The following is a 288,358-nucleotide window of genomic DNA, read 5'->3' as shown; positions in this document are numbered from 1 at the left end:
CCCAGTATTCAAAGCCTAGGTACAAAGAAGATGGAGTTCCTTTTTGACAAAGAGTCACATGAAAAATCTGAGGAGCAGCTGAGAAACACGATTGTCTTCATTGTTGTCATCATATCAAACACAAAAGCACATGCACAAAATTTGGACCATTCAGAAACAGTAAATTTTTAATAAGCTTTTGCTATTTCCCAGTAGCAAGCCCAACCAAAATCAAAGCTGTTTCAGACAGGAGTGCTTTAAACATCTTAAATTATTTTATCTGCAGATATATACTTCATAAAAATTAGTTTATCAGTTTTTAATGTGAGACCTTGCAAGTCCTGGTATATTGCTGGAGCCTTTGTGCACTATAAATTTCCTTAAAACCTGGTTGATTTATTCTTTGGAGTAGCAATCTCTGTGGTGATTTCCACCATTTGCTTCTCTGTTCACAGCTTGCTTTACATCCAAGAACCAGAAGAGCCAGAAAACTTCATTTTCTGCCCACTTCTGTTTCCCTGAAAACTTTATGGCATGTTGAGAGGGACAAAGGCAAAAAATGCCCACAGATCTCCCCCCCTGTGATTCTTTAACAAGATATGCCCTTTGCTAGGAGAAGATATTCTCATCTCCATGCAAGAAAAAAAGCTGTTCTAGGTACTGCTTCAGATGTCTCCTGATTAGTCTGAGGAGTACATTAAAATAGCAACCAGAAAAGTAAGATCTTGACCTGAAAAATCTGCTAATTCCTCATTTCTGTTATGGTCATAAAATTGGTGAGATTTTTTTGCTCAGAACACTGGGATTTAGGTTTGATATATGTTCCATCTGTAACATGGGAATGAATTAACCAGAGCTAGTGGTTGAAAAGCTGTAAAATGTCTCTTATATGTGTGACACATTTCTTCACATGTTGATTGCACAGCCCTACCTAAGAATAGTACATCTTTCTCAGTAAAACCACAGAAAGATAAGTACTCGCAGCATAATCCATTTTTTTTATTGTAATCAACACATTTAATTATTTACAGAGTTTTATGCTGAAGCAGATCCTGAAGGACTCAGAAAACTGTTAAAAAGACAGAAGATAATTGGAGCACTGAGGATAATTGGAGAGTATTTCCAATAAGTAAAATGGACTACATTTGGCTGAACTAGGCTGCCTGACTTCTTAAATTTGCTTTGCAACACCCTGAAATTAGAGAGATGCCCGATGGCATGAGGACAAGGCAGCCACAGATGTGGTTCTCATTCCACCACCGGGTTAGTCCTGAAAATCTGACATCTAATACAAAAGAACAAGAGATTCCCTCAATAGTGAATAGTAAATATCTGCCTGCAAAGTGATGTTCTACTGTCAGCATCATGGCTCAAGGCTTTCAAGGCCACAGCACCTCATAGAATATGAATATATCTCAGCAGAGCAGATGTGAGGACTAAGTCTAGTTCATGGCAGCTAAGATGAATTTCAATATGTTGCAATATTTTCTGTTTAAGACAGAATGCCTATCTTTTAATAATTATTTGAGTGTTACTACATCTGATGTATCTTGTTGAGTGTCTCAGTGTTAGACCTACACAGTCAAAGTCCAGTGAATTGCTCTTCAGAAAGCAACTCTGACTAGGAAAATTATCCAACATGTCTCAGCAACTGCTGCTGAGAAACTATTAAGTAGCCAATAAATCAACACTGGCCTTTCCAAAGCTCGTACTACATACAGCAATATTCCATTCACACACAAAAAGGTGACATTTGCAAACATAATGGACTTGAAAAAACTTACTCTCTTTGGGGCAAGGTATCTATATAGCTAAAGAAATTGGATTCATAATAAAAATCAGCTCCATATCAAATGAATGGACTGACAAGATGGGAAAAACAATTTTCTCTTTAACAAACAGACAGAAATGTAGCTGCCTAACTTTTGCCATTGATGTTTGAGACAGTCTTGGTATAATTATTCTCTTCAAGATCTCCAAAGCAGAGTTAAGCAAATTTCAGATATAGGGAACCCTGGCTTACATTTCTTAACAGACATGATCACACTCTGTCCCACTTCGGAAAAATTAAAATAATAAATAGAATATAATGAAAAAGTACAGTTTTAAAGTGCAACAGCTGGAACAAGAGTATGGTTGTCTATATGGCAACTATTAACATGTTCTTAAATAGCAGTCAAAATGTTTACTTTCTACAGATTGTGGAACATTTTCTATTTGGTACATGAAAACATCATTGTTTTACAACATGCTTTTCATTGAGGTTTATATTGTCAGTTACCCCAGTTTTTTGGCATTCATATAATAATAATAATAATAATAATAATAATAATAATAATAATAATAATAATAATAATAATAATAAATATTTCAGAAGCAGTTTCACTGCTCTAGCAAAGACCATCACATAGCAGACATAATATCTGAAAAGAAATAGATACTCTAGTCTAAACCAAAAGAAAAATAATAATTCAGCTTTATACAATTCATTTTCATGCATTAGTGCAGTGAAAGATGTAAGAAAGTTGAATTATTTGCAGTGCCTCCAGATGGTGGGAGATGAGCTCATACAGTGTGACTTACCTTGCAAAATTCTTGATTTCACAGGTTTTCTGATTTAACCAAAGAATGTAATATAAAGAAAGGATCAGGGTCCTAGCAATCATTGGACAATAGTGGTTTTAAGAGCATTAAAAAAAAAAACCAAAAACATTACTCTTTGCAGAAACTGCCCTTCAGCAGTGAGGACACATAAGCTGTTGGCAAACACCTTGATATAAATGATGGCACTGGCTGGAGAGGGGAGTGACCTTCCACACAGGTGTTTTTAGAAAGGAAGCATTTGCTTACAGATGCCTGTGCAGAGAGAAAGCAAGCTGTCACCTGATTCAAAGCATCTACTAGCCAATATAAGAATCAATGGTTTATTCCAGCAAGGATGCCTGTCTAGTTGCATATGGATTGAACTCTGGTGAATAAAAGTTTTCTCATTTAGATTGCAATTTTTCTGTCTCTAAAACAGACTCCTGTGAAGAATCTGTAGCTTCTTCTTCTGTCACTGTTTAACTCTTACAAACTTCATGGACAAAGGGCATTCTCTGTACTCTCATTTCACTGGCTTAAAGAACAGACAAACAAAAAATTTACTCTATTTGAAAATATAGATGTCAAGAAAGTGTTTATGTGTTCCAGACAACATCTCAGGGATGGAGTGATTCCTGTTCCTATTTTTAGGCTACAATGGACTAAAAAAATCTTAAAGAACTACTGCCCTGACACCAACAAAATCCTTTTATTTTCACAGATCTCAGATTATTTCCCTGTCAACCTGATCCTGACAGGGCGATTTAGGATCTGGGCAAGGTGTTGATGTCATGCAATGATTCAAACATGATGCATGGCAGATGGAACTTGGCAACAGGACCTTGTGCCCCCCTTGTGGGTGATGTTCAGGGAGTCCTTGTGTGCAGTAGTGCTTTGCCCACTCTGCTCCTCCACAATGCCAGTGCATCTCATCCCAATGCCCTGAGGGCACAACAAACCTAAAGTAGGTTTTTTTGTTTATTGTGAAAATTAACACAAAGCACTTCATTAATTAAATTACCAAATACTCCATTTAATTTACTTTACTATTTACTATTTACTGTTGCTACTTACTGTTGTTATTACTGCTATGGCAAGTGCTGTGGTATTGCCAGGAAATGAAAGAGAGGGATCTGTGGGTAACTGAATAAGGCACTGTAATGAAAATAAAGGGAAAGGAAAGTTGTGATTTGAAAAAGGTCATGCACATCTAGTCTCTAGGAAAACTTAAGAATCCTAGACAAAGGTTGAACATTTAAATTTACTTTGTATGTGTAACCCACCACCATAAAGAATCCTATATGGAGTACTCTGCTGAACTAACAGATCTGTTTCAGCTTCTTAATTTCTATGAATATGTGATTGCTACAATTTCAAACATCATAGGAAAAAGACACGTCACAGTGTTTATTTGCAACCATATTGTGACTTCCTTATCACTAGATGCACCTGGTCTGTGCATCCTTGCTCCTTTCTCTTGCAATTCACTGGATTTTTTTCTACAGATGAGCCCTTGATTGAGATATCTTCACTTTTTTTTTCTCTCTGTGTTTTCTCAGAAAGATGGACTAAGCATCAGCTGCTCCATGGGGTTCAACAACCAGGAAGGTAAAAGCAAAGAATAGAGGGGTAGACGAAAAAAGTAGCAGAAGTACCTTTGATACTGTCTTTCAGAATATCCTTCTGGAGAAAATGTCCATCACACAGCTGAATAACCATGTCAATATCCTTCTGGAGAAAATGTCCAGCGTGCAGCTGAATAACCATGGGAGAGCAACTGGTTCACAAGATGAGTGTAAAGGGTTACAGTGGATGGAGGGACATAAGGCTGGCAGCCTGTCACTAGTGGGGTCCCACAGGGCTCTATCTTCCACCCTGTGCTCTTCAACATCTTCATTAATGACATGGATGAAGGACTGGAAACAATACTGTGTTTGCTGACAACACTGAACTGGGAGGAGTTGCTGACTGCCTCGAGGGCAGGGAGGATCTGCAGGCACAGCTCAACTAGAGATGGACAGTGACCACAAACCATATGAAGCATAACAAGGACAGGTGCCAGATTCTGTCCCTGGGATGGGGCAGCTCTGATTGTGGGTATAGTCTGGGGTATGAGAAGATGGATAGAAATGCTGTGGAAAGGGACCATTGAGTCCTGGTCAGTGGCAAGTTGCACACGACTCAGCAGTGCCCTGGCAGCCAGGAGGGCCACCTGTGTCCTGGGGAGCATCAGGGGCAGCATCACCAGCCAGGCAAGGGAGGGGATTGTCCTGCTCTGCTCTGCTCTGCACTGGGGCAGCCTCACCTCCAGTGCTGGGGGCAGCTCTGGATGCCATAATATGAGACATGAAACCATTGGAGAGTGTCCAAAGGAGTCACACAAAGATGGTGAAGGAGAAGACATTGATGGATCTGGAGGGAGAACCTTAAAAGTTGCTGCTGAGGACATTTGGTCTGTTCAGCCTAGACAAGAGGAGCCTGAGGGGAGACATCACTGTGGTCTTCAACATCCTTAAGAGGGGAAGTGCAGTGACACTTCAGGTTCAGTGGCAGTACCCATATCTTCCCACTCATGACCAGGGATAGGAAATGAAGAGGTGGCATGAAGCTGAGTCAGGGGAGGTTTAGGGTGGATATCAGGAAAAGGTTCTTCACACAGAGGGTGGCTGAGCACTGGAAGAGGCTCCCCAGGGAAGTGGTCACAGCACCAAGTCAGACAGAGTTCAAGAAACCTTAAGATGACACTCAGGCTCTCAAGCACATGGTGTGATTTTTGGGGTGTCCTGTGCAGGGCCACAAGTTGGACACTGTGAGCTTTGTGGGTCCCTTCCAACTCAGTTTATTCTGTGATTCTGTGAGTCTATGGTAAGTAAAACTGTAAAATAGCATTCCTTTCCCTAAGATCAATCAATTGCCATAAGTAAGTATGTGGCAAAATGTGGCAGAAGTAGGGAAAAAAAATAAGTGGTTTCTTAGGATTTAAGTCTTGTCATATAGTACTGACTCTGTTTTAATTACATGTTTTCTCACTTTTGGATGTTTGAAAAGTGTTTCAGCTGTTTTTTTTTTTTTCCTTGGTGTTTCTGTGGCTTTTTAATCACTGAGGACTTTCTAACTTCTTTTTTCTAGCTTTATGGCATTTTGCGGGAGTAATATACACTGTTTTCCTTGCTGGTTTTTCTGTTAGGCAACTCTGAAAGGCCTCTTTGGTTTGGCAGCTTAGCACTGATTTTGTGGCCTGTAAGTGATTGCTTGTTTGCTTAGTTCTGACTTCACTGCTTCTCTGGACTCCTTTTCTTGACATGTAGTTCTTGTGTCTCTTTTCCTGTGCAGGCACTACGGCTGCTGCTTCACTCAGCCAGGCTGACCTAACCTGCCGTGGGGTGGCACCCAGGCTGGCACCCAGGAAGGGGAACCTAACAACACTGCTGTGGGAACAAGACTGCCTGGCAGGGCTGCTGGGCTGACTCAAAGGCAGCCCTAGGGCCAGCTGCCTGCAGCCAAAATGATGACTGAGTGACAGGTTCCCCCTGGACATGCAGCTGCCTTCAGGCTTGTTCTCTGCTCTGGATCCTGCTCTCATTTCTGTGAGCTGGCTCTCTGCTTGCTGCACAAACCACAAGTTCATATCACTGCATTTAAGTAAGTTGTTCAGCATAACAGAGGAATTTTCGGGGGAACGGAGATGAATAGAAGTGTTACAAGGATTTCCTTGAGATCTTAACCTTGAGATCACGACTTTATGACTTACCTTATTCCTTGTATGCCACTTCTTCAATAAATGAGGGAAAAGGCTCCCAGACAGCTGATTTCTTCTATAAACAAACCTACTTTATTCCCCAAGTAGCACATCCCATGCTCTGGCTGTTAGAATGCTGCTATAAGGAAAAAACCAGGACATAAACACAAAATCGGGCTACCTCATAATATCAGCACATAAGGTAGGGTGTGTGTATATGGAATAAATTGTACAAATCTCTTTCTTTCTTAGATTTTTAGTGCTTGGCACAGTCCTCATGTTTTATCAAATATATATGCCCTTTCTTTCTGAAATTAAGCAAATTACTTTCCAGTTCAAAAAACTAATGGGGCTGGACATTTTAAACTCTAAATCCAGATCTTAATCACAAACCTAACGCAACAAAAGTAGTATCAGGCTGTCACCCTTTTGTACAGGCTGTGCTATTCCAAAAACATAGATGCCCATTTCTCAAGGCCTTTACTATCATTCTGCTGTGTGGGATTTCCTGACTCTATCACTTGTTTTCAAGAAGACCTTTTTCCAAGTGCTTAGAACTCATCTGTTCCTGTTCTTCCTTTTCTAATCTGTTCATTTGCCCAACTCATCACATGTGAGTTTTTACACTACTCTCTTGCTTTCTTCCACGTGAGTGAAATGACTTAGTCTGCTTTACAGGTGGGAATACCACATGTATGACCTGCCTTTAAACCAGCAGTAAATTCCAGATTAAAAACCAGCAGCTTTACACTGAGGAATCCCAATCATAAAACCATCCCCTTTTTACATCTAGGCATTCTTAACCTGTATAAGACAGCTGATCTGTTGCTGTTGTGTGGGGTTTTTCCAAGCAGCAGTGAATGAAAATAAATATTAAGAAACCTGTAAGCATATAACTCTCTATGTTAGCATCTGTATGGCACAAAAATCAATGTTTGTCTACCTAGAATTTTTTTTTCACTTGTTGCGTCACAAAGAGCCTTCAAAATTTTAAGAGGTGAATGCATTCTTTTAGGACCAATGATAACAAATTTATCATTTTATAGGATAGGAATTGTAAAGTTGTTTTACATCCTCATGGCAGAAACAGGGAAGATGAGTAAGCAAGTAGGAAAAATCCTCTTTCCAGAATCAGTATCATTGTTATGTCATTAAATATCACTTTGCTAGGTGTATGAGAAACATTTCCTTGGAAATATTAAAAATGTGCAATTATTACTTTCCAGAGAAAATCCTGGCAGCCAGGTCAGATCAGAAGAAAGTTGCTCAGCCACTGCACTCTCCTCTGAAGGTAAGGGGCAAATGGGACAGAGCTGCAAGGAGTCCTGTCCCCCTTACAGCTTCCTGTTCACAGCTAAGTTCCCTCTTTGACCTTGCAGTTTCAGTACCCTGCAGGAAAATTCTGACTGGATTTGGTGAAAGAGCCTATTTTCAAAAGCAGATGTTGAGAAACCTGGAGTCCCAGCTGAAATCAATGTCTGGTGCCAGACAAGGGTCCAGCACTGACGGTGTGTGTCAATAAACAGTTGCCCTAAATGAACATCTCTATAGTACACAGGTTCTTGTAAGCTGTATACAAAAATGTAACCGCTTGCCATATCAGTGAGTGTAGCAATTGACGGGATATTTTTAGCATAGCTGCCTTTTTCCGTGTGGTAGACAGCTAGAAGGAGCACTGCAGTCAGCACTGCTCAACAGGTAGGTCCTGCAGCTCATCAGCAAGTTCTCCATGGGCCAAATTCTCCAATTTGGCGAAATGTGGTCCTGGCTGCTCAGGCAAGTGGCAGCTCAAAGGAGGATGAGAGGCAGACTCAAACACAGACCTGGCAGAGCATCGGCTTGGCACAGATCTTTTGGGCTGGTACACCTGAGGATGAGAGCCTTGGTTGCTGTCAGATCCCTTGTTTATTTCTTGCTACAGACTCCCTCTTTTATGGCAGTAAGAAATAATTTCACAGCCTGTCTTCCTGCTGGAAACTGCTAGCACTCATATAATTTCTCTACTTCTCCTCTGTTTCCCCACTACTCTTACAGGCAGCCACATACCTTTTCCTTCCACAGATATTTCCTATGTGGATCCCTCTTGATTCTTTGTGTTTCACTGGTATCCAAGCTCATTTTCTCCATCCCAGGCTCCTTTATTTGTTCTTCTCTTGAATGATTTTACATAACATTCCAAATGACATTTTTATTGCAGTATTTTCATGGTCCAGCAAAATTTGCCAAGGGAGGTGTTTTACAAATAATATTATTACTTTGAAGACTTAGTCCTGTGGAATCACAGAACATGTGGTTATGTTTAAATACATTTGTTTTCACTGTGTGTCCTCTATTATGATTTTGCCTCACTGTGTGATATTGGTGCAGTAAGTGGTATTTATCTGTAAGATACCAACAACATGATCTGATTCAAGTGCAACATGTTGGATTGTCTCCCTCTGAGACATGGAGGTGATACTTCAACATAACCTTGCCTGACTTTCTAGGGGAGTCTTCTAAATCTAAGGCAGAATTAGTGATTGTACTGATCCAGGACAGCAGCCTGAGAAGGTTCTCATTGTATTTTCAGAACCATGACTGATCAGGTCCAGATCCTACTTAAGGACCTGAAGCTTCTAAAGCTCCTGAAATTTCTGAGCCATGGGGGCACAGATTCCTTCTGTGTGCAGTAAGACAGCAAGTCTCAGCAAAGCAAGCAGGGTGGCTGACATGTCTCTCCTCAGTGTTCCCTGCAAGCTGTTTCTAGGTCCACAGGTTTGGGGCTGAAAGTGTAGGGAAAAGAGTGATGCAGTTAACACACTGCAAAGACTCAGGGTTTCTGTCTTCATTGGTCTGATTTTAACCTTGTCACATAAAAGAACTGTTACAGAAGTAATTAGATTTAAATAATGCACAGAAGATGGGATTGGCAACGGGCTACCTGCAGCTAAGAGCCCAGGCCAGATAGCAGCAAGAAGGAGAATATAGAAACAGTCTCATGGAAGCTCAGCTGGGAAATAGTGAGTAACTTGTCTTCAGATTATGATAAGAGAAGACATTTTCTCTGAGAAGGTTTCAAAGGAAGAAGGCTGTCTCTTAAACACAAGGTTTATTCCTCTAGAATCAAATTGTCCTGTAGAGAAAAATCTAAAAGGGATGGTTCAGCATGATCTCTATTGCCCAGTTAAGTGTGCTTTGTGCCTTCATCTGGAAATTTGGAAACATATTTGAACCAACCAGTTGATTTTTTTGTTTTGGTTTGGTTTTTTTTTGTTTGTTTTTTTTTTTTTTTGTTACCTTATGGTCCACAGACCTACAGGTTTCTGTATAATTTTGAAGATTCTGGGAATGTTCCCTAAGAAAGGCACCTGTGCAAATTGTGAGGTTACAGTGGGGTCCAGTTATCAACAGCTCTCCAGTGGAAATTTGTTTTTGGCATCACAGACTTGAAAAGCTCAAAAACTGCATGTTGAAGGAATAATAACTTTTTAATTACTTATGTGCACATCCTCCTAGGGATATTGTGGTGACCAGAGCAAGAGGAAAATTCCAGCCAGGAGCTCCAAGATCTCTGTGAAAAAACTATTCCACATATTAAAAACTTCCTAGCATGCATGGTATTTTAAATTTGTTCAGTACTGTTAAAAACGACCACACTTCATAGATGTAGGCTTTGAGCCATGCAGAACTCTAGATCCATTGAGATGCTTGAAAAAAAAAAGCTGATGCCTGAATATAATTTACAATTCTCTTCTATAAGACATCTAGGTCTCACAAAATGCTTTCCTCTGGTGGATTATCATTTCTACAATGTTTGGGCAAAGTTTCATTCTGTTCTGATCTTATGAGTACTGGAACAATTCTTACTTAAATATTCTAAGCTCAGATAAAATTAGGTTTCTCTACTAAAATTAAATGTTCAAGGTCACTTTCATTGTCCATTATATCTAAAGGCAAAGAAAAAATAAGTAAGCGTCTGGACTTTAGGGCAGACATAAATTCAATCAAAACACAATCAGCTTTCTTTCCCTATCTTTGTATTTATCATAGGCAGAAAATTGCCTACTCCCAAAACAGAGATGAACAGTTTTTCAGTTTCATCTGCAAAGGAGGCTCACTGTTTCCAGTGCCATAACTGAAGAAAAAACTCCAGAAAATCCTTCATGTGCAAAGAAAAATGGCTCTTCCAGTTTTTCTCAAGCCATTTCCTACATACTATTAGGTTAAAAGATGATGTCAGACCACAAGTATCTACATGACTCCTGATACTGATTCCTAGCCCCAGCTTACATTTGGATAATTTCTATTTTAAAAAAATATCACTCTGAGGGGTTACCTATTTTCTTTTATGCCAAAACCTGAAGAATGGATAGACTTATTTCTGATGAAAGATCAGTAATAAAAAGCAACAAATGTTCTTCTGGCAGATTTTATTCACAGACATTCTGGGACACTGATGAAGTTACAGACCTGCTTCCCCAGGCTTAGTAAAACCCGGCAAGCAGTTCTCCATATCCGTAATTAATGAATATCTGGGATTATCAAGAAGATATTCTTGAACATATTCTTTTGAGAAGGGAAAAATGTTTCCCATCTCTCTTCTTTCCACTTTCCTTGTCTGGTTTTGCATCATTGATTCTTTTACATCAATCAACCCTTGAAAGGGTAGATATTGTTAACTCAAATATGAACAGTAGAAAGAATAGTCTTTTTAGTTACTTGATCTGCTCTTTCTTCAAGTTCAATGCCTTGCAATCTCACACAGGTACACTGCTTATAAGAAAATCAGTAATATTACAGTGCTCCACTATCACTGCTTAAACTTCTATTTATCCTCCTTCATTTCCATGACTTTGCAGTCTGCCAGTAGGTCTCAGAGTCCACAAATGTGCTCAGATCCTCCCATAAACTGCAAAAAGTGCATCGTGCAACATTTTTGGTTTCACAAAAAGGGACACCTGAAACTTCTGCCCAGGCCCTCTTCTCCATGACTCTGCCAAGGTTTATGTGAAAAACATTCCTGCACCAAAAGTGACTGGAGCCCTCCTCTTGGCTCCCAGAGGATGACCATGGGTGTTCTGAGCCATGACATTCCAGCCTCTCTTCCGCTGCCCATGTATTATGAATGCAAGGCAGGCATGCATTGCCTTCAGTGTGTTGCAGATATGTCTTTTCTCAAACCTGGACCTATTATACTTGTCAAAGAGCTTTGGGCACTCTGACACTTAATAGGGACACCTGACAACTAAATGCCACGCAACTGCTCACTCATTTCTCCTTCACGCCCACACTCTCTCCGGTGGGGAGGAGAATCTGAATAAAGAGGTAAATGTCTGTCACAGCTTCAGCCAAGGTAGAGTTAATTTCTTCTCAGTAGCTCTCACAGTGCTGTGTTTTGGATTCCAAATGAGAATGGTGTTGATAATACACTGATGTTTTGGCTTTTTGCTGAGTTGTGCTTATCCTAAGTCAAGGACTTTTCTTCCCCTTGTCTCCTGCTCTGCTAGTGAGAAGGTAAAAAAAAAAGACAAAAACAAACTGAGAGGGAGCATAGCTGGGACAGTAACCCAAATTGCCCAAAGGGGTACTCCACATCACAGAACATCATGCCCAATATTTAAACTGGGGGAGTTACTCAGAAGGGGGGCCAGTCTGGGTTTGGGAAGAGTGGTCTGGCATCAGTCATCAAGTGGTGAGCAATTGTATTGGGCATCACTCATTTTTCTCTTTTTATTATCATTATTATTATAATTTACTATAACTACTGTATTTTACTTTATCTTCAATTATTGAACTGTTTTTGCCTTAATCTACAAGTTTTATTCCAGGGAATTAGACACCTTATTAGACAGTTTATGCACTGCATATTGTTCTGTGGTATGGAATCTGACTTTCTCCAGTTGGGGTCACCTGTTCTGGTCATGCTCTCTCCCAGCTTCTTGTGCACTTCTTCACTCCAGAGCATGGAAACCAAAAGGTCCTTAGGGTAAACATTACTCAACAGATACAACAAAACATCAGTGTGCTATAGAAATTGTTCTCATAGTAAATTCAAATAAAGCACTATACCAGCTACTAAGAAGAAAATGAAGCCAGTCTGTCCTGGCCGAAACTAGGACAGGCACAGACTCTGTCTGACATGCAACTGAAACAACAGTGGTTTTCCTTGAGTCAGATAAAAAACGATGGACGGACATATCATCTCAAAGCAGCTACTTCCACTGCAAAATAAACAACTCTTATTAAATTTAAATGAGTCTGATATAAACCTATGCTCAGTCAAACCAAGAATATCCAGTCCAGTAAGTTGTATTTAATTTTATTATACCCTTAGATTTTTCCAGTGTAGTTGTCATCTCAGTTTCCTTTGCTTTTCAAACTGTCAGTGAAATTTTTGCAACACACTGTATTCAGGGAAGAACTTCCACTGGGGAAACTATTTAAATAATTTTGTTATGTCTTTCCATCTGTTGGTCCAAGTGTACACACAGTTTCTGCTAAATATGAAGTAAACAAACTTCTGCATCTGTCCAAGGTTATTTTGCAGACTTAACCATGTCAGGCCTCTGAACTACTTGGATAAAATAAGCTGTTTAAGTACGAATTTTTGTATTATCAATGTTATTGAGGTGGTCCAAAACAATCTGGTTTATACAGAGAACAAAATGTGCCAGAATGGGAGTTAAGAAACAGGAAACCCAAGTGAGCTGTGGCCTCCTAGCCTGTAATAACCTGCACTTTAGGAAGTTACTGCAGGGACAAATCTATGGGCTCTCCTGTCATGAACCAAGCACAAATTTACTTCTTTGTTTTTCAACTCATTTACACTTATGGGCTCTGAGGTCTTCTAAGTTAAAAAAGTTCCACATCTGCACAGTGGAAAACAGACTCCTGGGTGCTTCAGGCACTCTTATTACTTTGTTGCCCTTTAGCTCCAGAACAGCTTCCTATTTCCCCCTCCTTGCTGCCTGTGGTTTACAGGTGTCACTGTAAAGGAGACTATTTCTTTCCTGGCAGATGTTTTGTTCATTGCTCTGTTATTTGGTTTTCCCCCATGAAAGACTTCTGGCAATACCACAGCAGACACTGCACCATGATGAGCACAAAGCAGATTAATTTCTGACTAAAGCAGCCCATGATGCACTTACCCTTGGCCAGTGTAGAGCACTGATTAGGCAACTTTGGGGCCTCCCCACTGCACCACAAACCTTGCCCTGCCATATTCTCTCCCCCTCTTTGTGAACACCTTCTCTCTTGTGATTGCTTCTCAAGAGACTTTTGCTGGTGCCTGTTTTATTCTGCCCTTGTCAGAGACTCATCTGTGCCATCTGGTATTTGGTCCTCCAGGGACTCCTGTAGGCTTGTGAGGCACCATGATCTTTCTCACACATTTAACAGAGTGCATTCTTCCGCCTTAATTACCATGACATCTGGAGGAAAAATAAATGTTTTCATATGAAAAAATTATATTCCTGGGAATTCATGACCACACAGCTAGCATCTGGGGAAATAACTCTCTTTGGGACAGCCTCTTGGGCATCTGTATGTGAATGTAAGCTGTCTTTCTAGAGGAATCCATGGGGTTTGGGCTGGTCTGCAGGGAACTGTGGGGAGCCGGCTGGTTGGCCCAGGTCCAGAGACACCTGACGAGGGTCCCATACTTGGTTTGGCTTTCTGTGCCAACAGCAAGCAGTGTCCTGCCTTTGTGGTTTCCAGGCTAGCCATGTGGGGGTGTGTTGGAATTGCAACTCTGGGAAATAGTGACCCTTGACTTCAGAGGCCCAATAAAAGCCTGCTAGATGGTCTGGGAATCAATGGCCATGAGACTATGGATAAAGCATGGAGCTGCCTGGTCCCTGGGTGCCAGTCCACTTTGTTCCCTGCAGGCAGGGTCCAGGTGAAGCTGCACCAAGCAGATTACCTGTGCTTGCTCCTCTGCATGCTAGCTCTTTACAAGACCTCTCTGTGCTTACAGAGGTCTTTCTGAGCAGTTGATTTGCTAGAAGCACATCTAGATAAAGAAGATATCCAGGTACAGCTCTCCAGGCCAGAGCAAAGCTGCACAGGATGGTCCAAACCATTTCTGCAGTGAAGTGCATCCATGTTGCCACGTTTCCTCTTCATCTTCCAAATAGTAAGATGTCCTGGTGTGTAGGAAATACGCAGTCCAGACCCAAAGGTATGTCCCTGATGTGAGCAACCCATCAGATAAATGTAGAGAGCAGTTTGCTGAGTGTGTGGCAAGGGCTGAGTCTGATGTGTCCTGAGAGGCAAAGTGACTCACAGCAACCCCCTGGAAACCAGAGGGGAAGCATCACCCCCGATGCTGCAAGCACAGACTCTTGCACTGGGTTATCCTGGTCCAAAGATCCGATCACCGCCCCCAGGGCTTTGCCCTCTGGTCGGTGTGTGGGCACTCAGTGTGTGGACGAGGTCCCTCCCTCCCTTTCCTTGGGGCTTCCTGTGCCCTCGGGGGGTCCCGGTGGCCACTGGTCCCTGCAGCGTTGGTGCCTGGCTCGGCCTGAGGGGGACGGGGGAAAGGAGGGGGTGTGGGGTTGGGCAGAGAGAGGCTGGCAGATCGGACTCCCGTGCCTGACAAGATTGCAAAGGAGGTGGCAGTCCCTGGGCAGCACACGGGGACAGGGACCTTGCCGCGCTCCGGTCTAGCCCTTAAGAAGAAACCGAAAAAACCAACCAAAAATACAACCAAAAGAAACATGACAACCATACGAAGCCAAGAAATAAACAAACAAACACGCAAACAAGCAAACACACGCACAAAGAGCCGCCTGAAAAGTGAAACGAGACCTCGTCTCCGCCGTGCCTGCGGAGGACACGCACGGCGGCGCGGGCGGTGGGCGCTGGGTCCCGGAGCTCCGGGGCGCCGAGCGCTGCCCGCGGGGCAAAATTACCTCCCTCCCTCCCGGCCCGCGTCTGCGGAGCTCGGCGGGCGAGGGAGGGCGACTAATTCCCCTCTCATAGAGCCGTGTTCGTCCCCGCCCGGCTGTCCGGTGCGGCGGGGACAGAGCGGGCGGCCCCTGCCCGGCGGCCGGGCCGAGCTCCGCGGTCCCGCCGGGCGCAGGCGGCGGCAGCGCAGCCGGGGCTGCGGCTGTGCTCGCCCGACAAAAACGGGAACCAAACTCGGCGGCTGTTGGAGGGGACATCTTTTTGTCGCCTCGGACAAAACGCAAATAAACGCTGTAACCCGTATTTATGGAGCGATCTTCGTGAAGGAGCGTTTCTCGCTGTGTGTTCGGTTTGTTTTTCCAGGACCTAAGCAATTTTTAATGTACTGTACACTTCCCGCTTAATCCCTCTCGTTTATTATATAATTACGGTTTCAAAGTGATTATGTAATTAAAATCATGTTTCACTGCAGCGTACTTCAAAAGAAAGGCAACCTTCCCCAGCATTATTTGCCGGTGATGTCATAATTTCCCTGTGATATTTAAAATAAACACATTAGTCCAAGAATTCTAAACATGTCTGAAAGTATATAATGGAATTGATTGGCATAAAGCAACGGTGAAACCTACCACTAGTTTAATATATTTCTATGCTCCCATGCAGTGTAAATTATAGGATAATGGGGTGCAGGCGATGGTAAGCTCTGTTTATATAATCCATTTCTTCACACAAGTTCCCATTGCTTTTCCTTCCCTTTGCTGTATGTGGTGGTTCTCTGATCCTACTGACCTCAGCCATGTGTTTTCACTTTTTCTTCTGATCTCAATTCCATGACCAGCGGGGAATAAAATACAAATTGAATAGTAACCATTCACAGGCCACTCTTTTCAAACTGTTGTTAAGCCTTCTTTGTCTTGTCTAGCAATTGATAGATAAATGTGTCGTATTTTACCCAAGTCTTTCTTCTCTCCTTGTAAAGCTTTGTTGCCCCAAGTTCCTTAGTCCATCTTTCTCTTTTTCTTTCTAAAGAAAATCATTTCATCAGGGCTTGTCACCGAAAGGGACCGTTCCCTTCACTGGCAGTACAACGGGTGATGGTTAAGCAGCGGAATAGGACAGAAATATCAGAAGGGGCAAATAAAGGAGTTCCCCCAACATTTGGTCGGATCTATTCCCAGCACGACTGGAGGTTAATTTTAAATCTGACTTGTTTCTTCTGCACACGGTAAATAAAGTGCTCCCTGGGCTGCACGGAGTTCCTTTCTGAAAAGGAGAAAGTTAAGTACTCGAAAAGGGAAGAAAATAATTATAAAAAAACCCTCATCTTTTCCCTCTGCATGTCTCTCCCATTTCAAACCTGCTTTCTGCGCTCTCAGGCGGGGCCGACGCTGTTTATTCAGCTTTTCTTGACAATGAAAAGCAACTAAGAGAAGTTTAAACGATCTCGTGTTATTTTGGGGATTGTTTTTCCAGCGGTCTTCTCCCGGGCTGCTTCTTTGGGGATATAATGCAAAAGAAAATAATTTGGAAACCCATAGAGAAAAACATGTCATCAATCCCATGCCCTTTATTTGATAAAAAAACAATGGTCGTGAAGGTTTCTTCCGCGATCATCTAAACTGCAGAACAGCAACGATTATAATTATTACCAAACTGCCAATGTGCTGAAGGCAATCGGAGATAGTTTAGCATATATATTTTAAATAGCTTTGTTTAAATGCCCCTTTTTTTCCCCTTTTAAAAGGCTTACACCACCTCTATTGCAACCCGGGGTTTAGCTATTAACAACTGTTTTAAAAGCGGTAGTTGAGAAGAGGGATCTTTTGTTGTGCCCTTTTTTGAGGAACTCCTGCCCATAAGCAAACATTTTGAAGAGTGCATCGGTCTCTAATCAAAATAATCCAGATTCTTGTGTGAAAGGTAAATATTTTGCAACCACATTACTGGAGCTGAAATAACTAAACAAGTCAGACACCGAAATTAGTAACGTGGTGAAGTGTGGGCAGTGAGAGAGTTGCAAGACGGAGAAGAGGTCCTCTTAACCTGCCAAAAGCTGTCGAGTGTTTCTTCAGTAGAAAACGCTGCAGTGAGGTTTCGAAGGAAATGCAGCTTAGCAGAAAAATAATTTTCGAATTTTTTCTGGGGACAACGGACGTCTGAAGCGAAGTTGTGTACCTGTAAAACGAGCCCCTGTGTATCACATGCTTCATATTAAACTTCTATGCAGTTTTCCCTCGCTGTTTTTTTCCAGCTAAAGGGTTCTTATAAACTTTCCTTCGTTTATTTAAGTCTGGTTTTCATTGCTGCAGTTTTGCATGGTTTGCCTTTGTTTAGTTTATTAACCCACAGGGTTACTTTAACTAAATATTTGGGCTGAATACTTTGGGGTTGGATTTCAACGTTTTCTAACAAAATTACTGAGTTTTTTGAAGCCACACAGAGAACTCTGTGTTGACTTTATTAGTCAATTTAACAGGCTATAAGGAAAATAAAAATAAGAAACATACTAGTGTATCCCCTCCAGTGGGGATTGGGGTTGAAACTGGTCTCTTATTTAGTTTTTCGGATGCCATCTAGGCTGCGTTAACTTTACTAACGTTTTAAGAGAATTGTCAAATGTACAGCACCTCTGCTCTGCCGAAGCCTCACGCCGTGCCCGATGGCGATCACGGAGGTATTGTTGAGCCCCTCACGAAGGAGGGGGGGAAAAACCAAAACAGCAAAAAAAAAAAAAAGAAGAAGAAGAAGAAAAAAAAAACCCAAAAGTAGCTCTCTTTGTGGTTGCTGCCTGCACCTCGGCCGAGGGGCGAGCGGAGGCACTGCCAAGGAGGCTCGGAGAGCCCGGAGGAGCCCGGGCGGACCGGCGCAGCCCTGCTGCCGCACCGAGAAGGGTCCGGGGGCTTCGGACTCGGACTGAGCCCCACCCGATGTGCCTCCTCGGGAACATTCCCCACCCTGCATCCCGGCAGACTCCCCTGCAGCCTCCCGTTGGGGATGGCACGTTTATTTTGGGTGCTTCTTGTTTGGTTTAATTTAGTGTAGTTGAGTTTAGTTTTGCTCTGTTTTTAAAAGTATTTGTCCTGGTGCCTCACTGGGACAGAAAGTAACAGGTTAGCCCAGGAGACACGGGCACTTGAAGAGAGAGCAAGCTGCAGGCAGTCATGTGTGTTGGGAACAAGAAGTTCCTCTACAGAAAGGAACCAAAATCTGCCTGGCATGGTGTCACTTGCCTGCGTTGTAGGACCCCTCGAGCAAAACAAGGGTGGCAGCAAACTGTTCAGTGCAATGCACTGTCAGAAGGAAATCAGGATACTCCTCCAAGATGCTGCTGGGGATACTAATCACCAATCCATACAGGAACCCTTCCATGCCTGTGGATTTTCTTTAAGGCACATATCCCTCCCAGCAACTCAGCAACTGTTCAGTGCTATGCTGTGCACATCATAGGGTGCTCTACAGAGGGGTTCACTCCTTGAACAGTGTAATTTTAACATTTAAAGGCTAGTAACATCTCCTGCAGAGAATTCTCTGCTTGGGGAATGGTAACTGGGGAGATGTAAGGAGCTTACAGCTCCCTTTTCCAATGGGGATCTGCAGAGGTAGAAAGACAAGAAAGTCAAGAAAGACAGAGAAAAGGGTGGCAGAGTGTGGAGATGCTGCAACAGCAATGAGACATGAAGACCAGTCTGTTGATGTCTACTCCCTTAGAAAAACAAGAGCCAAAAAAAAGTTGTAAAGGGGAAAGGAAGGAAAAGGAAGGGGCCAAATTGGGAAGGATCCTTGCAGGACATCTTTGAAGGAATAAGTAGAGACAGAAGCTGTCTTTGTCACCATCACAGAAAAAGACATTGAAGCTTCCAAAATGCAGAACACCATAAACCAAGGTGAGAGGTATGCCTGTGTGGGTGAAAGAGAAAAACCTCTGGGTAAAATCTGGATGGACATAATCAGGAAGTCAAAACCTGCAGAATCAGAGTTACAGGCAGGTTACAGGCCTGCAAGAGGCCCAGCAGATCTGTGGTCAAATATTGGAGGGAAGAGTCCAAAATTTAAAAAAAACAGCTGTGTGGTGTTAGTGCCCACTAACTACTCTAATGACTTTGAATCTCAGACCTAGATTTTAGAGAGTTATGTGAACCCCAGGTAGATAGAATAGTGAACCTAGCAGGGAGACGTGTCTTCACTTGTTTTAGGAAGTTCTCAACAAGACCTAAGAATGAGAATGCAGAACTCTTTCAATACCTCTCAATCATAAATCAGTCTTTCCACAACGACCATCAGTAACCCAGCAACAAATGTATGTCATGTCTGTCAGTGGGATCAATTCAGAGCAAAAATAAAGCTGTCACTTCTGATAGAGCAGTTTATTGCCAACATGCAATAGTAAGGTTGTCCACTGCTATCTGGATAATAAAATGTGGATGTGTAACTCCTCAAAACTCATTGTCTCATTCCATACCATTAATGTAACATTGATATGCTTATTCTGATACCAACATGACAGAGTAAAAGAGGAAGTACTACCTTCAAATATTATTATATACTTTTCTTTTACTTAGTAACCATTGCATCTTGCAAAATGCTTTGTGGTCTCTTGTATAAAAAGGGGCAGCACAGAAGCTCTGTGTTAGAGTCAGGCTTAGGTTTCAGAAGAAATAAAATCTTGGAGCTTAGCTAATAGTGAAGAAATAAGGCAACTTCTAGAGAAGGCTAATAAATGTTTACTCCATTATGTATTGCTTTTATTTCTCTCTCTTTCATAAGCAATCTTGCACTGTTATTCCAAAAAATTAAGATTACTGTATTAAAACCAGATTTTCTAGAGCTCAGAATTTTCAGCAGCAGTCTTTTATTTCACTGTGTAATAAGAAGATACAAATTGTTAGTTTTTTGGAGAAGTTCCGTGTTTTCCTTCACTTGAAAGTGAATCTGAAATAATGATTGGTAATACCTCAGTGTGAAATGTGCTGAAATGTGGCAGCTGTGAGTAGTGAGAAGAGCAAATGAGGTAGAGAAATCTGGATCAGATGGGGAAAAGAGAATCAATTGGGAGAGGAATAGGTTAAAGGATGAAACAGAATAAAGGTTGTGATGAAAAAGACACAAAAGACAAAAGTTATCTGCAGTAGCTGTGCAGCTTAATAATCACTTCCATCACTTTTATTCCCCTTTGGATATGCAGTAGAGAAAAGCATTACTAAATTTCTACCTCAGACTTGACATTACCAAAATCTTCAGATTTTCATCTTGTTAAGTATATGATATTATATATGATAAATCTTGGTCCCCACTCTCAGCTGCAGTTTCTTCCTTTGCAGGAAAGACATACTTCAGCTCTTACCTTGTTCAATATGTTAAATCCAACTTCAGGCAACTTTAATTATCAAAGGAAGTAAGGGTGAAACAATTCTTAGTTGACAGATCTCCCTGTCTGTCATGTTGGATATCACCCTCCATGGCTTTAGGACAAGAATGAAAAAACAAAAGAGCTTAGCATTTAATACATATAGGACTGAAGATATGTTTTCATGAAACTGTATATTAGTATTTCCTTCTGATTTGAAGGATGGCCATTCACATCTCTTGGCACTTCAATCAGCATTTAAAAAAAAATCCTAATGAGAAAAGCCACCCCACAGCAGAACAAAACCCACACACAATAATAATAAATTATATAATTATCCAGTAATTTGAAGCAGTGATATACAGCCCACAAAATAAAAATCATTCCCACACCCCCAGTTTTATTTCTGTGTGGGTTAAATGTGCACATGGAGGGGTAATAGATAGACACTCTCTGTATCCAACATGACAGAGCTCTTATTTTTATACACAGAATAGAGTAAGATATGAGATTTTAATACTATTAGTAACTTCCTACAGCAAAGTCTAGTTGTGGAGATGAGAACTCAGGCCTATCCTAATTAAAGATGAAGAGCAGTACAGATTTGTATATGCATTTTTTCTAATGAATATTTTAGAGTTTTGAGTGTCTATAATATAAATTAGTAACTATTTGTTATGTAGAATTTTGGTCTAAATAATAAGAAAAATTGAAGAAATGGTAGCAATATGGATGCAGTCTAGGAAGTAGATGGGATTGACTGTCAGATGATCTGTGTGTGGTGACTCACATGGTGGCTATTTCAAAACAAGACAGACGTTTCATATGTGTGCCATGTCATCATTGATACTTACCATATTTTATGTGCTAGTGGTCTTGATCCTTTTTAGAGGTTTCTATTGTTGTGGGCACTTGAGGATGTGGAGTAATAGGCAATCTCTGCAATTTAAATAGAGAAGCCAGATGTTGAGTTAGATGGGACATCAGGGCACAGAGAGGTAAACAGACCTCCCCAAGAGTAGGAAACAGCTCAGTGCTGCTTTCCACCATGGATATTTCTTTATTTGTCCTCACAGTAAAAGCCAGCATTATTTTTGTTTGTGAAAGCTAAAATGAACTGTTTGTGTAGTACAACACAAGAGGAAGCAATGCATTATTTCTGCAATTGGCTTAGTGGGCTCTGGAGAAGAGGTATGGAGGTATAGAGGACTAGACAGATTCAAATGCTGTCTGCTGTGAGTGTCTGCAGTGTTTTCAGCACTACAGCTCATAGCTGTGACACCAGTGTAACCACCTTTATGCAAAATATTTATGTGCACCACCACTGTATCTGCTCTGTTCTAGAAACTGGTACTGATTTGAATCAGTAATTTGTGGTGTATATTGATGTTATTCTCTTATTCATGCTACTAGAAGTCTGTAAATATTCTCCTTTACAAATAAAGGTCTTCATTTAGGAGAAAAAAAATCTGATTATTTTCAAAGTATATTTCTTTCATGTCACGGTTATGATGTGAGTGACAGGCTTAGCATTGCTCTGTTATACCTAAGTGAAATGCTTTCTAGCCACTTTCTAGTATAATAACATATTTGAGAGAGCAGTGCAGTTTAAAACTTGTGAGGATATTTGAAATAGTCCTTCTAATCTATTAAATCTGAAAGGTAAGGAAAAATACAGTGAAAGTTCATCTGTGTCAGCTCATACCCATTTGTACAATGCTATCCAGTTTATCCTGGCTTTTAAGTTTTTATGAACACAGACACCTCCATGTTTTCTGAGCTCAGATACTGACAAAAGACAACATTATCCTCCTGGTCTTTCAGGACCTGGTGCTGAAAACCATCACCACCCTGACTGACAGAACAATTAGTGTTGTCAGCAGAGAAAATAGTCAGTGAACCAACTGAAGGCCAATGTGTTTATTTTCCCTCTCAGAGATGTAGTCTTCCCAGGTGGAGACTCTGAAAACATTCCTTCTAAAGCTGACATGGTTTTTGCTTCAGTGAGGGATCGGTCTACCCTGAACAGGAAATTAATCCAAACTTTAAGAGAAAGCAATACAAGCTGCATCGAGTGCAAGAGACATACAGCTAAGCCACTGTCTCCACATGGAGGAAAATACCTCATTTTGAGAATATTATTTTTTTTCTGGTTGGTTGGTTGTTTTCCAAGCTGACCACATATAGATGACAGAAGAGGATAGCGGCTGCAAGGTTAGAAACACCACATAAGGCAGCTTGAGGTAATAGCCTATCAGAAAAGACTCGTAAGTGGCATCACACGAGCCTTAAATTAAGTTACAAAATGAACTCAGGGTTATTACACTATCTAAATATAATGTCTTGTTTTTCTTCAATTTCCAAAGCTCTCTTTGTATAAATGGCATACTACAGTTAACAGCACTGTGTCTCCTATCTGTCTCCTGTCTCCTAAATGTACCTTTTCTACTGAAAACTAATGTGTGAATTTTCTCAAAATCAGTTCAGCTAACAAAGCCAGTTCTCTTTCTGCCACCAAACACCCTATTTCTTAAAATATTTCTCTTAGATGATATCACAGATGGTATCAGACAAGCAACACAGGATACAACAAAGATAAGTTTCAGCCTTCTTTTCTTATTCCTTTCATTGGGATATTGCAGTAGAAGTGAATGCTCTGTGATGTAGTGGCTTTATTTTTAGAAGTCCTGTCAAACGCTAGAAGTTCCTCTTGTTGTCATCTGTATCAGCAAGGATGAAGTAATTTCCCCTATGAGATTCTGAATGGAAGTAATAGCTAGAGGAGACAGAAAGACATCCAATGTAAGCTGTTTAACCTGCAAAACACTGTAATTTTGCAATAACTTGTAGATAATTTTCAAGACAGGCCCATAGAACAATGGGGAAGTGTGATGTACATTAAAAATGAGGGTTTCCACAAGCACAGCCCCTACCAGAGCCTCTATTTGGTGGAAACCCTGGACTCTTAGTGGAACTCCTAGTAGTAGATGGTAGTCAGCCATCCTCCATGAGCACATGAAGAAATATACAATCCTAGCTGGAGGAATTTTGTCTGCAATACAGTACAGCACAAGTACAGGAGATGAACAGGCAGATGAAGATGTCACCACAAGCAGCTGGTGGTGCCCCTGTGCTCCAAACCCAACACACACAGCGTGCCACCTAAGCCCCTTCTTCCTTCCCCTTAAGCACCAATTTTGGTGGAAAAAACTTCTTCATTTGGTGGAAAAATCTTCACTGGATGTTTCTGAAATGTGATATTATTAAACAAGAGATTTTTTTTTCTTCTCTCTTGTGACAGCTACCAGATATTTTGTGTCACAGCTGTGTTTCAAGAGTGGAAAAAATAACATTATATATGGGGCAATGCTCATGTTTTAAGATTGTTGTGGAACAACCAGAGCAGGTAAGGGAGAACAGTGGTAAGGAAAGCAAAACACAGTGTTGATTGTGTTTCCACTGTTTGAAAGCCAAGACAGCAGTCTCTTGCTGTTAGATCCAGAGCAGCTCCACAGCAGATTCCTGCATGCCTACTGACCCAGCACAGTGCTGCTGAGACTCAGGGCCAAGGAGAGCGGGATACTGGAAGCAGGGAAGGCACCCAAAATGGGATGTGGAGCTTTCATGTAAATTTTTCACTTTGCTGCTTCAACAAACTGCAGAAAGCACCACTGCTTGTTACCCCATTGTGTTTGCTTTGCAAGAAGTAAAACCTCTCCTGATTTCAAACATTGCCTTCCATAGCTTGTCTACACCCTCAGTCTTAACACTGCTGGCCATTTTACCCTGCAATGTACACCCTCAGGTCCTTATTCTCCTAGAGATGCTAATGATGACTAGTCAGCTAAATGAAGGGAAAGTGCAGTTGCCACAAAAAAAAAAAAAAAAAAAAAAAAAAAAAAAAAAGGAAAAGAGTCACCCAAAACAAACCCCCTCCTATCGACTGAGAACCCATCTGAAAATGTATGAAGAGGTGTGTGCAAACATGCAGAGGTTTAAATGAAGGAGCCTGAGGTTAAGATCCCAGAAGGACCTCTATGCCATGATGTAAAGCTCTTCATGCACTCCAACACTGGCGTGTCAGAGGTCATTAACAAAGGTCTAAGAAATGTACAGAGAGGGTTTTTTTCTTAGGATTAGTGAAAAGAACATGCAAATTTGTTTTTAAAAATGGTTAGTGTGTTCAGATACATGAATTTCAATGATGCAGGCATGCAGGTACAGTTTACCACTGCTTCTCCTCTCCCCCTAGGTGCAAGATTTCATCAGCATCAAGGACATTTGCTGAGTTTGTTTGCTCTCTGCCATCTATGACTTTGAGCATTTACTGTCTCCTGTTGTTGTCCCTGTCCTTTCTTCCCATCCTTCTGTATTTGCCAGCAAATATTCACCCTCCTCTGTACCTCACAGTGTGGCTACATCCTTGGGTGGTCCAGCTTCCCTCAGGGAAACCCCTTGAAAAAGAAAATGGAAGATTCAGGAAGGCAGATAAAGCATCTTTTATCCTCTTTCTTAAAAGTACAGGAGTATGGGCATGTTTTCCTTTCTTTAAACAATCTGGGGATGGTGATGCTGCTTCCAGCAACTGCACCTTTCTCTCTGATGCTGGTCTAATGGCTGCTTACCCATGCCTGAAAAGTAGAGACCTGCACTATGACAGGAGCAGTGAGTAAAACAGCAGGAGAACAGTCTCTGCTGGTGGTGCCATTCTTGGGGACAGCAGGCATTTAAATGAGGGGATAGGGGGTATTATGTGCAGGTCAATGGGAAAAGAACCCACAGACAGAAAAATAATGGAGCTGGACAATGAATGATCCTTCTTGCAGGGGACCACTCCTACAGTAAGCAGTGCAGTTGCACTGGATGACGTGGCCTTACGTCATGTCTCTCTGGATAACAGCAGTGTTGTCTTCATCCAAGACCAGGGAAACACAGGGAAGTAAATTTATATGAGTCTTTAACTCCAGGACAGGAGCCAACATCTGTGCTGGGTAAATTAAGAACCTGCAATCCAGGTAAAATAATTTGCTGGCCTGAGAACTGCGGGATGCTGCTCCACTATTGTGAGCTGAAATTCAGTTTTGTAATCTGAGGCTTAATGCATGACTTGTGACATAAGCCCTTGCTGTACTGATGGCATCACCCTGGGAAATGATGCATCTGGGTCAGTGGCTCTGCCTGCATTTACTTTCTCAGGACTGCTGCTATGTGACCTGAGAGTGGCAAGATCAGGGAACCACTACAGCAGGATGGAAGGGAACATAATCTGAAGGGTGCAACTACAGTAGAGGGGGAGCATTTCTCAGGTCCAGGCTGGACTGTGGAATGTAAGAGAGAGCCTGGTGTCATGTCCTGAACAAAGCAAAAAAACTTAAACTGGAAGAATCAAGTGGTCTGACAGACAGCTAGGTTAGGGTCTGGGACAGGATGGAAGGATCTCCTCTCCTGTACCTTCAAATATCCTTCATTGCTAGAGTGCCCCTAGCCCTTCTCTTCTTGCTTAGAAGCAGCCAGTGATTTTCAAATCTCCAGTGCTCAGAAAGTCAAAATCCCCCAGAGAGTCAAGCTGTATTCCTAGCATTCACATCCTGTTTGAAACGCAGTCAAGCTCACAGCAGGATGTTTCTGTCACTCTGTGCTTCTGTCACTTATGACTGTCTGCAGCCACACTCAGATGCCCACTTTTAATCTCTTGCTAGTCCTGGCCTCAGCCGTGTCTGTGGCGAGGCATTTGCATGAACTAACATTTCAGAGCATGGCAAGGACGGCTATAAGCACAGGGTGACAGTCAAGGAGGCTCTTGTGCCTTTCTGTGGCATCACAATGGGAGTGCTGTGACCAGAATGGTTCAGGGCTGGGTCTCTCTTGCAGGTGATTTCTGTGCAGGGTGAGCCGGGTCCCGGGGGTTTTTGATTTAGTGGATAGATGTGGATGTGACTGGAGGTCATGACGAGATTCACAGTAGATAAAGAGAAGTCCATATTCGGCAAGCATCAAAGTAAAGGGAACAAACCCCAACCCTCAACATAAACGAAAAAGCATGTGAGTTTAAGACACTTTATAGTAGGGAGTAGAGGCTTCTGAAGGACATTCAGGAACAAAGATTTCCAAGCATAGGCTAGGAGTGAAAGCATCTGATCTAGAGCCCCACAGGCCCCCGGAGGATGGTAGAAAACTGCTGAGAGCACAAAACCCAGCAATTCTGCTGAAGTATTTCCCATGCTATCAAAGGAATTCCCATTAAACCTTCCCATTTCAATTTTGAGCAACAGTGACGGGAAAAACTCAGAGAACCAAGTGGGAGCAAGATCCCCACAAGGCTTACAGGTCCTGTCAAAACTCTAGAGTTAAGAATCCCTTCTTCCTGATGCCTTCCTGCAGCTGAGATTATCTTTCTAACACTACTGTGACAAAGTCCTGCTGTGTCCCTCTCTGTCTCCAGCAATAGCTGCAGCTGCTCAGCCCAGCTGTGCTAATCCAGCTGTGCCTTGCCTTGCAGTGCAGTCCTGGGCAGTGGGAGTATTCAGCAGAGTGCCACTGTGGGTAAGCCTCTGAGCCACGCACTGCCCTCTGCTAAGCAGAGCATCCACTGGCTGCAGAGTGTGCAGCTCTTCCCTGTTCTCCACAATTTGTCATGATGTGTCAGGCAGCAACCCAAGCTACATCCTCTCACGCTCTTGGCGGGAGGTTAGCTTTGGAGGTGTCTGCTCTGGGGACCTGGGTTGTAATGTTTCCCAATAACTCACTCTGTAGAGTGAGAGCGGAGTGCATTGTCACAAAAGAGATGAAATGAGAGGCTTTTGTAAATTAGGATATGCACCTGGTCTGTGCCAGTCTGAGGTATGGATGTGTTACAAGTATAAGCCAGGATTGGGCTTCTGTGCTCATGGAATTTTCTTGACAGTCAGCTCTTGTGCAAAATATGTGCTTCAGGTTCTAGTTTCACTTCTGCGTATTATGTATATTTTTACCATGATGGGCAGGAAAAAAGATTATTAGAAAGGTAACCACGTGTAAATCTTTGTCATGCTGAGTTTGCAGGCAGCCTGGGAAAGAGCTCTGAAGTGGATGAACTGTCTCGTTCATCCCAACAGGTTATTAACTTAGAGGCTTTCAGTCTAAAGGTATAAAAGCCTATGCTGTTAATGGTTTACTCCCTGCCTATGTTAGCAGGAAACTGTAGTGAACAAAGCCTGAAATCACCCAGTACATTGCTCAAAGAACAGTCACGGTGCTAGGCCCTTCTTTGTGTCTCAGCTTTTACCTTAAATTGTGGGCTTTCTACCTAGTTAATCACTGTTTTCCATTCCAGCATCTGCCAAGCACAGACCAGACCACCAGAAGAGTGCTCAATTTCCTACACAAAGTTTCCTCTGTTAGGTGGTTAGCTGCACAGAAACTCCACCAGCTGGACACTGAGGAGTAAAAGATGAACACATGGTTAAGGTAACTCTCTTTGGATTTTGCTGGGACAGACGAGGAGTGCCCACACCTTCAGGGCTAGGGAATATAAGAATTGAGATACTTTTCCTCACTACTTCTTGGATGCTGCCCAGGGGCACACCTAACCAACATGAGCACAGCAGCAGGAGAGCAGGCATGCTGCAACAGGGACCTGACTCTAACCTGTAATGCAGAGGTTTCTCTAGAAATATTGCACTGATCCTCTTCTAAGCAACTGTCATATTTTTCTGGCAATATATTTTGATTCTGCAGAACAGTTCCTATATTCAGACCTTCAGCATTTTGACTGTCAGGTGGAACCTGATGGAGGAACTGCATGTTAGTCCACTGACAGGGATGCTGCAGTTTATGCTCTTAACGTAAGCCACTCCTTCCCACTCCCCAAATGTCAAGCAGCAAAGTGCCATGGCATTTCTGATGTGTCCTTCTCACAGTGCCACAAACTTCTGGGTCTGTGCAGTGACACTTTAATACCCTCTTTGGGAGCAGGGAGAGAGGGATCAGTGAAGGATAGCAGAAGGCAGGGGACACAGCAAAGCTGCACTCTGGAGATGTGCTGATGGGTAAAAGGAGACGATTAAAGGTAGTGCACTTTAGTGCAGAGTACATAAGATACAGGAGAGTGGCAGTGGAAAAGGAGAAGAGCCATCAGGGTACAAATAGCTGGGGTTTGTTTAATACTTTGCTTTCCATCCCAAAAACAGGTATAATTAAAAGCACAGTTTGGTTCAGGCTTCCTTTAGCTCATTTTCTTTTTCTAGACCTGTTCCACAAGTTACACATGTAAAGCATTTGAAGTAACAAGGCACAAGAGTGTCAAAGAGGCTCACACATCCGAAGGGCTGCAGAGGCTTTCAGCTGGGTGCTGCCCACCTCCAGGAAGCCCTGAGTCAGGACTGGCCTGGCTGTGTGTGAGGCCCCGAGCAGAAGCGGCTGCTGCAGACAGCTGGGGACTGGAATCAAGCTGTGATAGGCCCTCCCCTGTGCTTGCACAGCTGGAGACAGGAACAGCCTGCAAGGAGCAGGGTTTTTCACAGGATGCTAGACCTCAAGGAGATGCTGCATTTTAGGGTCTTTCTGTCTGTCGTTTATGTTGCAGGATTAGACCACGGTGAATAATCAACACACAGAGAAAAATAGTCGTGCCATGACTTATCAAACACACATGCAAAACAAGCATGAAGTACTTCAGGCTTGACAGAGGAGTGGATACTGTTTGAAATGTATGCACTTGGTTAAGGAAACACATGGGCAAAAAGGGGCAATACTGACTAATTACAGCACAAGAACCACATGCAGGGGACAAGGCAGCAGAGCTGGTCAGAGTCTGAGGCAATGATTTGCTTCCCTTGTTTTGTGACTCACAAGCCACAAAGGCTACAAGCATCATTCAAGTGATGGTGATAACTATCACCACATGAAAGCTGCAAAGGTTCTTGCTACATGAGAAGCTGTTAGGAATGATGGCATGAGTCAAACCAAGGATGACCTCAGAGCTGCTGTAGGGCTCACCATCCTTCTTCCAATACTCCCAACCAGCTGTGAGGACACTGACTAAAATTGGTGGAAAGGAGTGGGTGAGGAAATGACATGCACTCTTGCTAAACAAATACCTTTTTCTTTTTTCTTCTGCATCTAACAATGACATGATTTCTTAAGAGAAGAGCACAGTGCTTTTTTTCCTTATTCATACAACTGTGGAGCCATTCCCAGTGACTTGTAACAGCTGAACTTAGGCCTGGTCAAATAATTTGCTTATCAGAAACATTAACTTGTCTACTTATTGAGTACAACCCTGTTATGGATGGCATTACAGTAGGCTTTCTTTGGATCCTAGCATCCAGGAACTTAAGAGCAAAAATATTTTTTTTATGTTTGTTTCAGAAAAAGACTGTATCAGAATTTAGAATGTTGTGCCTTTCATTTATTTCATTTTTACTCTAGGGAATGTTCCTGATGAGAGTAAATTTCAGAATTGCTCTCCCAGGGGTTACATTGTAAAGTGGGGGCAGTAGCCGTGTTTCACCCTTCTGGCTCTTAACAGCAACTGCGTGGTTTAGCCCCTTGCTGAGCAGCAAATCAGGGGGGTGTCTCATGGGCAGCACAGGTTAGGACAAGGCTTTTCAACAAAAAGCGAAACCCACTCAAAAGAAACAAATCATGTAAAAGCCAATGTGTTCTCGCTTCCTTGCCCACTCCCCCTCCCTTCAGCTTTCATGTCGTTGGCTCAGTTAATTAAAATTGCAGTAATAGGGAGACTGGATGGTTTAGCAGGTTGGTAATGGGATATACAGCCTTTCACCTCTAGGTCAGTGGTTCGATTGCGGCCCAAGTTGGTAGTGACCAAAAGTTATTAGCATCGAATGGCTGCTCGGTGACCTCTCTGAGATGCGTGGGTGATTTCAGTGCTCTCCCTCCCAGGCAGGTGTCCATCTGGCAGGAGCTGCTTCCAAGACTGGCACTAATTGGTGCCCTTGCAGGCAGCCCCAGCAGTGTCAGAGATGGCCTGGGCACAGAAGTGGCATCAGTCCTTTCCATAGTGGTCGTGTTCCCCGGGCTGCTGTGGAGCTGCTTGCCTTGCTCATGCCTTGCTGTGTGAATAGAGACATGGTGTTGTTGCCCAGGCTGCCTAGGGATTGCCTCTGTTCAGGAGAAGAGTGAGTGTGAGTTGCACTAATATATTTGAAAGAAACTGATTGTGGGGAATGGTTATATTTGCTACTCAGTTTTTACTAAGGGTGAGCAATTTTGGCCAGTACACCTACTTTTCTACATAGTAGAAAAGGCAGATGTGTAGGCATGAGGCAGAATATAGGGTAGCACAGGAGATATGAATGACAGGAGTAAACAAGGTGGTTGGAGCCAGCAGGACCTGCCAGCATCCAAAATAGCCATCATGATGCTTGATTTGCTTTGGCAAGGGCACAAAGCTCTGCAAAGACAGGGCTGGCCCAGGCAGCCCATACTGAAGAGGAGCAGACACAAAGATTTACAAGCTATTGCCATCCAGAGTTCCACAGTCCCTTGGGAGGAAGGGAGAACAGAGATGGGGTGGTCACCCATGCCAAATTCAGCTCTCTCAGTTTTCTGACCAAATTGTTATTATCTAATTAGTCTCTCATTTATAATATTAGTATGGCCAAGGCTTCTGTGGGTGTGAGTCAGCAGAGCTGCTTTGGGAAGATTACACCAGCTGGCAATTTTCCTCTCAATATTGGTGACTCTTGCAGTAGCCAGGAAAAACGCAATCCATGCTTCTATTTTTCATAGCTGTGGCATGACAGTTGAGAGAGGGAGGAGAAGAGTAATGTTTTTTCCAGCTTCCCTCATCACAGTATTTGAGTTCCTTATTTTCTGTCCATTTCAATTCCCACAACAAAACTTACAAAAGACTTCTTTGACAGATATGGCATGCAAAATAACACAGGACATACAGGCTAGCATGAGTCTTCTGAGTCTTTTTGCCCCTCAGTTGTCTGGGAAAAGCCTTTTTCCAGCGTCATCAGGAGTCCTGTGAAACAGTTGTTTCAATATACAAGCACAAATCTTAGGTAGGTTGGTAGTAGTTTAGTTGTAGCAGTGCCTGCAGTACTGGCCATGCTCAGAAGCGACCTTACACAGCAGCATCTGCTAAGCAGTTTACTCAGGCAATATTTTTGGTCTTCTGTGTCCAAGCGGCTCTGCCAAAGCCCTGCCAAGGCAGCAAATTTGCTTAGGAATTTGGCTCTCGCCCCCAGCACACATGTTGTTACTTGCAAACAAGTGGAAATGTTTCCTTTCAATGTTCTTGCCCAGCTCCTTGAGGTCAGCTCAGAGTCTGAGTCTGCCCTCTTCCTTCCCCACTGTTTTTAGGGCCTCAGCTCAGACTGCTGGTTCTTTGATTCTACAAACAATGCCATCTGCTGTCACATTTTATAGTTCCTCCTCCAGTCTGTTTTCCCTTCAAAAGATGATCCAACATAGTGGGTTGCCTGACGGACTCTGTGTCCTTCCACCACCTCACTGGCGAGCATTTGTCCTAAAGCAATCCTGTTCTCATGAGCTTGCCTGACAACTGGTAGCCACTAGGCCACCAGCACAGCTCTGTTTAACAGCAATGAGAGGTGACAGGCTCCTGCAAACTCTCACTCCAACCAGTGATTGTTCGTGCTTCTGGAAGTATGGGACTTGATCCTCACCAGGGACAAACAGTCTCACCTTGAACCCACCATCACTTTTCCATTGTAGAAATTCAATTGTTATTTTATTTGCATCCCTGAGTATTATTCCAAAGTATTTTTTTAACCATCTGTATTTTCTTTTGCAGTTTCATCCTTTTCCATGTGGTTTCAAAACCAGCTTTTCTCCACCACTTAGAGCTCTGAACTCTGCATACAACCCGTGCCTTGCCTTTGCTGGTACCTCTCAGTGGAAGGTTTGCAAACAAATGGATGTTTCACATTGCTAAATAGATGCCACATCAGTGACATTGTTCCTTTGGTTGGCATCAGTTTTATTCTTCCTGTTCAATTTCTGTAAAATGTTTTCTTTTGTGTTTAGCTGTGGAGTTGATGGTTGTCTGTGGCAATTCATCTCTTCCTGCTCCTTGGCATGAAATCATTGCCTCTGAATCTTGGGTTGATGTCTCTGAAAACTCTTTTAAGACCTCTGTTGCTGAGCTCCAAAACTATTTGCTTTTTAACAACTGACTCATATTCCAGATTCACAAAAAGAACTTTTTGATTTGAGGCCAAGGAAGCACTAACTCCATTTCTTTCTAGTGTTGAGGCTTATTAAAATAAATACTTTCCAGTTTTCAGTGCAATCTACACTTGTATTCTAGTCTTTACAGGTCTGAAGAATCTTAAAACACTTCAAATACTCAGGCTTAAATACACACACACAGTGTTGAAGGAAGATAATATTTTCTGTTTAAAGAAGTTAAATTTGAGCTGATTTGTCAGTGCAGAGCTTCAGCTATCCACAAGAACTGCCTGCCAGTACCCAGAAAACTCTGCATGCAGTTTTCTCTATAGGGAGCATGTTAGTGTTTTACTGACCACGCATGCAATATTACCATATTGAGATTCTTTTTTCTTCCCTTCACAGATCAGTCATGCTACTAAGCTTCAATTTTGTTATTAATACTTCTGCCTGCATATGATGTACATTTCTGAAGAGCAACCTATAAATGGCATATATTGCTTAAAAGAATCTACCTGCCTATGATGTCTAAGAACTATGGAGTGAATTGACAAAATTAGGAAGAGTTCATAAATTAGTAGAGTAGGGAATATTTCTTTCACCTTTCAAAAATGGAAACCAAAATATTCCAAAAGGTGATGCATTAATCTTCAGTGTTAGAGGGCTAAAAAACCATTAAACAATGGAAACCCATAAAGGTCTCCAAACTTTTTATGCCAACAGATAATTATAACCCTTCAGTGATAAGGGCCCACTCTGCCTGCTTGTCATAAAACTTTTACTTGAATATTTATTGCTCCAAAACATTGCAGAGCATTGTATTTCCATAGACTATATACCATGGACTCACTGTTCCTTGGTGATCCATGTCAGTGTGGGAATCACTGCTTTGTGCATAAAGTTTGACTGAAAGTCATACAACTACAGGGAACTAGAAGAATCCCCCTGTGCCCTTCCTAGAAATCTGTCCAATATAGACGCAGCTCAGATGCAGTTAGTCACTTTCCACTCATTTTGTTTAAATATATCTTATTTAGTAGTTACTTTGCCTAGCCTCCAGGTTCTATTACAAGCCCTTCAGTCAAGAGCTTTTCTGGTACTGTACAACACTGAGCACAATGTGATGTTGATTGATGAGCACATCAGTAACAGGGAATGCTGGCAAATTTCTGCTGGCTGTGTTACAGCTCCAGGAGTCCATTATATTTATGTCAAACAAAGATTTTTGTTTGCTTGAACCCAGTGCTTTTTCACCCATGCTTAATGCTTCTCAGAGTTGGACTTCTTACTGGAAGCTGTGGAAGGTACATGCCTGCCACGACCAGGCCACTGGCATTTCACTTTCTTTTGAGCAATCCTGGGTAGATCAAGGCAGGGGTCCTGTACTCCATTTTCACAAATTTTATGTAACTTAAAATAAACACTTTGCCCATTCTACACAAGTGTTTAGTGGAAGGCCAGTCAACGTAATGGTACATACCTTTCACCAAAAAATACAAAGAAAGAAAAAATAAAAGAGAATAAATAAAATATTTTGCTTCATGATACTTAAGAACATCATCCCACCAAGCCACAATATAGGTATTTTGACCTGTACAATCTTATTTAGGTAGTATAAATATTTTAAACATGATACACTCCTTCTAAACCAGGCAAATTGCACTATTCTGTATTTTTGTAGTCTGCAAAATAACTGGAAAAAAAGCTCACCTAATGCAAGTATGATTCTTAGTATCCATTTTGAAGAAAATATATCTTGTTAAAGTATCATGATTAACAGCAAACTCAGTGTAAATCACCAAAAAGTAACATAATAAGTGTTGGAGTGATCAAACTTGATATTACTGATATTGCAGGGGTAATGAATGTGCAAAAATGATATTTCAAAAAGTTTTCTCAGGTTATTTTGATGCACCATAAAGAAATAAAATAGGATTGAGCTATTTTTAAAAGATATATTTTTAAATTGCCTTCAACCCAAAACTTTCATAATTCGGAAATTGCTCCAAGTTCATTTAAATCCAGAGGAATGGGATTCCCTGCTCCTGGCTCTATCTCACTGTGACATACGTGCAACTGATTTATTCTCCCTCTATGTGGCACAGTGAATTGAAGGACAGGCTGAATTTCCACCTTCGCAAAGATTGAGGAAAATAAAAAGCAAATATTTTCTAAATCCAAAATCATTTAAATTCATTCATAGAAGTGGAAATCCTGGTAACCACTAATAGTTGGAAGGGAAAGGGTCAACTAATGTCAAGTATACGCAGCATACAATTAAGCTAGTTTTTCTATAAAGAAAAACATTTTTTTAAGTATGTTTTCTGCCAACTGGTGGTCACACACAACAGAAGTGGTCACTTAGCTGAGTCTTCTGTTCTGCCTGAGCTACTCCTCTGTGTCTCTGACCTACTTACTCTTTCATCCAGGGCTTGAAACAAAAATTAGCTGCAAAGATTTTCTGTCTGTAAGCACACATCCAACAAAACATTTCGTCATTTCCTACAGGCTATTCCTTGCATTCCTGTGGGAAAACTGGAAAAATCCTCTTGCACCCAGAGTTGTGTTGACATTAACCAAAGGTTAATTTGTGCCACAGTTGGAATCCATTGGATAGCTCAGTGCCCACTCCCTCCTACATCACCCCTTCTCAGCAGCATCAATGCAGCTCAGTAAAAACATGCCATCCTCCTTTGACTGCACAGAGTCATGGTGCCAAAATACACTTTCACGTACCTTAGAACTCCAGCAACTCCACCGGTATATTGAAATTTCACTGTAGAAAATGAAAGCAGAGCCTGGCCCCTGTCTGAGGTCTCATAATGGGGCAGACGACAGCTGTGGGGTTTGGAGCATCAGGTTACTCAGAGGCTGAGCTGAAAGCTGAGACAAACAAAGTACTGACTGCAATTTCTACATTTCAGTTTTTCATAATAAACATAGACACCTGCAAAACAACACACAGTCTACACATACTGCTAATAACCTCTTAGCAAGTTACATTACTAAGATTTTAGATATGTCTTCAGAGAAAAGATGGAATAATAATCATGATCTTATGCAGGAAACAGAGTATATAACAGGATGGATACATTACTCCCCAAAAGGGGAGTAATTAATTTTTTTTCACTCTTTTTTTTTTTTCTTTTTTTTTTCAAAATTGGATTCAAACTGAGTTGCAAAAGCCCTGATATAAAAGAATAGAATTTTTACACCAAAACAAGCAAACAAAACCAAAACAAAACCATACCAAAACAAAACAAAAAATTCTATTTGTGTGCATTGTTCCTTAACATGTTGGATGGAATTTGTGACACTTGGGAGAAGAAAATAATGTTGAGTTCATGACAGTTTTGAATTTGGCTGCCTTTTGAAAGGCAGCACTTATGAACATTTGATATTTTACTTTTATTTCTTAAAATGTTTAATTAAGTATGTTAACTTCAAATACTAAGCCAGCATTTGCAAAGAAATATTTGAGAATGTAATATCACTGATAATAAAAAAAATAAATGCTGTAATATAAACATTGTAACACCCAAAGCTTACTTATTTCAATAAACATTGTTCAAAAAGTAACCAAACTTCCATTAAAAATGGAAGAAGAAAGAAAAGTTGCTCCTTGTTGGGATGAAAACATTGTAAGATATGGTTCTTGGGAATTCATTAATTCAATCTGTTTTGTAATTTATATTATTACTCATGATTTGCTGAAAGTAAATAGATTTTTTATTTTAAGAAAGTTGAATTGAGTCCAGATCCCCTGGATTTTCAGCAAGTTAAAATCCAGCACAGATGCAGATTTAATTCTTTTAATTCAATCCTGTCTAAATTCAAACACCGATTAGCATACCCCAGGCTTTATAGCACCATCTATTGTGGACCAGACAGATACCTCCTATTTTAAAGTAAAGTAATCCCAAACTTGTATCATATTCCCAAACCATATTCCTATATCAGTAGCATATATCTCATGAATTGTATTTTGAGTGGTATCACATAATTGTAAAAACATCGTTGTTTATGTTGTTGCTTATTAAAAGTATATCTCAGACAAATGTACCAGTTCATTGTGTCTGCTTGCTTATTTTTAACAACTGTCCTTTTAGTATATATCTGTTTTTATGCAAGGCCCTTTATGGGAGGCTAGCTATCATAACTGGTTTTCTGTTTTAAAATATGAGCAGGCTTCCTCATCCTTATGCTAATCTTCCATTGCAGTGGGTATTGTAAACCTGTGGGAATGCTACAGAAGGGAAAAGTGAGGGCCCAAGTTATCTGTACTGTTTTCCCATCCAAAACACTACTACACAACAATCAAATACAGGAGTGGGGGACAGGCAGAAGCACAGGACAAAGAAGCTCCTATGAAGAACAGATGATGGGTGCTAATGCAGTTTCAAAGTGAAACTGAAGCCCAAAGAGAATATTTTTCAGCCTCTATAACAAAAATGACTGTTAAGACCTTGTAGATCTTTGTTTCCAAATCTTTGAAATATCTGACACTTGAGATAAACCAGCTTGTATCAAAGACAATGGTGTTTGGGGAGGGGTTTTTTTCAAAAATTTGTTTTACAGAAGTAGTTTTATATGTCCTTCTGTAATTTCTGGCTGAGTTGGTTTAGCACAGAGGGAAGGCGATTGCTACTAGAGATCATCTGAATCAAAGGTTATTTTAATAGCATGACAGTAATAAAAGACAACCATGAGAGCACTGAACCACATGACTGTAGATTTAGTTTAATTTTTAACTCCTTTTTGCACTTGTTGAAATGAGCACTTACAGAAAATGTTACCAGATCATGACAGATCCACCTCCAACTGGAATCTGGCTTGATTTAAAGAGTTAAATAGTGATCCTCTGCCATATGTTGAGTATAACTTGAGGTTTTTCACAAAGCATGTCTTAGATTAAGCCTACAGTATATGCCACAGCACCCTTGAGTTGTTTCTCTGAAGAGAAACAGCATTGCTTCTGCTCACCAGTTGAGAGGACTTTCCCTTCAGGCTAAATGAGACAACAAATTAGGGGTGGGCCCTTCAGTGTGGTCTTTTGCAAATGGAAGGTACTGCACTGTCTTACCAGGGAGGTTTCTGACTAAGGAGGTGTAACTAGATTAGACAAAAACCAGTTGAAAGAACTGAATTCAATCATACAATGCAGCTGCAGACTGTTCCAGTCCTGTGGGAAAGGGGAGTCTGGGCACATCCTGAAATGTGCATATCAAAGAAGAGGAACTGCTAATATCTCTGTACACACATACATCACACAAGGCAAATAAAATACCTATGAAAATAACACTTCTGTAATAATTATGCTGAGTGCTGCTTGAGATTTGAAATTTTTATGCAATGATTAACATGCAAAATTGTTAACTTGTAACAGTTGTTTCAAATATTAGAAAACTCCAATAAAATTACTACAGTTTCTTAAGCAGCCATTATAAAGACAATTTTGAAAAAGCATGTGAATTACTCTTTTGTTTATAAGGTCTCCAAAGGAAAGATTACTTGTATCATGTTCCCTGCTTCATGTTATTTTCTGTATTTTGAAAACCAGCTAACAACTTATTTTACTCCAAATAGCATAATATGTATTTATTATACATATCTGGAACTCATCTTACTGTTGCTTATTTCTAATGTTGTGCCAAAGTACAATTACCTAAAAATGTTTGTTTTAATTAATTCAAATGCATCTTCTGACAGTCTTAGCTAGCTGGATCATGTCTCTCTGGTGATTTCAGGTGAATGAAGAGAAACCCACTGGCAAGAGTAAGGCAGATTCAGTGCAATCTTCCTGCCTCTGTCATCCAAAAAAGGCTCCTCTCATGACTTAAGTTTGTTTTAATGAGAAATGTATGGATCATTCCTTTCCCCCTTTCTTCATGCAAACACAAACATTGCTGCAATCTGGAGCCATCTCATTATACCAGCAGCGAGTAGCAGTTGTTATGAAGGACACTTTGAGCAGAGGAGTGATGGATCTAGAAAACTACAAGCTAGATGCATTAGTGCATCTAAACATCAGGCAACGTCAGAGGTCATTGAGAGGGCAGTAAAATGTATTCATGGCATCTTGAGCAGTACAGCCTCACTCTCAGAATAGCAGTGACAGCACAGATATATGAAATGTGTCTGCGCCAATTAAAAAAGATATATATATGTTATATGTGGCACTGGAGGTGGAGGCAGAGTGAAGCTATTTTTACATGCATATGCATTACTGTAAAAATAACTATCTCCAAAATGTCTCTATACACTCTTCATTTCGCATCAGAGCATGCAAGGGCAGCAGATTTCTGCAGCTATAAATTTTGATGGCAAAGTCGTGGGGGACATGGAGGACACAAAAGATAAGCAAAAACGCATTTTAAAACATCACGCTTCCACTGAATTTATCCATTCAAAATCTACTCAGTAACCAGAACAAAAAGGTTTCCAGAGTTTTTGTGGTATCAGAGGACTACTGACACATTAGACATGAAATACCATCTGCAATTCTGTTTTAAGAGCATCTTGTTGCTTCAGGTTATCCAAGGATAGCAAACAGCTCAGCATGTGATGCTACATAAAGTGACACAAGATGCCCTCATCACACTGCACAAAAAGCACAAAGAAACCAGGTTTTATTGTTTGACTGTTTGTTTTTAAAGTGAGTGAAAAAATGATAGGTTCTAAAGATGACTCAGAAAACTCATATCCTTGTATGAACCCTTCCTTTCCTTTTTCTAACCCTCCTTCTCCTGTTTCTCTACAATGAACAGAAACAGGTAGCCTGCTTCAGGCAGCATAAACATCTGATAGAGTGAAGATTAGAATGGATTTTCACAACTTAAAACTAAAATATGTTTTTAAAAATTTTTTAAAAATTAGCTATTATTCCCAATTCAGGGGAAGGCAATCCTTTATTAAAATGGACACTAACTGCTTGAGATAGCATTGATAATACCAGCATACCAGTGCCACTATTACTAAGACATCATAGGGCATCACATTTGCTGTGTAACACAACTGTGCATTCTATTTTATAGGCAAGTAAAAGACAACATCCATATCTTGAATGAATGTTCCCACCCTCTCTGTGGCGGGTGGGAAATGTCCTGCTAACCATTATTTCCAGATGAAGTCCTTATAGAGTCATGTATCAGGCACTCTATAATTTTGGATGTGAAATTATGACAAATAGAAAAATAATTTCTTTGTTTTGTTAGGCTTTCACAGTGAGACCTTCCTTCCTTCTTTTCTTGTTCTTTCTTTTTTTTTTCCTTTTTAATTTTCTTTGCCCAAAGATGAGGGCAGAGAATTGTTTATTGGTTTGCTTGATGAATTGCATGCTTACAGGGAGGCTTAGAGGAAACGCTGGAGATAAAGAGCAGATGGAAGATGCGGACTGATGGGAAACCTGACTAGGACAGAAATAGAGGAGGGTGCAGTGGAATGCGCAGAGTCCAGAGACTGACTGGCACAGAAGATGAAATGCAACAAGAAAAAAAGCAGTCAGAAGTGATTAAGCATAGAACATGGATAAAACATGAAATTAGAATTTGATGTGAAAAGCCAAAGAAACGTACTAACAGAAGATAAAGAGGGCTGGCCAGAGATGGATCATGGTCCCAGGTGATACAGATGAAAAGACTGGAGAGTTATAAAGCATGAGGCCTGGTAACTGTGGGTTGTCAAGAAATGAAGTAATAAGGCTTTGAGGCTGGGGGAATAAAAATTATAATGAGTATAGAAAGGGAACAATAGGTCCCAGGGGATATGCGTAAAGGGAGGGCAACAAGGCCAGCAGGGTCATAATAACAGCAACAGGCAGCAGGATGAAGGCAAAATATGAAGAGAGAGAAGGGACAGGGATGAACCACAGAATGAAAGGGAAAAGAGCTGAAGGACATGGGCATGGCTCTCAAGTCTGGTGCCGGTGTGGTTTGAAAGGAAGGTTGCAGTCAGCAAGAAGATCGTGGCTACTTGTCCCCTGAAGCAAGCCACAGACCCACGTGGACACACAGGCTGCTTGGGGGATGAAGATTAAGAAAATGTAAACATGAGATTCACAAAAAAGAAGAGACTTACTAACAGATCCTCTAAGCATGTGTGGCAGAAGACCTGAACGCATCTCACAGCCTATTTTTTGATTCCTTGGGGAGGACAATCAGTCATTTAGGGGCAGACAGATGGAAGGGAACAGAGAAGTGTTGTTTTTTTTTTTTTTCCCTGCAACCTCAGGCCAGTAAATGGAAAGTTCCAGAAATAAAGGAGATAGAGGGGATTTCACATAATATCCTATATCTGTGATATATGTTGAAATATCTGTGAAATGTGTTGATGAAAGGTATCAGCAGAGACAAAATATCTCACTGTGTAAGAAGATGAAGATATTCACCTACTAGAAGGACATCCAGAAGGACACACTTTAAGAGTGTTTGAGATGATAGCCACTCTTACTGCAGGCCACACTTTGGTTTTAGGCTGTCTGCTGTTGGACAAAGACATATGATAAAAATTAAAAGTTCAGAAAGACATTCTACCATAGTGCATTAGGCCAATACCACCTAAGAATATCAGTGCTGATGATAACAAGAGTATAAATTAAACATCAGCTTGTTGTCATAATTTTTGAGTGCCTTAAATATACACACCAAACCAGCACAGAGAATCAGCAACAGAAAGAATCTATTGTGATGCTGATCAGCTCTTTCACTTTTTTATGTCTATTGCATTATGAGATTACCTTCTTTATAAGTAGTAAAAAGTGAGGTTTTTGTAGTAGTGAGGTTTTATCCTACAGAGGAAAGCAGATATGTAAGTGCCATTTACTGTTATAACACAAAACAAAATGGACCACTGCCTGTTCTTTCCTAGAGAGGAAAATCACCCCTGAAGAGGATGATCCTATCTTTTTTTTAAGGAAGTACAAATGTTTAGTCATTTTAGTTTTAACACTTGTATGTAAGAAAGGTAAATCTGGGTACCCTACAAAACTTAAGGCAGTCAAACAGAAATAAATTTATGAATAGGACACCCTTCAGTTAATAAACATCTGGATTGCTCCCCTTTTTATTTAAAGGGTCAAGTATAATTAATATCTCATACCATAAATCTCACTAGACCACAAGAGGGAGCAGCTTTCAGAGGTGCAGGCTGACAGGCAAAAGAGAAAAAACTGCAGTTAACAAAAATAACCATAGAGGAGACATTCTGTCTCAGCAAATAAAAAAGAAATAGTGGCACTCTCCCAACCAGCTGGGTGGTACTTAAAATTTTGTAGCACATAACCAGGAGGCTCATTCTTTAGGCTGAAGTAGACAACAGGTCGATATTTGCTCTTCAAAATGACTCAGTTTAATAGAAAATCCTGTGTTCATTTTCAAAACTTTTTCTGGACTGATCTGAACACTTTATCCCAGTGGAAGACAGAAGTTGCAGCCTTAACATCTCTAAGTAAGTGCAGGGTCACAGGGGAAGAAGTACTCCTTTGGAGATTAATGCCAAGTCAAAACAATGCTATAAGAAATACTTGACATAAAAACTTCCAGGCCATATTTCCAATCCAGCTACTTTATTTCAGCACCTTCTACAAAACCTGTACTTCAGAGTTGGTTTTCCTTATTTTTTTTTAAGGAAAAGCACCAGAAACAAATACAGCACGCTTCACTGGCTTTCTCTAATCTTAGTGAATAAATCTGTTCACTTAAGGAAATTGCTGTGAATTCAAGCCTATTGCAATGGATCTCATCTCTTGCAAGAGCCATTAACACAGAAAGCTGGATTTTCTGCATCAGGTGAATCTGCGTGCCCAGGCAGACTACTGCCCCCTTCACTCTGCTGCACAATCACATGATGAAGCAACATTTCTGGGTCAGAGAGGTAAAGGCATTATGTTGTGCAGTACCTTGACAGCCACAGACTTAACAAGTGGAAGCACATATTGGTCTCCCCTCAAATCTTTACTGGCTTAGACAGTTCTAATGGGATGGAGTTACAACACTGATTAGTCCTAATTTAGTTAATAATGTGGTTTCAGGTAGAATTTCTCATCTTTTTGAGCTTCAGTTTCTTTATAAAACATGACAATATCAACAGAAAAGATCTTCTCCCCTTGATGACCCATAAAGCACAGGAAAGATTCTGTGGGATGTTGATTTCTTAATAAATGCCATATCACAGCATTTGTGAACAGTGTGACCACATGTCAGACTGGTGTCCCTGCCTGCAGGCTGTAATGCCTGGTTTCACACTGGATCACACCCACCCACTGTCAGTGTGCACAGGGGCTCTATGTTTGCCTGTGATCCCTGACTCCTGTGAAGAAAGGCAGCAAGTGGCAGAAGTACCCAATGTACACTGGCATCCCACCCTTATTTGCAGTTCTTAACTGCAACATTTGAAAGAAGTGCAAAAGCCTGGGCAGTACAGATGCAGCCAAAGAACACTGACTCAGGTGAAGGATTCAAGGTCACATTAGGTATTAAATGTAATGGTGGCATCTAAAGACTCAGTTATCATTTTCTAGAACCTCTGTGGTCAAATTTAGAGAATAAGAGGAACAAGGATAAAGATGACAAAGATTTAACAACTGAGGCTTGTGGTCCCTTTGGGGACCCCTTCTCACTTCCTGTACACACCACAGGAAAGGTTTATTACATAAAAGAAACATTTTCCTGGTGGGAAATGTCTAAGGTATGCAATTGCATGACTCCCAGCTACATGCAGCAGGGATTCTCAACTACTGCTCCTTTTCAGGAAGAAGACAGTGAGGCTTCATTGCTACAGTATTTCATGGAGGAAGATCTTTTCCTGTGCCCTGCTGCTTGCAAAACCAGACTTAACCCAATGGTCCCAAGAGCAAGAAGTTACCTGGAGACAGCGACTAACTTTCAAATTCACTATTGGCTTGATTCAGAGAAAGGAGTTGGGTTCAGGTCTCCCATTCCCCAGGCTAGCCCCAAATGAGCCTTTCTTCTCTTTAAGCTTCATAAATCCCTTAATATAAATAATTAAGTGTTCAGTGAGCCACATAGGGGAATCAGAAATGTAAGGGAGTGATTCTCCAGCCTGCTAGTTAGCATGTTCATCTGGGAAGTGGGCAAGTCAGGTTCAAACCACTGCTGCAATGACTAGTTAATTATTCATACAGAACAGCTTCAGTGGGAGTGAGGCAGCGCAATTATCCAACAGATTGGCAGGGGATATACTCTCCTGGGATAAGGGAGAGCTTAGTTGAATCCCCACTCGAAATCCAGGTGAGGGAATGGTTTTGGGAATGGCCTGCTACTTTGGAATTGTCCTTGGGAGTACTCAGTTGATTAGAGCATGAGGTTTATGACATGAAGGTTGTGGGTTTAATCCCTGCATGGACCACTCATTTGAGAGTGGGATTGATCTTTGTAAGTTCCTTCTAACTTAGAATATTCTGTGATCTGGAATTAAAGTTAGTGCTAACAATTTGGCTGTTAGGTGAAGTGCATACATGCAGGTAATTCTGGTAAACTCCAATTCTCCTCCCCTTAGTGCACATGCTGCACTCACATGAAAGCTCATCTGTTGAGGGTAAGCTTCATCTGTTGTATAAAAATATTTTGTACATCAAGTAAATAATCTGTATTTCCTTTACCGTAGTGGTGAAAAAGAAGATCAAGGACATTTTCTGAATGGAATTCATCTCATTAACCCAAAATCAGTGAAATAAAGCTTCTCCAGAAGCTTTTGGAGATGCTTTTTGTCTGTTTGGATGCAGACGTCTGTTAGGAAGACACTCAAAGTCAGCTGAGAGAAGACCCACTCAGGTTCCCATGATGCACTTGCCTTACGATGCAGCCAGCCATGCATCAGGGGGAGTGCCCTGATGCACAGCACTAAAGCAGCAGCAGAACCTCCCCTGGGGCCATGAGAGCCCCAGGCCTTGCTAAGTGGCACATGCTCTCCTTGCACAGCTCTTTCCATTAGTCATCTAAAATTGCCCCTTCCTCTTTGCTGCCTTATTTATTTTGCTTGAAATACACATCAAAATACATGCCAGTTTTCCTAGGGCTTAAACACAGAACTCTAAAACATTGTAAGCTTGCAAGGAGGCAGTATAACTTATCAGCATGTGATATGGTTTTGGTTTTAATCAGTTTATAAATTCTAAACACTGGGATACCCTAATTCATATGGGAATGTTAGCTAATGGAAGGGCATAACTCCTCCTTTTCTGTACTAAAAATGCCAGTAGAATCAATGAGTGATAGTGTGCACATCCCACTGACACAGGAAGGAACCTGATCCACCCAGTGTGCTTGTCAGAGCCCTCTCTGAGACTAGCTCAAATGCCCTCCAGATGGGGAAGCCACAAGTGAGTAGAATGAATTTTTTTTAGGTTGTTTTTGTATTAAACAAGTAATAAAGTTACATGAACTCCAGCCTGCATGATGCCTTTAAATTTGAAATTAGGATGTCATTGTCACCTCCCAGAAGATGGGCAAGGGGTTCCTCTTCATAATAAAATTTCCTAGGGAAGTATGCTAGGCAGAACATTTTGGCAGGAAAGCCCCTGTAGAATAATGTCATCCAAATGTGGAGGTATTTCTGGGTGAGAAAGAGTGTGAGTCTCATCAAAGAGATTATGGGCATAGTACCTAGATCAGAAAGGCAGTGGGTTTTGGGTTGTTGCTCTGGCTGACTTCCAAGAGACAGTGCACGTGGAGTTGGAAGTACTAATGGGAAGGAGTTAGAAAGGTTAATTTGGCACATAAAAACACTCTTACTAAGTACTCAAATTCAATAAAATAATCCAGAAAAAAACCCAATCCAGTAGCTGCAAACATCAAAAACTTGTCCATGTCCAGTTGGCAGTGTGCATAGAATCTCATGGTTCTGGCTATAGGAGCGCTATGCAGTGGCTATGTGGCTTCTGCAGCAGAGGTTAAGACACTTCTCTGCACCAAAGTCCAAGAGATGGGCCTCTCTCTTCACAGACAGTATGTGAGTATCTCATTATATGTTTTGATTAAGAGATTTGAAGGCTAGAAAAGACAGCAGGCAGGAGCTTTGGTGGTTGCGTTTTAAAGAGAAGGGCTCTGGCCCAGTTTGGCAGCCAAATATTAAATCCCAAGCAATGAAAGTGCTGTGCTCCAGCAAAGAACTGCAGTTTCGCTCCACACTTGATGCTAGTGACCTCTCTGTAAGGACCTCCTCAGCATGTGTGTGTCATTGTAGCTCAGATCCCTTTACAGATACTGGACCTAGACTTTCACTGGGAGTCCCTGATCCACACTGCTGAGGAAACTGATGCCTTAGGAATTTAGCTTTCATATATTTCATATATTTGCAATTCTGCAATTCTTTACTGTATAACTCTAAACTCTGTCTAGAGTGTTAGCTACTGCTTTCCCATTCTGGTCAACTCCTCTCTAGGCCTGGAAATCAAGAACATTTTACCATCTCAGGACCTGAGAAATGCACACAAAGTGAGTTTGGGGGGAGCAGACTTGGGGTAAATGACTTTGTTATCTGAAGCTGTAATTGGAAGATTAAACCCCAAAATGCAAATGGACCAAACTTGTAAAAAAATTAAAATCTACAACCCCTCGTTCATTTTGGGTGTAGCCCTGGAGGGTCTTTGTCTGCCCTAAACGCACCTTAAAGACCTTCAATAAATATAACTATTTTTTATTCCGTTGATTTTGCCAGGCCTCTGTTTATAGGTAGACCCACAGGGATTAAAACAAGCTTCAGGAACCATGAAAAAATGTCTGGCCTTGCCTTGCCTTGTCTTGCCTTGCCTTTGGTGATTTCTATTCATCCATGCCATGCAAAAAATCATGAAATACATCCATGTCTCCGATGCCCATTAGGATCCCACGGAGGAGTGCACAATCCCTCAGCTACAAACAAAAGATAGATGGCAACTTTACTTCCCTTATTTTGGTACATATTTCTTCCTTTAAAAATGGCACACACAGTAGAAAGGCACAACACACACTTTTTTTTTCTTTTTTTTTTTCTCCTTTTTTTCCCCCTTTAGAGTTGGATAGCATAAGCTGTTCAGCAGATGTGTTCAGATGTGTTCAGGAAAAAGTTTGCAACTTTGCTTAACCTAAAATTTAGGAACACGATTGCACAATTTTAGTGACAATAAATAGTTAATATGAAAATGAACTACACAAATGCAGGAATATGTGCACTTGATTTACAAAGCTAGTACACATCTCTTTTTGACTTCAAGCTGAACACATTCAATTATCAGTGTAATTACAGGGCAATTCTCTCTCTTCCACATCATGCAATTTTATTTTAGATTTGAACAATACACATGTATGGTTTGTCTGGTTTTTAATAGCTACCATATTGCTCCTCCATTCTTTTAGTTGTATAACTTAATTTAAAATTCACCATCTCTGCATGGTTCTCAAGTTTGGGCTTTTTTTGAAGTTTCCTCTTGAAGGGATTTGCTACTTATTGGTAGCAATTGTATTAGTTTAAACTCAGAGCTGTTTTGCAGCTGTTGTTCTACAAGCAGGTAGGAATTGCCTTCAAAAGCATCACTATATAAATGAAATATTTCTTCTTATATTGAGTGCAAGAAGATGGATATGTGCCTGGCATGACATTACCATTATGTTACATTATTCACAGCTTTATTCCAAAGCAATGCTTTATTCCATTCGCTCCATTCCTTGCCTTCAAAAGCAGGGAAGGGAGTCTCTGTTCTTCCCAGCTGTGCTGTGAAGATGTCCTCTCTGAGACCCACTTTTTGCCAAATATCAACCCAAAATACCCACCCTCAAATACCATTAAATAGAGTTCATCCAAAGCATCTTACCAGCTTCTCTTGCAATTTTTTCCTGCTGTTACCTTTAATTAAAGCTTGCTGCACTACAGTTCTGGGCTACTCTCTTGATCATGGCTGAAATTATATAATATTTAATTTTCATTATGCAGGGAATCTCCTAGCAAGTGTTAGTAGATGCACACCCACAAAAGAGATTGTCACTGTCACAATCTACTTAGATGGGAATGGTTCTAGCATTACATATATGTTTTTGCACAGTGATTTCTTTTCTGGACACAAGATCTTGAAAAAAGAGACCAACAAATGCTCTCCCATAGCTTCTGTATTGCTTATCCTTTTGTGCACAAAAGCTGCTCTGTGTTTACATCTTCACTTGATCTCATGTGAATCATCTTGTATTTCAGCTCGTCTGTCCTAGGTTTATTTGTCTATTTGCTGATCAATAGTACTGATGTAAGTGAGTCCAGTGCCAATGCCATGACAGTATCAGCTCGGGAGCTCTGTGGTTACTGATTCTTAGCACTTCACAATATATGAGAAGGTCATTTGCTCATCTTCCAAACTTTAATAGAAACGTAAGTCCTTGGGGTCATTTCAGTTGTATTGCCAGTGGGTGTAATAAGAAGCACTGCATTTTCCTTAGGTACTTACTACTTTTCCAAACTGTTTAACTTTTTTTTCTTTTTATCTTTCATTAATTTAGCTCTAAAAAAAGATGCCAAAAAGCATTCTTTGCCATATATTCTGTGTTCAGTGTGACACCCTGATAACTTGTCCTTTCTTCATCTATTTTGTTTGTTTTCCATGCTTCCCTGGAAAAAGTTAATTTTTCACAAATAACCCATATACATATTGCACCAGAGAATGAAGTATTGCTCACAGCCATGCCTGAAGTCATTCAGTCAGCCACAGCAAAGAAGTTGAGCAGTGAAATTTATTTCACTTCTGGCGCCACACTAAGAGACACACTCAAAATACATTTGTATGAAATAACATCAGCATTAACAAATCTACTAAACTATGAGCAATCCTGCATATGCTAGTAGACACTGCCATTGATGATAATAAATAATTATGCACACACAGAGCTTACACCAGTGCATATATCTGGAACTTAGAAGACTACTGTTTCTTCCTTGGTTATGAGAGGTTTTTGGTTGGTTGCCCAAATTATTTAAAAATGTAGAGGTCAAAGAGAAAAACAGTGCAAAGTGGCAAGACAAAAAACTGCATCCCTTCAGAAGGCAGTAAATTATTGCAAGGGTTACAATTTGCTCAAAACAGTGGTATTTTTAAGCAAATATTAATCTTGAGGTGATAATATCCACCTTGTAATGCCAAGTGGCTTTGAAGCTAAGTTCTCCATCTGTCCACCACTGCTTACCTGCTTGGATTTTTGAGCAGTTTGAGGCCATTCAACTAGATTTCTCTGGGAAAACCTCTTTTGCATACCAAGTATCTAAACGTTCTCAAGGACATGCTCTCCTGCAGTGTGGATAAGCCTTGGAAGAGTCTGTCCAGCACATTATCCTCATGTGCCCCATCTGCCACTGAGATATTGTCATGACTTGGGACAGCAAAAAGTCTCTTGTCAAGTGAGCCACCAGAGAAGGAGCCTGCACTTACACTGTGTTAATGCTGTCTGCCAGAACATTATAAGGACAGAGCAAGATTTAGGAATGTTTCATGGTTTTTTCCAGGCTCAGACAAATTCAAGCATAGGCAACAAAACATAAAGCCAAACAAGAAGAGAAGCAGTACCCTTGCTTTAAGGACTTGCTTCCTCCTCATATTCACCAGGAAAACTTCCATATATTTATGTTGGATTACTATGCATAAAATAATATTCCCTGCTTTGTGGAGGATTTTGGAACAAACACATCATTGTTTCCTATTTTAGAAAGTATTAGCAGCAAGCCAAGATGGAGATTCCCAGCACATGCCCAAGGCTTTATTAATTTCATGAGTCCACTTGCATACACACACACTCCCTAAACACCACCCAAACTCAGCCTAGTGGTAATTAGTAAGAACAGATACATCTACTCCACAGGCACACTTGCATCTTTCAATGCAAAATACATTAGCAGTTGTAATCTCCAGACACACAAATTATGAGGTGACTTCTTCCAGTTCAGAAACATAAATGTGGGTGATCCATACGAAAGAGTACACAGTCCCATGACTGACAAAAGAGCAGAATTAATCTTCAAAGTAATTGTATTATTCTCTTAAGGTTTAAGTTATGTGAAAGTAATTTCAAAAAAAACAAAACATTCAAAAATTACCAAATTTAATATTATTTTGATTGCTTCCTACAATTCAGTATTGACCCCATGACTGACACCTTTTTCCACAGTCATTCTTGATCCTCAGGAATATTTTCATAAAGGGAATGTGAGCTCTGACTGTAATGTCCAAGATCTACATCTAAAAAAGATAACGAAAAAGTAAGAATATTATTCACCTATTGCTAGTGTAACAATCTATTATTGCAGTGTTACTCAATGTGTTATTATCTAATTATTAGAAATGCTGAAGCTTGGTGCCAAAGTTGTTCAGGAGGCAATGGAAAACGGAAATCACTTTGGTTAATATTTTGTATCATCTCTGTTCAGCACAGCCAGGCCTGAATTTGTTCTTCATGGAAACTTTTCTCCTCGGAAATTCCTTCAGGTATTACAATGATGTGCTGAAAATTTGGCAGAGAATTTAGCAACCCTTTTATGTACAAGGAAATTGAAAGTTTTATACATTTTATGCAGCCAGTTGTTACAATTAACATTTGTGATTAACTGGAAGTAATCCTCTGAAGATATTAAAAATCACAGCTTCATTGTCAACGGTGGTTGAACATATGGACAACTAGAACTGGAAATTTGGTTCAGCATCAGTCCAAAAAAATACCTGGAGTGCCAAGGAGATGAGAAGTGATCTAAAGCAGTTATGACTAGGCAGAATGAATTGTCTTAATTATAGATGCCTCTAAAACAAGAAGTTACAAAGAAAAATACAGAATCAAGAAGTGGGCCTTGTGTGGGCAAAACTCTCATTTGTTTCAGAAACTGCTTCTTAATATAAACCATTTCCACACATGGACCTCTCTCTCTCCATCTGTGTTTTTAATACCTTGCCATTTGCACTCATGTTCCTTAATACAGAACTCTGTTTTTGGTTACACAAGTAGAAATGCAGTAGCTTTCCTCTGCATTAATATTAGCATAGCGAAGAGCAAAAATTTGACCTAAAACTCTAAAACAGTTTCAGTTTTATATGTATTTTTACTGGTGTATCAGCAAAATTTAATAAATACCTTGCCAGCAGTTTCAAAATTCCCATGGAAAGAACAAGAATACAAAGCCTGTGCTGAAAGGGATTGTTTCCAGCACTGTAACCAATTTCACAGCTGATAACACACACATCTACCAGCAGATAAGCAAAGAAAATACATTTGTACGATTAACTACATCTTTGATGTACTGCATAGAGCATGAGTTGCAATTTTCCTCTCTTAACTTTAGAGCCACTTAGATGCTTAGCAATGTTGTTTCCACATTATTCAGCAAATTTCTACTGTCTTACTTTTAGCATGTCTTATTTGCAGCTAAGAATGTCAGATTGCAGAAAGTCAGAAGTGACTTCTGAAAATCCAGGGGGAGACTACAGATTTCATATTAAATGTTTTTCTCCTATATTCCTGGCCAGGAGTCTTCCCTAATTGAAGCAGTGCCATCATAAGGAAGGTTTTGGTCACCCAGATCAAAATAAGCAAGTTTCCAACACCATGAAGGTCTGAATGGTTAATACTGATACAACACATTAGTATTGAAGTACAGCCTCTCTCCTATGTGGAAAGGCTAGAAGAATTGGGATTGCTCAGGCCTTGGAGTGACCTAACTGTAGCCATCCATCCACTGCTTGAAGGGACTCCACAAGAAACACAGAGACTTTTAATAAGGGTGTATAGTGACAGGACAAGAAGCAATGGATTCAAACTCAAAGAAAGTAAGTTTAGATTAGATATTAGGAAAATGTTCTTTATCGTGAGGGGGGTGAGATGCTGAACAGATTGCTCAGACAAGCTGCGGATGTCCCATCTGAGGAAGTGTTCAAAGTCACATTTGATGGGGCTCTGAATAAACTTGTCTAATGAAGGAAGTCCTCTGCACATGGCAGGGTCCCTTCTGCCAAATCATTCTATGATTCTATGACAGTCCTAAGGATCATTTAAATATTTTTCTTGAACTTCAGGAACATCACATGTAACATTTAATTTTAATTTAAACTTCTAATTTAACTTCAAGTAGCAAATTTTCTATATAGGTATATAAGATTTTCATAGAAAAGAAAATTGTCTTCAATTTCTGTGTATTCTCTTCTGTTAGTTTGCATATATATCCATCAGATAATATAAAACAAAACTGTCAGTCAAAATAAGGAAGAGGCAAATAAAAGAAAGTAAATAGCTTTATAGATCTAGTCTAAGAATGTCTTGCAGAGGAAGGGAGGAATGTAGCTGGACATACCACTCTGATTTAAGACCCTTATCAAAAAAATGACTATGGAAATTTTCTGATTTTGTATGATCTCCAAATGAGCATTTTCAATGAAGCTGAATTTGCTCATACAGGAAAGAAGCCCAAAGAGCAAAAGATCAGAAATTTTGTGCTACATCCCACAGCATATATTTTTTGATTAAGGATAGTGGTAAATAATATAAAAAGAACTGACAAATGTATTTCTCACAAATAATGTAATTCTCTGAATATACTATCTGGACTCTATAGGACAGCTTCCAATGAGAAAAACTGACAATGTTAGCACTAATTTCTGCTGGATTAAACTATGTTTAGGATTTGTTGTCTTTTCAACAGTGCTTTTTGAAAAATATTCAAACAATGTTTCGGTAATGAAGGCAAATTATGTCTAGTGTTGAGTCAGGTATGCCAGTCAACCAGTTTCTTCCTGATAAAGTCTATTGTGTCCATGGAGGTTAATATGTACAATAACAGTAAAAATAGTTGTTAGTGGTTTAAGTTGCAACCAATAGCCCATTGTCAGCTTCCCCATTATTCTTCTGTGCTCCAGGTCTTCAGCAATGTTTTCCCAGCACATACTGCTGCTCACCAGCGCTGTCCCACTCCAGGGAAATCATTTGCACATTTCTGGAGCACCTTCCTCTTGCGAATTTCCTCTTACTGTGGTCTGCTGTGATCTGCTAAACAAGAAGATATTAAATAGGCCTATATTGATGATCCAATAGAAGGTACTTTAATAATCACCTCATGACCAACATTCTTAAGTGTACATCATGCAAGAAGTATGCCAGTTAACTGATTTTATGATTAAGCAGGACATGGGAATGGTTATGACAAAGTCCTGAGAAGCCCCAGATTTTCCTGAATTTAGGCCAAGTAAGATTTTCTGTCCATGATGGGCAATGCAATATATCTGCAAAAATAGCTTGTCTTTTATTGAATTATCTCTGTTCTAAACAGTTTTACAAAGAAAGGAAAAAAAAAAAAAAAAAAAAGTTGGAAGGACCATTATCCCTTTCTTCAAAGGTGAAGTAAAGTTCACTGTCCACGATTTCTGCAAATCTTTCTAGTTAATGCAATCAATGTTACAGACACTGAGAGGTATATTTTATTCTGGAAATGAAAGAGTGAAACATATAATTAGCTGCCTCAGATAACAGTTTCAGCAGATGGGTAGGAGAGCAATGCTTCTAATGGGCCTTTTTTTGACCCAAGGGAGGTTGTCAATTGCTTTTGCTGACTGCATGCAAAATTGAGGACATCTGGGAGATGAGTCCTTAACAAATGTGTTTATACAGTTTGTCAAACAAGCACATTCATGAGCAACACTACTTTTTTGATTATTCCCAGAAAATAATCAAAAAGTTCACTAATTGCTGTAAGCCACCTCTTATGATCTGCCAAAGACACATAGGTGTATGAAATCTCCTTTAATTCTCAAATAAATCCTGTGTACCATTTTCTGTGACAACATATAGACCTGTAGCTGTCACCTTCTCCCTTGCTATTCTGTGTGCTCTTTTCCCTCCTCTCCTTTTTCAGTTATGCTACTATTATTCATATTGGCATTTCACAGATGCATTTTGAAAGTTCCTTACATTTTCTGTATCTTACTTTTAATTCTTGTCTTAACATTTTCCCAGGATCTAAGCAACATTTTATGCCTGTCAGCACTCTGAATTCTCTTTCATTTTACAAATCAAAGTAAAACTTCCAATTTTGTTTCGATGGAATTAGGGAAAAAAAAATGCAGATTTTGAATTCCCTGAGAATCCAAAATGTAAAAATACTAAAACTAAAATTGTTTCTGAAAATGTATTTTCTATTTAATTTCAAAATCAATTCTTGATTCAGATTATTTTGTGAGCATCCTATCACTTAATTTATTTCACTTTAATTCATGCTTATCATATTGTAATAGAATAATAATTTTTTTTTAAATTTTGTTTTAAAGTATACTAAGGGCAGCTGTTACATAATATTGACTGAACCATCTTATCTCTAGATCAAAGTCTCTCCATTTCATGCGGTAATAGTAAATTTTGACACTGATATTTTGATATGTAGAGCAAGAAGATAAGCATCCAGTGCAATAACAGGAGAAACAGCTGGCTTCAATATCTTTGAATACTTTTTTCCAAGACACCAAAAACTAACACAGCAACATCTGTAGACTGAGCGTGCCTGTAATACTCTGCTTTCTAGGTTATAATATCCAGCACATCATCACCACAGCTGATCACAAACTACTTCAGGTTCAACAATTATTTCAGAGTATAGGCTTCAGCTGCATTTAAGATGCTGACATCTGCTAAAGTAAATTCAATAGGATTGAGATAAAAGAGCAAAATTTATCATATTAATTACTTTTTAAAATTATTAATGCAGTTAGCTATATATCAATGTTCCTTTGTCACGCTTCTACAAAACCATTTGTTGGAAACTAAAGTCAAAGACAGAAAGATTTTAATAGAAGTAAGGCAATTGTGCGAATCACTTCTTATTGTCTAGCAAGATAAATTTTGCTTTACAGATCCTTTAGGTTCGTTCACACTGATTTTGAATCTTAAAACTTTGTTATCCATGCATTTGAGCATTTCTTTTTGGAAACAGTAAAAATGTTCTCTCACCTCGAGGTAAATGAAACACAGCTGTGGGAAGTTGACTCTAGCTGGACACTAGTCCCCACCAAAGCCTCCCTGTCACTCCTCAGTTGAACAGACTACAACAGAATATAACAAGGAGACAGAGGAGACAGTATAACAAAAGACTCATGAATTGAGGTAAGGATGCTCGCCAATTACTTACTGTCATGGGCAAAACAGACTTGACTAAGGGAAATTACCAATCAAACCAGAAGAGGACAATGAGAAATAAAACCAAACCTTAAAATCCCTTCCTCAAGCCCTTCCTACTTCCTGGGCTCAACTTCAGTACCAAATTATCTCCCTCCTCCTCACCATCAGTGCAGAGGAATGAGAGTTGTGGGTTATGGCCTGCTCAACACACATCGTCTCTGCCTCCCTTTTCTTCGTAGGAGGAACCCACACTCTTCCACTGCTCCAGTATGAGTCTTAGGCTGCAATGGAAGATGTAACCAGAAGTATCTATTCTATCACCTTCTGTTGAAACTGGGTGCAGCAGTGTTCCTTATCTCTTCCATGACCCATCCCCCATAACTCTGGGGGATATCTTCTGTTAATGGGCCAGCTGTTAAAACCAGGTGGGACAGTTTTCTTTATCCTTTCAACAACCCATCCTCTGTCCAGGGAGGTATCTTCTGTTAATGGGCCATTGAGTTTCACTACATGACTGAAAAATTACATTATCCTATTGTGAGATGTTAGGGGGAGGAGCCAAGTATTTCCTATCTGGATAAAACTGAGATTTGTAACATCAGAGCAGCCTTTTTCCACATTCCAAGAGGAAGACCAGGCCTATCTTCATCACCACTGGACCTTCAGAGGAAAACTGCACCCTTCTCCAGGATCATTGCTTCACAGAACCACATCTGTCACTCCAGGAGGACTGTGTCACCATTTAATTGGACTGCTGCCAACACCCTAATTGACAAGGGTCAGGTTGTATTCTGACTCTGACAGTGTTTTGGGTTTTGTATTAATGTATTTTTATTTTAATTTTCCTAGTGAAGAACTGTCATTCCTATTCCCATATCTGGAAGAAGCCTGAGAGCTTCATAATTTCAAAATTATTATAATTTGGAGGGAAGGGGTTTACATTTTCCCTTTCAAGAGAGGTTCCTGCCTTCCTTAGCTGACATCTGTCTTTTAAACCAAGACAATCCCTTTCATGGAGTGCAGTCCTTCAGGATCTGATTGCTCTAGTGAGGGTACCCCATGGGGTCACAAGTTCTGCCAACAAATTTGCTATGTAGTCTGGTCTCTCTCCAGTCGGTACAGGTCCTTCTGTCCCCCAGCACAGGCTTCCCATGGGGTCACAGTCTGCTTCAAGGGCATCCACCTGCTCTGGTGTGGGGTGCTGCACAGGCTGCAGGTGGATCTCTGTTCCACTGTGGTCCTCTGTGGGCTGCAGGGGCACAGCTGCCTCACTGTGATCTGCACCAGGGGCTACAGGAGTCCGAATCTTAGCTCTGGCACATGGAGCACCTTCCTGTCTTCTTCACTAGCCACGGTTTTTGTTTACGTACCGTGACTCCTTTCTTCTCTGGCTGAAATCTGATCCTGCACAGTAACTTCCCCTGCTTTTTAAATGCATTATCCCAGAGGTTCCACCACCACCTCTGGTGATCTCAGCCTTGTCAGTGGAAGGTCCATCTTGGAGCCTGCTGGCATGGGCTTGTTTGAGACAATTACATAGGAGAGCTTCTGACAGCATCTCACAGAAACCACCCCTGTAACCATAATCTCCATACTACCAAAAACTTGCCACACAAGCCCAAAGAAATGACACACCAGATATGCATCATAGTTAGAATTTAAGCATAGAAGTATTTCTTTTTAATTATGCCTTTGTACTTGAGTCATATATTCAGTGTTTCACATGTACAATGCTGGTAAACACTGTGTCTTATTCCTAATTACTTAAGATCAGACAACATATCGAAGCATGGATGGAAAAGGATACAAAAGAGGCTCTTTCAATGTCAGTTTATTCCAGGGCGGTGGTATGGCCGGAAAGAGGGAGAATCTCTCTCCGAACCAGGTATTCAGGAGAGGGGAATGGGAGCGGCCTTGGCTGGCTGCCAATGGGATGAGGACACAGGAGGACTAGGATCAGCATACCCAAACCCCGGCGGGTACAAGGTCACAGGGGAAGGTCACAGGACCGGAAAGGGGGACTAGCAGGAAGGAAGCTTACAGGGTATTTAATTTCTAATACCTCAGATACCGAATTACAACAGTACAATTTATTGAAAAGGTTTGCCCAAACACAACAAAAGAAAAGCATGTTGTGTCATGGCTTCAGCTAGGAGTTCGCAAAGGGAATATAAGGTATTTTTCCATCTAGCACATGCTGAAGTAAATTTATTCTAATTAAGAAGGCTGTCTTTTCCACCTGGCTCTAAGACTGGTCACAAGTAGGAAAGTGTGGATGGCACTTTTTAAGTAGGACAGAGAATATCCTTCTCTTTTTTCTGCTTGCTGTTAGATTTTGATTATAGATCATCATTTCAGATTCAGAGGGAACCATCAGAGTAATTTGTCAAGGATATTATCCATGCCTTGCTTTTCTGCAGTGTCTTCAAACTGCCATGTGTATGTCAAAGCCCTCCAAACTCTGAACCTCAGGCCAGGCATGAGCACCATCTCATACAACTGCATGCCAAAATCTTCCAGGACTGAGAAATGAAAGACATGTATCACACAGTTCTGAAAAGAGGGAAACAAAGAGCACCTGAGATATGTTAAAGGCCACCTGAGGTCCCACTGCTCCACTAGGAGACATGTCTGGGTGGCATTTGAAACTATGTCTTGAGATAAATCTGGTGTCTTTAGGATCTTGACTTTTTATTGTCTTGTTTTTCTCAGGAAATTTGGCCACATCCAGCCACAAATCATCAGGCAGATGAGCTGCACTTGCTGCTTAGACTATGCAGTTTGTGACACACAGATTGGTCTCTCTGCTATATAGTCTCAATTTCCAAGGTCTCTTAGTGTTTTTTCAAGAGACATTATAATCAGACAGAGTTTGATGTCAATGATTTCCTCCTGTATTTTTAAATTCTCTTTTCTGTGAGTATGGAAGCCGGCATACTGATGTCATCCTGATTTCAAAGCTGCACCAGGATATTTGCATGCATTTCTCTGCCTAACCTAGATAGCTATATTAGACTGTGAATTTCAGCAATGCTTGCTGTCTGTCACTCAACAAAACACTCAGACTTTGCTGCCTCTCCTTTCTCAAGTCACTAATGCTTGGATGTCTCTTGCATCCCATTCTGCTCTCACATGTCCAGGGAAATTTGCACAAGTGTGTTTTGAGGATGTGTTGTGAGAGGAGAGAAAGGTGTCATATCAAAACAAAAGAACAGGAAAAAAAGGGCAGAATTCAGACAAACACTACAACAGGTATGACACCCATAAAAAAAAAAAAAAACCTCAAACCAAAACAACCAAACAAGCAAAGAAAACCAAAACCAACCTAAAGTCACAACAACCAGAAAAAAATAACTGAACAAAAATGTCTCCTGGTATTTAATCTGGAAGTGCTTGTCATCTGCCCAAGCTTTAAAAAGGAAAAGGCTTTTCTTCCTGGTGAGTCACTGAACAGGTCAGAATGAATGTCTAAATGAGCTGAAGCCCTCAAGGTGACAAACTTTTCAAAACTTTAAATGCATCCTTTAAACCTGTGTCCCAGATCATATCTATGTCCATTTGTGTATGGCCAGTAGAGACAGGATATTTGCAGCTGAAAAGAAGGCTGTGAGTGGATATGAATTGTGCAGCTGAACATACAGGGCTGTCTGGGGAATCTGCACAGGCAAGTTATGGTACTACATTTGGGGTAAAAGATAGACTTTGGCCAAGATCTATAGCTTTGTCCTGGGAAATGACCAGTAATATTCTTTAAAATGCGCAAGGGGGAGAGATATTATTTTTATGAAATATGTATTTAGTTATTTTTTTAAAAGTACTATTTCAAGCAGAACAACAGTGTAATAATAAGTGAAACATTTGGTAAACATAGTAATTTAAATAATACAATGGATTTTCTAATTTATGTAAGGGACATTAAGCAAAATATTCTGTATTAAGATTCCCTTCTGATATGATTATAGAAAATATCATAGTAAAAGTGAGTTAATCCAAGCTTTTTCCTCTGTGAATAATATCAGATTTTTTTACGTATTACTCTGCATCTTAGACATATATCTTGTGAACAGTGTGCCAGAATGAACAGGCCAGAGTAACGTCATGTCAGCAAAGCATCTCTTAACTACTGAGTAATGTCTGAGCCTTTTGTTGTGTGTCATATCTTACCTTTCTATTGTTTTTATTTAATGGAATATTACTGGCTAGCATTTCTTTCCCTTGATGTATTTGAATATAATTATTCTTTGTAGTTTCTTCTCTGTGGTTTGTGGCACTAGTTACAGCTACAATATTTTTTCTTTTGGATCTCATAAGCCATAAAGACTGGTTCCCCTTTTAAGCATTTGCAGATTTTTTTTGGCTCATTTTTTTAAAAATCCTCCTACATTGTATCAAGATATACAGAAATACAATTATCTTACCTTGGCAAATTTTTGCTAAATAAGGCATTTATCTTTCACTTTAAAAACACCCTTATAATTCTAAAACAAATGGAAGTTGAAAATCGGGATTCACTTTAATCTAAAAATAATTTAATACTTGACAACTAGATTCCAGGTCCAACTAGATTCCCACTATTTTTTGTCCTTCAATGATATCTTGAAAATATATCATTCTTGAAAACACAAAAATTGTTGAAAACCATTGCAGAAACCAATATCAGTAGCATGTAGAAAGGATATGGACAGTGATATTTGGGCTATGTAGTACTTTTACTTAAGATCCCCCTTTGTTCCTGCTGAGCAACAACTGAAGTTTAATTCTAAATGGTCTAGCTATTGCTTTGAAGAATGGAGCATTTATTGAGCTATGGCAAAGAGAAACGTGACGGAGGAGACTGTGCTATGTAGCTGTTTGTATGTGATGAGATGGCAAACCTCTATGAGAAGAGCTATTAGTTATAGCAACACTCTCTCTGGGCTGGTAAATCAGTCTATGTGACCAGCAGTGGTCCTGCAACATATGGAGTTTGTCCATGAAATATTTCAATAGAAAATACTAATAGGGCCTCCTTGTTCCAGGGAACAAGGACTCTTTTGCTAAGTAGAGAGACTGACAGCTGAGACGCTGGAAGTCCTGGCGTTAATGGGATGGAGAACTACAAATGGTAAAGTTACTTATTTTCATAGCAAGAATTTGGACAGAGGCTGTTAGAGCCAAAACTCCTCCAATATGTCAAGTCCATGGAAACTACCAACCCAAAATACCTTCCTGATCCCAAGAACCTCAGAGGCTCTGTTACTGCATTAGGTGTTGTTGGTCTTTCTCCTTTGGCGACAGAGACTGCATCTGTCTGGCATGTTGGTCTGTGAGCTGGTGTGCTGCAGCTACTAATAAGGGTGTTGTTACACTACATTACCACCATCTGCTTGTTGGATCCAAGTGCTGCTTCTCACTGAGTATAAAAATTCTTAAGTCTTCAGGACTGTACCCAAACCTTGAACTTTACAAGTTGGACACACACTATTTTAAGTGGCAAAGTTTTTAACTATTTGGGACTTGCAGGCATTTCTGAAGTAGCAGTGAAACAGCTTTAGCCTCAGATGTCTCTTCAGAATTGCCAATATTTGCACAACTACTCTACTCTATCGATTCTATTACAGATTTGTCTCCTATTCTGTTACATGTTTCTTTCATCCTATGGTTACTGTAAAATCCACATTGCATTTGCTTGCTTCTATGAAGAGTATAAACTCTGCAAATACATTCTTCCCAACAAGATTTGCAATGGTTTAGTGATGATTTAGGCACCTCACCAAAGAAGAAACTCTTTGCAATGTATAGCTTCTCTAAGATCCTGCACAGCCTATGAATTCTCTAGGATCCCTTGTCAGAACACAACAACTAAACACTCCAACTAAAACAAGTAAAGCTATTATTATTCTTCCCAGAATCTCCACAATAATCACAGGCCCAGTCAACAGTAAGAAGTGAATAAGCCAAAATTTTCATTTTGTAATTCCAGTTTTTGTTAAGATGCTGTTTGACAAAAGCAAACAAACAAGCAAATAAACCTTACAAATTTTCAACTTAAAAGCCTGTTTTGCAATTACTATCAAGATTCTCACTGAAAGATTTGCTGGCAAGAAATTTCCATGATATAATACAAGCTGAAGTGAGCCCAAACAACTTGGATTTTTGTGGAAATTTAATGCCATGTAAAAATCAAACGTTGCTGTTCTGGCATTTGTACTGCCTATGCACAGGCAATTGCAGTTTAGTTATAATATTTAACCATTGTAGCTTGAGCTTCTAAATGAAGGAAAAAAAAGATTGCATGTTTGTGCTCTGGCAAACACTGACAGGCATTATAAAGGGCTGATCTCAAGGTCATTTCAGTAAATTACTGTGGCTAGAGCTTGGAGATGGGAAGACTAGTCATACCAGTCAGTAGAGCATTCTAAACCTAAATATGTTTCCTCACAAGAAAAGATTTTAAACATAGAGCTCTAAATATATGGAGTGTTATCAGAGAGAAAAAACAAATGCAATAAACAGTAAATTTTAAAAACTGATGGTCTAGGTAGTATGACAACCATGATGCAGCACACACCTTGGATAGCTTGGAAGCTAGGTTAGAGCACCAGCTGAGGCAGCTGGCTCAAATACCTCCATAGGCTGTTGTCTGGGTTTACAGCACTCCAGCTCCTGGCCATGCTGATCTCCTCATTCCAAGGCAGTTTCCAGACATCCAGATCCATCCATCGAGCAATTTCTCTATCTCCATATTGCCACTGCTTCCGCTGACTCTTCATTACCACTGCAGTGGTGATGAAGAAGGCAATATTTTACTGTCAGTAGCACTCCTAAAATTATTTTATAATTTATTTATTTATTTATATGTTTCTGGTCCTGGATATCAATGTTTTCTTCTTTTCATCAGCCAATCAGCACATCAATTTGACAACACTGCCCCATGGTCCTGCATAGTAAGTAAAGATTTGGCCTATCCAAACATCTCTCCTTGCCTGTCAGTAGATTTTTTTTCTCCAGCTCTTTTCTGAAGTGGTGCCTTGTCGACATTTATCTTGATGTGGACTGACTTTCCCATGAAAAATGCTTATCTTGTACTCTATTTCCTCAAAAATTTTCTTCTGTTAGAACTTAGTCTTCCACTGTTAAAATAAGAATCACACTCATTACCCCAGAACTGCCTCTGAACAAAGACATATTCATTTTCAAAATCTAGAGTGCATCAAACAAAGATTCCCTAAGTCATAAGAGTGGTGGAAGCTGACAACTTTCAGTTTTGCATGCAGGCTTTTTCAAAGTTCCCATTCTGGAGACAGTGGAAGGGAAAGTATTCAACAAAATATGACCCAGATTTCATAAATGGTAATTCTTTACCAATATGTGTAATTCCAGAGTCCAGGACACATACCTTGGACAGGTGAAGAAAAAGCAAGTGTGAAGAATCTCTCCTTTAAAAAGAACTCATTATTTTTGATTTTTTAAAGTATCAGCTAGCTTTTCTTACACACACATGTGGCTGAAAGATCCTCATTACTTGTAGCTTTTCTGTGGTTTTCCTGTTTCCTATGTCTTTTTCATACATGTAAGAGGATGAATTATTGAGGAAGTAACATGGAAGCATGATTCCTTGGAATGCTATTGCTAGCTAACTAAATGAAGGGGGAGACGTATGACAGGAGACTGCAGCAGAAAAGGGTCAGTCTTGCACTGGCCTGTTTATGTAATTATCCTCCATGGAATTAAGAAATTTTCCTCTGTCTTCCTCGTAGTTTCTCTGCCTGATGTTGCCCATCACCTTTGTGCACGTGTGTGTGTACCTCCGAGGGGATTTTCTGTTTTCCTTCTCCCACCCCTGCCAGTAATTACCAACACAGAGTACCGGGGAATGAAGAAGGAGGGAGAGCTCTAAGGGGCCTACCAGCAATTCAATAGGGCTTTGATTTAACAGCTCCGAGCCCTTTGAAAACATTTTGCCAAGAAAAGCTTGCCATCAACACGTATAATCTCTTATCAGGGGCCATTGAAAGCCTGGGCTCCGAGGTTAATTCTTCCATCGCAATGAGTTTCAATCAGTTCAAAACTCACATCGAGATGAAAGCTACGAAGCCTTCTCGCCCGGTTTGTCCCGCAAAACCCACTGAGATCAACCGACTGGGGAGGATTAGGGCATGCTCATCTGCTGGCTCTCCAGCAGGACGGGCAGGCTCAAAAGAAAAACAATAATTAGGGATAATTGCTTGTGTCCAAACACAGGCATTAAAGCCCCTTTCCCCTTTGGTACTTTGTGAGCTGGAATGAAAAAGACACCCCCTGTTTTGACAGCTGGGCAGGCGAACAGAGCTGGTGACAGATGAAGCGAGACGTCCCCGGGCCCCCGCGGCGCGGCGGGGCGGAGAGGCCGGCGGCCCCGCCTCAGGCCCGGCCCCGCCTCAGGCCCGGCCCCGCCTCAGGCCCGGCCCCGCCTCAGGCCCGGCCCCGCCTCAGGCCCGGCCCGCCTCAGGCCCGGCCCCGCCTCAGGCCCGGCCCGGCGGGCGGGCCGCTGCAGGCCGCGCCCCGGGACGGCCCCGCCCGCGGGGGCTGCAGGGCCCGGGGGGCCGCGGGGCTCAGCGGGGCTCGGCGGAACGGGCCCCGCACCCGGGCGGACCCGGCCCGGCCCGGCCCGGCCCCGGGCGGCCCGCGGGGGGCACGGCGGGAGGGCGAGCCCCGCTGCGGGCGGCCCAAGCGCCGCCGGGCCTGGGGCGGCCCCGAGGGGCGGGCGGGTGCCCGGGTGCCGCGGGGAGCCCGTACCGGGACTACTCTCTACAAGTGTTACGGTCCCTGTACGCCTGATCGACAAATGCAGATCAGATGGGAACCGTAACGCGCTTCAAAACAACTGACTGAAATTACACTCTTGAGCTGTAATGTATACAACGGCATGAGTGATTAATTAGGGAAACCCACATCCGACAAGAATGATTTCTGAAAGGAATCTTGGAAAACACTGCAGATACAGCTGGGATCCAGATTAATACATTTATCTAATAAAGCTGTTCCCGGTCGCCTTCTGCCTCTTGCCTAGTCCTGTCTACTTCTGGCTCGCACCAGGATCGGCTCAGCCAGCACTCTGCTGGCCTAATCGGACCAGATAAACTCCTAAACAAGGGATTGTATTTGTGCGCTAATGGTCTATACAATTGATTAAGGCGTTGAACAATGAAAGAACAGGCAAATGCTTTGCTTTTCCATTGGGGAAGTAAAGCAAAGTTCTGATCTTTCGGCTGCGAAGCGGAAATGAAAATGGAACTATATCCCTCCAGAAGAATGAGGCACCGCGAGTGTTTCGTTAAACGAGGTCTTTAGCAGCAGCACCACTGCTGCGGCAGCTCCGCTTGCAAACACAAATCAACATGCATTTTTGGAACTGTTGTGGATTAGGTGGTGTGGAACTACTGCAGACTAAATTGAAACACGGATTATCGTACAAAACCAGTCTGAAGGGTGACAGGGGAAAAGGCGGGGGTGGAAAACGGTAACATACCTAATTCCAGGAGAGCAGATTCCACTGCTAGAGGTCACCTCCGTCAAAAAGAAAAAACAAAAAAACAAACAAACAAAAAAAAAAAAGAATCAAAACCAAACAAAAAACAAAAAACCAAACCAAACAAAAAGAAAACCCTAAAATAACCCCAAACCAACAAAACTAATGTTGCTACTTTCTTGCAAAATTCCAGACGCAGGGAACCTGGGTGACTCCGGAATACACCGAGAGATAACGTGAATAGGATGGGTGTTTACTCCCGATCTTATTTTGCAGTGTTAAGAAAAACCTACTAACGATAGCAGTTTTTCTTTCCATTTATCCCGGATTTTATGCATTCTTAGGAGCTAATCTAAATCTGTTTCCATAGAGAGGCAGTCTCTACTTGACAAAAAAAAAAAAAAGTATAAAAGTGTTAGGCATAAATAAAATTACTGTCTGTTTCCAGAGCTCCAAAACAAGTAAGCATGTAAATTGTCCACATCCGTGCTCCCATTTCCCGCAAGCCGAGGCAGGCGCAGCACCACGCTGGGCAGGCTGCCTCTGCCTCTGCCCTGCCTTCGCCTACGCCATCCACACCGGCAGCACCGCAGCCCCACGCAAGAGGCAGGATAAAAAACTCTGGAGGGAAATACGGTTAGTCACATACAGGCAATGCTAGCGAAAGCACCCTCGGGGTTATTTTTTATTGTTGCTCTCTTTTTTTCAGCTGCACAAAAATAACGAGTGGAAGTTCGAAAGCAGAAACATTAAAATAAATACATTACAACACAAAATGCAAGCCCGGTCTCACTGGAAGAGATGCGGCACATCTCTGTACTTTCTTGATATCGTCTGCAGATATCTATGGATGGGAAAATGAAACAGTTATTAAACCAAACAATACTTAATCTTAAAGTATCTCTAAATTGTTTCAAGTGTACGAGACACGCTTTCGAGGGTCCTGGAGCCGCATCACATAACAGGTTGCTATTTATATGTGGTAGTGTGTGGGTGTGTGGCGTGTGGTTTCTTTTCTTCTTTCCCCCAAGGGTAAAATCTTGACAGCTGTTTCTCACAAGAATCTTTTGGGTGATTTCTATGGAGAAAAATTAACAGCTTATCAGCGTTCCTTCCTAGCTCAAATGCCCGCTGCAACATCACAGGCAAGTCTCGATCCCTAACCCGTCTCCTATCTCCAAAGTTACATGGCGAAATCCCAATTCTTTTCTTCCTCACTTTCCTTTCCTTTGATTAGACAAGTTTTGACAAGCTGAAGAGCCCTGATAGAGACCCTACTCTGACTCCCGGGAGTCACAGAAGTCTACCCAAATCTTCTGTTATGTTGCCGTGTTCTCTGCTGCTAGATCGATACATTTTATTGGTAGTAGGTGCAATATTCGTGGTTTTGATTATAATGGTTATAATCATGGGTGTCTTGCTAAATGCCGTAGTTCCTTCTGAAAAACTACTAGAAATCATAACCACAGGTATGAAAACACTGAGAGCAAATAATGCACCAAGCCACCCTTCTCCAGATATTCCTGGGAAACCTTCCTACGTAGTACACGATCAAAACCAAACAAGATACACTGAACTTCGGTGTAGATGATAGTCTGAATTTTAGGGGAGGAACAACAGTCCTCTCAATCTATTGAACCAGCATCCAAGGACAAATGAGAGGACACCACTAGTTTGTTCCTTCAGCTGTTCTGTTCCTAAGAAGCTCTAGGATGAATCATTAAGAAATTAAAAGCAAGGAGGAAATAAGACTGGAATGGCATCTTGTGCGGGTGTACATCCGTTCGTGTTGTGCTTATTGCAAGTATAGCAAGAGGGGAAAGTGGCCTTAAAAAACCGAAATTTGAACGGGTACATTTGCTTTTAAAACGAGGTCACTTTTTCGTTGACTACCACTGCGTGACAGTGTGTCACGGTCAGGGTCCTGCACACATCTGATTACAAATATGCAGATCAGAACTGTAGGCTGTATCAGTACCTGGGTTTTTTTTCTAAACGCTACACTGCAAGGTCTACTTTAAAACTTTTTTTTTTTCCCTCTGTTTGTCTCGTGCAATTTATGCCAGGTGGTTTTCTTTCAAATTAAGCAAGACGAGCCAATAACTGTAAGAATTAGCTTGTGTCAAGTTTTAGGTGGAAAAGGGAATTTGACAATGTCACTGTCGAATATTTCAACAGCCATTTACCACCAAAAGTTCCGCTTCCAGAGTTATATACCTTGTACTATAGTTCATAAACTTGATTTATGATGAAACAGAATTGCTGGATTTTACAGCTCTGGCCCTCCCAGCTGGTAAGAATTTGACTGCAACATGTGGGATTTACAGTGAGCGAAAGCAGCATTATATCGAAAGCTTCTCATATAGGCGTGATCCCAGTCAACAGGTAACGGAAAACTCAAAACTAAATTTTCGCCGTCAGGTGTCACGGAGGAGGTCTGCCTGCCCGCTGCTCTCCGGTCCTCCCGCTGCCGCCCGTACAGCAGAAGCGCCCCGGCGGCGCCGTTCAGGAAGCGGAGAAAGCTCGCACCGAGGACGCGGCTCTCCGGCTCGCAGGCTGCCGGCGGGGAGCCGACGGGAGCCGCAGCCGCGCCGGGGGACGGCAGGGAGCCGAGGTGGCGATGCCGCGCTCCCCGCTCTCGGGGGTGCTCACAAGAGCCGGCGGAGGTCGAGGGGAAAGTGCAGGCGATGAATTGTCAGGAACAAATATTTTCCCGAGCATCCGCCGTTGTTCCAGTGCAATCGCATGGACGCAGGTCTGGGAAGGCGATGGAATTTGTGTCAGCTTGACATCCCAATATTTGTGCCTGAAACGAGTTGTCGATGTAGCCATGAAACTTGGCGTAGTTTAAATACATCAGACTGGACAATAAGAACTATTCAGTGTAAATCCCCGTATCACGGTCCAGTCCCTCACAAAATCAGCCCGGCGCAAGATACCGCGAAAGACGAGTGTGCTGTAACCAAAGCATTAAAGCGCTGTTATTATTAACAAAACGGCTGGGAAACCAGAACGCCGCCCCTTCGCAGCCCCCCACCCTCCCGAGGGGCGCACGGTGCTCTCTTTGCTGTCACTCCCCCCGCGGAGCCGCTCGCACCTCACCGTGCCGGTACCGGCGGCTCCGCCAGCCCCTCGGGGGCACCGGCGCCGGCGGCTCCGGGAGAGCGACCCTCAGCCCGGGGCTCTCCGCCTCCACCCGGACTCTGCGCCGGCGGATGCTGGAGGGGACCTCGCCTCTGCGGGGCTTCAGCCATGTCTGCTCTGGCGTTAGACGGCTTGTGAGGGTGTCCTCAGGGGCCCCAATGGGCACACCCCTGCTTTTTGTCCTCCTCCGACCCTCTCCTATCTCTCCGCTCTACGGCTCTGTCCTAAAATGTGTGGAGTCTTATCGAGGAGCCTGATAGAGGGGTACCTATCAACGGGAAAAAAAGGTGTTTCAAGGCTATGTGGAGGACATGAGGTGGCCCAGAAAGAGTGGCTTTTGCTGTCTGTGCCTCGGAAGAGTGGTAGCCGAGCGGCCGGAGTGGGTACCTCTGGTACAACCCCCTTAGCCCGCCGGCTCCGAGCACCGCGAAGCGATACCCGGGGGCATTTTTGTGGGTGATTTGTACAAACCCGTGGAAAGGTCGGAGAGCAAGGGAGGGAGAAAGGGAGGGAGGGAGAAAAGTAGGGAGGGAGCGAGAGAGGAAGGGACGGAAGTGGAAAACTTTTGTGAGAGTGCAAAACCCGTACTAGTGAGGGAGAACTTGGCTTTGGTAGTACGGAGCTGTATCTTGCCAAGGTGATAATTAAAAAAATATCCCTGCAAGCCGGAGTTTCTATAGGTTTTGGTGTTTTCTATCGTTGCAGTTGGATTTTGGGTTTGGTTTGAGTTTTGGTGGTTTTTTTTTTTTTTTTCAGTTTCACTTACCCACTGCCCCGCTTTTCACCCCGCTCCCACCTCCCCCCCGCCTGCCCCGTCCCTATACAGCACTAGTTCATGTAAGATTTCAACAGCTGAACTCACCAGTTTCCATCTCTCTTCCAGAAAACCCACTAATCTGAGTTGCTTTTGCAGTGGCCATTTACAAGTAATTATAGGATAGGCATATGTTACAAAAAGCAGGAATAAACATACCCTTTAATCTTCTTTCATGCTTTTAATTAAATAGTTCTCTCTGCTCATGCACACTTAAACACTTTTCTTTTTCACTTGCCTCCAAAGCCCTTTGCATAAAAAATGCTGCCATACCATAAATTTTAAAGATCTTGTTATTTTTCTTGCAGTCCTCTCAGGGCTCAGTGAAAGGTGATGGTTTCACTTCAGACCATTCATACACTGATAAAAAGAAGCCAAATAATGATTACTGACCTTATTTTGCTGCAGGGGGTCATAGGGAAGGGGAGAATATTCTGTGCAGCCAATAGGCTGTGGTCCCCCCCACGCCTTGGCTCTCGGGGTGGTTGCTTCTAGACCATGGGAGTGTCCCAAGGGGTAGAAGGTGCTGTGGAAACAAAATGTGAATAATCATTCTTCTTCTTCTCCTTCTTCTCCTTCTCCTTCCTTCTCCTCCTTCTCCTTCTCCTTCTCCTTCTCCTTCTCCTTCTCCTCTTCTCCTTCTCCTTCTCCTTCTCCTTCTCCTTCTCCTTCTCCTTCTCCTTCTCCTTCTCCTTCTCCTTCTCCTTCTCCTTCTCCTTCTCCTTCTCCTTCTCCTTCTCCTTCTCCTTCTCCTTCTCCTTCTCCTTCTCCTTCTCCTTCTCCTTCTCCTTCTCCTTCTCCTCCTCCTTCTCCTCCTCCTCCTCCTTCTTCTTCTTCTTCTTCTTCTTCTTCTTCTTCTTCTTCTTCTTCTTCTTCTTCTTCTTCTTCTTCTTCTTCTTCTTCTTCTTCTTCTTCTTCCTATATGTAAACAGGCATTCAGAGATTGAAGTGAGCAACTTCAGTGGTTTTGCAGGATTTATGGCTTCTCATGGGTTTGGTATTTTAATTATTGCTCCTCTCACTGTAGAGATGCGATTATAATTGAATGAAGTCAAGAAGCCAGTGAGAGACAATCACAGGCAGGACTGTCTCTCTCGCTGAGAAATAATAAAGGAAAACATTGTAAACGCAGTGTTACAATCTCGGCAGCAGTTTAATTCTCGCTCACCTGTGCTTTTACCATACAGACATTATTAGTAAAAATTTCTCATAGTAAAATGGCTATTTTTCGTCTGAGTTCTCTATACATGCTATTTCATGATTTTCTGCTGTGTGCATTCTTTGTTCGGAGTTAATAAAATTTACAAACTGCATTTAAAAATAGTCCCTTGCTGAGAATAAGTGTTGTGTTCTCAGAATAAAATCTTCTATTAGATAACATCTCTCCTCCAGATGCACTGTTAAGAAACAGTGCATAAGGCATCTACACTTTTGCAGCAACATGGGCAAGAGGAGAACCCCCCAGCCCCTTCCCCATAACTCTACTGCAAATGATCAGGTTTTTGTTTCTGTTTTGTTGTTGTTGTTATCTGTTTGTTTTGTTTTGTTTTTTAATATAAATCTCAGTAATGCTGTCCTTCCACCACATTTTGCCACATTTCAGTTTTTGTTCTATTTCTTAGCTCAACCTAGCCCTCCCTTCTCTAGCTGAAAATGTTTCTTTTATCTTAAGCTCTTCAAACCACACCTTTCTTCTTTCTACACACCTTTAGGACCATCTCTGCCATTCCTGAGAGCCACTTGCTATTAGGAGACATCCTTTCAGGGCTGTGGCTTCAGCCTTAACTGCAGTCTGTGTCTCCAGTGTGACATACTGAGGATTCAAGGAGCACATTGTAAGAAGGTCCACATTAGGAGGAGCTAAGCCAAATAACACTGAAGTTTGAACTATATAATTTCCTTCTTTCTAAAATATTTATTGAAGGCAACATTTCATTAATTGGAGTAAGAGCGGACATCTCTATTAATGCAAGTGGTATACCACAATTTATAGCAATTACAGATCAGTGTCATAGTCAAATGTCAACTTAACAGGCCGACATTTCAGCAAAGAAGAAAGCCTGTTATAGGGTCAGAGAGTAAGGGAAAGGAGCTAAAATTAGGGGGTTTTTAGAAATCTAAAATAAGAGGCAGCTCTGATTGCATTTGAGATTTTGCCATTTCTTATTTTATCCTTGTGGTTTACCAATTCCTCACTAAACAATAATAGACATTCCTTCATAATTTGATATTTAGCTCTTAAAACAATTCAACATGTTCTAGATCTAAGTTAATTAAGGCCCCACCTTAAATCAAATGCTCATGTGTAACAAGCCCAAGTCCAGTGCGGGACAATTTCTCTGCTGCTTTGCAACACTGGTGTGGTGTGTTTGCCCAAGTAACATGGGGCAATTCCTGGGCTCTTTGCAGACAGTCCCTGCAGATCTGGGCCTTTCCTTTTGTTAGGCACTTGCCATGTGATCCTTGTGGAGAACTGGAAAGAGCAGCCTTGTAACAACATTATTTCAGGAGGATAATAAGTAGCCATCATAAATTCCTTTTTTAATAGTTTATTGCCGGTTGTAGTCTATTGACAGTGCCTGCTTTATAGCATGGAGGAAAACAGTTCCTTGTTGGCACTAGTCACTAAAACTGTTTGATAGCTCTGGCCCTTTTTAGTGCCTTTAGAGAAAACCTAGTGGCTCATGAAATGAATCATAAATAGCTGAGCTGAAGTTGAACAAAAGACAGAAAGAGGGAGGAAAAAACAGTCTTGCACTTACTGAAATATGTTTATTTTGGACAATAATCTATTAACTAGTTTAACAAAGATACTTTAAGGCTCAATCTTGCTGTCTTAGCTGGAAGGAAAAAATAAATTCCATGATGATTGTATCTTGGGTCTTTATAAGGAGACTGTTCAGCAAATACGGCTTTTCTTCTAACTCAGAAATAGTACATACAAAACTCTTATGTCCCAGACCTCACCTTTTTGAAAGAAGAAGCAACACTTACTAATGCTTAGAATTGTCTTACCATCACTGTCCTGTCATGTAGCACTGGACAATTAATGCAATCTCTTGGGGTAGTATACAATAGCATTTAAAGAGAGCTGAGAAAAAACTGAATGCCCACTGGGTCTCACAAAATTCTGACTAGGCAGCTGTGTAACACCTCTAGAAATTTACATACCTACTACAAATCATTTTACTCTAAGCCCTAAGACCATACATAAATTTGTTGAAAATCCAGAAACTTGAGTGTCCAGGTCAATACCAGGCTTCGCTGATTGAGGAGAACTTGTCAGCTTTAAGGGCACCACTGTGTAAATTTGCTAAAGATTACTACCCAGTCTTTTTCTTTTCCTCCTCAAGGGCTGATGAATGCAATCCTGAGACTTCAGTTTCATACTGAAATATTAATCTAAATTCTTGTCAGTTTTGTCCCTAACCAGCACTTTTCTATGTGACCTATGTGAACAGGGGAATTCCAAGCTCATCTAGGAGACACCAGAAAGACCTGACTTTGGGCCAAATATATTTTGGATGGAGTGTGTTGCCAGATGCCAGCTTGAAATACAGGACTGAATTATGGAGCCCATTATATATGTAACAGTATGACAGAAGTTAGACACCTGAGTTCAATGTCCTTCTAGTCTCAGAGGCTGAAAATTTTTAAAAGAAATCTATGTTTCCCATTTGTCATGAGAATATCTAAGCCATTGCCCTTTTTAGTGTGACCTGCACTACCTGTGCAAGGGGAGTACAGCTCTGGATCCTTTATTTTCAGGCATTCAGTTACACTTCTGTTACCTGCTTCCTGTTCTGCTAATACTTCTAATTTAATGCTTTTGGTTTTAATATCTTAGAAGAGGACTCAAAGCCCCAGAACTTCCATGCCTTCCACGTGATGCTATTTATGAGGGTGGAGCAGTGGTTATGTACTGTGTTAACCTACATTCTTCACTCCACATAGCTAGATTACAGAATGTCAGTGCTTTATGGGTAAGGCAGATGCAGGTTTGAGCCACCAGTCACTGTGCTAAGGAAATGAAGCCATCCTTCCTACTTCCAGAAAAAATTCTGTAATCTGTTTCTTTAGATTTTTGTTTTGTTTTGTTTTTTTACTATATAGCTAATGATAACATTTTCTTCACCTGAGGTAACTTCATACTCTGTGTATGTACAATATGATCTAGAGGAGGTATTAGGCCATATTGTCTATGCAGGTGAAGACAGTTTCCTACAGATATATCCATCAGGTGCTTAAACAGCAAAAGGCTGGATAGGATTTCCCCCGTCCCCGGAATTCTTTGTGACCTCCTTCCGTGCTCCCATATTGTAACTGCTTAGGTCCTCATCTTATTCCTCTTATTAGGTGCATACTAATTGTAGAGGAAACTTGGACTATTTAGGCTGAATTTCAGATTTCAGTCCAGACAGACTACTGTCCCCCTTGTTTCTGTCACCTTTCTTTCTTTATTGTGTTGCAGTCTCATGATTTTATGGGGTGAGAATCTGTGATTTTTATTTCCCCCAAGAAGGTTGCACATTGCTATGTATCCCTGCATTTTTCACTTCAGGATTAGATTTCTCTTGAATCCTCTTTCTGGACACTTGTACTGAATATATTTCAATCTACTTCTCCACCAAAAACCTTTGTGCTTATTCTTTATGATTGGCAGTGGCTCTCAGTTTTGTCCCAGGGCCAACAGGTAGCACTGGCCTAGTCTGAAGACTTGAAATCTTGTCCCAGCTTCTCTCCTCATGTCACCTTTTGAGTGTTGGCACAGGCTGAGGAAGAAGACATCTTTGGGTTTAGTGCAAGGAGAGAGAGTGCCTTTCTTTAAAAACTTTTAGTGAAGGGCCATGATGGCAGAAATTGCCCTTGTGGTGTGCCCTATGGTAGATTTCTCTGAAAGCTGTACAGAGGCTGATATGTTACAGAATGTGTTGGAAACCTGAGGAGTGCCTAAGGAAATCCAAGCAGAAGTTGATAATGAATATCAGATCACTCCTTCATATCTGGCACTTACTCTTTTTTTATTCCCTATATGCTTGTAAGACCTAAGGGCATTAATAAATTAAATAAATATTGCAGTAATACTGTCTGTTACTTGTCAGCAATCTGAGACTGCAGGTGAAAGATATGATGGATGCCAAAATGAGTATGCAATGCATATTTGGCTTGGTTTTACTATGCCAAGAACAAGGCTTGTATGAATGAATCACTGCAGCCACACATAGCACCAGTGAAACCAACAGGGCAGCAACAGATCAGAGGGTGAGGGCCACAAGCCCTGATTTGCACACAGTTACACACAAGTAACTTTGCACTGGTGAATGGTTTCCTTTATTTTTATTACCTCTGCAGCAGAGAGAATTGTCTTCCTTATTTCATGCGTGTTGTAAATGCAAAGTTGCTTATCTTTCAGCACTGGCAGGATCCTGGCCCCCAGCAATAAATTAAACAAATAATTTATTGTGTCACTGTTTCTTTTTAAGAATTCCAGTCACCTGTGAGCATCTGGTAACAGATTTAAAAGTAACAACTTTATTAGTGTGTTCTACCTTTCTTTTACTTGGATTTCAAAGTCCACTTGCTATACAGAGTCAGCAAATGCCTTTTTTTCCACTGTCATAGGATCCCTACAATTTTTAGAACTCCACAGAAAAGCCTGTGCATGGAGAATGAGTAGTTTTGTTTGTTTGTTTGTATTGTTGTCAGTGGCTTTGTTTGCTTTGTTTTTTCCTGTTTTATTTTTCCTGTGAGATAGTTTACATATCCTGCCACAACATCTTGTCTTTATGGATGGTTCATTTACTTTTTCATTTGATATAATGTCTTAATTGTTCTCTGTCCAGCTTTTCCTCCTCTCACTGGGACACAGTAGGGCAAGGAAATGCTGTGCAATACTGACACCTGCCAATATCTGTCTGAAGAGCACTAAATAACTTTCCACTGCTTCCTCATGACCTGACCCTTCTACAGGGACAAAAATTCTCTCACCTTAATCAATAGTTTAAGAAGACAGGCAGAAATGTTAGAATCTTCTACTCTTTTCTTCTTTTTTTTCCCCTTCAACTGGGGAAAATAAGTGCAAGGAAGTCTTCCAAACCAGAGCAAAATTTAGAATCATAGAAGCTAAATACATATGCACCCAATCATTTTAGTGATATATTACTTTGTCTAATCATTAACTTAAAATGCCGAATAAGAATTTGTAATCCACAGTAAATCATTTAGTAAGAATGATTTAAATGTACTTCTAGCTAATGTAAAACAGTCTAGTTTCCACACTCTGTTGGCTGCCAAACATTGTTTAAGAAAGAGGGGGGTGTGTGATCCAAGTTGACATAAGTTATAGCAGATATAATGCTCCAATACAGTCGTGGTTTGTAGATTATTGGGTTTAAGAGATAGGAAGAAGATGACATATTAAGTACTATAAAGATTGCCAGGCTTATTTTGTGCCTTAATTAGGATGCTTTGCAACTCTATGTTTAATTCTTCTCAAAGCCTGCTTGAAAATGCCTTTATGACTATCTTATCTGCTATGGCATTGGAAAAGTGAAATGCTGGTTGATTTACTAACACAACAGAAAAATAAAGATACTATTATTATGGTAGATACACAAAGCTGCTCTTTTCTTTGTGAAAGTAGAGGAGTTAATGTTTAAAAAACAGTTGAACCAAGCATACTCTGTGCTGAAGTTCAGAGGGAAACAAGGAGCAATGAGAGGTGACATGTCAAGTGGATGTGTGGCTAGGAGGGAGACAGGGTATGGCCTTGGGTTTAAAGAACAATAGTATGTGACACACAGTAAACAGTAGTAAACAGTGAGGGGAAGGAAGACATCTTCTGCATTCACAAGTTTTTTAGTTTAGATTTTTATTTGAAAGTAAAGGAGAAACTGTGGATAAGTAAATGCTGATTAAAATGTAGAGAACAGTCCCTCCTGTGAAGTGCTTGCTATTCACTATCTTGTAAAATATATATTCTTTCTGCTGTCACAATCATAATCTCCTGGAAAACGAGACACTTTTGGATTGATGGGCATTTTCTATTTCGTATATTTTCATAGACTAAGATTATATTTGCACCATACTGGTGCAAAAAGCTGGGGGGAGATCTGTTTAATAGCCCCTGCAACATGATGCAACACAGCCAAAAAATTCTGTGACACTTTTTGTAGTCCAGCTGTAGCATCATGGGTGAACTGTTTGAATACTTACTTGGCTTTTCAAACAGTTTGTTTGTCCCTCCATGCTGTTCCCTCTACAAGATCTCCTGAGTACCTGAGGAAACCAGCTCTAGCCTTGCTGGAACTTCCAGCAATCTGGACAAGATACTTATGATCTCAGATCCCTCCAAAGCATTGTAAATGTCTACCTCGTGGTGGCTGTCTGCAAATCACCCTGTCACAACTTTCTTTTGTGAGGTTTGAGAGCATTCCCAGCAGAGGAATGAGATAGAAACCAGCTCATTCTGCAGTTACTGTACAGTTCCTGCAGACATTCCCCCTGTGCCACCCTCTCCAATGCTCTTTTTAAAAGTACATCACAGTTAAATGGGTGTAATGCCTCTGAACACTGTGCAGGGAACAGCCTTTGCACACTCAAGTGTTAATACAACAGAATCAGTGGGTTTACAGAAAAGCAGATTTTAACAACATTGAGAACACTGCATATGAGAGTATGGAAAGCAAGGCTGTTCCTTAGGGAGTTAAAAATATCCATTTCATTAATATATTATATAGCTCAAATGGCCACAAGTGACTAATAACTTTTAAATTAATATTTTTTTGAGTACCGAGCTATATGACCTTGAAGCTATGTATTTTTAGAGTGTTATTGAGCATTTTCTGGCAGTTTTGCTGCTCGTAGCAGAGGTACTCAAAAAGCAGATGCATCTGAAATTAGTGTTAGGAGGCAGACAAGAAAGAGAGGAGGAGGCTTGCTAGTATTTGTTCAAGGGTAGGTGATGTTGAAGGGAGTGAGAAGATTTTGTGCAGCAGGAAACAAGACAGCCAGGCAATTAAAATGAAACTAAGACAAACAGTTTTGAGAGAACTATTTGACCTGTTTGGTCCTACTTTCTCATGCTATTATCACTGACCAGCATCAGTACACCTAGTGGTAACTTACCTTCTGCATGCAGCATCTATTTTTGTGGAGCTTTATCCCTCCTGCTTACAGGTCAGAAATCCCCAGCCAGCTTTACTTGATGTAAGGTTGTTTTGTGGCCATGGCTGGAGTAGCAGAGCAGAGCCCTGGGGAAGAAGACAAAAACATGAGCCCCGCTGCAAACATCAAGAATAATACCTGGACACTAGTACAAAGTATTAGTGCAGATCCAAAGCAGAGGACAGCTGAGGACAGACAACCCTGCCTTTGTGACATTTATGTGTCAGGTCAGACACTGGTGGATGTGAGCGCTACTCACACGGGGTGGGGAGACTCGGCAGTGACACTGACGTGGAGTCAGTCATCTTTGGGGAGGAATAAGTCACCTTTTCCTCTGCTCTGGGCACTGCACAGGCACCTTACCAGGCCACTTGTAAAGCTCCTGGCTCACATGCATCTTGGAGTGTGTTTGGTGCTACTGCCTCTCCTCCCTCTCTCCTACCCTCCACAGGTGATGATGCAGCAGAGCTCTCATCTTGGTCTAGCTAAAACTGGTATCTGATAGGACTTTGAAGGTCAGGAGCTGGGCATTGTCTCTGTGACTGTAGGCAGATGGTGTCTGCTGAGCATGTCAGATTTACCTGCAGCAGAAGAACAGGAAGTGTTTTCTGCTCTGGTGCTTCAGGTCCCTCTAGGAGGATTCAGGGACTCAGGAGCTGTCTGTCTAGGAGTCAGGGTCTGCAGCTGTCTTCCACACCAGTCCTCCAATGCTATTTTTCAGTAGTTCAAAAGAAAGCCATCTTCGCAAGGCATGTTCAAGGTCCCTCTGCCTGAAATTCTTGCATGTTTTTTTCTCCCATTTCCTGTAACCCTGTGTCTGAACCTGCCATATGATCTAGCAGCAGAGGATTGTCCTTCCATCCCAGTGCATCCTCAACTGTTTGGCCTGTCCCTACAGTTTGCACACCCTGTTTGCACAAAACCCTGCAAAATGGCATTCTGGGTCTTTGGCTACCTCCAAAAGTCTCATCTGCTCAGCTGATAGCTTGTTTGCTGTGAAAAAAATAACGTGCAAAAGGAGTTATAACTGCATGTATGTACACAACACTATTTTGTCTAAACAGCGACACCTCCTGATACCCAGGCTGCAGCTGTGTTAGTGGGTTACTACTCCAATAAAGTTGTTGTTGTTGTTACACACAGTAAATGACCTCCCGAGGGCCACCCTTAACAAGAACCATGTCTGCTCCTGCGTTTCATTCAGTGCCAAGCATGCTGTCAGCACTTAACAGCTATTAATAATAGCAGAAGGAATTACAAAGCTTCATGGGATAGAATAAAGCCTGCTTAAAGGCAGTTCTTTGAGGGCTGTCCCACATTGCTTGTATTCATACATCCAAACTGGATCTATTTAAGATGACAAAGTTAAAATTACCAATGTAATGTAATTCTAAGTTTGAAGCCTTGCCAAGCATTAACTGCTAAGACTATTTCTATAAACAAAGAGCACTTTCTAAAGGAACATTCACTTCAGCTTTTAACTGTGATTTCCTGGGGGAAACAGTTGTGTTGGTGAAATTTCAAATATGCAATTTATTCATATGTTAATTAAAAAGTGTTTATAAAAGCAGTGAAGATTTCTGTTTTGGGTATTTTCTGGCAGCTATTTGATTAAAACTGGCTTGAAGTATTGATCTTCAGGTCTTATAGTTAACTGGCAAATGACAACAAATATCTGATATGAAGGTAATTATTTTTCAGATGCATTGTGTCAGTCTGGTGTAACTGTGGGCAAGTAGCATTATTTCTATTGGTTGCACCTATGGAACCAATTCATTCCAATTTTGCCAATAATGAGCATCTTAGAAGTTTCTACTGAGGGCTGAAGAAACATATTCATGTATGAAGTGTGAAAAGCAGTGTGTAATTTCTCCCTTTTGATGCAGATGTATTTCTCTCAGTTTTCTGTGGCAGGTCAGGCAAAGTTTACTCTCCCAATGGTGAGAGGAAAGAGAGGTGGGTAACATAATATTCTGCTGTTGAAGGGTGTCAAATTAGGATTAGGTGGTTCTTCAGTAAGTGAAATATGGAAAATTCAACCGCAAGATACAAGTTATGAAATACTTCTACATATATTATTACAAAATGTATTGTGACACCAATTAAATTAACAATGAAAATAAATAATCCTCTGATAATGAAGAATGAACAATAACATCACCTTCTGAAAAATACCAATGGATACTTTTTCCTAGTATTTCTGCTCTTGCTTTTCAGTCTTCAGTGACTTAGTACAGACCTGTGTCAATAGGTTAAGCCAAGATGTGAGCATTTTAGGCATGTCCGCTTGTGATTATCAATTACATGCAATCAAACGACTACAGATGCTCCAAATGGGCTTGTGACACGATTCTGCAATCACACACTTTCTTCTGACCTCATTGCTCGTGTGTTTATCTTGACTAAAATATGTGCCCAGTGCAGCATAGAAGAACACAAGCAGAGATCCTGTGCTATGTTCAGGAACCTGCTATCACTTCCTATGCCTTTGACAGTGAGTTCTTCATGCCAGCCTACTTATATTTTCACATAGATCTTCGTACACTGTTGAAACAATAGCAAAAAATAGTAGCCAGAGAGAAAGGGTTATGGTCAGTTCTCTTTGCTGGATGTGTAAAAGCACACAGTGAGTCTGGCAACCATAACACTTTTGTTAGTTGTTTTATGGGGTCTAAGGAAAATCTCTGATTTATGTTGCTCTGTGACAGTTTAATAGCATTGCTCGTTATGAAAAATTGGGGGACTTAATGCTCCCAACACAAATATAAGCAACTAAGTGCCAGATAAAATGAGCCTGAATTCATTAAGTTACACCTGCACCAACAATACTTATGCTGATGTTCATTCTGAGCTGATGATATTACAAGTGAATTATTATTATGTTAGATCACAAACACAGCTTTGATTATGATGGTGTGTTTATTCACATTAAGGTTTCACTACTTGTTTGGAAGCAGGGACATAGTTTTGCAGCTCATTTGGATTTTTTCTCTTAAACAGATGGAGGAGCAGCTGTTTTTTGTGAAAATAACAGGAAGGTAATATAAAATACTTGAACATTTAATGTAAAAAAACCATTTTAGCAATGTTACCCTGTGGGTCACCACCTTGGTCTGTATGGTTAAGTAAACATAAAAGATTAACACATTTGTTGCTTGATTTTGATTAGCTGTCAAGAGCAACATACAGAGCATGGACTGAGAAGGCAAAGGCATTAAAACAGGTATCATAATACGTAAAAGGAGTTTATTTTAACCCCCCTAACCATTACCTGCCTTTCTCTTTTCTGCCAAGTCTTTCTCTCTATTCTTGACTTTTTCCTACCTTCAGTTAAGGGCAGGGCCATATCCTAACTAATTCTAACATGGAGCTTGAACAATTTATGAAAGGGCTTGTGCAGTTGCCGACCACAGCAGGAGTCGGGTAAATCTTTTCCACTTTGATGATCCCAGTGCTGCACTCTTTCATCAATTGGCACATTAGTCCAGTTCCCACTGACACAGCCCTACAGAAGGTGATTTTAAAAAAGTCATGCTACTCTTTGCATGTGTGTGCTGGGTTCGTGTGTATCTACGTTTGCTCCTGTGGCAGCACAGTGCTGTCTGTAGGTGTCCTGATCAGTCCCTGTCCAGTCAGTGTGGATGGCAGGAGGACAAAGCATCTGTCAGTCTGCAAAAGGCCAAAACAACATAGAAAGCTCAGTGCAGTGTTGGCACATTGTAAAACACTCAAGTACCTCTGATTTGAGAGCAAAAATCTGAGGAAGCGGAATAGAATAAGAATAATGCCTTATTTTAACTACTACATGAAAAATAATATTTATCTTAATATTTTATCAAAATAATTAAAATCACATACTGATGGATTATGTATTTATATTTCCAATAATTTGTCTATTTCTGTACGTTTTCATGAAAGATTTTGCAGGGAACTGCTGTTTTGTGGCAAAAAAAAAAAAAAAGAATCTTACAGCACCTCTAGTCTTCAGAAGACTAATTTTTGCTGAAGTTTTAGTTTATTTTTTTCCCTCCCTGAAGAGGGTTTAAAAGAGTAAGGTCAAATAGTTATCTAATGCATGTGTTTTTTGAAAAAGATAATGAAATTGTTTTCATGATGCGTGTGCTGTGGCAACTGTGGTCCTGCTCTACCTAAATCCAGAAGGTCGCATGCTAAATGCTGAAAAACAAAGGGTGACAAACAAAAATAGCAGAGGTGTAAATCACAGCCTTCTCAAACCGCCGGTTTTTGCCAGGCCTCTGTGTGAGGCACAGCTCTGTCAGCTGACCACGGGGATGTGTGGCAGGTGCCTGAGGACAAAAGGCAATGTGACAAGTCAATGCTGCCTTGGATGCCAGTGTCAACTGCTTCTGGCTGGGTTTGGATTGCAGAGCAGCAGGAAAACAAGAAGGGTACCACAAGCAGTCTCTATTAACATTAGCTACCAACAATTTTGTGATTAGAAATTTAAAATGTATACCTCTTTGTTTTGGGTTTGTTGGTTTGTTTGTCAGTTTGTTTTGAAAGTCATGACCTTGGACTGCATTATTGTTCTGTATTTCTTTAGGTACATCTTTGGCTGACAGAGCATGAAGCTTTACCTTAGAGCTAAACTCTTGAGCAGACTCGCTGAACTGTAAGTAAAGAGGATGCTGCAGCTATGCAAAACATGAAATTATCAGGTCATCCACCCAGAGCTGTTAAACAGAATGCTCTGTTCTCTAAGAAGCAAGCACAGCATCTTACATATACAGTGACGATTCATCTGCAAAAATAAAAAAAAATAAACAAAATAAAATCAGACATGATATAACTCAAGGATTTTATAAGAGAAGTACAGCAGCTACTCTGCTAGAACATGTCCCATGGTGTTTGGTAAATAGCGTGTGTGGATATAATCAATTGCTCATTAGAGATGCCGCACATGACACAGATACAAACAATCATGCCATTACTGATTTACCCTTGACCCTGTGCTGTTATCACATCAGGAATGAGGTACAGGACCGCAAGAGCTAGGGAGTAATTTTTTCTGTTCCCCATGGGAAAACTTCTTCATCACTTTGCAATTATTGTTCAGGAAGGCACAAGTCTGCTACATCTCAAAATTAGAACTACATGTACCTTTGGAGGTGTTGAGACTCTGTGAGATCTCTCAGAGTAACCTCTGTCAGTGCTGGGAAAGGCTCTCCCACGAGCTCACTGCTGTTAGGAAGCTGAGAGAAGCCTCTCTGCTCTACAACATGCAACTCCTGCAGCTGCGGCATGTCTGCCAGGCAACAAGTGCCTCTAGATCGGGTGCTATTAAAGAAATTCCCTACACTTCTCACCCGCCCTTTGAGGTTTTTCATCTTCACATCACAACACAGATGCAAGATGAATAATTTCTATTGGATGAAGCTGTACCGGAAAATACACCATAGGAGAACAATGCGTGTTTCAACTGCTAATCAGCATCAAGTCCACAGGAGTAGGTCTGATATAAACCTCCCCAACACGCAGTGCATGTGGTCAGCAGGTTCTCTGCACCTGCTGTTTCCCTTTCAGACCCTCTCCCGCTGAGCATCACTGCTCAGCTAATGCAGGCACATGCGCATCCCATGGGATCCCACCTGGCTCTGCTGTGTGCTTCTCCGACAGACGCACTGATTCACATTGGGGATGGGGCAGCAACAGCGACGTTCAGTACGTCTTGTTGATGTCTATTCACCCTGACAGCTAAAGTGGAGCCAATAATGATACTTGCAGCAGGCACAGATTATCGTAGGTGCTGTATACAAACAGCATGCCCTAGTTCTTCGCAAATGACCCTTGGACTCCCCCCTGCTCCTTCATGCAGACAGAAGCCTGTCCCATTAGGTCACAGCGGAGAGAAGGAGGAGACGGGGGTGCATGCGAGAGCACTGTGCAGCGTCTACCCCCGAGCGGCAGTCCTGCTGGGAGGGAGGGGATGGGTACCTCGTTCTTCGGCGATTTCACTGGGTCTTTCATCACGAGGGTTTTTTTTTATTTATTATTATTATTATTATTTTTAATTTTTTTTTGCATAGGCCAATTCTCGGTTATGAGAGAGCACGGGATACTTTTCAACGGCTTCTTTCTTCTATCAAAAGAAAAAAGTTTCGGCTCCCTGGGCAGAAACGCCGGGTGTCTCACAACGAGGGGCCGAGAGTAACTGCCGGCTCTGCACTTGTGGCACCCGTCGTGTCAGGGCGGATCAGATTTCCCCATTCCCGCACAGCTGTAAGCGGCCGGGCGGGCAGCGGAGGGGCCCGGCCCGGCGGAGCTTTGGCTGTGCCCGGGCGGGCCGGCGCCCCCTGGCGCTGCCGGCCGGCGGGACAGCCGGGAAGCGCCGCGGGGAGCGCCGAGGCCGCGGCCCGGCCGGGACACGGCCCCCAGGCCGCGGGGCTCGGGCTCCAGCGGGATGGAGCCTCAGCGGCCCGGCCGGGACACGGCCCCCAGGCCGCGGGGCTCGGGCTCCAGCGGGATGGAGCCTCAGCGGCCCGGCCGGGACACGGCCCCCAGGCCGCGGGGCTCGGGCTCCAGCGGGATGGAGCCTCAGCGCCCTCCCCGCGGGGAGGGGCGGCCGTGCCGAGGGCCCGCCGTGTGCGTCACTGGGGCTCTCTGGAGAGGAACGAGCCCTACTTACAGGTTTATTTTTTTTCCCCGAGACCCAGATTTCCTAAATCCCGATTCGGTTTAAAAATAGCTCTTCGAAGGATTTCAGCGCCCCCGCCCGTGCGCGTTCTGCGCTGGGAGCATCCATCCCTCGAGCGGGAGCACCGGTGTCAGGAGCGGCAGCAGCTGCTCAAATTCGGCTGCTGGGGGAAAGTGCTGCTAAATAAAGCACAGCGAACGAACCGTGCCTGGTGTACTGCCGAACCGACCGCAAATACGGCAGCGCCGTATTGAAAAGCAGATTTTGGATTCAATCTGAGAAGAAATTCGCACGCTGCACCATGTGGCATTCAATGTCTGGAAATAGTTGCTTGATCTTAGAGAAGCTCTGTGCAGAGTTTTTACTGAAACGAATGAAGCATGCTCAGTTCCATATCAATAGACATGTCTCTACTGATTTTATATGTTAACCAGTTTATGATCAATATCTTACAAAAAGTTGTATTAGGAAAAATCCCAAGAACCCATGCAGGGTTACATAGCTGAAAATACATGCAACATTCTATCACTATGACTAAAATGCAAGACACCTTAAACTATTAAATCCCCAATATTCTGCAGGTCTGCATTAGCACTGAAGGCAAGGTGAGAGAATGCAATTTTGCTTCAAGAGCACCATCTTAAATTAAAAATGCTCTGACCAAAATCTCAAATACAATCTTCCATGTGCTTTGTCAAGTTACATCAGTATATTATACATCAGGATAATAATAGAAGGGCTGACAGTTCACCTTGGCTGAAGGCTTGGCCAAAAAGGTTTATTCTTCCGCTCACATAGGGCAGAACGAATTCTTAATGGTAAAAAGTTAATTCATGTGATGGTTATATCACAGTAAAAACAAACAAACAAACAACCTCCAAAATCCAAACAAAGAAAACACACACACACCTCCAGCAACGCTGCCAAACCCCGTTGAGAGTCTTTTAAAAGAAAAAAAAGGATGAAAGCAAAAGGTGAAAGGGAGAGGAAAAAAAAAAGAAAAAGCCTTTATAGAACCTGTTTCTGTTTTTAAAAACGATGATCAGCACTCAGTACAGCAAGGAGTACGCCCTGAAGTTTCTCAGATATCTGTTGAGCATGACAAGACTCCAACAAAATTCAACCAGAATTCATCTGATGGGTTAAAATAATTTCAGCTTTTTAAACTTAATATTCAATCTTCTCTTTAAAGAGAAACCCAGGACTCTTCCAATTCTTTTAAATTAATATAGTGTCACCAGAAGTAAATTTTAAAATCAATATGGAGTCCACAGTGCAACCTTCAGAGTTTTCTTCCAATTTACACTATCAGTATTATTTGATGTAATAAAAAGACTATTATTACCCCAAAGAACTTATGCTGAGGGGTGGGGATGGGGGCAGAAGGAGGAAAGAGCAGCAGGAAAAATCTGTGGTGTTTGACTAAAGGAATTTTCTTGCTGTTGGGAGAGGGTGACTGGGCAGAAATTTTCACCCTAGTCCTACAACTGGTTCCATCAAGCCTGACCTCTGCACTACTGCAGTGCTTGTTGGAGTCAGCAGAACTACATGCTAAGTTCAGGGCTCTGCACATGTGGAACTAACCGGGGATTTGGGACCATCCAGTTTCCTGCTGTGGAGGCAGGATGAGTTCACCTCTGTGTAAATTCCAGAAAAGGAGCAAGACACTTCCCTAAGAGAAACTTGCATTTATTTTTAGATCCTCTGCTCCCTCACTCAATCCCACAGAGATCATGCTGAATGCAGCATGCCTCCCCTTCTCCAACTACCTGCTAACACCAGGTCATCACTGCTGAAAAACAGCGTGTCCCATATTTCTCTAATGAGAAAAGCCTCACACAAAGTTCACAGCCACTGCTCAGTAGCTGCTGCTGCAGGTGCTAATCCAGCTTTGAGTCTGTTTGGTCCCAAATATGACCTCTTGTCCATCACTGTGGAGAAGAGTGGTTGTTTTGGGTCCCCCCAAATGCTTTATTTCTTGGCAGCCTCTAAGTGGACAGGACAGGGATGTGTGCACCTGCAGGTCCATGCAGCTGGACAATGTTCTGCCCTTCTCCATCCAGAGCTATCTCTCCTGATTGCTAGAGGAGCTGCATAGAAACTCCAAGACTTCCAGCTGTCAGGTACATCAGGTTGGCCTGCAGCTGACTGTGCTCAGATGCCAAGCTTGTCCAGTCCCCAGGAATGAGACCAATCACAGGTGGATGAAATCTGGCAAGAGCCAAGACAGCTGCATCAACAGCAGAAAAGAGAAAGTTGAGTAAGAGAAAGTATGCATTCCATATTGGACACCTGCTGTGCCAGGCCAGGAGACTGACCCACAGGCACACCAGCAGTGCACCGCTTGGTTACCATGGTCAGTGACCATTGCCCTCCAGGGCATTTTGTCTGGTGAGAGCTGAGATCAGCTTTTGGTTTGAACCCTCTGAAGGAGATAAGCAAACCTAATGGGATCATCATAGAAAAATACTGGCTTGTCCAGCTCTGGCACACTTCTAGGCACATTCAATAGCAGAACCTGAAACATATGTGGAAAAACAAAATAAAAATGTAGGGACTCACAGCATTGCCATAGCTCTGAGGTTGAAAAAGCTCCTGAGCAAAGGCTGTTTGGATCTTCCTTCTGCATTGCAAAATTTCTGAGCTAATACACTTTATCTTTTGTTAAATACAGTTATAATTACATCTCACAAAATCACAGAATATTGTTAATTGGAAGGGACTCACAAGGATCATCAAGTTCAAATCCAAACTGAATGGCATGTAGAGGGATCAAACACAGTCTTAGTGTTCAGCAACACCATTCTCTAATCAAATGAGCTAATCTGAAATTGTTGTGGATTCAATGCATGGAAACAAGCTGAACTTGAGCATTTGGAAAGCTTACTACAGCCCAAGTGTCAACATACTGGGGGCAACCTGCAGCCTGGGTTAGGCAGTGGGTGCCTAAGACCCACATTCAAATAGGAAGAGACAGCAGAGGTGTTTCACCACTGCTCTCCTACAGAGCAGGGGTGTCCTTCACAGTGGTAGGATCACACATCTCTGTCAAGGCTTCAGAAAAATGCCTTTTTCTTTAGTGACATTAACCTCATAATTATTAGGACTCCTGGTGGGAGACCATGCTTTGCCTCCCACCAGGTGGGGAAGGGAACTGAATTTGATGCATGCAGGATGTCTTAGAGATCTATGTAAAAGTCACAGAAGTCATTATTTGTTTTCTCTGTTCTGAGATGCTGTGTTTCAAGTAGGATGTCCCAAAATATTCCTACAGGACTGGGTTGTCCAGGAAAAGCAAGCTGGGGAAATCTAATCTGTAGACTGGACTTACTAATGAGTAAGCTCTTCTAAAGAATCAGACAAAATTAAGACATAAAATGCACTTTCATGGATCAGACACTTCAGCACTTTTGAAGTTTCCCAAGCAATCAATGAAATCAAAATGGAAATGAATGAAAATACATTAAGAAGAAATCAAGTATTTTCTAAAGATGCTGAATGTCCAGGAGCAATCATGATCTTCCACAAACATCTTGTGCATTCACAGTTCACACTGGTTTCAGCAAGCCTGAAAACCAAGCTTGGGGAATCCTAACATGGATTTAGATCCTTGAGTTTAATAGCTTTGCTATTAATAGTTTTGCTGTTAAATAATTAATAGCTCTGCTATTAAGCTGCATTGCAAAGGGCTAACAAATTTTGACAGAGAAAAAGGAAGGGATCAGTTAAGTATCTTCAGTGATACTGAACTGTGTATAAATACCAAGATCTTGCTCACACTGTCTTATCACACAAGTGTTTAAAGAAAAGACTTTTTGGGATTCTTGCTGGCATCTCTTAGGATTGTTGTCTCTTGCCCATAATGATTTTATGAAGACAGAGGGTATATTTCCTCATAACGTGGAGGCGACAGGTTATTACGGGCATAGTCTTCCAGCAGTCCTTCTGGCTCATCAGAACTGTCTTCTGACCTGAAAAGAAGAAGAGGAGCAGTTGCAAAAAGAATTTACCAAACACAGAGCATGCCAGTAATTTCAGTGTTTCATCCTCCCAGCCTTATCTGGGAAAAGTACTCCCTGGCTTCTTCACAAAATGCTATGAGATGAAGCTTTATTGAGATTCAGCTGTTTTTTCATGAAGTTTACAAGGGTCAGGAGGTGACATTTGTCTTCACCCTGACTATGCCTATCACCTGCATTGCTGAGGACAATGGGTCAACCATCACCTTTTCAAAAAGACTTTGAAAAAGGAACTAACAGTGACTTGTTTTGTAGAAAGGATATAATTATGAGTAATTCCTACAATTAGAATATTTTTCCTTAGAGGAAAGACCTATATAAAATTATTTTTTGTACAATTTCAGCAGCTCCATACTGCTGTGCAACATCAGTGATATTGTTTATGCCTCAAAATTAGGAAAAGAGTAAGAGCTGGAAGGTTGTTACAGTGGGAGAGCAGCATGTTGTGACCAGATGCATTCAGGAGGGAGAGGTACCAGACTGATTCTTGCATTGTTGCAGAAATGCTGTTTGTGTGCTGACACGTGTGTTGTGATAGTGTTTGAGTGGAAGCCTCTGACTCCACATTATGCCTTTTCCTGGTCTTAAAAAACCAGGAAAGAGAGTGAGACACAGTTAAGGGATTAGGGGTTTCCACCTCAGTGTTTAATAAGGATCCTGACTGGCACGCCACTTTGCCAGGCGGAACATCCCACAGTGCACACACACCATAGATTGAGTACAAAATTTACAGACCTTACAAATCAGCATATCTAACAAAGGTGCCCCTGGGAGGCCTGGATGAATGGCATGATATTCCCTCATTTGAGGAACTCCCCCCTGGATGAGCCAAATCTCCAATTTACAGGATATGTTCTAGAGAGGACCTTGGTATCCCAAGACAGTGTAGGGTTTTCCATTCTCCTGCTATGAGGCCTTTAGGATGTTTGGTCTCCTGGCTTAACCAAATACTAGGACTATGCTAAGTTATCAGACTTAGGAAATTACAAGTATGCTTGCTAAGAATACTAAGGATATATAAAAGTTAGAAAGGTATATAAAAGGCAAAAAATCATCTTGGTATCATACACATAATAACCTAAAGATGGCAAGATAAACATAAGCAACCTCCACAAACGTGAGCACATATATCTTAAAAAGTGACAAGAGATTAACTTGACTGAAAATTGAAAGGCATTTATAAGTGGATTTACATTGTATAAAAACAATTTCCAGAAAAAGTATGTTTCCTCATTCAAGAAGAATTCCTAACAACGACAAAACAAATTCTGAGAAGGATAATACCCTGGACTAGCTACAGTTTCTTATGATACCACACACAGTACTTAAAATATTACAAGTCTGTGTCCAAACACACTAAGACATTTCAGAAGATGTACCTCTGATTCCCGGAATTCTCTGCAGGATAAGCAGTGTAGTTCTCATCTCCAGTAAAAGCCAGGTTATCCAGGGCGTAGGCAGGGCAGAAGTGAGGAGACCTCGTGGTGAGAATCGGCGAGGTGCTGGGGGGAACAGCCCCACAGCAGCTGAGCACCGGGTGAAGGTAGCTGGGACTGCCAGCAGCGCCTTCCTGGGATGGGTACGGCGGAGGGATGTACTGTACCACTGTGGCACCATGGAAAGTTATAGGCTGGTTAATGCCGGTGAAGACAAACGACTGTCTGCTTGCAGTCTGGTCAAGTTCCGATGCATTTTCCTCTCTTTCTTTACAGGGCTTGCATGTAAGCATGTTAAATTTACAAACAGCAATCAGAATAAAAGTCACCCCGACAGATAGCAGAATAGGCCCCAGTAACTGAGTCCACTCCAGGTGAGTAATGCCATCATATTTTATCCATCCCATCACAGTGAAAGTGATCCCCACCAGTCCCAAAAACACACCTGAAAAGAGCAGAGTGGTGCCAGCTTTATCCCCATCTGACACCAGGGCATCAGATCTGTTTGGCTGACAAGGAGTGACAGAAAAGACATTCAAGGAGAAATCTTCTACGTTGTTGTTGTTTTGCTCCATTACTGAGTATAACGTATCTTCTCCCTCAAGAGAAAGGGGGCTTGTAAAGGACTTGGCAGAGCATTTAAAGGCGAAGGTCCAGGTTAGTTATACAAGAACTTTGTGTGTATATGGTTAACAGAGTCCATCATGTGAAGGAATAAACTTTGCTTGGAAGAACAAAGGTCTGGGAAGTGAAGCCTAAAGCCATCACTAAAGATTTCTTGAATTATCACTATCACTTCCGGAATGGATTCATCCCTGCATGACTGCCTCTCTCTCTGTGTTTCTTCTTCTTTAATTTAGCACCCATGACATATCATTCTGGATAGCACAAAAAGCAAGCTGGAACAATTGCAGCTTTTCCTTTCCCCAGCTAGCTGATGCATCCAACATATGGACAGCATATGTTTAGTCAACAGCAGTGAGGAGATCCTTGCTCTCCACTTCCTGCTCCATTTTCTGCAGGAAAATTCCACACAGCAATTGCTAGGAATGCTTTTCTATGCTCTGAAGCATGACATTTTTAGTCATGCCTGGACCTCTGCTGCAGCTTATTCTGCAGTTCATGGTTTAAACAAATATCAAAGTAGGCTTTCTGATATTTTTCTGGGGCAACCACTAGGTGAGCAGGATGGTAAATGGCAACAGGGTGGTAAGCACTGAAAAGCCTGTGAGAGCTGTTGGTCTGGGATAAATATTATTTCAAGACAGCCAAAGCTTTCCAGTTGGCTGAAGGTACCATAATTACCTTATAATTTCCTCTTAATTTTGGACATTTTTTGTTGTGGGTTTTAAGATTTATAGAGAATAATGCCCAAATACCCTGAATAGGACATCACTGAAGGAATAAGAAAGCATCTCCTGTAAAGCTAAACTTGACAGAGTGAGGAATCTTATTGTACTCACAGGTATGTAGTATAATTTTTTATATCATAATGAATTGTTCTGCTGAACTCATGTCTCATAGATTAAACAGAAAGATTATTGAATTTTGAAGTTTTTTGTTTCCTAACAGTTTCAGACTAAAGTAATTGCTGTTGGAGGTTTCTGGTAGAATGTCTTTGCATAATTCCTTAAGGAGGAAAAATATCCAACCACTCTCTCTGTTTGGACTAGCATGGGAGGGTACTACACACAGGACATTGATTACTGGTCAGGCAGTAGAACACATAATGCTATTTCCTGCTACCTGCAGCTATGGGGAAGCAAGCTTATCCTGAGATTTATAAGATTAAAAGTAGCTCTAGAACTAGAAAATTTACCTTTCAGATTACTTCTTCAAAGTCAGTAAAAGTGCCTTTAGTCTACTGTGTATTAACAACACACTGTGACAACAGCTCCCTCCTGGAAAGGGCGATTCACCAAATTTGGTCCCTTCTGAACTGATGCTGACTGCAATTGCAGATGTCTTTCTCATTTTTCAGCACATAGACCTTGAGGAATTTTAGAGATGGATTCCTTAAAAAAACAGCTGTGAAGCTTCCAAACTCAGCATTATTAAGTCACCCCTGTTACCCAGGGTTTCAACAAATTTTCTGATAAATACACTCAAATTCAGCCTTTCCTACAACTAGAAAGTGCTGAAATACTAGATAAAGTGTCCTTGCATAGGTAATTATAGCCAAAGTCTAAGTCACCTTTAACCTTACATTTGTTAAACTTAATGAGTATAAACAGAATGAATGGTTACTGCTCTATACAAGTCAGGTTTTTCCATACCATGAATCATCCTTGCCACTGCTGAATCTTTCGGGCTTTCCAACATCCTTTTAAAAGCAGCACCATATGATAATAGCTGTCTAGCTAATAGTTTATACAGATGTAGTGTCACCTTGTTCCTTTCATTCATTCAGGAACTCTGCAGCTGCTATTTGCAACAGGATCGTGCTGGAGCACCTCCTCAATTCCACAGAATGGTCCTTAGATCCTGTCTGGAATCAGAATTTTCTAAGTTGGGTGTTATGTCATCCCACAGCTGTCTCTTCGCCTCTGGTCAAGGACATGACTTCAGGATTGTTGAGCAAATGCACAATAGAGCTGGAGAACACAAACTTCATTTTTCTTTCCAAGCTACATGCCACTAGAACTTTTCAAATAGGATGAAAACACTCTACATTTGGTGTGCTAGGACATACATTAAAATTACCCCTTTCCCTGTAAACTGTCCCCTTTCTGTAAGACAGTTTCCCCTATGCCTCCTCATATTTCTTCAAGTATTTGCCCAGAGAGTGGTAATGCTGCAGTCAGGCAGCTCTCAAAGTCTTAAGAGATTACTGAGTAACACTGATTTTTTTAAGACCAGAGCTTTTCTTTGCCAATAACTGTATGTTCAGGGCATTCACTTAAAAGTGTCAATTTGCTATGTACATCACTTTTACCTGGTATGACTCCTAAGCAAAATAATTTTGTGAAACCAAGGAAAATTGCTCAGTGAGGTTTCTCAGAATGAGTGCTGTTTTCAGATCTCAATAGTTTTGTACTCATCTGCTTCAGACCTTGCCCTTAAACACAAGCACTGCTTTGCTTTCTGTTCCTCCACCTAATTTTCTATTACCAGTGCAGACCTTCCCTGCAGTGCTTGCTGCTGGAAGCAGGTGCTCTGCACCCCCTCAGTTCTCTAACCTGCTTATAGAGTCACCCTAGTGAACACTGACAGGCCATCACTCAACCCTGTTTTCTTCTTCTTCCTCCTATGTTACCTATTTTTTACACAGTTGTTCACATATCAGCCTGTAGTAAAAAGGTTTTATTTTCTTACAGGCCAGTTATATGAGCAGGGACTTAGTCAAAGAACATACAAAAGAAGCTGCACAATACACGGTACTGCATGTTAATTAGTTTTAAAATGAGTAAGTAAAAATTATCACTCCATAACGTAGGGGGATTAAGGAGCCAGTGATTTCAGTTAGTGGGACCTTTTCCTAGAGAAAGGTAACTGGCATCTTTAGTGGAAAATGTGAATTACACATGTAAGAGCAGTGCCTGAAAAACCACTGTGAGTGGGCTTTCACCCTTGAGCTACTACACTGCCAGCCTCAAAGCATAAATAAATTATGAGGAGCAGGTTCAGACAGCTGCCCACAACTGCATTTACCAGCAAGGTAGCTTTCTATGCTCTGGAGAATGTTGTCTTGTGAGTATGCACACCAAAATGAAGGTTTTTCCATGCCTAATAATTGAGATACATACATGTGTGATTAAGGGAGGAGCATTGGTCTAGATGAACTCTGGCATGTTCACTGCAGAAATGTGGAGGTATTGGCACTACAAGTCATGACTGAAGAGACAGGATGGAAAAGGGATAAATGAATACAGCAATGCAAACTACAAAGGGCAAAGATGGGGTGGGTGCAATCCAGCAAGTGCTGCTATCACAAAAACATCGCAAAGACCTGCACAATCTGTTTTTCAGATGAGTTAACTGTTCATTTTTATAGCTGCTGTTGATGCAGGAAGACTTTTCCTAGAGAAAAGGCATTCATTTATATTTTTGTGAATTCCTCTCATATGCAAAGGATTGCAGTGTTGCAGTTAGAAGCAGATTATTGTCAGTGCAGGCAGCAAGGAAGAGACCTTAACTTCACTTAGAGGAGGGCAAGCAACACTTACCTCCCACTTTGCCTGTTTAAGTAAGTGTGAATCAGTAACCAACTTGATCTGCTCCCTAGCATTTGTATGTCAAACACTTAAGCTAACCTTAGAGTAGAAAGAGGGTTATAGCACCATTAGTAGGACAGTAAAGTATCTCACTTCCTCAATAAAAATGCTATTCTGTATTATTTTAAGCTACTTTTATAGCTTTACAATGTGTTGCTTCCTTTCTAATACAGACATTTCGCTCCTACTCCCTACATCAAAAATTCCTCCCTCTAATGCTGTTCACCCAGTGGTAGCCTTCAGTGGTGAGGGCAGACCTGCTAGCCTTTTACTCACATTTTCTGACCTTGCTGCAACAGATTTCAACAACACAGTAAGCAAATACTGTTGCCCTGGCTGTGTTAACTACTTCAGTGCTGAGCAGTTTATGGAGATGCACCTAACACATCTACTGAGTTTCCAAGTAATAATTTTCTAAGTCAAAAATAGAAGATGCTAATACAGCTGTAGACTGATATATTTCCTAAGCATCTTCTCAAAATTATACAGAGATAAATTCAGTTTTCAATTCTTGTTTTCAGAGGTAACACCTATCCATCCCAGGAAACTCAGATGCTGAGTCTGAAGTCAGGTCAGCAACTTTCTGAGTTGTGGTTTCTGTAAAGACTGTTTTTTAGAAATAAAGTGATCCACACTGAAAATTCTGCACTATAGATGATCAAAACACAATAACCTTGAAGTAAACCAAGATTTCTCTGTTAGAGAAAACTCAGATGAGTTAACATATTCTGCTTGATTTATCTGGTCTCTTGGTACATCTTGGGAACAACCAACTGAGCAAACTGAAGGCAGCAGAAAAGGTTGATACTTTTTCAGTTTAGCACTAGATACAACTGCCTTTTTTTTTTTTAATGGTGAAATATTTCTAGTTTTGTTTAAACACGTTTTGATATTTAGCCTTTTCAGAAAGTGAGTGTTCTGAACAACAGCATAAAGCTAATATGGGCTTTGTTGCATGGGATCTTTCCAGTAAAATACTCCAGCTTCTGTTCTTGTTATATTATAGAAGTATAAACTGAGAGAGAAACAGGCTCCTTAGACACGTGCAAAGCTTTGTATGCACTGAATCATGCACAGCAGTAGGCCCCACTGTTTAAACAGTAGAAGCAGAAGCCTAAAAAAAAAAAAAAAAAAAATCACAAGATGGAAACTATGCTTGTATTGCAGATTGCGTATAAAGAGAAACATCCTTGAAAAACTCACTAGGTAAAAAACATTTGAGAGAAAAAAGGAAAAAAACACCCACTGGCTTTTGTGGACACCCTTTCTTCATACAGATATTTCCCATGGCTGAGTCATGCCAGTTTAATCAGCTCCTACATACTAAATCCCCCTCTGTGCCATGTTTGCTCATTACTCTGCGTGCATAAGCCCCTCAGCTCTATTGCTGGCTAAATATACCTCTCTCACTGACTGGTTTGTTTTTGTGCAGCTGCACAAAGAGCTGTCCTAGCATAACTGAGGGAACACTGAATTGGAAATAAAGGGCAAATGCAGGAGCTCCTGAACATCTCTCCAAAGCAGTCAGCAGGTGAGAGGCATGTTCATAGAAAGATGACACAGGAGGGAACCGAAGTTCTTAATTCATAGTTTGATATTCTGTTACAGCCAAGTTCTCTAAATTCAGCATGGTAGATGACAAGCAGAGGTGTAACCGAGGTCCCAAAGCACACAGGTGTTCAGAGACTCAGCAGAACAATTCAAATCCATAAGGCTGAACCAAGCCCAAAGTGTAGCCCTGCCACTTTTCTGGGCACAGAATCTGGTCTGTTTTTCTCAAACAGCATTTGGAGCAAGTTGTAAGAGTCAAAGATCAGCAGCAACTCAGTTCTTCCTAATTATCTTTACCTACTACAAGCTAATTCTTCAGTTTGGGAACAGGTACAAACAAACACAAAATAGAATTAGAACCTCCAACCTCAAGGCAGGCCACTACCAGGGTCTACTGCCCTGGGGTTGCAGAGGGATGGAAGAACTAAGAAGGCTGTTATTTCTGAGGGGTCTGCCAAGTGCCATGTCAGTTAAAGACAGTTGTTGCATGGGTTTCTACAAAACTGCCTCTCCTGCATCTGCTGATAAGTGATGTCTGCACTTCAAAGATATCATTGCTTTGTGGAATTCACTCTCACACAATAAGCACTCCTTGTATAATCCATGAAAGATGATATAAAACAGAATAATCCCCCTGAAACCAGTCATTACCACAGTTAAACTGTTAGCCTATTAACTATCCTCAGGGCTGCCTTTGGGCTCTTAACTGCAGCTAAAACTGATTTTCATAGGGATTACACTTATATAACGACCAGAGATAGTCTAAATATGGAGTGTTTGTTACCAGGCAGAACAAAAGGTAACCATTGAAGCTCTTCATAGCAGCTTTAGTACCAACCTTAACATCCCTATATGTGAATGCTCTCCAAATATTTGTAAAGGCCATAACTTTGCAAATAAGTATCTTCCACAAAAGTCATGCAAAAACAGAAATAAAACCACTTCCTAATTATTCCTTTCTTTGAAGCTCCAAACAGATTTAATTAAAATAATTTCTACTTAGTGGCTTCATTATAAAAAGAACAGCTATAAATAGAAACTGAAGCAGTAACAGAACAAGATGAGCATTTACTGTTCTTGCAGTGAACTCCCTTCAGACTACTTCAGCAGAGGCCCAGACCTCTCTAGTATTTCTTGAAATCTAAGTTCATTGTTTATTCTTCCTGATGAAAAACTAGGCACAGCCAACATTATTGCTTTTATTACAAAATGTAAATAAATTCAAAAATTGTAAATCTCTGTGTACATTTTGATTAAAAATTAAGTGAACTGTCAGTCCTTTACGAGCTGGTGTCAGATGTGGCTAAGGAAATAGATGAAAAGGATGAGGAAGAAGATGGCGAATATTCATTATTTGTTATTGATGCTTTTTCTTCATATTTTGGTGGTGATTCAGAAGAAAGGTATAGCATTGGTAAAATATCTGAAGGTGAGCTGCTTCCAGAAATTGTATATATGGATTCATAGTCTCTAACAGCAACTGTTCCTTCATCATCAGCAAGCTGTGCTCTATAAAACACAAAACTATGTATTAGCATAATTCATTTATCTATAGTGAGTGAAATTTTACTTGATTTACATAAACATACACATATGCATACACTTCCTAAAAATCCCTGAAGCAAAGAACTTGCATAAGCATTACAATTTCATTCTGTGGGTTACATTATGACATACCAAAATTCTATCATTTCAGAGAGGAAGGGCAAAACAAACTCCCTTCTACCCTTTCAGATCACCAGTCACAGCCTGGCTTAAGGGTATTAACTACTTCTGGACGTGTTGTTTCACAATCTTACTAAATCTTCTTCTGATCCTTAGCTCCTAATGTATCTTCCCTTTTTTAGTGTATCACATACACAGTCCCCTTCCTTTATGAAAGACAGTTACTAGACTTAGAACTGCATGAAAAAAATCAGAATCCCTAGCCTTCTGAGATCTTACATGGAAGGCAATCAAACTTTCATTAGGCATTCCAGCAATCCATGACAGACATAAGGAGTCATATGTCCACTCAGAGCTGGAGAAACAGAAGTGACTGGACATGACCAGACTGCAAAGCTCCCAGTAATGTTCAAGATGAGCAGCTAAGTATTCCCTGTCCTCCTCTAACCATCATAGCTGGATCAAAATTAGTTGAACCCACATTGTTCTGTAATTTGCTCATCTCACCCTGGAGCTGGCCCTCAGCATATTGCTTCAGCTGCTTCCCAAGGAATAGGAAGAACTCCTTGCTCCTCATGATTTTCTCCCAGAGCTGACTCTTGCCTTTGTACATACATCTGTATCCATACCAATACTGAGTGAGGAGCACAAATACAGAGCAGTCACCTCCTCTTCAATGCTGTTACTGGTCTGTGAGCATTTTTAAAGCAGAGAAAAATACTACAAGACAAATGCTGAGGTGCTATGTAACAGATTACAGGAAAAATGAAAGAAATTCTGGATGAGACCATGACTCAGCTTACTAATAGCTCTCTCATCCAGCACAGGCTGCAGCACAGTGCTTGCTGACAGAATGCTGAGCAATGGATCAAAGAGGCAAATCACCCTTGTCCAGTAGCCATCAACATATGAAATGTGTATGCCTGCCATATTTGGGATCTTCAACTATGGCACCATTATGAACAAATGAGACCATTGCTTCTCTTCCATGAAAGTGCTCAGGAAGCCTTTTGCACTGGTCAAGATGCTCTGACTGCCAGCAAGTGCTGAGCCATGAGTCAGCAGGATTGAGTGAAACACCCAGAGGTGTTATCAGCTCCATGGGTCTCTTCCCACACTGGGAAGCATGGAAGGGCAACAGCTAGAGAATCTCCATCAGAAAACACCACAGGGCGAGGTTGTATATCCAAGCCTGAGGTGCTTTATCCACTCCACTAGATCCTATCCCAACAAACTGCCTCTTTTTGTCCATATGTTCACAAGACAGAGAAACTCACACAGGCATTAAACCATATCCACATGATTCCAGGGATGGTGGCTCCACCACTTTCCTGAGTAGCCTGTTCCAACGCTTTACAAACCTCCCCACAGAAAAACTCTTCCTAATAGCTAAGATATACCTTTCCTGGCACAGCTTAAGGCCAATTCCTCTTGTCCAGTCACTTGTTATGTAGCAAAAGAGGCCAATCCCGATCTTGCCACTACCTCCTTTCCAGCAATTGAAGATAACGTAAGGTCAAGCCTCCTTTTCTCCAGACTGAAAAATTCCAGCTCCATCAGAGACTCCTCACATGACTTGTGCTTCAGATTCTCCACCAGCTGTGCTGATCTTCTGTCACACTTCAGAATCTCAGTGTCTTTCTCACTGAGAAGGTCCCAAAACTGAACCACAGAATAGCCTGGGTTGGCAGGGATGTTAAAGATCATCTATTTCCAACCTCCCGTTCCTTGGACAGGGACATCTTTCACTATACCAGGCTGCTCAGAGCCCCATTCAACCTGGCACTAAACACTTCCATGGATGGGACATCCACAACTTCTCAGGGCAACCTGTTCCAGTGTCTCACCACTCTTACAGTAATTAAATTCTTCCTAATATTTACTTTAAATTTTTTTCAGTTTGAAACCAATCCTCCTTGTCCTGTTACTACATGTTCTTGTAGAAAGTCCCTCTCCTTCTTTTAGACTCCCTTCAGTTATTGGAAGGCAGCAATTAAGTCCCCCTGAAGCCATCTTTTATAGGCCGAACAAACCCAATTCTCCTAGTCCTTCCTCACAGGAGAGGTACTCCAAACCTCTGTCATCTTGGTGGCCTCTTCTGGACTCACTGCAACCATTCTATGTCCTTCCTGGGACCCCAGAGCTGGGTGCAGCACTGCAGGTGGGGTCTCAACAGAGCAGAGCAGAGGGGCAGAATCCCCTCCCTGCCCTGCTGCCCACTCTGCTCTGGATGCACCCAGCACACATTTGGCTCTCTGGGCTGGCAGTGCCCATGGCTGGGTTATGTCCAGCCTCTCACCCACCAGCACCCCCAAGTCCTTGTGGGCAGGGCTGCTCTGATCTGTCCATCCCCAGCCTGTGCTGGTACCAGGGGCTGCCCTGATCCAGGTGCAGCACCTTGCACCTGGCCTTGTTAAAACACTTGAGATCACCATAAAACCACTTCTCCATCTTGTCCAAGTCTCTCTGGATCCCATACTTTAAGTCTGACAACTACACCACTCTGCTTGGTGTCATCTGCAAATCCCTTTGTCCATGTCATTAATGAAGATATTTAATAACACTGGTCTGAATATGGACCCCTGAAGGACAGCACTTGTCCCTGAAGCCCATTGGACTCTGAGCCATTGACCACTACCCTCTGGATGCAACTGTCAAACCAGTTCATCCACTGAACTCACTGAATCCGTCTCTCTCCAATCTAGAGAGAAGGATATTGTGGATGCCAAAAGCTTTACAGTAAAGTGACAGATAAATGACATCTGTAACCCTTCCCTTATCCACTGATGCCATCACCCATCACAGAAGGCCACTGGGTTGATCAGGCAGGACCTGCCCTTGCTGCAGTTGTGTTGTCTGTCTTGAATCACCTCCCTGCCCTACACAAGCACAGCTCAGGGGCATCTGTTCCATGATCTTCCCAGGCAGAGGTGAGGCTGTTGGGTCAGTATTTCTCAGTAGTTCCCCACTGTAACCTTTTTAAAGGTGGGTACAATATTTTTCCCTTTTTCTAGACACCTGGGACTTGCCCAGACTGCAGTGACTTTTCAAATATCATGAAGAGTGGCTTGGAAACTACATCTGACTGATATCAGCTGACCACATCTACTGACAATTCCCTCAGTACTATGTGATGCAGCTCATTGGGTCCCAGACTTATGTACATTCCAGTTCCTCAGATAGCCATGAACCTGATCTTCTCCTACAGTGGGAGGGACTTTGCTCCCCCAGTCCCTATCCTGCTGTCCATCTAAGCCTGAGTGGGAAGAGAGGTTGCCATTCAAGACAGAGGTAGAAAAGTTATTGAATACCTTGGCTTTGTCATTCACTGTCACCACTTTTACAGCACTGTTTATCAGGAGGTATCCTTTCTTTGACCTTCCATTTCTGGTTAATGTACTGTACCTGTAGAAGCCTTTCCTGTTACTCTTTGGGCCCCTTGCCAGGTTCAGTTCCAGTTTTACCTTGGCCTTCCGCAGTGCCTCCCTACACAACTGTACTTCATCTCTAAACTCTTCCTAGATCACCTGTCTCCTGGTTTCCACTTCCTGTGCCCTTGCTTCTTTCCCTTAATTTTGACCAGCAAGTTCCTACTCACCCCTGCTGTTCCCTTGCCCTCCTTGTCTGATTTCTCGCTCCTGCGGATTGCCAGCTCTTATGCTCTTGAAAGAGTTGCTTAAAGATCTGCCAGCTCTCTTCTACTCCCTCGTTTCTGAGCACAGTCTGTCAGGGGATCCCACTGACTAGGTTCCCAAAGGACTGGAAGTCTGCTTTTCTAAAGTTCAAGAGGTGGACTTTAACCCCTCGCCTGACCCCCATCCCTCAGGACTGCACACTCCACCCATGCATGATCCCTGCAGCCCAAGCTGCCTCCACTCTTGGTGTCCCAGCTGGCTCACTTGCACTGGTGACCAAAAGATCCTGTAACACATTCCCTCGGCAGGGCTGTCTATCACCTGGCTCAGGAACTTATCCTCCATGCATTCCAGGAGACTCCTGCAGTGCCTACAGCCCTCCAAGCTCCTTTCCCAAAGGCTGCTGGGGTGGTTGAGTTCCCCCCACAGGACCAGAGCAGGAAGGTTTGGTTAATGGGCTCCCCTTGCTCAGGCAGCTGTAGCAGACCCCAGTCACAAGGTGTCCTTTGCTGCCTCAGTCTCTGACTTCTCCTCACAGGCTTTCCACCTGCTCATGGGTATTCTTCAGGGACAGCTCTTCACATTCAATCCTCCTCTTGCTGTAAAGAGCAACCCCTCTGCCTCTACTTTTTTCCCTGTCTCTTCTGAACAGCCTGCAGCCATTAAAAGTCATACTGCAGAAAAAGGATTCATCCCACAAAGTTTCAGGAAGGGCAACAAGGTCACAGGCTTCCAACAGCACAGCAGCTTCCAGTTGCTCGGGTTTGCTGCCCATGCTATGAGCATTGGTGTAAAGACACCTTAACTGACATGCAGGCCAGGCTGCCTTCCTGGAAGAACATGCCTTAGCTCCTTTGACATAGTTCTCCAGTGTTTCCCTCTTGGCTTCTGTTGCCTTAGAAGCCCTTGGCTCAATTGTGTAAGACTACAAGTGTGTTCCAGTGTGGCCAGAACACTCCAGATTCAGGAGAGGACCCCTGCAAGTATCTTGTCCTTCTAATTTTGCTCCCCATCCCACAGTTCGCCAGTAACAAACCACTTATTGCCGCCCTCCCCTTGAACAGAGGATTTAGGTACCCTGATCTCGCTGGCCACACTATTGATACAAGCCTGGATGCAACTGGGTATCTTGGCCCCTGATGGCTCATGTTCAGGTGTTGCTGACCACCATTCCCAGGTCCTTTCCTGTCAGACAACTTTCCAGACACTCATCAGCAATGGCAGTGATGGTGCTTCCAACTGTTACCAAACAGGTTATATTTCTGTAAGAGGTCTATGCAGCAGTAGGGGAAGATGTTGGAGCTTTAGTCTAATAAGTATATTATCCCTGTATCCATGGTTAATGCTTAGTTTTGTCCCATACAGTGCTTAGTACAAATACCAGAGGCCTTGTGTTAATTCTGTGTACAGCTGTGACTAATAAGTCTTGCTCCAGTTAATGCTTCCCTGTATCAGTGATTAATGCGCAGTTGCTGATATCTTAGTTTTGAGAACAAGGACTGAGTGTGAGAGCAAAGAATGATAAGAGAAGTACATTATGACCACATGACTGATTTGAGATACTCTCAAGAAGAAAAGGAGATCTGGAACCATAACCAACCAAGTCCGTGGAAATAATTAGCATATATGCATGTACTCAGGAAATGTGATGAATATGTATTAAGTTTTAGGAATATAACCAGGTCTGTTAGGTTACTGAGCACACATGCTTTGTGGAGAATTTCCCATGCCTCCAGCACTGCTAATAAACTAATGCTGAATTTCTAACCTAGCAAAGTGGTTGAAGAGTTTATTTCCCAGTTTTCAGTAACACCATGTTGCACATAGAGTCTTGTAAATTAAAGTCATTAAATGATAGCACCATACTGACTGACAGATCAAATCCAGTCTGATGTAGAACCATTGTAAAGATACAAAATCAAGTAATTTTTGAATAATTAAGGGCCAGAAAGTAAGTTAGGGACTCTAGACATGTGACACCTAGCTCTTCTGGTCAGATCTAGCTATGACTTCTAGCATGAGGCCCTTGCAGCAACCTCTTTTACCCTCAAGTTAGCAGCCTACAGGTAGTAACCCACAGTGGATAAGTAATCCTCCAAGTTATTGTGACACAATCAAGTCTTTGGTAACTGGGCAGTGCCTGATCCCTGAGCCTTGTGGTGTCAATATCAGGCAATTCTGTTATAATCCATGTATGTAAGGAATGGCTGCAAGGGTAAAGTACAACATCTTGAAATGAAACTGGCTTTGCATCCCCCCCTTATCATGCTGGAGCCTTTTGTGATATCAAGGAATCCTTTAATCTTGACACATGGCCACAGCAGGAACAAGGGAGACCAGCACAGAAGGTCTCACTTCCTCAAGGCAGAGATAAGGGACACAAGAGAATGGAACACATCAGCAGATAAACTAATATTCCCAGGGTCTGTGGGTAGGTATCATAAAATACTTGCTGCTCTATTTCTACGGAGCATCCTAGAATCTGGCAATATGGACAACAAGTCACTACCGCAATGCTCTTGGGCAATCTGTGGAAGAAATCTACTACAGGCCATTGATTTAAGAACTTCAGAAGTTCTTCCCAGCCATAATAATAATTTAATCCTCAAAGGACACTCTGCAGTTTGCAGTTCCCCTAGTATACTACCATATTTTAATGCCAATTCAGGAAAAGTATCTGAAGTAAGTCATGCATAGTAGTTAATTCACAGTGATTATATAAGAACAAGGTCTTGGATACCTAAAGAAACAGCTCAGATTTCTAAAGTCAGAGATAAACAGTCTTACCCATCACTGAAGATAGAGTGGTACGGTGGAGGACTTTCACTTGTAGTCAAAACACTTGACATAAGACAACGTGTCACAGTTGGTGACATAGGGTCAGCAAAATAAGAAGGTGGTGGGGGTGGGAACACCATCACAGCATCACCTAGAGGAAAGAACACCAATTACTACCTCTGAAGAACACCTCTGGTTATACTAAGAGCATCCTATAATTTTTACTTGCCTAGCTTTTAAGATAAATGATCCCACATACAGAATTGATACATTCTGACCTGCTGGAGTAGGTTGGAGGTACATCTGAAACCTAAATAATTCCAAAATAAAGATGCAGCACATTTATAAATGAAGGATTTCATTTAGACAACACAGCTGACAAGGGGAAGTGTTTATCTAGCTAAGAGACACAAATACAGTTGACTGTCTACAAGAAGTGGAAGTGCAAAGCACAGTTACTGTTGGAACATTATAAGGACAGGAAGGTATTTAGTTTCCCTCCCAAACATAACATAGGTAATTTTAAGTTTCTCCTTAAGTACTGCAGTGCTGTAATGGAAGTCATTAATGGGTCTGAGGACTGATTTTGTGTGTTGTGACAGTTTCCCTACTAACTTACTTGTAGTTCAAGGTGCACTAATGACGACTATTGACACATAGTTCACTACTTCAATATATTGTAAGAAATCTAAAATTAATTGCAAGAAATAATAATAAAAAAAAATTGCAAGAAATCTACCAACTTCCACTTCATAACTGAAGAGCTTAAAACTTGTAATTATACTTCTGACTGACCAAAGATGTGGCCACAATTTAAAAAATACGGTACCTTGGTTAAGAATCAGAATCTTCTGTTTAAGGGGTCAGAGCACAAGGCTAAAATAAACCTTAAATATAGTCATAGAAATCTGTGATCTATAGTGTCAATTACACCATTTCAGAATAGAATTAAGGTTAGACTCATTTGTGTCAGATTATGTTGCTTTACACAGTCAGACTTTTCTTTTCATGCCAAAGAGATTCTGCCTTTTTGAGAACATACTGAACCATACAGAAACCATAGAGACAAAGTAACATTATTCTGGCACTATGCTATCTTGACATGCTTAGAGCTCAAAAAAGTAATGTCCCGATGTAAATTATCAGTGGAGAAAATCCCCACTAATTCTCAGTTTTTACTCACCTACTGTAACCTGAAAAGATTCAGGGCTGTGAGCATGTTCTTCACTTTCACAGGATTCTTGGTTGAGATTTAAGTTTTGCTTCTTTTTAACATGAGCTATCACGAAGAAACACAACCCAGTGAGCACAATCAAAGGTCCCATGATTTGAAGTGACAGGAATCCACAGCCCTGGAGGTCCACATCAGAAGTGCCAGTGTGGTTGAGCTGTATCATATGCCAGCCAGGGCTGCAACCAGGAACCCAAATGCCCAGGATGCTAATTAACATTCCACTAGTTAAAAACAGGAATCCAAATATAAGAAACTGGGCAAACTGACAGTTCCCACGACAAAAAACAAGGCTGTACACCTGCTCATTTTGCAATTGTCTTTGTCTTATATACATCCTGGCCCTTGATCGTGCCAGAAGGACACAAACCAGTCCAGTTACAGCCAGCACTGGCCCAGCAGCCTTAAGGACCTCATTACAGTCACTGAAGCTTCCAGATGGACATGACTGGAGAATAAAAACGGAAAGAAGGAATCCAGCACAGAGCAACACGGCTCCAAAAACAAAAAGGAAAAAAATAAGTTTCCCATGTTGTCCATTGCTTCCTTCACCTCCTGGTGCAGGAACAGCCACTGGATACATTACTACAGAATCTCCTCAAGCAGATGAGTTGTTAAAATTAAATGGCAGCAAACTACAGCAGATCTGTGAACATGAAAATACACAAACTAAAAGAAGAAGAAAAGCCAGGAAGAATACATATCTTATATTTCTTACCTTCAAATTAACTACTCAGCCTTTATTGTACATGCACCAGTATTTTCTGTTTTGCACTACCTCCACTATGGATTACAGGCTACTCAAGTTTACTGATATTAAATCCCAATGAAAAGACAAAATTTGCTTTACAGTATGACTTAAACCAACTGTAATTGCTCTTGCACAACTAAATTAATTTTTTCTTTAGACAAATAGTCTTATGATTAAGGAGACATTATTTTGAAATGCTGAATATTAGGAATGAGGATAGGTTAGCTTTCCCCTTGAAAAGAGAACGCTATTTCTGTGCTGAACTGCAGGAAGTGAAGGTTGTGAGAGATAGTACCTTAATGCAAATGAGCAATGACTATGGACTTTTTAACCAAGCAAATATTCTGTTACATACCTTCTCAAAGCATATAAACCTTGCTCCTCTTTCCATAGGCAGTAAAGACCTTTCTGTTTCTCTCTTTAAATGAGCTTCCTGTCCTATGCTGTGTCAAAAGCAAGTACTGAGATGGGTTTTGGTTCTGTTCTGAAATGACAAAACAAAAAAAGAAAATAGAAAAGACCATTCTAAAGACCTTCAAGTCTCACTGACTTCAGTTAGATAGAGTTGGTAAGGATAGTATTCCTACATTTCCTTCCAACTCCCCTTACTTCTGAATACTTTGTCTTTGCTAGAAAGATCTTTAAAAATAAATTAATGAAGGTAGCTCCCAGAAGGCTTCCGAGCCCATAAGACTTTATATTCAGAACTAAAATAGAAGAAAACAGAAAACAGTTTTGAGGCTGTAACAGCCCACATGGTAGTATGGATAACAAATCAGCTGGATGTGGATTTACTGGGCCAAGGGAAGCCTGACTGGAAGTTAGAGTTCCAGTCAATGAGCTCTAGTACAAAAAACCCAACAACTCTGCTGTTACCTACAAGGAAGTTACTGCTACTCTGACACTCTGGCCTACAGAGCCAGATGGACACCAGTCACCACACAGTGGCTAGCAACCATGCAGATCTTGGCCAGCATCCATCAAAAGCCAACTTGAAATGCAGAGGAAGTTCAGACTATGGAAAATAACAAGTCTCATGGATAGACCATGAAAAGCTGTTCCCTATCAAGCGTAGGAAGTACTCAAATGTGCTTGTGGCACAGTGCTCTGACACTGCCCTCTTCCCATCATCAATCATGTGTCTCCAATGACAGGCAATTTCTCCTATGTCTTGGATATATAAGGACTGATATATAGGGACTGGTGGAGTTTGTCATGGATGGAAGCAGGGAATCAGCTTAATTACTGCTCTTACTGTTTGTTAGTTAACCTTCACCCTCTTCTCTAACAGCTTCTACTGTCCTACTACTAATTCAGATGACTGGAAAATAAAACATCAAATTAGACTGGATCTTCCTTACACATGCCTCTGGTACATTTATTCCACAAGAAAAACAAGGTATTATGTGATTTCTGGAAGCAAACTGTTAAACATCAGTCAGTCACAAGGTTTATGTCACTCCCCAGAAACTGCAGTGTCCCACTGGGATGAAAATAAAACCATAGAACCCACCAGTGACTCAAACACATAATTATTTATCTGCAGTGCAAGGCAATCTACTGAGTCACTACTCTGCCACTTTTAAGAGTAGAACCCAATTAAAGAATGGGCTGAGCAGATCCATGAATGATGAAGTTATTACACATTTTACTGCTGGACATCAAACCAGGCCTCCACAAGAGCACAGGAGAAAGCAGAGTACATCACACAGGTAAAAGGCTCAATAAGCACAGGATCTCAGAGGCAAGGAAACACAGCAAGAAGGCCACTGCAGGAAGCAACTAAACTTCCTAGCTGGCCGTCTTCAACAGCAAAACTGACGGACCATCCCTTAGGGCATTCCATTGCTGCGAGTAGTTAACTTGCAAACCATGACTGCTAAGTTTCTTCAGTGTTTTGAATTCAGTCTGAAAACCCTCTAATAGATCAGTTCGAAAAACTGCTGAGTGTCCCTTGGCAGAGGAGTCAGATTCACTCCAGGAGAAAGAGAGCTATAATGAGCACATAAGATAGAACAGCATGTCACAAAAAAAAACAAAAACCAAAACAAAAAAAAATCAAAACAAAAAAAAAACAAAAAAACAAAAAAAAACAAACCAACCAATCAACCAAAAAACGTATCCTGATCAATTTTGAACTGAAGACCTTCAGCTCAGCACACTGTCAATACTGCAAGTGCTGAAGTCATGCATGACTTCAGACTGCATGAGTCTGAAGGCTCTACTTCTGGGTAGAAAAAACCAGACTGGGATGGTCACTCCTTTGATTTCAGTGGTCTTTGCTAGGTTAATAAAATTCTTTCTGAAAACTGCATATGCCCCATTCTCAAATTATCTGAGCTGGCTCAGATTTTCTGACTGATCAAATATAAAAAGCTGAGTAAAACACCTCTGAAACACACATATAAATAAATAAATCCCAGCAAAGTCCAGTTTCAGACATAACTGTCTTGAGACACTTTTCTGCTGAGGCACATTAACCATTTCAACACCAACACTCTAGAGAGAAATCTGAATCCTTTCTTTGCAGTTCCCTCTAGGGAAGAAAACATGGACTCAAATATAAGCAAAATAGAAGAAAATAATATAATGTGAAGGCAAAAAAAAGTTAATTCAAATATATATCCATTACAAAGAAAAGTCTAGAGATTTGTCCTCCTTAGTCCAACACAGCGCCTGCTTCTCTTCTACCAACCCTGTTATGAGATTAAGCTATTAAAAATTAGATTAATTACATTAGAAATGAAGCATGTACATATTTCCTTCATTCTTTCAGGCCACAAAAGAAGGAACATTCAGAACAATCTGCTGTGGCTTTGAAGAGGAAAGCCATAGATTTTATGCTAGAAAATCCAAGGGAGGACTAATTTCCATTTACACTACCAGGAAATTTTAACAGAAAACCCAAAGCAAGATTAAATTTACTTATTGTGTTTTAAGAAAAAGTATTTTAACAAAGAGACAAGTCTTTTATTGTCTATGTGCTTGAAACACTTCCACAAGATCTCATATCTCCACAGGCATATTGATGTAAAGGAATTTTCCCTTGATATTAAACTCAAGTCTGAAAGCAGACAAGGAAATAACAGGTCAGAAACAATTAGAATATAATCCAGTAGTGTAGAGGTCGTTAAGTATGTCAGAAGAGGGAACTGGAAGCATAACTTAAAAAGAAAGTCTGGTTATAAGCTCAACCTAAATGATATAGTGCTTTACTTTTTTGTAAGTCAAGCCTATGCCAGAACAGGAAATAATTTCATAATTTCTTGTCATTTTTCTGTGTAACACTTGTATTACAATATGGATGACTCCAAGAATCTAAAAATACTTCTACTGCAATTTCTCTTGAGCCTTCAGAGTTCATATTTTCCAAGATTTCCACTGCAAACACCAGGGTTATGAATTTACTCACACTCATACAAAATTTGATAGCTTCATGCAGACATTCTGAATTCAGGAACAGAATTAAAAGAAAACCCTGCTGTCCCTCTGTTCTATCCTTCCCAGAGTAGGTCCCATTCCCCATCTTTTTGCTTGCAAAAGCACACAAATAATTTCATGCAGAAGGTTCAGGTCTACTCTGTGTTATTTCAAAAACTGTAATAGTCTGTTGTAGTCCACAATGGAAATCCCATTAGAATTTATATGCCATCCTTTTCAAAGACTTTAGTTTTTCCATTTTTTCACCTATGTTTCCAAGTTTTGAACCACTACTAGGAACTTGCCACTGCACGGTTTTGTGATTTCTTTTTTTTTCCTCCCCAGGTTTTAAATTAAACCATGACTCCTTATTGGTCAAGCTACTTGTAAGGAAAAACGCTCTCAACTTCATCCAGTTTAACTTCCTTATCAAAACATGAATGGCTCCCTATGTCTGAACTTCCATCTTTGCTCATATCTGCCTCTGTACCCACATCATTTTCTGTTGTGCATTAAATCTCAGTTTCCCCCTGGACTGGACTCTTAACTTGGCATGCAAAGACACTCATTCATGAGTATGCTGTTTAAACTAAATTGTCATGTGCAACCTTCATTCCAACACACTCCCCTCCCCACAGTGTTTTTAACAACTTATTTGAAGAGCTGGCGTGAAATGCCCAAAAAATGCAAGTTTTGTTTTCTACTTTGAAGAAACAAAACTACAAGTTCTGAGATGCCAATGCATGCAATTTGTTCTCTTATGTAAGCAGTCACTAATTAGTACCTGACATGCTCTTATCTCACAGAGCACAAGACTCAGATGTCATAAAAGGTTTCAAGATCTAGATGGTGCATATAAAGAGTCCCAAGCTGGGAGTGGATGCCACAAGAACTCTGCCCATATGGGTCAACAAAATTATTATTCCAGCTTAGAGTATGGAAGAGTAAAGCTGTGCTGTTATTTACAATCACTGCAGATGGGGCAGGAGCCACCTGGAGATGTACTGGAAAGCAGCTGCAGTAGGAAACTCCAAAAAGTGGGATGAATCCTGCCACTCTCCAGAGATATGTGCACCAGGGATCTCTCTTACCACAAATCAGCACTGTCAGGGATTCTCACTGTGCCAGACAGTGCACATTCTGCAAAGCTGCCAATTCCTGTCCCTATGGGCTACAAGACAAAAGCAGCTAAAGTGAAAGATGGTCCACCCATGTTCCTCACTCACTTCACCAGGAAGAATACTGACACCACAGCTGGACAGAAGGACCACAAAAGTCTGTCTGAACAGTGAGGAGCTGGCAAAGCAGAGCTTGGTAACCTGACTGAATGCCTTGCAGGCAAATTAGGCAGCACCTAGATTAAAAAATGAGCTCTGAAGGGTCTCATGCATGTTGGTGGGATGCTTTTTACATGACACACTAGTGGTACACAAGTGCTGTGGCAAAGCAGCTCCTATATTCTGGAGGACCTGCAGGGAGACTAGGGAGAAAGCAGACAGATACAGTTAACACCACAGCTGATGTTTTTCAAACACGTAACATATGACAGACCAGACCTGGAAATTTGCAGGAAGGTCTGTGATGATGTATCTCAAAGCAGCAAAAGGCACAAGACAAAAAGCATTACAGGTATTTGGTGACAGGATAGGCCTCAGTGACCATCAGGGAGATGCAGGGGTCCAAAAACTATGTAAAGCTATCCTGTCCCAGTTTCCTAAGGCTGGCTTGGGGCATTAAGCCAGACAATCTAACGGACAAGCAATTAAACTCTACCTAGGGAAAGCAGTATTCATGCACCAGCCCATCAGGCACAGTCCATTCTAAGTCACTTAGTCTTCTAAGTCACAGTAAGACCTTCAGGAAAATGAACTATGCCCCAAAACCTGGAATGCATCACGCCGGAGCAAGGAGAGACGCAGGGCAACCTCTCCACCACCTCTCCGTGACAGAGCAGCACCTGAACCTCCTCACCTGTGCCATCCCAGCTGTACGCCAGCATCAGCCACAAGAGCACTGCATGCCAGAAAAACCGCAGAGGTCCCTTCAGAGACACTCCATCCTCCCTCAGGGATGGCGTAGAGGTCGCACTGGGGAAGCAGAGCGGGGAGCGGCGGGCTCTCCAGAGAGAACATGTCTCCAAGGACACTTACATCCCGGACAGTTCCCCCACACACCGGGCAAGACTGAAAACACGGGAATGGCGGCGGCTGAGGGGAGACGCGGCGCGCCCCGCCCGCCCCCGAGCCCCGCGGGACCGGCCGGGGCCGCCCGCTCTCTGCTCCCTCCCGCCACGGCTGCACAGCTCTCTACGAGAGAGGGTTCCAGGCACCAGCCACTTACCTGGCGAAGGACGCAGCAGCGCGGCAGGCGCCGCTATTTAAACGCCGGCGGCCGGCGGCGCGGCACAGGGCCGGGCCAGGCCCAGCCGAGCCGCTCCGGGGGAGCGCGGCGGCACCGCCCCCTGTGCCGGCGCCCCGCCCGGCCGAGGCCCGGCGGCGCCTGCCCGCGGCTCCCTGCGGCTCACAATGGGGCCTGCCCGCGGCTTCCCGCGGTTCCCTGCGGCTCTGGTGGAGGCCTGCCCACTGCTCCCGGCGGCGCCTGCCCGCGGCTCCCCGCGGCTCACAATGGGGCCTGCCCGCGGCTGTCGGCTCCCGGCGCGGCAGCGGCGCTGCCCGGCTGGGAGATCTCCTGGCGCCTGAGCCGGGTGTCGGTGCGGCTCGCAGGGCACGGCTGTGACACACAACTCTGGAGTCGGGTGTACGCGGCCAAAGTCAAGCGTGCCCTGAAATGCCCGCAGTTTCGGGTTGAGGCAGGTGAGCAGCCCCCCTCAGGATGGTGCCACGTCTCCCCTTTCACAGAATCTCGGAATATTCTGAGCTGAAAGGAACCCGTACGAATCGGGTGCATCTCTCCAGTGCCCATACACGGATTGAACCTACAGCCTTTACAACCAGGCTCTATTTCAGGAGCCCTTCGTGTTGCAGCCCCTTAACAACACTTGCATTACTCCACGCCCTTGGGAACTTGTTAGGCAATCTAAAGACAGGTTGAGCCTAGATATGACATCTCTTTCAATGGTGAGCCACTTTAGCTGGTGGAAAATATAAGAAGATGCTTTCTTGCCATGTACAAGCAGGGGAAGGAGGAAGAAAGTGACTTTGGTAGTTGAGAGGAGAGAGCTGATGTGCAAGAAGCAGCTGTGTGAGTAGACAAGGAGGCAGCGATGGAAAATCAAGATGGGCCATTTGTAAGTGCTGTAGCAGTGGCAGGACCAAGACAATGTGTCTGAAGTTTGCCCAGCTGGGTAGCAGCAGTCTGGTACCCAGTGAGGTGTGGGTGAATCTGTTTGTGTTTATGTGAGTCAAAACAAGATGAGCCAGAACAGGAGTGGAGTGATGCTGGAAAAATAGATGCCAGGAGGAAAAGAGAGTGATTGAAGTCTTGCTTGACAGAGAGATACGTTTGTTGGACAGTACAATTGGTTGAAAATTCTATGTAGCTTTCCATAGGAAACTGCATTTGGGTAGAGAGCAAGGGAAATTTGGAATTGAATTGATAACCAAAAAGTGTATGAAAATATTTGTTGGGTAGGAAGGAGCTTGTCGTGGGGTAAAAGGCATCAAGGTTTCCAGAACAGTAGGTTCCTGAGTGTTAATGACCCATTACTGTCTCTACTTTTATGTCCCTACTCAGCTACCATTGACTGGAAGGGCTTCAGGAATATAACACTCACAGTATTAATGTGATGGGTTTCATGGTAAGGAGACTGGAAAGTAATAATTCTTACGTTGTATAATGAGGGAAATACTCCAATGAAGAATTTTTTTTAAAGTCTGAAGACAACAAAAGAAAATGAGCTGTGCTTGTTTAAAAACACAAGCTGAAGATTAATTCTTGAGAAGAGTGAGAGAGCATCAAAGGTATAATCAGACTATTTTATGAAATCTGACAACAATGATACAAGGAGTTTTAGTTATGTTTATATGTCAGTTTTCTAATACCTGATTCTGGTCCCGTTATTTTTTCAACATAGAGCTTAAATAATGAATAAAACACTTCTGTGGTGCACATTTCTGTATGAAGTATTTTGTCATGCTAAGCTTTCTTCAGTTCTCTGATACTAGTAAATTATTGGACCACTGCTGTGATATATGCTCTTTTTTCCTGTTACATAAATAGTTTTTTATTTTATGTAAATACTTCTTGTACCAAACCTAACATATCAAGAATTTCACTTAAAAAAAAAAAAAAAAAAAAAAAAAAAAAAGGTCAGTCATAACAATTAACAAGCTTGTTGGCTAGCATCTACCTAAAAACAACTTCTGTCTACAAAGCCTGTCATCAGCTTTTCCCCTCCATCCACCACCTGGGTTTCTTGTAGTCTTGAGCTTAACGACTTGACCTCCATGATGAAAGAAGGGATTGAAAGAATTATCATTCTTCAGTTCTTGAGATTCTGGCTCAGCCTGGTATGAGTTTTCAATGCATTAAGTGGCTGTTGATTCCTGCCATGGGACTGCAGTCATAAAACTAATCTTGAGCCATATACTGTGATTTAAGATAAGAATTATTTTTAGCTATATTTTTTTAAGGTTTTAGAATAGTAAGTGTTGAACTACAAGAAATGCATATTTTAAGTCTACACTGTAAGTGGTAGTATTTGGCAAAAATGGAGTCGTATTAGTTTTTACCATATAGGAAGTTGCTGAGAGAGATTTTTGTGTAAAGACTGGACATAGGTGTATGACAGTAGTTTCTGGATGTTAGTGCTAGTAGAGAAAATAAAGTATTTTTGACTGGCATGGAAAGCAATGTGAGAGCTATGAAAAAATGCAATGCATTCACAGCTGGAGTATGACAGGGAGCCCAGAGCTACCAGAAAGTCACTGCTGTTGAAATTATTTCTGGAGCTACAGTCAGTAACACTCATGAAGACACTGACAAGAAGATTACCATTTGGTGTGGTGAGCAGAGAAATATAGTTGCTCATGATTTATTCATTGGGAATTAGTTGAGGCTATTTTGATGGAAGCCACTACTTATAGCAATAATCTGATGAAATATAAATGAAAATTACTAACTTTCTATTCCTCTTATTGCTTTTTTAAATTTGGCAAATGTTTATAAATGTGAAAGACAATTGGCTTGAACTGTTTGTCTGAAGATGATAGTCTCTAGGAGCAAGGGCGCAAATGCAGTAAGTGAGATTAAATGCTGGTCACTTCTAGATTAAAATTTCACTGTGCAGAAGAGATATTAATATGTTGTGTGAATATAAGATGGGTCAATAAAACCACAGCTGTTGCAATTGGACATCTGAAATACTGGATGTGCTAAGACTGTGCTTCAGCTCGAAACATTAAGCGTGATCTACAGAAGGTTTTTGGATGTTTGAAAACCCAGTGAGAGAATTCAGACTGTCCTAAACTGTCCTGGTGAAAATGTAACCGTCATAGAAATACCTAGTGTTTATAATTCACACTTTGAAGCATATTTTGAAGCTTTGTAGAAGATTCTTAAATCAAGGTTGATACTGCTCGCTTTGCTTCAATGACAGCCAAACTTTTGTTGGTATACTTTGAAGCAGGAGCTGCTGAAGAGTATACGGAGGAAATGCATTGTAAATTTCAATTTATTATTGCTACTTGCTTGCTGTGATGTTATGGTACAAATGAGATGATGATGAAGAAGTCAGGAGTCACCCAGCTTTCCAACTCCCACCAAGTTCTGTGCAGCTAGTTCACATTAAGAAGTTGGTGTGCACAGAAAGTACAAAGCTCAACTGAATAGCGAAGAACTGTGTGTTTTGTTTTATTTAGATTCTGGTAGACTCAAAGATCTATATTTAGAAATAAAAATCTATAAAATATTTATTTTATTAAAATTGTCAATTTATAGGTTAACATTCAGTAAGCTTGGAACCAAACAATTAATCCTGAAATAATTGTTCTGTATAGTTCAGCAGATAGCTACAAAAGAACCATTGGGGAGAGGATGTTGCTGGCTATACTATAAGGGACGATAACTGGGGGTCTGACACCCTCCCCACAAAACAGCAGCCAGCTGGGTCTGTGGTGTTTGTACACTCATGCAGTGCATCCTAGTGACCTGTGATGATCTGTTCTCAGGAGAAACAGAGAAAGACCCAATAAGACCAAGTTAACTGCTCTCTTCAGAGCCTGGGCATGCCGGGAGTGTCCATGACTTGGCTGACAGTCACTATCTCCTCTTAATCATCTTTCCCAAGATCTGTTTCACCCATCTAAAAGGTGTGTAAATGCAGCAGACTTGTTCAGTATTTCTGTTAGTAAATCATAGAATCACAGAATCAGAACAGTTTGGGTTGGAAGGGATCTTTAAAGGTCATCTATCGTAGCCTCCCTACAATGAGCAGGGGCTCAGAGCCCTCTCACATCTGACTGTGAATGGTTCCAGTCATGGGGCAGCTGCCCTCACTATCATCAACCTGTTCCAGTGCTGCATCACCATTATCATAAAATATCTCTTCCTTACACTTACTCTACATCTATCCTTAATTCAGCTTAAAGCCATTACCCTTCATCCTTTTGCAACAGGAAGCAATAGGATCCCTTTTTTAATAAACCCCCTGTAAGTATTGAAGGGATGTGAGAGAGAAGTGATTAAAAATTAATGGAATTCAGAGAAGTTACGCATTAACCCTCATAAAAAATCAAACAACTTTGTTTTGGCCAGGAGAAGTAGATCTGTATCTCAAATGTGTATCTTAATTTGTTGGGTTTGCTTATTCTGCTTGCGTTTGATTTTTAAGAGAAAGGCATGACAGCTATTTCAGTTGATGTCAAGCATTGGAATGATCTGCTCAGGGAAATAGTGGAGAAACCATCCCTGCAGGAAATTTTGAGATATGCAGGCATGGCACTTGGAACATGGTTTAATAGTGGACTTGCTGGTGCTGGGTTAGTGGTTGGGCTTGATGACCTTAAGTCTTTTCCAATCTAAATAATTCTGTGATTCTGTGACTCCAGAGACTGATTGCTCACTTCTAGGCTACAAGGTCAGACTACTAGGTGAGACTACTTAGTTTGTGTGACCTGGACATTTATGTTTTGGTTTGCTAGAGATCTGCATCCGGATGTTTTTGTGCTCCCACCCAAACCAGCTGTAGATGCTGGTTTTGTGCTTGCCCATAGTTTAAATAAAAGCGAGACCTTGAATTCTCAGACTAAGAACAGATTCCAGCTGGGAGGTGAGGATTTATTTGGAAGTATACAATGAGATCTATAATTTTGATTTTTGCACTTCTGAATATAACTGAGTGGTCAAAATGTGCTTGTTTACCATCTATCTTAATGAAAGGATCAATGTTTATACAAGAGCAATAGTCACCTTCTACGATCAGTGTGCTATATCAGAGCTAAGGATCGGTACTTGACCCTCTTGGATCGACATGTTAATAGAAAATAATATCTCTGTTAAAGTGTAGAGCAGAACTTTTTGAGGTTGTGTGCCAAACATTATTGGCTTGATTAATATTTTATTTACTTCTGGGCTGGAAGCCGTGCATTCACCAAAGCTGCTCCCCTCCTCAGCTGGACAGGGAAGAGAGGATAAAACAAGCCTCGTGGATTGAGATAAGAACAGGGAGAGATTATTTATTTATTTATTACTGTCATGGGCAAAACACACTTGACATGGGGAAATTAACGGAATTTATTACCAAAATCAGAACAGAGTAATGAGAAGTAAAATAAGTCTTAAAACCACTTTCCCCTCGGGCTCTACCTCCTCATCACAGCAGTGCAGAGAGGTAGGTGGGGGTTGAAGGTTAAAGCCGCACTTTGTTACTGCCCCTAGGCAGAGGAGTCCTTCTTCCACTCCAGCATGGGGTCCCTCCCACAGGAGGCAGTTCTCCACGAACTTAGCAAGTGTGAGTTCATCCCACGGCAACAGCTCTCCAGGACTGGTGCAATTTGGGTCCCTCTTCCACAGGGTGCAGTTCTTCAAGGATGGGCTGCTCCAGTGTGGGTTCTCCACAGCGTCACAAGTCCTATGGGACTATGGATCTCAACTGTATCTGTGAAATAACTTTTTTTTTTCCCTTTGTAAATATGTTACCCTAGAGGTTCTGCCACAGTCACTGATAGCCTTGGCCTTGTCAGTAGCAGGTCTATCTCAGAGCTGGCTGGCATTGGCTCTATAGGACATGGGAAAGGGTTTTGACAACTTTTTTTCTGACAATAGTGCTTTTGCCATTCATGGAATACTATTTTTCTACTTGGTTCATACTCCACTGGCTTAGCAAATCTCACAGTTTTTTTTTTTTGGTTTTTTTTTTTTTTTTTTTTCCCCAATGGCCTGCAAATTGATTTTAAAGGCAGGTAAATGAATGATATTAAGACTAATTTTACTCTACCTTTGCATTTAACATTTTGGTTCATCTTGTTTAAAAACCTGAAAAAATAAACAAGGATTTTTTCTTATTCATGACCAGTATTTTCACCCATGGTTGTAAATGCAGTATTTTGGTTGGGTTGTTCTGGGTTGGTTTTTTTTGGGGGGTAAGGAGCTTGTCTAAGCTGATCTTTTTGGTGATGTTTTGCTTACTTTTTCTATTTATTTTGATGTTATAGATAATAATTAATTTCCATGCAATCTCAAAGTTTGTTTTCCCATATTGAGTAATTAATCATCACAGAAGTAAGGCAGGTTAGTTTCTTCTAGTGTCGCGGGTGCTTGTCTGTGCATGGATGTATTCAGGCACTGGAGTTGAAAGCTTTTTTTTAAGTAACAGTACCTATGGGCTGCTACTGCCACACACCTAAGCTACTTGCTTCCCAATGTTAAAAGATATTAAATGTCTGTGTGGCACTAGAGGTTTTTGAATTCTCTCAAACTCAGACTTCACTTACTTATTCATTAAACTTGTATCCAGAAGTAATTTCTGAAAGCCTTGAGACACAGATGAAGGGAGAGGATTGGTCTATGTGCCATGAAGAATTTCTGACTATCGATAATATTTTTTTTTTCTGGCAAATGGTCGATTTCCCTTTTTATAATATATTCCAAACAGGAAATCACTGATACATCTTGGATTATCTGAGGAAAGATTTATCTGAGGAAAGAAACATAAGAAGGAGGTGCCTAGGAGACTGCTCCACCAAGGTTTGTGTCTTCTCTGTGCAGTACGTGACTGTATTATAGTGTATAGAATTCAGCTTTGTGGTAGAGCTCTTATTGAAGGGATAAGAATATTTGATTTGGTCCATAATAAGTACCTGAATAATATCAGACATCTTAATTGTCTTTAAGGGTCTCATATAATCTGTCATGGATGTAGGAAAACATGGGTGGAGATTGCAGGAAGTTTGGTAAAAGTTCAGGTGTTTGTCCCTGCTTTGAGCTTGGGAACTGGCTAGATGATGATCAGAGTTTCCTCTCACCTCAGATCTTCTGTGATCCCATGAAGATCTGCAGACTTTTCACAAGATCTAGTGCTGGATTACTTTTTAAGAATAGTTCAGGAAAGTCCTTGGTTATCCCAAAGGGATGTTATTTTGTCCATCCTTATTCGATACTATGGCATCCTCCTGCCATTTTGGATGATAGTGAAGTGGTTAAAAACTGTACTTGAGACTTAGCTTATTTTTTTGTCCTCCAACCTTTCATCATCTGCAAAGCTTCAGGTTTTTTAACATCAATAATTGGAAAAATATTAGATATTATGAAGTCTGCAGGAGTCCACCAGAATGGTGTTTAAAGTTGAATCCCTCTTCAGTTACATCTTAAGACTAATTTTTAAATTGTTCTTGCATTGCTCTAGTTATAAACCCAATGTTGTGTACTTCTAAATCAAGCATCTTACATAAATCCTTTTTTCATTTGACCCTATTATTCTTATGATCCAGATTTTCAACCTAATCCTAAATTAGTTTAAGACCTTTATTTGGTACACCCATGATTGACACTAATTATCTTAAATGTTTTTTTAATTTTCTCACCAAGTTTTATATTAGAGTTATTTGGATCGACACCTTTTTTTTTTTTTTTTTTTTTTTCATATTTTTTTCTGTAATGGTGTTATCTTTCTTTTAATCTTCTAATATTTTCCAGTATTTGAGAATCATTGAAATAAAAATTAATGATCCATAGTACGACTTATTCAACTTCCTAAATTCTTGGATGTTTTTTATCTGATATGCTGGTTTAAAAATATTTAGCTTTAGTAGATGATGTATTAATATCTCTCTTTATGTACTCTTTGATTGCAAAGTATTTTCACCACGTAACTACATGATCTAGATAACCTTTAAGAGACGTGGCAAAATATTTACTGAATACTTTTCTTTCTCACTCTTTTTGTTTTTACCAGTCCTGGCATTTCAGCTAGTATGGATCTCATAATACAGTGGAAATTAAATATTTTTGTTGTTTCTTGGAGCAAACACCTATTTATCACCTTCAGTCAAATGATCTCCATGGACTTTCCTACCCTGTGTTTAATTTACTTTTCTTATCAATCTTGTAGAGTTTATAATTTCAGGATTTAAAGCCACTATTAAGAAAAGCCTTCCCTTATATCATTGGAGCTGGCTTTTAGTTCCCGTCTCTGTGATTTAATGAACAGGTGGCCTGGGCTGGTGATGTGTTGTCTAAATTGAGAGGTCTCATTCCCTATCCCATCTTTACCCCTAGGTCAGAAATCCCTATTTGCCAGATCCTCCTGCAAGCTGGTTCAGTTGGCTTAACTTAGAACAGAATTTTCTTGTTTTCTGGTTTTGACGTATGTTTGGTTGGTAAGTTGAATTACAAGCAGATACGTATATAGTTTCTAATACTCATTTGAATCATTACTTGCAAACATCTGGTTAGATGTGATTGCCTATATGTTGTAAACATAGAATTCACGCATCTATAAATGTAGATAGTAGCAGCAAAACCATTAAAACACTACCTTGCTAAGAGAGACACAAAGGAGGGCTTCCTAAATTTAATGGAGATACAGAAAAAGTATGGAACACTTTTAAATGCTGAAGAGAATAGAAGATCCTTTAACTAAAGGCAATTGTCCAGAAAAGACTTAAACTGTATAACAAATCTTTGACTGAACAGATGAGTAAGATATTGTTCCTTTTACAATTCCAGGAAAAAAACCCAACAATCAGCTGAAAAGATCACTGAATGAAGTAGAGGAGATTGCAAGTTACCACTTAGCTTTTTTTTGATGCAGAAATCTGACTTCTGTTCAGATTCTGTTGTGTATGGCACCATATGCTGTGAATGCTTTACAGCTTCTGTGAAGAGGACATAGCAGGACACTGGTGCTGCTTGCCATTTACACAAGGTATTTTTGCTCCACACACTGGAATAATGGCAAGAGTAGACTGTTGTCAGTAGCTGAAATAGTGAACCTATCTTCTGGATACTACCGCTCCTGCTGTGTTTTGGTACAAACACCTTTACTGATGTCCTAGATAGAAGGTATAGTTGAGTCTATGTTCCTGGTCCCAGAAGGATTCTTAACAGGTACAACTCAGAACATTTTTTTCTTATAAACTGATGCTGAGGTAACAGTTACCACTTCAAGAATAGTGTAACACTTTGTTGAAAACTTCTTTTACAACTGGTTTTTTCCTGTCAGTAGCATGGAATGCCAGAGACTGCACTGCTGCTGCCTATGGATGGGATGAACTCCTTCCTGCAACAGAGATTATGGTTTCACGCTTCTTTATCATAACCATGTTACTGTAGGACTGTTTTGAGCTGGAGAATCACTTGAAGGAGTGACTAGAAAATGCTGTTTGCCAAAACCCTCTTGAATTCTAATGCATGTTTTTGTGGGAGGGAGGAGCTGCTGACAAAAGCACTGCCACCTTAAGCAATCTGAAAAGGTCAGAGCTGAGAAAAATGGGGGTACAGGTTCCATATTTATCTCACTGGGAAACTTACTGTTTCATGTAAGCAAACGCTGATACTTAGGTGAGTGCAGTAGTCACAAGTTCCAACTCATAGCTAGGTGGACAGAGAAGACACCCTCCATGTTATCACATCATATTAAAGATACAACTTCTATTTTGAGAAGTTCGATGGTTTTCTCAAGTATCTTGTAAAATGCCAAGAAAGTAGCTCTAATGGCCCATCATCCTGAATTTTTTTTTACATATTCAACTCCTCTATGGGAAAGTTGTGGCAAATACATATTCTTCCCCTTAATCTGTGGGGAGCACTTGTGCCCACATTCATTTTTCCCCTGTAATTTCCTTATTCTTTCTGCCATGAGTGTAATGTTTGCTCTATACTATCTCTATACTCTTTAAAGAAATTATGCCAGACTAACAGTGGTTCTCTGAGAGCCAAGTTTCTTGTGCTAGATGTACAGGATGGAGTTTTTACATTGAGAAATGTATTAACTACTACTCTTCTGCATTTGAGTCCTGAAATAAAATTAAATTTATTCTGTAATCTTACTAGAGCAGACATCCAGTCTACTGTTTCTAATCAAGTGAGTCAGTGCATAGAACTGTGATTTCAGCAGGGAAAAGGTGTGTCAGCACTTGGCCCACCCATGGGAATAGAGTGGTAAGTGTTTAGGGGGATGTCAGCTGCAGAGATGGCAGATCACAGACTACAACACCCCTTTACTCACACACCGGAGGACTTAGAGTATGCTGTCAATCTAGGAACTGCTCAGAAGTGAGAAGGGACTCATGCACACTGGCCAAAGGATTCTCATTGGTGAAGGAGAAACTTGCATTGAAGAATGAGGTCAGGTGCTTAGGACTGAAAATTCTGTCTGTTCTTTGTCTTTGATTCTCTGTCTAAATCCATGGTCCTGTAAGGTGCCAGAGAAAGGGTGTTCAACACAGGTGGAAGATGAACAATGGTTTTTGACCTTACACTGTCGGGGTTTTGGTTTTCTTCCATCCCAAGTTGCATTGGTGCATCTTACCTGGACACAATGTCATCGGTACTAACATTGGGGCAGCCTTAACATTTCTGTATTAGTGATGACTACTCATGTAACCTACCAATGACAAGAGTGGGAAACAGAAGGGAAGGCTGTGGATATTATATAAGGAGCATATCAAATAGCAAAGCAGAAGGGGACATCTGGAAGGCAGAATCAGCAATTATTATAAAAATGGGCTGCTTCTTTAACCAGGATGGAGAAAGATTTGAGTCATTGCTGAACACATTACTGCTAACTTTCTGGAGCAGAAAACATGATTTAAGAACAGAAAACTTCAAGAAGACAGGTTGGGACATTATGAAAAAAAAAAAGTTGAATAATCAGAGTAAGAAAATTGGCATGATTTATGGCTTATGATTATTAAATTTTTTTAAAACCTCCTGAGTAATAATAACTAAGTTACAGAAAAATATCTTTAAAAATAAATTCAGCTGGGATAATTGCAAACAAAAATATTTTAGGTTTCAGTAATTAAAATTCCAAAGGAATTGAAAAAAAGCAGTTACAGAAAATCAGAATTAGAGTATTAAAGTGTTCAATAAGTAATCCAGAAGGGGCCTCTCATGTTTTAAGATGATCTTATTCTTTTAAGACTCTATGTCTTATATTGGCTATTGAATGAACTAAGGGAGAATCCAAAAATCAACATGTCAGTAAACATGGAGGTCAAAGTAAGCTGAGGAGGAATACTTACTGGTGTAACAACATTAAAGATAAAAATTATGTTTTCAGTTGAGAGACTTTGTAGTCCAATCAAGGGTATCTCAATATTAGATATGTTATCTGATGCTGTAGTACTTTGAACTGTTTTTAGCTTATGCTATGCTTGGAGGAATTCCTGACTTTTTTTCTTGCATGCTCTTAAGTATAATTTCCCTTTTAAAACAACTGAAATGGAAACTAATTATCTAGCAATTGCAAAACTAAAGATAGGCATCTTAACATCTGTGTATCTTAAGCTTTGCAAACATACAAGACTTGAAATGCAATCCTTTTTGCCATGATGCAAGACCTTGCTTTTTAGTTGGATAGCAAAATTCACCACAGTTGTAATTTGCATGCTGTTCCAGTTCATAATCAAATACCTTAGCTCCTTCAAATACCCTACATAAATTTTATTTGGCAGTGGTAGAGATAGGTTTCCCTGAAAAGCTAGCTGATCATGTACTTAGATAATCACAAACCTGCTTGGACAGTAGTGATCCGGTTTGCAGCAGTTGTGAGCAGTATGTGGGTACAGTCAAGTGTTAACAGATGTGCCAGAGCAGCCTCTGTCAGATCTGTTACACTTTAAGTTCAATGATTACTATAAGAACTGAGTAGCGCCTTTTTACATCCCTAACCAATAAATGAAGTGCTGAGGGAACAGTAAGCAAATGACACATTAGCTCTTCAAGGCTCTAGCCTGTTGTTTGGCCAGTATTGAAGACCAGACTACTGTGTTAGATGGACCATTCAGTCTGACCACTAAGTACTTGTGTTCTTTGTTCCTGCCTGCCAGCAGAAGATAAGAGTCAAGCCCTTGGACCATTGCTTTCCTGCATGACAAGAATGGTACCTCTACTGCAGTGATAGCCAACCAGCTGAGAAAGTGAATTTAATAAATCATTACTTACTAAGCCTCTAAAGACCTTGGATTTAGTAGAATACAGACAGATACAAAAACATTTGTTCAGTTTCAACTTCTGTTCTGTGCTCAAAGCTTAGAAGGACTAAAGCATACAGACTGAAGAAGTACTAAATTGTCTACCCTTTTTGACTGATGGAACATTAGAAATCAGAAAGAATTACTTTAATCTTGTCTCTAATTCTTCTGCACACACAAGAAGATATAGGCTTATTAATGACGACATAATGTAGAGCATTTAATAGCACTATTAACAGACTATGTCCCAAGTTAAAATTTTTTTCATAAATATATCCACAGTTTTGCCTAATCTAACTTATTATTTAGGAAAGGCATAGGGCACTAGAGACATCTCAGACATTCCAGTTTAGTAAAGGTGAAATGTTTTGGAGAAGTCATCTGTCCATCCACCTTCTCTGTGATGATTCCAATTACACAAAAGAGTTCATAATGATCTCTACCCTTTACCGCTTAAAAATCAATAATTTCAAATGTTCAATATGGGCATGGTTTTGCTCTATTACCTTGTTGCTTAGAAGATCTGTGGAACTTAACTGCAAAAGTACAGGCAATATAAATCAATATTTAAATTATATATTACATGTTTATTATGGGTGCAAATTTTTAAAATTTACATTTTATGAAAATTCAGAGTATTTACAATTTTTGAAAGATAAACTTGTATGCTCTAATTTACAGTCTAACGTAGTAACAATTCATAAAAATTCAGATCCTTTAGAGTTGTGTTTACAAATTAATTTCCTTAGGAGGCAGCTACAAGGGATATTGCTGTATACACAAGCAAGAACCAGCTTGCTACGTCCTTTTTTATTTAAAATCAGATAGCTACACGTACTTTTTACATTGTTTTTGAATTTCTTTACAAAATGTCTATATAAACTTGTATGGCTTCGAAATTGTAACCTGCACCCAATGCAAATTTATGAAAAACACCTGAATGAAAGCTAGTTTAAAAGTGCTAAAACATTAACTACTTCATTTAACTTAAAAATTAATGTAATACTTGATAAAAAATAGCAATAATAGGTTTGGGTTTTCATTAATAAAATATTGTTGTGTTAATCAGTTTGATTGTAAAGCAGGTTACAATTGAAATTCCAACAAAAAGACTACCATTTTATGAGTTGATATTTTATCATCAATAAGATTAGCAAAATATAGGAGCCAAATATACTCTTCCAATCAAATCTAGAGTACACTATGTTCTTAGTACTAACAATGAAACTCTCACCGGCAAAAGTGTCTAGTGTACACAACAATTTATGCAGCTTCTACAAAGGCATAATTTCTTGTAAAGCTTCAGCAGTCCAATTCATTACTGGCTTTGCATGAATTAACTCAAGCATGTTTTATTGTTTCAATAGAGAATTTGAAATAGATACTGGTATGCTAAATGTTCATTTGAAATTGCCACATGCAGGTTATTTAATTATTTTGCCCCAATGCTTATGATTTCAGCATTACAAAAAAACAACTTCATAATACAAATACATAGAAAATTTTCTAAATTAGTGACTTACTTTAAAAAATTGTTACTGATGTGTCATATCCCTGTTCTTAGGCTGTAGCAAGCATATTAGATTACAATACAAATATTAAAATTGCTAGTTATAAAAAAAAATGAATGCACAACAGGATTTCTCATCCTGCAGCCATAAAATATACTTTTAAAATGCCTCCTGAAGTACTATGTGTACATTCACATCAAACATCCCCAAAACCACTCAAAGTCTGAAGACTTATAGCCAAAGCAAAGAGTAACGCTATTTGCTTTTAGAAGTTTGTTTTACCTATCTTCACTGATTTTTCAGATTCTCCTCTTTGGTGACATTAAAATTACTTAATTAAAAAGTTTCCGAGTCCTGCATGATGCAGCTCCCTTTTCTAAAGCCACATTTAATTGCAATTATTCCTCGAGGAAGTAATTCAGTGTTTTAAATTTGTTTTAAAACAATCTACAGTTTTTGCAAACCTGCCTTCTAAATAAATTGCAGTAAAAAGAATTTTTATAAAATTGTGTGTGTAATACAAACGCTGTGCTTTCTTGATGAAGAGCCAAACTTTGAAAAAGTAAGTGAGGCACGTGAATATCAAATTGAATAGGCACAGGCTTTTTTTGAAAGGCACAAATGTTACGCAATTAATATAAAAATAAATTAAATCTACTGCATTAACTCAAACAATCACAAGGCCCAAAAAAATTTACTAACTGCAGAAGTAAATCTCTGCTGTGTTTCGCAATTTGTAACACATTGCACTTAGTTTAAAAAACCTCTATGTAAAACAACTTTCATTTTAACAATATATGATATATGGGCATCAAGTTACTTTTATATATCTCTAACTCAGTTGGTCTTATGGTATGAATGGAAAGAACTACATGAGACAGCCTCTGCTATCTTTATAAACTGTCAATTCAAAGCTGGCAATTAAAGAATCTGAAAAATGAGTATTACTTACGAAAAGCTCAAATATTTCTTACTAGCTCTCCTACATATTTAGGTTTACAGTACAACATAAAATTTCATACTTCCATTACAACTGTGGATTACTATTTTGACTTCCTCTATATAAAATTACTAATTTTTTCAGCAAATTTTCCCAAGTATTGCAGTTGATCATTTACAGACAGTGTTGAAGTTAACTTCAGTGCTATTGTAAAGTAATAAAAAGTTTCCAAAATGACTCTTAAAAGTGCATTTACTTTCTGTAGTTTAGCCTTAAAATAGGTCAATATTTTGGAAAAATTAATGCATGTTAAAATAGTGTTTGAAAAGTAGAGAGGGCAGAGTGTGTTTCTTGCAATCCTGATCCAGCAGCTTTCACAGGTACATCAACAGTCTGCCATATACCGTCCTGAAAAACGAAGATAAGTTTTTTGCAGTCAGTAGATAAACCAGATTTTGTCAATATTTTCCTTGAAGCAGTTTGAATAACCATGGAAAACCAAACCGACTAGTCAGAAATGTTTCAATAAAGAGTAACTATTTATACATCACTCATTCAACAGTTTCATATTTTAGAATTCAACACTAGAGAATATATAACATTAATTTGAATATATAAGCATGTCAATGTCTTACCAGTGGCAAATCTCTTCTTAAGAAGGGAAAGTCGATAGCCAGTGCCTACAAGTTCCACATCTGCTCCTGAAAGGGTGCTTCCTTCACTGATGAATTGCACTGCAAGTGTTGCTGGTTTACTGGGTCCCCCCGAAAGCTCAAATTTTGCCCTGAGGGATCCAGAACCTATAAAAACAACAAAACTGAGAAGCTGATTGTTTAGCAAGAACTAAACCATCTCCCCAAATTTTTAGTAGTAAGAAGTGAATCTAAGATAGCGACCTTTGAGATCTATTCCCAGGGGCAGCCCTACATACACTTTCAAAAGAGGTAGGAGTCTTTTTCCAATGGTCTGTTTAAGACAATGACTAGTGAATGATTTAAAGAGAAACACTATTAATTTCTGCAAGATTATCCAAAATGGGATAATCACTTACTACTTATCTGATTGGTCCCTATAATTTATGCTTGGGGATCTCTAAACACTTACTACCATCTCCCTTGCGGTAGATGGTATCTGATTGATAGTTAGGAGATACTATTTGCCTTTCGCTAGCAGATTTGAAACGCCAGAAATTTAAGAGTTGTCATGATCTGAAGGGATGAAAGTACATGAAAAAAAACATTGGAAGAAATGCAGTTCTACAGTAATGTACCCAGAGTAAAGAAATCACTGTGTTTCCAATAAAGATAAGATCTGATTAAATACTTATTGCAAATTTCAGTTGATTTTTTTCAGAGACAGTGGTGAAGTGGCATAAATTTGATACTATTATAAAAGCAATAGTAGTTCAAAATTACTTTTAGTACATCTCTGTATAAAATGAAAGGCATTTTCAAAATCCCCACATTGCTACTACTTTCTAGTTTTAAAACAGGTCTTTTCTTGTTCTTGTGAAGTGTGCTGGGAAAATGAGATTTAAATTAAAATTAATGGAATAATTTTACTTTAAAACAACTTGATATTCCTATCAATAAGAACTGCTAAATTACAAGGAAAGTTAGTAACTTAAATGTTACTGAGGAAAAAGCAGGAACTAAAAGAAATTGTTTCAAACAGTGGCTTGTTCTTGATAAATTTTGCTTAAGATCAATTTAATTTCAGTAGGTCTGCCTTATTTCTGTAAACTGGAAATTCTTTCTACTCTAAATATGGAAACTCATATATTCAAGTACTTTGAAAGTTTTTTCTGAGCTTTATCTCTGTCCAGCTGACAGATCACATAATATGTTGGACCATAAAAAAACCCCCAAAATTTTATCATGCTGTCCACCAGGAAAAAAGATTTGAAGACACTTCTCCTGACATTGACAGGGTTTGTGCAACTTCTCCCTTTGCTTCTGTAAGTGCAAGGTCAGTACAGTATTACTTCCTCCTGAAGTGAGTAACTACATGTGTTTATACTCAAAGAAAAAGGGAGGAAAAGATGGTGAGGAGAGAAGGAATACAGCAGAAGCAGTGGGATATGTGCAAATCTGCTGTCAATGCATAAGATGCAAACTGGATCACTAGCAGCCAACTCTGTGCTGCTCTGCAGGTATACAGTTCCTCTTCATCTGACTGCATTTGTGTTTCAGTATAATTTTTCCTTTTAAAAGAAGCCATAGAGTTTGAAAAGAAAAAAAAAAAAAAAAAAAAAGGAGAAAAAGAGGGCTAATCCAATATAGTGGAAGACAAATAGCAAAGGACTGTGAGGTTAGTGAACGACAAAGTACACCCAACTAGAGTAATCACCTGTGTTCAATAAAATTCTCTCTGATTTTGTTGGAATGATAAGCACAAATTTGCAGGAATAGAAGTTGTCTTCTCTATTCATGCTTGTGGTTTCTATATGAAACCAGTCATAATTACAGGCAAATCTGTGATTTCACAGTCCCCTTCACTAAATTCTTAACAGGACTAAAGGCCTTTCCTTTACAATAGCAGTTCATTTCTCCACAGTGGCTTTGAGGATGAGATGCTTTGGCTGCTGTTCTACTTCAGAAAAATATTGCAGCCCCAAAGACTGCAGGGGTCCTGACATCAACTACAGTTCAGAGAAAGGCACTGGGCAGAGGACAACTATTGGTACCCTATGCAATATTGTATGAATTACCAGTTGAACGGATGTGCATAGATAAATTTTTTTCCTGGAGTCATTATGGTCAAAATTAAGACTCAAAATTTTGGCCAAGAATAATATATCTAATCTCAGGACTTTTGGATTTTTTTTAACCCCCAGTTCCTCCACTTACCTCCTTCTAATGTTTTAAGAAAAATTATCTATGTGTGGAAAGACACAAATGTTAAATCTATTTTCATTTGAGTAACTGCTCACTTCCAAATAGCATGAATACAATAATTTCTTATCCCATCTAAACTATTTCAGAACTACTAACTGTTTTCAAGGTACTTCATTATTTTCCCTTGTATAGCTAATAATTACATTTATATTTTGACATCTCACTCGTAATGGAATCTTTCAGTAGCAATTAATTGAGAAGGTGAACTAGTAAACAGGATGCAGCATGAGAAAATGTGTAAAAAGGAGTTAGAGGGCAGAGAGGCTAAAATGATCACCTGTCTACAGTTAAAAATTTCCTGTACAAGAAAGGAAAACAAAAGAGTTCAACTTGCCTCCATTCTCAGACTTTTCTGAAATGCTAGATATTTTCCAGCATGCTTTCATCTGGTCTGCATTCCTGTAAGAGAATGTACAAGCACTGGGTTTAGAAATTTATTTCCCTTGATTTACACCGGTATATTACACACATCTCTAAATGGAAGTCTATAAAAATATTTACACACTTGAAGGTAAGTCTGTGGAAAGCTACAGGAGGAAAAGAGGGAAAAGAGAAGGGCGTGTCTGCATCACTCCAGAGCAGTGAGCTCAGATGAACACACTGTCTTACATATTTTACACAATAATTTTTTACACATTCAACACTGTGTCCCCACCTAAGGCTCCAAAATTCAAACCCCTCTGCAGTCTTAAAGGGTAAGTTACTCTGGAAGCAGTCTGGAAGCTATGCCTTGATGCTTTATGATGGTGGTAGAATGGGAAGCAACACTGATTGTTCTCCCCTAATTGAGAGTTCTGAGAGCAAGAATTTTATTCCATTTCTATTCTAGTGAAACTAACTGGCATCAGTGACACTCTATCCTGGCTAATTTCAGACACTGTAAAGGGGCAGGAAAGGGTATGAAGAGTGTCTAAGCTGACAGGCTATTTTAACTCCTGGAGGACTTTCTAGCAGTTGCATCAAAAGAAAGTAAATAACTAAAAGCTGTGAGCAGCATGAAATACTGATAGGTTTGAAATTGCTCTTGGCATCGATGTAGCAGTACTGAAATGCTCACATAAGCAACATACATTTACTCACAGGAAGTCAAGTTATAAAGCACTTTTTTTCCTAAAAAAAGACAAAAACCCCACCACCCAATCCATTAGATGGAACAGGTAGTATGTGTACAGGTAGAACAAATACTATACCTGGGACATAACTGAATGTTTTCTTTTTCTTTGGTCAGCTTTCCAGGCTCAAAATTCTGGGTTTTGGAAGCTTCCTAGTGTATTTACTAATGCAATTGTCCCTAAGCCTTCCTAGCTAAAACTGGATGTTCTGGGTGGGTGTTCCTGCTTTTGCTCCAGCTTCATTACAGAGAGTTTCTGGAAGAAGCCGGGGCAGGGAGATTTGCTTCACCACAGTATAGCTGTGTTGTTCAGATAGGATATTGAACATATTCTTGTTCAGAATAAGCTTGAGATTTGGTTAAAAGTAGTTTCCTTGAAATTCCAAGTCAACAAGGATTCAGTCCTGAAAGGGTTTTGTTTTCCACTTAAAATTATACTCTATTACTATATTATTCAATAAACATCTGTAACTGTATTGCCTCCAGAAACATCAGAATCTACCCAATAAATGCATGGTGTTTATTTTTCTTTTAAACCTTGCTTTGTAAACTGATCTATAAGAAATAAGGTTAATAAAGCCTAACCTTCTTCAACTTGGTGTTCTTTTCCCTCTTCATGTTAAAAGACCATTTTGGGAATAAACAGTCCAGAATTTATTTTACAGCTGGGCAAATATGAACATGCTATACAGGCACAGTGATTGAATTCTGCTCACCTTTTGCTCCAGATTTGTACTGCTCTGCCCAGTCCCACTACCCTCCACTTGTTTCCACAAACTTGTAACATAATTTCCTGCTATCTATGCCACACTTTGAAGTGCCACTGAAAATGCAGGCTGAGCAGCTAGCTGCTAGTCTAATAATCTGCATGTATTGAATTGAGAGACAGTGCTAACTGGTTTATGGAGTGCTCCTCAGTTACAGAGCTTTGTTTTAAAACTATTTTCCATTAGAAGCTAATTTTTAAGTTAGAACATCAGGACATCTTTTTTAAAACTGCCTTTCTGCAACTTTTTCTATATAATCCCCTTATAAAAATATATTGTTACACACAGAGAGAAAATATTTTTAAATCATTTCAAATTACTGTGTTAAAATTGTCTATTCTATTGGACAAAAGATAGCAAACATTGAAAAATTTATAAAGGGTTATTACACAGTTGGGATGTGTACTCACTGACTTAGTTTATGTGACTTGGCTGCACATGATCTGTTTTAGACCACAAAATATCTAGACATCTGATACTACACATTTTGCTATTTCTTTCCGTGAAATTTTTCAGGATATGACACTAAAGAATACACTGAAATGTATCTGAAAAAATCCTGAAAAGAATATTACCATTTTGCAGGTGGAAGTGACTGCATGTTTATTACTCCTCCATCTATTGGTACCACAACCTGGACATTAGACAGCGTACTAGGCACATTCATAGACTCTGGATTGTATTTATAATCCACTCTCACATCAGTAGTGCTAGCATCACATTTCCAGTAAGTTGCAAGGTTCAAGGGAGTAGACTGTATGCCATTTGAAGATACCTGTAAAAGAATAAATCATTGAAAACAATTTAATTAAAATATCCACCTTTTGGGCAGAACTAGGGGATTATGGTAATTAATACAAGTCTCAGCACTGACAAAATATCAAGAGAACAACTGACCCCTGAGTCGTTAATCACAGAATTTTGAAGACTGCTGCCAAAAGGAATTCTGGTTATGTTAATTTTAAATTAAAATAATTAAAGAGAAGTTTTAAATTCCTTTTCGCTTATGAGGCTCCTTCCTGCTCTTTTACAACTTTCTGCAGGCTTTGTTTTTGTTGTGTTCTGCCTTATGCAAGATGCATGCTTGCAGCAAAATGACTTCCTTCTTAGCAGTTGTGTGCTGTGCCGCCCAACCAGCCAGCACCAGAGAACAACACCTGTCATTATGGGACAGGCAGCCAGCAGAATGATTTTTACCTCTTCAAAGCATTATTTTCTTGCTGCAGGAGGGTTGAATACTGCTTCTGTAGCTGAGCTCATTCTACTGTGCTGATGCATTCAACCACCTTCTCAATCTATCTGAGGAACCTCCTGTGTCCTGGTGTACACTCTTGCCATTTTTGGTTAGGTTTTTGACAAAATCTTTTTTATCTGTCTGGGCTTCCATGTGCCAAAGCCTCATTTTTACAAGAAGAATACACAGTACTCATTTCAGCAAACCAAATGGTTTTTTCTTCTATCTTTCTCAAGAATTCTGTAAGCCTAACATGCTTTTTTCAAGTTCAGTATGCCAGGATTTTAAACTACACTAGGCAGAGGTGAAAACTACAGGTATGAACAGCTAGTAACTTTTACAGGTTTTTTGTTGTGCAGACAGTTGTCTGAGATGTTCAGACACTTCAAGGCATGCCTAGAAAATCCCTGTTCTCCCTTTGAGGTGAGTTTGTCTGAATATTCATGAAGACTTTTTATTAACAGCCAGAACATCATCTCACTGATACACAGAATGGCTGAAGTTGACAGATACCTCGAGACTGGCTGGCCCAACCCTCCATCTCACACAGAGCCACCTCTAGCAGGCTGCCTAAGCTCCAGACAGCTTCTGAACATTACCAAGAGTGGAGACTCCACTACCCCTCAAGGCAACCTGTGCCCACTGCTCAGCCACTGACATAGGAAAAAGAGTGGTTCTGGCTGTTCAGAGGAAATCTCTTGTGATTCAGCATGTATCCTTTGCCTCTGATTCTGTCATTGGGCACAAGTGAAAAGAGTTTGGCTTTGTCCTTTCTGTGCCCTCTCTCAGGTATTTATACATATTGATGAGATTTCCCTAAACTTTCCCTTTTCCAGGCATAGGAGTCTCAGCTCTCTCAGGCTTTATTCATGGGACAGATACTCCAGTCCCACCATCATCTTCATGGCTTTTCACTGAACTCTATCAAACTCTATCCGGTCTCATTTGCAAGGAACAACCCAGAACTGAACCAGAACCACAAGTATGGTGTCACCAGTGTTGAGGAGAAGGATCTCCTCCCTTCACTTACTAGCTATACTTTGCCTAATGCAGCTCAGGAGACCATCTGTTGCCTTTGCAGCACAACCAAGTGTTTGGATCATGTTCAACATTCTAACAAACCCACAGGACTCTCAGGTCCTTTTCTGCCAAGATCATTTCCAACTGGTGACTCCCCAAGAATGCTTCTTGGACTTCATGAGGTTCCTCTCAGGCCATTTCTGCAGCCTGTTGAGCCCCCTTAGGAGGGCAAAATGACCCTCTGCTTTATCCGGAGAGCCATCCCTATTTCGTATCATCAGCAAACTTGCCAAGGGTACACTCTGTCCCATCATTCAGATCATTACTGCAGCTATTAAACTGTAAAATAAATATGTCCCCTGGGGGTCAGTTCACCTCAATGTCCGCTCATCCAGCCTCCAGTTCTTCACCAGCTTCTCTATGTGGATTCTGTGGTAGGTGGTGTTGAAAGGTGTCCTGAAGCCTGAGCAGACAATATCTACTGCTATGCCCTCATCCACAGGGGCAGTCACATCACCACAGAAGTTTGTCAGCTTGGTCAAGCATGACTTAAACTCAGTAAATCCATTCTGACTATTCCTGTTCTATAACACAGCGATAAATCAGAATGTCATACATTCTCAGATAGAATCACAGAATGGTTTGGGTTGGGAGAGTCCTTAAAGATCACATGGTTCCAACCTGCCCTCATCATGGGCAAAGACAACTTTCACTAGACCAGGTTGTTCACAGCCCTACCCAGTCTGGCCTTGAACACTGCCAAGGATAGATGGGGTACACACAACTTCTCTGGGCAACTTGTGCCAGTGACTTCACCACCTTCTGAGTAAAGAGTCTTTTTCTCAATATCTAACCTAAACTTACTCTATTTCAACTGCAAGCCAGAACCATGCATTAAAATTTATCAGTGACAGCATCCAAAACTTACACAATTGCAAAATCAAAGACAGTGTGAGTACAAAGTGCAAGGAGTCCCCATCAAATCTCTTAAAGGTGAATTTGACTTTGCTAACAAATATAAAGAAAAACTGCTTGAAGCTTGCTTGCAGGATTGGGCTGAAGTACTAGCAAGCTGAAACAAGCCCTGTTTGACATGAAAGCATAGCAGGAATGTGCTAAGCCTGGGTGGAGTCTACGCCTTGTAAGTAAAGACATACTCAGAACTGGTCTAGGTGAGGGATGACAGTTCACCTCCATGGTGGCAGACAAAGAACAATTCATTTAATTTCTGGGTATATATCATATCTTCTGCAATTCCTTAAAAATTACAAAAGGATAATAATTAAAAATAAATAAATAAATAAATAAATAGATAGATAAATAAATAATGTTTACCTGATACTTTAAAACATCCACATTGTAATAGGATGCAGATGGATTCTGCTCTGATAATTTCTTGAGGTAGACTGTTATAGCTTGCATGTTCATCCAAAAGTCCTTAGTACTGGAGTCACTTTGTGACTGATCACTACAAAGAAAGATAATAATTAGAGGTGAAATATTACATCACACCACATTCAAGAATACTAGACATTTCAACTTTTTTTTCCACAATACACTTTTTCAGTATAATTCACTTTGTTAGACACAGCTCTGCTAACATTTCAGTTATAAACTGTCATGTCAAACAGTGATTAAACTTAATTTTGTATTAATTATTCATTGCATTAAGTATGAACTAACAAAATGAAATTAAATACAAAAGGATATGTTCATATAGTTTATTATTTCAGAATTTAAAAATACAGCATTTAAAACCATTTAGCTTAGTGTTCAAATAATTTCTCCAATAAATGAAATACAAACTGCTCAGCTGAAATGGATTTCTGCTAAAAAATTCTAGCTTTTTTCTTTGTTTTTTTTTCAGAATATCTCCAAGTGCAATTCCAACAATTATCCTACTCAATCAGCAACCTTTTTTTCCTATAAATTCTTCCAAGTATGCTGCTACACATCTGATAGACAGTTATGTAAAGAATCTGATTTGTGTAGTGATTCAGATTTAAAATACACTAGTCGATGGGAAATAAGAGTACATGAATCTCCTACTACTTGTTTGCCATTTAATCCTATTGTTTCATCATTTAGTTTTACCATTATTACTACTGTGTGAATAAAATGTTTATAAAATGCCTATGAAAATACAGGCACACTTACAAATTATTTTTATGGCTGTTATACTCAGTTTTAAGTCCAGTAATCACTGAGATTTTTAAAGTGGCAGTGGAGAGAGAACTAAGCTGAACAAGACTAATTCAGAAAATTAAATTATATGTAATTAAATCAACCAGACTAGAAAGAATTCTGATTTACATACAAAACAACTCATTCTTTACAAATTATGTAGCTTGCAATTATGTTTAAAAAAATACAAAACCTGTATACAAGTTGAGCATTTGGAAGAATCTGCTCTAGTTTGCTTGTGTTTTTCACTCTGAAGCAGAGCACAGCAGGAGATGGGTTGCTGGTGAAGACTTTAATAATCCCACTTGGGAATGATATCGTCATATCACCAGTAATCTTCACAATACATCTAGAAGAGAATTTAAAAAATTAGCTTCATTGCAACTCACTAACTGCCTAGGTCTAATAATAATTTTAAAGCAACCCCTGCAATTTCACAATCTTATGGATTGAATTAAAACCAGAAAATCAGTCTCAAATGAGGGTAATGTGACTATGTATTGTCACTTTCAGCTTGGAAATTAGATGAAATAAGAAAACAAAAACAAACTGCTTAAGTATACAGTAGTCTTGGATTTTTCAAGCTTTGAAAACATGGCACAGCTCTGCTTAGGTAAGGCCTAAGTAGCATAGCAATGAATGTGACAGGGAATGAAGTGCTTTCAGCTGCACAAAATTACATGTATCACCTACCTGGCAATAAAAATCCATTCTCAGTGGTCTCACTGAACATGTTTGTAAAGCAGGTATACATGAACTCCTAGCAGGATGCAGGTCATTACAGAGCAATAAGCCACTGTTGTCACTTATACCCAGGGAAAAAAAAACCCTTTGAATTTCCCTTCTAATGCATACTCATTCCCCTCCCCCAGTATGAAAAGTAGACCCAGTGTCTTTTCTTATTATAACTCAATACATTCAACACAATTCGCTATTTAACTAACTTTGTAGGATCTGCTCCTTTAAAGTAGGCGTTAACAGATTCAGTAAGAGCCACTGCAACAGGCAAGGTGTCCTGGTTTCCAAGGCTGACAGGGCTGGGACCACGTGAAACACCTAGAATACATACAGTTTATAATTTAATTTTCAAAACTTAGTAGATTTCAGAATGGTTGACTACATCTGTAATTTTCACAAGAGTTTACACCAACATCACAGTGTCATCTGAGGTATTACTTGTAAAGTGTGTAGAAATACATAAACATAATACAGGACAATCGTACCACCAAAATACTGCTCAGCAGCCTAAGAACATAGTTAGGACTATTGGTATGACATTATGTAAACAGACACAAGGAAATACACGGGACAAAGGAACACTGCATTAAAATGGCTACTGGTAGGCTGAAGTCAACAGACCCAAAGCAAATGACTAGAATGATGTTTAAAAAAAACCAAATCCCTACTGTATGCTTTTTATACAAAAAAATGCATGATAAAATGGTTACAGAAATACAAAGAATTCACTTACAGTAAAATGAACTTAAATGCAAATTCATCAATGTCACCCCACAAAAGTGAATTGTTGAACATTCTTTTAACTTTTTCAGCCAACAAACATTGCAACTCCCAAGCAGAAATTGTTGGGGGGAAGTCTTCACTTGTTGCTTGTGCTAACACAATGTAATTCCAATATAGAGCTATAAAAATCAATTAAGACCTCATGCTAAAGCTTTTTGAAATGCACATATACAGTTGATGGAACAGGTTGTCATGGGATTTCATTTTCCACAAATTTCCTATACCTGTATGAAATACAAAAGATAATATTGGAAGTTTCTTCTTTTTTAGTGCAGCAGCATAGTAGAGAGCATCTTATTAATCTTTTTTATACCATGAAGAAATGAAGATGGTCTGTATCACATAGCATTACGTATCAGAAAGGAGGTACAATCTTTATCTTTTCATAAGCAAATTGAAAAAATTCTCTTTCATATCATAAGGCGGAGACAAAATAGTTCTTCTGTATAATATTGCCCATAGCAAATTAAACATATTTACTCTAAGTGGCTGTCCTTTCTGAGCTCTTTCAGAAGCAAAAAGGAAGCTGGTGCCTTGCTCTTCACAGAGCACCTAATATCTTATATTGGACCTTAAATTTAGATAAAAGTGAAAGAAGTAGTGACAAAAAGAGCAAAAGACATGAGCTGGTCTAATTCTGCTACCTCATATCCCTCTCCCCATTACAATTTCTCACATAAGGTAGTAAAATGCTCAGAATGCTTCTCAGTACCATGCAAACATTTGTGCAACACTTAGATCTAAATGAACTAGTCAAAAGTGTTGAAACCAAAAATTCTTAAATGAACTAATTATTATGATTCTAAAAACCACTGATTTATTCTTTTTTTTTTTTTTTTCAGTATAAAAAAAATCCAGTAGGCTGTTTTTCTTTATTTTTTCAGGCAATAGATGGATCATCTGGATAGATGGATTCCAAGGATTTTTCTCTCCCTGAAAACTACCAACAAAAGCTGTGATTCTCAATAGTCTTAGGAATCCAGAAATCATTATTTCAAGAGGTAAATGTGCAATAAAATAATGAGTTATCAATAACTAGAAATTCTGTTTGGTGAAATACTGAACTCCAGCATTATTCTTCACTAAAACCAAAGTGTACCCTCAATGAATGTGGGTCTGCAGTTGCTGAGCTGCTTTAATGTCTTTTTCTGCCAATTTACTAAGGAACAACAAACAACTGTAGAGCAGACAGGATTACTTTGTATACAGGAGTATCAATTATTTTAAAATCTTTTACTTAATGGCCTTATGTACATTTTATAGCAATATTTCAAAAATTATGCAGAGTAACGCCAACATATTCATTATGTTCCTATTGGTAAAAGACAAATACTGTTTACTTGACTGAAAAGTGAAATTTTTTTAGCAATAATAACACCTTTTTTGCCTTTTTTTAGGGAACACCAAAGCAAGTACATATGTATATATATTTCTCTGAGAACTATTTTGGGAACTACAAATGAGATCACTTGTCTTTTCTTTGCTCTGCTTCATTGTTCATCACCCTTTGACTCAAAATTCTATTCATTCTCGTAGAAACCAATAAAATGAAAAATAAATAGATTAATCTACATTCAACAAGGGCCAGTGCTTCCTTGGGTCCTGCCCTTGGGTCACAACAACCCCAGGCAGTGCCACAGGCTGGGGCAGAGTGGCTGCAAAGCTGCCACAGGAAAAGGACCTGGGGGTGCTGCTGACAGCAGCTGAACATGAGCCAGCAGTGCCCAGGTGGCCAAGAAGGCCAATGGCATCCTGGCCTGTTCAAGCAATGGTGTGGCCAGCAGGAGCAGGGCAGGGATTGTCCCTCTGTACTCAGCACTGGGGAGGCCACACCTCAAATCCTGTGTTCAGTTTTGGGCCCCTCAATTCAAGGAAGACATTTTGGTGGTGAGCATGTACAGAGAAGTGAAATGGAACAACAGAAGGGTCTGGAGAGCAAGTCATATGAGAAACAACTGAAGGACCTCAGGGCATTTTGCCTAGAGAAAAGGAGTGATTAGGGGGATCTTCTCACTCTCTACAGCTGCCTAAAAGGAGGGTGCAGCAAGGTAGGAGACAGTCTCTTCTCCAAGGCAGTCAACAACAGGAAAAGGAAATGGCCTCACGCTGTGCCAGGGGAGCTCCAGGCTGGACCACAGCAAGAATTTCTGCACTTAGAATGGGCTGCCCAGGAGGTGGTGGAGTCACCATCCCAGGAGGTATTCAAGAAATGGTGATCATTCAATGGCTGGACTTGATCTTTTCCCAACTTTCATGATTCTGTCATTCTATCATATGAAACAAACATAACTGCTCATCCTGATGCTGAAAATCATAGTTTTGTTGCCTGGCTGATGACAGTACAATTCAATGCAGCAGCATTCAGCTTCAGGGTTTTCTGCGTCTGCTGAGACGTTTCAGGTGGAAGAAACAGAACTGCATGAAGGATCATCACTTCATCTCAGCCTGCAGCCCAGATCAAGGCTCCAGCTCTATCACCTTTGGCAGTGATGGCAAACCTGGCTTTAATGCTCTGCCACCTGCCTCAGCCTGATAACCACTATCAGCCCCTAAGCTGTGCTGACACAAGAGCTAGTGACATAACCATGCAAATACCTTCAAGGTGCAGACCACGACTGCAGAACAAAAGACTGGATCATTAGTCATAAAAAGGGCAGAAGAATAAAGCTAATCAAATGGTTTTAGTTCAGTTTAGGAACAAAGATCCAGAGAGTTTTAATACTGGCTAAAAAAGCTGACATGAAAATAAAATTTATTTAAAAAAATACTACCTTTTTTATGTCTGTCTTCTAAGATTTATATTATATGAAAATATAGAAACATTATTCCTGCTTGTGTTTGGTGAAAGAGAATTGTCAAAGTAAAAATATATTCACTTTACTTGAAAGAAAGTAGCAATGACAAACTGAAGAAGCAAGGACAAGTTTCAGCTTGTTTACGGAGCAGGCAAGTGGATAGAAGAAGATAACATTATATAAAAGTGGTTACATAAGTCTTGGTGATTTCAGCAATATATAACTTATTACATAGTTGAGATGCCAAGCAAGTTGTATGTGCCAGATACCAGAAATATCTGGAGAAACTTATTTCAAAATAAATACAATTTTATTAGATGTAGTTTATTAGGATGATTAGTTAAGACATAAATGTGCTTTGAGTACAATACCTGGTGGTGTTTCACAAAGCTTTTCAATTGTGGGAAGATTTCGAATGAAAAGATCATCGTCTATTACATTTAAATGAAACAAAACATCGCAAGAAAACAAAACATTTCAAGCAAAAATAGATGTTAAAATTATTATTTAAAATATTTTGCAAATTAAATTAAAGCTAAAACATAGAGGAAGCACTCAATTACGTATTCCTTCAAGTTCACTTGGAAAAAGATAATCAGAGTCAATTCTCCATTATTCAGGACAAATGGGGTAAGGGGATAACACTGGATTGTGCAAAAGTCAAAAGAACACAGAATGTATTGCAAACTATATCCTCATGCCCCAAAGTATTTCAGCTTTTTGCACTGCCCTTCCCATTTTCCTGGGAAAATGCAATCAGTGTATATGGAACTGGCCTTATTTATTTTTCCTAGGCCAGAATAACCATGTCAAACCTAGTGTCAGCACACACCTCCTTACCTTCTGCCTCACCTCAAGATTTCACTCTGCCACTGTTTCCAACAACACACACACATATCTCCCCAGAACTGGGGATATTGATGCTCCTGCCACGAATTTTTGGTTCCTTGACCCCAGAGCTGAGACCTGAGGATGTGAGCCTGGGTAGACTCTGGCAACCAAAATATCAGTTGTGTCTCTGTGATGCTTCTCAGCATTTGCGAAACTGGTGGACACTGAACTGCAAGAGCTACTGTTGGGCAGAACTTAGTAGCTTTTCTTCTGCACAGGGTGGAAACAATTCCACTGCAGAACTCCCACTATGTGCAGCAAAGGTGCTCTTCTGAGCTGCTGACCCTGAGTGGCAACAATCATTGGCAACAGTAACACTTGCAGATAACTGAATGATAACTTAACAACTCGATTTAGCTTGTGGCTAAAGGTGTTCAGGAATTAAACAGTTCAATACAACTAAATAAACAAGTTAAAATGTCTTAAGCCCTGTCCTCCCCAAACTAACAGAAAACCCCAACTAACTGAAATCTCCTTTTGATTTATGATAATCAAATATGAAAACTGAAGGGTCTTCCTTTAAAAACAAGAGTACACCTGCTGCTGAAATTAGTGGCAGCACATGAAGACTTAATTTCCTTTTCATCTTACCCTTTCTTGTTTAATTATTTGTTATGTTTTACTGCTCAGCTTATATTTTTAACTAACTTGAAGAAAAAGACGCATTAGATTTATTTCTTGGAAACTGCAATTATGGATCAACAAGCAAAATTAAAAGAATGTAAAAGAACTCAGTTTCATGAACATTTGTATTCATTCAAATCTTTCAGTGTCCTTAACCTATACAGTAACATCTTCTGAACAAATATATGATAACATGTTGTACTTGATGAGTATACCAGCATTCCAAATAAGAATTCATGGAATGTTAATTGTGAATAATATTTCACTAAAGAACATTCCATAACTGGATCTCATCTAATTTAATCTACTTTTCTGTGTCTCAGTGTCATTTAGAAGCAGACATTGCAAAGGATGCTTGAAGTACCTGGACTCCCATATGAAACAACTAACTGCAACAATGGCTCTCGCAACAGGTGCAACCTAGTGGCTAAGTAGTGCTATTTCTCAAGTAAGATAAAATGGTTAATTAACTTACCAACTGTAGGTGTATTTGCTGCACTGAGGGAAGCAGAAGAGGATATAGAAGAAATGCTCTCTGCACGTGCCAAAGGAGCTGCTGGAGGTGGACTTGAGTTAGAGGTCAATGGAGGGCTGAATGGCCTAGGCTGAACAAAAGAGATCACAAGAATATAATATAAAGTGGGTTTAAACTGATGAAAAAAATATTGCAAATAGAAAAGTTCTTATCTCATGTGCTAATCAACTTCATGTTTCTCAACATGGTTTCTTTAATGTTTTATCTACCCTAGTTTTTAGTGTAAAACAGAGAACCTGTATTTTTCATTGGAGTAAATTCCATTATTTCATAGATTTTAGTCTTTTTTGACAGAGTCTAATACAGAGTCAAGTCTAATATATTTGAATATGCAACAGCCTGTCAATAATAATAATATAAGATAGTATCAGAAACTAAGACTACAGCCCTGTGTATGTGTGGCAAATATAGATTTAGAGAGCTAAAGCAGAGCTACTAATGAATTGGAAGCAGAGAACAACTAAAATAGGTGTGACTGGAATACAGGAGCAAGAGAGGAATAGGCTATAGGACCAGGGTTTTTTCAGCCTGGAAAACAGAAGCCTAAGAAGGGATTTATTAGCAGTCTCCTGGTAGGTAAAAAGGGACATACAAAGAAGTCAGTGTCAGGCTCTTCCAAGAGATGCAAGAGCTACAGCAAAGAAGTGCCAGCTGGAAAAAAGTCCTTGCAACCTTGCAGTAAAATCCTGGGACAGGCTGCCAGATTGGCAGATTGTCAAATCTCCCATTCTGAAGATTTTCAAAACTCAGCATGTGCATGAGCAACCTGATACAGTTTTGAAGTCAGCCCATTTTTTGAGCAGGTTCGCCAAGAGAACTTAAAAGTCTCTTCCACTTTAAATCTCTGGATGGTTTTAGGATACACTTAACTGTTAAGGTATTTAACTAATGCTCATGCTGGGATTAACCTATCTGAAAGGTGCTGAAATCCCTGAAGCATCATTTTGGCAGGATAACTGTAGAATCCCAGGAGATAAAGGGCTAATGTGTATGTCTGAAACACTGGTATCTGCAGAACTGTGGAACCAACCAAAGATTGATGGTAACAACAGACAAAGACTGTTGCTAATGATCAAGGACTGTTGGTAATAACCAAGGATTTTTGGTACTAATAGACAAGGCCTGCTGGTAATAACCCAGATCGTTGTTAATAAGCAAGGGCTATTGGTACTAACAGGCAAGGTCTGCTGATAATAACCAAGGATTGTTGGTAATAACAAATTGAAAAAGAACAAGATGTGGCTGGAGAAGGGGCTGTGCAGTGGTAGGCAGCACTTTTTCATGACAAACATCCTATTCTGGCTCCTGCATATAAGCACAAGTACAGGTACAGCTCAAGTGCAGGAATGAGACAGAGAAGTGGGCATGGACTGTAGGGAGGGTGGATCAAGACCATGCACAACACCCAAAGCCCTCTGACTGTATTCCAGAAAGGTCTAAAAGAATGAACTGTGCATGATGATCAATTTGCATAGAAAACAAGAACCTTAGCTCTAAGGTGGGGAAAACGTGTCTATAAAAATATACCCCAAACAAGGTGATACCTCCAGGACATTTCATCAGCTGAACCAGAGACTGATCTCTCTTTCCCCACTTCTCTCTCACTCTTGCTGTTTATTTCATATATTCCTATACCTCTTCCTTTTCTATTCTACCTCTTTATCCTGAACCCACAGTCATATGCATATACAGAAGGTCAGGGACTAACATACCAATTTCCAGTGCATAATTTAATAAAATAATTTAATAGTAAAGCTTTGTGAGTTTTGTAGACCCTCTGACTTTAGTCATTCCTTTTGACCACTACCATTTGTGAATCTGGGGTGTTTCCTTCCCCCTAAGGATGGGATATCACAATAACTTTTTCTTCCCCATTCCATTGCACTTGTTGCTTTGATAGAGACTAGGAGAATTGTAAAAGGAGTTAATATAATGTTTTCATATAATGAAGACAACTGACAACCATCTACTTGTACCCAGATTATAGGAAATTTCAAAAGCAACAGTATGAAATGAGTGTTCAAGATCATACTTTATAGCAGAACAGTACCATATTTAATTATGATAACATGAAGAACAGACTCCTTGGGCTAAGAGCAATCACTACAATTCTATATAGGAAAGAAAAAAGAAATTTCAAAACTAACTCTGTTCTGATCCTACAGAAAAGCTAAAAAGTTTGAAAATATCTTATCAATTCTGTCAAAGCTGATGAGAATTTTGTTTGTACTAAGAATTTGGTGAAAGTATCTTGCTACTTTGAAAGTCAGTAAAAGGATTTTTCCACAGGAACATTTTTCCAAGTCAGGAAATCAAATGAAACTGCAGAATACTAATATTTACAGAGGAAATTAGGCATGGCCTAGTCTGATACGCTGTTTGGTTATTTGCATTCTTTACCACATTCCTTATCAGCAGGTGACCTCGTACTGCAGGCACATACAGACAGTGCACAACTTCTCACTATCCTCACAGGCAACTTCTGTGATCTGCCACCTACCTTCTCCACAAACCAGCACCAAGTGCAGGGAGAAGTCACAACAGGGCTACTTCTGTCAATATACAACTGTAAAAAACCCCACTCATTTCTCAAAGCTTTGGTGATTTCCCTAAATCAAGGAAGGTTTGTTAATAACTTCACTAGTATTTTGCATTTTAAAAACTTCAATCTTATGCATCTTTCATTATCAAATTACTGATCTGCTCAATTAAAAATACTCAACTGATGCAAAAATTATGGTTTGGACCTTTGTACTTGTGTTAATAATTACTTCTTGTAATAAGATACTTATCATAAACTATTACCATGCCTATTTGGCAATGTTGAAAATCTGCTTATGTGATTTCTTGAACATAGCCTAGAAAGTAATTCCACTATAACAGTGTAAAAGAATGGTGTATCTGAAATCAAGTCAAAATGGCAAACAAAAAATAATAATCAATACATACTATTTCATTAATCCCACTAAGTTTCCCAGTAGACAGCTTTGGTCTTGAAGCAGGCCTTGGAGGGGGTACAATAGTGCCCACAGAAAGAGGAGTGGTGGGCCTTGCTGAAAGAGAGCAAAGTTAAGAAAATATTAGAAAGATCGCACTGTACATACATAGTTATTTACTTGAGTAGAATATCTGATATTTCTACTAGAAGTTCCTATTGTACAACTGCCATGTTTTAAGAGTTACCACAAATCATAAGTGATTTTAAAATAGTGCCACGTGATACCCTGAAATGTACATCTAAAAGTGCATCATGGACTTTCTCACTGCTCTCAAGTGATTTTATATCAATCACTCTTGGAAGCTTGTATGTAAAAAGAATTGGTTTTGGAAATGCAATTAATTAATCTTTGAGATCTCATTGCTGTCTGACATCCCACAAAAATACATTCCCATTTCTAGAAAAGCAACACTGCACAGTTAAGAGAAAGCAATGCCTTTAAGTGAATAATTTGAATTTTCTTCTTAATTCAAGCTGAATATTTACTTCACTGTACCAGCTGGTATTAACAAGCAGTTTAGTATATTTTAAGTAAGAAGATGAGTTAATTTTAATATCAATTGAGCAATAATGGCAAAAAAGAAAAATGAATCCAAAGTTTGCTTTTTGGAGTCAGTTATTAGCAAAGAGCAGTATAGAATGCATGCTTGGCATACCCTTATTTGTATGAGCACAAGAAGACACTACACTATAGTCCAGTAGTGCTGAAGATGATGCAGAAGATATTTCAGCAGCAGTGCAAGTTTCTTCAATGAATAATTGTTCATGGCATATAGAGTTATTGAAAAGGTCACTTTGATCCTCAGAAGCACAGATGTTGGAAGAATTCCCAAGCAAAGCAGAAGAGGCAAGGCAGGCATTTTCACTTCTAAAATGCAATCTTTGGGGCTCCTTCTTGTCTGTGCTTGTGTGTCTAATCATAAGAAGTTCATCAGCAAAGGAAATCCACTGACTCTGGGACTGTGAAAAACAGGATAAAGTACTGGTATTCCCTGATGGCGCTGCTGTAACACCAGATTGGTACAAAGTGCTAATGGCAAAGCCTGGTGAGGATGGGCTTGTAGACCCAGAATCTGTCTGGTGTCCAAGCAAAGACTGAGATATTCTACACCCAGGCAAATCAGTGGTAGATGAGGAGGAGCTCCTATTGTGCTCTGTTAGGGTAGCTGAAGGAAAAGGGAAGAATTGAAACTAGGACCGACAATGAAAAGATAAAAATTTCAAAATTCAAAAAAGTATTCAATATCCACTGCACAAGGATTACTAGCCAGCATGAAAAATAACTGCTCTACTAAGGTAATCCCCCAAACTCACAAACAGAAGAAAGAGAAAGCCAGTCAGATTACATATGTACTTCATTCATACTACCAATCATGTCACTTTCAATTTTTTAGTACATTAAAAAAAAGTTATTGCTTAAGGATCCTTATAACTTAAGGCTCTATTTATCACAAATTTCCTTACTCCTCTTACTTTCTACCTGTTGTGATTTAACTTTTTCTCATCTTTGTTTTTTCCTTCTTGCATCCTACTCCATTTTTGGTTCCTCTCCACAGCTTTCCGCTTTTAATTTCCTTCGAAGTTGTTTAATCAAACCTATCCTGTTTCTTCCAAAGACTTTGATTCTCTTAGCCCTAACATTTGTAATAGGAAGGTCCAACAGATTTGGCTTTCAGGTGAATGAATGAAGACAATGGAGTCACAAGATTTTGTCTGATAGTTATTCTGTCGGTAGGAATCTGTGTCTAGTGAGTAACAATATGGATGAGGCATCATCCATCTCAGTTTTTTTTTCTCTCTCATCCTATAGTCTTCTGACTGCTGAAAAAAGGAGTTTTCCAAAAGTATTTCCTGCACTTGCTGTTGCCTGTTGCTCTAGATGACAATTAAAGCAGAAAATGCAAGGTTAGTCAATTCTCAATATCTTGCAGATTGGCAGAGCTAGGAGCAACAGCAGTGACAACCAAAATCAAAAAAAGAGAGAAACACATTTAAAAATTCAGATTAAAGGTACAGTTGTCCTCTCTGCAGTGGTCCTTTTGCCATAAACAAATACATTCTCTGAGTTCACCTAAACATTAAAAATTTTAACACAGCTCTCCCTTTCTAGCAGATATTTTAAATATGATTCAAAGGCTTTAAAATACTACTATAAATGCTATTTAAAAACAATGTGGAGATGTTAAGAGTTTAAAATTTAAAAAAGAATTTAAAAGTACAAATGGATGAAAATACGGAAGATAACTAATAGAAGCATTTTTAAAATATCAAGAGATAGTTAAAAAAATGTCTGTTGTGTTTGTTCGAGATTACAAAATTAGCTTAAACTTCTAATAAAGTGGGATTATTCATGGATGACCAAAGATTACTTCTGTGCTGCATAAACCACTGTCTGCTCCAATACCAAGGTAGTTTAAGTGTTCAATGATTAACACAGTTATTACACATTAGTTCAACAAATGTTTAAACTGTAAGAGGCATATGCTGTATTCCACACAACTAATGTATGTCATTTAAATTTTGGATTGAGATTTTCAAAAATGTTAAGCACTATCTTACTACTAACCTTCAAGTTGAAGAATAAACATTGATTTCAAGGAAAATACAATCAGATAAGTATTTTAAAAAAACTTTTAGATCTAACTTGCAACTCAGAAAGCATTAGAACTCAATTTAAACAACATGACCTACATTGATCCAATTTTTTTTGCCCCAAGTGTATTAGAAATTTGTTGTATTTTGGAACACTTACTGTCTATTTCATTCTACAGATTATTTCACTAATGTAAATATCTTAGTTAACTCCTACAATCCTTGAAATAATTATTTATCAGATAAAGTTTGCCGAGGCACAGATGTATCTAAACTTAAATTATGCCCACAAGACCCTCTATAGCACCAATTTCAATAAACTGGAGTATGAGGAATTGGGTAGATGATTCCTTGCCAGATACAGCTACAGAGGATACTATGGATCTCTGTCATTATTCATCAACCAGAGACTACTTTCTCCACAGTTCTGCTGCCAGGAGGAGCTGGATGATTTCCTCATCTGCTTTCACTTCCCATCCAAGCAATGGACACCCAAATATAACTACAACCACCAGAACAACTTAAGTACCCTCTGCCTTTCTCTGCAGACTGCAACACCAGACCAAAGCTATAAAAACAGAGGATTTAAGAAAGCACAGTTTCTTTTCAGAATATTCCAGTAATATATCTTTCTCTAGAATTTATTCTTAAATGTGTTACCACACACATGGTGGATTCAATTGCCAATACTACAGACTGATTAAGTCAGGGTGAGAAAATTATGATGAATTCTCTAAGCCAGATTTGTTAAAACCATAACCTTTAAGGAATATGTAGTGAAAGACGAAGTTCTACTTAAAATCTGAAGTGTTACAAAGTAATGCTGATTGCTGCTAAAAGAACATTATTTAAGCCAAGAAATAACACCAGTTTTTCAGAATTCTCCTATTGTCACATGTAATCTTCCTTATTGTTCTTCAATATGCATGATCAAGCACAGAAGAAAACCACTAGAAAGCCATAATCATGAACAAAGAAGTGAAGGCAACCTTTGGAATGCAAGTACTTAGTTTAAAAAAAAATCAGCAAATACACTTCCTTTCTCAAGTGTATGGGAGGAGAAAAGTGTCAACATTAAGAGAAAATTAAGATGTTGGAGTAAAGACATACAGCAGGTAGACTGAAAAGAACCATGGAATTATTTTTTGCAAAGACTGGGTTTCAGGAAAGCTTGCCAACTCTAATATTTTGCAGCCCAAAATTCCTATGCAACACGTGCTCTCTCCCTCCATCTCCCATATACTCCACACCATCATTTTTTTCGCAATATCACTGCTTTCAGGACCTCAGCTTAATTCATGTCTCACTCCTGTCATTTTTATCCATCCCTCCTTGGATTATGCCTTCACATCTAACAGAATCATGCCTTCCTACAGGAAACAAGTTCCTCACAGCAAAGCTCTGCAGTGCCTTTGTACTACATAGCCCAGTTGACTTTCCTGGAAAGAAGAGATTCATCCCCATTCATTGTGCAAGCTCAGCTTGTCTCACAGTTGCTGCAACAACCTCCATTTAATCTCCCAGCCATACCATCTGAAGAAAAAGGATTACATTCTAGATGGCGAGCAATTATTCAGTAAGTATAAGAAGACAATGAAAAAAGGCAGGAACAAGATAGAATATTCCTGAAGTATCTAGCATTCCCTCTTCCCTCTTGCTCTCTAGCTTGAAAGCCTTATATGCTGCATTCTCAGTTCTGTAATACTTCTAAGACAGTATATTGCTTTATAAAATTCTATCATTTATGCAACAAAGCATGTGCCCTTGCAATAACTGAAAAAAAAACCCACCAGAACATCCAGAAACATAGCAAACACAATTTTTACCATCAAATATTTTACCTGAAGAGGATGAGGATGCCAAAGAAGCTGAAGAGGATGATTCAAGAGAAGTGCTGAAGAGTGGATCCCATGCCAGGAAGTCACTGTTCCCCTTTCTATATTAAGAGTTAAAATTTGAATAGAAATGGAAGATTTACGCATTCATAAAAATCACAAACTTCAGTAGTAGTTTGATAATGTAATAACTATAATAATCACAGAATAGTTTGGATTTGAAGGCATCTTTAAAAATTCTGTTCCAACCATGCTGGCATCTACTATACCAGGTTGTTTAAAGCCCCTTCCAGACTGGCCTTGAACACTTCCAGAGACAGGGCACCCAGAACTTCTCTTGGTGACCTGGTTCCATATCTGGTTTCACCAGACCTCACAGTAAAGAATTTCTTCCATATATTTAATCTAAAACTACTCTCAGTTTAAAGCTACACCTCCTAGTCCTATCACTATGTAACCCTCAATAATATGATAAAAACATTTGATAAGTAAGTCTATATTAGTCTTTGTATCTAAAAATAAAATAATTAGTCAAAAGTTGCAGGTCAAAGAACTGATTTACACATAAGGAGACTATCCTAGCCAACACCTTGGTGAAAATTTGTGTGTGGACGTACGCCATAATGTCAATTAAACAACTGTAATTTTTGAGACCTACATCTTCAAATTCATTTACTTCAGCATATATACACATAAGCAATGTATGCAGATCAGTGTAAATTTGTGTTTTGCTATCTTAAACACTTTACCATGGAACACTCTTGGATAGAAACTAAATCTGTCATATTTAAAAACATTTTGTAGCCATCTAATTATAAATATCAACTGAGATTGATCACAATATATCAAATGTATTAGAAGGGGAAAACAAATGGAAATATCTATTGATACATTTAGTCTTATAATGCAATAGAGGTACAACTTAAAACAGGACTCAGCTGTCATTTCTAATGAGTTTCTATGTATTAGAAAAAAATCCCCAAATTCCTGCAAAATAGCATTTGGTAGAATTTTAAATTAACTTACTCAGTAGCTGGAGCAGAAAGTTTTGATTTTGTTAACTCTTCACCTACGAAAAAGACACAATATTATCACTAAAAGTGTGAAATACAGAATAAAAATTTAATTTTCATTGTAAAAAGATAGTTAATGTTGGCAGTTCAAAACAAATTACTATTAAAATGGAAAAAAGAAAATATAGTATTTCTGATAAGTTTAGATATTCCTGAAATATGAGAAGACTACACAGGTGCCCTTCATAAGGAAACTTCCTCCTTGAATTATACAGTTTACATCAATACTGTCCTTCAGCTAATCTGGCCTGGTTTCCCACTGGCAAAAACCCCCCAACCCTGAATAATAGAATCGAATGCTCTATCCTCTGTGTTGGTATTTTACATCATACGCACGATATGCTTTGCTGGTTTGTGGATCATACTAAACGTGAGCAGGTGGAAGGGTTTCACGAACTTGCACAGCAGTTTTTTCTATGGGGTAACCCCTTTGGCAGCTGGATGTGTTTCTCACTACTGTCAGATACAGGTTTATTTCATCTCCTCAACAGGGAACAGCCAAGTACATAGATAAGGAAGAACTATATAAAACTAACAAGCAAAATATTTTGTTTAATTTAAAATACAGATTTAAGAAGTTTATGCTCCAACAATTAAAAAAAAAAAAAAAAGAGATTTTCTTTCATTCTATGTTGAAAAACTAACAGGCTAAAAGATTCACTTACTGGACGAATTTTGATTCATTTGTGCCTGAAACAAGAAAAAAAAAATTAGGAATGAGTTCTTCTACTGTGAAATAAATCACTTAATAGTCTCAGAGTTCTTATTTCCACTCAACTTCCAATGAGATATTTTGTTTTCAATGCCAGGCAAAAACGTCATGAGCTTGCAGGAGACCATGGAACATGAGCCTGGACAGAATAACCTGTGCACACCTGCCTCCCAGTATGAAAATGAAGGAATAAATACTATAGAGCTGACAAAGGGAGCAGCATTTTTAAATCTCTTTACTGTCGGGACAGAAAATGAATCAGCCTATCATACAGTATAGATGAAACAAAACATTCCTCATGTTTCCCCAATAAGTCCCCTCACATACTACACTTACTTAGTTTTAAATGCAAATGCAAATAAAAAGCCATTCTCTACTTACAGGACTGTGCCTCTGCTTTCAAAATGAGGTGAGGGAAAAAAGAGAAAAATTATTATTTTAAAATGTTATGTGCACTCTTTTCCTTAATATCAGAACTAGTGTTATTCTGATCTGAATACTGTACTAGCATACCCTAATATTATTTATCATCTGGTGGTACAAAGATTATTCCATGAATTGGCAGGAAAAATCAATAAAGCTGCACTGCAAATGTTACATGTATCCTCATTATATAATCTGTTTTAAAAGACTTCTATGTTAGCGCAAACTAATTAGCAAATTATGTTAAAAGCAACACCCAGCTAACTCTAAAATGTAATTGAGTATCTTATGGTGTCAAGAGCACAAAGACACGAACCAAGCACTCAAAAGACTCACAGGAAAGTTTAAATACGAGAAAAGTACTTAGTGTTATACTGCAATATAAAAGTGCAGTCTAAATATATAGGAATATAAAGTGTACCAAAAATAACCTAGTGCACAAGAAAAGAGTTATTGAACCTAGAATAAATTCTGAACACTACATTTTCTTTACCACTTTTCTACACATCAAAAATACAAGGAACAAAAAACTTACAGATATTGCTGGAGAAAGAGTAATGTTCCCTATGGATACTTTTAACTCATCCAAAGAAGGCATAGTATATTGAGAGTTGTTATTTGGCTGGACAGGTTTTATTTCCACATGGAACCTCCTGGGTTCATCATCTTCAGAGTCAGAATCACTGGATGAATAGAAATGGTTCTCTTTGGTATGTTTTTCTCAGTTAAGGTAGAAATACCTCAGTCATCTGCTTAATCTGCTTCATAATGTTTCTCCACAAAATACTCATATTAAGTGTCCTCTTTGTGCACTTACATACATCCACTCCAAAATTCACAACTCACAGTTAAAATTTACAGGTTTATTCCATTTATCTTCAGAATGATAATTCTGTTCAGAAAAACATGATGCCATATGGCTGAAGAATGGCAGTAACTGCCATATAACTGAAAAACTGCATATTCGAAGGCATGAGATTAAATTTAGGATTCTAAAACAGCAATTTCTGCATGTAAAATTATAATTAACAGGACTCCAACAGGGATTCTAACAGATGTATGAAAAATGTAGAAATCTTTTAAACCAAATAGAAAAGAAAAGCCTAAGTTCTTTAATGAGCCCGTGGTATCTGTACATAACATAACATAAACAGTGAAGGAAAGAGCAGGACCCACTGTTACCTGCTCCTTTTATGGTGTGGCAGTGAAAATTTTGTAAGAAAGGATGCCAGTTAAACAGAAGGCTGCACAGTAAACTGAACAATGTCAGCTGCCTAAAATATTGCCATCATTGGATAAAAAGGAATTACAATGACATCTCAGCCCCCAAAATAAGAAAAATAAGCAGCTCTTTATACGCACAGGAGCCACACTGAAGAAAAACTCTGCAAGGCCCAAGCTAAGTCTTAAAAACTGCATTTGTTTTGGCAAGCAAAATTCAGAAATTTCCCTCTACAGAAACACAAAAGTTTTGTACCACCTGGAAGAAGTGTACACATTCTCTAAGTCAGTTCTGTTATTTTCACCTGAAAATATGACAGACATTTGCTTTAAATTCCTTCAAACTATTCCCTAATGAAGTTTTAAACCTGAACCCTAAAGACATTCAAAATCCTTTTCACCTGAAAGGACCTAGAAGTTGTGGTGAGGAATAAGCCAAATATCTTCATCTTACGCCTATCTCTTCCTTCAAAATGAAGCATTTACAGAAAAAGTTTCAAAGAAAAGTAATTCTAATTTCATCAAAAGATTTCTTGTCTTGAAAGTTATCACTGACCTCATGGATATTTTTCAATGAATGTATGTGTTTCCACTTGTTTCACAACAAAAAAGATAACAAAAAAGAGGATGTCTAGATGAATCATTGATCATAAGGATGAACAGTGTACACTTCTCTCTCACTTTCAGAAATACATGCAAACCATGAAATAATAGTCCTCTTAGAACTGGATAAAAGTTTGTCACTTTTATATCAATTTTGTAAAAATGAGATAACCCCAACTGCTTTTATTGTTTCATGACTCTTCCATGTGGGCAACAGAGGCATATTCTGAAAATATGAAAACAAAGTTATGATGATGAACTGCCTAAAAGTTTTTGCAACTTAAGGTAATGGTACAGCCTAAATTCATCTTTTATCTGCAGTACCCAGAAAATTCAGTGAATACATTTCCAAAAATTAGCTATCTTGCTAACATACTAGGCTTGCTTAGATTTATGGTAACTATTCCAAGCTCTGAAGTAGAACTTTCCTCTACGGAGGTAGGAAAAAAAATAGACAAAAATTTTCCTCTAAAGCAACAGGTGAATGACAGAGAGAAATCTTGAGCCTCCATGAAGGTGACTCAGAACAAAATTTATTTTGTATATGAAAAATATTATTAAAAAGACAGTAAAAGCTAAAGCATCAACTGGAAAAAGCATGTGGTGTAATGACTTCATTAAGTAACAGAAATTCTATTTCTACACTGCTTTAGTGCTACAAAAAAAATGTGTGGGTGCAGGTATAGAACAGATAACCATTCAATACGCTTTAGTTAGCAAACTTTATAAATTCTCGGAGCTTTTCAAGGAAAAAGATCTGCATAGAATTTTGGATCTGCATTAGATCTGGCTATTTTTTTGCTTTTCATTTTTACTGTCTCTCAAAGTTCCCAAGATAGCTGATCTAATCCAATCTTTACCACTTGCACATACACATCCAAGAAAAAATATAGTTCATTTTACAAAAGCTATTAATGTAAGAATACAAGCTTGTAACATAGGCATAAATGTCATTCTTCTTCATTAACTCTTAAGTCAATACATCCTCTCTCCAAAGAATTGTAGTAACATCAAATAACTTGGCACAATAATAGCAAAAAGGATATCCTGTGTTGCTTCTGGTTTAATGCTGTATCCTTCATCATCTACATCAGGAAAGTTCTAAAAATAACAACAAAAATTATGCTATTGATAAATAACTAAAACGCATGTCATTCTTATATCAGACTGAATTTTACATCATTGACAAATTAAAATTGCATCAACTCACAAAAGTGATTTTTATTCAATATCATTACAGTTAACTGAAGTTATGATTTGTTATTCAGAAGTTGTGTGACAAGATACCTCAGCACAGAATGTAACAAAGGAAGCTTTAAATTTCCTGTGAAAACTGGCAAATTTGAAATGCAACTGCTTATACTAATCAATCACTAATGAATTACAAATTGATTAATTACTAATCAATTACTCTATCAAAAATCAACAGACAGAAATCAACATTATTTTAGCTTTAGTACTGAGTTAGATTAGGATACAATTCCCTTGACCTCAGAAAAATTTCCCAATTTTTATGCTCTCAGCTAAGACACAAGATGTTCTGATGGCGCAGAGGCAAAACCTTTCGTTAAGTACTAGTCAATATTTAAGTATGCAAGCCAAAGCACAGTTTGCAAATTCCTCTCCCCCTTGAAAAGGTAGTATGCCTGCACTGCTATTTCCGATAAGAAGATCCACAACACAGGTGTTCAAAATTTTATTCCCAAGTTTTCCATTACACATCTCCAACATTATCCTGAATCCTCAAAGCCTATAAGTATCTAGGAACTCAAGTTCTGCTTTTCTGTTTTTGCAGGCAGTTAAACATAAATTGAAAAGAGTGATGTTAAAATAACTTATAATTGTCAGCTAAGCATATAGTTTCATTAAAAAAACTTTGGGGCAGAGAGAAACAAGTCTCCAAGATAATCTAAATTTTAAAAATGCACAAACCCCCCACATCATGTATGCTACATATACGGGATAACCATGGATATGTAGATACTTTCCCCACTCAGAACCAAAAAATCCACTCACAACTTTGTATGCATAAGCAGTGCATGTGAACTGCTTAATGTCTCAGTAAATTCATCATAAAAAACCACAACCAAGGTGTCTTAAAAATGAAGTGATTTCAGCAATTACTAATATATTATAAAAATTAGAACATGTATATATATTTATAAGTGATTTATTCTAGTGTAGCATCAATTTATTCTATCAGAAAGCTGGTACTGGGAAACAATTTGACCAACAGATATGTATAGACAGTATGGCCAAAATGTTATTTGTTAGAAGTCAAGAGATATAACAAAATTACTTACACTGGTGATTTCAAGTGGACAAGAAAGGAACCTCATGACTCCAGATAAAATTTGAAGCCAAGTTTAAAGAGAATATTTCTGAATAGCTTTTGAAGTACAGAACACACATATTAAAATGATTAAAATGTGGTTATCCTTCTGTATCTTTTACAGATATCACAAATGGGATGATAATTCACTAAGAAGGATTCTCCTCCGTACAGCGCCCTAAATTTAGCATTTCTGCAATAAATGGAACTTACACATAGATCAAATTTTCTGCTAAGAAAAGTATAAGAAATACAGTCCTGTATAGATGTAAGACTGTACCAAATTAAATACTGCATCAAACTAAGGCCAAAAAACAATATTTAAGCTCTCTAGCCTTAATATATATCATATAGGTGTAATTTCTTGAAATATGTGTAAGATCTAGACTTCGCTACTAATTGTTTAATAAATAAATAAATACATACATACATACAACAACAAAAAAGTAGTAAGAGTACAATCACACGATCCAATACTTCAGCTCTGCTTGCTCAAATCAAGGTCCTTAGCTACGCTTGACCTCAAGCCGACCTTTTTTACATACCAAAAACCACTAATTAAACTTGACATCAAAGTAAACAGAACAAAAACATACAGCTATGGAGTAAATATATTTTCTTGTAATACTGCAAGTTCTGAATTCTGAAATCAATTTAGCTGTCACACCAGGTAAATTTCCATAGATCAGGATCATTCATCGTCAAGATGAATTGAAAATCAATAAAAATCTTTGAATATATATTTTTCTTACAACTGGGCCATATATGTAAAGGATACTACTACTGGGTTAACAAAGCATACACATAGCTGGCAAAACTGAATACTTTGATATAAAATTGTGAGAGAACTTAATTTGTAGAAGTTATTTTCATTTATATGATTTTTAAATTACTAAATAATCTCTACGATAAAGCACAAAAATCTTAAAGTACTTAGCTTTCTTTCTTAATAGATTCATGACAATTATTTTTCATTTTGGTAACATACTTGAATCATCTGTTTCTCAGAAACAGCCCTTTAGCATGCAGTCTGTTTTCACAACTTCATGTACATAACAGAGATGGAGACTGTACGGCTTAAGTTCTGAACATAGGAGAAGAAACTCCTTCCTTCTCTTTCAGCTACTCTATTTTACCACTTTTCAAACCCTGTATAGAAAACTTAATTTATATCTTTTTCCTATATCTAAAATTTAAATACATGTAATTTCAAACATCTGACTCCAAACATCATATACACAAATAAATAATTTGCTTTGTATTTACAGCCATGTCAGTAATTCAGATAATTCTTGTGCCAATTTATGATCACTGTTAGCAGCTGCTTTAATTAATTAGATACTGAATTTATATTTTTTTGTAAACCAATGTAAAAAATGGGTGGAAGAGATACTTGATATACCTTTGTATAGAGAAAGGCAAATTGTGTCACACACAAGCAAAATGGTACCCAACAATCTTAAAGTTAAGCAGTAATTTCAAAATGCTGTTCTTAATATTTTGAATGGTTGAACTGGTGAATGTTCTGCTTTCTGAAATACCAACATTTCATTTGGAAATCTACATTTAATAACAGTGGTAGTAAAACACAGCAACATGAGAGAGATGCATACACATGAATCAGATGCTAACAAAGACATTTACATCTACCTGACTAATTTTTACTCCCTTTTTACACTCCTACAATTACAGAACTATATATGATGGTATGGATAACCATGTATCTTAACTATGAGGCACACAACACAAATAAGACCTGATTTGCCTACCATGCTAATCAGAGGTTAAGTTCACAACCTACATGACTACATGTAGAATTTTTGAACTTCAACACACAAGACGATCTTTGCAAACAGGAGGATGTAGAGGTCTGCTTTAGTCCCCTATGCAAATGTGTAGTGGTCTTTGCAGTCAAAAAACTCCCAACAACCTCATTATGCATGTGAATTGAATTCTGCAGAAGCAACTGGAAAGGTGGACTTCCAGAAAGCCTTTCTGAGGTTCTGTTAAATCAATTAAAGATGTAGCTATAAAAGCAATTAAAGATGTAGCTATAAAAGTTTTCCCTGTGTTTGCAGTTGTAATGCATTAATTGAGATCACATAGATTTAAACATATGCCAGGAACTTAGATTGTGTACCTTTGTCTTTGCCTTGGCATATTCTACAAGCTTTCTGGGGTTAATAATTTTTCAAAGAAATAAAACATAAGGCCTTGATAAATAAAATAAAATTTCCTGTATAAGAAGCATTCTATTGATAAAACACATTTTTTTCAGTTTTGGTAAACTAAATAATTTGATAATTTAATCTGAATAATTTATTTCAGTTTCCTTGCTCTGTCCCATCTGTCATCCAATAAGCCACATCATCATCATGTCATTAGTGTCTCTGGGATACATACAAAGGACAAGGGAGGAACATATGGAGCACTGCAGCCTAGCTACTTCATTTGGCCCTTCCACTGCAACACTAGCGCTGCGGACAGGCTGGTTATCAGTCAAGATGCAAAGAACCTTCACTATGCTCCAGTTTGATTTCTTTATATTTTCTCTTCTCCTGGGATAACAACACTGGTTATGAGAGCTCTTTAGCAAGTTTTCTTGAGGGTGTGCTTCAAGATGCAGTGCAGCTGAATAGGCCACTCTATTTTTTCTGCCAGAACTCAACTGGCTTCCTGTAATCCAGATGAGAACTGCAAGTAAGCAGCTGAAGCTCATAGGCTGGAACAAGAGAACAAAAAGCCTTTCCACTTTTGACATATTTGAGATGTAAATTTGACTCTGGCATATCCTTAGGTTAAGACAGAGGCATAATATTGGCCTCTTCTCCTTAGGGTGCCTATTAACCCAAAAGACACAGAAGAAGAGAGTAGACAGTCAGTTTCTCCTATTGTTAGAAATGCAGAAAGGAAAATGGGTATTCAAAGTGTTCCTCTCTTGTGCTATGATAGAAAGCCTTGTCCTCAGTAGCAGCTATTTGAAATATGCCAGAACAAATTGCTGTGAAATGCAAATAAGGAAAAATACTTGAACTTCACTAAATATTCGGTTACACTTGTGTTGCACTTTTCAGAATTTGATGGTTCCAAATTCAACCAGTCCCCAACAATAAAAATGGTCTATAATTCTATATAACTGTAATTATGCTACACTCATATGTGAAGAAGTTAATGAAAAGTTTTAGATTGCTTAGTATGTGCTTGCATTTCAGTTTCCCATGAAAAAAACTTTCAGCATGTTGTTCTGTACATCTGTGACTCCCTTCTTAATTACTTTTGAACTTGCTGGACAATTTCAAATGGATTTGACAGAAAGAACAGAGAACTCAAAGATAATTACATTATTACAGTCTTCATGAAAATAGGCAGTGAAGTAGAAGAAAGAGATCAGCAAGCACTCCAACCAAGGGAAGGGCTGCAATCCCAGTTCAGATCTTGCTGGACACAAGTGAAACCTCGTAAAATATTTCCCGGAAATAAAAGTTTCTTTTAGACCTCATATCTTCCTAGAGAACATCTCTAGAGACACGGCAAACTCATGGGAAACAAGACATTTCAGCCTTTAGAAAAATGTTCTAAGGGAAAACCCCCATACAGAGTCAGTTTTTAGTTGATATCTTTTTCCAGTGCATACACTTTTTATTCTTAATTATCAAGGTTTAGCATAATGGAAGTTACACTATAGACTGACATATAAAAAACTCAAGAATTTTAAATCGCATGAGATATTATATTTAAACAGAGACTGCTTATTGAAGTGGTCAACCTTTTTAACAAATACCAGTTCTCAGTCCACAGCTGCCTACCCATGAGCACGAGAAAACCTCTTACAGCAGTTACAAAAGAATATTTACAGGAATTAACAATTTATTAATTTATTTTCCAGTGTATATAATCTGCCAGCTACAAACAGGATGAGTGCAAGCAGATCTGTCTTACCACAGAAAGCATCCATTTTGGGACAAAAGACATTTTTGACCCATCTCAGCATTTTGTATTTGGAAACAAAGAATACAAGTTTGATAGACTGTATTACACATTTTAGATTAGTGAAAAACCTTTCATGATATTTACTAAATAGAATGTTCAAAGATCCACAGTAGTACACAGAACTGGTGTATCATGCATAGAAATCAGTTTTTTTACATCCTTATCTCGAAAATTTGCAATATTTTTACCTTGGTGCTTATATTTATATGTAATTGAAAAGTATTATCTTTTACATTCCTTTCATGCAAATAAACAAAAGCCACCTTTTAAAAAATTATCATATTAATTATATATATGCCAGACAGGTTTTCTGTGAGTGACCAAAACTGATAAAGTAACTGGGATATCTGAAGCTGAATTTTCTGAGGTCCATTCCTCAGTATTTCCTAGCAATCAAACACAAATTATAATTGCTTTAATTTTTTTCTGTTTTTTTAATAATAGTTTTCCAAGTTCAATTTCTTGAAATGCATAATTTATTGCAATTATCCATATAAAACAAATCCTCCTAGATAAGACTGTTTAAAATATTTAGATCAGTTTTGAAAAAATAAACAAAAAGGAAGTCAAGAAGTAAAAGCCAAAAAAAATCAAAAATATTTGATATGAGACCTTTCAGAAGAGGACTCCAACCTTAAAACATTAAAGCACTTTGAACTGCTTGTTTGTAAGGGGTGAAATGAATCTCATATAAATTTTTTCACTAGAATTACAGTAATAACTTCTGATATTAAAGCATTTTTATCACTATATAGAATGCTACTTTCCTTGAAAAAAGCAAGCAGAAATTGTAGACCAAATTTTAATTTCCAAATGCGGTCATAAAATGCTGAGCGGGCGAAAAAAAACCAAAACAGTGTCAACAAGTAACCTAGATGATTATATGGTGTGCCTCATGTAGCCAGAAAGATGTCAAACCAATTTATAGCTGAGCCTTTCGAAATAACTGTTTTCAAAAAACATGCAGAACAAAATAAGCAAAACCCCGAACATTTCAAGTCAAATCCCATTCTGGTTCACTCCAATGGCTCAACTTGAACAGTCAAATGATTTTACTTCCATGAGAAGCCTGATAATTATAAGGATAGCTTATATTGTTACTTTCTTCTAAATGTAATAAAATGTTATTTTATTTAAATACAAAATAACTGTCTTGGCAAGAATTACACATTTGGTATTACACATCTTATTCTCTTATGTGGCAAAAGTTACTTTTCCCCATTTAGAAGGATAGTTTTACTAGATGTTTCAAATCAAGTTTCCCAAAACAAGTTTTAATATTAGGTACTAAAATCTCTTAGTTACCAAATAAAAATTAGAAATCCACACAATAAGTGAACTCGAAAACTTAAATTGCACAATATAATTGCCACCTAAATGAATGAATGAACAAAAAACAAATTAGTCTACAGAAAATCACTGAGATTACTCTGTAAATTTTTTCCAAATATAGCTATAGGGGGTTATAATCTTTGTTATATATTAATTCAAGAGAATATACATGTTTGCGTAAAAAGAAAAGACTAAATTAAGAAAATAAAAAATCATGAACATACTTAATTTAATTTGAAATGGTCACTTACCTGAATTAACTAAAAGCTTGTAAGACATATCACAGACTTAACTAACATGAAAACCAGAATTTTGAAATAATGAAAACTAGATCATTAATAAAGTGCATCTAGAAATGCTGCATCTAAAGCCATATTTTAAACAGTATATTCCTACACTCTATTGCCAGTGGTAAAGCAGAACCCAATCAATATTAGAAGGATTTCTCATAAGAAACAGTAGTAAGCAGAGGAATATGTCTATAAAAAGTTGATTCCACAACAAATTAAATGTTATTCTTTCTTAGAATCAATTAGCCAAGGAATTAAAACTGTAAGCTGAAAAAGACAGTAATGTATATTTGCAGTGAAAACACCTTGCTTAAAACCTAAAATTATTTTGAAACAAAAATGTATTACCGACACTTCTTTTGTACATACTGCTGAAGATCGTGTACTGCACAAAATTAACACTTTGAGGATGCTATGAAAACACTAAATCCTCTATCAAATAAATTATGTATTGCAAGGACTGTATGTAAGTTAAATTTCATGAGATTGTAGGGTTTGATAGTATTAGCATATGCATTTATTTTGGAAATAAGTCTACTTACAACTGAGTCTGCATCTGGACACTCCCTATTAAAAAAAATAAAGAAAATTTACAATTACAAAATACACAGCTTATTTTATTCACACAATTTCCCCTTTAATATTATTAATTAATTTTAAACAGTGTATTTGACTGTTTTGCTTCTCAGACTATTAAATAATCCACATTCAACAGAATGAGATTTAAATAACAGCTGACAGTTTACGCTGAAAAAACTGCAGAAGAAAAACTCAAAAGAAATGATGAAAAATGAAACTCACATATTAGTGAAAAGAACTAAAAATAATAACAAAAAGATCAAGGAAAGTGAGGAATACAACACTGTTCTGTATTAATATACTTTAAGTTTCAGGTCTTCATGCTTGATGTGTGCAATAAGTAAAAGTCACCAATTCCAGTGAAATAGCCTACCCGCAAGTGCAAAATGTTTCAGACAAAAACCAGTTCACAAAGAAATTAGTATTTTCTTCAGAGGAATTCAGACCTTCCTCTTTTAGTGTTTCATTCTTAGTTCATGTTTGTCAAGCACAATCAAGTACTAGAAGATGCTGAACTAATAACTGAGTACCCTCCTAAAAAGCGCTTAGGAATATTTTTGGAAAGATGTCTGCAGAAAGGCAGTGGTTGCAAGCACATTATTCACAAGTGTCAAACTTTTCCACTGCAACTTCAATTTGAGCAGTAGTACTTAAAATAATGAATGACACTGATTCTCTCTGATGTCTTCAGAAAGCAGAAGCAATTACATTTACAGAACGTGGGAATACTTGAGTAGCATACAAGTCCTCTCTGATTTGCACCCTGACAAATACTGATAGTGTAACTGAACAAGAGAGTTTTCATATCATTAATCTAAATATCCTAAACATGCATTTATAGAAAAATTAATGTGGGAAAAAAATAAAATCTATTGCAATCTAAAACACCTTCTCTGAACAAAATAACTGGGTTAAAGGCAAAACCCATAGTTTTTACTAAAGTGTGTTAAAAACAGGTACAAAAACATGCTAACATGGAAGCATTAATACAAAATTCAGTACAGCATGTTAAGGAAATGACAGTGAGATGAAGGATTCCATCTTCTCTGAAAGGCCTCACCCAAAAGAAGACCTATGCCACCAAATTTCTACTTGTTTTACAACTTCCATAGCAATACAACTGTTCTGAAAGATATTTTACTGCTTGGAAAGACAAAGGATATTTATTCTTTCCTTGAGAGGTGTGGTTACAAAAAGTGTCTGTATGCAAACAAGACAGCGTTAGGTACATAAAAGTTGAGAAATGTGAAATATGAGGCAAATTAATGAATATAATTCAGTCCACAATGAAGGTTTCTAAAATTAGTGAGCCAAGAGATCTCAAACAGAAACAGCAGATCTAGTATCATTCAGACGAGTACTAACAGCATCTCTCAGGATGTGTTCTATAGATGCAATGAAAACATAGCAGGTTACAAATGTTGCTGGGGTGGTAAATGAGGACATCAGGCTGTAGACAAATATACTTTTAAATCACTAGATTTATGATCACTCTTTTAAAATTAAAGAATTGGATCATGTTTATGCTATAAAGCAATATAAGGGAATTTAAGGATTGTAGATAAAAACTGAAACAACCAAATCATGCAAAGCAGTGGTTTGAAGTGCAAGCTTTGGCTAAACTAAAGCAATATGTAACAGAATGCACCCTGTGGGGTATTTCACTGAATTTAAACCATTAGTAGACACACCACCAGCGAAGGTATCAACAGTTTAAAAACTCTCTCGACAAACTGAAAAGCCGTCCAACCACAAGAGATTTTCTAGATGTGGAAAGCCTGCCCTACACAAACTAAACAAGCTTACAGATAAAGCACAAGACCAAGGGAGGACTTGACTTCTCTGTGCAGAGAAGCTTCTGATGACATTTTTATAATTTCCAGTCCCTAACAGAATCATCAGCTGCTTAATTAAATCAAATAAAATACAGACCAGCAATCTATAGCTCTAAAGAGATAATAAAAGAAGTATTAGGATAAACACATAAATGAATCCTCTGTTATTTATTTGTGACATTCTAGTTAATTTAGTAGGTATGGTTTAATGCAAGAATCTCTGTAAAAGCCTATGGCACATATTACATATGAGATGGATATCATGCCGTTATATATTTTTCTTTCTGATCTCAGAATCTAATCAGTTTTGTAGACTGTGTGAATATAGAAACAAAATACTACTACCATCTGCTGCTCTTAGGTCATGAATTTTTCTGCAGTATGTTAAAAAAACTAACACTTTTAAAATGCTTTAAAAGTAATTTTTAAATGTATGTATGCAGATGTTGTCTCTGGGAATATTTCTATATTGTCAGGTTTGTCAAATTGTAAGCTAACTTCTTGAGAAAATACATGTAGAAATTATGAAAAAATTATACTGACCATAAATAGTAATATAGACACTGTGACTAATTCACCTCAGAACTGCTATGCAAACTCACTTTTTACAGAGATTTAACTGCTAGAGACTGAGCACATGCAAATAATATGGCAAAGGGTATATTTGGGACATCAGTCCTGAGCTAGAATGACAGTGTTTGAGAGAGGGGTGATCATGATACACTGCATTTTTCTGTCCTTCAACAGTATATGCAGAAGTTCTTCTAACAGAAGAATAACTGAAGCTTCAATGCTGCAAACACAGCCATCCACTTTTACCATGTAAAGACATACTTTATTAGGATTAATGTGAGTTACATTATATACAATGCTGATATGTAGAACAACAGAAAACTACTTACCTATGTAGGAAAGAATGAAACATGAGTTGACCACTATGAATACACTCCTGTTTTTATTTAAGATAAAATCCTTGGTCACAAAAGTCATAAATAACTGTGATGTTTTTGTATTCATCATGTTGCTTTAAACTACTGGTATAAACTCTTTTTTTTTTTAAATATCAGCTGATTTTTATTCTCATTGCTAGTTTTCACACATGACAAGGCTTCAGGGTAGAAATATACTTACACAGATTCAGTATCTTTTTCCTTTTTCATTATTCCTGATAAGCCAAAGGGTTTCCTTTTCCGTGGTTTTATCCCTATGGAACAAATACTCTTCATTTACCAATCAAAGTGATAGATAAATGCATATTTAGCAACACAGATGTTTATGAATGCCAATGTTTTAAATGCTGCCAAAGGTATGCAGTGGAGATAGGTGTGGAGCCAAACTAAGGTAACATTATTCCAATTTGGCTTAAGTAAAATACCAGTTTAAAAAGAAGAAATCAATATAGGGTTAAACACATTAGTAACAAAATCCTTAAAAATAATTATTTGGATCCCAAGTTGGGTATACAGACAGTTTTTTAACAGACAGTTTTGCGGAAGAGGTCTCTGCTCAGAAACTCAACAGGAGCGGTTGCTCCAGGTGATCCTGGAAAGCTAAGGAAGAGAAACTGAACATTGCTTTCCCCAGCTACTGCACTTCAACATCCTGTCATTATTTTCCAGTGTGTTCCTGGGAGCTACAAGCTTCTTTCTTTCCTCAAAAGTAGGATCTTGGTCCTGTTAAAAACAAGATTGTTTCTTGGCCTTCCAGCTGATGTGAGTTCATGATTTCACGGACCTATATCCAGCTCCAATACTGGTTCTCACTGAGCCTGGAATTATACTTCTTCCCTTTTGTTTCTTCCCTGCTTTTAGAACTAGATACATACAGTACTGAAAAAAGTTTGCTTTCATTCCCATTTAATGTACTAAAACTAAAATACACTTAAATATTCTCTGACTTACTGCCACATCTGCTTCTTCACAATATTTGCTGAGGCAAAGCAGACTGACATAGAAAATGACTAAGTGCAAGCATCTGATCCAGCTAGTCTACAATTTGGTTTTGATACATGATACTATGGACAGCATGTTTTTGTCTTTTCAGCAGAGTGGTAGAAATAATTTGGTTTCCAAAATTAAACCACTGTCAATTCAAGCATTTTGTTATATTTACCTTTATACAAATACCTTATATGGTGCATAAGGAACCTCTCTGCGCCTATAAATTTTCAATAACTCCAAACTTCTCAAATCAGGTAGCTGTAGAGTCAGTAATATATACTGAGGCACATAATTTTCTCCAAGATTATTTTTAAATGTCTGGTCTTTATTTTTTCTCTGTGCTTTATGCAGCCCAAAACAATGGCAAATGGAGCACGAGAGCAATTTCTGAACATGGATCATCTCTGTTTCAGTTAGAAGAGATTTGAAGGTCTCAGCTGAAGTCTTGGCAAGTTAAAAGCTTTTGGATGCTATAGCTGTACTGCTGACTCCTCTGTCCCACAAGTAAAGACATAGCTTATGGAAAAAAAACCAGTTCTTAACCACTTAAAACAACCCTCTAAGCAAAATAAGCTGCACCAATAAAGACTTTGCAACCATAACCTACATCAGACTTAGTTTAACAGACACAGTAAGAGCCCAGGCCATATTTTGACATTGTAAATTAAGCTACAACACATTCATAAGTGAATCAAGTCCAAACCTCTAAAAAGGCAAAACCTTAGCCAAAGCATACTTGTAAGAAACACTCAAATTGCCGGTCCTTTATGTATTAGTCTTAAGAAAGTTTTATAGGTCTTATTGTCACTGAAGTTTGTTTCTCAAAACAAAAACTGCATTTTAATCTACTAGATCATTTTAAAGTTATACACAATGTGTACCCTTCGCGTCACAGTTCAGGTCCTTATCCACAGCATTCCCATGCAAATAGCAATGCTATGGCAACTCACCTTCAGCTACACTGGATGTATTACATTCCTCAAACTCAATAGGGCCTTAAAGAAAGGAAAATGAAGATAAACATTAGGCAAATTTAATCTATTTTAATGACAACAATATTTCCTGAAAATACAAGATGATCTAATCACAAATGTTGGTAGTAACTGAAAGGCACAATTACTCTGCCAATGGCCAAAGATATAGCAAAATCATATATGTAAAGCAATTTTTTCATTCTTTCATACTGAAAAATTAAAATACCAGTATCATCTAACTACAATTCAATTGAGTTGTATAATTAAAAATGAAAAAGAAGCTAAAGGCCTAATTTTGAAAGTCACACTTCGTCTAACTCTGCATTGCTAGTCCTAGTATTTCCTCTCCATAGCAAATTGCCTACATAGCTAGAAGTGGCATGTAAAACCTTAAACACAGCAATAAAGATTTTTTTTTCAAAAAATCTTCAAGACTCAACAGGACCAAAAAAAGAAAAAAAAAAGGCAAGCAGCAAACACTAGTTAAATTCTGTAAGTTCTGAATCTAAACAAATTCATTCCACACATTATATCTGCCAAATATTAACAGTCAGTTGCCACTGCAAATTTATGTCCTAAGCCTCATTTATTCAATCTGGCTAGGTCTAGAATTTATTCAATCCCACTATGAGACACTTTAGGGAGCAATTGTACAGAAAATAGCATGAGTCTCTGTAGGACCTTGTTCAGGGAATGGTAGAATCATACCAGCACTTGTGGAACTGCAATGAAAACAGAGAGCACATGCAGGCAAGCGCCTTTTCTTTCAACAGGCAAGCCCATGTTGGATTACCTTGTAGCTGTATCCACAGAAGAAAAGGTTTAACATGCTATCACTGTGCTACAGGGGTTATTACTTACCTTTCTGCAAACATTTTGATAGCATGCAAGTTTATATACAGATATATTACAGATAAGACAAATGGAAAAAATACTTCTTTTTTTTTTTTTTTTTTTAATTTCAGCACACTCAAAGTATTGATTTATATTTACTGTAATTAAGACTGAGTTTGCAAAACTTTCCCAGTCAGAAAAAACAAATCTAAATGTTTGTCAAACAGCAGGATCAGAATTTTGAACTAGAACCCATCAATATCTCACTTACCATAATGTAATTGTTTGGCCTCCAACTTATGCTCTTGAAAGTGGAATTTTAAAAGACAAATCTCAAATGAAAGTATTAACTTTAAATTTCAATCAGTAAATGACTTCAAATGCAAGCCTAATTATTCAGTATAGCAAGACAAGATTCAACTTCCTAACAGCTCTCTTTAAGCTGGTCTTCCTTCCAATCCTTTCTCCCTTGCTCTCAACTAAAGCTACAGTAAAACAAAGACAGCATGCTCCAAAAAGAAGCAAACCTGGGTATCTTGTAAAATAAAAGGACAGGAAAAAAACCCAGAAAGACTGTTTTTTATAACTGCACGTGTCTACTTCTCAATATTGATTTAATGAACATTTATTTTACAAAATTAAACTATTGTTCAAAGGATATTAAGCAAGACGTTAATAAAAAATGCCATCAAATGTAGAAGCTGAAGAACACAACCATTATTGCTTCAGAACTACACTTCAGACTTATACTTCAGACCACTCATTTTTCATCACTTTGCTAATGATTCAACTACTTCTGTTTCTTGCTTCTATACATACTCTCATTTTGGTAGGAAAAAATTTTAAAAGCTGAAACAATTACACTCATCCCCAAAACAAAAGAAATAAACCTGTAAACACTGAGACTTAAATATTCAGAGGAATAAAATACTCAGGCTTTTTCAGAATTCCATCATTTCTTTACCCTTTCCAGCTAGTAAGAGTGAACTCCTGAATTTTAAGACTTTTACACCAATTATTAAAAGAAGTACGAAGGCTCAAGTATAGCTCATCCATATTTCAGATCAGTATTTTAACTTCCACTTCTCAAAGAAGTAGAATTTAAAGATTTTCTTTAACTAGGCATTCAAGTTCTTCTATGTTTTTTTCCATTATGCTTGCCTAAAACACTTGCCTTTAAAGGTGAGTTTTTTACACCTTGTAAGAATTTTTATTTGAAGACACATTCTTCCTTACTACAGAAGCACACAGATATCGTGTGAATTAGTTAAAATTCAAAACCCTGTTTTAGCTGTAATTTATCTTTCCTACTAAAATTTGTACAGGGCCCTTCTTCCTTTGGAATTTCAGAAATTCATGTCAGTGGCTGTCTCTAATTAGCTCAGCTGGTTAGGGCACAGTGCTAGTAACACCAGGGTTGTGTTAGTGTTACTATCTCTCTATGGTCTATTCAGTTAAGAGCTAGACTTGATGATCCCTATGGGTGCCTTACACCTAAGAATATTTGTGCATCTGTGCGTACAGCTTGCCCTTTTGAATGGACCTGAAAGAAATTTGTAACAGTTTTAAATTTTCTGACAAGTTTTGTTCTGTAACTTCAGACCTCCCAACAGTTCTGCTTCCTATATGTCTGCCATAAAGAATACCATATTTTGCCTTGGGTATTTTTAAATCAAAGTAACATTTCAGAAACAGACATTTCCTATGGCACTCTATAGTGTACTAATTTAGAAAACAGGATAGCTGTGAGAAGCTTTCAGTAGCCTGCATAACAGCTGGAGTCTCCTGTGGACAGATGTCTTTGAGTCCAAAGAGGTGATAATACTGCTGTTCAGCCAGAACTGTGTGTCATCACCACATTGTCCTCTGCTAGAACCTGTTGCAGTCTCCTAGTCAGCCAGAAGGCCTTAGGTGCACATACTGTTATGGGAGCATAGCATCAATAACGACTTCAAACAGCATTGTTTGGATCTTCCAGCATTTCAGCATTGCCCATTGTCCGTGTAGAACATGGAAACAAAAGCAGCTGCACTTGAACTGTAAAAAAAATCCCCCAAACTTGTAAAAATTGCCAACTCAGAAAGCTTCCTCCTCTGCAACACCATAATATCTATCTTTCTGTTTCCTTAATCAGAAGTCAAGAAGAAGTCAGAAGTTGCTATAGTCAAGAACTACCAGTGGATTGTCATTAATGGAGATTGCCATTGATGTAATATACAAATGGAAGTCAAAGCATACAAACTTAATGTCCTGCTATCTCAATACCTTGTGTAAAAACAACATGAAGTTTTTAAGGTGGATGCATTACCTCTATAAGGCAGAAAGTTTTAAGAACAGATTTGTGCCCAATAATTTTGTAGACAAATGCTTAACACCAAGAAGGACTTCAGCTCAAAATCTGGATGATTACAATGGCTAAAATTTTTTATGCAAGTGAACAAGTTCACTGTCCATTGCAACATTTAAAGAAAGAAAAGCAGTTACTTCACATTTCAGAAGCAGTGCTCATGTTGGGGACTGAAATCATTCCCTGAAGCACTCTCTAGAGTCCATGTTATATGGTAGCCTAAAGCACGGAAAGAATAATCTAAATGTTGCCATACTGTAGTGCAGGTGATAATGCTGATAACACTACTATTTGGCAGTACTGCAATCAAAGCATTGAAATTTCCTTTGCTCTTTTTCTCATAACAAGACAATAAAGTGAATTGAGAAGGAAGCTTATTATCAAGCATTCCTATGAAGAAAAAAATAAATTCTAAAACTACAGCAGTAGTGTAAAAATCAAAAATACTTTAAGACTTTTTTTGAGTAACAAAAAGTTATAGCTGAGATCTAGTCCAATCTCGCAAAGGTCTCTAAATCAATGTACTGTTGCAAGGAGAGCACAACTTTCAAAAGTCTACTTTGCCTGCTGCAAATCCATACATTGGTAACACTGGCTTTAACACCTCAAATACCTCTACATAGATTTGCATGTATTTGATACTGTAGACAAACAGAACAGAAAAAAAATGAATAAATACAGTGTATAAATGTAGGGTTAGCCTCTGTAACAGAAAGAGACATGAGTATCTAGTGGCATTTCACTAACTTAAGAATATATACTTAGCTGTCTGGATGTTAATGAGAAACGTAGTATTCTACAAAGGAAGCAGGCATCAAAAATCAGTAATCTCCTCTAACTGCACAAAAAAATTCCCAGCAAGCATCATCACAAGGTATGCTGAGTTTTTCAATGCTCACAATATTCTACCAGCTGGGACAGATAAGGACAAGAACAGAAAGCAAATGGAGTATGGTTTCACAAACACATGGAGGCAGACAGCTGCTAATTGACAAGAGATTAAAGCAAACACACCAGGACTGGGTCAGTTTCTAGGCTTTTGAAAATGAAGCAGCTTTGCTTTGCTGGAACAGAAAAAGTAATTTGCATAAATGGAGAATTTTTATTTTTGTTAATATAATTTACAAGAAGCGACACATGCATAACTTAAGCACCAGTGAGTGAGTCTGCATCTCAGGCTGCATCTCCTGGACTGTTCAATAACATGTAATGTTCCCCTTGTTACAAGGGGCATGTGAGTGTGTGAGATTTCATGCAACTAAAGGCAGAGTATATAGTTAGCAATAAGGAGATAATGTTCTTATTAACAAACAAATGAAGAAGATGTAATTGCACTGTACATTATATTACAGAATCTCCTACATATTTAGCTCACATCTATGAGAACAGTACTTTTAGAGTATATTCAAGGCAACTACAAAAACTACCTTTATAACCACTATCTTATACCTGCTACTTAAAAAAAAAACTCTCCCCACAAAATCTTAGATACAGATTTTCTAGCCTGTCTGCATAACATTTACATAAAACCTCTGTGAGCAAGACATCGGGAGAATGTTTTGCTAATGTCAAAATAATAAAATAATTCATACTTTCCTCAATTGAGAGGGGAAAAAATATTTTACTGTTTGGATTCTTAAATAAACAAGTCAAATGCAAAAATCAACCAATATTACTAGTAAAGAAAACATAATATTATGTCATACCCTGAAAAAGTGCCCCCAGTAAGTATATCAATGAACTGGAAAATCCCACAGAGCTAAAAAGTTAAACAAATCAAGAAGTCAACAAATCAAATAAGAACTGCTTTACATTTGCATCAGCTTTTGAGAACTGTCTCCTTTCTAGCTTAAGGGGAGCATGCATGACAGAAAGAAAAATTATATTGCTATTAACTGCATTTAACTTTCAGTGACTGGAAACACTCAGACCCTCAGAACACCCCCAACACTGCCTTTCTCTACAACCTGAGGAATCAGTTTACACACATGCGTGCACATATAACATATAAACATTAACATACCTGTTTCAAGCAAAATCTTTAAAAAATACTCTACAAATCTGTATCTGTAGTTATAGATACAATGATAAATGATATTCATGTTTTCAACAAAAACAAAAGTTTGTTCTGAGCGTAAATCATGCATGAAAGGAGGACAGTTTTTTTAAACTGCATATGCTTCACATGCTGCTTCAAATGGCAAAGCTTTGCGTGCCTGGCTCAGTGCCAGTTGACAGCTCAGCTGGATATCAATGCACATTCTGACCCCCCTTGCAGCGTGTCACTTCTGAATTGTTTCCGCAGTAGAAAGTTTATTCAACCTCTCTCTCAAATTCAGTGGACCGACCATCATTCTGCTATTTAATCATAGCAGAACAGGTTATTTTTCTGACAGCACTAAAGCCAGACAGCAGTTCCTAATGAACAGCTTGATACAAGTGGAATTTCGACTGTTTTAGCCTCAATTAATTCTGCTGTCAAAACAAATGACTGCTTTTAGTGTTTAGATGTCAAGCTGCATCACAAAGGTCAATTTTGTATGTACACAAACATACAAGCAATCTTTTTCCTGCTATCATCTGATCCTGTGATATGTTTAGCAAAAAATTTCAAGCTTTCAAATTCAGAAGCCAGGAAGCCCAAATATATTTTGTCAACATCAGTGTTTCTAACACTAGCTTCCCATTTTTATTGACTGTTCATACATAAGAAATTATTTTAGAAAACAATAAGAATTTTTTTTTCCTAGGAAAGGGCTTCTTATTCTACATTTTTAAAAAAAGAAGAAAAAAAACAAATTAAAGCAAATCTTACTTGGAGGAGTGCAGAGTAAAGATGAGCAGCTGTTTTCTTTGAGCTAAATTTCATATATGCAATACAGTTATCATGCTAGCATCAAACTGCTACAAGCAAATCTTAATTTATGGATTTGGTCAGTTCTTCCTTGCCACAAAGAGGACAAGGGGCAAAAAAACTGTCCTAGCAGTCAGTCTGAGGGAAAAACACTGAAATAATACTGGTAAAATCTTATCCTTTGATCCAATTCAATAAATACAGTTCCACCATACCATTTCTGAATTTCTAACTACTCTTTGTTACATCCTCAGAGTGATATATCAGCCTAGCTGATACACAGCCTCTAGAGATGGCAAATGCTTCACCAAATCTTCCTTTAAAAAAAAAAAGAAAAAAAGAAAACTACAGCACAACAAAAGTATTCAATTAAGGAAAAAACCTGAAAGATAGAGGTGATGATAGCGGCTTCAGAAATAATGGCAATTATCATAGAAACTTACATAGCACTTTCTTGGAAATAATTTTTTTCAGGTGAAGAAATTAACATATGAAGAAAGCATCTAAACAAGCAATCGATTTTAACCTTGATTCTGTTAGTTACTAGGCTTCCAGCCCTGCACTCCATTCCCCAGATCAAAGGAAACATTATCCATCTCAGGCTTTTCTGGTACTCTGGAATAAAAACTATGTGAATACAGCAAGTACATTATACTCAGGGGACACTACTTCTATGTGGCTAACAGAGCAAAAATAAAGCAGAAAAGGATCATAATCTGAGTAGCCTTAAAATAACTATTATCAATTAAGATGTTCATCATCAGGAGGAAATATCAGATTTTTTTTTTTTTTTTCTCTAAAATAAAAAGGTGGCAAACATCAGATACAAAGTATTTTTCTTTGCTCTGGTAACACAAGAATTTTCAAATGACAGGAAACATGTACCAAAGGGGGGATGCTTCAAGGTAGAGATCCATCTAGGCTGCAATACCTGAGCATGACAATAAACACTGCAAGTTTCAGCTATGATCTGTGAAAGTGTGGGGTCTGTGTGCAGCAAAATAATGTCAGCTAATACACCAATCTGCAGAACATTATGACCCCTTTTCTCGTCCTTTTCTGCTCTTGCTTTTGCCACAGCTTCACTCCATATTTTCTCTCTGACTGCATGAACAACAGGATGCAAGATACGGCTGGTTTTAAATAATCACAAGCAATGTGGCAGGCCAACATACACAGTACATACAAACACATACTCAGCTGTCTGCTGACTCTCCAAATGAGTAGTAATTCTATCTCTAGCAACCTCATTTCTACACTCTCCTTTTCCATCAAATTGTGTAGAAAGTAGCAGTCTTATGAAAACTGAAGGAAAGGAATGGAAAAAGTACTAAGCAAGAGCATAATTCTAGTCTATATATGTAAGTATCTGTAACAAATGGCTCTGCCAGTCTACATGGTGCATCATGCACCAGCTGAAGATAGACCATGCAAATATGTAGTGATGAAAGACACATTCACTTTTAAGAAGATTCAGCTAAGATTCTGGGACACTAGACACTGTAAATACGTAAATAAATTTTTCAGTATATGTCAGTAAATATTTTCAAAGACAGCTTCAAAGAATAACATCTTTTTAGCAGCCACACATTCTCCCTGTAAACAAAGAAAGGTACGGTTTCTTACTGAAATTCTGAACTTAAGCCCATGAAATCATCAGAGGTTAAGATCTTTAATGCAACCTTAAGCAGCAAAAGTAGGGTAATATATTTTATAGTACCCAGAATTTTCAGCCAAAAAGATCTTTTTTCCATTAGAAAACAAAGAACATTTCCTATTTTAAAAGAAAACTATACCCCAAATAAATAAGTTCAAAATATCAAACCTTTCCTAAATATTATTGACATAAAAAGTTATGTTTTTATATACATAATGTACAGGTCTTATTTACTTTATCAGCATAAAACATATCTCAGTGTGTTTTTTTCTATTTTCAGGTGTTTTGGAGCTACTCAATTTTTCTGGTCATAGTAGAATCCATCATATATCCTACTGCATTTTCTGATGACTGTCATCTACTTAATATATTCTTCTTACTTAAGTTACTGAAATGCACATTGCTTTGCTCCTGTGGTCCCAAAAACCTCTTTTAAATGTCAGGCTGCAATTAATTTGCTTGCCTGTAGGAAGAAAACTTGAGTGTGACAACAGTACTTTATCTTACTGAGTGTTCTAGATCATTCACAATCTAGCTTTTGCCCTGTTATGTCTACTCATGTTGTCTAAGATACGTTTATCAATGCTATGGTTCTTACACTTACATTTAAGTATTTTTTCAGTAAAACTTGCTCCTTTGTAACTCTCCAGACCATTAAAAATCAATAAATTGCATCCTAAAACAAGTTTACAACTTAGATATATGTAATTATTAAAAATCTATGCTGGCAGATCAGACTAGAAGCCCACAGAAGCTTTGGCAGTTTGTTAAAAGGACCGAATTTTTGCAGGCAAAATAAAACAGACATCTAGGATAGCAATTAAGATACATTTGTTGGTACAGCTTCCCAGCTTGTAGCTCCTCATCAAAAACAGTTCTCCAGCATAAGACCCTTAAAGACTTTTCTATCTGTCTCAAGTCCAGTTATCATAAAAATGATGAAAGATATTCATACTTAATTTCTTCAATTAACTTCTGAAATACAGCAGAAATCTGTTTTTCTTCACAAAAAATACTTTGCTGAATCCCTTAGACACTGTTGGTGTTGATAAACTAAGCTCATTCCTCAGTCAGCCTTCTGTGTACATCTGTATGTAGGCACAGTCTTTGAGAAATTGCGACACTCCAAGCTATTTGTGCATTTAACCACAAGCGTCAGCAGCACTAAAGTATTCATAGTATTCAAAGAAAATACAAAGACAATAATTTATAAGAACATAAAATAAATACTTGCTTTGTTACCCTTCCCCATGGAAAGAAGCTCAAAGATGTCCTGCAGAGCTGTTCAAAAGTCAGTATTAACCATTTGCAGTGTTTATTTCCACCTACTTTGTAACTTGTTTAGTGTCCTAGAAAAGTATTTTTATACGTGCTGTAACCTGCTATGTTATCAAACAAACCCATGGAAAAAATAAATGCCACACCCAGCACTGTTTAAAGTATTTCTTTCAAAGCGGAGTTCATTATTTAACCATGTAAAATGTTAGTAAACTTTAATCAAAGAAACATCAATACTTGGTGGCCCTTGTTTTGCCTCTCAAACTCTGGGAAAGGATTGTTTCTAAAAGTTTTTAGGAGTAATAAATTTACACTTAACCCTCTTTTTCTCTCCTCACTGCTTAACCTTATTCATTTGGTACATTTCTTCATTAGATTCCAGACATGCAGTTTAACACAACTAGCTTAACAGGAGTACTAACATGGAGTGAGCACAGCTGTGCCTTAACACTATCAGCACTATCTCTCAGCTATGCTGCAGCTCACTTTGACACTCTTACATTTGCTTTGGGAAAAGCACATCAGCAGTACTTCTCATTGACATTTAGGACTAAAAGGCTCACAATAGGCATTTGCAAAAGGTCTAAAAGCGTGTGATAAATTCACACCAAATTTGCACTAACGCCACTGCCAACAGACAGCCACATGAAACATTCTAATAAAATAATCTATAATTCTGTCAAGTTCACGGAATCAGAAATCAGTTGAATGAAAGGCTAGGTAAAATTTGGGGTTTAGATGTTTATTAAACTTGAAGCTTTAATGCTTGACGATCTCTGCTAACAGACAGAGCTCCCAAATTGTTCTCTCCGAACAGAAAATGATCGCTAACACACTAAGGAAAGTGCCAGGATTTTTTTTTCTGCTATGTGCTACCTTGTGAAAAAGTAGTGATCCTGACATCATAGCAGTTCTAACTCACTGAAAAATGTATCAACTTAGTTTACTTAATACCATTTCCAGAAAGTAATTTAGGATTTTTTTTTTGTCATTTAGAAATTATGTCTCCACTTGACATGCATGACCTTACTCATTTCCATTACTGGAGTAACCAGGAGGCTTGAGACTACTTCTTCTGCATGGGCAAATAAAATAAAATAGGTCTTTAACAGGTCCAAAAATCAACAGGCTAAACATTTTTTTTTAATCAGCGTTATTGATTACTGACCAAATTGTCAATTTTTGCATTTGGCGGAGGGAAGAAATAGAATAAAATACTACATCTGTTCTTTCTAAATCTTGTTATCTGTGGAAGTACCATTTTAATAAAAATATTCATAATATATTATAGTATACATACACATATAATATCTAAAATGACAAGAGAAACAAAAGTCAAATACTTTACTGCATGTGCAAGAGTCAGTGATAGCTGACCAACAGCAACTGTTAAAAATAAACACTGTAAAGAACTGTCATCATTTAATCCAAAGAGTAGATTAATTGCAGGTGCCAATTTTCAATATGTTTTTTTAAATGCAAACCTCTTTAAGGCCCTGAAAAAGTTTAAATTTACTGAATGGGTAATGAAAAGAGACAAGTATTTTTATGGGCTTACAGACTGTGAAACACAGATCAAGCTAGCACAAAACCAATACTTAAAAAAAAAATTACTACAGCTGAAAATGACCCAATGCTTTTCTCAAACTAAATAACAGCACAGGATATGTAGTAATTGTCATCTACATATCATTGCTGTATTGGAGAACTAGGGAACATACGGCTTTCCATTTTAAAAATCTGCTTAACAATAGAATTCTTTATTTCATCTTTAATATTTTTAAGAAAAAAGGGGAAAAGTAGAGGAACAAACTACCAACAACCACTAACAATGATACCACAACAAATTAATGAAGACAAAGGCCTTCTACAATGGGATCACATCACTGTAATAAGGGAAGAAAAACTGATGTCACCTATCTGTATTTTGCAAAGCATTTGACAATGTTTTGCATGATATCTTGGTCTGCAAACTGGAGATACATATAATTGGCAGAGGGACCACTTGGTGAGTAAAGAATTGGCTGGATGGTTGCACTCAACAAGTTGCCATCAAAAGTTCCATGTCCAAGTGGAAAGCAGTGACAAGTGGTGTTCCTCAGGAGACAGCATTGGGACTGGAGGTGTGTAACATCTCTGCCAGTGATATGGCCAGCTGGGAGCACCCTCAGCAAGTTTGCCAGTGATATCAAGCTGTGTGGCATGGTGGAAACACTAGAGAGAAGGAATGCCATTCAGAGGGACCTAAAACAGGCCCAAGAGGATGGGCATGTGCAAACCTCTGGAAATTCAAAAAGGCCAACTGCAGGCTAGGCCAGGGAATTCTAAGCACAAATACAGGCTGGGCAGAGAATGGGTTGAGAGCAGCCTTCTGAAAGAAAGATGTGTTGGTGTTCGTGGACAAGCAGCTTAGTGTGACTCAGCCATGGGCACTCACAGCCCAGAAAGCCAGTTGTATCCTGAACTGCATCCAAGAGTGTGGGGGCAGGAGGACAAGAGGGGATTCTGTACCTCTGGTCCATTCAGGTGAGACGCCACTTGTAGTACTGCATCCAGCTCTGTGGTCCCCAGCACAAAATGCTACCCTGCCTAATTGACTTCAGAGGAAGGCAACTATATTCATCAGAAGGTCTGGAGCATCTGTCCTATAAGGAAAAGCTGAGAGAGTTGGGGCTGTTCAGCCTGAAGAAGAGAAGGTTCCAGGGAGAACTTAGAGTACCTTCTACTACTTACAGTGGGCCTACAAGAAAGGTTGGAGAAGGCCTTTTCACATGGGCATAGGAAGAAGGGAATGACCTTAACATACAGGAGGACAGGTTTAGATTAAATACTCTGAATGAAACCTCAACTCTGAGGTTGCTGAAATTCTTATCTGTGAGGGTGCTGGAATGATTTGACCAGAGAGGCAGTAGATGTCCCATCTCTGAAAGTGTTCAAGGCCAGGCTGGAAGGAGCCTTCTGGGTGAACCGTGTAGTGGGCAAAAACTAATACAGGAACAAACACATATATTTACTTCCCCATATTTGAAAAGAGGACATGGTAATTCAGTAACTTAAATTAAAACTACAACTACAGATATACAGGCATTCACTAACTTTTAAAAAGATATTTGATACTAATCTGACAATTTCAGATATAAGATCTAAAAAGAACATGAGCTTAAACTTAAACTTTGGTCTTGTGCACCAACACTGCACACTGGAACAAATCAATTTTTTAATAGATTAACAGAAGATTAAGTATCTATAGCTAGAGCTCACTGGTATCTCATTAATCTGGAATAAGATGGCTCTGATATTACTTCCACTATTGATTTAAATATACTTTGGAAGAAAAGCAGATATTTTCTGCCATACAATAAATCAATTTCCCAAGGAATATGAAGCAACAGACTATAACAAACAGGAAACCAATCAGTCAGAAGCAGGCAAGTTTTGATGAACATTGCAGGACCATTTGAATGACTAAAGCATCTTCCAACTGATGGTACCGAATCTGCTATTAAACCTAACATCAGGAACATATTATAGAATCCTAGAATGGTTTGGGTTGGAAGGGACCTTTAAAGCACATCTAGTCCAACCCCCTGTGATGAGCAGAGACATCTTGGGCAACATCAGGTTGCTCAGAGTCCTGTCAAACACGACCGCGAATGGTTCCATGGATGGGAAAATTACCCCTTCTTTGGGAGCCTGCTCCAGTGTTTCACCACCCTCACCATAAAAAAATGCCTTACTTATATCTAGTCTGAATTTACTGTCTTTTAGTTTAAAAATATTACTTCTTGCCATGTCACTACAGGCCCTATTTTCTTGCCCCTATCTTTCTTATATGGCTGTTTTAAGTACTGGAAGGCCACAATCAGCTCTTCCTGGAGCATACTGTTCTCCAGCCTCAATTCTCTTAGCCTGATCTCATAGGAGAGTTGTCTTAATAAACTCTGGACCACCCAACAATTCCATGTTCTTCCCATGCTGGGACCCCAGAGCTGGGTGCAGCCACTGGAGGTGGGGTCTCACCAGAGCAGAGCAGAGCAGAGCAGAGCAGAGCAGAGGGGCAGAATCCCCTCCCTGCCCTGCTGCCCACTCTGCTCTGGATGCACCCAGCACACGTTTGGCTCTCTGGGCTGGCAGTGCCCATGGCTGGGGCATGTCCAGCCTCTCACCCACCAGCACCCCCAAGTCCTTGTGGGCAGGGCTGCTCTGATCTGTCCATCCCCAGCCTGTGCTGGTACCAGGGTGCTCTGACCCAGGCTCAGCACCTTGCACTTGGTCTTGTTAAACCTCATAAGGACCACATAGGCCCATTCCTTGACATCATCCTTGTTCTGGCAGATGTTAGAGACAGTTCAGGAAACACATTAAATTCTGATCTGAAGCCTTACTGGTCCTGCCAGCCTTGTTTTTAAGTGTTTTACACTAAGAGACTTTCTTTTTAGTTAAAATTAAAGATTTGCAAGTGGTTTGGTCTTTAGTTTTGTTTTTTTACACTGAATGGAAGTCAGAAAACAAAAATTGTTACTTCTTCAACTATTGTGTTATTAAAACCTATAAATTCTAAACTGATTTAAAAAAGAAAAAGCTAAAACAAATTCAGTGAGACACAGGTTATAAAGCTGACTAGGTAAAAAGAACCATTGTGAAGAAGTTCCTGAGTGAATTAAAAAACTCTCACAAAGCATTACTGTTTGAAAGAAAATTTGTTATTTGTACAAGAAAAGTTGAATTCTAGATGCCCCTGTACATTGTGCTGGAAGAAATAAGCCACCAGAGGGAGCCCATATATCCTGGTAAAGAGGTCATCACTGGAGAGATACATTTCAGATATGCAATAAACTTCACTGTAAATGGTTTGTAGTTCTCCATAATAAAACAGCCCTCATTGGTACTTAATTTTAGATTCATTCTTATTTTTACAAATATAAATAAAAGCAAGTGAACTTGGCTGCAAAGAACTATAATATAACATAATAATAAAGCTATAATAAACATTATATTATATTATTATTATTATATATATATTATATAATAAAGCTATAATATAACAAAATAAACTAAAATACTTCGTTATGCATTGCCTTTTTAGTTTATTATATCTGAAAGTATCCACCATCTCACTTATCATAGTAACCCACAAATAATACGGATGAATGAAAGCCTATGTAGTCCTGGGAAATTTTAAAGTATTACCTTTAAACAGATTTAGATCAGAACCAACAGCTACATCCAGAAGACAGTTTTTCTGCATTTATTTTGTAAGCTAAGTCAGTATCAGATTTTTACATTGAATAGTTAGATTTTTATGTAGAGCCATCTCCTTCAGCCTAATTAAGAAATACATCCCACAGACTTTCAACATTTGCTCCCTTAATTAAAATATATTTTCACCATCAACAGTTCTCAGATGCAAAAAATTGAGGGTTTAATCAAGAAAAAGCACTCCTTAACAGTGGATGCTTCATTTTCATTCTTAGAAGGCTGATACCTCACTTTGCCTTCCAAATCTTTCAAACTGTCAAAATTTCATGATTCTAAGTTAATAAAACAAATATATTAGAAGCAATAAGCATAAGTAACATCATTACTGGTCCGTTGTTGCTCCTCTTTAACACTTCAAAACTTCTTGTGAATTTGTATTCTTTTGCGGCTGAATTTGACTATGCTTTCTCACTGCACCATGACTGCTTGCCAAAGTTGATATCAATACAATAATTTAATGCCATAAAAAAAAATAAATCAAGCTACATACATTTACACACTAAATGTGTTATTTTTTCTTAAAATACTTCACTTAACTTTCTTAGAATACATTTGAAAAAGTTTTTATTTAGCCCCAGAGAGCATAGATGGGTTTGAAGAACTGTAATGCAGCGAGAATTATAAAATGTGTGTAGTTTCTCCATTAATTTAAAAAGTGAAGTATTATTTCTCTTAAAATTACAATGTTGTCTGGCAAAACACACACTAATAGCATGGATGACTTGAGGCTCAGTGTTCTAGGGCAAATTAGGAAGAGTCTTTGTAAACCAGCCAGTCAAAACCCGGCAAGATGGAGATCCCTAGCCATGACATCTTGGCAGCAGCTAATAAAAGAGGTTTGAACACCAAATTGTCACATGTCTTTGTCCTGTTTCAGACCAACTGAACTTGATACCCACACATTTTTCTTTTTTGATCTTTACTGAGAAATTGATAAATACACAGGAAACTTTCAAAAATTGTTCCACATGTAATCTTACCTCAGACCACTTGGATATCAGCATTAGAGGATCACAGAAAGAATATGAAACAATGTTATGTTAAAAACACCTCACAGACACATTGCAAGATACCTAACAATATTTAACAGTTTATTATAAATTTCCATTATCTACTCTGGTATGCATATTCTTGGTCTGAAAAAAAAAAATCTTTGTGTACCTCTACTAGAAGACAGAGACAATAGTGACGACTCCCACGGCTGAAGGAAACAGAACTACTAATTCCTGTATTTACACATCTAGTAACTGTATATTCATGCCAATATTAAAGTGACACTGCAGGAAGTACTGTGAGAATGCCTTTTTATGCCATTCCAGGAATGTCTTACCACACCCAACCAGCACTACCTTCAGAAAGTACTATTCACTTTGCTTCTTACTAAAGAAGCAATACACATTATTGTACATTAAAATGCATTTTATAAAAAAAAAAAATAGCTATTGCATATCTATTAAAATGACAATTTGGTAAGTTGAACAAACTGATGTAACTCTTTCAATAGTTCAATAAACAGCTTTATAGTCATCTGTTCTGAATATATTTATATAGAATAAAGTTCTGACATACAATTTATGCAGAATCACAGTTTGTACAAGAAACACATAGCAGACAACATGTAGTTTGTACAAGGAACTACAGCTTCTTGACCAATTTCCCTGATGTTCCAGGAAGCAGCATAGTTTAGCAGTATAGACCTACAAACTACCAAGCTTTATAAACACAAATACTACATTCACATAATGAATTACCAATTTCTATGAACCATTTAATAGCAAAGTTAATGAATACTGAGAACTTGAACATATATTAAAAATACATACAAATATGGGTTTGACCTTTCATTAGGAATAGAAATTTCCAATTTTAAAGCTAACATTTCCTATTCTATTAGTTTTAATCTCTTACCAGGTCTTTCCTTGCCAGTTCCTTTTGACTCAGCAAATTTCTGTATTAAACTCTCAACTGTAGTATTTGTCATGTTATTAATAAACTCTTCATGCACCTTCAGAAAAAAAAAAAGTGATTAGCTTTAAAAAGTAGCTTTTGCTATAGTTAAGGTTCAAAAACCTTCTACAATATATTACAGAACTTAGAGAAATCAACATATATTTTATCTAGGAAAAAACCCTTCTCTTTGCAGCAGTATTAGCATGTGTGGATACACTACTACAAAGAAAAAAATGAAATTACACGTTTAGGTTTTACTTCTATTTCATCCATGTTAAACAACTTTTGTATATATAATTTTCTGAATTTGTTGGCAACATATCCCACTATAATGTCAGGAAGACAAGCAGGTTTTTCAGCCAGCACCAGTTTAGGGTGTGAACTGTTACTACTGTATTATCACAACTCCCACCTGCTGGAGTAAAAAGCATTACAGTTGTATTAGTTTCAGTCTAACAACGTGTTGTTTTGGTCCTACAACGTGCTGTTAATAAGTTTTTCCGACAAGGCAGGATGTGTATATACTTTATAAATAAACCACATGACCCTTGTGATGATCACTTATTAGCAGGAGACCTCAATACTAAAGTGTAAGCAAATAAAATTACTTGAAAAATAAATTTTAAAAAAAGATTATAAAGATTATTAATTAAACCAAGTTCAATCTAAACAAAAGATATTATAAAAGCTTCTGTTACTAAATATCTTTTGCTCATAAAATCCAAGAGTATAAAATATTTGGAAACTCAGAGTGATATAATTTCTAGTTCTAATTTAAAAAGTAGTATCCAAATTCTGTATTAAATGAGTTCTAAATCAATATTTAGGAAGTAGAATTTAGAAATACTTCAAATTGTCCTAATTTGTTTTCTGTGAAGACAGAATTTATCCAGTCTTATTTTGTAAATCTTGTGACACTAAACTTAAAAATGCAACAGGAAGCCATGAAAATTTGAGCTTATGTTGAATTTCACAAAGTTAAAAATATTCCATTTAATAGTTACGGAAAAACACAAAACATGATCCAAATATAGTATAAAAATACCTCTCCTATTTGTAAATGAATTTCTTTTATGGTATTTGAAAATGACTGTATAATCTCTTTCATGCGAAGCAGGTGCATTTCTTCTATGTCTTGAAATTTCTGCAAACAAATATGAGTAATTAATCATAATGAAAATATTTTGTGAAATACTAAATCCTAAATTTCAATAATTAAATACACTAAAATGAAAAAAGAACAAATAAACCACTTTTTTTCCTCCATATCTTAAACATAATAATTACATTTAAGAAAGTGAAGTGCAGAATTCAGAGATTTATGAAATAATGCACTTTAGAAAGCAAGCTATCCTTTCAAAATCATTATTGAACTTTTTTTACTTGCTTTTTGAACTTTCATCTAGCCCTTAAAAAAAAATCTGATCTATTTCTACCAAAAGAAAATAAATTTAGAAGGTGTTCAAATTTTCTTTCTCCATTACTGAAGAGTCTTGTTTTTTCATCTAAACTAAGAAATCTTATTTGTTATTTATATCTATTTTGCACTTCCTTAGAACACTCTTGTAAATATATACACCCTTTCTCTAGTTAAATCTATGTTCTTTGCTTCTGTAATATGATTTGTTTGATCTTTAAACTCATTATACAAAATTTTTACAGTTTGTTCCTTTTTACCCAGGCTGTCAGCTGACAGCCATTTTAAAATCACTTCCAGAGTTTTGAATGGCCCCTTTTTGGCCAAAAATCAGAACTAAAAATGCTCTCATCTTCCCCAACCATCAACCATAGCAGTCTTGAAATCTTTGTTTACTTCTGCTCTTTCCTAGTTCTCTGTCTATTTCTGTAACTGCTCTTTCAAGTGTGTCCAAACTTTAGTGGACCACTTAATCCTCTCTCCAGTTTGCACATGATTCTGTGAAGATCCCCACCTGCTGTTACTCTGATTCACAAACATAACTCCATACATACAAGACATATATCTCTAGCTTCTTAGATCCTTAATCTTCTGCCATACTTATGTACTTCTGTAGTCATTACTCAGAAGATACAGTCATCCTCTGTAGCCTACCCTATGATTTTACTTCTTTTACTGGACACTGTAAGACAGATTTAAGCTAAATCAACTGATTTTGCACTGAAAGAAATGAAAATATTCACATCCCTCACTGGTTTAATTTTCAGAACTGATCAGCCTAATTTCAAGTGAAATGTATGCTGAATTAAGATAATACAGGGTGTGCTTCACATAGAAGTGGGCTTCCATATATGATTGGATGTTATTTGTCCTATGATATCAGCTTTAAAGCAGCTATTGTGGAACCAAACTGTGGATGCAGCTACACCATCATACTTAAAATTAATTCAACACATACATCTTTAACTTGCAAAATGACAATTTTCATTTCCAATATGGACAGATGTGGAAAATTTACAAGTGTGCATTATAACATTAACTCAAAATTTAAATTTTAACTAAAAGGATAGCTACAGTTAAGGAACTAAGGCTAACTAAATTGGTCAAATACGGTTTAAAATGTAGCAAGAAATGGCATTGCATTGATACCAAAAACCTGAAATCTTCCAGAATATAGTCTTTTTTAAAAATCCAGAAACTTAAACAGTTGCAAAGGCTTTTCATAACCTCAGGTAAAGCCTGGGTAGGCACTTTAATAATCTGTAACTTAAGTGTTTTCATGGAATAATAATGAAAAACCACAATGGGATCCAATATTAAAATTCCTGTGAATGAGTTCAGGATGCCCAGCAGTTCAGAGGATTTTCCACATAAACACAATTCATATACAATACTTCCAGAAATTTATTTTGGTTTCTTCCAATAATTTCTTCAAAACATCTTCCAGAGTGCCACTGCACCACTGTGTCATTCAAGGATAGTGCTATCACAATATACATGGTCAATGTTTGCCTTTCAAACAAATAAATTTCCAAAGGCACTAGTTTATCAAAATCTTTAATTTCAGATGGTTCCAGAAATTAAATAGAATACATAACCCAACTTCAAGAGTAACTAATTTAATGCAATACTTACCTGTGCTGTTTCTGTCATTTTCAGTTCAAAATCAGATTTAAATGCGGCATACTTCTCCACATACAGTTTATAGGTATCTGTTGCTTTTTTAGATTTAACTGCTGCCTATAGATCAATACAGATATGTGTCAAATGTCACACATACAGGTTTTTGAAGTTACCATTAAAAGAAAACCTTGGATGATGTCTTAAAATTATCCAAGGGCATACAAAAACAGAGAAGTGTCATAATGAAATTTCATCACCAAATATCTCAGATAAGAGCAATTAGAGATTTTACTACACATAAATCACATAGAAGTGTAACAAATTCACTCAAATCTCTACCCCTTATAAGCAATGAACATTTTATTAAAATATTTATAATAAAGCTTATTTTGAAATAAAATTTTTAGTGCTGAAGACAAATCATTAGCTCTTGTCAAATATGAGCAAAAAGTTTATATTTGCGACAGCAAAAAAGAACAATGAGAATACAGAGCAGTTATAAGTGCAATTCTGAAAGAATCAACTGAAAAAACCCATGATGGTGAAGTTCTCTTAAATTTGAAGAAAGAAATTCAAAAGTATGGAATTACATCAATAGATTAATAGATATCTCAAAGTGAAGCTAGTGCAGAATATAGTGAAGGTCAGATTTAGGCAGGTCAGTGTTATTAATAACACTCCTTTGGAGATTTACACTTTCCATTATATGTTGCTAATAAACCAAAATCTTCTTTCTTGGAGTTAAGTAAAACATAAAACAAACAGGAAAATCTCAGTATTACATGGAGAAAAAAAATGAATTAAGTCAATGATTGTAGTAGAGAAAAAGTTATTTTCACAGTTTACAGCATGATGAATGAGATTAAGTCACTCAAACCTTTGATAATCTACTTCCAAGTTAAATGCCAATGAAAATCATCTCGAACACCATTTTCCTTTGTGGCTTCTTTATTCAACGTGCTTACTATATGTCAGAAACTTTCCAAGAGTCGTAACACAAAAGTATTCCTGAATTGTTAGTGACATCACTAAAGTAAATTGTGCATTTTCTATTTGTTCAAATGAATTAATTAATTTCAAATGAATTAACAGAAAGATGGCCCCTGGTGAGAGAGAGAGAGATTCTGCAATTTCCAAAAGAAATATAACAGATAATCATGAGTAACAGTATACCATTAGCACTTGAAAGAAATAGGTACCAAAACTAGTTATTTGTCCAGTTAGGAAGAAAGCCTAAGCAGATCTTAGTCACAGTTTTCTAAACTCAGAATAATAGAACATGAAAATATGTAATGTAAGACTATGGATTATTCAGAAAAGTTGTATCAAACCTATCATCTTACTATCCTGAATTTTACTTCATGATTCTCACTCTTACACATTTACACAGGAGAAGCACACAGCACTATCATGTTTCCCAGCTGCCATTTACTATGCTGAAAATACAACATGCTCCATGAAATCTTGCTTTTAAAATTTAGACTGCTTTGAAGTTGGTCCCAAATTTAATCACTGAAACGGAAGGAAATGTCAAGCTAAAAGATGTAAAAATGGTTTTTTTTGATAAAGCATTTTTAATTGAACTGTATGTGCAAAGGAGTTTGACAAAACAAAAACATTCTCCACCTTCCATCATGTTTAATGATGAGCAAAATGCCAGAATTAGATGTTGAAGAGCAATCAAAAGACTAAGTACTCAGCAGGACAGAAAGATGGTAAAACACATGGACACTGTATGATTAACTAGTAATCTCTTCTAAAAACATGATGTGACCATTCTCAGGTAAAGCAATTGCTAGAATTGTATTTACCAGATTTACCGTATGTGACCAGATTTAGAGTACGTGAAAGAATAAGGATCAGTCAACTATTTTTTGTTAAGTCACTATAAATAGAGAAGTTTACATGTCAGAGAACAACAGGAAATTATTACGCAAGTTAGCATTAACTTCCAGCTGCAATGAGATTTGCAAGGTCTCAGATACCTTATTTAGGAATTTAAGGAGGTATCTCTCCAAACATTAGGCCTTGTGATAAACTCTTAGTACACTGGTGCAGATCCCCCTGTTTTCTGAGCAAGCAGTCAATTTGTGATTTTGCCAGTTAATAGTTTTCATGCTTCACTGAAAGTAATACATCTATTTTCTACCAAAGGAAAATTTAATCAATACAGTCTTTGGTCATTCTGTTTACAAAATTGCAAGTGTAAATTTGAATAGAGGCATGACTTAAGAGATGTGACAGTGTCAGTTACCTGCTCCCACTGGAAATGTATTTTAAGTATTTGCAGAGCATTCAATTATGACATAATTACATCTAAGGAAGATGCATAGAACAGTAAAAAAAATTACCCTCCTCCTATAGTGCTTCCTCTTTCCCCCTTTCTCATGTCATGCTAAACATTTTCTTGTTACCAAATGAACAAAGATAATGCTACATCTTTAAAAGCCTTTCCTCAAGTCAACCTTTCCTACTGAAACTCTACTTAAAGAATTCAGAAAAATTATACTTTGAATACACTGCCAGGAAAACATCTGCCAACACACATCTAAACCATGTCCAGAATCCAGTGTGAACTGTCATTTGAGACAGAAGGTGGGGGAGGGAGGGGGGTGAAAGTTAGTTTTATACCAACATAACACAATTGAAACATACTCAACAGAATCACTTTTGTCATCAGTGAAAAGACAATAACCAACGCTATCTTGTCCATCAAGATAGCAGGTCTAAAAGCAAAAAGATCATTCTAACAAAAACAATGTCCTACACAGAGCAGTTAATTGAAATGGAAATAGCCAGAGGAATCAAGATTTAATATGAGAAGTTATAATTAGAGACAAGGAAAGGTGACCTCTTTGCTTTATTAGTTAAGATTCCCAAAAACAGGAAAAATATACTTTTTTCCCAGCAGGTCAAGGAAGAGGATCCTTCCCCTCTACTCAGCACTGGTGAGGCCCCACCTGGAGTGGTGTCTAGTTCTGGATTTCTCATTGCAAGTGAGACATGGACATATTGGAGGGAGTGCATGAAGATGATTAAGGGACTGAAACGTCTCACCAATAAGATAAAAGTGAGACTGCTAGAATAGTTCAGCCTGAGACTGGGAAGCCTTAGGGAGAATCTTACCAATGGATATAAATACCTGAATAGAAGGTACACAGAACACAAGGTCAGGCTCTTTTCAGTGGTGCTCAGTGCTGGCACAGAGACAATGGGCAATAACAGAAAACACAAAAAGTTCCCTCCCTCTGAACATCAGGAAACTCCTTTTTCCTGTGAAGTGAGTGAGCTCTGGCACAGGCTGTCCAGAGAGACTGTGGTATCTCCATCCTTAAAGACACTAAAAAGCAGTCTAGACAAGGTCTTGAGTAACTGGCTTGACATAGCCCTGCCTGAACTTGTGGAATAGACAGGATAACTTTTCAGAGGTCTCTGTCAACCACAGACACTGATTGATTGTGTGAACGGATCAATGCCTCCAACATAACCCAAGGACAGTACTAAGTACAGCTCAAGTGTACTTGAGTCTCTGGTCCATGAGATAGTACTGAAAGCGTCGATAACATCTTTTTCTTTATTGAACAGACTTCAAACACTCATGTACTCAGCTACTTTATCTCATTGTAGGGATAACATAGTTACTCCTGAGGTCAGTAACAATGGCACTGAGTATTCATGTAAGGAAATATATTAAAAAACATAAGACATGCTAAAACAATTGAGCACAATTTCTGTTAAAGCCACTACACAAAACTATCATTTGATGCAGGTATTTACAAGGTGAAGAATTAGAACTACAGTACAGTAAAAACAGACAAGGAAGTAAGTGTAAATAAAACATATCTATTCATGATACCATGCATATTGCAAAATAGTCACAACTTTTAACTATATTTAACCCTTTCTGAGCATTTTACTTACTAACACAATGTGAACATATAAGATCACTACTAACACAATTAAAGAAACATGTGACAGAGCTACCTTTTCAACTTCTCTCTGTGTTGCTCCTTCCTTTTTCAAGCGTTCTTGTTCCACACACTTTGCATTGTAGTTTTCTTTTGATTTCTGCAAGGCCTGAGTGATACTTTGGATATTTTGCACTGCTTCCAAAGTTCCTGAAACATCTTCTTTAGTCTGCCAAATATCACATGGTTGTCAAAACCAAACCATTTTAATTTCAGTATTAACAATTCATTGGACATACATAAGAGAAAGAATAAATAACCTTTTTATAAGCTTTGATCTGTTCATCTCCATACTTGTGAACTTCTTTTATTAGCTCTTGTAATCTCCGCACAAGATCCAAGTGACAACTTGCTAGTTTTTCTGTTGAAGTTTTGAAAACATCCCAAACTGGTGCAAATGTCCTGGATTGAGGAAAATAATGTTAATCTGCTTATTTTTCTTTCAGTCAGCAATTTTTTTAGTAGTGCTAAAGAATAATCGGTAAGTTTACAGTTCATTGTCCCCCTAAAATTGAAACAAACAGAACACCCAACAACTGTCATAAATTCTTATTAAATATGCTCCCAATGTACTTGGCATCCTATCTACTAATTTTTCCATGTTTTTTGTTTTACTTGTATTGATTCTAATAAGTAAAACACAGCAAATTTCATTTCATACTATGATAAGCACACAGTAACGCCAAGCCTCAAGAAGGTGCAAGAACAGCTTACAATAATTTAACATGTAGTAAGTACTACTATGTATATACTTAAACAGTGTGAACAAATCAGGTATTTCTTGGTTAATTACATTTCCAGTTGTATTGCATCACTGCAGGCACAAGATGGAGGAAAAAATAATGGGGAAGATCTGCCACTAAAAGTGATCTACTAATTAACAAAGATGAACAAAGAGTGGGACCATTTTTCAGATTCAGATTTCTGTGCTGAAAGGACTTTCTCCAGCTATTCCAAAGATATACTTCTGCCTTGCTATTCTGGTTAATGCTGCTAAAAACCAATACTAGCCATAGGCTTTAAAGTTCTTATGTTCAAAGGTTCTGTATCTGCTTGTTAGTTTAATGACCAACAACAACTACTATCCAATTGTCCACGGATTAAAGCCCCTCCTCATTTCTAGATTGAATTACTGTAAATTTAAAAAAATAAATCTAGTTTTTCTCAGAGGTCTGAGTTTTCATTGGCCTAATCTTTCTAATGAAAAAACATCTATTAATCATTCTAATTTTTAAAAACATACCCTGTGTATAAAACTTCCATGTAAGTATGGAATAAACCTATGGAAAAGTCTCATTCTGAACATCTCTGAAAACAAATAACACTTAAAACCCAGAAATAATAGAAATAAATAAATTCAATGCCATATTTGCAGGTGTATATTCTCTCTTCATAATAATTTCCATAGGCTCTAGAGGATGTAATAGAAGTCACTGTGTCTGGAAGGAACAGAGCTTTAAACACAGAGGAAAAGAAAGTTTATCTGTGTTTGGGCTTTGGTTGTTTTATTCAATTTCAAAGAACTCTGCTGTCTTTGTCATAACCTGCACAAATTTTTGCACGGTTACTAAAGACCTAATAAACACTTCTAAATGTGGCAAAGTTATACTAACTTTCAACATCATCAATAAAATATTCAGAATCAAACTCGATTCTTACCATGTATACAGTCACTTATTTCTCTCTTATGTACACTTACTTACCCAAGTTGTGTGTAATTGCTTGCTGATTTGGCTAGTTTTGTCATCGACCTTGAATATGTCTCCTCTATTGTAGCCCTGCCAAAGAAAGCCACCAAAAACATAATCAAAACTTTGAAGGTATGAAGACTGAATTTATATTCCAAGGGTATAAAAGAGAAGACTTTTATGTGAGATAAAAACTAAAAACTATTCAATTCAAATGATCTCTCAAAAGCTATACAAACAAATCACATTAGTATATCTAAAAAAATAATCTAAGAACCCTGTGACAAAACATTGCAGGAACTCAAAGCTTGAAAAGGACAATTCCTTCCTCTCTATTTGCTGTTCTCAACTGCCATTAACATTCCTTAGTAACAGACAGTATAAAGCATCATAACAATCATTATCCAGCCCTGTCCAAGAATGTTACAAAGTAACAAAACAAAAAGCAAAATGTATTTGCAATAAAAACTTTACTAAAAACAAACAATATTTACTGAACAATGACATTAAACAAAATGAGATCTTGTTTAGTCTTCTTGTTGGGGGTAGGGCGTTTTTTCCTTTAAGTTCTTCACATAGTGATATTTGAGTTTAGAATATACAGAAAGTATTCTTATATTTTCCTTCACTCAAACACACAATTTCACTTATCTTTTAGAGATGCAAAACCCACGGGTTGGCACAGATTTCCTCCTTAGAGCCTCCAGAGAGGCAATTGCTATAGAATCACTTATCACAGCAATGACTCCCTGCAGGTCATTCCCTATCAATCTTCCTCACCCTCCTATTATTAAAGATACACAGTATTTTAAATTTTCACCCTAAACCAATATTCATTATGTAGTGACAACTTAGATTTAGAAGCATCCTAGATTTGAGTAAATATGGTAATTTTCTTTTCTTGAAAAGTTTGGAGCAATTTCTTCCCTGCTTTATCTTTACACAGGAGACGAGAGAAGAAAAAACAGCAGATGAAGAATTCATCCCTCTCTCAAGTTATGCCATAACTATAACCTGAGACAGAAGTTTTTAGAACCCCTGTACAGCAACAGTTTACAGGAAAAAAGAATAGTCTTGTGAAAATATGAAAAGAAAAGTAGGGATATTCACCTGAAACAGAAAAGCATGTGTTAAAACCTACTGAACTTCCAAAATAACCACCCAGTTAGTTAGTTGGAAATCTCTCTGGAGAAGGAGATTAAACTCCACCATGCAACAGATAAATTTCATTTTGGAAATCACCTACTGCAGGTATTCACCATAAAAGAAACTCAATTAACTTTATCCTCCTACCACGTATGATCATATCTTAGATGATAAGAAAAAGTTAAACTTTCCAAAACTTGGAAATCTTGCTCACTGCTCAATGGCAAGCACACATGCACCAAGCACAGACAATGATTTTTTTTTTTAAATTACCATGATGAACAATATATTTTTACCAACCATCCATATCTTCTATGAAAGTTTTTCAGATTTTATAATTTAGTCCCTTATTTTTCCTCTTTATACACAAGAATTTTGACCAAAATCCACATCCCTTTTCTCTGAACCAATTTACAGCATACTTGCCTGAGCAATCTGCACAAAGCTGGAGCTTTGCAACTCACCATCTGCATCAGTTAAAAACACTAAGAACTGAAAGATGACCAGTTAGTATACTCGTCTCAATAAATGACTTTGCAGAGCACTCTGTTGTACAAGTAACAAACAGACTATGATTTTCTTAGTAAATTAATTTTCACCCATTTGAACATATGTTTTTGCCCGGGATCTGCTAAACATTTAAAAGTTATAGAAACATATGCATTGCTCAGGTCATCTGATCTAGAAGATTCTTTCTATGATGCTTACAGGTAATTGGTACAGAAAAACATTATAAAGACTCCCAGAGGGAAAAAAAACTCCACATTCCTGTACTTATTTCTTTCTAGAAAAGCAGAGTGATTTCTTAGATATAAAAAGTTTCGATTTTAAATGCACATAAACACATGACCGTTCACTTACAAAATCTTCCCCACATATAAAGAAGAAAATAACTATGCAGGTAGCTCAACCTTCTTATTTTGACTTGTTTAAAATACAAAAATTTCTACATGCTTTATCAATGAAGCATAACCTTTATTCAAGGACAGGCTGGATGGGGCATTGAGCAATCTGGTCTAGTGAAAGATTCCCTGACCACAGCAGGGGAAATTGGAACTCAACGAACTTTAAGATCTCTTCTAACCCAAAACATTCTGTGATCTGATGATTTTAACAACTGGTTCCTAATAATTCAGCAGATAGATAACCTGTCCCATTCAAGATTTACCAACATTAAGCAGACTGCCTGCCAAAAAACTGACTCCTTCAGATGACAAACTTCTGAACCACAGATCCAACTGGCTCTCAGTTATTGTAGTACATGACCAATAACAAATACTCAAGAAGAAAATTCAAAGAGTGAAAATTGTATTGGTATTGACTCACAGAATACAGACAAGCAGGAAAACTTCTACTCCTTCTAGGATATCAAGCAGGAACAGCAGATACAGCATAGCAGTATTATTACAAATTAATACATTTCAAACACTTGTTTTTCTCAGAGAAAAAAAACTTCACAATCTCAGAATGTTCTTACCAAAATTTTGAAATATATTTTAAAAAGAAATGCCTAAGATAATAATTTAGAAAGCTATTCCATATCTTACACATTTTTTCATTACAATTTCTGAAGCTGAAGAAAAGGAAACAACACTCTTCCCAATTAGGCTACACACAACTAAAACACTATTCTAAACAGCACAAGTAACAGAGATGGGCTTCACACAGAAACGTGTCCTTTGTGCCCAAAGCAGTCTGTACATCCAAACGCACTGACACATCTCTCCTTTCCATGCAAAACCACTTCATAAAAAGTATATTTTCTGGCTAGTCTGGAGACTCCAGCAAGCCCAGCTGACTGCTCTACCTAGAAAGGGTAGGTACTCCAACTTGTTAAAACATTATCACCAACTCAGATTTGCCCCTACCTATTCAATAGTTTTCAGTTTTTACTCTCTTATATATCCATTTTTGGAAAGAAAAAAAAAAAAAAAAAAAAAAAAAAAAAAAAAAAAAAAAGGCCAATGTGTAAACAGGAATGGAAGAACAGACTCAAAATTCAAACATATGTAACTTTAGTTTTCATAGGGAAGAGTTCAGAAAATCAGGTACACAAAAGTGAAGGCATAAAAACAGTAGATCTAGATGGCTCCTAATACATGTTGCTCATCCATTTAACAATATTCCAACTATAATCTGCAGCAAGAGAAGGAAAACAGATAACTGTGTGCAACATCTCTTAACTTCTTTGCAATTAACAAATGTACAAAATAGATCATGGACAAGACAACTGAAACATTGTAAAATACTGCAAAATACTGCCCAATGCAAATTCTTTTTGAGACCAAGAAATTGGCCCATGTGAAAAATTATGTTCTACTGAACCATTTTTATTTCCCAGGAAGCTGAATGACATCCCACAATAACTTCATAAAAGCAGCAAAGGGCTTCACCGCATGCATATGGACTCTCAAATATTTTTATTAAAGTAAGGACACCTAAAATTTTAATCTCTCTATTTCTTTGAATCTAAACTATATGCCACAAACTACTATTAGCTTAGGCTGCGACTGATCATTCATCCCTTACTTGAAAAGAAGTATCAATTTGTTACTCAACCGCTTTTTTTGTTAATTGCAGGCTGGCTTATCGAGAGGCAGCAGAAAGACAAGGCTGAGGAATACACAAGGAAGGTTTAATATCCTTATGGAAGTCGCTGGAAAGGACTGAATTGAGTGCAGCTGGTCTGCATCATTGACATGGGCAATTTACCCTTAAGGAACAATACTGCAGCTCCATAAAGTAAATTGCAATATTTATTTTTGAAATAATTATTGCAAATTATACTCAGAGTCTATCTTAGAGAGTTAGTGAGAACTGGAATTCTTTCATAGATCTTACAAAAAACGCTGTAAGATGGCTGCATATTTCTCTTTTGCACATCCTGATCCATGCACAGGAAAAAATATTTCTTGAACTCTCACTGAGGATAAAGTATCCATGGGGATCCTCATGTATTCCTCCACAGACGTTAATCTTTAAATGTTATTTAAAACACCAGAAATAATTGGCAGAAACTTGAGCTGAAACATTTTAACATGCATAAAAAGCTCCAAAGATTTTATTTATTTATTGACCGCAAAGACAGAATTTAAAAGTTATTTAAATATAATTATTTAATTTAAAATTATTTTAAATTAAAAATTAAATTTGCAGAAGCTTATAGATAGGAAAAAAAGCAGAATGCCATGTTCTTTTAGTAGGGATTTTGTGTAGAAAGAACTGTCAAGTTTTACTTATGTCAGTATCATAAAGCACAGAAACCAAATTCAGATACAGCAGAAAGTTTTTTTTTTACCCATTTACTTAAGACCTTTCACCTTAGGACCAATATGAATAAAATGGAGCATGCCCAAAGAATATAACATCTATAAGAGAGCAAGATGGTTTCTCATCTAAATATGGAGGTAAATCTAAACACAAAGGATGTAAAACCAATAAATTTAAATGTATCCAAGTAAGGTACAGCATAGGTTCATGATGTGATGGTATAAAAACTAGATGATTCCAAAAACTAAAGAAGCTTTCAAAGGAAAAGTTCAGGAACTCACACAGATAACGAAAGGCACATATTAAAAGCACAAGTTTGTGAAGCATTAATCATTTATGCTAAATGTGAACAGTGTTCTGATCTGCTTAATCCAACTCAGGATTTTGATCCAATTCAGGATTTCACTAGAACCCTCTGTGACTACATAATGCATTCCCTGAAACCGGGAACTTGCAAAACAGAAGATTCCTCGTGTTATACAGTCTTTCCAAAAGGAGACATCACATTTGGACTCTGGAACTCACCCATTTCTACTTAGTGAAAAGCTTTTTCGTAATTTTCTCCAATTCACTTTGAAATGACCCTAACATTAGTGCCATAGAATACCTGCCAGATTTGTGGTGGTTATATTTAGTGGAAATTTGAAAGTAGTGTTTAAAATGAGATCTATTTGAGGCTAAAACTTAAATTTTGAAAGAGAATTTCAGTTTTTTTCTACAGCTTCTACTGCAAGTAGCCAACACTGAAACGGGCCCTCAGTCAGTACCTTGCAACTATTTTCCATGTGTTACCTAGTTTTACTAAATGAGGAAAGACAAAATTCCTAAGCAGGCATAGAGGCAATTTTGTTCAGAAGGGAAATCCATGTGTTCAATGGAGCAGCAGCAGTCTTCTTTCACAAAGAACTAAATGCAGCATTAGGTCACCTGCTTTGGAAGTTGTCATATTTTCAGATTTCAGTCTTCTTCCTTCCATCCAATATAGAAGGACCTGTGCTATTTTCTGCATATTATTTTCTTGCCCCTATGTATCACTCTCTTTAACAAACCTTTCTGAAAGTAAATTTTTTTTAAAGTTTATACTAGCAGCTGCTAATAGCCTAATACCAAATCTATAGTAAAAATTTTGTAAGACTGATAATTTTTGTGACTTTAAATTATCACTTTTCTTCTAACCAAAATAAAAAATTTGGATAAATTTAAATAAACAGCTGGACACCTAATATGACACTTCTAGATTTTTACTCTCATCTTTTAAATGAAACCTGAAAAATTATTACTAACTGGTGCTTAAGAGCTCCTAATCAGTTCTAAGTGAAGGAATAAGTATAGATATTCCTGCAGAATATGAGAGGTATATTAAAATGATAATTGAGGTTTGATAATTGAATTTTGTTTACATATTTTGCATGTTACTGTTAAATGCAATGAAAAACAATAAAATCCACAGATCTATGTTAAAAATACAGGACGAATACTTACCTTTCTCTAATAAAATCTGCTAAGTCCTTTGTTGACAAATGTCCATGTTTCATATTATGATAGAGGACATCAAAGCCATTGTTCCTTTCTCCCTAAAGATAAACAGAAGATAGAGCTATGAAACACAACATGCTGAGCCTATGCATTTCAATAACCGCTTTTCATTTTAATCACTTCATCAGGAAGTTAATTATTTTAATGCTTCTGCTTTTTAGCAACTGTTGTTAGTTCCCATGAATCCAACATAAACTAAAATCACCTCAGCTGCTACCACTACCTTTCTCTTACATATTTCTAGGCTATAGTCAAAGATACTTTTGTTGTAGATTTCTATGTGTCTTGTATTCTTTCACTTCCCATCATATTAAACACATACTAAATACTGTACTCTATCTTCTCATATCTCTCATTATTTTACATGAACTAAATTCAGTTAGGATTACTTGATATCCTGCTTCCCCAATCCTTCACACTTCATTTCTCTTCCCTTGCTTTTTGTAAAACTAGTTAACAAAATAATCACAAATCTTTTCCTTCTCACTAGTAGCTTCTCTTTGACTATTCTCACATTTAGTTTTAAGAGGTTTTCCAGTGAGTAAGGTGCACCTCACTATTAAAAATGAGACACTGCTCTAAGCACTGATTAATAAACTCAACCAGCTTATGACCTCTGAGGAGGTCATTATTATAATTCCTCATAATTATGAGGAATTTCCTCCTGACAGCAAAAAGCAACAACAGAAATGGAAAGGAAGACAAGGCATGGCATAATAGCACTGGTACTATTAAAGTTTTCCTGTCAGACTGTCCATTCCCCTTCTCCCTCACAGAAGCTTCAGATCCATATTGCTGCTTCTATATAAGGTGCAAAGTGTGCCCTCAGGAAAACTGAATGCGTGTTGAGAGTGGAAGGGAAAGAAGAATAGGATGGGATAGCATAGAATGGAATAGACTATTTCAACTGGAAGGGATCTCCAGCAGTCATTTAGCCCAATTTTCCATACTTTCAGGATGACCAAAAGTTAAATCATGGTGTTAATGGCATTGTCAAAAATGTCCCTTAAATACTGACTCACTATCTCTAGGAAGCCCATTCCAGTGTTTGACCACACTCCCAGAGTAAAGAGATGCTTCCTAGTGTCCAATTTGAACCTTCCCTGACACAGTTTTCAATCATTCCTACATGTCCTATCTTTAGGTCCCAGGGAGAGGAGATGGGCATTGTGCTCCTCACTTTCCCTGCTCAGGAAGCTGTAGAGAGCAGTGAGGTCACCTCTCAGTCTTGTTTTGTCCAAACTAGACAAGCCCAAAGCCCTTAGTGGCTCCTCACAGGACATGTCTTCCAGCACTCTCACCAGACTTGTTATCCTCCTCTGCATGCATTCAAACAGTTTCACATCCTTCTTAAAATCCTGGACTCTTAACAAAGGCAGCTCTATACTGCCAGTGAGAAAAGCCTGAGAATTTGCTTATACCCTTCCAAACATTTCTGCCTGCTCAGTTCTGTAAAAATTTGTTTGTGCAGCCATAAAACAAACCTTATCAGGGAAATTATACAGCTGAAAAATAAAGCTGGCAAATAAAAGCAAGAATCGCTGATCCAGATCACTGCAAGGACACAAACAAGCTGCATTGCTCAGCAGAAGGGGGGGCTAGGAGGAGAAGGCATGCAGGGATCTGCTGTCTTATATAAGGAGGAGAAGTCATGGGTGGATGGAAAAACTTCACAGCAGCCACAGCATTAAGTCCACTTCCACTAAGTTTCAAGTTGCCTTAAAGGACACCACACAGATACACAAATTTACAAATAATAGAAAACTGAAGGCAATTTTATACAGATTACTAGCCAGGATTATTTGCTTTACTTCTTCCAAGCATTGGGAAAAACAAACCAATGAAAAAAAAAACCCTATAAAATCCTAGTTTCCATGGTTGCAGGTAAGCTGTAAAAGTGCACCTGAAAAAGTGCAAATTCAGATTAGTGTGGTATAAGTGCAATTACAGTCTGTAAAAAGTACAAGCAAAACTAAACAGAACATATGAAAATACAGCAAACTCTAAAAGGACTCTCCTCAGAGCAAGGCTTTTACAAACTTGAAAAGTAAAAACAAGATAACAAAACCAATTAGAAAATGCAACTTTATTTAAATGTTGTCCTATTCAACTACCAGGCTAAATAATTATTTTCCCCTTGCACCCCTATCTAAACATTTTGCTTTGTAGTTTAAAGACCACAGTAACTTTGAATACTGGTGCACTAACTTATTAACTTTTTGTAGTTACTAAATATAAACCCGGAATGCCACTGCATTATAATTAAGACTTCACCAGTATTTCCAATTAGAATATGGAATATAATTCTTATTTAACGTCTCCGAAGTTGTTACTGTACTCAAATTTATAGATAAATACTGACAAATAAGTCAAAAAATGAATAATATTCTTCTTTGTGAAATGTTCTTTGCTTTAAGCTAAAACAACATTTTATCAAAAATGTGCTGAACATAAGGCTGCTTCTAAACTTTTCATAATGGAAGCTTTTAAAGGTGCCTTTTCTACACTTGAGTTCCATAAATTTCCTGCCTATTTAGAAGTGCAGGAAGCGTAGCACAGCCATAACCCAGCCACTGGCTGCAGCCCTCCTGATAAAACATCAGAAATGTAACCGTGCAAATCTTTAGAGAATGGAATGAGCCTGAACAACCAACTGCCATCATTATCTTGTTCTCTAACTGTAACTGAAGGTTACTGCAAAGGAAATAATTTCTCCACTTAAGTTAGGTTTCCTAATCAGTCCTATTCTTTTTCCTGACTTCACAATGAATAGTAGAAAGCATGACAAAGAAACAGAACTGATACTTTCCTTTACTGAGTCCCCTGAAAGCCTCATCTCTTATACACTATCAATAGTTACCAGAGGTTAAGAGTCTACGTGCAAAATACATTAAAGTTTAAACAAAGCAGTAAGTCAAAAGCAGGCCCACAGATCTGAGGGCCTATGTGGTTTAAGTCTGGCTTAACTGAAAGACATGTCTTCACTTGTAAATATAATGTGAAGTACAACCTATATTACCTATATCAGGGTCTATCTAAAAGCACAAACATCAAGACTTCAAAACTCTTCACATGACCAACAGTTCTGACAACTAACCTGATGATGATTCTGCTCACATTTGGAGACATGTGTGCACCTAAACCAAATTAAGTGTGGTGCAGAGAGAGAGATGTTTTTCTGCTTTAGAAAAAGCTATACAGCTCTTCCACAACTTCTCCATTCAGTAGATACATTCAGGAAGAGCAGCAATGAGTTAAGGCTCTGTATTTAGCATAACGAGACAGATGTATGTGGCAGCTAGGTGGAAAAGTTCTTCAATTTATCCTCTTACGTGCACATATGTCATCAACACTGTGTTTTGGTTGTTTTTTCTCAACATTTCTCCTTTCCACACATAATGTATAGAATTCTGTACATGGAAATTGTGTGTCTTAGAAACTTTTTCTTCACTGGGTGTTTTTACTTGCTCCTTCCTAGTGGCAGCAGCGTTATCTGTGATCACTGGAAGACCAATACTGGCCTACTTAAAAATAAATTAATGTAGCATATAGTAGAGAGAACTGATTAAACCTCCACTCTCATTCACAATTACCATCCACTGGTATAACAGATAGTGAAGCTAGATGCAGATTCTTCTTCTACAAGTTGCATAGTGGAGAAAGACAATCTTCTGTTGTCATGTATAACATCAGGCTCTAGGTAACAGACTTCCAGATCAGTTTGAAAGACCATTCTGAATGTCATTTTGTTGCTAAACCACCATCTGTTGAGGGTGATCCTGTCATTATTCAGTAGAAAACAAATGAAAAACTGTGTATGAGAATGCAAAACGTAAGTGACCCTCTCTCCATACAGGCACCATTTAATTCCTCTGAAGTCCATTAGCAGCTTTCTCCTTCTTATCCAGAGCTAACAAAACTCTCTTCAGAAGATGGTGCTTGTGCTAAGATTTCCTATTCTATACGGCTGTAAAAAATATCTTTTGTATCTAGAGCATAGATATCACCTGACAGCAAGCCATTAGAGAAAGCAAGACTTCAAATACAAATAAACACTTAAATAAGCCCACAATGAAACATTACTCACCAACTTTGTACACAAAACAAATCAAGTCATGGAAAGCAAGAGCAACCAGTCTTCCATTTCCCTTCATCAAGAACTAGTTGCAAAGATTTCCTCATGGAAATGAAAGTAGCCCTGTCAGCAAATTTGTAGTCAGAAATCAGCATTTCCATGACTTGTGCATAACAGGAAACAGATTACAGGAACTCTGTGGTACTGAACTACTTAAAATACTTCAAGTTTTTAAGAATGTTTGTTTGTTGCAATTAAAAGAATTCTGTATTTAAAATCTGCATTTAATAAAATAGCCAGAAATTTCTAGGCAATCTGTAACAGCATTTATTTTCTATACTTCCAATCAAATTGTTTGAGTGCAAGCTCTGTCTTCTTTGGATTAAAACTGTTCCATCATTAACATTTATTAGTGTAAAAAGGCTATACTCTGTTACACTCCTTTTTATTTACCCAGTACAAATAAATGGTTATATTATGGTAATTCTGACTTGTCAGATACTAAATTCAGAAACACATAACCTCATTTTAGATGTTCTGGCAAACACTGCTGTCATATTCTATAAACTGTTAATCTTTGTTGCAGTTTCAAATAACATTTCTACCTAATAATAAATAATTTTAAAATAATTTAATTTATTGGGTCCTGAATACATAAAAAAATTCGTGTGATTAATATTATGGTGTTGCATTTTTGAGAATTATCTATCCATTAGTTTCAATTCCTGAGTGTCTGAAACAGCTGTAGAAAATTGAGAGCATTGAAATGTGAAAGATAAGCAGTCACCTGATGTTTACACAGGTAGTGCACCTTCTTCAGTTCGGAAAGTTTGAGAAAATTGGACACAAAAACAACCTGTCAACTTCAATTTCCACCTTTCCATTCCAGCATATCAAATAAAGATCAGCTCCAGAGAAGCTCTATGCATATGATGAAGGACAGATATTTCCCACCATATATAGGTAACTAAAAATAATTTTTAAACTAACAGATGAAAGGCTGCCAACTGATGCTAGATGCACACATAGAGAGAGGGTACTAAGCAAATATTGCACAAGAGCTCTCCTGTAACAGAGCATCCAGCTGTATGCCTAGCAGAAGAGCAGTGCTGCATAAAAATATGAATATAACTGCAGATGTCAGCATGGCAAGTCTCCACGTCACTCATATACTCACAAGTTTGTACGACAACACATCTTACCCTTAACAGAACACGCTTCTTCACAAAGCTACAATTATTAAACCAGGATACTGCCAACATTTATGCCCCACAAAAGTATCTGGAAAAAAAAGGAATCTTAAACACAGCCATTCTCAAAAGCTATAAGTAAAGGAATCAAGTTTAAAAAAAAAAAAAATTAAAGTTTTCAAAACAAATTTATACGTATGTTTTTATATGCTAGAACTTCCAGAATTACCAAGCACAGAGTTACACAGAAACCAGCTCCAAATAGTATAATCAAATTAATTTTAAACAATTTATAAACAATCACTGACTGGTTTGGAAGGTGCTTTTTTTTCTTGATTTGTCAACAGTTATTCTTTTAAACTACATCTTAAGAATCACCTGCACTGGTCAATTTAAATACTATGTCAAAGTTTAAGCAATGTTTTCCGTTAACAAAACAGTAAGTCAGTGATAAAGAATACTTTCTATACTGGTACTTTCAGTAACAGTGAACTTGAAGTGACAAAATGTAGCTATATTTAACAGAAATAGTTTATGATAGTATTACCTTTAAAGACATTGTTTTGATTTAGCACATACACAGCAGCAAGCATACAGTGTCTTATGACAATTCTAATTAGGAGCTGGGAATGTTTGGACATGTGACTTGAATGCCTAAAACTCAGTCACAAGAATCAAAGCCACCTGTAGCCTGTACTACTAGTTCACAAATTTTGATACCCAAAAATATTCTTCTGGCTTGGAAAATTGCTCTAGAATGCCATGTTGCATTAGCAGACCAGTACATTTTTCAAGTGATAATAAATTTTTAAAGTGACAGTAGAGATCTCTGCACTTCATCTTTACACATCCTGAAAACAGCCTTATTTATCTCTCATTGATCTCTTACAGAACAGTGGAGAGACAGCAAGCTCATCCAATTTTCTTACATTCTCTAACAACAATAAAACCAAAACGTGCAATTATTTAAACACTTTCTAAAGTAGTGGAAGAGGAAAGCCTCAGGATAATTTTCAAGACTTAAAACAAAGAAGATAAGATTTGTTTTGTTTACATGAGCACATTTAGGAAGACAGAAGTTTAAACAGTGTGTAAGAAATTGATACACACATACACATGTCACTCTTCTTTTCTGGAGAAACCATTCAAGTCCTTTAATCCCTTTTACTATTACTTACATCAAATTATTAAATCAAAGGAGAATATCATACAGCTTAAGATCCAGACTTCCATTTCCAATGCCAGTTTCAGCCACAAGTTTATTACAGCATCTATGTCAAATAATTAAATACTAATTATGTTTTGGATACATTTTCAAATCAGTGCTTTAAAAAGCATAACTATCCTATTCCATATTTCCAAAAATATTTTGTCTGGGGCAGAAGGACGAGGAATAAATACAAGACAGTCCTTCTAAGTTCTACATATGTTCATCTTCTACAGAAGTTCTACATAGGCTGACCTTTCTTTCTCCTTACAAATTACTCTTTATTACTTTCAGTCACGAATTCAGTGCATTTTCATATATCTTCTAATTCCCATCTTAACCTTCTCACTGCAATTCAGAGCCTACATGGATTGTTTCCCAAGTCTTCCAAAGCAGCAGCAATTCTGAATAATAACCTATTCTGAAATGTTAGTGCAAATGAAGATGACTAATGATTCAAAATGCACCAGCCTATAATTTATGCTTTGTTTTGAGGATATACAGAAACTCAATACTTTCAGATTTTACAAATCCATCATTACAGTTAATCTTGAAAAATATTTACCCACAGTAGTAAAGAAGGAGCATTTGCTGTACCTTTTTAATTTACTTCTATACAAAATAAAACCCTGCTTATGGTATTACAAAAGTTTCTTGGTCAAATTTTGCAAGTTAAGATCCTGTCTAATGTCTTTGTCATCACCGGAAGACAAACACAAGAACAAAATTCTACCTTGTGTCATTTCTGGACATCCCTCTGTATTAACAGAAGGAATCATCCATATCTTGACACTCACTGATAAGCCACACTAGGGGTTTTGCTAACAAAATTATAGGCAGAGACTCTATAAAGCAGAAAAAGATAACAGGAATTTGAGGTGGATATCTACTACCTCATATTTGCTGGAAGCATTTGTGAAGACACAGACATGGAAACAGAATGTACAGGAATGGCCCACTGCCTTCACCAATATAACTGACTTACTAACAAAACAAACCACAACTGATCAGACAGTTAAATGAACACACCGCAGTACATAACAAAGCGTAATAGAAAAGTATATCAGTTGTGATAGCTGAATAAAGAACTTCTGTTTTGCTTTAATCTTAGGAGAAGACAGAAGTTTTCCAATGAAAATACATCCTTTTATATTAATTTTAATCTTATTTTTATTTTTTTAAGATAAAATTCTTCCATGTTAGGTTACTACTGATCTCCCTGAGAGATCACACTGAGGCTTCAAATTTAGGAGATTTGTATGGCAAGAGAGCAAATATAGTATTACTAGATCATTAAATTAGGTCATTAAATTTTAATAGTATGTTGAAAGCAAAGGAGTCAAAACTAAACACAAGACTGCAAACAAAACATAAACTTGAGCTATGCCTTACATTCAAGAACAGTGTAATTGTGAAATTGGATTTCCCTAAACTTTAAGCACGAGTGCTGCTCACAACTGAAAAAGCTGGCCTCTAAAAGATATTTTGTCTCTTTTTCACTTCAGCCTCAAGCAACAACAATTTTTGTTTCCTACTTCTTGGTAGAGAGGCGCCTAAGAAAATTACAAAAGTAGTAACTTTGTAAACAGTCCGGTTACCGGGAGAACACTTATTTTTAACGTTTCAAACTAGCAAACGTCACAATGACAACTAGTTGCATTTCACACGAAACTCAAGCCAAATCCGTAATGTAACTTTTTATTCATATATACATATCTCCCAACTTAGACACACAGATATCTGAGCAGAGATGACTTATACGATGGCACGTCCAAAGCAAGCATGTTGTTTCCCTAAGCCGGCTGCCGCTCGGGTGCAGCTCCTCAGGGGCACACGGAGACGAGGTACCGGTACAAAAGCGCGGAGCGCCGAGGGGCGGCTCTGCCTTTGAGCGAAACAAATGTGAAGCTGCCACAACCCGTGCTGTTCTCCCGTACAGCACCAAGACCCGCTGCAGCCTAAGTCACCCCCAGCCACCGCGCCCACTGCGAGCGCCGTCCCCTGTGCACACAGTGGCGTCCGCGCATCCCTCGGCCCAGCGCCTCACGGCAACCACCGTCCCATCCCACCCAATTCCATCCCACCCCATCCCTCTTCCCGCCGTCTGTCCGCAGCGGAGCCCGAGCACGGCGGCGCGGGCAGGGCCGGCGGCTCCCCTTGCCCTGCCGCGGGCTGCAGGTTCCCCGCTCACCGCGGCCCAGCCCCGCCGCGGCGGGCACGAACCCGCCGCCACAAGGCCCCGGCCCAGTCCCGGCGGTGGCGTAAGAGCCCAGGCTGCTCTCGCAGCGGGGACCGCGGCTGCCCCGCGCCGCGCCCTGTCCGTTCCGCCCGCGGCGCGGCGTCACCGGCCCGCGGCGCTGCCTACCCAGAAGCTCTCCACGAAGAACGCCATCCTTCCTCCGCCGCTCCGGCCACCGGCGAGCCCGGCCGCGGCCGCCGCAGCCGCCGAGACGCGACGGAGGAAACGGGCGCCGCCGCCGCGTTCCGCCCTTCCCGTGACGGAGCAGCCGCCGCCGCCGCTCCCGCCCCGCCCCGGCCCCGCGCCTGCGCCCGGCTCACGGCGCTGCTGCGCAGGCGCGGCAGCGGGGGCGGCGGGCGCCCTCTGGCGGGAACGGCGGGAGCCGCGGGCCGAGCTCCTCCGGTGGCGGGCAGCGGCCGCGCTCAGCGCCGCCGGCACGGAGGAGACGAGACTCCTGCGAAGGGAAGGCTCTTCACCCGGAGCGGGGCTGAGCGCTGGAAGAGCCCAGAGAAGTCGTTAGAGCACCAGGCCTGACGGAGTTCCATAAACCTTCGGACAAAGCTCTGGGGGGCACGATGAGGTTCTTGGGGATGTCCTTTATGGGGCTAAGAGTTGGACTCGATGATCCTTCCAACTCAGAATATTCTGTGATTCTGTGAAGTGGCTTCACAGCCAAGTCTCATTCCAGACAAGTATGGTAAGGTCCTTGAAAGAAGGTGATGATGGATAGTCAGTCCTGCAGGGAATTTTGCTGATAGAGCGTAGTCTGCCCTCTTAACAGCATTGTCCCACAGGATTTTACAGTCCCATTGGCATGCTCCTAATAAAGGTGCACTCATCTAAAGCCAGAGTCTGGAGAAACTGATTAATTCAGGTCTTCACCTTCTTCAATTACAGTTCAGTCTGTAGACCCTTCATTGACTCTTTATAGACTATTAGCCAGAGGGGGTCAGTTAATTTTTGGTCCAGAACACATGGCCACTCAGGTGTGGCCAGTCTGTATTCTTTGTGGCAGAGTCAGCACCACTGGACTTTTTCTGGGACCCCAGAGAGTTCCTGTTCGAGCATAATAGGGTGATTCCTTGCCCAAGACAGCAGTCAGGTTTTCATTATCAACTAAAAATAGAGGGCCAGGTCTAAGCAACAATGTGAGGAGCTGCAGCTCATTGCCCAACGAAAACCTGTGGTTTTGTCAGCACAAAGTTTTATCCAAAACAGAAAAAGTAAGAAGCTGATATTCTCAGCTGGGTGTTCAAGGAGCTCACTACCTCCTTACGGAAACCCTATTAGTTCTGGTGTGAAAAACTCACCTTCTTTCAGGTTGACACTAACGGTTTTCATACTTTGTTCTGTATGTTGTTAGGCAAGGCATAGAGCAGAACATTCAAGTCATCCCTCAGAGCCTGATGAGTTCACCAATTTGTATCAAGTACATGCCAAGTAAAGACTTCCATGAAAGAAAATGGTTATGAAAAATGTAGTTCAGAAGTTTACAAAGCTACAGAATTTAATCTACCTTTACTAGAGATATTTTCATTGAAAATTAGCAGTATCATTCTTAAATGGTATTACAGTTATTGGTAAATGGCTGTAGCTTTAGTCCATCACTTCTGTAGCTCCAAGGTGAGTTAAGAAATTCCTCTCTTTCTGGCAATGTTCTCCCAAAGATCCAGTGTATGCCAAGCTTGATAACTTGTCAATGAAAACCCCTGTAGCTCTTTCTCAGTACAAATTTCTTCAAAAGTGCCAAGACCATTAAATCGATCTCTCTCTTTTGATAAAAGAAGCATGTGTAATAGCATGTTATAGTGTTGTGGATAGGTAAAACTTAATAAAAGGAAGGCCTTGTGAAATCATGGCTCACTCCTGTTACTTTTGCTGAGTAGAAAAGGATGCTGGGAGCGACTTAGCTGAATTAGAGTTATATAGCCCTCCCATGTTCACATTGTGGTGTATGGTGGTTGGTTGGATGATGTTTGCTGTATTTTAAAAATATGTAACTGATAAAAAGCTAACTGCTTAAGAAGGCCTGGTTTTTGCAACAAAGGAGTTCACTTTTGCAACTGCCTGGGGACTCTGTGTTGCTCTGCTTTGTAACACTATAGGACTACATTTGAAGAAGACTTCCTTTAGTCCTCTTTTTACTTAATATAAATAAGCAGTCTGCATTATGATCTAATCTGAAAAAAAGGACACAATTACAGTACATTCTGCAATATGCAATGCAATCTGCAAGGATGTACACCAGGACAAACAATAGATAAATGCTGCATGAGCAGAGCTGAAGCTTTCTATCTCATAGGAGATAGCAATACACCTTTCACAGGGACAGACACTGTGCTGAGGAGTCTCAGGTTCACTTCTACATTTTACAGAAAAGTTCCTATCTTCCATATTTTCAAAACTATATAGTTCTCCCTTATGTGCTGATATATGTGAAGCAACTGCTGCAGTTCTTCAGCATTCTATCATGACAGAAATATCAAACCCATCCTCAGGTTTTCAACAGCTTTCCACATAAATTTGAGCAAAATGCACAATCTTAATGTTAAGGCATGCTCCAACATAGGTACAGTTATATAGAAAAAACACTTTGATATGGATCATGATCAGTATTGAGATTACATTTCAAGATTTTTCTACGTAGAAATGCAGAGACAATGTCCCTTATTCTGGAAGTCCCTGATCTGCATATTAGTGAAGTTTTTTAGAATACTTTGCAATAGTGTCATTTATAGTTCTTTAATCTTATCTTCTTCCCTGGGTATTGACTGCCAAGAATAGGGTATTAGGTTAGGTAGAGTGTTTGTCCCAGTACAGTCATGCTTTTGCTCTCCTCCTGTAATGGAGGCAGAGAGAAAGGGATATTATTTTGAAAGCCATAAATACACAGTGAGTCTTGTATAATAAAACAAGAATTCCTTGCATATTTTCAGTGGTGTTCACAGAATATTGAAATAGTTCTTTGGATTGCTGATTTTTTAATAGTTTAAAAAAGTAGTTCCTCTCATCCACATGACTGTAAGGTTAGAGAAACATCACAAGAAACCTCACTGGAAGGGTGTGAAGAATAAAAGAGACATCTTAGCTATACTAGTTCACTGGTTTCATTTTTATGTCTTGGTTTCAAAGAATGTAAGAAGAAACACTCTGAAATTAGTTGTTTCCTGTTATAGGCTTAAGCAACTCTTTTCCACCAGTAAGGAACGAATACGACTAGATGAAAGAGAAAAAATAAGAATTTACTAACAATCGGAACAGTAACAGGCAAAGAAAAACAGAAAACAATTGCTAGATACAATATTGCTACATCTCACAGCATTCCACCCCAACAAAATACCTTTCCCCAGCCGAGCATGTCTCATGGGCAAGGGAAAAAGAGTGGCAGTCCTCCCTCTGCTCACTGCTCTGCTTATCTCCCTGATGGCTGGAGCTCCAACTGGTACTCTGCAGATCACACGACAACAGCCCGTGGAGGGACTCCACTTGTCTCTCGCAGGAGATGGCAGGACAGGCAAGGCAGGGCGGCTGGGCTGCCTCGTGGTCTTCTCTCCTCGGCCAGGCGCTGCTGCTGGAATTTGCCCTGGGGCAGACCAAGATCACTAACTGCAGCTTCTCTGAGAAAAAAACAAACCCAAAAGAGAACCCAAACCCAAAAAGCCTCTATTCACACTGCCTCCTCTCTATAGCAAGAAGCCAAGACCCAAATCAAGCGGCCAGAGTGAGAGAGAGCTCTGCCTCAGCAAAAATAAAGAGCCCAGCAGTTTGCCATCTGAATCATCGCATACCCATTCTCCCATATTCCCAGCTTTCGGTTTTATAAGAGTTAATATTAACATATTTTCAAAAAAAAAAAAAAAAAAAAGATTTTATTTTGGTTTTACTTATAGCAACTAAGTTAATTTGTCTAAGCCATCTGAAAATTACTTATAAACTCTAGGTAAAATAGCCATATTCAACAACCAGTAAAATCCTTAATATATGAATGTACAATTGAATGTATACTTTTAAGATTAAAAAAAATAATCCAAACAATTACCAAAAATGACACCGATTATATAGCTTATTATCATAATTAATTGCCAATGAGCTGGTTGGCATTTAAAGCTCCTTTTAAGAGTTAAGAAACAGATTCAGGTAAAATACATACTATAACATTACTCTTTATCTTCAAAGAGGATCCGAAGAAGCAGATGGAGGTATCTTATATTCCATATGTGTATTTTATATACTACATTGAGAATTTGCCCTGAAAAATTTTCTTTATTGTCTTTGCTTAAAGAACTACTCAAAAAATATAGGCGTATTTGGAAGACTGCAAGCAGCAGAAGGGGATATGAAAAGTCAGAGTTGTTTACCACTGTGGTGGAGATCAAAAGATGATGCAAAGACAGAGTGAATTGTTAGCTAGGTCCTTTTCAAGAGCTGTTTCCATTTGGTCAGTACTGTCTGGTTACCTTGTAGGATTAAAAACCCACCAGGATTATGTTCTAACCAAGAAATGGTATCAGCATACATGCAGACACCATCAAGAAGCTTAATAATTCACTTGATCATGACCTACACATTACCTTCATTACTTGACATTTACTGCAGATTTTTTGGACAGAAAATATAACAAAATCCCATCAGCAGAAGGTTAGAGCTGGTAAACATAGGGACAAAAATCTGGGGAAAGAGATTATGAAGTTAGCAGCAAATACAGCTAACGTGAAATAATTTATTCAAAGGGAATTCTCTCAGATAATCTTAATACAGGCTAAGCCCTTTTCTGAAATACTCGCATAAACTGAAAATGTAGTCTGATGAGAGAACACTGCTGAGATAATGGCCTACATAAGCTTTGGGTAGGATGGGTGCTCCTAATGTTATTTCCAAGTATAAGATCAATAAAAATATTTCTTGACAGAGTCATAGCCATGTTATTACAGTAAGAGATCAAATTAATTTCTTTAAACTTGGTGCAATACTTTATCAAAGTTATTTCAAAGTTAGGAATAATACACATTTTGTTGAAAATTTGCATCAACTTTTAATGGCACTACATCCCTGGAATAATGGATGCCATTACACTGCATCATCTGACTCACTGTATAGTTAACTGCATGCTTATATTGATCTGGACACCAAGCTTGACTGTATCCCATTCATTAATTCAATTACTTAAGTTATGAAGCCAACAGCATTGTTTCACAGTGAGTCACTTGGTGTTAATGGTCTGCCTTTACAACTCTTCTGCCAAAAGCGTGTCTCATCAAATCAACCATCAATCAAATGGAAGGCTCAGAAAGTGTTAGCAAACTTTAGCAAGAACAAACCAGAATAGCTGAGTGGTTGTAGATTGAATTCTGACTTCTTATCCCATTTCAGTCCTGCATGAAAAATTCTGGGAGATTCCATACATATTTAGAAGGTACATTACTACAGTAAAACCATACTGAAGTTCTGAATCAATATTCTATGTAGGATGGGGAATTAAAAGGATAAAGTATTATGCTGCTGTACTCTAAGGAGTACATTCAATGTTTAGCTGAATTCAGTCTTGACACCTTAATATTTTTAATATTACATACATGCTTACTTACCTGCAATATGTCAATCAATGAACTTGGAGCAGCAGCTTATTTGCAGTCAACTAGTAAAAATAACCTAAATGAAAAAAAGAACACTGATGTATTTAATACACTGAAATTTAATGAAATGTGAAGAAACATGAAGTCTTTAGAAGTGCAAACTCTGACTATATAACTATATAGTACCACAGTGCTCCATAGTACACCATCTACTATGGCCGTGTTCTGATCACAATGAGCTTTTCCACTCTTGTTGTAATACAAAACAGGAAAAGGTAATTGGTGGACGGGTGTGAAGCCAAGCTAATAACACTACATGGTATCTCAAGAAAGTGTTCTTAGCACAGAATATATATGAATAGATGGTGCTTGTGCTCTTAATAAACCAAAGATAGCTTTGAAGTATTACTATACTAACAAAAAAGAAATTGCTTGGGATTGAGTTCATGCAAGACAGTAAATTAAATAATAAGAGACATTGGTCTGGACAAGTACTTTAGCTGCCTATGTAGGAAGCAGCTAATGAAACACCGTAAAAAAAGAATGAAATTATTCGGCTGTACAAATCCTTTATTAGGATTGAACATTAAAAATCAGACATTAGAAGTCAATGTGAACAGGATGGTCAGTGAATGGCATGCACTTGGGCAAATGTAAAACTGTGAAAATGTTTCTAACCTTTGATTCTTAACATCCATAGATTGACACACTAATGCCTGCTAATGACAGCCACCAGCTTTAGCAAATAGAAAAAACATGCGAACTTATTGTCCATGTCACTTCAATAAAAACTCTTAAAGCCTAATTCCTTCTGAAGAAGGGCAGTAATGATTGGAAGGCCTCCTATCTGCTCACACAGAAGATATTTGAGGTTTATCTTTTGTGTTTTCGCTTTTTTTTTTTTTTCCTTGTGGGGTTTTTGTGTTTGTTTGTTTGTTTAAAGGTACAAAAGTAGCCAAGATGCCTATGGGTCTTAATTAGAGAACTAACTCTGAGTTATTACATCAGGCAATTGTCTGAGTTAAACACTGCCTTTTTATGGAATGAGAATGCTACCCCAGAGAGTGAATGCTTGCAACACAATGAGAACTATGGTCTAAGGCTCCAGCTGGCTTCCATCTGGTTTTGGCCCAATGTTGACAACAGGTTTCATGTGCAAGGATAAGAAGGATGGAGATAAACAAAATTAAAATTTGCTACATATTCCTATGGCAGAGTACTACTAGAGAAAGTGATGCAACTGTCTTACTGCTTTATGCTATGTAAAGAATTTTAAAAAATTAATACTTGAATTTTTAGTTTGTCATGTGGTTAATCTGCTCTTCCAAAGTTAGAAGGAAAAGGTGCATATATTTACACACATGATTCCAAAATGTTTATTTGAGCATGTACATTTCATAATGAAAAACATATATGCAAGACAATGACCATCAATATGTTAAGGACAAAAAAAACCCCACCATGTAAAATTACTCAAAACCTTTATTTGAGACAATGATTTTATTAAAAGAAGACACTGAAAGATGCATTTCTAGGAAAATAAAAAACATTAAAATTTAGTTGTAAAACAATTTTGCACTTTTTTTTGTGGTTTAGATTATAAGTAAAATCTTTTTTTTAATGGTATTCTTCACCATGCTTGGGTTTTCAAACTACAGAACCCTTTAGTTTCTACATCTGTGTCACAGAAACTTCTCAATAAGTCAACATAAAGGTAAATATAAAACATAGCTTGAGAAAACTGTAAATTAAATATACACTACCCCGTAAAGACATTACTTAAGAATAATTCCAGGGTAAAAGGACAAGTAAATAAATCTCACTTCCCTTTGTGTACTTCAACACAGAAATAAAATTCTATTTAGCATTTCTGTTAAGCACAGAGGGAGAGAGAAATAATGGAAAATTTAAAAATATAGGCATAAGTTACAGTAACACTGCAGCAGTTATGCATCCAAATTCACACATATGCTTTAAACACAGGAAAACTTTTGAGTTCCCTGTATATTTAATACAGGAAATTTATGACCACTCACTTTACAAGGGGCACTAAGAAAAGGGAAAAAAATGGCAAAATTTTCAGTATAACAACATTTTATTTCCATTTTTTAATATATTTTGAGTATAGAAATATATATTTCCGTATATTTTAACATTATAAATTAATATGTGAAAAGTACTATTTATACCTGAAGACACCTATACCTATAGATATACCTCCATTTTAATTTTCACAATTCAAATGGAAGTCTGGTAGACAAAGAGTTGATGTCCCAAAAAAAAAAAAAAAAAAAAAAAAAAAATCCCCAAAGACTGCAACTCAAAAATAATTCCTTATATGCCTACACTTACATGCGTATGTATTAGTACATGTGTGTCATAATTACATCTGTTTTTCTTAAATTGGATGGATTTTAGGAAACCACTTAATTTTAAGTCTGTCATTCTGATTAAAATTTGATGTCTTTTGAGAGGTTTCAACAGTCTATACCGCTCATTTTATGCAGAACAAGAGTAAATGCTTGTGAAAGATCAGCCCTTTATAATGCAGTGTGTTTCACTGTGAATCATTCTGGGATAACAAAAGCTACCAACGATCACTGTGGGCACCTAGAACACATAAATTATTTTCTACACAATCTATGCCTATTGAAATGCTTCTTCACTCAAGTACAACTTCAAGTACATTTTTAAAAAAAATAAATACCATGATGTACAATTTGCATCATTCCACTACCTCTGCAACATTCATTTCCCTTATTCAAAATGTATTTCACTCTTTTAACATTTTAAAATATGGGTAGTAAATTAACCTGACTAAAAATTAGAGGCCATAGCTTAAAATTGGGTTTTGAGCTGATGGTGGAAGACTTGAACAAACTATTGACAGCAGTATGCTGTCAGAACATAAGGTGAGTGGGAATGTCTATTTGGAAGAAAGATAAACTTCTCCAATCCCCTCCCACACAGCCACTGATGTGTTCAGCTGCCAGGAACTGCTATATCTGCTAAGTAGCCTGGTCTCTACACTGCTGTTCCATGGCCTTCTCTTCTTCCCGGAAATGGAAGTCCTTCATTAAGCAGCAATTAGTTTCTACTATAAATTTCATTATAATATTTATAGCTATGCATTTTATTGCTATATTAGTCAGTCAACACCACGCAGACAACTTAGACCTCGATGTATGTCTAGCACAGATTGCTTATAGAGTGTAGTGACTAAGTTCAATAAAATGTTCAATAGATAAGCAATTTGTGCTAGACGCACATCATAGTCTAAGTTGTCTACGTGCTATTGACCAACTGTTTAGTATCGGAAGTGAATATAAAATGCTCAACTAGACATGGGTGGATTGAAAGAAACAGTTGTTTCATATTTTAGAGACTTCTAAACTAAACTTTCTAAAGCTCTGTAAGTACAGCTCCTTAAATAGTTTGTATTACCACGATCCTATGAAACCTAGATAAAACTAGACTAAGACCACTGCAAATTTTGCTTGAAGTTCTTGAATAATTTTCATTTATTTCTATTTTACTCAATGTTTAACTATTCACGTTATTGATAGCCCGGGAAATAAGTACACCATTTTTCTCCCCTTTCCCATTTGGTCAGACTCTGCAAGTATCAAATGTTTCAAGAAACACAGTTAATGTAACATTTCTCAGTAGTAACTAGTTATTAACTATTCTTAGTATTTATAGAATATTATAGTATATATAGAATACTTACTGTTCTCATTAGCTACTAGTTATCACCCAACAGGTCCTAATTTCAATCCAGCTAAACCTCCTTTTTTATACATTGATCCGCCCACAAGCAGCATGCAGTATCTAAACTAAACTAACAACGAACTTGCCAGAGACCATTCTCTTTTAGATAAAACGAAAATCCTTATTTCAGAGTTTCTAGTATCTACACGTGTGAATCAGAAAAGTGCACTACTGCATCAGGCAAAACATAAACTGAACAGTAATTTTCAATCATTCATCAAAAATTGGAATGCGACAGCTATATTTCAACAACTTTATTAACATAGTCAAGCAGTGATTAACATTCACATCTATTATGTCACATCATACAAATGTAAATACAAAATTACTACAGTACAATATATATTCTCTGCATGATCCAAAATATTTGGTGGCCCCAAAAACTCCTTTAAAATTCAGCAGCTTATCAAAAATTAAAACCATATTCTATTTAAAATGAAGTTCTGTTAGCACATAGGCAGACTTCAAGAAATATCACTCAATTTAGTACAGTTTGAGAGGTTGCAGGAGGATATGTTTGAAGGAAACATTCCAACATTGTGGCAGATACAGAAACAAAAGATTTAAAGCTTTCAAGCAAAACTTATACAACCTAAGTTGTCAGCAGAAAGATCTGGTCACCTTTCATTTAAAACTATTTTGTGTACTTCATCCAATTAAAAATTTTAGAAGTATCAGTTATCACCAGGTCAGACAATGTACAACATAACTATCTATCTCTTTCCACAAAAAAGTTATTACATGGCAGATGTCAACAGCCAAATAAAACTCCTTATATCAATCTTTTTATTCTCATTGCTGTCCTCACAAAAAACACTCAAGTCTTCTTAATTTTGTTGCTCACCTGAAATAAGGAAATAGATACCTAAAGTAAAAGTAGCACAACAGAACAAGTTTATAGAAAAATGATATTGTAAGTGCTGAATTCTTTGAGATGTGGATTTGGCTTACTTAAAGCATACTGTAACACCACACACGGATTCATCCTATAAAGCCATTTCAAACTTCCCTCATTTACGTACATTCAAGCAAGTGAGCATCACTATTTTAGCAGAATATACAAGGCAAGCAAGAAGAGTACTTGCCTCAGTTCCCCATTTAAAACTGGCTTGCTCCAACCGTTAAGTGCAAAGAGCAAGCAACAGTGGCAGACAAAATGCAAGTTTCTATTGGAGAATACATAGAAGACTGATGGATACAAATCATCCTGGAGAATGCATAGGTGAGTGAAATACATAGCTACTGAACAAGCTTTATTTATTTAAGGTGAGGTTAGATTATAACAAACACATGTGCAAACTACATCAGCATCTATCTGAGATTAACTACAGGATGTTTTGCCATTTCACTGTAGAGCTTAACCTTTATCTAAGATAAAAAGTCACACTTCAGACCCTATATAAAAGCTTTATGCATCTGTCATCCTCATGAGAGTATGGAAGCAGTTAGTGTTAAGTTACAACTTCTTTCCTTGAAAAAAATCTAAAACGAAAGCTTTCCAATTTAATGATGCATTTAAAGCATTTTAAAAGAAATATTTCAGTTGTTTGAATATGGATGCATTCTCCTTAAGGGAAGAACGTTTTTGCACCTTATCTGTTAATACATTCAATATGAATAATATAGATGAAGCAAAAGTCATTATTGTCCCACAGTAGAAGGGTAATTTAGGGTAAGTTTAAGACAAGAGGAGCTGCCTAAATGAAATAGGTAAACTGATAAAATTACAACACATTTTTATTAGCATGTGTTCTGAACAAAAAGGGTACAAGAGTATTCACCTGAGATAAAGCTAGTATTTGAATATTTCTAAGTAGCAATGAGTTTTGCTTGAGGAAAGCCACTTGAAGTTTTAAAATATACATTATACTATTATACAATATATGCAGTTTAAGTAATTAAGACTGATGCTAACATAAAAGTCCTAAAAAAAAATCACAGTGTGTATCAATATTATTAGTTACAAAATTTATGCTACTTCATAACATTTAAAAATTATAATGATTACAAATTTTAACCTACTCTTCTAAAAGTGATCTTCTGAGTACAAGTTTCAAGGAGCAATGAACTAAAGCATAAGAATTAGCTTCTTACAATTTAAATATATACATATTCACTGATTTAGAAAATAATCAAGCTTTGGAAAACAAAAATACAAAACTGATTACTTTTGCTTGCACTGGTTAAAATACTGAACTAGTCTAATCTGTTTTCCAAAATGAAAAGAGCGGTTTCCTGACTGTGTTATGAAAAAATTCAATATTGAACTTCACTTAAGACTAATTTAACAGCAATTTTGAACTGCCAAAAAGATGCATTTATAAGGATTTTAAATATACTTTCTGTTACCAACTTAGGTTGATCAGCAGCTTTTTTTCACTCTCAGAATCCTTCAAAAAGGGAAACTCAAAACAGGAAAAAGGCATATATAAAAACAGTAAACACTGACCTCCTGAGGTTCCTACAACAAAATTATTCAAGTAGAAAATCTACACCATTACGTAGCAGCGGCTATTTCTGTAGTTTAGCACACTAACAGCACTTATTCAGTGTGTAAGGAGCAAATGAAGTAAGCCGTGCTTTTAGCATGCCAAGAGGCAGAAACACTGGAATGTAACAAAGACGAACTCACAAGTCTACCAGTATAAACATTCAGTCAACATTCAAGAACTGTCAAGACTACACCACAAGAATTAAGATGCTTTTTATATATCCCATGATGCAATAATTCAGTTTTAAATATTAATGCTGTTTCAGAACTTCTCTTACCTCACATTACACCCTAAAAAGCTTCTGCAAATCTCTGCGCTATCTATATTATGCATTAGGAATATGGTTTATTTGCTTTAAAATATACCATGACAGAACTTACTGATACAAAAAACTATTTTGTTTATTCCTGTCCTAGTTATTCCTGCCCTTTTAAATTATTTTCCTTGCTGTCATACCAGATCAGTTGACATCTGTAAAAAATATGTATTAAAAGAAATATGTACAAGAGTGGCATCCTAAGCTATTCCATGGTGAGGTGGAGTGGTTTTATTTGGTTAGAGAGGCTTTCTGAAATTTAAGAAGTTTAGTTAAACCCAGATTTTCGTAGTTACACTACTATATCATTTGGGTAGGTTTTCTATTCTATAAACTTTTTAATGTAATTTCTCTGAAACTCTTCCTTAATGTTCAAACACATTTAAAATTAAAGCAAGTTTGGGTCTAAAATAATATCCCATCTTGCTAAATTTTGGTCAGGGATGTTCCCGTTCAAAATTAAAGTTTTGAAATTGAATTTTACTAATTTATATCAGAGTTTTTAGTTGAGAAGGTATTTTTGGTTTGCTATTGTAGTAATGTAACTTGAAAGCAAGTTATCACATGCAATTTTGATCAAATTGAATAAATACTATGTACTGGCATTATCAAATGTATTTCACACAGTACATGTCCAAACTATGCTTCAGGTATAATCCACTAAAATTTGCAAAGCCAAAAAAGGGGGAGGGGAACAGAAAACATGCATGTGATCATGCATTGAAAAAAAAAAAAGTCTAAACTCTTTAAACAGCATTTATAAGTTCACACTCACACAGTTCAAACTTCAGTGCAATGGCTAAATCATTCAACAGTCAAAGAACAGAACCATGCAAAGAAGAGCAAGTGCTTAAAAAAAGCCCCAAATAAAAAACCCAAAACGAAACCAAACCAAAAATAAAAAATCCCCCCAAAATAAAAGAAAACAAAAAAACACCCACAACCTCCTTCAAGATCCCCCAAAATAACCAAAACAAAAAACCAACCAAATAATCAAAGGAAAAAAAAAGAAAACAAACCAGAAAACACCAACTAAACCAAAAACTGTTATCCAGTATCCATTCTGCAATGCAAAGGTGAGAAACTAAATCTACAAAAAGGCTGTTATGGCTTAATTATGTTTTGCAGATTAATAATGCAGCACTTGAAAAATGGAAAGGTGTGGCTTCACCTCTGACCAGCAGAGTTAAAAATCTCTCCATTTTCCTTTATCATCATGGGATACTCTTTAGGCAATCTAAATTAATAAAGACTTGCCACTTTCAGATGGACACAAGATCAAGTGTACCAGTTAGGATTTCACATTCACAGTACATAAGAAAATACACATGGAAGGAAAAGTAAAGCGTTAACTTAACAAGGATTTATTCACAGGAATACATGTAAGTAGAGAAAAAAAAAACACAACAGAAAAGCTAAACAAATGAAATGAAGAGGATCCAAACCAACTTTCACTCTGTAGCTTTAAACTTGCACCCTTGTGCATTTTACTACATCACAAAGGGCCACCAACATGCGCCAATACAGTGTAGATACCCTGCATTACATCCATTAACTTAAACATCTCTTTAAGATCATGCTTTGAACAAAAAGAAAGCGTAGAAGGTAATACGTTGAGTGGGAATAAACACAAATATAGCAATCTTGTCATCAACTTCTACAATTGTCTTTACGTGCCAACTAACATTTATGCAGCCTTTAACGGGTCTTACCATGTAACTCATTTTAGAGATTCGGATAAAATCACTAGTATATAACCATGCAGAAAGCACATCACACTGACAGCACAGAGGCAAATATTTTGCACAGCTATATCAGCTTTCCACATTGTGCAGGTTACACACAATACAATATCAATCTTATTCTTAACAGATCCTAAAAAGGTATTTCAAGGCCTAATTGTTAACTACAGTACTTTATATCTATATTCTTAATAAAAATAAATTCCACTGAATCTTAAAAAGGAATTTTAAATGCAGGGCTATATTGAATTGGTAAACTGCAACACAAAACTGGCGCAACATAGGTAAAAGTATACCAATTTCACTCTATGTGATGCAAGCATGCTACTTTCCCACTAATTAAAATTACTTCTGATCACTATGAGCCAGAACGCATGCCTGAACCTTAAACTGCAAGTTAAGAATAATGCCTTACTCTAGAAATCAAAACTAACAAAGTACAATAATAAAATCATATCCACTACCTTGGTTGTTTTTCTTAATGTAAAAATTAAGATGTCAATCTTTCCTTTGCAGTGTCCCTTTCCTTTACCCCAAAAATAAAAGGAGTGACTTATTTGGCAGCTTGAAGGTTGCTTCACTTTGTCCAAGTTAACCTTCATTATTTTATGATGGGGTTTCTATACTGTACACTGCAAGTGACTGTTCCTAATACAGACACAAACTGAGTTTTAACTGTACTAACTTCGTTTGTGTAGTTCTTCATTAACATGCAAATACCTAGGAATCCCACCAAGCAGGATGAAATAATGTAGAAAACCCTTACTTAAAAAAACAGAAAACAAAAAAGAAAGCCTTTTACTGTTTGTGACCCCCATTCTTAGGTTTCCTTTATTGTGCGCAAAATATTTTTCCTCTTTACGTATCCCTATGGTTCAATTATATGGTTTCTTATTTTAGTATAAATCCCCACAATGTTCCAGAATGTGCTGTTTTGTGACTAGATTCTTTTTTTTTTCTTCTTCACATCCAGTGCAGAGGTGTAATAGGAGACAGATTTCCACCCACAAAGGCTCCAGATGTTAAAACATTTCCCAACATCGACTTAATACAGTGACGGCAACACCTCCCTCCCGCCCCTCCCAGTAGGGTTGGGATTGTACTGTATTCCCTACTGGTTTACCCTTCCCCCCAGTAAAGGGTAACATTTTCCCTGGGTGCAGAGGCTCCCTCATAGTCTCCCAGACTGAAGGACCTATAAAAATAAAAGATAATGGTATAATTAGATCTTTCCTTGAACCTCTGGCAGTTAGGTACATTAAAAAAGAGTCTTTTTCAAGCACTAAGTGCCAAACTCTAACTTAAAAATAGATTTATGCCTAATGTTCTCTTTTAAGTCTGTTAAGAAACCAGACCATTTGTATCAGATAAATTATTATTCATGAAACAACAACATATGCTTTGAAGCTACACTGACAGTTCTACCATTGTGCTAAACTTAGATTTAAGATAAAAGCATCCTATATATTCTAACTAGTTTTTCCATTTTTAGAGCAAAATTATGAGGCAGTCATGACACTGAGAAAGGATATTAAACATATCGGTAACTGACCTAGCAGCTTCCTTTTCAAGTGGATTAAACAAGATTGCCGTAGCTTTTCTGCAGTTGAAACTGAGAATAATGGATTTTATCACTTTGTTTTCTTTTCATTGGGAGAAGAAAACACCCTTAAGTCAGAACTAAAATGTCCTCATTGATAAGCATGTAGCTGTTTTATTTTTAATCCATTGTTCCAATCAAACATGTAATGCAAATAGGATTTTTTACGACATTGACTTTGAAAAAATCTTAGGCTGACTTTTAAATAGTTGTCCATTTCAACACTAAACAGAACTGCATGACTCACTCTCATAATTTCAGTACAAAAATTCTACTAGAAGTATCAAATTTGTATAAAGACTAAAAGAATAAACTTAATTCGCTCTCTTTTTTGGATAATATAATAATCTCTTCACACAGTATCACACATGGGAAATTTGCTCTATACAGCATATACAAGCAGCATACAAAGCAAGATGGTAAAATAATAGAGGTACTCTGGAATGCACTTTCACTGTTCTTTGTCAAAGCTGAATTGTTCCCCACATGGAAGTATCTAATAATTCTGAGTTGACACACAAAATGGAACATGGCAATAATAAACACATCCGCCTCCCCCAAACTAAAACTTTACAGTTACTGCAGTTAGTAGCATAGCATTCTTTATTCAGTGGAAAGATAATTTAGTATGTAGTCAGGAGGTCATTATACTTCTCATAGCTACTTCTCATATACTACTTATAGCTAACAAACCTGCTTTCTTATCCTAGAAGAGTATTCCCACTTTGACCACATCTGCCATCTATTAATTCATAACATAGAAGGTAGCCTGTGTCTTTTGTACGATGACTTGAGGATCATATTCATCATTTTGCTTATTAAACTTCAGCAATTCTAGACTGATGAATTAATTATGTTTCATATGATGCAAACAGGGAGGAAGTCCCAGCTCTCTTTGGCAAGTAAGACTCATGTGCTTACCTCTAATTATGGGACTGCAGCTCCAGTGCATGAGGTTAAACTCCATAGTAAGCTGCAAGGCGCTCTTTTAAGGGAAGAGGAAACTGGTCAGAGAAACGCCTCCAATTCTCATCCCCAACTTGATTTTTAAATCCATGAAGAATCTACAGAGGGGAAAGAAAGGGGAAGTCAAAATAAGCAAAAGACAGAGGGTACATTATTTACTAGCCTCATATACAGTAAGCTACAAACTGCTGCGTTGTACATTTGGCAATCTGAATTCATCAATATCATACTGAAATGCTACAAAGAAGCAAAGAAAGTAGAGCAAGGTCTTTCTTAATGTGTTTCTTTAAAGATGACATAAAGAATATAGCTAACCAAAGAAACTAGTATACGTATTTATATATATATTTTTAATAGGCAACTTAAAACCTAGAGTTAAGCCACTTCAGAATGTTTATTTATAGTTTTTTAATTCACTGTTATCCATCCATCCATCCATCCATCCATCCATCCATCCATCCATCCATCCATCCAATCCATTGACAGAGTTCATATGTTTTAAGACTACTGTGTTCACATTTATTTTTTAATAAATGTGAAGCATGTTGTGGGGAATTGAGTTAAACAGCAGCCAGCTTTTGAATGAACGAATACTTGTCCATTTCTAGCACAAACATAAAATCTTTGAGAACTCTGTTTTCTGCATAGAACCTGTAAGACAACTTCACTAAAAATGAAGCTCTTAAAATCTTCTTCGTTTTGAAATAACAGGGATACACAGTCAATGGCAATCAAAAGCCAGTGAAAGAGGAAAACAAATAATCCACAGGTTTCAGTTGGACCTTCCGATGTAATAAACTAACTGAAAATGAAATCACAGTATAGAAAAAAAAATCTTAGTATGCTATGTCTTAAAACAGCAAGTAAAAGCCAACCATTAGAAAGGACAAAAGCAGACAAAACTACCATTCTTCATAGAAAATTATACCAAGAAAATCTAAATTGCTTTCCCTTTTTACACTTAGTGTAACTGAACTGTGGAACAGTCTGTCAGGAAACATCCTCAAATAAAAGGCAATGTCAAAATTCAAGCTCATGGTAACAAGTTCACGCTCAACGCAAGACTGTCAAACAGAGCTGGTTTTAAAAATATGTAGTGTTAATGACATTACATGCAACTAGTTAACTTACTGCTTTTCTCCCTCCCACAAGCAGGCTCTTTCCTAAACCCAAAGAGTCACATTAACCAGCTGCTAAGAAACTACTGAAAATCTAAGAATGCTCAGATATGACAAAAGATGGTAAGTCGGATTTTGATGAGTGGCAGCTCATCTCATCTATTCATGCTCTTGAAAGTATTTTCTCTTCCAGTTCTAGTACTAAAAAATAAACAAATAAAAAGACTTCAAAACCTGGACAAATCTTGTTTCTTGCCCTTTTTCCCTAAAGTCATAATTACTGCTGGAAAAACATCTAGTTGGACTATAACAATTGTACATTCGTTAAGAAGTAGTTTAAAAACCCTGCATGCCATCACTGCAGAAAGCTTTGTCTCCCTTCTCTGCAAGGCAAAATCCACAAAAAGACTTTAAAATTGCTTGTTTAAAAAAGCAAGGATGTCTTTATGCCAAGTGACCAAGAAACACTCTGTTTAGTATAAATGCATTTTATCCTAAACGGATAACTTGGAAAGAATCTGAGAAGGAGGAGTTTATCCTGATGAAGGTCTGGTTCAAAAACATGCAGTGAGACTGCTTCGGGCATCATCATAGACTCTATCCAGGACCTCCTTTTAAGGTGTAATTGATGTTTCATTCTGCTGATGAATACTCATAGATCTTTTCTAATGTTCCTTGGAAGGAGGTCTGAGAGACTAATTAGGACAGCTAGATTTCTGTCTTTGCTCTTAAAGATGAGATAGAAAAGTTCTTGCTTCTGATTTGATACTCACACATGTCACCAACTGAAGAAAAAGTGACAATACCAACCCATGATCCTAATAAGCACTTAAGAATATGCTCCATTTTTACTTTAAGAATATTATGAAACTTACTTTTGACACAGAACTTCTAAAAATGGGGATTTTACTTTAAAACTTGTAAGGCAAACCACTTCTCTGTATTTCTCTCTCTTCTTTCAAAATTTAAGACACTAGTGCTAAAATACAATATATTGATTTCTGGGTGGAGCTTTTTTCTTTTTTACTTACTTAATACAAGGCACACAGTCCTTTTTTTAAATTCTACTGACACTTTGCTTAGGGATGAATTCTTAGGTATAACTGCATGTTAGTGTCTTGAAACTTATTCAAGCAAGAGGGATTCTGAGGAGGATTAAGCAATCTATTACTTCCAGCGGGAGTTAGGAGAAACAAAAAATATATCACTGATATATTTTTAATTTGAAATTTATGTATGTTTCCAAAATAAAGTAGCCATTTTTGTGGCAAAAAATATTCTTGAACCATATAAATCTCATTTTCTGAAAAAAAGTCTTACATGTAGTATAATCTCCCATTCTTCCAAATGCAGGAAAAACATAGTAGGCTGGACATTATGAAAAGCTCTTTGAGGATGATTATCCCTTCAAAAAACACCTCAAGCAAACTTTTCAACTATTTCAAAAAGTTTGGAATAATCCAAATGCATATAAAATGATACAGATTAAAAAAAGAAGTCCGGATTTTCATGACGCTTTTCTGACAATTTATAACCTTGCTTGAACCATGGAGGGCAGAGAAACCTCCATGACCACAAACACACTAAGAGCTAGCAGTGAGACAGAAAGAAAGAAACCAGAAGATGTAAAACAACCACCACTAGAATATACTGTTATCTTATCAACCTTACCTTACAGAACATGTCTCGTAGATCATCTTTTGGGCTAATCCATGATGCAACAGCATCACAAAAAAAAATAAAGTCCTACAACATTAAACAATCATATAGGTTAGAAATCTCAGTTTATACATCTGAAAACAATACTTGATGTTCATTCTGTGAACCGTGGATGGTCTTTGATCCTAATTTACAACTGCTTTTGCTTTTATGTATTTATTTTCCACTTAATTCAGACAATGGTAAATTACTGTATGCCTAAATGCTAAGCAACAGAAATTGCTGAGTGTCTTAAATTAAACCATGATGAAAACAACCCCAACTCTCCCCTCTGCATCACACTAGTATAACTTTAATTCTTTCAGTTTACATACAAAACATACAAATGCAAGATCCACTTATTTCAGTCACAAGCAACAAATATATCTCTCACACATTTCCAGTTAGGGAAAAAAAATCCTGTTTTATTTCTTTATGTAGTTTTTTACTGGGACAGAGAATGTTTATTATACAGGTTCAAAACTAAAGCCATCACAGAATCCCTATACTCCATTCATCTGCTGTCATGCATTACCTCCTCCTATACCAACAGAACACCAGCCTTAAAAAATAATTTTGCTAACGACATAATAGGAAATGAAGATGATGACTGGAGTGGAGAGATGAGTTAATGAAATGGGCCCTTATTGAACCCCTCTCTGTAAACTAAATGAATGAACAGACATTAGAAGACTTAAATGTAAATTATAGAATAAGGCCTAAATGAAATCAACTGAAAATTTCAAAACAAGGTAAACAGAATTCTTGTGTTTCAGGAACAAGAATTCTAGGCAGAGAAAACGGAAAGATCAGTTTTGTTTTCCTCTTAAAAAATATTACATGGATACAGATTTACTTTAGAGGTGTGAAGTCTAAAGATAAAAGTCATATTCTATTCTTCAATTGTACCATTTATTTTAAAGAGACGCATGTTCACTGTCATATTGACTATTTGAAAAATTTATCCAAAGTTGAAACAGAATCTTCCCTACCCAAGTGTTAAGAACAAAAGTGTGGTTACTGCTCTGTTTCTTGTTTTAAACTTAGGTTACATCTGGAAAATGGGTTTAAGAATGTTAATTTTTACCTTATATTTGCATACAGATCCTGACCACAACCTGACAGTAATATCAAAATACAGTTATTTTAATAGAAGTTCATTATTTACATATTCATTGCCAGTAAAAGACAAAACTGACTTTAACAATACTTCTCCCCTTTCCTTTCTAGATGACAACTACTGAAGCATCACAGCACAGATCATTCACAATATAAACATTTTTGGCTCCTTGACCTCAAAATAAAGCTACATCATGTACTGCAAGGCATCTCCTCAAGGTAAACTTTTTCATACGCAACATACAGCTTTCCCTAAATTTCACATGGATAAAGAAAAGTAAGCCTCTATTAATGTATCTTACTTGGACTACTCCACTGGGGTTGACCGTAATCATGGTACATATCCCACGGAACGCTGAATCCTTTTCCTCATTGTCTCTTATGTTTCGCAGAGAGGTGCACCTAATGAATTGGAAAGCAAGACTTAGATAACCCTATTACTTTTCTTCAATCAAGTCAAAACTAGATGACAGTATCTGATGGAATAAGTCACACTGATAAAATTATCTGAAACACAATACTGAACACTTAGAAAAACACTTATTGCACACAGTTTTTACTAGCATAATCCCATTAGGCATCACCTCCAGAATCTGTTTTTTTTGATACACTGTACTCAAAAAGTGTGACCTCTATTCCATTAAATACAAAAGAAACATATATCTGAAATACTTAAATAACTATCATTATTAGAAGCGGAACATAAATACTGTCACAGTATGAATTATGTCAGATACCACTTACAGAACAGTTATTGAACTTTAACAGCAGCAAGCAAGCTATTTTATACGTAACAAATCTATAAACATATATTCCTTATAGCATTTCAAGCCTCAGACTGAATTTTACGTAATGCACTGTTTAAATTTTTACAATATTTGCATGCATTGTATTATCATTCTGGTGGATTTTAAAATGCTCTTTCATAGTCAAGCTTTAACACAGCAAGCATGTGACAATCTTATCCCATGCATAAATTAGTCGTTAGCCACAACATAAAGAATACATGACGGTGCTACTAAAAACTCACAAACCTGATAGGACAAGATTAGTCACATGGTTGGCAATGATTAAGGATTGAGATTTTGTAACCAACTGAAAATATATCTAAAAGTGAGATAGAGAGAAGAAAGAAAGAAAGAAAGAAAGAGAGTGAAGAAAAATGAATTAAAAAAAAAAGATTGAATAATACACACCAGGGTCTTATAAACTGCTGTAGCATGGGGGCCACCTCTTGAGGACAAACGTAACCAAGACGACCAATTGTTATTGCTAAGGTAACGCAATCACGGTTATACACCACCAAACGCCAACCAAGACATGAGCAAATGAGGGGGGAGGAGAAAAAATAAAGAAAAAACAACAAATAACTCAGAAACAGAAACCAACAGAATCTGTGTATGATAATAAACATAAGATTTCACCAGTGCTGTTTATTACCACCCCCTAAATAAGAGGCAGCAACATATATGGTATACTCTCCAAGGTAAAAGAAAAAATTAAAGAAGTATGAGAGAACACCAAAAACACAATTACAAATCCAAAAGCTTTCTGATGTAAGCAGTCATTCTGTCCCTCTTTAGAATAATCATTTATAGTAAATTTACAAATTCAAAGTTTTTATTGAAATGCACTATAATGGATATTTTTTTAAAAAAAGGAAATTAATAATTTTCAATTTTAGTATCAAGCATTCTACACATTTTATTTTATCCATAGAATTCAAGGTTTTATAGACCTAATCGATCATAAAAATACATTTCCAAACACTTTACATGGAATATATTGTGGTCTGTCTGAAAATCCTAAATAGCTGGAACATTTTCCAAGGATTAACAAATGTTTGTCTTCTCCATAATCTCATAGAGAATTTAATTTAAAATGGTTGCTAACTCAAAGCAGCTGAGTGAAGAACATTAATTCTTTAATCCTAGTATTTCTCCTGCTCACAAAAGTTTTCCTCATAAGATGTACAAGAGGCTGACTTCTGATACCAAAACATGAGGACACATGAAAAGCAAGATTGCTTCACCATAATTAGTAGTTTGGTTCTTGTTCCGAGAGACAGAACGATGAAAGTATCATTATGCAAATGTGTTTTAATGGTGTTTGCTCAACTCACGAAAGATTAATCTTTAGAAAAAGGAGAGGGTGGGGAATAATGTATCAGAATTACTTGAAGCAAAATACATGAATAATACTAAAATCCAGCAGATTTGTATGAAGCAGAAAAAGGAAACCTATGTTCAAGGGACATACTATGCAACACTCTAATTAACAGGCATTTGTGAACAGTTTCATGAAACATGCAATAAAGCAGATGATGCTTTCTCAAATAGAAGTTTGGTGCAGGATATTACTAGCAAGTCTGAAACATATTAATTCCATGTGATGCAGCTCACTGTTAACATACTGGTGCTACTCATTTTTCACATACAGTGTCTAAAATTTTTTAAAATCTTACAAAACTTCACTGAAGTTTAAATGAAAATACACTTTTAAGTTTAATCTGTAAATTCTTACAGCTACAGTCTGAGTAAGGAACAGAAATCTCTGTCAAAGTATGTTTTCACAACTGTTTTCATAATTAATTACAAAGCTACAGCAAAACCAGTAATATTCTTGCACATACTAGCAGCACACAACAAAATATCCCACAACAAACTTATAGTAAGTACACCACACTCAACATTTATTTGCAGTTATCCATCCACATTTAAAATAACTATAAAGAGAATTTAAAAAAAAAAAAAAAAAAATCACTGTTCAGATGCTTCCAAAAATTCTCTTAACAATGATGGAAGCATACAATTAACTATTGGATGCCTCTCAGTTACAGGTATTACATATCCATCAGTACAGAGGAGGGGAGTCAGGGCAGGAAAACTTTTATTATACTGTTACACTATTCCATGGTATATTTCACAACTAGCTATTTGATTCAAAATTTTCTTTTCAAAACCTAGTACCAATCATACGCCATAAAACTAGGTAAACTTTTCTTCAAGTTACCTTCCATACTAAATGAGATAGAGGCGCAGAGAAAGTGCAGCTTTTAAGTTTAGAGAATACTGAAGGAAAAATATGCTTTGAAAAATCGCTCTCCAAATTAGCTCTTGTTTTGCTCAAAAAGTATAACCGTACCATTGTATTTGCATTATATTCAAACATATCAGATATAGTTACTAAACTGTTGTAATTGTAAATTGTTGTGATTGCAATTTTCTTACAAGATGGTTTTTATACAGAAGGAAAAAAAATCCCCAATTAGTAAAACAGTAAACAATAAACCCATTGCATTATCTATAAATTTCTGCTCAAGTATGGAAGGTGCTTTTCATATCAGAACATGCCTTCTATAAATGCAAAAGAAACAAGCCTCAGAAATTCCAATTCAGTAAGGCATTTGAGAATTACTCCCAATTTGGAATGCAAAATCAGAACATAAAATATGCATGCCATTATTAGAATTCTTTTCAGGAATTTGTCATTAAGTGACCAGGTAACAGAAATTAAACATAATTTCCGTTATGTCATGGTAAAACTGCCATCACAGATCTAGATTTTAGTGCAAGAAAATGAAAGTGAATCTTAAAAAAAATTCACTTTTTTGTAAATTCAAAGAGTTAATTGTTTTTTATATGACAATTACATTTTTTCCAGTACTAGACATATATATACAGTACACGTGTAAGGACATGCACACATCAAAATCAGTGAGAAATTAAGTCTTAAGTGTTACTGCATACATTTGTCATATTTAATACATAAATAAAACCAGAAGAATGATAAAATAGTTAATAAATATATATCATAAATGTTACAAAAGGAGACAGCAATTAGAATCTAGATATATGATTTGTTGCAAGACTGAGACTTGTAAGAGCTTGTACAAAACAGAGCTGCTTTTGCTTATAAAAGCCAAGTACATAAAAAAATCAGTTCTGGTGTTGTTCTCCTAAGTAATTTCAAAAAACAATTATTAAAAAAAAAATCTTCTAATTCCTTTCACCATGTACAGGTTATTTTTTGGGTACCTGTGTTCTCTAACAACGTCTTTGGTGTGTTGGGTCTGTTAATTATTTCTACAAGCTGGTGCAAGACCATTGGAATATAAGGCTGCATTTCTATACCTGAAACAATAATTAAAAAAAAAAATCAGAAGAAAATGACCATTAATATACATAATGTAAACAGAACATGTACACTTAACTTACTAACAGGGACATGGATCACAAACGCAATTTAAATATTAACATAAAGGTATCATCTAAAAAAAAATCACCCAAAACACAAAGACAAATAATTCTAAATGTGTAGAGATTTAAAGAAAAAATTATATCTTACCCATCTGGATAGAGATTTCTCCAATTGCCCAGGTGGCATTGTTACACACAGAAATGAATTCAGGGTTTAGGTTGGTTCCCAAAATTGGCATGAAATCAGCTAGAAAGAACAATATTTTAAAAACTCATCACACAATACAACCATCTTGTCTCATTACTTTAAGATTGTGAAGGGAAGAAAAAGGGATGTTCAAGAAAAAGATAATGTAAGCCTATTTAAATACCTAGAATGTACTACATTCAAATTAACAAGAGCTATATTCCAGCTTTACATGAGATTAACCTGGAATTTAGAACCTAAGCAGATAAATGCAAATATTTCCAAATTATGCTTTTAAAATCTTTCTAATAGTGCTTATCTTTATACAACCTTTATGTAGAAATCTTCTTTCCCTCCCTTGTTTAGGTGAGACGAGAGAGATGAAGAGAGATTAAAAAAACAACATACAAGCACTAGAAGTTTTATCATAAGGCTGAACATCCCCAAAATCACCTGGATAACCATTTAGCTACTCTTGAAAATACAACGAAGACTAGAAGGTAATCACAACTTTGATTAAATTTAATCTTTGATTAAATTTTAAGAAAAATGAGTCAAAAAGGTCATTATAACATCTGCCAAATTAATTTTAAATTCCAAGCCTATCCAGGCACTCATTTGGCAAGTGCATCTCAACAGTACCTGTGCGAAGAAAGAGCTAATATTGTGGAAGTGCATCACTGATGTTACTTCCCACAGAAATAAAAAACAAAGCAGAAAAACAAAGTAAAACCTATCTTCTAGCCCATTTTTAAATTTATGTATATTATATACTTTTTCACTTTAAAATAAATTCTAGTAGAACAGAAAGAGCTGTAAAAATAAAGAAGAAAAATGAACTTTTACACTGTCCACAAAACTAGGAACATGTATTCTTAACATACAATTCAAGGGACAAAAGACTACAGACTGTTGTTGATAAAGGAAAATTACTATGTCCAACACCATAAAAAGGCAACCCATAGAATAGGGAGCATGACAATGGCTAATAACAACCTCTTAGACATTTGCAAAACAAGTTATTAAACATGTAAAAGAAACATACCGATGCAAGGTTTAACATGCTGAAAACATGCCTTTGTCAGATCACCTAACAATGCAAAAGAACTCTGCCGTACCTCAGGCATTTTGTCCTAAAGGGAGGAAGAAAAAAAATAACAATTTTAGAAGAGTTTCTCGTTCTCTGAATAAAGAAAATGTGTGGATCAAATACCTTACTCATCTCACCTGCATGCACTGATACATTAGTGTCAGGATATTGCTGCGAGCTACTAGCTGTTCAATGTTGCCTCCAAGTCCTTCAGCTAAACCACTGAGTAAATCAAGAGCCACAATCATGAAATCTTTATCTGGAGCCTCATATTGGTCTGGCTGAGCATTATGCAACTGCAACAAATAAGTACACATTTTCAAAATTATACTAGATTTTCTCAGGATTATGCATAAAGAAGTTGCAGAACTGCACCTTCATTTAGATATTCAATTTCCCTGCACACCTCTAATTTTACATAGTTAAACTTTGGTTTAGCACAGTAACACTGTTATATATATATATATATATATATATATATAGAATAGTTATAGCAGAATACCATGGCTTGTGCAAGTGTCTTCTGCACCAGATTCACACAACGCTGGTACACAGGTTCACAGTATGGAAGAAAGCCAGATTGCAAGGCAGTAGCAACTGACGACAGGCACTGGAATTAAAAAAAAAAAAAAAAGAGGCGAGAGAGAAAACAGTCACTACTTTTCCTACTACATCCCTGAAGAATCTTTTATTTGGGAGAGGCACTTTGGAAGGTATTAGGATTTTAAATACACCAATATGTAACTGATTAAGTAAATATAACCTAGAAAGGCGGTACCGATTTAGCTGAGTCAAGGCAACTATCAGCAAGTTGTTACTCACTCCTGCATATGCCAGTTGAGAAAATCTCAGCAGCAGCATCTTCTTAGAGATAGCCAAGAATGCATACAAAACTAGTTACAATAATTCAGACAGCGCTTACGCTAAACTGCAGAATCTTGACCATGAACAAGCCCTAATACAACCTAAGAGTTACAAAACTAATTTTTCTAGAGGTGTTTTCCCCTAGAGGTGCTTCACATTCAGCAAGTACAGAGCATTAGACTACATAGCCTGGTTCATACCTTCAGCTTGTCTGACAATAGTTTTAAAGGAGGGATGAAGAGAGAGCAAGGAGAAAGAAGACAAGAATAAAAGGAGGATAGAACCCTTTTTTTTCTAAAACAATCTATCAAAGAAAGCACTCCAAAATGGCAGAAAAAAATCTAAAGAATTTCTGCTAAACCTAAGGACATAAATTCAGTCATATAATTTTCTTACCATGGTCAGAATATTTTTGCCCTAATAGAAAACAGCTAAAAATGTCAGCTTTTATAGTCTTATTTACTAGGAGGAACACCTTCAGTAAAAAAAATAATTTCTAAAATAAGTTGATAAAAATATTCACATTTTAACATTTACCTCTAACAAAGGGAAAAGATCTTTATCTTCATCCTTCAGCATGTTCCACTTCTGGATTAATGGAGGCATTAGCATCTGAATATATTCCTATTTAGGATGAAAATGCATCAGCTGCTAAACACTTTACTGCATACCACTTTATTTCAAAGTAAAAAAAACTGAGATATATTCTACTTTTTCAAAAAAAGGAACAAACATGTATACTGTAATTCAATCACTATTGCAATTCATAGAAATATTTTAATACTAGAATTTATAATTTATGTTTGATACTCTTTCCTAAAGCACGTAAGTACCTTTACAAAGGGAATCTCTTCTCCAGGTTTGGTTTCAGCATAGCTGTCTGGGTTACCTGTCTGACTGTCACAAGGTGTACAGAAAACATTTTTATATTTACATTGTGGCTCTACATCTGCCACCTGCTTTTCTCAACCATCTCTGACTGCCCTGATGCTACAACCCCATCTCCATGACCACAAGTTCTGAAACTTCTTCCTCAAACTAGCCATCCATGAAGAAAGTAACTTCCTACCCCTCCAGAAGGAGGCTCTTAGCCCTTCTATATGAAGTTCGCTTCCTTGCCACTGCACAGCCACTGTCACAAGGACATTAAGCAAGGAACCTCTAGAGGGTTGTTTTCCATAGAAGGTATCCAAAGAGCAAACAGATTTTGCTCCGTCCAAAGGTACAAAATTCCAACTGACTAAAGAAAGTCCCACCCTTATCAGGAGCTGCCATTTAGCATACTCCTGGTACTGTCAAATATCAAGGTGGCCAGGCTTATAGAGAGAGACTGAAAGACAGATCCCCTGATGGTGTGGGGTCCAGATGGCAAGTAAAATACCATGGAAACAACTAAAAATGCTTTTTTCTAGGGCATGTGTGTCATTTGAAGAGCTATAGAGAAACAAAAGAAGTCTCAATAACCATCATAAGATGCAAACATATGATGTGTATATCTACTAATTAATACATGTACTCTGAAAAAACCCCCACACATTTGCTTGTGTTATCTGTGCTTTGTCCAAAGGAGTATCTAACTGATCTCTCCTCTGAGCTAAAGAACTTGAAGCACAAAGTAAAAAACCATAATGAACAGCACATTTCACAAAACACTACACACTTTTGCTTGTTTACTCAAGATGGCAAATATTTGTGCAGTGGGAAAATTTTATCTGTAAGCATGTAGCACTAATAAAAGATACACAGAAATAACACCATTTCTAGTTTATAACATGTAAAGCACACTACAAAAAACACTGAACATGCTTTTCAAATATGGTAAATCCTTCTACAGAACAAAAGGTATACTCACTGGTTTATTTAGATGATGTCCTACAGAATCTGCTAGGGTTCCTATAGCATCATAAAGAATGAGCAGGTTTTTATGCTGGTATTTACTAAATGCGAAGACCAAAGTGTCAAGTATATATGCAAGATAAGGAACAAGTTCTGTACAAGCCTCCTCTTCTAGAGTAGCAAAGGCACTGAACGACAATAAAACAAGTTAGTACCTTGGAAATAATGAAACAAGACAATCCCAAAATGCCCTACTTAACATATTTCTATTTAAAGGTAGAGCTGTGTTTAAGTCCTCAAATTCATGTAAGATATGCCTCCAAAAAGGTAATACTTAAATAACTTTGATCTTCTTCAACTGAACACAGAATTACCAATAAGGATCCAGTTCTCCTACTGTCAAGAACCAAATTTTAAAATACTGCATAAAACTCATTAGGGATACACAGAAGACCCCACTAAAAAAAAAACATTAGCAGAAAAGTTACAATATATAGAAGGAACCACAACAAAAGCTGATTATTTAAGTTAAAAATGGACCACTATTTTTAATGTACACAGTAGCTGCACCTAGAGATTTTGGTGCTGCTGTGCCAGTACAATGCAAACATCACATCTCTTAGCTGTTCACTACATAGAAAAAGATATAGAAAGACATGGAAAACTAAAAGCAAATACAGACTATGAACAGTTTTAGCTGCTCTTGGTCAAAGCACACATCAAGACATCATGCTTGTCTATCCAGTGTTTCAATGGCAGCAATAAGAAAACCCATCCAAAATGAAACAAAACCAAAAAAGTCCCTGCACACCAGAGACACTGCTTCAGAGAAACATTAAGGAAAGGAAAAAATTATGGAGCTATTGAAGATTTACTGGCCTAGCTTTGTCAACAAGATTATTATTAGCTTGTCTCTGCACTAAAATGCATGCATCGCCGCGTGCAGTGAACAATCCCTGTGTGCTACCAAATATAGAAATGCAGGTTTTTTTACACAAGAGAACCGTGAACTCGAAATGGCTAGCATTCTTACTTAATTTATTTAACTATTTATTTTTTATTTTATTATGAAGTATTCTTTCAGAAAGGCATACAACTTGAGCAGGAAAACGTATTTAAGTAAAATATCATTCTGTCTGTCACCAACTACAGGAGCAGTTTCTTAAAAGTACAGAAGTGAATGTTAGATATCTGCTACCACACAAAAGTTAGGAACAAAAACATAAAATATCCTGTGACCAGTCTTCAAATTTGGAAAACATAAACAATGCATGCAACTATTCAGTGTTGGGATGAAGCTCTTAATTGCTGTCCAAGAAGGTTCGTTGTATTTCCTTACAATTTAAAAAGCTAGTAAATATGTTTTGACTTATAACAACTCTACATTTTCCTTATAATGAAATTTCCCAGTTTATTTTTAGCTGCAATAGTAATTCTAGTGAATCCCGGCTCTAAAGAAAGTATCTCAAAACATGCTCTAAGTCTGATATTTGACTTAAAATTAAACAAAAAAAAAAAAAAAAAAAAAAAAAAAAAAAAAAAAAAAAAAAATCAGGTGTACTGTAATTTTTAATATTTCTATCCCAGATTTCCTGGTTTCCATGGCCCATTGCACATTTGTCGCAAGTACCAGGTAAAGTTATTTAACTACACTACAACACAGCTGTGTTCAACTAAACGCACATTTTCACCCATATTTTGGAAAAGGAAGGCTTGAAGAGAAGTGGAAGATTTTCCTTTGGGGATGTTTTTGGTTGCTTCTTTGTTTTGTTTGGTTTTTGGGCTTTGCATTTGGGTTTGGTTGTTTGGGTTTTTTTTTAATAGAATAAATAGAGAAGACACTAAAGCTACCCAAACTTGTTGCAAGGATATATATTCCTTTTGAGCAAAGCTTAGCCCAAGAACTCTGAACTCATCACTGCCCTTAGGCACTACTGATATTTGGGGCTGGCTATTACTATTATCATTATCATTATCATTATCATCATCATCATCATCATTATTATTATTATTATTATTATTATTATTATTATTATTATTATTATTATTATTACTACTATTATTATTATTACTACTACTACTACTACTACTATTATTACTACTACTACTATTATTATTATTACTACTACTACTACTACTTCTTCTACATGTTTCAGGTGTTCAGAGGCATATGTAACTGCTTCTTGAAGAAACATTGAAAGCTTGCTGAGTACACCTCAGTCTGACAAAAACTAATGCGTAAATTTTTTTTGATGCACAAGGGGGTGCACATTCCCATTCCATTAATGTTGTGTCCACTAATTAAGTAATAAATTCTTTTTTTTTTTGGAAGAAGTAGATAAGTGGAAGAAGGGAATCTTACCTCCCAACATCTCATTTCAAAAGAAAGATAATATCCCTTGAAATAATCATAACCTAAATGTTTTGGTAATACTGAGCTAAGTATAAACAATTTCAGTAATCCAATGTCAGGACAGCTTTCCACTGTTATTAGTTCTGACTGTGTTCCTTTTTTAAAAATTCCAAATTTCTGGTCAATGAAATAGCATATATTGAAAATAAGTGTTGCAAACAGCTAATTTAGTACAATAAATTATTTAGGCTGGTGTTTTACACACTCTGAAAACAAAGTGCACAAGAGAAATGGATGTTAACTTTTTTAATGCCATTATAATTTGGGAGAAAATTGCATCTACTGCAATTTAAGAGAAACAATACATAAAGAGCTAGAAATGAAGTCACACATTCACTGGTAAGGGCATGAAATAGCTTCCCATGGGAAAAAAACAGTGTCATGATAGTGATGTTTGCTTAAGCTTTGGCTTACCTGCAGGCAGCTTCTTGTACTCTCTTGTTGCTATCCAGGATACGCTTTAGCAACTCAGTCATTAATGGCTTCAAGTATGTGTCTGGGGGTTGACTAACTACCCAGTGTGCATAGCGACTAAGAGTCCAGCATGTAATGGAGCGCACAAGAGCCTTTTTGTCAGAGAGGCACTGAATAAGGTGAGGGATTAGCTCTGGAAGATATGGAATCATACCCTGCATGCAGCCTGGAAAGAAAAATATAGCTATTCCAGTACCAGAATTAATGAAAAATTCCATTGTTTTCTGTTTCCTATGAGAGACATATTTTCCTTCTCTATCACATAGGAACACAAAGCTTAAAATTTTATAAATAATTTAACAAGTATTTTAACAAAGCAAGTCTACCTAATTTATATAAAGTTCTAAGATAAAGCCTCTTACATAAATAATAAATATTGTAATACTGTATAATAATTAAATTTAAATTATTAGATAACAATTAAATCTTCAATTAAAATTACATTACTTTCAATTATATTTCTATTTCAGTGCTTCCCCAGTTTCCTGAAATTCTGCTTTATTGAACTTAGTATAGCAAGTACATCCAAATAAATTTTCTAAGTTTGAAGTCCCTATTTCAGTCTACTCAGAGTAAGCAAGAAAATACCAAGCAGAGAAAGATGGTCTTGACAACCAAACATCACATGAAAACGGATTCATTAAGAAATTCAAATTTCTTTGTTTTTCCTAAAATCATACAAATATTGACCACAAATAAAATCTGTACCCTTCAAGTCAGGAAGGGCAGTAAGGCATTGAGATTTGCCAGAAGTACTAACTTCCATCTTGCTGGACTTCCAATCAGAACCAACTAAAAATTTCTAGTAATAGTAAAAAAAGTATGTTCATTAGACAGTGAGGGAAAAAAAGATAATCCAAGCATGAACCCAAATCTACTTCTTCAGCTCGCAAAAGGGACAGAAATGCTGGAACTTCAAGCAAAAAGCCAAGCAAGATTGTCAGTAAGTAAAAAAGAATGGAAGTTAGCCTGTTTTAATTGGAGGACCATCTACAAAAGGCATCTATCTTAGTGTACCAAAATCACAGGAGTGGTTTTCTCCATTTCTGAAAACACTTAAAATCTAAGGCTAAAATTTATTAAACATTTATCTTCTTTGAAATCAAGGTAGTATTTTGAGAGACAACAATACCTCTATACTGTGAAGTTTAGAAAAGGAGAAATAAAAGCAATTATGTAATCTTTTCAGCCTCCCAAATGTGTATAAATTTGAAAATGAAAAATAAACTAACTGCAGTCACCAATCAGTAGATGAAGAGATTAATCACCAAAAGTAAACCAGCTAAGGACATATACTTGTTTGCATTAGTAAGTTCACCCAAGCTACTCTAGAACCAATTTAAAAAACAGCAACCTGATATGAACTGTTGCCTTACCTTCAGCAATTGCACCAAGAACAAGGATACCAGATTCTTTAACTACCCACTCGGGGTGGAAAAGCAATTCCTTCAACAGTGGCAAGATGTGTGGCAGAAGTTCATCACGAAATACATTAGCTAGGACATCTAGAGCAGCAGCAGAACATTTCCCTGAAGGAAATTAACAGTGTTAATCTCTGCTTATTAAACAAACAGTTGTAGTTAGGCAATATAATCCCATTTTTAATTCTGATCTGCCAGTGGATTCTCAGTGCACTAGGAGGGAACATACTTCTACTCCATTACACTATACTGTGCAAAGCCACAGCTCTTAGAAAGCTATTTTTATTATAACATCAGGTCCTTCTTCATAAAGAATTGCACTGGTCTCATTAGCAAGCAATGCTGCTAATTGTCAAGCTATGCTGGTGCTTCCTCTCTGTTCAAACTGGAAGTCAAATATAGAACACTGGATACAAAATAGGGCACAAAATTCTGATTTTCAGATAATACAAATTTTCTCAAATCCAGACAATATATGTCATTACAGATTTCTGAATTGTTCTACTCTTTCTCTTTTAGGTCACCATTCCTGAATAACTTCAGCTTTCCCAGTGTTTTAATCAAGATCGTGCAGCACAGATCACCTTATGTCATTTGAGGTGTTTCTCAGAAAATGTATATTTAATTCTGCAATCTCTACACAGAGCAGTGACAAAATAGAATTAAGAATATAAAGTTACACTCTTTTTTCCAAGATGCAACTTCACAGAAACAAGTGTATTTGCACTCATATTTTCAACAACAGTAATTCTTCAGATACGTCTCAAAATTGTTTAGCCATAAGCCTGAAATTACATTCACCTGTTGTGAAAACTTGTGGCCTTGGGGAAAAAGACCCTATGTGGCTATGCCCATATCTCAAAGCATTATTCCACAATGAGTTTGTTTGCAAAGCAAATTCAAATCAGATTTTTCAGAATTTCACTAACTGTTTTCTGTCACTGAACTTAAAAAACAGTTTGAAGTGTTTTCTTTCCTTACAATACAGCCTATTAGCCTTAAATGTCCTGTGACCCCCACAACAGGCCATTCAAATTCTGTCTCCTCAGAGCCATCTCCAATCTTCACAACTAAAGTACTGTACTGAGAAGCAAATTCCTCACTGAGAAAAGAAATACTTGTAACAGCCAGAGGTAGTGGAACGTTCACATGGGAATAAAAACCAACCCAAACCAAACACAATCCAATTTTAGAGGGAAGACTGAAATTAAAGAAAATATTACTAAGCTTGCTCCAGTTATCAATGTGCAAAGCTTCTTTTTTCCTCTTTTTAAACTGAATTTAAAGAAGAGATACAGCATTTTTATTACTTCATAGAATTAAAATTTTAAATCTCATAGATCCATTGAATAGTATAAAATAAATATTTGCATCTCAATCTGCCTTATTCAAAATAAGCTTACAAATGGATAGCTTTTGCCAATACAGCTATAAATTCAAAATGTCATCTCAAAGGTTCCCCTCCTCCAACATATCCACCAACTATGTCAGCAGATTTTTTTTGTTGTCAAAAACAAAGCCTTGGTGTTCCTTACATATAAACTTGTCTTTTTACTGTGGTTCTTGTATTATGCAAGCAGCTGTAGTTCAAAGCATTTCACACATTACTTTGACCTACTTAAATTCCAGTCAGAAATAGTATCATCATCATCAAGTTCATCATCATCATCGTCATCATCTTCAATACCATCTTCTTCATGTTGCTGAGCCACCGTCTTCGAACGATGAAAACGAGGCCTTATATCCTGCTCGCTATCTGGAATAGCTTCATCTTCTTCAACATCCCCCTGTCATCAAATTGTTTTATTAGATAAGCTAGTCCAGCTGTATCGCTTAAGGAAGTCAACAATGTAGTTTTAGCTCAAGATTTTTTAAGTGTATAAAAGATTCACATCCCACCTGAGCTGCTCAACTAAAAAAATGCCACTGTTTCTGTGTTCTACTGCTGCATTTACCAGAAAAGCAATGGGAAGATACAAGCAAGAGAGGTATCCTCACCCATGAAGTAACCTTCTTGTTAAGAAATTACTCAATGGGAATGAAATAGAATGAAAAGATTGAGAAATTTTGATACACAGACATATGTAGTGATGGAAAAAAAATGTGTTCAACCTAGAAGGCATTACAATTAGTTCTGAATATTTTTTTAATGCTGTTTTCTTGCAGTAGTTCATGATAATAGTATCCCAGCTCTGCGTAAATTCTGTGGGAAGGGGCTGGGGCAAACCAGGAGACCCACAGATTATTTTCCAACAAACATGGCATCAGTTGCATTTAGTATTTGGAACAGCATACCTTGCCCCAGAAAACTAATTTTCCACAGTAGAGATGGTAGGCTAGGCCTGCCTATTCCGATATGAATCATTCTGATTTACAAATCAGAACCTAACCAACTATTCCAACAGAGTAAAAGAAACTGATTCTCACCTTCAACAGAATTATATCAATCTCTGAATATTTCATACCATTTACCAGCACAGGTATCAGCCTACAAAGAAATATTTATACACATTAAAGTTACACACAAAAAAAGCAAACCAGTTCTAAGTTATATGGGCCATAATTTTGGCTGTAACCCTCACCTCCCAACTCAAAAGAGAAATAGCCTGATAAAAAGAGTATTACCTAAACCAAGTTCCATGTAATAAGATTCATCAATACTTTCTAATGAGAAAAAAGTGTTATTTCAAATAACAAACTTTTAAATAGAAGCAGCCTAATAGCACAACTGATGAACTTATTCAGATGCACCTATCAGAAATTAGATCTATATGTTTTCAGTAAGAATTCAAACTCTCATAATATGCATGGTAAGATGACTCTTGCCAAGAGTACTTGTCACTTTATTTACTTGTCGACGAAGACTACATCAATACTGTTAAAGATGGAGGCCTAACTATATTAAGCTCTCCTATCACCTTGTGATCACTTCAGTAAGACAAGCCTTCAATATTGCAGAAATCTTGACTAATCCATAATAGGATTTACTTAATTATTAAACAGGTTAAATGGTATGGGGCTCCAACTGCAAGATGTATAGCTAAAAAGTCAAATAATTCCCTTTAAAAAACGTTCACCACAACAAAAAAAAAGCGTAAGAATATATAAGCCAAATGAAACTAATAATAACCAAGGATGATGCAGCAACAGTGACAGCCTCATCCTTGCTATATTCTGCAGGTGAGTATTGTTTTTGAATATCAGGTATCAGGCTTGCTCTAATATTCACACTACAATGCCCCATTATGTTCTAAGGATAGTAAGTATAAACATTATCACCAATTCACTGGCATTTCTGCAGCACACTTTGTGAAGCATACATTTTATGGGAAAGCCTACAGGTATAAAATGGAACAGTGTAAGAAACCACATGAGTAAGTTTTAAGAAGATCTTGTCCCACTTTTAATTTAACATACACAATTTTAAGACTATCAAGTACTGACAAGCTTATATAGCTCCCTAGCCAAACAGGACTCATCAACAAATAAGCTGCCTTAAATACAAATGACATTGAAAGATCATGGGGAAAATGTGATGTGGCTCTTATTAATTTATTTGCCTAGAAATCTAAATGCTTTTTTAAAAAACATAAGCATCATGCTGTTGCAGTGTCAAGGTTCATGTAGGCCAAGAGAGATTTAATACTAGTAGTTATTAACTATGTGGTGTGTGTTGTGAACTTGTACTATGTACTATCATTCTTTTGCTTTTTGAACTACAAAAGGAACTAAATCAGACCATTTTGAAATTTAAAAATAATTTCTCATATCACTTATTCTCCTGGTGTTAACTCCTAGTCTTTCTCTGTAACAGTACATATTTTAATCAACTTTTTAATTTGTTAGGAAAACCAAAATCTTGCTTTCTTTTTTAAATTACTTCACATCCACAATGCCTATTTTTGCTGAGAAGGATATGTCTCTTCTGTCACACTGTTCTTCCAATCAAAATCTTGAGAGAACTCTTTCCTTATTTAAAAAATCTTCAATGCATATATGAAAAGAAAGAGTATTCATTTGCTGGCCACACTGAAAAGCTAATTTCCTACTATAAAAGACTTCAAATTAGTCTGGAGGAAGTTTCAAGAACTGTTGCAGACAAAAAGATATTTACATTACACATACAGATATTTACTCCCATTCAATCAAAGTTATATCTCTTGAGACATTGGAAAACTTTCTGAAACTTTGAAAAAGTAGGTTTTGAAACTTAAAGTACTATCAGGCTGCAGAAGTGTGAAGGAACAAATTGTACAGGCTTTCTTCAAATTTAACTTCTAACAGTAATTGATACAAAATTTATTTCTAAATCCAAGTCATGTCATTTTGTTTTATGCTCTAAAATGAAGAACCCTTTGCATGACTATGCATATTGAAGCACTGCATAGAGATGCTTACCTAGGCAGTAGTCAAGACGACATGTTCATGGCACACCAGATATTATGGGTAATGTCACATGGAGCTGTTCACCTAAGTGCATTTTACCATATTTTTGCATTCATGTGAAGTGTAACAGCTTGTTAAATTTGAGGTAAGCACTACAGCAACAGTTAAATTGTTTCCGGAGTTCACTGGATCTGAAACCCACCAGTCTTTTCAATTTTACTATGCACAAGAACTAGTTATGGAATTCTTCTAAGCACACTGCAAGCCATATTCACCGTCTCTAAGAGTATCCATAAACAAGTCAACTGACATTTTAAGAGGACTATCTCAAAATAAACATGAGTTGATACTTATTACTTCTTGGTTAATAAGAAGTAATTAGGTGCTACTAAGTAATTCTTGATACTTACTTAGTAAGATGCCGACATAATACTTCTTTACAAATCGGCTGTTCAGCCAAAGTCAGCCAAAATTCACATGCCTCCAAAGCCACATTTTCATCTTGGTCCTGGGTCCTTTGAAGCATATACTACACAATATAAAAATAAATTACTTGTATAAAATACAACACTTATATTAGAACTTTTTCATTAGTAGCTCAAAGTGCAATGTAAAATAACATGCTTTATCCTGGTTATGGTCAACACACTCAAAAAAGTGACAGCTTCTTTTTGTGTAAACAGAAGTTGTTTCAGCACTAGTGCTAGATTTTTACAAAATTTTTGCACTTAAGGTCAAGCAATGCCTGGCTGTGATCCCAGCCATTTTGGAGTAATTGATTTAATGAAGAATAAACAACTGCAATATGCACTGCCTGTTAAACACAATGTCAAGTTCAATTAGATAAGAATAGTGTTTTGCAACCTCAGTCTTAAAGGGAAACAAAGAGCCAGCAAGTACAAGAGCAACATACCTGAGGAATGCTTTTACTAATTTTTTACTGCTATGTCAAACAGGGGTATCTGCAGAATATCTAAGAAATGAGACTCACCTCAACTATACTAATCATATGAGGAAGCAGGCGATCCATCCGAACTTCCAGCAACATTACCAGAGCACGGCAAACATTTTTGCGTACCTCAGGCTCCTCATCACCAGCCAGTGCAAAAAGATTCTGTTGGAAAATAGTAACAGCTGAAAAACCTCAATTCATCAAGTTCAGCTTGTATTAGAATTGACATTATTGGCTGACTAAAGGAAATATATTTCTGTACTTGCCCAATGCACACCTCAGAAAACTATTTTATGTTTTAAAGACATATGGGTTAGCAAATTAACTCTTCAGTCTCTCAGTGTATATTTTATATATAAATATGACACTGTGTATTAATTAACAAGAGCAATTACACTGTAGCACAAGAACAGTAGTTCTGGATTATTTTTTCCTCCTAAACATAAATTGTGCCAGTATGTAAGAGGAGCAAATCAAATACTCTACACAACCCAGAATCCTCTCACCCAAGTTCAGTAACACTATCAGACAGGCAGACAGGCAGGCCCAGTGCCATACACTTCTCAGTGAGGACAGGTAAGAGACAGACTGCTGCCATTACTTTAGCATCTTTACTCAGTAAGAGCTTTCCCTACTTAGGAAAAGGAAACATCTTTTGAAATACACCTATTTCTTTCACTTACAGAGCAGTTAGCTCTGAGCACAAGCATACAGAGTGAACTTCAATCCACGGGGGCTAAAGCCAAGATCGGGCAATGAGAAATGGGGATTTTAGAGCTTATTTATCTTGATAAATCAGATAGGCAATTCGACTTAAACTCCAAACAAGAATGCACACCCACCTCAATAAAAGAATCTATGTGCAACATAAGAGCTTGAGTTCTGCTGATGATAAATTGATTGACACATGCCACTGCATGAGACCTACAACAAAAATAGTTAAAATACATGTTTTATGAAATAAAAACATTTTAAGGTGTATTCAGGTATCAAAAGCATAACCCAAATATCTTCATAGGCAAGAGAGAACAAATCTGTGCATCTGTAGAATTACCAAGCAAAATTATTAAACTACATTTTAAGTACTGCCTTATACTCTGATATAGCTAATATTTGAAAATAAAGTATTCAGTAAAAAGGCTAAGATGAGTAGAGCTGGCATATTTGTTCCGAATAGTATGTATGTTCTTTTTGAGCATATTATGACCGTGATCTTCGCAGACAGTAACAGTTCCATACTAGTCAACACGGCAATATTTTAGCCTGACCTTCTTCATTGTGAAGTATGCAGCCATCTTTGCAATATATTTAGAATTATCTGAGACTAGAATGAGTTCACAATATGAATGTGGCTTAGTACAAAAACACACTAGTAATTGGATACATACTAAAATACTTCTGAAAGAAACAGTCTAAGAAATGAAGCACTATTCTTCTATTCGATTTCATGCAAAGCCATTACTTAAAGGTCCTTCTCATTCTCAGACACAAAAATCATTCTCAAGGCAGAGGCACAAGGAAAAACTACCTGTAAAATCTTTTGAATATTCACTACAGTATTTTTACTACTGTATCTTCAGATTTGTATTCTGTTTTGACATTTTTTGGAAGACTGTGTCATAAAACATTGTTTGAAAGTTGTCTTTTGATAGATTTGAAGTATTGCACTACTGGTCCTTTTCATACCTCAGCAGTATGTACTGAAACTAGGCTGTGGGTAGGCAGGTAGTTTGCATTAAACTTGAAACTGGTTTAAGTGTCAAAGCCATGAACATAGCAGCATAGGAAAGAAGTGAAAACTTTCCTGTGGTAAGGAAAAAGAGCATTTTTTTCTGCCTCTCCCTCAACTTCAGAGAATTATTAAGTTTATCTTTTCACAAGACCAAGTTCACACTTTGTTTCATAATTTTCTTAGTGAGCATCTTTTATGCATAACTTTCTAAATGGTATTAGAATCTTGTAATTAGTCTTAATCTTCACTATCTACTACTTTTGGCAGTAAAGAAATGCCACCTTAAAGCTGTCAAATATAATTTTCAGAGAAGATAAAACACTTTCACAGAATCACAAAGAAGCATAGAACAGTTGAGGTCGAAAAGCACCTCTGAGTCATCTGGTCAGTGCTGTGCTCAAGCAGGGCCACCTACAGCCAGCTGCCCAGGACCACATGCAGCTGGCTACTGAGTATCCCCAAGGATGGAGACTCTGTCACTTCTCTGGGTAACCTGTGCCAGTGATTGGTCATCCTCCCAGTAAAAAAGCTGTTTTCTGATATTCAGAAGAAACATTCTGAGTTTCTGTTTGTGGCCACCACCTCTGGTTCTGCTACTGGGCACCACGGGAAAGAGCCTGGGCTTTTTATCTTCCTCCCTCTCTTCAAGTTTTTACATATGTTGATGAGTCCCAGCTCTCTCGACCTTTCCTGATATGGACCTTTGCTGGAGTCTTTCCAGAATATCCATGCCTTTCTCACACTGAACAGTCCAGAACTGGACACAGTACTTCAGGTGTGATCTCACCTGGAGTATAAAAGGAAGGACCACCTCCTTTAAGCCAGCTGGCAATACTCAAGCACAAAATACCATTAGCCTTCTTTGGAGCAGGGGCATTCTGTTGGCTCAATTCAGGGTAAAAACTTTATTCTTCACAATGAATACTAGCAATAACAATTTAATTCTGAAATTTTTCTTCTGTAATATTATTTTGGAGAGATTAATACAGTTTTACAGTGAAGGGATGATGAATCCATTTAATTCCAGCTGGAAGGTCAGTTAAATGCAAAATTTTTTCTTGGTTAGAAGTCAGAAACTTTTGTCAGCTAAAGAATTTTCACTCTTCCATTGTTGAAGCCGTTATGAAAGGAATGCAAAATTGTTATTTCTAATCAGAATATTAGAGTTCTAAGCACAACACTGAATTTTTTGTAAAAATATGCAAAAACTTAAAGAAACTATTTGATTTTCAGAATTGTTGACCAATTATACAGAGGTGAGATTCTTATATTATGAAGACAAACATGAGTATTATAGATACATATAATTTCTGTGGGTCTCTGCAGGATCATTTTAAAAAGCTAAGCAGGTTTTAAACAGATGTAGAAAACAGCAGCCTTGCTGCTAATGTTAGTAAAATTTTAACAGGTAACTGTAAGCACATCTCATAAACCTACCGTATTTTTGGACTGCTGTGCTTGAAGAACTGCAAGAATTTAGGTATCATGATATTGAGTGGCCGGTCCAACACATCACTATCCAAAATTTCAGCAGAATCTTCACATATCTTCTGAAGAGCACCAAAAGCGCCCTGTTTAAAAATGAATAAACAAATAAATATCTCTTTTGCATTCTGAAGAAAACGAAATTTAAGACTTCATATGGCATGAGTAATTTCAGCACGACAAAGTAAATGTAGCTAGTTAATATTGTAAATGCAGCTAACTAATTAATGGATAAATGAAAATATTCTTAAAGGCATTTTATTTAAACCAGCATCTGAGCATCTGTCAGCTCTGGAGAGTCAGCAGTGACTAAGTATTAATTTCAGTTTGATTTGATGCTCATCTACCAAAATATATTTCAAAAAATGCTTAAAAGCTAATTTTTATTTGAGAAGTAAGTAGAATAAGACAGAAGTATCCAAATTAATTGCATATATACTTGTATTTTATAATTCACAATGGGGCAAAACAGAGATGATGGTCAATTTGGGTTTCAAATGTGGGGCTTTTCTCCTGAGTGAAAGAAGCACCATAACACCACACAATAACATGGCATCTTGGATCATTAGTCATCTCTAAGGCTCTTTATACAAAATGTTTCACACTTTCATGAAGATATTATCAAGAAATTCAAATGGTGTGATCACAATCTTTATTTTTTTACATCAGACATAGCTTAATATTTTTTCTCATAGTTTAAAATTGTTACTTAGTTATTTCCCTTCATACAGACTAAACAAAACAGTGTATCTCACCTTGATATAGCAATTGATCACTTTTCCAGTTTAAGTTACAAGAACAATGAACACTACTTTTATGTAAGAAAAAATTCACCATCAACTTAATGATGCTAATGATGACTAAAAGATTAGGCATCACAGAGCAGTAATTTCAAGAGACTCCTCAGCTGAGATAATATGATTATCCATCTGCAATCTTATTCCACTTTCATGCAAAGAAAATCAATTTGTTTGAATGAACAGTAAGAACATGGGCCACAGGTAGAAGAAAAAGTATCAAATCTGAACCACTGCTCTGCAAGAAGAACACACGGGGAGTGTATAAATACGTAGAGACATGCACACGATATTATACATATATATAGAGTCTGTGAAGAGAAATAAAAATAAAGAAATTTGGATTATCATCTTCTATTTTCTGTAAATCTCCTTACCTCACAGGTATTGTAATCTTCAGAATCCAACAGGCTGCAAAGCTTTGGCAAGAGTTCAGGCCAATTCTGTAACTCTCCTTTTGAGGCAATGGTTGTTATCAGAATGCCTAAAAGAAACACAAGAACAGAGAAAATGAGATCTCACATGCTTTCACTTGTTTCATATCAATTTTTTTCCTCTCAAATATCTAAAGAGCTAAGAAAGTTATGGTTTTGTAAAAGACTAGCATGAATAAAAAGAGCAAGTATATTTAGTCACAAATATTATTTGAAGGGCTTTGAACAGCAAAGGTGGGTTGCTCTTTCCTGCTGCCATGAAGGGCTCAAACATTAGAAATCAAGCACCAACTAACTTCACTTAAGGAAATCATAATTTATAACATTTATATATCTGTATAATTTATAATTAATAGCACAGCAGGGCAGCTTTGGCTCTAAATTTACTAAACACTGTACAAATCTGGACCTTTAATACATACAGAGTATCTACCTCAAGTCACCTCCTTTTTTTTACTCTGATATAAAAGTATGCAGGTTATCACCCTAGTGATAAGTTACATGTTCACAACTTTACTGTATTTACACAAAACATTAAGAACACGTTCTAAGACTAAGATACCAACTAAGAGCTTAAACACTATGGTAGGGCATCCAGTTAGGAGCTGTGAGAGCCAGCAAACAGACAGGTCAACCCAAAGAGTCACTAATTCTGTTTCCAGCACATATAGAAATCCCAGGGAAAATGAATTAGGTGACAGGGACAGAGAAGGCTACTTATAAAATAGGACTGAGTTTGTATGAGTCCATTTTGCCTCAACGCAAAATGTAACTGCTAGCATACTACAACTAGTAATCTTCCAAGCAAAAAGTGATGGAAAAAACCTCCCAAGCTTTTTCCTTAAGCTACTCACAAGACATAATTTTTCTTTGGAATAAATGCTAAAATGTTTATTAAATACAAAAGAACAGAGGACAACATTAAAGAGCGAAGGACACTCTGGACAGGACAAATCGTAACTAATAATTTTGCATTATTCCTTTGATGCAATATGCTGGATCTTTTCAAGGTCATAGAACTGATTTCAGAGGGTGAAATTATCTGGCATGCAATTCAGACCATATATGTCATTATAAACTTTCTGTACAGATGGTGCTTTGCCACTGTAATTCCACAAGCTGATTTCTGAACTCTTTAACTTTTAAAATCTGAACCTCATAACAAAATACCCTCTTATAGGCATCATTAGCTTTCAATCTCCTCCTGCAGTCCTCCAGTTCCCCCACTGCTTTCAAATACTTAAACTATTTTCCCTGCTTGCTTTCAATCAGGAGCTACACTGAGGCCCTGCCCAGACTAGAGTCCCTAGAAAGTTTTAGGAACAGTTGCAGACATTTTCTAAAGACATGTATTTATATCCTGGTAGATCTGTGGGTCCCTAACAAATGCAGCTTTAGTCTGTATTTCAAAATTAGCACATGGGGTTTTAAAACCTGTACCACAGGTTAACAGCACAAACATACAATCCATTATTTGGGAATTAGAATAAAAACAAGCTAAGTAAGGATAAAACAATGTGCAGTTATCATTTGGTCTCAAATCACATGCTCATTCTCCTCAGCAAGGTGACTTCTAAAGATGGGATTAATCAGTTTGCCTCCATCTGGGCCAAAAGCCCAGATCAAACCTTTTGTTTGATTAGCACTAGATGCTAGAGACCACAAAGGAGAGTGAATTCTGCACTAAATCTTCTCTGATGCCATTCTGGTGTACTTGCTCATCTTGCTCTCAGAATTCCCAAGATGTTACTTGGAATCGACTCACTAAATTGATAGTGCTTGAGCCACAAAACATGTATCAAAAAGAGCAGCTCTAATCTCCACCTGCCAAGTCATGCTAAGAAGGCAGTCTAGGTAGGTAGTAACATCTTTACAGCTCACTAGTACCAAGAATCCAGTGGGTACCGGACCAAGGTCAGAGAGGTACATGATTTAACAATTCAAAGAGAAGGGTGCCAAACACATGTAAAACAGCAACACTTATGCAAGCATGCAGTTCATCAGCTGCTACTCATCTTCAGAGTTCATAATAATCCTAATAATCCCTGCAAGGATCACTAAAAGCTGAACAATAATTGAGCTACTAATTCACAAGCATTTCCTATCAGGAAAAATTAAAGAGTAATTGCTTGAAAACAAACAACCCCTACCTCCCTCAAAAAAACACCCCACACCATCACCAAACAACCCTAAGATAGCAAACCAAATGGAGCTGGAATATGTTCCTTAGCTAGCTAGCTCCACTGTACTCCACTGAAAACTATGAACAAAGAAGTAAGCATGACCTCTACAACCTGAAATTCAAAGAGCACTTGCCACTCAAGTGTTGTTTCTACACTCATTAGAAACATTGGCCATTAATAGAACTCACAGTAAAGCAGCTTCATAACTGAAAAGACAAGAGGAAAAAGCTAAGAAATGAGTAATTTTTGAGTCCATAACGTGAATGCCTGGAGAAGGAATCCTACAGAAAAAGCAAATTATTCTAAACAGTGACTAGTAGATTATTTTATAAGAGGAGTCAAATGAGAGAAGCTGAATTTCTTTCTGAACTGACACTCATACCCATTTTCAGTATTCAAATATATATTTTATGTTTTTCTAGATTTTAAATAAACCAGGAAAATTACTACAAGATTGGAGCAAATCATATTATCAAAGAATAGACAGAAAAGCAACTTTACCTTGTCCTAAATAAAAAACAAAAACAAAATGTATTTTATGAAAGATATATATCAAAACAAAGTATTTACAAAATCAAAAGTTCATGAAAAAATAAAACTTCTCATTGGAACTAGATCATCTTTAAGAGCTCTTCTGAGACCATTTCATGATTTTATGATACTACGAAGTTCTGTACACCACACTTTATTTACTGTTTCTGACAGAAGCACTTTACATGAATGCCTTATGCATGGTATGATCCATCCCTGGGGGATCCTGGGATCCCTGAAGGTATGTGCATATGTCTGCATGTAGGGGGTGGGGTGTAGAAAATCAGCTAACAGAAGCATTTCATTGACGCAATCAGAGTACTGCAATAGTTCTTAAGTCAGACTTTCACCATGTTCCTGTTTTTAGGTACATAAGCTGACAGCAACCTCAAATAAACATATTCAGTTCCATTTCAAGAATAAGAAATGAATTGCTATATCACTTCTAAGATAACAGGAATCTAATGTATGACATCTTTATACTCACAATAAAGAAAAATTTCATTGAAACATGGTGAGGTTGTAACAATTATGAGAAATGAAACATTTTACTAATTTAGTAACTCCTTATGTCCCTAGTAAAGGTCTCACCCACATAAGAAACATTTTCAGCATGCAGAGGACAGCATTAAGAACAAACTTACCTACAGTAGCTCTAATTAAGGGGGAGGAATCACCAATGTTGTTCAGACATTCACTTTTAATGAAGTCAGTTACCCCATTTGGAAAGTTGTGAAAATGCGCTTTTACATTATTCTTCAAGATAAGACCACTCAAAGAACGTGTTGGCTCATCTGCAACAGAAAGCAATAACAGTCAATCTTCAATCAACTCACAGAAATAAAGCAGGTTTCTAGAATAATGCCACAAGATCAAAGCTTAATCTATATAGATATTAATCTTCATTTCCTTATCTCTCATTCCAGCTACACTCATCAATTCACCTAGCAAACCTTTTCAGGTTCAGAATACACAAATTACTCACCAACCATATAAAGTTTAACGAGGGTAATGCCTGATTCTGCATTGGGGATGAGGCAACCTTGGATGTGCAGACCAACTGGGGAATGAGATGTGCCATTGGGAAATTGGGAAAGCAGTGCCACAGAAAGGGACCTGGGGGTCCTGGTCTGTGGCAAGTTGCACACAACTCAGCAGTGCCCTGGCAGCCAGGAGGGCCACCTGTGTCCTGGGGAGCATCAGGCACAGCATCACCAGCCAGGCAAGGGAGGGGATTGTCCTGCTCTGCTCTGCACTGGGGCAGCCTCACCTCCAGTGCTGGGGGCAGCTCTGGGTGCCACATCAGCCTAATGTAAGGCTACAGAGGGTCCATGAGGATGGTGAAGGGCCTGGAGGGGAAGCTGTATGAGGAACACCTGAGGTCACTTGGTCTGTTCAGCCTGGAGGACACTGAGGGGAGACCTCACTGCAGCCTACATCCTCCCCTTGTAGGGGGAAGAGGAGGGGCAGGCACTGATCTCTTCAATGTGGTGACCAGTGACAGCACCTGAGGGAATGGACTGAATTTGTGTCAGGGGAGGTTTAGGTTGGATATCAGGAAAAGGTTCTTCACCCAGAGGGTGGCTGGGCACTGGAAGATGCTCCCCAGGGAAGCAGTCACAGCACCAAGCCTGAGAGAGTTCAAAGAGCATTTGGACAATGCTCTCAGGCACATGGTGTGATTCTTGCAGTGTCCTGGGCAGGCCCAGAAGCTGGACTTGGTGATCCCTTCCAACTCAGCATATTGTGTGATTCTGTGATATACTATTTCTATGTATTCAAAGTTAGAATATTGGATTACAAGCTCTACATTTTAAGAGAAAGTTTGCAATAGACATATAGACAAGGAATAGATCTGAAGTCACATGATACAGGAAACTCATTAAAGATGTTTGTCAGCCAAAGACATTCAGACATTCTGATTATACTGACAGGCTTGCTGCAACAATGATACTGTAAGGAACTGGTGACAAACCCAGTTTCACCACAGTAGGATTTGGAAATGATGTAAGGACTGCACAGTAAAACCTCTACCCCTATCCCTACATGAATACAGTGTTCAATTTTTCTACGAAGTAAAGTACTTTAATCCCTTTAAAACTTCAAAAATGCTGATCTATGAAACTAATAATTAGAGGAAACAGGAAAAAAAATCTTTAGACAATGTTAACATGAAAGTGCTACACAGTATGGTCTATAAAATAAATACAACCAGAACTCACCTGAATCGAGTAAGAATTTAAGTTCAGGCAATAGTTTGAGTTCTGTTCACCAAGTTTTTTCCAAGTTACTGAGCCAGGTAGAGGAATGGAAAAAGAATAGTCTAGATTTTTCATTTATAGTGGGGTAGATTTATATTTTGTTCTTAACCAAGGACATGAGTAACTTGGTATTACAACTGAGATATGATGAAAGTGAAAGATCTGAGTGTTTTATATAGAAAGTGTTAGTTTACAGTATAAACAAATTGAAATTTACAGTTTACAGCAAACCTAATAGCACTGGAAGCTAATTTTAATCAGCATTTTAGCCACTTGTTGAATTTTTCCTATGAAGTGCTGATTGGGCAAAATAAGGAATGTATTTGTGCTAAGAATTAGCCAACATATGGATCTATTCTAGCTCTTCAAAACTATTACTAATCCCAAAGAAATAAACATAAGCAAAATAAGAGACACAGCTTTCAAATATAAAGTACTTTCAAACTAAAGTTACTGCACCACAACACCAAAACTCTCACAACACTGCAATGACTGATGGACATTGGACACTATACCAGTTACAACAGAAACAGAGCTTTTCACAAGCTCTTTTCACATGGATTGTTAGGCTGATTAGAAATTAAAATTCATTTTATCAACTGATTTTTAGTGCCAAAACCAAATGCCTTTGTACATTTTTTAATCTTGTCTTCTACGTTGATATTTCAGTTCTTCTAGAGAAGCATTTGTTAGAATGCTCTGGAACTACAAAGGTATTGATATAGAAGCAAATGCATCCTTTAGAATTCAGGAAGCCACCCAATGAATACATATTTGAGACAATTCTGCAAATTTACCTACACTATATGATTTAAATACCAACTTTTAAACAACATGAAAATAAAACTCATTTGCACAGTACTACATTTGCCAGCATGGGAGAAGGAAGGAAAAAAGGGTTTAGTATTTTAAATAAAAAATTAAAGATTGTATATGTGGACAAACTTCTCTCAATCTCACAACTTAGGTGCAAGTTGTCACAAGTTTTACTATAGTTATTTGACAAGTCAAATCAAGCCATTTTGAGATAGTCTCTGAATTAAAAGATTAAAATCTTCACATCAATTCTTGCACCAATAAAGTATGTCAAACTCTGATTGCTTTACATAATTGTCATCCATTGATCAGTACACACATATTCAAGAAATTCAGTCATTGGTAAATTATTGTGATGATTTAAAATAGTTCCTGGGGAGTAAAGAAGCCAAAGGAGTCCTCCTTTAATTTCCATTCAAAACTTCTGCAAACCATAAAAAACCATTATCTTTAGCAGACAGAGACACAGTAATTACTGTAATTCTTTATCATCTAGCACTATTTTCTTGATGTCAAAGAAATCAGCTGCAACCAAAGTCTGATTAGAATATAGTAGTCTAGTCACTACTAGGATAAACTCTAGAATGAAAATATTAAACACTGCATTAAGGAAAAACAGTGATCCATTAAAATGTCTGGCTACAGCTACAAAAGGGACAAGGCAACAGCTTCAATTTAATCAAGCAGAGATACACACATTATTAAGCTAATTTTTTCAAAACTAGACAAATTAGTCAACCAGTTTAGACAAAAAAAAAAAAAGTCACATGAAGGTGAAACTTCAGGACCTTTTTTTTCTTCACTAACTGTTCTATGGTATGCAGTAGTATGAACTATCTTTAATCCATTCTTTTAGCCAAGGTAACAGAAAAACTGTTCTTCATAGAAAGTGATTATCCCACATATCTTCAATAAAGATTCCACAGAATTCATAAAGGAAGTGGATCTTTGACAAATGAAAAAGAAGTTATGAAATGAGAAAAAGAAGAAAAATTTTTTAAAAAAGCAAAATCATTTATCAACAGATTGAGAGGCGACAAGCAGAAATCACAAAAGACTTTGTGCTAAACAAACACCAACCATTTGAGACAGAGAACCAGCCCAGAATCTGATATTCAATCATTAAAAAGAAAAAAAAATAACACTGCATCTAAAATCTTAGCTTGAGAAAAAAAAAATCAGATGTGACTGGACAAGGTTATTTACGGAATCCATGGTGTTCAACCACTTAACAGCTATACCATCAGAAGATAGTAACATAGGTCTGGATGGAATTCTTGTTGTAATACCAAAATTACAGGCAGATGGGTTAAGAGTTGAGTAAGTTGCTCCTCTGTCTTTATAGGTTTTGTGATTAGTTCTGTCAGCCATGCTTCTCCTATCCTTCTCTCCTTTTGTCTCAGTCGACTTGGAAGTATAGTTGACATGAACATATAGGACAAGAAAAAGAAGGAATGTGAAGCAGACCTCTGGCATTTGGTAACATCTTTGGTACAAAATCAGTTCATCAGTTGAAGATTCCTCTCTCACATTGCCTCACTTTAAAATAAAACCACACAACAATTATTGTTTGTTTCTCAGTAAATTTTAAATTGTTTTAAGATTCTCATACTAGTTCCAAATTTTAATAACAAAGCAAATGGAGGCATAACCACATTACACAAATTATCTTAGGTTTTCTGCAGTGCTTTTGAGAACTAAAGTGTGTCTTCAAACAGCCACAATTCCTCTACTGAGAGTTTGTATGACAAAGGTTGCATATGTGAAAGCAACAAGGTTTTTGTAGATCACCTGCAAGTCCAGGTAAGCATATGTTTCATCATGCCTTTTACAATCATAGAATAATTTGGGCTGGAAGGCATCTTAAAAAGGTTATATCATCCAACATCCTCACCATGGGCAAGAACATCTTCAATTTAATCAGGTTGCTCAGAGCCCCATTCAATCTCGTTTGGAATGCTTAAAGGGATGAGTCACTGACTACTTTCTAGGCAACTTGTTCCAGTGTTCCATCACCCAGTTGTAAAAAACTTCTTCCATACATTCAATCTAAATCAACTTTATTTTTAAAAAAACATTACACCTTGTCCTATCAAAATAGCCTGGTAAGAAGTTTGTCCCTGTCTTTCCTATAGGCCCTCTTTCAGGTACTGAAAGGCTGCAATAAGATCTCCTCAAAGCCTTTATTTTTTCCGTGCTGGATCACACCAGCTCTCTCAGCCTTTCCTTATTGTAGAGGTGCTCCAACCCTCTGACGGTCTTTGTGGTCCTCCTCTACACCTGTTCCATGTTTTCCCTGTGCTGTGCCCCTGCTTCCACTGTCTGTGCATTTCCTCGCTTGCTAAGAGCTCTTGCAAACTCTTTAGTTTGAAGAGTAGGTCAAATATAACTTGCTAAAAGAACTGAGTGACTGGAATGAGAACAATTGTCCATTCACAAGCTGTGATATAATGATTTATAAGTACAGCTATATTTTGCTGTGGTATCTTGTGATATTGGCAACATTAGATGTGAGGGTGAGACTTTTTCTAAGGAAAAACTGCCTGTCAATCTTCATCTTAAAGCTGTAGTGTCTTTTTCAGAAATAAGCTGTCATTTTGTGTTTTAACTATCGATATGGATTCCTACATACAAACACAAAATGTGTATTGACAATGACTAATGTCACTGTTAGACATGAAGATTTCTGATGTTAATAAGACTGACAGTTAAAAGAGATAAAACCAAAGAAATAAGAATCCCACCAGAACCATGTAATACGGGAAGAACAAAATGAATAATTTCTTCTGTCTTAATATATAAGAATACAGCACAAAAACAGCCTCACAAGCTTCCCAGCAGAAAAAAAATATCCTGCTTTGTTTTTTGATACTGGACTATGACTTAAGTGTAAACGTTTTACTTAAATGAATATGGTTACTATCACATCAGGAGTGGAGTGATGGTATTTCAAAACATTCAGTGTATGTCAACACATAAATGACCTTGAAGTGACTAGACTGAAGTTAATCAGTGCTCTCCATTGACTTATGTGAGTCATGGAAAATAACTCAATTGCCTAAGCTTAGTAATGTCTGTAGGAGAAAAAACAAAGCGGGAAATGTTCTGCTGATACTGAGTTTTGCATATTTATTGAATAGTTAAGTTATGCTTCTTAAGATGATGCTGTAAATAAAATTGAACTGTGCAGTAGTATTGAACTGTAGACCAAAAAGAAACTTGTTGGTTAGTACATTTGCATCTATGTGGCAAGATTTTGGTAGCAGAGTGGGACCTGCAGAGGTGACTTCTCTGGGAAGTTTCATGAAGTGTCTCCCAAGTTTAACAGAACAAGTGCCAAATGGCTCCAAGATGGACCTGCTGCTGGCCAAGGCTGAGTGCATCAGTGATAGTGGGAAAACAGCAGAGGAGGAAGTGCCCACTTCTTCACTCCCAAGACAGGACTTGAGGAAATGGCATGAAGCTGAGTCAGGTGAGGTTTAGGCTGGATATCAGGAAAAGGTTCTTCACTCAGAGGGTGGCTAAGCACTGGAAGAGGCTCTCCAGGGAAGTGGTCACAGCACCAAGTCAGACAGAGTTCAAGAAGCATTTGTGTTACAGTTTCAAACAAATGGTATGATTCTTGGGGTGTCCTGCGCAGGGCTAGCTAGACTCAATAATTGTGATGGCTCCATTCCAACTCAGCATATTCTATGATTCTTTGATTTAAGAACGGAAAAAAATTACTATTCAAGAACAATTTCAGCCAGAGTAGAAAGGACAGAGAATATGCAGGAGAAACAGCCCGGCAGACATTAAGGTAACTGAAGGAGAGGCAGGACATGCTCCAACTGCTGGAGCAGAGATTCCCTTGCAGTTTGTACTAAAGATTATGATGAGGCAGGCTATCCCCCCTGCAGCTCATACAGGTTCACAGTGGAGGAGATAGCCACCTGCAACTCATGCACATGGGATCCCACACTAGAGCACATGGGTGTCCAAAGAGGCTGTGACCCTATGGGAAGCCTGCACTGGGGAAGTCTGTTCCTGGAAGACTGCACTCCATGGAAGGGATCCACACCAGAGTAGTTTGTGAAGAACTGCAGCCTGTGGAAAGGACTCATGTTGTAAAAGCTTGTGGAGGATTGTCTTCTGTGGGAGAGAAGCTCGCACTGGAGCAGGGGAAGTGTGAGTGCTCCCCCTGAGGAAGAACAAATGGCAGAGAGAATATGTGGTCACCTAACAACAGACCCCATTTCCTGTCCCCCTGCATCACTGGAGGAGAGGAGGTAGAGAAAAGTGGGAGTAAAGTTAGGCCCTGGTGGAAGGGAGGTGTTTTTAAGATCTGACTTTGTCATAACCCCAAATCTGATTTGATTTGTCATAGAGTTCCCCAAGCTTGTGGCAGTAACCAGCAAATGATCTCTCCTTGCCCTTATCTCAATCCAGGGACTTTTGTTATATTCTGTCTCCCATGTCCATATGAGGAGGGGAATTACAGAGCAGCTCTGACAGGGATCTGGCATTCAGCCAGGTCAACCCACTATTAGTTCTGGGAGGTTTTGTATTTTAACTAATAATTATCACATGTCAATCAGAATGCCAAATTCTGCATATCTCTACAGACTTGCAAAACCAAGAAAAGGTTAAAGAACTAATATTCTGGTTTCACTTCTACTTTCAGCTTCTCTATCAAATCTCCAAATCTTCATTGTCCCAGCACTTTTCCTCTATCCTGTAGTCTCATGTGTTGTCTCCTGATTCAGCAGCTAAACAAGGCCTAGAATTCCATCAAGAGCAGAATGATCTTTAAAAAGAAATAGGGATTTAGCATGATGAAAACATGATTCATGGCAAGGTCCCAAACTATACAACAAATGCAGGACAGTGCTGTAGTTTGAGAACATTTTTAAAATAATGTCATGTCTCTGGCATTTGCTTTTTGAGGGCGGGGAGGAGGATGACAACATGGACTTTTGCGCTTAGTCAAGTGCACTGGAAAAGGAAATCACGACGTTCCCAATGGAACTTGCTTACACAGCATCTGTCAGTGAATGAATACAGATTTAGAGTCATTAATCTATCTGAAGAAATTGCCTCGTCAGATGAGTAGAGGTTTCGTCACTGAATATATCAAAGGTGAATCTTACATACTAAAATATGCGATAATCTGTCATTTGAATAACTGTTGGTACACAAGGATTACTTGAATGAGTAAACTAAGGCTTCGTTATCAAAATGAGTAATTCAGAATCCCATTCAAACTGCTGACTATTGGGAAACACAAAATACAGGATACAACATTGGTGTTGTACAAGGTGCTGCTGCACACTAGAAATTTTGATTAGTTTTCCTTCTGTCTATATCCTATAGGTATAGCTTAACAAAGTTGTGTGGTAGCATACAAGTGTAAATGTTGCTTTAAGGCTGGACTGCTTTGTTTCTCTGATACCCTTACCAGCCAATAAAGCTTCCTCCCCTACAATGACCACTTTATGAAAGGAAAACCTCCTCCTTTTTATTTCCTAAGTCTGTACTCAGTGTCCTTCCTTTTTTTGGTTTTTTATCCCCTTAATTCTGGCTGACTTTCCTGAACAATATCATTAGACTCTTAATTAGCAATATTAGATTGCACTCTGGTAAACATCAGACCATAGTTTTGGCACTACTGGAGGTGTTCTTCCTAAGCAGCTGTGTATCTAGCTAAAATAGGAAAATAAAGAGTATCTAATAAAGTGCTTTTAATTCAATACACTTTCATACATTTAATATTTCCTTATTGCTATTATTTTAGGACCTTAAGATTTATTTTTTTTTTATTTTGCTAAACAACAGCTCTTACCAGGAAGGTTAAGAGTACCAGTGAAAACTAGACTTATCTCAGATGCTTTGCTGGGTGACCATGCTGCTCTTCTGAGCAACTATAAATCTTCAGTCTCTTTAGTTTTCAGATGACTTCATCAGTCTTCTTTCACTATAGGGGAATGAATGAGGAAAACTGGGAGCTCTTATCATTTTGCAATGTTCAAAGCTCCTCAGATTTACAGCTTGCCAGTCAGAATTTTTTCTGATTTGTACTATATCTACTGATTCAGAGAAAAACATCCATTACTTGAAGTTATGTGAATGTTTTTTCCTTGGAGATATCAAACTAAAAATTTGTCCTGTTGAATCTGCACTTGCTTGAACTGCCAGTGTGTGACACTTAAGATGAAGCAGACAACTCTTGTAGGGCAAAGTGGTTATAAACTCCCTACACAGTCTGAGTGCAGACTGCAGTCATTGAGTGGGATTGAGTCCTCCTTAGCAGATTTGCAGATGACACAAATCTGAGCAGTGAAGTTGACACAAAAGAAGGAAGGGATGCCATCCAGAGGGACTTGGACAAGCTTGAGAAATGAGCCCATGAGAATCTTATGAGGTTCAACAGGTGGAGGTGCTGCCCCTGGGTCAGGGCAGGCCCAAATATGAGTAGAGACTGAGAAAAGATACCAGTGAGAGCAGCCCTGTGGAGAAGGACTAGAGGATGAAAAGTTGGACATAAGCCAACATGTGCTTGCAGCCCATAAAGCCAAGATCCTGGGCTGAATCTAAAACCGCATGGCCAGGAGGGTGAGGGAGGGGATTCTCTCCTCTGCTCTGTGTTTGTGAGACCCCATCTGTAATGCTGGATCCAGCTCTGCCGTCTCCAGCACAGGAAGGACAATAACCTGTTGGAGCAAGTCCAGGGGAGGGCCACAAAGGTGACTGGAGGGCTGGAACACCTCTCCTGTGAAGACAGTCTGATACCTGGGACTGTAAAGGGTAGAAAAGACAGTATTTTGGGGAGACATTAATTGCTTCTTCTCAGTACTTAAAAGAGGGAGAGGTACTTTTTTGACTGTGGTAAAACAGGAGAGATTTTTAAAAGAAAAAAAGAGAGACTTAGATTAGATATTAGGAAGAAATTCTTCAATCAGAGGGTGGTGAGGCACAAGAACAGGTTGCCCAGAGAAGTAGTGGATGCCTCATCCCTGAAATGGTTCTAGGGTTAGATAGGGCCTTGAGTAATCTGATATAGTGGGTGGCATCCCTGCCGATGGCAGGGGTGTTGGAACTAATCTTTACTGTCCCTTTCAACCCAAACCACTCTACAATTCTTTGATTATGTAACTCTGTCATGGCACAATTGCTCTTGAATGCCTGTTGAAAGCAGAAGGCCTGAGCATCACGGGGATACTGAAGAGTGTGTATTATGTTATTATAAAAGAAGAAGAAAGGAGTTTAAAGCGCTTTGCAAAAGCAGTAGTAATGCTTATCCTATTACCCGTATTAGCATGAAACTGTGGAGTCAAGATGTGCCTTTTCTATGGACAGTAAAAATATTCAATTCTGGGGCTGGCAAAACATACTGTGAATATTATTATTTTTAATATTAAAAGTATTTGGGTTTTTTTCTTCTAGGTTTCACTGTCTTGTGACATTAAAGAAAAGATGTTTTAATTTGTACATGAGCACAGGTAATGGGCTTTCCTTTATTAAAGCAGATTTGGCTTTAAAAAATGGCTGGCTAACCAACTGCATCTAGCCCAGCACTGCAAGATAACATACATGCTGAAAAGCTTCATCATCACAATGCCTCAAAGTATGCTTTCTGAAAATCTAGAAAGAGGTGGTGATACTGCTTCCTAGAAGCCTAAATCAGACACCAGCATACGGCCTTCCAAATAAGAGACACCTCTGAACTGCATTGAATCAAATACTGCTTGGTGAACAGAATCCATTTAGAAAAGCAGCAACACTTCTGCTTTCCATAGGGAAACACCCCATAGGAATGCTTGATACTGGCATTTAAGTACACTTAGGTTTGATGTAAAAAAACCCCAAACATCACTAAGTAAAAGTTTGCTTTTTAAAAAAGCATACAAAGAAATACCCATTGCAGCAGACTACATTCAGCTTGTAAAGAAACACTAAGGAAAGGCTTAAACAGCTGATTAGATACCTCCACCTTACACTTAAAGATTTATTTTAAGGCCAAAACAGATCCTATCCAAGACTACTTGAACTTCAGACAATGACATAGCAATTCTTTCCTTGTACGGGCTTCAGGGACAAGGAAAGAAATAACAACGGATATTTCATACTCTTGATTCTGGATGTTCATAACAAGGAGCTCCAGGAAAGTGTTCCTGAAGCATTGAATCACATAACAAATCCACAATCCAATTCAGTTTCTTTCAAGACTCTAAATAGAGAAATAATCTGTTAGGAGAAGATTTGCCTTAAACTTGCACTACAGAATTCCTAAAGAAGCACAGAAAGGAATAATCAGCAAGCACATCAGGGAAAGCCATGGAATTTCTACTAACCCTACAAATTAATTATCTCATAATACATATACTAAGTAAGTCTGCTGATTATACTAAATAGGCAGGAGCTGCTGATGTCTTCAAAGGCAGAGAGGCCCTGCAGAGAAACCTCAATAAATTGGAGGAATGGACAGTCACCAACTGTATGAAGTTTTAATGAGTGCCAGATTCTGCACTGTGGATGAGGCAACCTTGGATGTGCAGACCAACTGGGGAATGAGATGTGCCATTGGGAAATTGGGAAAGCAGTGCCACAGAAAGGGACCTGGGGGTCCTGGTCTGTGGCAAGTTGCACACAACTCAGCAGTGCCCTGGCAGCCAGGAGGGCCACCTGTGTCCTGGGGAGCATCAGGCACAGCATCACCAGCCAGGCAAGGGAGGGGATTGTCCTGCTCTGCTCTGCTCTGCACTGGGGCAGCCTCACCTCCAGTGCTGGGGGCAGCTCTGGGTGCCACAACAGCCTAATGTAAGGCTACAGAGGGTCCATGAGGATGGTGAAGGGCCTGGAGGAGAAGCTGTATGAGGAACACCTGAGGTCACTTGGTCTGTTCAGCCTGGAGGACACTGAGGGGAGACCTCACTGCAGCCTACATCCTCTCCTCGTGGGGGGAAGAGGAGGGGCAGGCACTGATCTCTTCAATGTGGTGACCAGTGACAGCACCTGAGAGAATGGACTGAATTTGTGTCAGGGGAGGTTTAGGTTGGATATCAGGAAAAGGTTCTTCTCCCAGAGGGTGGCTGGGCACTGGAAGATGCTCCCCAGGGAAGCAGTCACAGCACCAAGCCTGAGAGAGTTCAAAGAGCATTTGGACAATGCTCTCAGGCACATGGTGTGATTCTTGGGGGTATCCTGTGCAGAGCCCAGAGCTGGACTCAATAAACTTTGTGAATGAGTCCCTTCAGAATATTCTATGATTCTACTCTTTCCCTTAAGATACTTAGGCAACTCAACTATTAGATTTATGACTGATTTAATAAAAGTCCATCTTTTGCTAATTCTTCATGTATCTGAACTTCTGAGAAAATACTTTGTTGTTGTTAATTAGGACACTATGTAGGATATGCAGCATTTTTAACTGCTGGCACACTAATTTGACTTGATTGCTGAATGGTAATGCAATCAGTTTCATTGGTTGACAATTATTTTTATATATTTAAGAATGATATGGAGGGTGACTGCACTGGGGGGGAGCCTTGTTTTAACAATTACAGTTTCTGAATCACTTTTCTGGATTAATCCTTCTCATCAAAGACATCTTCTTGAAATGGGTAGCTGGCAAATTGACATGTAACCTCATATTGTGATCTTTTTCTTGCTCAGCTTCAATTATCTTTCAACACCGACATGCTAAGAAAGATCCTAATGGAATGGATTCATGAAAACTGCTCTCTGGATCAAGTTGAAATTTCAAGACTCATCAGAAAACATTCATATCAAACCCACATGACCATTGTGGATTCCAGCAATATTTCATAAAAAGCTGTTTTGAATTATATATGCAAAACTAGATTAATTATTAGTATCATGATTACCAGAAAAGCTCAGTTGAAACAAAACCTTGGAAGAGGAGGGAGGGGAAGGACTAGGGTGGGGACAGCACCTGTCTCCATGGTAATGTTCCAGATCAAAGTAAAGTACTCTGAAGTACTCTGAGTACTAGATCATCACATGAACAAGACCAAGAACTGCAGAGACCATGTTCTTCTATCATCAAATGGTTTATAAAAAATCTGAAGTATTTTGGAAATAAGCTCAAAAGACCATCCTTAAAGTCTGTGATAAAAACAGTACTAAAGCAGTGTTCTCAATTTCAGCTCATTCACCTTCAGAGTAAAAGATCATTTTAAGGACTCTGATCCTTGACTGCAATAGCCTTACACCACTGAATGTGACAAATAAATCCACTGAGATAACACCCTGTGGAGAATAAATACTAGAGTTCCCATGTTTGGATGGGGTTAAGAGTCAGTCACTAAAGCACCTTCATAAGATCACAATTATGTAACTGCAACAGAATAGACAACTGCAGTTATACAAGCCAGCAGAAAGTATCAGGACCGTTATGCACTTCTCTCAATACTTTTCCATCAGCATAAGCATCTGCTGACAGACCAGCAAACAAGGTGGGGGGGGGGGGAGATGAACACAGAACTTTAAAGAAATTATGCAAAAATAACTATCCCCCTTGAATAACAAATGGGAATCATCATTTGATAATTTAGGGCAAGCCACATCCATCTACCATTCACAAAATTCAGGATCCTGTTTGAAATAAGTAATTATTTATTACTTTAATAAGTAAAGTATTACTTATACTTTGTGGTGTAATTCCGGACTAAAACTAAGCAGAAAACACCAGGAAATTGGTTAAGTTGTCCTACAACAGGACAATGTAAATTAAGAAGTGAGCTATTTCTGTCTATTTTACAGTACAGGGAGAAAGAAATATCTTACAAACATTGATTTACAGAAGGCATAAATAAAACAAGTTTTCACACAGGCAACTTTGGAAATTTCATCATTACAGTCAACAAGGTCTGAAACAAACTCAGATCTCCTGCTCACAACATGAATTGTCCATATTATGAAATCTAGAGGTTCTGACCTGCCTCAGGCTTCATATACCTTGGAGAACTGCCTCAATACACTTAAGCGGAGATTAGAATGCGTCTTAGCAGCATAGCAAAGAGGCTGAAATTAGGAAAATACATTCTTACACTTTCCTTCAAAGAAGCGTACTTGGACTAGGGATGCAATAATGCAAACAAGGAAAGGGGGATTTAGATGCATGACTTGGATGAAAGAAGGTAAGCTGCAGCCAAACGAAAAAGGCAACAACAGAAGCAGAACTGGTGTTTCCATGTAGCACTGGACTGTTCCAGTCAATCACACAAAATCCAGAAAATTATCTGAGAAGCAACATGCACACAAGACTCAAGAAAACAAATTTAAACAAAATACAGAAGACTACAAGATTCTGAGCTCACCTCAGGAGACACTGGAAGAACAAAACCACAAACCCAACAATAAGGATAGAACAAAATCACTACATTATCTGTGATGTTTTTTACTTTTCAATCCAAGAAGGAACAAATGCACTAACAGTGCTTACAAGTAATATTTTCATTTACAGATAAATTAGCAAGACAACTCTTTTTTTCATTCAGACTACTTTTCAGTTAATCTGGACTTCATCTTACCAACCTAAGGAAGAAAAGCATCATACTTTGTGGGAAGTACACTCTAGACATCTATATCCTAAACTTTAATGGCTTAGGATCTTATTTTATTTCATCAGCCTGCCTACTGAATGCTGTTTCCTTACCAAGTCATATTGTGATATTTTTAACACTGGGGTTCACCCAGATTCCCAACCCTGTCTTTAGAAATGCACATTAATTTTAAAATAATCAAAACAAACAAGCCCTTAACAAACCAAACTAAAACACCAAACAAACAAAAAACCTAACAAAAACTCCACAAAGAAACAAAAATACAAATCAAGCAAGAACAAAAACCAACAACGAACCCCAAAAGAAACTAAACCCAAAAAAACCTAAGAAGAAAGAAATGAAGTATTTAAACCTTGGGCATATACATGCTGTAGCAGCAAAGTAGGCCACATATTTTCACTGATGCTTCCAGGAAACAAGCTTAACAAGCTTTGACAGGGTCCAGAAAAATTTAGAAACAAAACCAAGAAAACCCCTACTTAGACACAGGATTATCATGATAGGTCTTAAACCAGTAAGTCACAAGCACATAGAATCAGAAGAGATGGTACTAAGACTAGAGGAAAATAAAGCAGCAGCTTTTTCAACTGAATGGTAATGGTGCTAGAACAAAGCACATTTCCTACACACAAGGTTTACCTAAGTATCTTAAAGGCAGGGCTCAGTGAAAGCCAGTACTGTAAATGAAGGGTTGTGGTTGCAAAGGAAGTTTTCTTGAAAAGTTAATTGTCCACTGAGGCCTAAGACTCAGATCAAAGATAAGTTGGCGCAATCTTCACTGCAGTAGAATGATACTATTTAACACACATTTTAACCAACCAAATGACACGAGCTGTCAACCTAAATGTATCCTAAAGCACCATTTTCTCAGCAAAAGTTTCAACAGTAGCAAAACCGGAATCAAAACTTAAGTTCCATCTGCTACCAGCCTAAGACCTTTTTCTCCTGGACTACGAAAACACCTTAATTTTTGTTGAATCAGCTGTCAGAGTTGTTCTAAGCCTATTTTCCTTGTTCCGTCTCCTGGAATAGTATGGACACAATAAAACCATGAACTTCAAACACTATGAATATCTATATTTTGTCTATGGCAAGGCTGTAAAGACAGCCAGCCAACAGGACCCGCTTCAGGAGGGGAAAAAAACAAAATGCTTTCTCAGTAGTACTGAAAACAGGTATCTTCTGGGATGAGTCCATACGAGTATTGTAACTGCTGGCCAGCCGTTCTAACAGTGAAGGGCTGTCGATTGGATACAAAGCAAATCCAAACAACAGTCTTCTGCCATTTTTCATTAGTCCGGCCTAAGCAAGGCAAAAGAAGTTGAATATTTAGAGTTTAGAATTTGGCAAATGCTTTAAAAAATACCAACACCAGACTTGGTTAAGGGTCCTTCAATATTTTTCAAATTTCCAGAAACAGAAATACAGAGTTAAAAAATAGTTACTTTGGACAAAAGGTTATGACTCTAAAAAATGTCATAATCTGGGACAAGAGCATCACCAAAGTAACAGATGCTTTTCAACAGTCTCATAGAACATCTGATGTATTTGTGAGTGTTATCAGTGCAATCTGATCCAAAACACCTCTCCCTGGAAATTAACTTGCTACTTCTTCCCAACTTGGTTTTCCCCTCAAGCTGCTGGAACCATCTTTTTCCCCCTCAGATAAAACAGCTTTATACAACCATTTTGTAACAGCTAATATCTCCAGCTAGCATCTTCTACTCTTTACGCAATTCTACAGAGGTCAATGTGATTAAACATAAGGAAGGGAAAAGATTGACTACTGAATAATTGAAATAGGTCTGTAAAGAAGACAGATCTTGACACACCACTGAACATCAAATATCTATGACAATCTGGAACCTCAGGCTCAAATGGTGAATAAAGAAACAGAAACTAGGAAGTTGTGTAAATGTAAGAAAACAAATTATTGGACAAAAGTTAAAAGTGAAACATCCTTCTTGTCACATCTTTTGTACAGATTCCATATTCCACTACTAGAATTGCTTCACTTTAAATTTTTCTGGTAATGGTATAAAGGACATAGTATCTACCTTATTCAAAGATTCAGTATCCTGGCTGACTCAAGTCTTTAAAATGCTCTCAGACTTCAAGTATTCTCCCAAGACTTTACAGATTATTAGGTGACTTCCTACACAGGACACACAAAAGCACATAGATATACCCTAGCCTTCAAACAGGAAAATATACTTTCATACTCCTCTCTGTTTCCCTCCTCCTGAAGTAAGCTGACACAACCAAAACAGCACTTAAAATGTAGACAAACATTCCTGACACGTCTTTGAACATTACACGGCCACACGTAAGTAAAATCTTATTCAAAGGGAAAAAGCAAGCATTCACAAAGACATGAAACATCAAATGGCAGAAAAAGCACTAGCAGCAGAACACTAAAGGAAAAAACCTAGAAAACGACCCAAACACGATTACAAACAAGTATGAAGAAACAGATATGCTAAAGCAGATCTTGAAACAAATTTCCCTTCTCTATTAAAGACAACTCAAAACAATAGCTGTAGTACACTGAGAAGACAATTGTTCACATGCCCTGGTCACAAAGGAATTGGATAAATTTACCAACTGGTAGAGGCTATACACTATGCCATATACAGTCTGCACTGTAATGTCCATATCAATAAAACAATATGATTGATTTCAAACTGTATTTTACTACAATTAAATCTTCAGAATTAAGATTATGATAGACAACTCTAAATATGTAGTCTTCAAAATATTTAGCAGTCTCTTTACTACGGAGACAATTACCATAATTGAACTTAGCAGTATGCTTTATAATGTATATAGTCATGATTCATCACAGTTATTCCACAACTTTACTGCAGTCCAATAGAGGTATGATGCTCTAACATTTCTCAGAAGATTTCATAGGCCATTTAGAATGGATTCCATTCTAAGGCTGATACTGCAAGTACCAATAAACTATCAGATTCTTTTCCTCACAAAGACCAATGAGTGCATAAGTGAATTCTACATGATTATGCACAGCTCAACTAACCAGCAAACTGACTAGAGTCAGCTTCCTATTTCTTTGAGGTGAAATAATACTTTTTTTAAGGAAAAAAAAAGTAAAATAGAACTGTCGTTCTCTTAAGAACTTACCTTCAGACTTCAACTTTGTAAGAACAAAAATCAGGTAGTTGTTGAAATCTGGATACTGATTAAGTTGTTCTAGTTTCTGAAGAAAGAAACTGTTAAGGAAAGCTGAATCTTTACATACAACATTTATAGCTGGATACACAGATTGTTTTATTTATTATGGACAAACATCACTTCAATCAGCTGTGACTAAAAGCTCATGACATATAGAGTATGAACAACCTAAAAGCAATCTGTGTAATTTTCTTACTGAAGCAATAGCTTTTAGTTATGTGGAAGTCTAAAAAATAATCCATAGATAGACATAAAAATTAACAGATCCTTAAAAATATCTGCAAAGCTGTATCACTGGAACAGGCAGCTGAACATTACCAACAACTGTGTAATCAAATGGAACAAAAAGTATCAAAAATTAGAAGAACAGAAAGAGCAATATTTAACAGAAACTTAATGGGAAAACACTTAATTGGTCTAAAAAATGAACACCAGCTCTCAGACCATTTTTCATAACAACTTCTTCACCCACTTAACTTTTCCTTTTTTATTCCATGAAACATACAATAAATTAATTTGAAAAACATCTGAAACCATACCAATTTATAACTTTACTAACGAAAGGTTTTAGGTAACCTGTACTTCCCACTTCATTATATTTGACATCTAAACACCCAAGCGTGCTAAAACAGCATCATAAAGAAACAGCATTACAGAAGAAATATACAGCTTTTTTGATTTTTCTGCCAAAAATTATGGACTAAGTACTTTAACTTTGAAACTATTAATCACAGCCTTGCTTGGACATGCTATTAAACAGCATTCTAGAATACAACTGACATCAAAATTTTGTGTGTGTGTGTGCGTGGAAACAGTCTCAAAGGACATGCTTTTTTTTTTTTTTTTTAATTATAGGGCATGGCCTGTCAAGTTGTATTACATCATTTTCCCAAACTGATGCATAATACACTACTAAAACTATCCCACTTCTCTAACCTTTACAAGCCGACCTACTGAAAAGCACAGGTATCTACAGGGCAGAAAACTTTCACTAGCACTTAAAAAGAATTTCAAGCATCAGTTGAAAGGACTTTTGTTCAAGTTCTATACATCATCAAGACAGACAGCATCATTTATACTGCCCATCTTGCATATATAATGCCATATCTCAATAAACAAACCAGATGTAATTAAATCACTAACTAAAAGTAAAGCTTTAAAATGTAATTTTACACTAAAGGTACACTAGAAACACTGTTCCTACAAACAAGTTGATATTTTATACACTAAAGAGCACCAGTTTAAGCTTGGGGCGTTACCAGAACACTACTTCTTAAGACTCTTCTGTACAGGATTTTTCAAAGAAAGCAATCATATTTTTAAAATTTAGAACACAGCTGAAAGAACAAGATGATCGAGATTAAGTCAACCTTAATCTTTCAGACAGGAGCAGAGGCCTTCCTAATATTCATTGCATTTGCTACAAAAGTCTAGAAGTGGAGCAAACTTGACTTAAATATATAATTATTTATTATTTATATATAATGTAAATATATACAGACAGCACATATATTCTTACCTACTTAAATAAATTCCTTGCCTTCTATGGAGACCCTCAAGAAAATGCCTTAAATAAAAAAGAGATCCAGAAAACAAACTCATATCCTTCACAGAATTTCAGAACTTCTATAAATTTCAAAGCACTTATGGCTAGCTCAAGGAGCAGGGAACAATAGATGAGGCCTTTATTTTTTAAGGCACATGCTTCTATTAGTCATAATTTAAAGTTTTGCTTTCTCAATCCTTACTCCTCAAAACCTTACTATGCATCACTTCTACAATGAGGAGTGACTGGAGGGGGGGCGGAAGGGGGGGCGGGAGAAAGGGGAAGAGGAGGGGCGAGGGTAAAAAAACCATCAATCCGTAACACCAACACCAAATATACTGCAAAGCAGTACAAGAAGCCACATATTTCAGAGCTCCCCTTTTTCGTGAATTTTAACGAACCGAGTTTCAAGATCAGGCTTCCAGGCAAATAAAAACATCCTCACCACGTATGAAAATGCGCAATGTCAGAGCCAGCAGGCCCACGAGGTCGCGCCGGCAGCGGCTCTGCCAGAGGCACTACCCCCACCAGCTAGAGGCTTTCACCTCGAATCCCGGCGCCAGATTCCTTCGAGAGGCCCCCGCTCGCCCCCTCTCTGCCGCGGGGACGGCGGGCACACGCGCGGGGCACCCCGGCCCGCTCGGCGGGACCCGCCGGGCCCAGGGCCCCGTTCCCGCCCGGCCGCCCTGGGGGCCGGGCGGGGGAACTCGAAAGAGCGGCGGATATCGGCGGAGACGCGAAAGAGCACAGCCTTTGAAAATAAATAAATAAATTTTTAAATTAAAAAAGCCCCCTACGGCCAAACCCTTGTCTAAGTGTTCGCAACAGGTGCCCACCGCCCGCCGGGTGAAGGCGGCCCCGCGGCCCACAGGCCACCTCGCCGGTTCAAACGCCGCGCCACGGCTGCCCGCTGCGGCCAGGGCTCGGCCCCCGCGCTGCGGCGGCTCCGCGGCCGGGCCCAGCTGGGCAGGCCCGGCTGCCGCAGCGCCGGCCCCGCTGCCGCGCAGGCCACGCTACCCCCGCCCGCCCTCGGCCGCCCCCGGCCCACTCTCGGGGCCCCGCAAGCCTCGGCCAAGGATACTTGTTGCACGGCTCTCTGCGTGGTGGTGTCCGGGGACTGGGACTCCTTGAGCAGCTGCAGGATCTGCTGGAGCCCCTGCTCGTCAGGCTTCCACTCGTACTCCATCTTGGCTGTCTGGAAAACAGCAGACAACAGGCGGCCGCGGTTGGCGGCACGGCAGGGCCCGGGCGGGGGCGGGCGGAGATGAAGGAAGGCCGGGCCAGGGAAGGGGCGCGGCAGGGACTGCTCCGCTCCGGCTCTCGTGCCCCCACGCAGCCCAGCAGTCGCCGGATAGACGCAGGACACCGACCTGTTCCCGCTGCCTCCGCGCCGAGCAGAGACTGAGTCACGACGAATTTGTGATCCGGCCCGAAGAGCCGCCTCGCGTCCTGCTGGGTCCTAGCGCCAGGCACGGCTCCGCCCGCCCGGGCCGCCTCGGGGCCGCCGGCGCCGCCGTCCGCCTTTCCCCGGTGCGTGCCACACTGCCAGGAGCCTGCGGGCGACAGAACGCGAGCACCTCAGTCCTGGCCGACGGGAAACGCGGAGCCCACGGCTCCCACCCCGACAACAGACAGAAAACTCCAGCGAACTGGACAGGCGAGGGGCGAAGGGGCGGCCTCGGGCCCGGCCCGGCCCTCTGGGATAGCGCCCGGCAGCGAGCGCCGAGGCTCCCGCCTCCCCACGGAAAAGAAGTGCGGGCGCGAAACCAGACCCCGGAGTCAGGAACGTGGTACCTGCTGCACTTCTACGTTATTTGGATGAGCGCTGAGCAGATTTTAGAAGTTCCACATTCCACGTGTGAAGAGGGAACAGGACGAAGTACGCAGGGAAGTAGGGGCATGCAAACTCCAAAGAAACTGCTTTGAATACCTACTCTACCTTAAACTTAGCCTCATAATATCACGGGAGACCTCGGGTTAAAATTGACTCTATATATATATGTATATGTAAAATATGCATTACACATGTATGCATGTATGTATATAGTTATTGTTATGTATTATACTAACAGAAGAAAGAATACATGCTGTCAAAAACGTGAAAATGAAAGCCAGTAATTCCCTGGGTTTTTTTTATTGTCTTACTTTTAGTCATTGTAAGCACCTTACTTGACATGAAAACTAGTTTCTGCTGTTTCTGCTGCAGTACAGAACTCAGTTGAAACATTGCACCTCTCAGCTGTAACAACTGTTCAGAGGCACTGAGGACAGGGAATAATACTGTTTCCTAAGGGTGCATCCCAGATAATTTGCTATATGGCTCTTTGTCTCACCTCCCCAACACTGACTGTCCAGACCAACGGGCTAAGAAGTGTCCTTAGTGTCCTAACTTTTCTTCAATTACTATATGATGCTATTCTTGAAGGAGACAAATCAGTATTACATCGTCTCAAACAAAACAGCAAAAGGAGCCATCATAGGCAAGAAGACAGGTAATGTACTTATGCTACATATGAGGATAATGAGTTCAGTGAAAGAGACTTTTTGATGAACCAGGAAATGCACATTAGGATAAGAAGCAGAGAAATATGCAGAGAAGTATGCTGTGTATCATACAAGATAAAATCAATGGAGAGAACAAAAACAGCTTATAAAAAAAAAAAAAAAAAAAAAAAAAACAAACAAAAAAAAAAAACCATAACCAAAAACCAGAAATTAGATCTATTTATTAAGGTCTTCTATTTTAGAGACTGCTGTAGTTATCATAGGACTTTTTGGGAGACTACAAAAGCTGAGCACCTCTTGAGAGTTTACAGCACCTAAACAAGATGAAGTCAGCAAGGTAGGTACATAAAGACATGCCACTACTTAGAAAGAAAAAAAAGGTACAAGATTCACAAGAGATTTTTCTGATCAGGATGAATTTCCACACATTTCCCTCTACCACAGGAACACAAAAGAAAAGGATTTTGATCCAGACCATTAAAATTGGATGTTAATGGCTCACAGTGTATAGGCAGGAGAGATCTTTCTGGGATGCACGCATAGCTGGAACAGATGAAGTCCAACAAATCAGGAAACAGCTAATGTGGGCCTCATTCACCTAACTGTGCCTTAGCAGTAAAGCTGTAGAAACTTGATTTTTGAGACTTCTGTCCCACATCTGCCAAGTTTGTTTGAACTTGATTAGAGCTTCAAAAGTTACTATTCAGACATTATGACACAAGGATTATATCTAATATTATCTGGAATCCAAGTGTGCTAAAGAAGAACAACATTAAAGATGGGAAACAAAGGAAGAGATCAGAAAGGAAGATTGAGAGATAGAACAGGAAAGAGCAGGCAGAGAAGCTTGCCATGTATCCATAACTAAGAAGAATGTAGGTTTTCTTTCCAAGAATGTAACTAGAATTCAATCCTGGTAAGAATTTCCATTTCTGCAGTGGAAAGGACAGAAAAAAGCCTACAAATTCAAGTATGAATGGGACCTTCTACAGAGACCTCTAGAAGAGATGTCTAAGTGCTTTACATGATCATCCTCCAAGACAGGTAAGAATAATTTATGAGACATTGTCAAGATGAAAAGGTGTTCTGCAAGATGAGGTGTCTCCTTCCTGTCTATATATAAAACCCGTATGAAACCTGAGGAGGAACCTACCTCTAATCCTCCAAATTATGTAAGGAAGCAGAAGTCAGAATAATTCAACTGAGACAAGAAAAAAAAGCTTCAAGTTGAAAACATTACAGAAAAAGGGAGAAAATTTATTATTTCTGTATGCTTTGCAATTATATATCTATATGCTTTGCCTTTTTAGTTTTCTACCTGTTTTTTTTCTGTTTTCTGCCTGTTTTCCCCAAGCAAAACTCTTATTGTACAGAAAGGAAATCAGAATCAGTGTTAAACAAAGTACAAAAACAAGTCCAAAACACAGCTTGGTTCATCCCACTTGATCAGCAAAATGCAGCAGAATTAATTTGACACACTTCATCGACATATGTTACAGAAGTTCTCTAAGAGTGAAACCTTGAACAAATGCTGAGGAATGTTTATCTGTTATCCAGACTACAGATGTCATGCAGTAGCCATAATCCACTGTTATCACAATGTGTAATATGGAAAACAAACAAACAAACCAAAACAATTATACTAACCTATATCGCTAAGATATTTCTCTCTTCACAGACCTTGCACTTCTCTACTTAAGTGTCCTCAAAAAGGCTATAAAAATCTCCTGTTTTCTTGAACTCTTCCATTTCCCTCCCAGAATTCCCCATTAATTCAGGCTGAAATGACACATATCTAGCATACAAGAAAACAAAAGAAATGGCTACAGTATCTACTGCCACTAAATGGTTCAAAATCTAGTTTTTTTAGACTAGCAGCTGAATGTATGAGACAGCCTTTGATTCTTGCTTCTTCCCATGGTCACTAGCCCAACTTCTTTTCTGCAGTGTCGTTACCATCACACTACAGTGCATTTGGTGCTAGGTCTATTAATGTCTCCTGTTGCTTTTCATTATGTTATACACAGATACTAACAGGAACTTGGACTAGAATCTGGTTTCTGATCAGCAACATGTATTAATTGACAATTGATACTCAAAAGACAGAACAAACAGGAGATTCATAATAGAATACCCATCCCATCCCTCCACAGTCTCAGTGGACTTACAAAAGAAACACCAAACTGGTGGAAATCCCTCCCAGCAATCAACCAGAAAAGAGACTGAGATCTGCACTGCTAGGAAGATATCTCATCCATCAAATGCTATAGACTCCAAGCTGTATATTTGGAAACCACAACTTGTAACTGCCAGTGGTTTTGCAGCTAGTTTCAAATAATTAGTCTCTAATAAAAAATTCTCGAAATAGTCCTAAATTCAGAACTGTTAGACAGCTTCAGCCACTTTACCCTTCACAAGATTTTTCCCATTTTTTTTTATTTCTTTTTTAATTTTGAGAGAATTCTAATGGTAATTCTAATACCTTCTTGTCATAAAATCCAGGCATTTTAATCTGTAATATTGGTATTTAATAATGCTAACCAATTATTCAATCAATTGCTAAAATCCAGCCTTCTGAATTTCCACACAAACTGCTTACAGTGTTTCTCTGCATAGGATTGTATGCACAGAGGAAATAACACATATTCCATACTAGCTTTCCACGTAAACCCTTTTATGTCAAGCTAAGAGTGATGTAGATGAAGCAAAGCAGAAAAAAAGCTCTTATAATACAAAATAAATGTGTTTATGTGAAGGAGATCATGCAGAATAGCTACTGCTATACTCTTTTGCAATGCTTTGTGCCTGGAGACATGCCCTAAGCTTTCACTTCAAAAATATTTAGGTAGAGCTCACATCCCACCTATCAAATGAGCATCCATTCCAAAACACTTAGTGCAGTGAGTTCAGCCATAGGATACAAGATTACACAATTTATTACACAATGAATTTGAATTTTCTTGTTTGTTTCTACTTTGACACTGTGAAGCACCAGAGAGGTTACTAAAGAGATTATATGAAGATAGTTTGAAAGGATTTTGTGTTCCTGACTGAAACATCTGTGAAATTAAGTTTCCACTTTTCCAGAACTGACTGGTTAGGATATAAAGATTGTTTTAAACAGAAGCCCAAGCAAACTTTGGAACATATTTTTAGGATGGAGTCTCAACATTACTTTGTATTTGTTTTGAGTTGCATAAAAATAAAGAGTCAGAAGAGGCCGTAAGCTTACTGTTTTCTAATGCAACACTAACCATTTCCACTTTTGCAAGTGTATTTCTGTTGAAGGTAGAACTTTGTGGTTAGGACTGGCATAAAGGATATTAAGTTGCCAAATGGAGTGGAATCTTTTCCCGGTAACTGGGGTTGCAAAAACCCCATAATTTTTTAAGAGTACTTCAATGTCATGCTGGATGACAAAAGGCCAAGACAAAAACCACCTAGTAGAAGATAAACCAAATTCAACATGATCCATCATAAGCCTTGGACTAAAGAAAAAAGTTCTGTGGAATGTACCAAACTAAGAATGTGCTTCATAGGTAGGGTTAACACTATCTTAATAACTCTGTCTCTATCTATAGACAGAAGTCATTCTACCTCTGAGGAGCAATTTGACAACATTCAAAGCAGCAAATATATGGGCTTCCAGGTAATATAACTTCAGATTTGCATACTGTTAACTGACCTTTGTTTCCTACTATTATTCATTCTCTCTGGTCAGTAGGTCTAGGACCAGAATAGGAAGCTGAAGAAACTGAGAGAAATGTCAGCTTTCTACCTTCTTGAGACAATTCCAGATAGAATGTGTTTTGTTTTATGTTGTGTATGAAACTAGAAATTGTGTGTATGTGTACAAATGCTCCCATAGTACAATACCTCGTAATGAAGCTGAACTCCAGTTTCCTAGAACACTGGCATTTCAATATTTGAGGCAAATAAATCTGTAACGTGATTTGCTGACCGTGGAACTCCATAAATTTTATTATATTCTTTTTCAGAGCATATCTACAGTTACAATAACATATCTGCTCATGAAATCTGTTACATTGTTGCCTGTGTGAAAAGGAGAGCTGTTCTGGCTCATTGATGTTGCAGTCACCATCCATGATTTCATGGCTTCTTTTCTCAAAGGTGAGAAGCAGTATTTCTTTTTGCAGATAATATCTATAAAAGCCTGCACTGTGGAATCCCACTGAACAGATGAATAGTATTCAGGAAAACTGACAGCCTGTAATTCCATCTACTGACAAAAGTACATTCCCTCTTTATTTAATGAATACCTCTGCTTCTCATGCATCAAATGACCTTAGAGGAAAGAGCACAGCAATACAGCTTCCATATAAATGAAGGTATAAAACCATGACACCATTGCAGATAAAATGGATGACCGGCCTCAGCATGCACTAATACTTCTTGCTTTGTAGAACAATTAAGACTTAATTTAAATTAGGATAAGAAACACCAGCATATAGCACAGGCTTACGTACAGAACTGAAACCCAAATCTCATTCTGTTCATGGGTTAAATTAGACACATAACATTTTCAGCTGCAGGGACAAAAAACCTGCAAGCTTTCACCAACATCGTCACATGCATTTTTATTTCAAATTTTGCTTTACCAGGATGGAACACCATTCTTATAATTCAATAAATGTCCAGCTGAATGAAGTAGTAGACAGTGCAAAAACTGCAAAGATCTCTAGATTTAAAATGCCTTTGATCAACTGATCTAGACAAGGATGCACCATCTCTTCAAATGTACCAATATGAGAAGACAAGAGGAAATGTCCCTAGGCTGAGACAGGCGAGATTCAGGTATTAGAAAAAAACTTCCATACTTAGGGTGGTCAAGCATTTTAACAGGTTGCCCAAGGCGGTTGGTGGAGTTGCCACCCCTGGAGGTGTCCAACAGGCATCTACACCTGGCACCAGGTGATGTGGTTCAGTGTTTTAGGAGTGACAGTGGTAGTGCTGCATGGATGCTCCCTTCCAGTCTTGATGATTCTAAGATTCTGTAATGATTTCATTTCATGATAGAGATACTAAGTGGAAAAACAGTGTGTGGCTAATGATTTGCCCCACTGTAATCACACATGTTGGATACTAAAATGGCAGCACATACTTTTAATGCTGGAAGTCAGAAAGCAATCTAAAACTCAATGGAGAGCTGTTTGAAAAAAAAACATCACCTTGTGAATTTGTGACAGAAAATATCAGATCAGTCAGCTGAAATCTTACACGGTTAAGGGAGTAAGTGTACGAAAGATGAAAGGCATCATTCTTGAGAGTCCAGTCTTACTTAACCTCTACTGTCAAATTTCATGTCTGAAATCCAGCATGTGCTTTTTACCTGCATAAAATTTTTTAAAGCATGATTAGTGTCAAGTGCATATGAACCCTATTCTACCCCCTACTTAAAGTATACAGTAAGACTTCTTTCTCTGAGCTGTAGGAGGCAAAGCAACTGGTATCTCTGGAGGATTTCTGTTGAACTTCAGTTTTCCTAATTGGTAACTCAGGCTTCCCCAAGATTCAGATAAAAATCAAAATGGTACACAGCTTTTGAATCTGTTCCTCATGATTGGTCAGAATGCAGACTTTCGAAGAGATCTAAGGAATGTAGCAGTTATAACTTAAAAATGAAGTTATGGCTGAAAAAACCCATATACAGATGGGTATAAGGCTGTGAAGAAAAGATATGCAGTCCCTGTAATTCTAGCATTCACTTTCTTTCACTTATACATTCACTTCTATCAACTAACAGAGATTAATAAAAACAAATACACTAACAGATGCATGATTCCTGTTTTGACTTATTGCATGGTTGAAAAGGCGGTCTTAGCCCCCGCAAATCTTGGAAGGAAAGACATGCAATGAGAGACTCCATCTTCCTGTTCCTCTCACAATGGCTCAGCCAAGACAGACAGGGCCTTTGTGTGAGGCCTGGTGGCACACGCACATGATAAACATCTGTTGCTCTTCTTTTACAATAATGTTCGCAGACAAAATCATCCCTGCTACTAAAACCAGCAAATGTAAAGGAGATTTCACCTCATCATGGGGCAGTGCCAAATTTGGGGAAGTTCTCGTCCCTGAAAAGAATGCATTGTTTATTTAAAATTAAGTTATTCGCCATTATTAAAAATCTTAATCTAAGTAAGTGGTGATCTGTTTTTAAGCTAATTTTGAAAAAATCTGCACCATGCTGAAACAAAATACATCATAGTTCTCCAGCTGTCAATATGTAGGTGCTTATAAACCAACCAACAACACTATCTTAACAATCATAAACAATAATAATACATTAGAGGGTAAAAATTAGGAATCTCATTAAATAAGAAAGAGAACTTGTAAAGATGCTGAAGACCTTTTGCCAGCAGAAAGAAGTAACAAATACATGTCAAATGGCATATTTATTAGTAAGTATGTATTGATGCATAAATGAGGTTAAAATTATCTATTGTGGAAAAGCTAAATTAAAACCAAATATAAAAATTTAAATCGTTTTGCCTTCCAATTTAAATTATTTAAATTAATTATTTTACAGTGTTTAAATCATACCACTGTCTTTTTATAGTATGGACCCATTCTAAAGGAACCAACTGTAAAGAAAGAAAACTCAAAATACTGAGAATATATATATAAATATATATAAATAATAATCAGGATTAGGTTTTATTTTTACTTCTTGGCAAAATACCTTGTATCACAGGATACACAGAATTCAGCACCACACACTCACCTACTTTCCTCCCAGACTTTTTCTGAACACTCTAGGTGTTTAAAAACCTTTACACACATAACATACACTAAAACATGCAACTGTCAGTGACACTACAGTGACACTGTCTGGTCTGTCATCAGTGACAACACTGGTGCTTTGGTGATATTGCAATACTGACAACAGTAGTGCTGGCTAAACCATCATCACTGGTCTTTATAAAAGAATGCCAGTGTTTTTTGCCCTGCATAGCTGATGAATTTCCTCACTGCAGTGAGTGGCTTATCTAAGATTCTTAAGATGCTATTGCCTCAAGGAATGGCAGTATTTCAGTTTCTGTTAGTCCCTGTGTGTCTCCAGTGAACAGTTATCTGTCCTGCTTAGGATTAATGGGGGAGTCATATATGAGCTGGTAGGTAGACAAGTGGAAGATCTACAAACCTTCATAAAGAAACTGAAATTCTTATCCAGTGAGTCTGAGTATAGGGTGTTCTCTAACTTCTAATGTCAGAAAAATATTCCGAAATTACATCCTTGTGGAAAAGAGCAAGGAAATAATTACTGATCTGGAAAAGAGCTCCTTCCAAAAGAGAACGTGTTCATTAGTGAGAGCAGTCAACTGCTCCGATCATACACATAAACAAAAGGGTGATACACTACCCACCCTAAACAAAGAAGCAAAACTTTTAAGGTAAATAAGCAAATATAACTTATTGATCTTAATAAAAATGCTAAAGAATGACTGCACACTCCTTTTCAAGCTTCAGATGAAGAAGGGAGTAAAAAAAAAAGATGGATAAAGGCAGAAGTACTGCCACCCCCAAACAATTCCTGCATCTATATACACAGTGGAATTTGCAGACACACCAAAATCAATGTTTTTGCCTTCTCTGAATATCAGTATTTTCAGATGGTAAGTAATTATATGAGTTGAATGTATGATTGTTTAATTCAACAGTGATGATCCAAGTGCTTCAAGATTAACTTGGCAAAAATTTTGTGAGACAACTACAGAAGAACAGAGAAATGTCTGTCCTATTAAAGACAGATTATTAAAACAAATTTAAACAGTATTACAAATTCCTAAAGAAAATTACCAGGTTTTATCCGACCAAAGCAATAAAACTGACTAGATGTTGTGGCAAGGAAAGCTTAAGAGTGAAGACTATTTCAATTAATAAATGCACAGTGAATACCTAACAGAAATGACCAGTGGAAGAATACTTCAACTTTTTCAGTTTAAGCATATCCAGCCATATTCTAAATGCTCTTGGATATGACATCTGAAGATGAGGTTTTAGAGAGGTCTCAGACTTCCAATTAAACAAGATATTCAAGTTGCTATAGTTTGAAGCCAACAGACATCACAAAAGAAAACCTAAATAGTTCTACACAGATCTTCATGGTCCTTTCCAGCAATGACTAATTACAGATAGAGAGTGGACTTACACTGTCTAGTAAAAAAAATTGTACAAATACAGGAAGCAATTTAAAATCTAAATTCTTACTGTATTCCCTCATTTCTAACCTTTTTTAAAAAGTATTCTCACAACCACAGAGATCAGTTTTGAAGCAATGTCGAACCACCATAAAGGAAACTGCAAGGCAGTCTGAATGCAATTCACCTTACCTACAATTCCTGTGCTGAAGTGGCTACATTGCTGTTTCTGCATATATAAGATATTGTTATTGTACAGATGAATGATCCCATAAAATTCCTTGGGCAGTTTAATGCAGCCTTTATCAACTTGATACCAGCCTCCTTAGCAATTCTTTTACCTTTCTGGTTAAAATGCAGCATTTCATGAAAGAAGAAACATTAGAAACCAAAAATTAAATTAAAAGTACATTACGCATTCAGATTAGAAAAGTGACATAGACTTCAAGAATCTGAACATATAAAAATGTAATTACATGAGGAATTTGATAGTAATTCTTAAGTTGTAAGTTTTTAATATTTTAGTCATTTAATTACTTATATGTTGGTTTGTGAAGGATATAGGAATATATAAGATATATTATATAAGATATAAGAATGTATTTGAATCAGAGATTAGTTGCTGTGATCAGTTCCTTAGTCTAAATGATACATATGTAAATTAATTCCCTTAAAATGTTACTAACAAAACAACCAATACAAAACAAAAAAATTCAAGGTTTTTAAATGATTGGTTTTCTTTTTCCCTTGCCCAAAGATAAAAGAAATTTAGCTAATAGAGAAACTGTAATTTAAAATAATTCAATTTGCCTTAAATGCACAGGCCATTTAATAAATTGAAGGCCATTAAATACATTTTTAATAAAAACCGGTTGCAAATCACTTCACCAACTTACTAAATAAACTTGCTGGCATTCTACATATCATCTTGGTCTTAAAAAAGTAATGCAATCAGTGAAACATAAAGCTATGAAGAATTTAAATAACAGTCACAGGTTTAACTGCCTATAGCCAAGAGAATAAATTAACATCTCTCCCCCATATAACAGTTCTTACACGTTATCATAACGCAGAACACGGGCTTTTTTTCCTGCTAGTGATTTTATGATCTTCACCTTGAGGATCAATTTATTGACCTGCAGCATGCTTTCTTATATGATGCCCTTTAAAATGTGTAATGCAAAAGGTATTCCAAGATACCTTCTGCCCTTTCTCACATTTTGTGTGGAAATTTTTCTTAGGTGAAATGGTCACAGAGGTCTTAAGTCACTCTCATACTTCTTTCTGTACTTCCCTGCTGTAAAACATTTATATTCTGTTTTGTAATTCAGTTGTAAACCATATGTAGCAGAAGGCTGTTTTGTTACCCACATGACATGTTAGAACCTCATATGTAGAGCTGCTGGGAACTACCATAAGTAAAAATTAAATATAAAATTACATACCAAATTTTAAAAAATGAAAAAAAAAGGTAAAAAAAGGAAAAAAGTAAAAAAAGAAGAAAGAACAAAAAAAAGAAAAAGGAAGAATGTAGAAGGAAGAAGGAGGAAGGAGGAAGGAAGAAGGAGGAAGGAAGAAGGAGGAAGAAGGAGGAAGAAGAAGGAGGAAGAAGAAGGAAGAAGAAGAAGGAAGAAGAAGAAGGAAGAAGAAGAAGGAAGAAGAAGAAGGAAGAAGAAGAAGGAAGAAGAAGAAGGAAGAAGAAGAAGGAAGAAGAAGGAAGAAGAAGGAAAAGGAAGAAAGAAAAAAAGAGCTATTTTCTACAAAATATGGCAGCCAAGTTTTTGTAATTTCTTTCAAATTATCTTCAATAACAAAACTGACTGTTTGACAATGTACTCAATGATGGTGTCTTATATACAAATAAAAACACTTTTATAAAACTTGGTCTTGCCTGATGGTTTAACTCTGAGAGTGTTAAAGCTGTCCACCATAGATAAGACCAATTTTGATTTTTAATATTTTTTTAGGATTTCAAAATCAAACATAGAAGTCTAACTGAGGAAATCAGAGGTTAGTTTCAGATATATTTATAGATAAATTAGCATAGTCTTAAAGGATATTTGTATAATAAATAGTTTTCTCTATTTAACTCTTACTGAAAATGTGAACAGGACAGCCAAACTTCACTCAGGTAAAAATTTGTTTGCCTTCTTTCAGACCTACCTATAACAGGGCTGAAGTAATTAATCTACATACTACTGTTGCAATGGAGTAATGAATTTTATTATTTTACATTTATATTATCTTCTGGAGAACCCAAGGATTAAATTGCAATGAAAATGTTAACTACATCTAACCACTCTGAACTTGAGGTACCTCTTTGTAAGCTCCACAGAAGACAGTAGAAGGGATGTTGAAGAGCTCAAAACCATGATGCTCTCTGTGTTAGAGAGAATAATGAAAACAACAGCAAGTTTTTTTAAACCAACCCTTTCCCATCGTTGACCTACTTCAGTTCCTTTTCCAAGGGGCTCCAAAAGTGTCTCTGCTCCAGACACGTATGTGGTGTCTGTTTTCTCACATACAAGCAAAGAATGCAATTAAATGAACCTTGTGCTCTTGTTAATGCGATTCCCATTTGTTCAAAAGCTCCCATTCAAAGCTCATCTTGTTTGGTTTTAACTACTTTTCATGGGCCAGATTCAACAACTGAAGCTTCTGCCTCTTACGCAAAATTAATCTATTTCCATTACACTTAATGGACTGCAGTCACTCCTGATTTCCAAAGACATGGCTCGGGGCTTGCCTGCACAAGAAAGAATAATCTGTTTTAATTTAAGGTTTGGTTTTTCCCCTGATGAATTGAATCAAGCAAAACTGATGTAAAACAGACTGAAATATCTGTTTGGATTTTTGCACTGATTTAGCTTATCTATTACAAGAAGTAGATGCGTGCTTTTTAGTCTCTGATGAAAATTACTCTTGCCTTTCCATGCTTATCTGCTACTGATTTCTCTTCCTCATCCATAAAAGAGGTGATCAAAGCATAGTGCAAATGCCACTTATACCTGCTTCTGTGCCACATTCAAAACTTAACTGAGCCACAGCTTCTGGGTCTCACTGTGTCTCACTGCTCCTATACAGCCAGCACAGCAGTGGCCCCCATAAAACCTGTGGGAATATAGTTAGGAACTACTGCAGCCACCACCCACATTCAACATAATGAATAGCTCTCCTGTCCCCAGGAAGAGTGCACTTCTGGTTCAGGATAGAAAAGAGGACCAAGACATGGTGAAGTAGGAAGAACAGGATGAATGAGGTGCATGCGTGCAGGGGAAGCCAAGGTTCCACATTCTCCTTTCTGGAAGTGAAGGTTGATGATATGGGTATATGGAAGTAAAATGATTTGACTGAAGTCTGAAATAAAGAAAAAACTTTTATGGGTGCAAGAACGGATTGGAAAGCTTAAATGTGAGCATTGGACTGCAATCCTAGCTTGAATGATAGGAACATGCAGTAGGGAAGGTGGAAGAAGAGCCATAGATGAGGTTCTGATTGAGGCATGGTTAGAAAAGCATGTGACTCTGGATGCCAGAAGTGGCTGATGATGATCATATACCTACTAAGTTTGGGAAATTCTGATCTGTACTATCACACTATCATTTCTGCAAGTATGTTCTCTAAGACAGTAAGTTTTCTCGCATCTTTGTACCACCTACTATCTATTCTCTATTCTCTGCCAGAAACATCTTGTCTTGCCTTTCCTTCTTTCATGTGCAGCACTGACCTAATATTTAAACTAATTCATTTAGTGGCAGGCTCACCATAAGCAGCACATTTTCAGTGCTTCAGGGTATCTCACAACTTGTAGAAAATGCTCACAAAATTAAATTACTTAATAAGAAAATAATGTAAGAATAATTTTCTGTTCTATAGTCAAGGTTTAAAACCAAAAAATTTTCTATAAACACAAATTTTATTTGATTTTATGCCTAAAGATTTGACTCACATAGATAAGCATGTAGATGCAGACATATACACAAACTCAAAATTTCAAATGCATTCAATACACAGGAAATTAACAAACAATTGTTTTTAAATTGTTTAAATTTAAATTTAATTGGAGGTTTATTTCATAATAATAATGCCATATTCAAAGGCATCCATGTATAACTACGTACAGTGTTTGATTATGTATATGACAGGTCATAAACCAAACAGTGGATCTATACAACTATATCTCTTTCAATGAGAAATTAAAAATAATTTCAGTATGAATTCAGTATGTATGTGTAATACAGCAATATTAGTATCTTTATGTATATTAATATATTATTATTTATATATATATACAATACAAGCAATAAAAACTTTGTATAGTATATATTTAAAATTTATCAATATATGTTGAAAACCTACCTCAACTATCCAAATAAATACTATAAAACAGTGATGGAAAGCAGTGAATTCAGTGATTGAAACATTCTACTGTTTATGTATTTAAATGCTTGCAGAATTTGGAACTAAATTAATGGATAAAATTAATTTCTGTGATCAAAACTGATCACAAATATAACATATCAAGGCACGACAATAATGGAAAAGCAGTCCTACCCTTTCAAAAACAAAGCGATGAAAAAATCCTCCCTGTTCGTGTTACCAGCACAACTTGATAATAATGATTGATCAGTGCATATCAAGCCCACAAACCTGTTTGTAAAATTTTTTATGACAAAAACCTGGTTTATGACACTGACAACATCAGGTCCATGAAAGAGGATCTTTATTATTAAGACATTTCAAAGATAAAATGTCAATCTCTATTTCAGCCCCAGTCTTTAACTGGAAAGATTCTGAACATCAGCTTTGATGGAGGAGGATTGTACTTGGCCTTCCCTCCACCCTCCTTTGTAGCCACAGCATCTTGGTGTGCCTGAAGCATGAACAGGATATACCCTACCACAGCCCTGCCAGTCTGCTTATGTGCATACCTATCACCTGACCATAAAAGGTTTCAGACTCCATCCTTGAAGCTAAAAATTAAGCACACATACCTGCTTTATTGAATACCCACATACAAGGACTCCTACACTGGATTCTAAATAAATACAACAGAAAAGTGTGTCAGATAATCCAGTAAAACATTCATAAAGCCATTATTATGTTGTTATAACCTTCCTGTCACAAGGCATAGCTCAATTTAACAGCTGTGCTTGCACCTGTATTAGTCAATGAAACATGTCATTGCCTGTATCCGACAGTAATCATGGTCCTTAGTCAATATTCATTCTAACCAGAGCTCTCCCCCTCTAACACAGTCAATAAACTGCTTTTGTAACCTTTTACAGTATCATAACTATTCTTTTACCTTATCCTGCTTTGAGTATAAGCTAGCTAAATCTTGAAAAATGCATTCTAAAGTAATTTCGATCATACAGAAACTTTGCAACTGTAGGCACCTTTCCTCCATCCTCCCACATATCACTCAAAAATAACTACAGTTCACACAGCAGATGTAGAATGAAGACTTATGGGCTCAGTTTCCAATTCTATCAAAGGCTCCTTTTAAGAGTTCAGGCATACGACTATTTTTTCTGTTCAACTACACATTTACAGAAGGAACACAAGTCAACTTTTTGTTCAATGTGTGTTGTAAGGATTTAATCACACCTTGGATATATTCGAATGCCACATTATGGACTACTTAACTGTGCAAGAGAAGAAGCAAACCGGTTAAGAAGCTGTGATGGCCTGAATACATCACAGAACAATCCTTACAGTAGGAGTATTTCTCAGGTCTTGAGCAGAAAGTCAAGTGAGAGGAATTATAACCTTCACAGTAAGGAGATAAATATCTTGCAGACTAATTAAACCACTTGTGCCATCCCAGAAAGCGCTTCTGTCGTTTGTACAGTCATCCCACAGAAGGTTCACAAGTTCCACAAGCTTCACAAGTTCCGAGTACCTAAATTAACCACCTTCATATGCAAACGAAAGTACTAGGCAAACACGAGACTTCTCGCTTCTCTAATATTTCGGAATAAAAATTTAAAACCCCACCTATGCAAATCTGTACAGGAGGGCCCCCAGGCACGCCAGAAACCACGGTAGGAAACAGGGCCACGTTCCTCTATCCTGAAGCGGCTCTCACTTTCCGCAACAATGCTGCGGAGACGGCGCCAGCCGGGACACGGGCAGGAGCCGGGGGAAACGGGGGGCAGAAGGGGGTATCTTGGGGATCTGCCCGGGTCCTCAGGTTCCAGCCGCTGCCTGCCACATCCATCCATCCATCCATCCATCCATCCATCCATCCATCCATCCATCCATCCATCCATCCATCCATCCATCCATCCATCCATCCATCCATCCATCCATCCATCCATCCCTGTAGGAGCGGAAGAGGCAGTCCACGGCCGGGACCCCACGGCTCCCCGCCCAACAGCGCCGCAGAGGCCCCTGACATCGGCCGGGGAATGCGGCGGCGGCGGCGGCGACTACCGGGGATGGGACGTCCCAGCCCGCCCCTCGCAACCCGGACACGTACCCACACCATCCCAGAGCCCGGCGGCAGGGGAGTGGCGAGGGAGCGGCCCGACCTCTCCCTCCACAGCTCCTGGCGGCGCCGCTCGGGCCCCCGAAATGGCTGAACAAAGGGAACCGGGCTCGGCCGCCGCCGCCCCTCGATTGGCCGCGGGGCGGGGCCGGGGGCGGGGGCGCCGCTGCCCCGGTCACCCTGGCAACGGCGGGCGGGACGGAGGCGCGGTGAAATGGCCGCCCGGCCCCGCCCGGCCCTCGCCGTGTCGGCGCCCCGGCACGGACGGGCTCCTCTCGGGAGTCCTTTCCCCCGCGCCCCGCCAGGCTCCCCAGGCCCGCCTCCTGCCCCCGCACCCCCTCACGCCCGCAGCCGCTCTGTAGGAGGTGTCTGACACGTGTGCCAAAAATCATAGAAAATCGAAAATGAGGGCGAGGGCTAGACAGCAAAGGTACAGCACCCTGGATTTCATATTAGTGCAAGGGCACATATAGGATCTTCCCAATGGATAGAGTGAATAGGTTGAGATCTACCCTGTTAAGAAGGACTTGGCGGTACTGGTGTATGAAAAGCAGGACATGATCTGGCAAAGGTGTGCTTGCAGCCCAGAAAGACAATTGCACACTGGGCTGCATCAAAAAACATAAGGTCAGCAGGTTGAGGAAGATGATTCTTCTCCTCTGGCTTCTATACCCAGCTCTGGAGACCTCACCACGGGAAGGCATGGACCTTGGAACAGGTCTGGAGGAGAGTACTTCCAACCCAAACCATTTTATTCTATAATTCTATGATGTGTGGCCAGCTGTGGTAGCAAGGAGACCACTGCACATTCATTCATGGCATCCCAGCTAGTTGCAATAGCAGTCTCTAATTGTGCTGCAATCCTATGTCGGCTGTAAGCACTAGATATTCTTTTATTAAACAATGAAAACTGATGATTTTCACCCAATTTCTAAAGCTTACAGACCATTTAGAAAAGCATGTTCTTGAGACAAACTCAGCTGGTAACTTTGCTTATGGTCCCCTTGTGTGTCTTCTGCTCTTGGAAATACATGGTGTTATTTCAGTCCTTGTTTAAACAATCCTCTCAGTCTGCCTCTTTGGCATACACATAAACCTTCCACAACCCTACATACTAGTAGGATTTCACAACAACCAAAAGCTTTTGACTGTGTCTTCCATAAAGGGGGATGCTGTCCCAGCCACTTGTGTAAGTCAGCAGTCAAATGTTGCTGTGTAAATTCATTGTTGCAGAGGAAAACTTGAAAACACAAGTGGTTTGAACACCAGAATTTTATACTCATAATACATCCATTGTCTATTCTCCAACACTTCCCTCAATTTGTTTATTTTCATGGGATTTGTCTGGTAATCTTGCAAATACTCACACTTCAGTACTATGTCTGGATCTCCTCATGCAGGAAGATCTGCTATGTGCACATTCAAAAGACTTCTTCCCTCTATTGAAACTCCTGCCCACAGTCAAATTAAATACTAGTTATTTTCCTCGAGTATTATTTTACTGTGTATTGTTCTGAGTAGATTGTAATGTAGTTATATGTTGAATTGTGATTTATACCTTAATACTTACATCTGCAACAATCACTGTACATGTATTATCTCATAATAAAATCTCTCAGCTAGCAGCAAAGTAGGTATGTGGGGGTGTATCTTCCAGTTCAGCTTTCCTGAGCAGAGAACATATATCCTATAGCTTACTTCCACCTTTGCCAGCCATCTGCAGGTGAAATCCTGGCCTGCTTTTCTCCTGAAAATATTCTCTGTGATCTGTGTGGTCTGCCTGGATGCCC

At 38.3% G+C, this 288,358-nt stretch overlaps 4 protein-coding genes across 9 annotated transcripts; all 4 read right to left on the bottom strand.

Annotated features, from left to right (window-relative positions):
* Positions 1–83,816: 83,816 nt before the first annotated feature.
* On the bottom strand, positions 83,817–93,838 carry TMEM174 (transmembrane protein 174). Its single transcript, XM_056514313.1, has 2 exons — positions 88,458–93,838; positions 83,817–87,030 (listed from the first exon to the last, which is right to left on the bottom strand). Exons 1-2 carry the CDS (start codon positions 89,087–89,089, stop codon positions 86,928–86,930), a joined length of 735 nt encoding a protein of 244 aa, XP_056370288.1. The 5' UTR covers positions 89,090–93,838; the 3' UTR covers positions 83,817–86,927.
* Positions 93,839–95,464: 1,626 nt separating this feature from the next.
* On the bottom strand, positions 95,465–110,230 carry TMEM171 (transmembrane protein 171). Of its 3 annotated transcripts, XM_056514310.1 has the most exons (6): positions 110,100–110,199; positions 109,731–109,942; positions 104,695–104,823; positions 103,541–104,234; positions 102,367–102,508; positions 95,465–95,788 (listed from the first exon to the last, which is right to left on the bottom strand). In XM_056514310.1, exons 4-6 carry the CDS (start codon positions 104,169–104,171, stop codon positions 95,560–95,562), a joined length of 1,002 nt encoding a protein of 333 aa, XP_056370285.1. In that variant the 5' UTR covers positions 104,172–104,234; positions 104,695–104,823; positions 109,731–109,942; positions 110,100–110,199; the 3' UTR covers positions 95,465–95,559. The 3 variants fall into 3 exon arrangements, with proteins under 3 accessions (XP_056370285.1, XP_056370286.1, XP_056370287.1); XM_056514311.1 differs by lacking the exon at positions 109,731–109,942 and having other exon boundaries at positions 110,100–110,230; XM_056514312.1 differs by lacking the exon at positions 109,731–109,942 and having other exon boundaries at positions 103,541–104,257.
* A 12,689-nt stretch (positions 110,231–122,919) lies between these two features.
* Positions 122,920–204,938, bottom strand: FCHO2 (FCH and mu domain containing endocytic adaptor 2). 3 transcript variants are annotated; one of them, XM_056514474.1, is made up of 26 exons: positions 204,777–204,938; positions 195,886–195,977; positions 190,003–190,077; positions 188,560–188,701; positions 188,316–188,468; positions 184,344–184,448; positions 182,337–182,435; positions 181,250–181,346; positions 165,089–165,133; positions 163,330–163,402; positions 160,327–160,351; positions 152,887–152,941; positions 150,552–150,730; positions 149,975–149,989; positions 149,547–149,571; positions 148,835–148,877; positions 147,815–147,909; positions 143,333–143,436; positions 140,324–140,453; positions 134,962–135,073; positions 134,211–134,366; positions 133,169–133,301; positions 130,155–130,354; positions 128,036–128,100; positions 125,440–125,604; positions 122,920–125,212 (listed from the first exon to the last, which is right to left on the bottom strand). In XM_056514474.1, exons 1-26 carry the CDS (start codon positions 204,801–204,803, stop codon positions 125,190–125,192), a joined length of 2,433 nt encoding a protein of 810 aa, XP_056370449.1. In that variant the 5' UTR covers positions 204,804–204,938; the 3' UTR covers positions 122,920–125,189. The 3 variants fall into 3 exon arrangements, with proteins under 3 accessions (XP_056370449.1, XP_056370450.1, XP_056370452.1); XM_056514475.1 differs by having other exon boundaries at positions 149,975–149,986; positions 204,777–204,892; XM_056514477.1 differs by lacking the exon at positions 149,975–149,989 and having other exon boundaries at positions 204,777–204,892.
* A 9,295-nt stretch (positions 204,939–214,233) lies between these two features.
* TNPO1 (transportin 1) lies at positions 214,234–270,869 on the bottom strand. 2 transcript variants are annotated; one of them, XM_056514473.1, is made up of 25 exons: positions 270,782–270,869; positions 270,493–270,606; positions 267,815–267,890; positions 250,674–250,823; positions 247,259–247,365; positions 246,037–246,170; positions 243,710–243,791; positions 242,907–243,029; positions 242,326–242,444; positions 239,957–240,017; positions 239,148–239,316; positions 237,485–237,637; positions 236,049–236,274; positions 233,238–233,409; positions 231,923–232,009; positions 231,024–231,131; positions 230,659–230,817; positions 230,477–230,564; positions 229,393–229,491; positions 229,083–229,178; positions 226,242–226,317; positions 225,348–225,447; positions 223,900–223,974; positions 221,066–221,208; positions 214,234–219,739 (listed from the first exon to the last, which is right to left on the bottom strand). In XM_056514473.1, the coding sequence occupies exons 2-24, from the start codon at positions 270,595–270,597 to the stop codon at positions 221,101–221,103; spliced, it is 2,673 nt and encodes an 890-aa protein (XP_056370448.1). In that variant the 5' UTR covers positions 270,598–270,606; positions 270,782–270,869; the 3' UTR covers positions 214,234–219,739; positions 221,066–221,100. The 2 variants fall into 2 exon arrangements, with proteins under 2 accessions (XP_056370448.1, XP_056370447.1); XM_056514472.1 differs by lacking the exon at positions 270,782–270,869 and having other exon boundaries at positions 270,493–270,650.
* Between the last annotated feature and the right edge of the window lie 17,489 nt (positions 270,870–288,358).

The sequence above is a fragment of the Oenanthe melanoleuca genome, chromosome Z (assembly GCF_029582105.1).
Source record: "Oenanthe melanoleuca isolate GR-GAL-2019-014 chromosome Z, OMel1.0, whole genome shotgun sequence".
Lineage (NCBI taxonomy): Eukaryota > Metazoa > Chordata > Aves > Passeriformes > Muscicapidae > Oenanthe > Oenanthe melanoleuca.
The sequence above is the reverse complement of the archived record's forward strand: the minus strand, read 5'-3'. Positions and strand labels throughout refer to the sequence as shown.

Excerpts from the sequence above, each read along its gene's own strand:
- TMEM174 (XM_056514313.1), bottom strand. The coding sequence starts at position 89,089 with ATGGAGCAAAACAACAACAACGTAGAAGATTTCTCCTTGAATGTCTTT. Across the intron at positions 87,031-88,457 it reads GAGAATTCCGGGAATCAGAG|GTCAGAAGACAGTTCTGATG; the intron begins GTACATCTTCTG and ends TCTTCTTTTCAG.
- TMEM171 (XM_056514311.1), bottom strand. The coding sequence starts at position 104,171 with ATGTATCCAGTGGCTGTTCCTGCACCAGGAGGTGAAGGAAGCAATGGA. Across the intron at positions 102,509-103,540 it reads ATCTTTTCAGGTTACAGTAG|GTGATGCTGTGATGGTGTTC; the intron begins GTGAGTAAAAAC and ends TCTTTCCTCTAG. Across the intron at positions 95,789-102,366 it reads CACTCTATCTTCAGTGATGG|AGCACAGCTTGCTGATGATG; the intron begins GTAAGACTGTTT and ends TGTGTTTTATAG.
- FCHO2 (XM_056514474.1), bottom strand. The coding sequence starts at position 204,803 with ATGGCGTTCTTCGTGGAGAGCTTCTGG. Across the intron at positions 140,454-143,332 it reads TTAGTGGGATTAATGAAATA|CCTAGGCCATTCAGCCCTCC; the intron begins GTATGTATTGAT and ends TCTTTTGTTCAG. Across the intron at positions 135,074-140,323 it reads AGCAAATACACCTACAGTTG|GTGTTTCACGTGGTCCCAGC; the intron begins GTAAGTTAATTA and ends TATGTATTCTAG.
- TNPO1 (XM_056514473.1), bottom strand. The coding sequence starts at position 270,597 with ATGGAGTACGAGTGGAAGCCTGACGAGCAGGGGCTCCAGCAGATCCTG. Across the intron at positions 236,275-237,484 it reads TCTTGGTGCAATTGCTGAAG|GCTGCATGCAGGGTATGATT; the intron begins GTAAGGCAACAG and ends TTTTCTTTCCAG. Across the intron at positions 221,209-223,899 it reads TACGAGACATGTTCTGTAAG|ATTCTTCATGGATTTAAAAA; the intron begins GTAAGGTTGATA and ends TCCCCTCTGTAG.